This window comes from Lissotriton vulgaris, chromosome 1_1, assembly GCF_964263255.1.
Source record: "Lissotriton vulgaris chromosome 1_1, aLisVul1.2, whole genome shotgun sequence".
In the NCBI taxonomy this organism is placed as follows: domain Eukaryota; kingdom Metazoa; phylum Chordata; class Amphibia; order Caudata; family Salamandridae; genus Lissotriton; species Lissotriton vulgaris.
The window spans coordinates 1,329,477,453-1,329,721,245 of record NC_141685.1 but is presented as its reverse complement, the minus strand read 5'-3'; the positions used below and the strand labels follow the sequence as shown (position 1 = coordinate 1,329,721,245).

Here is a 243,793-nt window from a genome sequence, read left to right as displayed (position 1 = left end):
AGAAGGCCCCTAGTTAACAAGAAGTAATCCAGTCGGGCCCACATTACCGTTGAAGAGGTAAAGTACGTGCCCTCCTGCCCAATAGGGTAGAGATGTTGCCATCCGTTTGTCAGGTCCCCCTCCCCACTATTCCCATCAAGGCCTCCCTAGATCTGGTCTTGTATAGTGCAACCCTGTCTGCCCTGTTTTGTGCAGGAATCAATGCTAGATTAAAGTCTCCTCCCCATATGATGTGTTGGGAACCTATTTCTACAATTTTGCCCCACAGCATTGTGAAGAATGTAGGTGTGTCGATATTGGAGGCATAACAGTTCACTAGGGTAACAGTATCCCTTCCTAGGCGACCCCACACAATGACATACCGACCAGCAATATCCAGGATCTCTCCCTGCACTTCAAATGGCACAGTACGTTTAATCAGGATGACAGTACCTCTGGAGTAAGTGGAGTAGGAAGAGAAGAACCGAGCCGTGGCCCATTTACTAGCAAATGACATGCGTGAGTGTGGGGCCAAGTGCGTTTCCTGTAACATAGCTACATGAACCTGGTGACGTTCCAAATAGGCAAGAACGTTCCGGCCCTTCCGAGCGTCGTTAAGACCCCTGATGTTCCAGGACATAAATCTCAACTGAGAGTCCGTCCCTGCCTCTGCCATATCTCAAAGAATACTGAATAGTTGTGACGTGCCATGTATACATCCTCAGCGCAACCACTCAATCGACTAACCAGACCCCTATATGGAACACGCAGCTGCCCTGCCTCCTCAGTGAAAAAAAAACACCCAGCATAATTACACCCCCCCTCCCACTGCTGCATCCCAATCATGCCAGCAACAACCCTTCCCTCCCACTCCCTCCCTTCCCCAACATAGATCAGATTGACATAGGGGTATTCCCTTCGGGTGATCAACTAGATGGCACACGAGCACCCTGCCGGTACTAAGGAACAACTCGGGACGTAACGAGTCCCAAGGCAGCAGGGGTGTCCGGCATACCACACTAACAATAGCATCAAACCCACAGTCAATAAGTTCTTTGTATGTAGGCACATAACTGGCAACAATTATCGGACACCATAACGAACATACATTCCAGTTTCGGACCTTCAAGGAGTATTGCAGCCCGCCCCACAGCGATGGAATCCCTCAAATACAGGGAGAGCAGCGCTATGTGGTACCACAGCAAGCCTCTCCACACTGCACTTATTCTTTGTACGTAGTCTAGGGACTGGCAAGAGGCTACAATGCTGTATGTTATTTACAATGTATTATTTTACAGAAGAATAAGCATAATGAATACTATACATTTGATTTTTACTGCCTAACTAGCACATATGCTGCATGAACACTGACATTTTTATTGAGTACTTGCAGTGGGCAGACTCCTGGCAAATTTGGTTTTCTGTAAGGAACAAATTACATGATAAGACTCCCTTGTGCACTACGTAAAACAACGTATTGTATAGAATCCCTATATATATGTATTGCACCTTTATAATATATAGCAAAAATTTGCCATGCCTGAGAAAATAGGAAACACAAATCAGGGACACTAAATTGATCTAATTAATCTGCAATAGAGGGAAGGGATTACTAGGTCAGAGAAAGCTAAATTAGCAGTTTCGCCTCAAGGAATTGAAATTAGCTCTTTGTTACTGAGTTCCTATCAATAAATTGCACTCTGCTCGATTACAGTACTCGTGCCATTTTAGTAAGATGTACAGCAATGTTCTGTTTACTATACGACCTAATTGCTGTACGGGCCTCCGATGCTCATGATGTATGGCACCCTAACTTTACAAAACTATGTAAACAAAATGCTAAAATGAATATATTTTTTCTCCGTTTCCCTCGCATTTACATTAGAATTGTTTTAGTTCATCATCCTGTACTCTACCTCTTTCCTATTCGTGTTGTGTATCTTGAACAAGTAACCTTTTTCTGTTGTTTCTTGAGAGTGTAGTCTGTCTTCTATTTTAGTAGTCGTGTCGTGCTTTGTTCCCTGAGACTAAACAGCAGGTGTTTCCATTATATACACCTTTTTTTGCTCGTGATCAGTAGCTTGCGGACAAAGCCGTGTTTTGAAGGTTCCTATTTGAAATGTTATCGTTTCTGTTTCATTTGTTAAGGTGTTCCCCTGTAGTAGCTTCCTTACAGTAACTATTTCGCTTGCTCACATGGGTCTCGTTTTCCGGTGTCTTCTCTCTCCAACTGCCTGCAGTCTCCGGCTTTACATGGTAGTCCTTCTTCTTTGTCTAGGGGTGTCTTTCTTCTCTGGCTCACACGCTTTTGACAGTCTCTCTTTTGTTTCCATGATGGCGCGGCCTACTGTACGGCAGTCGTTAGGTACCTTTGTGTTTTCCTGCAGCCGCCGCTGCCTAGAGAACCGAAAGTGAGGAGGTGAGTGAGCGGGGACTGTGAGCTTCCTGAACGCTGTCCTACGGGGCGCAGGGACATAGAAAAAACGTATATTCGTCCTGTGCGATACTCTAGTCCCCCTACTGAGCTGTCATGGTATCCTCCATCCTTACCTGCGTGTCTCCTCTTACTCAGTCGCTTCTGGTCTCTGTCTGCCGTGGTGGTCGGCAGGACTGACCTTCAGACTCCGAACCCCCCGCATCCCCGTAGCTTGTAGCTCATTTACATAGATTTGTACCCACAGTGCACTGGTGCAGGGACACCTCTTGGCGGACCAAAGCACCAAGTTCCCGATTTCTACTCTCCTGCTGCCAATGCCTCAAATCTCACTCCATTGGTGCCAATTGTTGTGTGCGTCATACAGAACATTACATGTTACATTTTGTAATAGCTTGCATGAACCGATAAATATATGTTATACACTTTGTTATTATATGCCTCCTGGACACTAACTGCTGTCACTTCTTCATGCACACGATACTCACCTTTCACTGACTGTGCACTTGAGAATTGTGAATCCTGTAATTGACCTTGCTCATATTGCATTTTTTTGTTTGGGGATCAATTTTATTGATTTTGTGAAGACCAACAAAAGAGAACAATTCCAGCTATTTGTACAATCACCAGTACAAAGCAAAGACAAGAGAGTATTACACCAGCATACACGAACTGACAGAAGGAGAAGATAGTACCGCACCCATCCCAGCCCTTGATCTTTTAATTTGAATGCTTGTCGTAGTATCTAGTTTTAATTGAACCTTTATAAACGGACACATATAATATATATAAAAAGTATACGATACATTGATTTATATCAATAATTGTTTCCTAGAATGTAACCTTTCGATGCTTCTCTCTCTCTTCCCCCCCCCCCCCCCCCCATTACAGAATAATGTGAGTATCCTGGAATGTATGAGTGGTCTCATTGTTTACTATATATCAATTTGAACATCCAGGAATTAACTTTGCGTTTACATGCTCGTCTAGATTTACTTCCCAATATTTTTCCTCAGTTGAACTATTCTCAATTCAATAAATCTTTATTCGGATATAAAATATCAATAAAAGCACAATTAAAATATCAGCATATAAAACAATAAATAAACAGGGACTTGTAATATAGAGCACAGTCGGCAATAAAGATACACATGTTATGAAAGACATTAGATATGTAAAACCACCACTTCTTCAAATCTTAAGGCTAGATTATTCCTAACAAGTAGCAGCATAATATGATAAAGTACAATTTGGCAGACCACAATTAACAGGTAAAATCAATTTGGGGGCAATCAAATAGCAGCATGGTATATCCGGGTGCAATCATATGTGGACGAATAGCAGCATAGTGTATTAAAGTGCAGTCAAATATAAACTATAATATAAAAAATCATAATTATACATGGCAACATTTTCTATGAAGCACCGCCCAAAATATAGGCTGGAGATTCACAACAAATAGCAGCAAGATGTTATTAAGTGGGATCAAATGGGTTTATAAGGTACTCATAGAAGCGTGTAAGTAAATGGGAGATAGCTGAGCTATAGTGTATTTACCAACAATCTGGCTGAGATTTATACATTGTTCAACCGTTCCCAATTTACTTTTAAATCCTAACTGGCACTTGTTTAAAATGTGTTCCTCCTCAGCCCATAATCTAATTTTATTAAACAGGATCATCCCAAGTATCTTAAGTGTGTTATCAATCAGGGAGATCAGTGTGTAGCAGCTAGGGTTGGATCAGTCCACTTTTTTAAAAATCGGAACAATAATGCTGGTAGACCATGTGCTAGGTAAAAAAGTATTTGTAAGATTATTAAAAACATTGAGTAAAACGGGCACCCAAAAGTCCGGTTTATGCTTGATGAGGTCGATGGGAAGCCCTTTCGGGGCCGGGGGCCTTGTTGACTAAACTTTGGTTAATTGCATCCTCGACTTCTGATACCGATATCTGAATCTTTGAAACAACGTGGGAATCAAAGGGATTCTCACTCTCAGTGGGGTCTGTATAGATTGTAGTAAAGTAGGCTTCCCAAGCTTCACTGCTTATGTTATAGCTTAAAGGAGTAAGTGTAAGGCTCATTGATCTCATGTCTTTAACTGCCGCCCAAAAAACATTTCTATTGGTGGCACTGATGGCACAAGCAAGCTTATGCCAGCGTTCTTTTAAAATCTCATCTTTACGCTGCCTCACCACTTGTTTACAATGTTGTCTTGGGGATCTAACGAGGGTTGCATCCCTAGGTACCGCTACAAGTGCCGCACAGAGCTCTTTATTTGCTTGTGAACATGCGTTGTTAAACCATCTAGGGTTCTGGTTATTGTTAAGTGCAGGCCGTGAGATCAGTCGTTTAACACCAGCACATAGATGGCCAAAAGCATTAATTACCTCTGGAATGGGATCGTTGGGCGATAAACAGATCTCAATAGGTGATGAGTAAGCTGTTATCATTTTAGAAAACAGTTTACCGTTATCAATACCCTACCAAATTACTCTCAAACTATCCGTTGAGAGCATTACATTTTTAGCTCCAGGCTCTTTAGTGAAAACAGGTCTTGAAGCACACCTAATTATAGAGGAGATAGGATTATGGTCGCCGTGCACAGTGTGTATGACCTCGGCTTTTAGTAAAATATCTTCTAACAAGGCAGAAATAAAAACAAAATCTATTGTCGAGGAGCAGCCACGACCTCTATATGTTGGAATAGGACAGCTGACGTTCTATTGTGCATCGGCAATATCCATCACATTCAGTAGATTGTGATTTGACAGATGATCTAACAATTCTTTCCCTCTTTTACATGTGTGTGCATCTAGAGTAGAAACAATAGCTAACTTGCTTGCCCTCGACATCCTGGCATTAAAGTTGCCACACAGACAAATTCCAGCCAAATTATAAAACGCAGTTTGATTTTGTAGAACAGAGGCAAAGTTAAACAAATTAATAAAATTCATATTTGGTGCAGTCAAAAAAATAATTATTATAAAAGTTAATGAAACAAATTGACGCCCCTCGTGTGTAAATCATTGCTTGTGGTAAGAGTTTTAATGCTACTGCCTGAGGAAAAATTAACCCAAATAGAAAGTCCACCTGATGGACACCTTGTTTGGGGGTAGGTACAATAATATTAAAACATACAAACCCCTCTAGGTATAATTCCCTTGTTGCCCATTAAGTTTCTTGGAAAATGAGGATATCATATTTTTCAACTATATTTACCCACTCTTCAGAACTTATTTTGGAAGATAAGCCAGAAATATTCCAGCTTAGCACATGCAGATTTAAGTCAGATGGTTCTGAGGTGTCATTTCCCATAGAATTGGGCATGGGTCTTGAGGGAATAAGCTCAGATGATATTCTATTAGGCTGTAGTCAATCCAAGCTGTCTAAGCCAGACAAAACGGAAAATGTATTATACGTCGTAAGCGGAGGGATGGCAAATGTGTTTGGCCCCAGGGTCGGTTTTTAGAAAAAACCCAGGGGTAATGACCAAATCAGAGTAGGAATAGTGCTGCTGAATTCCTGCATCGTTGGTATTGATCTCACTGGTGATGGGCGGTGAAAGTTAATGACAATGCAATCTCCCTGGATGCTCTTAGGTGATTGTCTAACCCACCCTATCCTGCGCATCATTATGATGTCACTGATATTTGCCTCCCTGAGCTCTTTGTGTTTAATAATCCAGTCAGCACTTTTATTTCTCAGTTGGTTCTAAGTCCGATTTTTTTTTAAATTAGGGGTGGGGGAACACCTGTTAGGACTAAGACACAGGGGCAAGCTGCTGGAGGTAAGCTAATAACTTCTTTGGTGGCCTCAGCAGACTCACTGACATTATTCTCAATAAAGGGTTTCGCGCTCTGGTTGTTACAGGCTAGAGTGGCATTATTTACAAGATTTGGGGTGGCTACCGGGCTGGCTGGGTGAACTGATGGGTGTGGACTTCTAATGATACTTGTTGTCAGTGATTTAATCTGTGCAGGTATGGGTTTAGATATAAAACATTCCTTGACTTTACAACATGTATCAGACACTGGTAGTACTAGTTGAGGGAGGGTGTGTAGTAGTTAGATTTTGTTGTTGCTAATTAGAGCTCGCAGCGCATGAGGGCTGTGATTTGATGATCTCCCCTTGTTGTGGGGTCGGTTTGGGGATGTTAGTATATACATTTGATTTGTTTGTTAGTGACTGCAAACAATCTAAGCGTTTCCAAAGAGCGGTAAAATTCTTATCAACAAGGGCTCTGATGCGCTCTTACACAGTGTCCACTATAATGTCAATTGAGGGAATCGCCAAGCCATAAGTTGATGGACCTGTAATGGACTCAGTCTGAGTGTGGATGACTTGATATTTCAGATGATGTCAAATCAACAGTGCCATTGGCGTTAGTAATTATCATATCCGCTGGGGTCACTGTGCCTTGAATCCAGGAGCTCAGGGCAGTACGTTGTTGTTTTAAATGAGGTGGTTGTTTTCTCTTGGAGCTCGTAGGTTTGGTCACTTTTCGCTTTTTTTTGCCCCAGTGATTACTGGGTTAGGAAAAACATTCATATTTGGTACAATATCTTTGTTACAGGTTGCTCCTGAAAAATCCTCTACAGCCCCAATACCCTCATTGCCCTGATTACTTTCCTTATTGCAGCCAGTATCCAAGACTTGTAAGTCCCTGAGGGTGGTAGCTGATGAATTCGGTGTCATGGGGGGGATAATAAAATCACCTTCAGAAGGAACAAGCTGAGGAGTTGCCAGGCCAAGGGACAAACTCCTCTCGGTTAGTTCAATCTCATTGGCAACGATATTAACTGCTCTTTCCAGCATACGATCTATGGAGGTTGAAGTGTGGGAGCTTGGTATGATGATACGTTTCCCCATAGAGTAGTGTTTCTGCACTCGTAACAACAGTACATATAACTCGCCACAATAGAGCTTGAGGGATGATGCTGATGGAGCCCAAAAACTAAAATTCTTTATAAATGATGACACAATCCACTATCACACTTACCAATCAATACCAGGCCCATAAACATAGAGAGTGAGGTGAATGGATACTATATGTTTGTTTAAGACATTCATAATAAACAAGACCAGCTTGTCATTTTAAAAAGTTTATTAAAACATATTTAAGAAAACTTTGGTTTGGAACTTTATTAAGCAAGCATTAGAAAATGTCATAAGAAAGTTTTATTCAGCATTTTATAAAGAGAGCTTAATTCAAGAAAATATTATTCATTAGCAGAAATAAGTGAAAAAAGAGCATTTCCAAAACCTAACTGTCTCTCTGACTCTACCCTCATCGCCTGGAAACAAAGTCTTTAAAAGTCACCTTTCCTTACGTGTATTCATCGGACAGCAGAACACATCCCTCTGGCATCAAGAAGCGAAAGCCTAGCCAAAAATCTGCTCCTTGTGCTAATTCTTATACCCTAAAACTACAGCTAAACTAACTAATTTCACATTCCAACAGCTGAATTCTGGCTCTCCATTGGCTGAATCACCTCACGCCACAGTAAACTGTGACATCTTCCACCACGAGATCAGGCTTTACACAGAGCCATTGTTCATGCACAGAATCCTGGCGACAGTTCCTTAGTCCGCTACATTTTGTAGCAAAAATGTTCAAGCAATATGAAATCTGTCACGTCTCTTCCTTTCAACCTTGAGCCTGTCTGTTCTGAGCTTTCCATGGCACATCCAAACCCACTCCACAGAGTTGACTTTAGCAGTTCATTTTTTAAAGTTTTCACAATAAAAGGCTTTTCTTCCACTTCAAAATAAAGTTGTCTCATGTGGCTTTCAACAACAGCAGGCCTTTTCTGCGCTGCTTCTGATTGCGTCACTGCGCCACTTTTAGCTTGCGTCACTTCCAGAAAAAATATTATTTAAACAAACACAAAAGAATAATTAATTCAGGTAAAACAAACCCTTCTGTACCACCCAGCCCTTGCTAATTATTAATTAACCCACTAATAAAAAGACATTTAGCACAAGCAAACATTTAAAGCAGCACATAAAATATTTACCATTCTTCATGTAATCCAGCCTTATGTTTCTGAAAGAGTAAAAAGATGATTAAATAATACACAGACAGACAAACACAACATAGGACATACATGTAAGCACATATAAAAGCACATGCCATGAATGATCTGCTGCATATTAATAGTGACAAAGACAATAGGACAAACATAACAAACAGGACAATATTAATAATGTGTTACAAAAACAGACTTGCAAATGCAACAAGAGCACATGTAATTAGTTTCCCGCGTGTTCATGTGTGGTGCAAACTTAATCTAGGTTGGATTAATCAAACAAATCATGCAAACGCTTATTAATATATTAATTCAAATTATGAGAGTATGACATCACGAGCTAGAATAAAATATTTTCTAAAGCTCGCTCTATCAATGCCTATCGGAAGGGTGGCCCAGCCCGGCCTCCTACGGTCTCTGACGAGCGCAGACAGGCCCACCCTTGGCCCAGGCACGTCCACGCACGTCCCGCGCTGCGGGAGAACAGCAGTAAATTTATCACACCTCCAGACGCGATTGCAGTGTCTGAGGCACAAGGGCTGCTGGGGTTTGCAGTTAGGCCGTTCCCCTCACGGCCAACGGTGGTCAAGGTTGGCCATTCCCCTCACAGCGGCTGCAATGTCCCAGTGCTTTTTTGGCTTGCCCAGAACTATTCTACTCAGAATACATAACGTAAAGGCATATATTGAAAATATAATAAAGAAGATTGGAACACATTTTCTCTTATATCGTCAATAGCTAACCAGAAGACCATGCTTTTTTTCAGCGCTTTGCTTACACTTCAGTATGCATCCACATTATACCTCTTCTGTTACTGCCAATCCATAAGTGTACATATTTGGAATGCATATGTGCCCCATTGATTCATTTATTTCGACACATGCCGTCACTGCTTCTTTAACCTAATGTGTCTTTTACATTTCCCGTATGCTTCAGTTTTGTGTCATGCTTCTTTCACGTAAAGCATATTACGAAATGCATTAACCTTGATACTGAACCAGTGTTGTCACAATTTTGTAGTCTGGTACTTTTACAAATTCACCACAGCACATGCAGAATACTATATGCTCTTGTTCCTGTGGGCAAGGTCAGCATGTGCCTTCATGTGTGGCACTACCCCTTGACTGAGGTGTTTGGAAGACAGTGTGTGATAGTTCAATTCAAACACAAGCTGTTCTTGGAACAGCGAATGTGGCAAGTTATTAAAAGCAATCACACGACTAAGTGCAGTGAATCCTAGAAAAAAAATTGTATGGTCAGCGTGAGCATCATAAGATTCAAAACAAAGAGAGCGCAACTCCATAGAGCCAAAGTTAATAGATCATGACTTAAAAATCAAATTTGAGAAATCTTGGGATTCCAACTATGGAACTTCTACCCAAATGGAAGGCAAGAACATGGCAATTCAACAGAGCTGCAGTGACTTAATATTAGAAATAGATATCTGAAATTGAGTTGATGGAAAGTGTTAGAATGGTGGCAAGTTTGGGGGTAATTGATTGACTTACAAGTGAGGATGGAGGAGATTTCTGAGATGTAGCGGAGTTTGTATCTAGTTTGTTGACCTAATAGCTGGTCTGACACACAAAACAATATTTATCTAATATATATTAATTTCCATTGGACACACTTTATCAATCACACAATAAACATACCATACATAAATAGTATAAACTCGCATTTTCTGTTAAGTATTCCATCCATTTTTAATTGGAACAAGTTATTCTGAAGCATGCACTCAGAGAATTATGGAGTAAGTACAAGACATCTTTCACTGAGTGAATTTTAACATGACATCTAAGTAAGGCAGCATTATCAATCCTTCAAAGCTCCAATTACATCATAGTGGGTAACTTCCTACGCCATTATTGGGTAACTACCACTGGGCATTTCATATCGAAATACTATGTTGTCTTTGGGCATACTGACTTAAGCTTTAACTGGATCTAAAATAGAAAACTGGGCAAATAAAAAGACCACAAAGTTCCTACACATCACAGCAAGGAGGAAGCTAATCAAATAGTTCTCGACTTGGCTATGGGCAGATTTTGACATGTATTCATATGAGATCTCACTCTCAAGTATATCATTCTTTTGTTTGCAAAACCATTGCAAGACCTATAACTTAACCAGCTGCTTGTAAATACATTTGGAGCTTTTTACTTTATTTTGATCGTTAGAGTTTTAGCCCACTCTATGACTGTGTGCATGAGCACTGTATCTGTTTTGCAGTTCTTTTTCACCAATGAACTACCATGCTAGGCTCTGCACACCTCCTAAAAACGGTAAGTTTGATTGTACTGCCAACAGCTAAAATGGTTAGACTTACATTATTTTGATCTGGGGAGAGAAAAAGGGAAATTCTTGAAAAAGTGTTGTTCACTCTTCATGAAGAAAGCCAGAATGAGATGGCAAATTTGGAGACAGGAGAATTCTTATTTTTTCTGATGTGAACCTTGACATCATAGGATTGCATTCTCACCTAGATAATAACACTGTCACTATTTTTTACAATTTATTTTACCCATATGAATACTTACATCTGCAATTTATGAAAAAATAATAAAAATTGTAAGTGCACAAAAACACTTTTGTGGTGTCTCCGCAGCAATTCTATGTAAATATACGAAAAGAACAGCAAGGGTGAGGGGGTGGCAGTGGGGAAGCAGATGGAAGGGCAGCAATAAAGAGTGGGCGGGGGTGACAAATTAAAAATGAAGCTTTTGGAAATGCAGCACACAAAAGAGAGCGTAACCGGGGTAGAGGAAAGAAGCACGTAAAGAGCTAGCACCGATAAGTCATGGGAGCATTGAAAAAACTACAGAAGAGAGAGAGCGAGCATCATGAGGGAAAGAGGAAAAGCAGAGCACAGGTGTGGGTATTTGACTTTGTGGTTTACAGAAGTATAAGAGTTGGAAAACGCATGCGCTCTGATGGAGTGCTTAGCCCCAAAAAATACAGTAGTTCCCTGAAAGTGCGCAGTGGAAGGACACCAGTCAAGAGGTCGGTTAAGAAGTTAGGCTCCATGGCAGGGATAACACACAAGATTGAAAAGGAAAGCTATCAAATAAGAAGCAAAGAAATTATTGACAACCAAACTAACCGATCGTAAGCAGTTTTCGGGCTTTAATCACTTTTTAAGTTATTATGCAAGCAAGTGGAAGCTGCCTGGTCGGGGAAACCTAAACATGACGAAAGGAGGAAGTCCCTCTGCCCCTTTGCTTGGTGCCAATATTTCTGGCTAAAACATAATTGAAAATGTTATTTGCTACAAGTGTTGATGTTGTGCAAACATTTTGTGTACACAATTGTTTGTTTTGATTGTGGTCAATAAAAAATTTAAAGAGGGGCACCAGAGAAGATGATTAAGTGACCATAACTGTTAGCAGTGTTTTTGCTGGGAGGCAAGATGGCGGTTGTGAATACGGTTGTGTGGGCTTGAGCTCCCGGAGGTCTCAGCCCCCCCCCCCCCCCCCCGCTCCACCTACCATGACCTAGGGGCAGCTGTGACCGGATTTGGATGTTCTGTGTTGGCTCCGAGGTGAAGGGCTGGCGGTGCTGGCATGTTGTGGGTCGCCTGTGGCACCTCCGTCTGGTTGTACTCTGACTCCTGGCACTGACGAGGTGGGCTTCAGGGTATGTGCTTGCCGTCCGGACTACTGAGGGGATGATGCTGGTGAAAAGACGGCTCAACGCGTAATCGAGCGCTGAGCTCAACGGCACTGTAATTCCCCCAAAGGCTGGGCGCGGAAGAGCATGCAACTACGCGGATATGCTTGACAGTACGGAGGGCAAGAAAGTGATACCAACTGTGGGGAAGGACGCTGCACGCACAGAGGGTGGTAAGAAGGCTGTCCCCGCATTATTTCTGGCTATGAAAGCAAAAAAAAAAAACCATTTCTGCCACATCCGCTTCCCTCATACCTGAGCTTAATCTAGAGGTACTTTGGGGATTGCTTGCTAGACTCAGTGGTTAATGAGGATGGGGCTTCGAGTGGCACCCCCCAAGGCTCGAAAGAAAAATGGGGAGACTGGGGAGTGTGGCGATAAAGATGCTGGGAAAAACACAGAAAGGACCGCAGCGGGGGATACTCCTCGAGGCTCAGCTAAGAAGGCACAGAAGGGCGAAAGTAACTCAAAACCTGGCCCTGGCAGTTCAGATATGGCAATAAGAAAGAAAAGGGACCAGCAGGACTTAAGGAAAGAGAATGACTCTGGCGATTTCCCCCCCGCCCCCCCCCCCCCTATTCAATGTCCGATCTCTCGGATACATCTGGGGATGAATCCGATTCAGACAAACATAAGGGAATCAACAGCCCAAAAATTGTGCGCAAGCAGGGGAATATGGGTCTGTGCACCGGCTATCACTCTGCCGGGAGTGCAGACTTCTTTCAATGGGACTATTCATTTATTAACTGAGACCGAGACAGCCAGTGGGCTGCAACCCAACTTTGAAACTGTTGAGAAACCTGAAGATATCTCTCTGGCTGTTATCTACCAGAGTATTATGGCCCACAGGGAGGAGACGTGCGCAGAGAGCCAGCGTACGCAAGGGGCCTGTCGTAAATTTCAGAATGCAGTCCGGAGAATTGCTAAGTCTTGCTCCCAGATAGCTGACCGGTTCAATGAGGCTGAGACCCGCATATCAAACTTGGAGGATGAACTTGCTGCTCAGAAAACAACAACTGAGACCCTGCGTTCTGCTAAGGATGACACCCTCTAAAAAATTGCTGACTTAGAAAATCGTCTGCGGCAGAGCAAACTTCGAGTACTGGACATTCCCGAGGAGTCCGAGGGGCAAGACCTACGATAATTTATCATTGAACTTTCCTCTGAAGATTTTCCCGGGTTTACCCAATGGGATTGGAGTCGCGAGATTCAGAGGGCACATAGATTTCCTTTTGCGTAACGCAATAGGCCGGGCAAGAGCTCCCCTAGACCAAGGGTGATTTTAATATCAGTTAATAACTATCTGGCAAGAGAAGCAGTGTATGACCTGGCACACGCAGACAGAAAGAAATCCGGGAAGGGGATTGAATTCTTTGGGTGCCCTGATTACTGCCCTCTCACTGTTAAGAAAAGATGGCAATTACGCCAACTCGTTGTACCATTTGATGATAAGGGAGCACAAGCCTTTTTGCTGAATCCAGCTAAACTCAAAATTATACACAATGAACATGTGTGGTTCTTTACAGCGGAATCAGCTGCTAAAGAGTATTTACAATCCCTATAAATCCTTACAAAGGCAGGGGAAAAAGGAAGGGCTAATGGATATTCTCTGTTGTTAGCTGACATTATGTGGAGCCCCTTTTTTTGCTATCTTGGCACTGATTGTATTATTATCTATACACATTTCGGTATTTGAGTTGATGTTGCGATATATGGTGGTGGGTGGTGAATATTTTTGTCGTTAAAAACGTGGGAGGGGGCTGGGGGGCGGGGAATGTGATGCTCCATCCAGCTCGGAGACCTTGTGTCTCCAAGCCTCTAGTTTGAGGATGGGTGGGGGTGGGACACTGCTCCGACTGGAACTGTGTGTTGGTGAGAAGGGGAGGGTCGTCGATGGGGGTTGGTGGGGGGTGGGGTTTGGCGGATGGAGGGGGGTTGTAGCAAAAATAATCCATGATGGTTTGATTAAGAGAAACATGAAATTCAATGGTTCTAGGCACACAGTAGATGAGCATAAAGATAAACGAAAGATAGATGGGGGATAGTGGTATAATTGGTGGCGTTTGGTTCTGCTCCTTGAATGTAAGTGGTTTGAACGGTTATAATAAAAGGCAACGTGTCGCGAATGAGTTACGGGCGCTGCAGACTGACCTGATATGTATATAGGAAACCCATATTCCATGGGCCAAAAGGAAATTATTGGCGGAATTAGGCCTGTCGGTTTTAGTTTGTACTGACCAATCCACCACTATAAGTGGGATAGCAATTTTGGTGAAGAATCATATACAAGGGACAGGAAGGGCATTGGCAGATAAACGAAGGAGATGGGCTATAGTGGAATGTAGGATTGGAGGCCAGATTTATACAATATGTGCCATATATGGGTCTAATTTTGATGAGGCCCTCATAATTGAAGGGTTAAATGTGGAATTAGCATTATGGCCCACTCCATTAATTGGATGCGATGACCTAAATATACATCTCGAGCCTGATGCGCTACAAGATAATAGTAAACCCTACAAAGGGAGGAAACCAAGGGTATTCAAGTCCCTACAGTCTTTATTGGTAGATCATGGATTTGTAGATGCCGGGGCTACTCAGAGAGGCATGGATCCAAGGTATAAACATAAGAAAAAAGAACAAGACGACCTGACCAGGGTCTAGCACAACCAAGACACAAGTGTAATCGATATTGCTCTGGTGCTGCACACTTCCTGTGCCCGTCGTCCCAGGGCACAATTCCGGTCCAACACTTTTAACAAAAAGGCGGAAGGCGCACTCTTTGGAATATAACAAAAAACAATCTTCTTAGTCCAAATAGTAATTTTCTTTATTTCGGTAATTATACCAAACAAATCACACAGTTAATGCGTTTTTGTTCCTTGTCGGAACTTCGTCAGGGCATGAACACAACTGCGTCCGATGAGCCAATAAAGTGATGTGTATGTATTGAGTCACGTGTGGATGCCTCCTGCTACAGTTTCCGATGAAAAATGGAAAAGGACTTGCCACAATTAGATCCAATTACGCGTAGAATATGTATGAAGGAGTGTATTTAATCAACCCCTTGCGGCGTAATTCATCAAACAGCCTAAAAGTGTTTCTGTGTATTCTGTGCAACTTTACCTCTGCTCGCACTCCGGCTGTGCCCCGGTTTCGATTTCGGCCATTTGGTTGTGGTGTTTACTTGTGGCCCGTGTCTCCTCCCCGCTCCCGCCTCCCTGCCGACCCTCCCACTCACTGGTAGAGTAAACTCCCCGTCCTCTCTCTCTCTCTGTGACCGTCTGGACCTGCTCCATAGAGGTCGCTCCCTCGCTCTCTGCCTAACCTACCTACGCCTTGAGCCTTGCTGATCTCATCGCCTGCCTGCCCTGACACAGCGCTGCCTGCCCTGACACAGCGCTGCCTGCCCTGACACAGCGCTGCCTGCCCTGATACAGCGCCTGAACTGCACATAGCGCCTGGTATCGTTAGGATCTCATTTTAATTATTAATCATTGGCCTTGCATTGCGGCGATTTTTAAAACAGCCTAAAAGTGTTTCTGTGTATTCTGTGCAACTTTACCTCTGCTCGCACTCCGGCTGTGCCCCGGTTTCGATTTCGGCCATTTGGTTGTGGTGTTTACTTGTGGCCTGTGTCTCCTCCCCGCTCCCGCCTCCCTGCCGACCCTCCCACGCTCCGCCCCCCTCCACTCTCCATTTAAGACAGATGTACCAACGCGCAGCGTCCACGCGCAGCGTCCACGCGCTGCGACCGCGCCGAAGGTGCGCCAAAGGTAAGCCCGTCTACGCCCGTCCGCGCCTGGACCGCGCTCAGCACCAAACCCCCTGGTCCCCGCATCACCCACCCCTCCCGCTTTACATACGACGCCTCCACCCTCTTAGCACTTAACCCCGGCCGACTCCCTAACTGCACCCAAGCAGCACCTGGACACACCCATGGACCCTTCACCTGCCACCCCTGTAAATTCACCTGCATCAAGTCCCACACCAAACCCACGAACACCAAACAGAGACCCGACACCAACCACCTTAAATGCATTCTTCTCAACACACGGTCGGTTCACAAACACGCCATCGACCTTTGGAATCTACTAGACACCTCTTCTCCGGACATCGCCTTCCTAACAGAAGCTTGGATGAATGCCTCTTCTGCTCCAGACATCACCATAGCCATCCCGGACGGCTACAAGATCATCCGTAAGGACCGCCCCATCCAGACAGGAGGAGGCATCGCCATCGTCCACAAGAACACCATACGCGTCTCAATTAGCTCAGAAGACAACCTCGCGATCGCCGAACACCTTCACTTCCAGATCCACGCCGACCCCAGGACCACACTCAGAGGCACCCTCCTCTACAGGCCACCAGGACCCCGTACAAAATTCAGCGACATCATCACTGACTTCATCACCCCACACGCCCTCCCCTCGGAAGAATACATTCTTCTGGGAGACCTCAATTTCCATCTGGAAAAGAGCAACGACAGCAACACTGCCACCCTTCTGGACAATCTCGCCAATCTCGGACTCAAACAACTTGTCAACATCCCCACTCATCGCACAGGACACACACTCGACCCTATCTTCACTTCCAGCAAGCACATCTCCTTCACTCACACCACACCCCTCCACTGGACGGACCACAGTTGCGTCCACTTCACTTACAACAAGACCACGATCCACAACCACCCTCAACCAACTTTGCGAAGAAATTGGAACAAAATGACCATCGACCAGATCTCCTCATCGCTTCTTCAAAAACCACCTGCCTATTCAACGAACCCTAACCAAGCCGCTATCAACCTCACACAATGGCTAACCCAAACTGCCGATAAACTAGCACCCCTGAAAAAACATCAAATCAAGCAAGGATGCAAGAACGCCCCCTGGTTCAACGATGACCTCAAGAAATCTAAGAAGCTATGTCGCTCCCTTGAAAAAGCTTGGAAAAAAGACCCAAACAATATCACCCAATCCGCCTTCAAAAACGCCACCCGCAAGCACCACCAACTAATCCGAACAGCCAAGAAATCATCACTCAAAGACCGACTAGACAACAACTCTCGCAACAGCAAGGAACTTTTCAACATCATCAAAGAATTCTCCAACCCCACCGCCAGCTCAAACGACATCACCCCCTCTCAAGTCCTCTGCGACTCCCTCGCCTCATTCTTCCATGACAAAATAGCCGACATTCATAACAGCTTTGACAACCAACCTGTAAACCAGTTCACCCCACTCACCTCCGAACTTGTACCTCCTCCGAACTACCTTCTCGACTGGAACCTAATCACCACAGAAGACACCATTCACCTGATGAACTCCATCCACTCAGGATCCCCGACAGACCCATGCCCCCATCACATCTTCAACAAAGCAAACTCCGTTATCGCACCCCATCTCCGAGACGTCATCAACTGCTCCTTCAACTCCGCCACATTCCCAGAAAGCTGGAAACACGCCGAACTCAGCGCCCTTCTGAAGAAACCTACAGCTGACCCCTCCGAACTCAAAAACTACCGCCCCATCTCGCTCCTTCCATTTCCTGCAAAAGTCATTGAGAAAGCCGTCAACAATCAACTCGCCGCCTTCCTCGAAACCAACAAATCACTTGACTCCTCACAATCTAGCTTCCGAGCCAAACACAGCACTGAAACCGCCCTCATCGCAGCAACAGATGACATTCGAACACTTCTGGACAACGGAGACACAGTCGCCCTCATTCTCCTTGACCTTTCTGCAGCCTTCGACACAGTCTGCCATAGCACCCTGATACAACGCCTTAGAAACATCGGAATTCAAGGAAAAGCATTGGACTGGATCATCTTGTTCCTCGCTGGAAGAACTCAGAGAGTCCGCCTCCCCCCTTTCAAGTCAAAGGCCTCCGAAGTCATCTGCGGCGTCCCGCAAGGATCATCACTCAGCCCCACCCTCTTCAACGTCTACATGAGCCCCCTCGCAACCATCGCACGGAAACACTACCTCAACATCATCTCCTACGCTGATGACACTCAGCTGATCCTCTCACTCACCAAAGACCCAACCACCGCCAAAACCAACCTACATGAAGGGATGAAAGAAGTAGCCGAGTGGATGCAGCACAGCCGTCTGAAACTGAACTCGGACAAAACGGAAGTCCTCATCCTAGGTACTTCCCCTTCCGCATGGGACGACTCTTGGTGGCCAACGGCCCTAGGAACAGCCCCCACACCAACAGACCACGCACGGAACCTGGGCTTCATCCTGGACTCCTCACTCTCGATGACAAGACAAGTCAACGCCGTCTCATCATCATGCTTCAATATCCTACGCATGCTCAAAAAAACATTTCGCTGGATCCCCACCGAAACAAGAAAAACGGTCACCCACGCTCTGATTACTAGCCGTCTAGACTACGGAAACACCCTTTACGCCGGTACGACAGCAAAACTGCAGAAAAAACTCCAACGCATCCAAAATGCTTCAGCCAGACTCATACTAGACATCCCTCGCAAAGACCACATCTCCGGTCACCTGAAAGACCTGCACTGGCTCCCCGTCAACAAAAGGATAACTTTCCGCCTCCTCACCCACGCACACAAAGCCCTCTACGAACTCGGACCGGATTGCCTCAACACGCGCCTTTCCTTCTACACCCCCACCCGCCAGCTGCGTTCGTCCAACCAAGCCCCGCCGCCGTCCCGCGCATCCACAAAGCCACCATGGGGGGAAGATCCTTCTCCTACTTAGCAGCCAAAACCTGGAATTCCCTCCCCACCCACCTCCGCCTCACTCAAAACCACCTAGCCTTCAGATAACAGCTTAAAACCTGGATATTCGATAAGTAAACCTCCCCCCCCCCCTCCCTCCTCAAGCGCCTTGAGACCCTCTGGGTATGTAGTGCGCTATATAAATTATGACTTGACTTGAAAGGATATTTAAGAAACAACGAAAAGGATGCGCTTTATATGGCTCCTGCTTGGTAATGATGGCTGACGGAAGTATTATATCCAAGAATGCATACAAAACGGAGCAAGGGAAGCGCTTATCACAGCTCCTGTGTGGCAATGTAGGCTTAGTCCAAAACAAAAACTCCCAGCATAGTTCCAGGGAGATGGATCCAGGGTATACTTTTTACTCTTATCCACATAAGAAACTAGTAAGACTTGATTACTTTTTTCTATCGGGTCTTCTACTCTCGGGAGCCCAAATACACGTGTAACCATGGGTGTCCTCAGACCATGGACCCTTAGTGTTAAATCTTTGTATGTCTAGGACTGGAATTAAGCTGCACTCTTTTTCGTTCGATAGGAAGCTATTATTGGAGGCAAGATGGCAGCCAGCACTCGGGCCGTGTGAGCTGGTGTCGGCGTTCTCTCCCCACCTAGCCGCTGCCAATACCTATGCTGAGCACGCGAGGCTCCGACTAAGCACGTATAACCTGGCTTACGGAGGATGTTCTGATGCCTCTGCGCTTATGGTCTCGACTTTCCGCACAGAGTTTTGCCAGCGCGCTGTTTCTCTGGTGGGCGCCTTGCCGCACTGTATTGTGCTCAACGAAAACAGTCGGGCAAGATTGCCCAATCTCTTACCAGCGGCAAGATGCCCCCAAAAAACCAATTAATGACCCTACCGCGAGCCGTAGCTAAAACCGGAGCGGTACCAGCGGCTACTCCAGCTTCAGCGTTAGCCCCAGCTCGTTCTATGCCACCACCTACAGCACCAGCCAGTGACATTTCGAAAAAGGCTGTGACTGCGAAAACGACAGCCTCTGACATCCCCGGTTTCAGCAATAAGACTCTGGTTGGATCATCTGCTAAAGACGCCCAGAGCCCTGCTGCTGCTTCTATGGCCATCACCGAGCATGCTGTCCCTGGCTTAGCATCGACAACAGGTACAGCTGGTTAGGCAATGATTGTTGCTAACTCTTCTTCTCCTATGGCTGGGGTCAAAAACATTGTTGGGGATAAACTGCCAATTCTAACTGCCCAAACTGAGAAACTACAGTCTTCAGACACACTCCCTGAGGCCACTACAGATACTGGTCCTAAACTGGGGGGGGGGTTCCCTTATTCCAGCTTCTCCATCACCGGAACTACGGTTCCAGCCTTGTGTGGGGGGTGGATGCCCAAAGGGGGGGGTGGGGGGCACTCAGGAGGGAGGGGGGGTGGCACTCAGGAGGGAGGGGGGTGGTTGGGGGAAGGTGGGTCTGGGCTTGGGGCGCATTAAAAAATCAAGCTTGAGAAATACTTTCTTATATCAAGGCAATCATGGATTAAATCAGACCATATCTAAAATTGTGTATTTTATTATAGTTGGTGATGGCATTGGGTAAATTATCTATAGCCTCTTGGAATGTGTAGGAGCTAAACAATGGTAAGAAGGGAGCTCTATTGGCACGGATCATACAAACTTTGCATTTAAAGGTATGATTACAGGAAACTCATGTCCCTTGGAGCAATAGGGAATGTCTCAAAGTCCCTGGGTTTGAGTTGGTAGCCTGCTCACGTCAGTCCTCTATGATAAGAGGGGTAGCTATCCTACTGAAGTGTGGTGTATGTTCCTGTCTGAGAACCAGTCAAGACTCGGGGGGGGGGGGTGGGGGGGCAGGTGGGCTATTTCAGAGCTTCTGATTAACGGCTCAGCTTTGACGGTCTGTACCGTGTACAATTCAAAATTGGATGACCCAGCAGTTTTAGATTATTTAAATGTAGAACTGTCCCTCTGGCCCCAGCCTATTTGTTTTTGTGGGGACTTTAATATTAATTTACCAGCCAACTTTAATATTGTTGGAGGGCAGAATTATGTGGGTCATAAACCCAGAGTTTATAGAGCTTTGCAAGGTCTGGTGCAAGAACATCTTATGAGTGACCTATGGTTTAATTATTGTAGCAAGATAGATGGCTCCACGTATATTTCTGCCCCCCTTATAGGAAAATGGTCCGGTTGGACTACTTTTTTGTTTCAGACCAAATGGTTGGCACTGCATCAATCACTATCTCCCCTAGAATTATCTCGGATCACAATCTTCTGATTATCAACTGTATGATGACGGGCGCTGCTAGACCACCTAGACTATAGACGTTTGAAAGAAAGCTATTGGCAGAACCAACTTATGTAGGTCATATGAAACCCTGGTTAATAGAATTTTTGAATATTAATAGGGGTTCTGCTCCCAGTAACATAGTCTGGGACTCACTTAAGGCCGCAGTCCTCGGCGAGACTAAAACCTTTTCCTTTTTTCGCCAGAAGCAAATTCAAGATCAAATAAGGGGGCGAATGGAGGAATTGCGTTGCGCAGAGGTTCAGTTGACTAACCTGATTAGAGAGGGCGGTGATCTACTCCTTAGTCAGTCGCGTGTTGCCCGAATAAAGGCTTCACTGCTGGAGTTCTTTGGCCAGAATCTTGCGTCCAAGTGCTTGCAGTATCGCTCAATGATGTTTGAGTACGGCGAAAGATCTGGCCGGGTCCTTGCCAAACAACTCAAGCAGCGTGGCCTAGCTAACCGTATTAGCAGAATTCAGGGTTCTCAGGGGGTTGTCCCGGATACCCCGGTAGGAGTGGTCTCAGTTTTTTCAGATTTTTATCAGTCTTTGTATACTGAGGAAGTTAGTGATCAAGTAGCTGACCTTGGGTTTAGTGCCTATATAGAGGGGCTCACTACCTTGAAAATTTCATACTATAATAACGAGGTTTATTCTGAGCCTATTACATGTAAAGAGCTAGAGATGGCGCTAAACTCTTTGGCTAGCGGGAAGGCAGCTGGTCCCGATTCCATCACTCTGGAATGTTATACCACATTCCGGGCTGAGATCCAGGAGCACCTTTTAGTAATTCTTAGGGAAGCTCAGCTTGGTACGATCCCAGATTCCTGGAGTTTAACAACGATCATCCTGTTTAAAAAAAAAAAAAAAGGTAAGCCTGAGCTAGATCCCGCCTCATTTAGCCCGATTTCATTAATTAACACTCATTGCAAAATCTTCTCTCAAATCTTGGCTTGTAGATTAGCATCTGTAGTTTCCCCGTTGGTATCTATCCGCTAACATAGATTCATCCCTGGAAGGGACACTGCGGACCATGTCTGCCGTGTCATAGCTTTCCTTGACTGGGCCCAAGCCACTCGGTCTCCGCTTGGAGCAATCCTGCTAGACGCGGAAAAGGCGTTTGACAGGTTTGCTTGGGGTTTCTTGTGGAGGGTTTTGCATTGGAAGGGGTTTTCCCCAAATTTTATTCATGCCCACAGTCACTGTATATAGCCCCCCAAGCAACCCTGTCAATCTCAGGGGTTATCTCAAAACCTTTTGATATTGGCAAGGGCACATGGCAGCGCTGTCCCTGCTCGCCCCTACTATTTGCCTTGTATATCGACCTCTTTATTAGTAAGATAGAGCTTTCCCATAACATCCACCCGGTTAATACGGTCGATTTCAAAGCGCTGGCATACGCTGATGATATTGTGGTTCTCACTAGCAATGTGTCCCTCTCTTTTACAGCAATTAAGACCTTGGCGGTAGCCTTTGGACAACTTTCAGGCTATAAACTTAATGTCCAAAAAACTCAGGTTATTCAGTCATCGGCCATGGGAATGTCTGATGCTCCAGTCGTGCAAAGTGCTATGTATTTGGGTATTAAGATCACCACTGCAGTCGAGCAACTACCGGAAATGAATATTTTGCCCATTATAGATACTGTGAACTCTACTTTGCAAAGGCTTGATAACCTTAATTTGGCAGGAGGAATATACTAAAGATGTTAGTCTTGCCAAAATTTTTATATATCTTTAGGATTATACCCCTGGAATTTGTCCAATCTAGTCTTTCTAGTGCGCAAAGATGCTGCAATCGGTTCCTGTGGAGTTATCATTCTCCGCGTAGGGCTGCCAAATGGATGTGTCTTCCACTAGATAGCGGTGGGTGGTCAGTCCCTAATTTATTGCTTTATAACTGGGCCGCTCTCGTACAGCATCTGGCTGTCCCACTTTTTGCTGCACGAGCTTCACTTCCACCAGCATGTAGTCCTTCTATTTTTGAGATTGTCCTAGGGGCAGGTGCCAATGGGACTCTTCTCTCAGTTCTAGAACCCAGCTACTATTAAAAAAAACAAAGTTCAAGGTTATTCTAGCAATGTTCTCAGTCTGGAGGAAGGTGCGCCGAAATTGTTCCATCCCTAACATAAATTTTTATACACCCTTGACTGCGGCTAGGCTTTTGCCATCTATCTTTCAAGATTCAGTTACATTCAGGTGGAGCTCTTTGGGTATTAATGTATTGGGTGATCTATCTCATGATGGTAGTGTAGCTTCTTTTTCATTTATAAAAGACAAGTATGGATTGGATACTCATGAATTTTTCAAGTATCTTCAGGTACGCAGTTACCTAACTCAGCTTCTTCATAATGCTCCAACTGCGTAATCTAGAAGTTCACTTATGGACTTGATCTTAAGGAGGGCTCGCATTGGTGATCTTTATCAAAATTTAATATAGGCCCTTCCGGACGACCTCGATGTACAGAACGCAAAATTAGAAGCTAAGTTAGGGAAGGATGGTTTGGATGTTGTTCATGCATTAGAACTCTCTAACTCCGTGTTAATTTCAGGGAGCCTACTCTCTCAAAGCTATTTGGCCCTATTTGACTTGTATTTCACCTCCACTAAAATATCGAAATGGGGAGGTACCTCTGTCCATGGGTGTCCAAGATGTGGTCTTTTGGCAGCTGACGATATACACATGTTTTTTTCGTGTGTTAAGCTAGACTCATTTTTACAAGATGTTCAGTCATTTATTAATACGTCTCTTAAGCTTCCGGCGGTATTATCTGCTGGGTTGGTCATTATGGGGTGTGAGTCAGATTTCTGTGGATAGGTCCTCCCATGAGGCAGCGCTTCTGTGTATTTTTATGTCGTTAATTCGATTATGTATAACTTTGGAATGGATCAACCCGGTCCCGCCTACTTTTCTAAATTGGAAGGCAAGGATATTAGCCCTCTATAACTTAGAATCAGCAGTGTTTTTGAGAGGGGATAAGAGGCGGCGGGAAAAGGGTTTGAAAATCTGGGGGCCTTTTAGGCTTTGGTTGAATAATTAATTGTGTGTAGTGCTATTATTGTTACTTGGTTTCTGTTGTCTGTATACTCTTTCTTTTGATTATCGTACACCAATTTTCCCCAATGCATCTCTCTAATTTTCTGCTTTATGCATTTCGAATTTAATGTTTACAATGATGTGAAATAGGATTCTGTTATGTTTGCCTGGATTAAATCACCGGTTATTGTATTTTCTCTGAGTATTATCAAGCTGAATAAAAACAAAAAAAAGGAAGCTATTATTGGATGAAAGGTATGTCGCACACATGCAGATATGGGTTGAGTAATTTTTTTCTATTAACCCCAACACAGCAGGGACTGGGTGTGTATGGGATGCTTTTAATGCAGTTTTAGGGTGGGGGGGGGGAACCCTTAGCTTCGGCCTTTATAAGCAAAAGCGAGTGGTATTACAGGAATTATATGCTTGTCTTACGGTTACTGAAGAAAAGTTAATGCAGGGCATACATGCGGGCCAGGAGATTGCAGCCCTCTAAACGGAAGTAGCCCGGGGCAAAGCCAAAATAAATCTATATTGGAACAAAGAGATAGCTAAGAAATATTCTATTAACAGGAAACTAAATTGAGTATGGGGAGGCAACTGTAAGCTGTTTAGCACAAAGGGTAAGATCTAAAGAAGCGGCTCAGAGGATTAGCTCAGTGGTAGATTCTAGGGGCAACATAGTAGAAACCGATGTTGGGCTTTTAAAGGGGTTTCATGATTTTTATGGGGTACTTTATACCAGTGAGGGTTATGATTCACATGCTGGGGAATCCCTGTTACAGAACTGTTGTAATCACCTGGACACGCAAGACGCAGAACTGCTAGAAGCCCCTATTACTATGGAGGAGCTGAAAGAGCTATCAATAGCTTAGCTATGTGCAAAGCGGCAGGGCCCGACAAACTCCCATTGGAAGTCTATAAGACTTTCTTTGGAGTATTAAAGACCAATATGTTAGTCACCTTTCAACCGGCCCAAGCCGGAGCTGCCCCCCTAACAGGTGATGAGGCCAGCATTATTGTGTTCAAGAAAAAAGACAAACCGGCTGATCAACCTGGCTCATATCGGCCGATATCGCTTTTAAATTCAGATTGTAAAATCTATGCTAAGATGTTAGTGACCCGGTTGGCTTAAGTAATAACCCTGTTTGTGTCAATGCGACAACATGGGTTTATCCCCAAGAGGGGTACAACCAATCATATCAACAGCGTTGTAACCATGCTAGAAATAGCTAGCTCTACGGGCAGTGAACTCAGCTTGATACTACTAGGCGCCGAAAAGGCATTCAACCCGGTCGCTTGGGAATTCTTATGGGCACTGTTGCTTTGTATAGGCTTTAAACAGAACTTTATTACTGCTATACAAGTTTTGTATTGTCGTCTATCAGCTAAAGACTGCATCATGGCCTTAAATCAAACCAGTACACATCTCTCGGGGAACAAGGCAAGGATGTCCCTGCTCTCCCTTGTTGTTTTCTTAGTATATAGACCCGTTTAAAAAAATGTTAGAACAAAGTGCAAGGATTGAGTCGGTGATGTGTAGGTAGGAGCATTACCGTGTACTTGCGCATGCAGATGATGTTGCAGTGGTAACTCCGAATCCCACTACGGCAATGCCAGTAATTGAAGAGTTGGCGTTTGAGTTTGTATCTTGAGGCAGCCCCAAACTCTATGTGGCAAAGACATACATTTTATGCTCTAACATTGCTGCATTTGTTTACCAGCGGGTTGTGAGTGAGGTAACTATCTAGGGGTCCTGCTTAAAATCACTGGTTGAGGTTAATTGGTGTAACATCTTAAATGACGTGCGGAAGCAATTGGACTGGTGTGAGTGTTTACATCTTTCACTTGTGGGACACCGTAATTTCCTCAAAATGTAGATACTACCCAAAATGTTATACGTTTTTAGAACTGTTCCGCTGGAAACCCCGTGCTCAACTTGTAGTATTACAGTCAATCTGTGCCTGATTCCTTTGGGCCCAGGGTAAACCCCGCAGAGCTATGCGCTATATGACCCTCCCTGTGAGAAGGGAGGCTGGGCTGTTCCTGATTTCACCTTATATCATTATGTATGTATTCTGCAACACATGAATATTCTATTAACAGATGCAGAACCAGTTAGCACTGCTGAATCCCCATCGATACATCAAATGCTACTGGGCAGTGATGCCAAAAAATTGACTTTTTTAATGTGGAGCCAAGTTATTATAAGAAAACCAGGTTTAAGGTTTTAAACACTGCCTATAAGGTGTGGAAAGCGGTGCGAAAGTATTATGGATTAGAGAGGATATCTCGGTACACCCCTCTCACAGCTACAACACTCCTTTCACTGATAATCTGGGATAGGATCATAGATAGTTGGCGGACCAAAGGGATTAATTATTTGGGAGATCTTTATGCCAACGCGGGAGTAATGTCTTTTGAAATGTTAAAAGACAAATTTAATTTTAACAGGTTCGAGTTTTTTAAATATCTACAAGTGCTTGACTATTCAGGAAAACATCTGTTGAATATTGGAGTAGACCCTATTATCGAAGCTGTGAGAAAGAATGCACGCAGTCCTACTACCTGTCTGTATGTATCGCAAAATGCTTTTTTTTAAGTCTTCCTACTGTTTTTTTAACCATTAGTCTAATGTATTGTAAATTATTGTAACTATCATGGATTAATAAAAAAAAAATCGAAAACACGGTGCAGTTTTTAAAACAGAGTTCCCTAAAGAGCTTTGAAAAACTTGTGATGATGATCCTGAAACCCAAAATGTATCAGGACGTAAACACCACCCTAGATTTTGTATATTTCAGGGGTGTGGAATTTAATCAAATATCCACTTGTCCATGGGGCAGGGTGCTTCATAAATCTACTTGTCCTGTACCAAAATCCACTTGTCCCCTTGGTGCCATGTAGTGAGACGACAAATTATGCCAGCAATCTCATTATATAAGAGCTCTGCTATAGCATCTCCGATTATGCCAGAGCTCATACCATGGTAGTGTTTGAATACTTGCAATACCCTTATGTTGCCACGTTTCCGCAGATCTACATACTGGTGCTGAAGGTAGTGGTAAGCAATAGTTCCAGGGTTAGAATGCCCTTTTGAGTCTGTGCAAATCTACTAACTTGCAGTGCCCTTCCCTGAGTTCAACAACTCTTCCCTAATCTTTCACCATACTGAGAAATGTTGGACATGTACTGACAATGCCAGACACGAACCTTCTTCCAGAGTTGGGTAAAAAAGTGGGTGGAGGGAAAGTGAACTTGCAAACATTCTCATGAGCAAATCTATTCATGCATATTTGCTCATGCTAAAATGCAGGTCACAGATATTTTCTAGGGGTACTATTACTTGTCCTACTTCAGTGAGTTCTTGGGAATTCACGAAAGCCGCACTTAACGCAAGGACATATATCATGGGTGCAACTTTGAGACTTTCTTTAATAATTGGCCCCTAATTTTGTCTGGTAAGGACCATGACCTTTTGCATTTATCAAAATTCTGTCTCTTTCTGTATCGGCTGACTTCACTTTGAGTGACCACATTCTCCTATTTCACAAGGAGCGTATCGACACAAACTATTTTTGTTCAGTGCCAGTAACTACTGTGGTTGTGTGTGCTTGTTGAGACCAAAAACTATTTTTGCGTTTGCCAATGCTTGTTGTAATGGTGAGGGCCCGGCAGCTCCCACACCAATAAGGTTTTACAAAAACCATGCCAAAACAATTCACACATTGAGAAAACAAAAAAAACTGATCACCAATTTCAAAACCTACTGGCCTTGCTGATGCTTGTCTATTTGTGTTTCCAATAATCTTATTGAAACTGGTTACACTGATTTTACTTAATGAATATTTTTAGGAAATGCTAGCCTACATCAACACATGTTACTAAATGATGCTGCAAAGAAATGGTACCTGAAATTTTACCGTAGTTTAATCAATCTTGCTTTTTAGCTTCTGCAAATAATTGCATCAAATCAGAACACATTCTGGGAGCATTATACATAGCCGCATATTGCTTAACTTTGAAAACGTGTGTACACATTTGTGCACTGGAAACACTGTCAGTGCAGTCAGAGCTTACATTTATTTAGAGCGCTCACCCTAATAATAAATGCTTTCAATTAATGAACCATAAATACAAGTTTGAACACCATAAACATATGGACAAAAATATTAGCTTAACTGCAGGCAGTGCCCTTCTCTAAACCATAATGTGGTACTGCAAACTGGCAGCCAAAGGGTTTGTGCTGCAAAGGGTTGGGCCTACTTGTCCCAAGGACAAAATACACATGAAAACTTGTTGCTCTTGACCCCTAAAATATGTCCCGGGTGTCCGGCTATAGGAATTCCACATTCCTGCGTTTCTTCCTTTCGGAATTATAGTCTAAGAATCTGTGCTAAGTAACTAGCAGGCAAAACTGAAGAATCTCTTAAAACATCTGACTGCTTTCCTGCATCCAAGGAAGCACACTGATTACATGTTATCTGATAGACTTCTAGCTGCAGATTCCTTATCTTAGAATTTCCCTGGCGTCGGGCTGAATCCGGAAACCTTTGCGTGAGCAGTACCCCTTGCACGCGACGTCGGGTGGCTTCTTTCGCCTCCGTGTGATGTTGGCGTGTTAACATCAGTTATGACGTTGAGGTCACCTATGTAGGCGCCACTCAGGCGTGTGGACGTCCGTTCTTTTCTTTCTGTGCCGATCCTAGAAGACCTACATATGGGAAGAGCTACCCTTCTGCTGCTTATTGACAGGTAAGGAGCATCAACGCTCTAGGCATGGTTCTGCCGAGCCAGGGTCGTCTTCGCGCCGCCCTCCTTTTGCAGGAGCCAAAGCTAATCCTATTCAAATTAGAGTTTTACGAGGCTATGGCCGCATATTTGAGCAGGCTGACGCCTTTGGGCCCTGAGTGGTCGGGAGGGGGTCCTTCAGATTCAATGCCGTTGGGGCCTCAGGGATCCGATTCCAGTTCCGGGATGATTCTGGTCGTGCCAATGTGACCTTCCCCGGCATCAGACCCAAAGTAGGTGCCCACCGGTGGTTGCAGCCCCATCCTTATCCCCGACGACATAGAGTTGGATCCGCATCGCTCGAAGCCGATTCCGGCGCCAGTAGAACCCAGAGGTTTTATTTTGTCGCCTGAGCATTTTCATGATGTTTGAGGCATGGGAGAGGAGTGGGAGGGGTCTATGGACCCTATAGAACACCAGGTTCTGTCTGCAGAGCAGATGGACTGGTATGAGGTACTTGGGGAAGCCAGATGACTGGACAGATCCCCAGATGCTGGTATGGTCTCTCCGCCAACAGGGCTATGGAGGAGCGGGCTTCTTATGCCATGGTGGTAAGGAGGGCAGCTGAGGTTCCTTGGACTGGATTTGCCCTCTTTGCAGGTCAGGACTAATCTCATGACAGAAGTGCTTCAGTCTGGGGCATCCACCTCTGAACCCCTGTTGCTCTTCAATGAGGCTCTTAGTGATGTCTTACTAGGCACGTCGTCAAAGCTTAGCACATAGGCTCTGTGAATACGATAATTGCACACCGCCATCGCCCAGCTCCGGGCGACCCAAAGTACCACCATGAAAGCTTGGTGGTTCAGGCTTCTACCTCCCTGGGTGCCTTCCCTTCCCTCCTCCAGACAGGGAATCCAAGAGGTTGGAATTGCTTGGGAAGAAGATGTTTTCTTCCTCCATCCTGGCATTGCGCTCGGTGAATACCGCGTGCTTATTGGGCCGTTTCTCCCATTCTCTTTGGGAGACTGTTCTGCAAGTGGTGCCACAAGTCCCGAGCTGTGCCCTTCAAGGCAGTTACGGTCAGGAGAGATGCAGCAAAATTGCCCCTCCATACAGGGAATCCAAGAGGTTAGAATCACTTGGGAAGAAGATGTGTTCCTCCTCTATCCTGGCATTGCGGTCTGTGAATACAGCATGCTTATTGAGCTGTTTCTCTTTTTCCCTTTGGGAGACTGTTGCGCAAGTGCTGCCACAAGTCATGGAGTTAAGGTCAGGAGAGATGTATTAAAATTCACCATCAGGTGTAGACTTGCTACGCCTGGAATGTCTGGCTTCTCGGGCGATGTCCTGGCTAGTTTGATGGGTATGCTCTTTGATGGTTCTCGTCTGTTTGGTGAAAAGGCGCTCAGCCCTTAAACTGTTCAAGGATACTCGCGATTTGAGCAGATCCATGGGCCTTTCTGCAACACCTCGTGCACAGTCTATCTTTGGACAATTTTGTGGCCACAGAAGGCGGTTCCAGCTGTGGCAGCCTATCCCAGCCACTATGCTGCACAGACTTCCCAAGTTGTGCAGGGACATGGACGCAGCTGATTCTGTCCTAGGAATGGAAGCCATTAGTCATCGGCCCCTCTGCCCTTGGAAACCTCAGCCTCTAAGCACTCTTAGTCTGACTCTGCAAGACCTCCCACTTCAGTGGGAGGGAGGATCCATTATCCTCTCTGTTAGACGGACCGGGAGGGTCGGCCGAGACTACGGGGAGAGGACTCCGGGGAGAGCCGTCTCCAACGACTGTACAGATAAGTAACTTCCCCCCCACAGACGGACACCACACAAGGTTGAAGTTTAACGAGATTTTATATGCAATTCTTAGGTTACGATGATATGATACAAGGAGGTCTGGACTCAGGGGTCCCCTCGGTTCTGGTCTCTGGTGTAGGAAAAGGGGTAGCGGGACAGTCTTGTTACCAATGAGTGGAAAATAGCTCTCAATCCTCGAGCTCGGCGTTCTAGGTGATCGGGCCGCGGCGGAGCCAGCAGGTCCCGAGATGGACGAAGGAAAAACGACGGTCCGCGGCGGAGCCTGCAGGTCCCGGTGAAGATGACGGTTACAACGGTCCGCGGCCACGCCAGCAGGTCCCGACGACGATGAAGGAGATGAAGGTTGCGAAGGCTGTGGCAGCGCCAACAGGCAGAACGGTGATGCACAAGACAGAGCTACGGCAGCGCCAGTAGTCCGCCTAGGATGAGTTCCTCTTTACGTCTCTCGACTCCAAGATACAACTGCCTTCCTGCTCTGGAGCTGCCCCAGTTATAGGGCTGGTGTGCTTTGATGTCCGGACCCTCGCACTTGGAGGTCGGGAGGTCCGGGATGAGGGAGTCCAGACACCCAGCAGGGGGGTGGAGCCAACGCCCGGGGAGGCGATGGGCGAGCGGCACTTGGTGGTGGAGAGCCATCGACACCTCCTTCTCCCATTGACTTGCCAAGTAGCCCGCTCACCTCCTGGGTGGATGGTGGTGCCGGGAAGTCTGAGGCCTGGCCAGGCCCAGGGTTGAGGTCGGCCGGGGGCCAGGCGGCCACGTGGGGGAGTGTCCAAGATGGCGCCCCAGGATGGGCGCGTAGGCTGGCAGTGGATCGGACCCACGAGGTTGACATGCTCGAGGGCAGGGGTCCCTGAGGGGACGGAGGACGTGCAAGGGTGGTGTGTAGTACCTGCGTGACCGGGCTCAGGCCTGGTCGGGCCGGGGGAGAGCGGCCTTTCATGTGGCCTGTCCAACACTCTCCCTCACTGGAGTTTCATAACATCGGTCAAGGGGTCTTTTTCAGATCATTCGGAAGCGCTTTTCTCTGCCTTTCCTTTCTTTTCCTCCTCCTATTCTGCCAATTCAAGAACGTCTGGTGGAGAATCATTTAAAATTGCTCCAAGAGGAAGTTGCAGCTCTCCTGGCCAAGGCGGATACAGGGAGGGTCCCGGTTTCAGAAGTAGGCAGTGGCTGTTATTCCCGCTACTTTCTGATTCTGAAGAAGAACAAAGGGTTACGGCCAATTTGAGATCTTCGGAAAATCTATCTCTTCATCAAGAAGTAGAAGTTCAAGATGCTTACTTTAGTTTAGGTCTTATCTGCCCTAGACCAAGACTACTGGATGGTATTGTTGGACCTGCAGGATGCTTTTTTTCACATTCACATCCTTCTGGGCCACAAGTGTTACCGGTGGTTCAGGATAGGCCATGAGGCCTTTCAGTTCACTGTTCTCCCTTTCGGCCTTTCCGTTACCCCTCGGGTGTTCACCAAGGTGATGGCACCTCATCTGCGCGAATTAGGGGTTTCAGTCTTCCCCTACCTCGATGACTGGCTGTTGAAGGCGTCTTCGCCCCAGGCTGTCGTCTCCCTCCTTCATACTACGGCAAACCTCCTGCATTTGTTGGAGTTCTCTATAAACGTGCTGAAGTCATATCTGACTCCTTGTCAGAAGCTCCCTTTTATGTGAGCTGTTCTGAACACAGTGCAGTTTTGGGCCTATCCTCTCAAGCAGAGAGTCCAGAACTTTCAGGTTATTATTCCAATGTTTCTGTCTAATTTTGGTGAGACTGACTCTGAGGCTGTTGGGTCTCATGACCTCCTGCATCCTGTTGGTTAAACATGCCAGGTGGCAACCTATGCGGGCTCTGAGGTGGGACCTGAAGTTCAGTGGGCCTAGCATTGGGGAAATCTCACTGACCTGGTCCAGATCTCGGAGGGAACTGTGAGAGATCTGCATTGGTGGTTGACAAACCGTGATTGGGTCGACGGCAGACACATCTCCCTTCCCCAACCAGATTAAATGGTGGTGACATATGCGTCACTTCTGGGATGGGGCGGCCTTCTGGGAGAGGTGGAGATCGGGGGCACTGATCTCCGGCAGAGTCTGGGCTCCACATCAATTTGTTGGAGCTTCAAGCGATTTGGTTTGCATTGAAAGCATTTCTTCTCTCTGTCAAGGGGAAGTTCGTGCAGGTATTCATGGACAACACCACCGCCATGTAGTACTGTAACAAACAGGAATAGTGGGGTCGTGGACCCTTTGTCAAGAGGCCCTGCGTCTCTGCTCATGGCTGGAATAGCAGGGCATAACCCTAGTGGTTCAAAACCTGGCATGTTCTCTGAACGCCAGGGCAGACTAACTCAGCTGTTGATGCCTAGCTGATCACGAATAGCATCTCCAGTCAGCGGTGGCACAAGGTCTCTTTCAGTTGTGGGGAGAACCTTGGTTAGATCTGTTTGCCTCTGAAGAGAATGCGCAGTGTCAGCTGTATTGTGCGCTGGACTTTTCAAGGTGGTTATCGCCTGCTGACGCTTTTTGTCATGAGTAGAGCTCGATCCTGTTGTACGCCTTTCCGCCCATCGTACTTCTGTTCAGAGTTCTGAAGAAGATCAAGAATGACCGGGCCCAAACATTCTGGTGCCTCCGGACTGGGCAAGGAGAGTCTGGTATCCGGTGCTTCTCAAAATGAGCATTGATCATCTGATCAGGCTGCCCCTTCAAGAGGATCTTCTGTCGCAGTAGCAGGGGAAGGTCCTCCACCCAAACCTTCAACTCTCTGCCTCCATGGGTGGAGATTGAGCTGCGGCAGTTAATGACTTTTGACCTTCCTCTCAAACTATGCAATGTTATTTTAGCGGCCAGGCGGCCCTTCACTAAGTAGGTATATGGCTGATGTTGGAAAAAGTTTGTATCCTATTGTACAGAATGGTCTATTGACCCTCTATCTGCTTCTCTTTCTACTGTTCTTCTTTTCATTCCTACCCTTACCCAGCAGGGATCTGCTTTGGGTACTCTTAAGGGTTATCTTTCTGCTTTTTTGCAGCTGCCAGACCAACCCTCTTATTGTAATAGGGTCTTGAAAGAACTGGGTTACTTGTTTCCACCCATGCCCTTTGTCATGCCACAGTGGGACTTTAATTTGGTCCTCACTTTTCTTGTGTGCTCCATTCAAGCGTTTGCCCAACTGTACCCTCCGGCTTCTTACAATTAAGACAACCTTTCTGGTGGCGATAACATCTGCCGACCTGAGGGTGAGTGAGTTGCAGGCGCTATCATATAAGCCCCCCCGCATGATGACTTTTGCAGATAAGGTGGTTCTTCGCACCTTCCAAATGTGGTGATCCCTTTCCAATTAGGTCAGTCTATCACGCTTCCCACCCTTCTGCTCCTTTGCATCCCTCTAAAGAAGAGGAGCATCTCCACTGTCTGGACCCAAAAAGAGCATTGTTGTTCTACCTTGACGCACAAAAGGGTTCCAGTTCTATGACCAACTCTTTGTGAGGTATGTGGGAGCTAAGAAAGATCGTGCAGTGCCGAAAAGGACAATTTCTCGCTCAGTCGTTCTCTGCATAAAGATCTGCTACGCTTTGGCTAAGAAGCAGGTCCTTGAGGGATTAAGAGCCCATTCCACCAGGGTAAAAGTTGCAATTACGGCCTTGGCACGGCGTGTTCCAGTCCTGGACATCTGTCCGGCAGCACTGCGGGTGTCTTTGCACACATTTGCCAAACACAGCTGCCTGGACAGTGGCCCGCAGGGATGGGCATTTTGCCAGTTCCTGCAGACTTTCTAGTGTGAGGAATTTGTCCCCAGCCCACAGCCGGAGGGTATGGCCTTGGTATCTATTCTAAGTGGAGAAGTGTGGTTCAATGGTTAGAGCGGCAGACCCTGATGCAGAGGTCTGGCCCGGGACCAGGGTTCAATTCCCCGCCTCGGCGGTTCTTGGGCTCAAAATTCCACGGATCTGATAATTCTCGCCTCGGTGCCTATTCCAATCATGGAGTCCCACTCTGCAACTCTGGGCAATAGCTTGCTTAATCTCCACAACGGCCCCACAATGCTAAGGATGCCTGGCCTCCACCTTTTGGGCGCCCAGGAGTGGACACCTCACAGGGAAAGCCAGGATGGGTTCCACAGCGGTATTCGTACAAGCGCCTTGAGACCCTTGTAGGTGAGTAGTGCGCTATACAAGTATCAATTTACATTTTTTTACAATTTAAGTTAAGAACCCTGCAGCTAGAAGTCTATCAGATGAACAAGTTACTTACCTTCGGTAACACATTATCTGGTAGAGATTCTATCTATCTGCAGGTTCCTTACAGATCCACCCATGCCTCCCCGCTCTGCTGATTTATTCATAAGAGCTTGGGTTACTCCCTTTTTCATGTCCCTGTTTTTGGCACACACTTATGTCTGTCACATCGTGGCTCTGTGCTTCTGCCAGGGAAAAGTGAAAAGTACTGACGTCCGTGCGCCTGATAGTGCATATATAGGTAACCACGCTGCCATAACCCACCCTAAAGACCTCACGCAGAGCTGTATGGAGCCATCTGATGGCGAGCGCAAGGGGTACTGCTCACGCAAAAGTTTCCCGGTCCAGCCTGACGCCTGGGAAATTCTAAGATTTGGAATCTGCAGCTAGATATTGTCTCATCCAGGTAATTTGTTACTGAAGGTAAATAACTTGTTCATTAACACTACAAACTCGGACTGTTAAAGAAAAATAACTTTACTGTTCACAGCATGCATTGTTATAATTGCATGGTGTGCATAGAATCCTCCTTCAAAGCGGTGGTTTGTGAGAAGGGATGGAGGTAGCATGAAAGAGTATATTAAGCACTGTTTGGCCTATCTGTACTGTTTTGTTAATATGTGAGCAGATGTCCATTTGACAGCTTTGCAGATGTCAGCTAATGGAATGTTGATGAAAAAAAAAACTGGTGTCGCTCCCTGTAGTACTGAAGGATTTTAAAGTATGCATTTTGATCTAACATACCAGATTTCAAAGCATTGAACGATCCACCTAGCAATTCTGGCTTACTGAAATGGTATAACTTATATGTGTGCATGAAAAAGGTTGCTTTTTCTTGAAAAGTTTTCAAGTTCATTCAATCTTAGTATATATATATGTGTGTGTATATGTATGTGTATATATATATATATATATATATATATATATATATATATATATATACTTGTCTAACGCCTAGTGTTTGTCAACACCTCTCTGGAAGAATTTATGGTTGGTAAAAATGTAAGTATCTCAGTGGAGTGGTGTAGTAAACCAATCGTAGTCTAGGATGAGTCCAATAGAGATTTATTGTAGGTAAACAACACAGCAGACAGGAGAGCGTAGTGAAGACACATCCAGCCCCAACAGCTCTCAGCCCAGTTTGAATCCCCAGAACCCAGCAACAATGCAGCGAGGCAACCCATCAACATTCCACATGGTGAAGCCTAAGCTGTATCATGGAATATAACACTCAAGTAATGAAAACATGAGAATAAAGCTGTATCATGGAATATAACAAATAATGAAAACCTGAGAATACAACAAGTGGTAAATATGAAAAGGGAAGACAACTTTCTGTAGAAACTGTGAAAGAGTGCATAGTATCATCCTGCCATTGCGTATATGCATGGTTGACTCCTCCATTTATGGACAATGCATGAAGGCTACCAACTTGGCGTGGCAAGTTTATTACACATAGTAATGCCTTTTTTCTGTGTGAGGTAAAGGAGTAAGCATGAATGTAAGGGTTCAAATTCTGAACCCATTCTCCTGGTTAATTTAGATAATTAGTTTCCAAGAGAGTACTCGGATGACTCTTGGCAGAATAATACTTTTTAACCATTCTGTAAAAATATTTATGATGGGCAACTTTATGTATCGAATGTTTTTATTCTCAATTCACACTATAATGGACTTGATTGGCTAAATAAATCTGTTTTGTAGGTGGGTAACCATTGCAGTTGAATGTACTCTTTTTGATGTTTAAAACAAGCCTGACTTTACAGTATTAGGAAATGCAGTAAAATAAGTAATTCACTCAAGCGTGTGCAGTATCCTGCGTTCCTTAGAGGTCCATGTTGCATGCAACCATAAATGTGCTAAGCATTCCTCTAAAGAATATAAAGACCTGCGTTTGGAACCAAAACAATCTAGGATACCATGATTATCAACAATGTGGTTACCTTTCTCACGGTCTGAAAATCCAACATAAAATAATTAGAATCAACATTTGAAACACTAGCACCTTATCCATGGTTGGGAATTAAGCATGGATCCCAGGAAATAATGGCTGTGAGGCTTAATCACATTGAAGGGGTACACCAAACTTTAAAGCAGAAGTATACTTTGGTGAGTGTGTTTTAGGCCTTTCTGTTGAGTTGTTCCATTCACTAGTCGGTGTCTGCGAATAGATAGAGACAAATCAGGTGATGGGGAAAATGTTCTGCATCCAGTCAGTGATTGTTTGTGAACACCCTTGGTGTCAATTTGATGTAGATTGTCTATCCTTTGAATTATTAACATTTGACACTTACCAAAAAGCGCTGGTGTCTCCTGTGATTTGGATGCCTAAGCTCATGGAAATAAGTGACAGCAAGATAACTGCTTGATCTGTGGTCCTCTGATAATTACTCATGTTCACAGCACCCAAGTTTTTTGAGGTATGAGAAAATAATCTGAATATAAAACATGCTTGTTTTCTGTAGGTGGCACTCAAGCTTGATTTCTCTCTTCTGCAACAAAAGTTGGGGTGGAAAATGAACTTTGTTTATCCTCTTCCCTTTTGTCAGGTTATTAAGGGACATGGTTTTGTATACAATACTCATTATTTTTACAAAGCACCTATCGATCTGAGGTTTATGCACTTCATTGGTGCAGTGCGAACCTTCATTTGACCTTGACCGGTGTTGTGTGAATGTCTGCTGAATCCTTTAAATTCTTTGAAGTCCTCTTATTTGTACATTTATTTAATAAAAACGGAACCACCTGCGTACTATTGAGATTGCTTCAATGGCTGCTGTTGGTCAGTTTGCAGTTATTCAGTTTGGTATGATTGATGAGTTTAATAGGATTGCCTTAAACTGGAACCTGGTATACATTTTTCCCTCTGCAGTAGAGAGGCTGGTGGTGTTGCAATGTCCACATAGATTTGCCGGCCTTTGTTTAACTTTGTGTTATTATTTTATATGTTATGTTGACCATTGGCCAGTGAGGTACTGTTCCCCACCTCCCATCAGAAGACATGTCTATAAGATGCTGCTGGACCTCACAGCGAACCTCTGATATCCAAAGCCTTGCATGCCTGCGTAGTAATGTGTTGGTGTTAATGTGCCTGCTCCCCTGGGAACCAGCCTTGACAACGCAGCCGTGACAACACAATACCATTACCACACAATCGGTGGTCACGGAATCAATAGAACTCCACCCTGACGTGTTATAGCCCATGTAGACCTGTCCTTGAGCAGATTGGAATAACAAAGTTTTAAGCCTCTTTCTGAACAGCAGTTCTGATGGTTCCATCCTCTAATGGAGAGGTGGGGAATTTCAAGCTTTTGCTGCTAGACTGGTGCCTGAAGATCTAAGAATGCGACTTATATATATTACTGCAAGTGCGTTTTTAAGGTTTAGAGGTGGGTGATGGTATTGGGTGGCTAGGGTAGTTTTAGGTCTCGCCTAGCGAAAGTAAAGTAGCGCATGTGGTGCTCTCGCTATAGTGAGTACCTTTTGGAATAGATTTGCCGAGGGCTTGAATGCACGCGTCTGCATGGTCAAACATGGCTGCTCATGCCATTTGTCCATAGCAGACAGCATGCGCATGCCCGTGGGACAGTGGACAGTCCGCTGCCATCTTGCGAAGCTTTCGTTGTCATAGCAACGAAAATGCGGTTTCGCGTATGCAGCTTGTTTTATATCTCTCAAATTGTTTCTTTAGTCCGCTCTCTGTTTCTTTGAGCACCTGGTTGGAAGTCGAAGCTGTACTGCTACATCTGCGTCTCTACTCCTCTCATTTCCACATTTCAACGTGACATACATTATTTTAAAGCTGAGGTATCGTGCCTGGAGAAGAAAGACTTGTATCTAGAGGACAGGAACCCTCCAGTGCGGGATGGGAGATTTCTCACTGTTGCACTCGACACCTTCCGTTCAGGACAGGAGACCCTCGGCTGGGCCGGAGGCTTCTCTGCGGGAACAAACCGCCCCCCTCGTCGGCACAGGAGACCCCAGCCGTTGGATTCCCTGTGCGGGACCGGGCACTTTACACGGGACAGGGGAGAACCCCCCCTTTTTTTTGTATCAGAGACCACTCGTAGATCAAGAGACCACGAGGGACAGGAGATCTCCTTCCTCTTCTGCTCAGGGGAGGACGAAGGGGACACAGGTCAGGAGACCTCGGCCCCAGTTGCGAGGAGTACCATGCCAGCATGCCTGCCTGCAACCCCCTCCTCCTGGCCTTGACCCTGCAGGTCTGCTCCCTGGAGATGGAGACTCCCACAGGTCAGTGCGTGGGGCTTGTCTTTTGGGGCCGGGGGTGAGGGGTCGAGCTGCAGACTTTTTGATCTAGTGTCGTGCCTAGTGGAATTCACTGCACAGTTATGCATAGTAAACATCGTACAACCTCTTTGTCCTGACCCTCTCGCAAAGTGGTTGTGACCTGACCCTCTCACCATCCCCTTCGACCCCCCCCCTAACCCCCCCAGTCCACCACAAAGGGAGTTTTTGCTGTGATTTAGAAGCCAGTCTGGGGGGAGGGATGTCGGATGAGCGGAGAGACCTGCTGGGGAAGGCAACAGGGCAATTAAGTCAACTGTATTGTTATTACTCGTATTTACCACTTATATAGCACACAGTCTGACAGTAGATTGGTTTCGTAGCGCTTTCGGATGTCAGGGTAGGACTTCCTAAAGAGGTCAGACCGGTACCATTGGGCGAATCTGCCTGTCTGTAACTTGTTTCTTAGTCCCGGTGGACCAATGTGAACAGGACGAAGTTGCCCAGGAGAAGCGTTTGCCTAAAGTCAGTGTGGGGGCACAGACGGTCCATAATTTCACCCGCACTATGTCTAGCGGGACATGGGCAACTGAGCCCACTATAGGCGCTTTCTGGCTTTGCAAGTGCTGGGACACGGGCTGGGAGTGACGGGTTCCTGTTCCTTGATTACGGCAGATTGTTTGCTCAGCGGGGATGTCAGAGTGAGAGGTGTTTGCTGAACTCGGACCCCTGTGAGCATGTTGGGAGCTGTAGGTCCTTGGATGGAGAGGACCCCTCACGTGTGCTGTATGCCAACACACTGTAGGTGCGCGCAAGATGTTGCAAGGCTGGAATGCCTGGCATTCCTTGGTCAGGGGGCCTTTGAGTGTGTCCCATCGTACGGTCTCTGGAGGCGAGTTGTGTGGTCAGGAAACATGTAGGCTGGCCCAGGAGCAAATCCATGGTTGGGTCCCTCCAAGCACCATAGTCAGGCCCCTGGGTGCTCAGCCCTCAGCCCACCACATAAGAGCCCGTTCCATGCTCTGCCCCCAGGGGTCACGTTACATAGTCCAGTCCCTGAGAACACAGTCCACGGCCTGCCCCCTAGGACTACGCCGCAGTGTGTGCGACCGTCTACAGTCCGTCACCTAGGGCATCACTCACTGCCTGGTAGGCACCTAGGAGCAAGCTTCATGGTCTGACCCCTGGGATCGTGTCTCATAGTGTAGTCTCAGAGTGCACAGCTCACGGTCTGTCAACTAGGATTGGGTCGCATGGTTTTGCCCCTATGTCCGTGATACTTAGCCCAGCCCCTTAGAGTGGTGCCCATAGTCTGGTCTCAGGGAACACAGTCCATGATCGATAGACACAGCCTGCGCATTGCTCTGTGTTGTCCCTGGCTTCGCATTTCGAGGTCTGGTCCCCTGGAGCACCTCCCGTAGTGGGCACGGAGATCACAGCTTACAGTCTGTGGCTGAGTGCGTGATCCATGGTCTGGTGCCTAAGAGCACAGTCCACAACCGATAGCCCAGGGGTTATGTTACACAGTCTGCTCTCTCGGGGCACACCCCACAGTGTGGCCCCAGGGAACAAAGCTGGCTCTCTGGGTTCCTGTTCCACTGTCATCTCTTGTGGATGGGGTTGCACAGTCAAGTCCCTGGGAGCACATTCCACATTGTGGTGTCCCGGAGCACGGGCGCGCCTCAGCACGTTCCACCTTCACCTCCTCTGGGGTGTGTTGCATAGCGAGTGTCCCGCGATCACGTGCTATATGCCAGGTCCCTGCAGTGAGTTATGCGGTTTAGGTCCTTGTGACCCTGGTGCAAGGCCCAGGTTCCAGCGAGCACCACAGCAGGGACTAATGAGGGCAGTTTACAGCCTGGCACCGTGTAAGCGTGGTCTGTCGCTAGGGCCCTTCCTAGCCCTCTGCACTGGTGTTCTGTATCATCATGGTCTGTAGTAGGGCCGTATAAGCCATTTGTGTATCGGTGCCCGAATGAGCTTACTCTGACTTTGGGGTCTGTATAAGGGTGAATGGAGGCGCTGGGTATCCGCTGCTTAATAGAGGTTTGCTCTGTGGCTGGTCAATCAATCAAGACATTTATAAAGCGCGCTATTCACCCGTGAGTGTCTCAAGGCGCGGGGGGGGGGGTGGTGCTGGGTAATTCGTAGGTGTTTGGGGAGGGAGTTCCAAGTCTTCGCTGCCAGGTAGGAGAATGATCTTCCTCCGGTAGTGGCTCTGCGAATCCATGGGACGGTGGCGAGGGCGAGGCTGGTGGAGCGGAGCTGGCGGGTGGGGATGTAGAACAAGAGGCGACTGTTGAGGTATTCGGGGCCCGTGTTGTGGAGCGCCTTGTGTGCGTGGGTGAGCAGCCTGAACGTGATCCTTTTGTTGACGGGGAGCCAGTGGAGGTCTCTCAGGTGGGCGGATATGTGGCTGTGGCAAGGAATGTTGAGGATGAGTCGTGCGGAGGCGTTCTGTATGCGCTGCAGACGATTCTGAAGTTTGGCCTGGTTCCTGCGTAAAGGGCGTTCCCGTAGTCCTGTCGGCTGGTGACGAGGGCCTGGGTGACTGTTCTTCTGGTTTTGGTGGGGATCCATCGGAAGATCTTCCGGAGCATGCGCAGGGTGTTGAAGCATGAGGATGAAACGGCGTTGACTTGCTTGGTCATCGTGAGGGAGGAGTCCAGGATGAATCCCAGGTTGCGAGCGTCGTTCGTGGGTGTCGGTGCGGTGCCCAGCGCCGTGGGCCACCAGGAGTCGTCCCAGGCTGATGGGGATTGTCCGAGGATGAGGACCTCCATCTTGTCTGAGTTGAGCTTCAGACAGCTGTGCTTCATCCAGTCCGCTACCTCTTTCATACCTTCCTGAAGGTTGGTTTTGGCGATGGCTGGGTCTTTGGTGACGGAGAGTATCAGTTGGGTGTCGTCGGCGTAGGAGATGATGTTGATGTTGTGTTTGCGTGCGATGATGGCGAGGGGGCTCATGTAGATATTGAAGAGTGTTGGGCTGAGTGAGCATCCTTGGGGTATGCTGCAGATGATCTTGGTGGTCTTGGAGTGGAAGGGGGGAGGCGGACTCTCTGGGTTCTTTCTGCCGGAGAGGAACAAGGTGATCCATTCCAGGGCCTTTCCTTGGATTCCAGTGTTGTTGAGGCGGTCTATTAAGGTGCGGTGGCAGAAGGTGTTGAAGGCTGCTGAGAGGTCTAGGAGGATGAGAGCGGCTGTTTCTCCGTTGTCCATCAGGGTTCTGATGTCGTCTGTGGCTGCGATGAGGGCGGTCTCGGTGCTGTGGTTGGCTCGGAATGCAGACTGGGAAAGGTCGAGCGAGTTGTTTGCCTCGAGGAATGCGGTCAGCTGTTTGTTGACGGTCTTCTCTGACTTTAGCCGGGAAGGGGAGAAGAGAGATGGGGCGGAAGTTTTTGAAGTCTTTGGGGTCCGCTGTGGGTTTCTTCAGAAGGGCATTGATTTCTGCATGTTTCCAGATTTCAGGGAAGGCGGCTGACCCGAAGGAGCTGTTTATGACGTTCTGAAGGTGGGGTGCGATGATGGTGTAGGCTTTGTTGAAGATGTGATGGGGGCATGGGTCGGAGGGAGAGCCGGAGTGGATGGAGTTCAAGACGTGGATGGTGTCTTCACTGCTGATGGGGGTCCATACTCTGAGGGGGTGGTGGGGTTTGCTGGTTTGGTGTCCGGAGGTGGAAATTGGGGTCCGAAGCTGTTGTGTATATCTGCGATCTTGCGGTGGAAGAACGTGGCGAGGTGTGTTGCAAAGGTCTTGTGACGGGGTGATGTCGTTGTTGTTGGCGTTGGAGAGCTCTTTGACAATGTTGAAGAGCTCCTTGCTGTTGTGGGTGTTGTTGTCCAGTCGCTCTTTGAACGATGTCCTCTTGGTGGGCCGGATCTGCTGGTGGTATTCGCTGGTGGCGTTTTTGAGGGTTGTCATGTTTTCTGTTGTCCGTTCGTGGCGCCAGGTCTTTTCGAGTGTTCGGCAAGATTTCTTTACGGCTTTGAGGGTGTCTGTGAACCATGGGGGTTTTCTGTTGCTGTTCTTGCCTTGAGGGTTCTTCAGTGGAGCGAGGTCGTTGGCGCAGTTGGTGATCCACTGAGCGAGGTTGTGGGCTGCGTTGTTGGTGTCTGGTAGATTGGTGTCGGCTGGTGGGTTCTGTCTCAGCGATGTGGTTAGCTGGTTTGTGGTGATTTTGCTCCAGCATCTGCGGGGGATCCGATGCGCGAGGTGGTGAGATGTAGTCTTATTAAAGGTGAAGTGTACGCAGCTGTGGTCGGTCCAGTGTAGTCCGGTGGAGTGGTTGAAGGTGACGTGGTTACTGGCGGAGATGATGGCGTCGAGCGTGTGGCCGACGAGGTGGGTGGGGGTGTCCACCAGTTGCTTGAGTCCGGGGTTGTCTAGCAGGGTGGAGGTGGCGTTGTCGTTGTTTTTCTCCAGGTGAAAGTTCAGGTCTCCTAGGAGGATGTATTCTGGTGAGGCTAGGGCGTGCGGGCTGATGAAGTCTGCGATGGTTTCGCTGAATTGTGTGCGCGGGCCTGGGGGTCTGTAGATGAGCTTTCCTCTGAGGGTGATCTGGGGGTTGGTGTGGATTTGGAAGTGTAGGTGTTTGGCGGTGGGGACGATGTCTTCGGCGTTGGTCGTGACGTTGATGGCGTTCCTGTAGATGATGGCGGCGGCGACTCCCGTTTTGTTGGTGCGGTCCTTCCGGGTGATTTTGTAGTCGTCTGGGATGGCTATGGCGATGTTGGGGCTGAGGAGGCGTTCATCCAGGTTTCCGTGAGGAAGGCGACGTCTGGTGCTGATGTGTCGAGGAGGTCCCAGAGTTCGATGGCGTGCTTGTGAACGGAGTGGGTTTTGAGGAGGATGGTGACTGGCCTGTGTATGGAAGTGTTCTGGGGTCACTGTAGCTATTGCCCAAGTCTGGGTCCACATAATCCTGCTCTATGCTTGGGTGCTGTTTAACACTGCTCTCTAGTGCGTCTGTATGAGTGGGATCTCTGACTGCCCCCCTTAAAATGTGCGCTCTGTGATAGGGAACCAGGTCTCCATTCCATCTGGGTCATGGTAACCCCCCCCCCCCGGGCTAATGACTAAGGGTTGCTTTTAGTATGTGTGAGGGATCATCCTCTACGCAGCTTGGCACAGAGCCCAGTGGAACACGCACCAAATATATGTAGAGACGTAAATGCCCCCCGAAAATTCTCCTGGAGATGGTAGGGACCGTCGCTCAGGACAATATTGGACTACATCTTGCCCACCTCTAACGGGTACCTAAGAAACGGGTTCTGTATTCAAGTTAATTTTAACCATGCTTGGTCTTCGGGTTCTGTGCAAGCATCTTCTGGGATCTCCTTACTTACCAGTGTGCTCTTTAGACCTAGCTTTAATCACGAAGCATCATTGTGCACTCTTTTAAACCATAGCTGTATTCCACGGCTTCCCCTGGAAGTTGTGTTTTTAAACCTCCCAAATGTGCACTCTTCCGGTCGAAAACTTTCTTTGTGGGGGTAGTTGCTCAAGCATATAGAGGACACAGTAGACTGTACCCAGTCTCATGCCTGGCTCGAGCTTTCAATAGCTCGCTAACCTCTACCACAGATCAGTCTTATAAATGATGCATATTTTAAAGATGGGGTTTGCATCATGTTTTTTTTTTCTTGAATTTTGAGGGGAGTTGCATGCCCAACATTGTCAGAACGTGCCAGTTAAACGGCACTGCGCAGTCTGTGGCATGCCAGCATTTCAAGTATTAGTGTTGGCTGTTTGAATTTAATTGTACAATCGCAGACGCTGAAACAGTATTCTGAGTGAGGTATAACAATTTATAAAATACAGATATTTTCTTCAGAAAATTGATAATCGTGCGTGTTACCTGCATCACACAAGGCGGTGTTTCCAGTATAACATCTGAGCGCCATCAGTGGGACAGTCAGCTGCAGATATGAACAAGCATTAAAAATGCAATAGGTCTCGCCTTTCATTAAGTTAAAGCCATTTGCTTTGCTATACAAAACCATTAGCAAAGCACTCCCACAAAATATGAAAAAGTGCCCGGCTGATTACAGCGTCGAAGGCACAGAGGGTCAGGTCTTTTACCCATTTTAAAAAAGGTCCACGTGTCGAAGTAGATGTGATGGAGAATTTTCAGTTGGACCAGGCAGTCTCATTGGGATGGCCACCTCTCTGGTAGAGGCCAGTGCATCGCGCCAGTCTTCATCATCTTTGTCCCCCAGGTCTACCTCCCAACTCTTCCGCAGACTGAGCATGGGGTCAGGATGGTTGTTTAACAATTTCTTATAAGTGAGGATATGGCTTTTGTGGGCATAGGGTCAAGTACCAACCTATCGTCCAATAGTGTGGACTGTGGCAGTGAACGATCTTTGGGCAAAGCAGTAGAGACTACATGACTAATCTGTAAATATCTAAAGGCCTTGGACTGCACTAGTTGATACTTGGTCTGCATATCAGCAAACTTTGCCAATTTACCCCTCACCCACATATCCCCCACCGTAGAAACGCCTATCATGTTCCACCTGTCAAAACCAGGGCATTTGCTGAGCTGACCCAATATGTCGGGCACCCAGAGTGGCGTGGCCTTAGTAAGTGAGTGGCCGTGGCCTTAGTAAGTGTATTATGGCAACCCCATTTCTTTTTTACTCCATGCCAAATCTCCACTTGTGCGTGCTGTGTGCCCCGTGAGGTAAAGTTTGCGGGGATTTGTGTAAAGTGCCCTATTGTAACCACCTCTTCCCAAGAGCCAACGGTCTGTGCAAAAGTTAAGGTCGTCATGCTCCTTGTGCGCCCACTTATTGATTGCAATTAATTGAGAAACTTGACAATAAAGCCATATATCAGGCAATGCAGTACCTCCATCGTACCACCCCATCGTTCACTTTTTCATAGCTATGCATGGGGCCCGTCCCTCCCAAACAGCTCTCGCACCGTGGCATCTAACAGCGGCGAAATAGGTGTCAGGGATCACGTTGGGGGAGTTCTGCAGCACATAAAGGAAACGCGGTAGCGCTAGCAACTTAAAAAGTGCCGCCCGTCCCAGGAGAGTAAGGGGGAGAGATCGCCAATGCTTGGCGTCAGATCGAAGACAGATCAAGGACAGGAGCAGGAGCAGGTTGGACTTGTAGAATAAGGTTGTATCCGGGATGATGAAGATACTGAGATATTTGAAGCCCCGTGAAGCCACTGGTATACTGTATCCCCAAGGGTTACACAGCAGTTCAACCCACTGGACGTAAAGCTGGGACTTGGCCCAGTTAATGGTGTAGCCCGAGTGGGCACCAAATATGTTGAAAATATGGAGAACTTGAGTGAGGGACCCCGAAGGCGAGGCCAAATAAAGGAGGATGTCATCCGCATATAAGGAGATGCGGTCCTCGTGGTCCTCTGTCCATTTCAGTCCTCTGATCACCGGATCCCCCCCATCCAGACCGCTAAGGGCTCCAACACCAGTGCAAAGAGAAGGGGTGACAGGGGGCACCCCTGCTTGGTGCCTCGCCGCAGTGGGTCCAGATACATGGTCATTGACAGTCACCTGCGCGGTGGGTTCTGAATAAAGTAGCCGGATCCACTTAACAAACTTGGGGCCGAACCCCATCCTAATCAGTACTGCAAAGAGAAAGTCCCACTCAAGGGTATCAAATGACATGGATGTGTCCAGAGACAACAGGATGGCATCTTCCCTGATCGTGCCTATTCTGCCCAGGACCCCATTCAAGCACCATAAATTCACCATACATTCACCATAAATTGTTTCTTCATGGCATAAACCCGGATTGGTCCGGATGAACCAGCTCAGTGATGTAAGGGATCAACCTATTGGCCAGTAGTTTTGCCAGAATTTTCGCCTCAACTGTGAGGAGGGAAATAGGATGATATGACTTGCAGTCCTCTACTGGTTTGCCAGGTTTATGTATAACCACAATTGAGGTCATCCTAACTTCAGGTGGTAGAACCCCTGCATCAAAACGTTCCGTATACATTTGCAGTAGGTGGGGAGAGACTTGAATGCCATTGGTTTAAAGAATTCTATTGGGAGCCCGTTGGGTCCCATGGCTTTGCCAGAAGCACATCCTGAATAGCTTTCTGAATTTTGGTTTCCGTGATGTCGCTCTCAAGGGAGTCTCTGTCGTGTTCGGACAAGCAGGCAACTTTCATAGTCGACAGAAGTTCTATAGCCATGGCAGACTGTTACGACTCGGTGGGTGTATAAATCAGCGAGAAATTAGAGGCGAACATGTTGGTGATCTTCTGGGTGTGGGTGACCAGTTCCCCGTCATCTCCAAGGATCGAGTGCACCCACCTAGATGCTCTTTCCCTTCTCTCCAACCAGGCCAAAAGCCGGCCTGTCTGCTCGCCATGCTCATGTATTCAATGCCGGGTGTCTAGCCTTGGCCGCTTCAGTCAGAAGCTGGTGCTAATCAAGGCGCATCATGTCAAGTGAGTGTTGTGCTTCCAAATCAGGGGCAGCCGCCAGGACTTTTTCTTTAGCAATGATTTCCTCCTTTAGCTCAACCACTCGCTTTGTGAGTTCTCTGCTATGCCCCACCAACAGCGACAGGACCCAGCCCTTCATAACGGCGCCAAATACCTCCCACAGCACACATGCTGAAGTGACCGACCCCACATTTTCAGTAATAAAGTAATCTGCATCTTTGAGCTGTGCCTCCCTAATGTGGGGTACCTTAAGTGCCCATGGGTTTATGGTGAGAGTGGAACGGCGCTTAGGTTGCCCCAGGATTAGTGCCGTGAGAATCTGGAAATGATCTGAGAAACCAATCTTCCTTTTTTATTATCTGCAAGTCACCCCTAAAACAGGCCTAATGAGGCCTAAAGCAGGGTGCGGTATATTAGATAGTGGAACATGTACGTTTACATGTCCCAGCAGTAAAAACCCACACTTGTTGTATATACTGTGAAAAAAGATAGTAGCCCTATTGATGTGTGCCGAGTTGCAAGCTGGCACCTCGGCTTTGCTAACTTCTGACTGGGACTATTAAAATTGATTCTGTAAAATAAAAGAAAACATTTTGTTGCATTGTCTCCAAGTTGAATTAAAGTAACTTGTTGCAGTGGCCAACTTTTGTAGAGTTGCCACTTTGGAACTGTGGGAAGGACCGTAGAGCAGAATCCAGTTAAATGAAGAAAGACGGACTCTAGGAATTGAGAGAAAATGCTCTGTGTTTAATGTAGAGGACCGCCGGGTCCAAGTGCCAGATACAGAATAATTTTCCATTACCAAGCATCCCTTCTCTCCCCAGCCCCGACATTCTTCCCCACGAGGACAGAAACCTCTACCATGGCCACTGTGGAATGGGTACGAGTGTAACACCACTGTGTTGCGTCCGTCCATGTCCACCAAGGTGAGAGTGCACAAGCACAATAATGGTCGCATGCATTCAACACACCTTCCTCCACCCCTTATAAACAAAAATGATAATAACAAAATAAATTAAAACATTTCCTTAACACATGACATAATCTTGGAATCTCACAGAGGGACATCGAGACCGCACACACCTTGGAACTACCCTATCATTGCTTGCAGAGCATGTGTCTAAGACTTTGGCACAGTCTTGCTCTTTGATTGTCCAAAAACACATTGCTTCCAGGATTCCAGGATTCCATACACTAACCCAATCCACTCTAACAGCATTTTTGTAAACATCAACAATTCTTTTGGGTGATGACTGCATTTGGTATCCTTTGCCAAGCACATTTTTCCTTTTTTGATGCGAACCATGGCCTCCACCTCAACTACCTGTTTGCTTTTGGTTCCTTGCCTCTTCCTCATATTTTGTCTCATCTTTTCCTTAAACTCCTCAACCCTGTGCCGGACCTTTTCATAATCCACATCAGTAACCTCGCTCATTTTGCTTTGTTTCTTCTTCAGCCACCAAGAATCTAACCTGGTGCTGGGTTTGCGTCTCCTCAATAATTAACAAGTATTTGCAATGCAATATGTCTCGCATTAATTAAGTTTGAGCTATTGGCATTGCTAAATATTGCAACACCAATTGCAACAAAAGTCTATAAATTGTAGGCCAAAAAATGTGTATTGATTTTTGTAGCAATGGTGGCATGCTGTGCTTTAGATGAAAATGTTTAAAAGTAAAGTGTGCCATACTGCGATTGCTACAATAGTTAATTGTGGATGTGTTAAGAATTGATGTGTGCACTGACGGCTGGTGGTGTGTGTGCCTGCAGAAGTTGTGCAATGATGGCTGGTGGTGTATGTGCCTGGTGGATGTGTGCACTGCTGGCTGGTGGTGTGTGTGCCTGGTGGAAGCGTACACTTACGGCTGGTGGTGTATGTGTCTGGTGAAGGCATGCACTGACGGCTGGTGGTGTATGTGTCTGGTGAAGGCATGCACTGATGGCTGGTGGTGTGTGTGTGCGCCTGGTGAAAGTGTGCACTGACGGCTGGTGGTGTGTGTGTGTCTAATAAAAGCGTGCACTGAGGTCTGGTGGTGTGTGCCTGGTGGAAGCGTGCACTGCCGGCTGGTGGTCTGTGTGTGTCTGATGAAAGCGTGCACTGACGTCTGGTGGTGTGTGCCTGGTGGAAGCGTGCACTGTCGGCTGGTGGTGTCTGTGCCCGGTGAAAGCATGCACTGACGGTGTGGTTGTGTGTGTTTGGTTGTGTGTGTGTGGTTGTGTGTGTGATTGTATGTGTGGCTGTATGTGTGAAGCATGTCTATAGTGTATAAAAAAGTCCTCCAGGACAGTGCTGTTCAATTTATACTATGGGTGTGACTATTGAAAGACTAAAAATCAATACAAAAGACCGTTAAATAGAAAAAGACTCTTGAGTTGGATTCATTTTTTGTAATCTGTTTTCATTGACCAGGCTGTGGTAAATTATTTTGCTGCTCTCAAATCAGCTGCTGTTTAAGTTACTTTGTGGAAAAATGCCTATGAAATAATGTGTGCTTTAAGAAAAGTGCAAACACGATGTCATAAGAAAAAAAACAAGACCTATTGCATTGCAAATGCTTGTTTTCCTAGGAAGCACTCGCAAACAGTTTTTGATGAGATGAGGGCGCCACTTCTTTTTTTCGGACTTGAGCCATGGGTAGAGATTTTTTTAAGTCAATGGCTAATCCTCCTCCGACCTTATTGGACGATTTCTGATCAGTGGTTTACAGCTGTTGCACCTTTGAGTGGGTATGGTGCTGCATCATGGCTGAGCTATGTTTACAGAAGCTGTGCTTTTGTAATGAGAAGCAAGTCGGGTCTGTATTCTAATATGTCATGGATGTTCTTGTTCATTTACCTTGTTTTCAAGGAGATGCTGTTTAGTGGGGAGTGGGTTAAACACTGGAGGAGAGGAGAGAATGGAGTGACGGGTTCACTGGATGCAGCATGCGGAGTAGTGACTTTACAGCTTTAGAAAGAGTTTGGGAGACGGGTGGAAGGGGATGAAATGCTAAGTGAACTGGAATGACAGGAGTGGAAAGGAGAGCAGAAGGAAAAGATGGATGACCCATGAGATAAGAGTGGAAGCACTGTGGGAGGAGGATGATTTAAGCTTCGCATGAGGGTGCACTTATGTTGGTGCACAGGTGAGAGCAGGAAAGGGCGAGGACCATATTTCAAAAGGAAAAGGCGAGTAGGAGGCCAGGGGTGGGGAGTAGGCTCGGACGGAAGGCCGTTTATGCCTTTAAGTCAGACAAGGAGTTTAACACAGACCCCTGCAGGGCAAGGGGGCCCCAATCCTCAAGGTCCCCACAATCTTTCAAGGACCTTCCCTCCCCCCCCAGCCCAAGGCAAATAAATATCTGAAAGATATGGGTTGCCCCACATCACATTTTGCAAAGGGGGGGGGGGGGGGGCTCATTTTGCGTTACGCCACCGAGTCAGACTTGCATAAAAACATGGGATGACATTACAATCGGAATATTGCTCTATGGCTTTTTAACGGAAAGGGTCTGCTGTCTCTTCCTAGTTTGAATGTAACCTCCTTCTCCTACTATGTAGGACGGGTGTTGCACAAATAGGGCCCCATTTACAAAGCTATTTGTGTAAGTCTGGTTGTCATGTGTAAAAAATGTACAACCCCAAGAAATCAGCCCAAATCTTTTGCAGTAATATTCTCCCACACTCGCGCCTGTCCTCGGGCTGACCCGCGAGGAGTGCCGGTGAGGAGGGGGTAGAGGGGCGCTCTTTCTGAAAGAGTGATTCGAAGACAAGGCCTGGGGTCCCCGGGATTCGGCTGCGTGTACCGTCTGAACAGAGGGAGGAGGCGCGCCAAGCAGAGCAGGCCGGGATCAGAATCCATATTTCATCCTGACAGGAAGGCGTTCCGTTATCAGCGCGGAAGCCCTCGTGAGACGTCTGTGGCTAGAAATCTGATAAATCCCTTATTCAGGGAAAACACGAACTTGCACACCTTGTCCCCGCACTGGAACCAGCTGACCTGGACAGAGGGCTCAAAGAAAAAGTAATAAACAAGAAATGAAGAAAGATGTGAGCGAAACCGAAACCTGTTGTGGGGCGGGACTTACGTCTTCTGAAGCCCGCGCCCACAGAGTGGCTGGCCCAGAGAGGAGCAGTGGTGACGCGGGGCTCCCATGCCCGAGGGAGAGCCCCGCGGAGGCTGCAGAGTCCGGAGTGGCGCCGATGCTGTAAGTGGGGTTAGTTGTATGGAGGGGGTGTGTCTCTGTATGTGTGTGCGCTCGTGTGTGTGCGCGCTCGTGTGTGTGCGGGGGCGGGGGGTGTCTCTCTGTATGTGTGCGTGTATGCGCTCGTGTGTGTGTGTGTGTGTGTGTGGGGGGGGGCGGCGGCGGGGGGAGGTGTGGTGTGTGTCTCTGTATGTGTGCGCTCGTGTGTGTGCATGCGTGTAGGTGCGCTTGTGTGTGTGTGTCTGTGTGTGTGTGTCTGTGTGTGTGTGTGTGTGTGTGTCTGTGTGCGAAAGCAGGGGGAGGTGTGCCTGTGTGTGTTGCAGGCTTGCAAGGGAGACAGGAGATGGTGAACGCGCGCGCCCTGATCCGATTACGGCAGGCTGCGCGTGCCCATCTCTTGTCTCCCCTTGCCTCGTTGTAAGCAAGCGGACGGCTATAGGTCTCGCTGCGACAATCACTTAATTGGTTGATGTTCTGTAAGCTAATAATATCGATTGTAACGCGTTTCTCCAATTAAAACTTCCTTTCACAGATAATTGAATGGCCCCTTTTATAACACGGTTGAACCTTTCAACCTGACCATTTGACTCTGGATGAAACACTGCAGTTTTATTATGCGTGATTCCACATTACTGAAAGAAACAGTCCATCTCTTTACTAATAAATTGGGGCCCATCGTCGGTAATGATTTCTTGAGGAATACCTTCCCTACAAAAAAAACGACATCCAAGAAATCTATTCTTCTTTCTGAAGTGACATCTTTTACCTTCTTGACCTCAGGCCACTTAGAATAATAGTCTATTAACACCAACCCAAATGCTTCATGTCTATGCAAAACAGAAAATGGTCCAATAATATCTAGGCCTAATTTCTGCCAAGGAGCAGCAGGAAATTCCACGTGATAGAGCACAGGACGTAGAGCTACAGCTGACTTGTCACTGGAAGAACATTCTGCACAAGTCTGCACAAAATGTTGTACACACATCGATACCTGGCCACCAAAAGGATTCTCTGACATGTCTCCTCGTACTTGAACATTCCTTGATGTCCTTCGTGGGCTATTTACACAACATTTTTCCTCAAATTGTAAGGAGGAACAAATGTGTCCCCTATTATAACAATGCCATTTTCGACTGCTAATTCTGCCTTCACTTTGAAATGACTCATCAAGTCGCCTGATAATTTCCTTTCCTCAGGCCACCCTTGCAAAATGTGGTGCATCACCTTTTTCAAATCCTCATCTTTACCCATTTCACGCAACCACACATCCTCTTGTACAATGGGTTGTTGACCACACACCAAATTGACATCACAGAGGGTAAAGGCCACCTCACAATCCTTTATCGACTTCCCCCAGATCAGGTATGGGAGAGGGAAACGTAGACATGCGCTCCACACGAACGTTGGCTCTACCTTGCACATATTCCAATTGAAACTGAAAACTCTGCAACCTAGATGCTAATCTTGCAGACATAGTGCATCCACCACTCTGTGCCATCATGTATATAAGAGGTTTATAGTCGTTTTGATGATGAATTTGGTGCCCCATAAAAATGTTTGGCACCCCAAACACAAGCTAAAAGTTCTCTCTCTATAACAGAGTAATGTTATGTTATGTTATGAGCATTTATTACGCGCACAGCTGCTCCAGCAAAGGAGCGTCCTGGCGCCCGACAAGGTAACAACATAACACAGCTTAAAAAGAGGCAAACTAAGAGAAAACGAATTAAGGAAATAGAAAGGTCTTGACGGCCCTACGGAATAAGAACAGATCATCAAGGGCACGTATCTTTAAAGGAAGGGAATTCCACAAGGCCGCAGAACGTACTCGAAATGAGCGGCCGCCAGCATGGCTACGCTTGAACCGGGGGACTACTGCAAGTTCAAGGTCCGATGAACGTAGAGAGCGGACCGGAACATAGGGAGACAAAAGATTCAGAAGAATCTGGGCAGGAGAACCCTTGAGGATCTTGTGGGACAAACAGAGCACTTTAAATTGAATCCTCTGCTTAATCGGCAGCCAATGAAGAGAACGCAAGGTGTTGGCAGCGGAGCAGAACCTGGGTAAGCCCACGACTGCTCGAGCGGCCGCATTTTGCACGCGTTGTAGACGAGTGATTTCGGCCTGGTTTATCCCTACCAAGAGGGAGCTGGCATAATGTCTCTCTTCATCACGTAGGGCTCTAGATGCGTAAGCTACAATCCATTCCTTTGCACCATCTCTTTGAATTAGAACACCACCCAACCCGCAATTGCTAGCATCAACCATAACAATACATTTTTTCCACTTACAAATGGTTTTAGACATGGTGCATTCACTACAAATACCTTCAAGGCATTGAACGCTGCAGACATTTCTTCTGTCCACTCAAACTTTGCATTCATTTTAAGAAGGCATCATAATGGATCTACTTTGGATGCATAATTAGGAATTAATTTAGTATAGAATTTGGTGAGGCCAAGGTAAGCTACTAGTTGCTCTTTGGAAGAAGGAGTTGCATCATAGTGATATTCTCTACATGGTTACATGTGGGTTTCATACCGACACCACTGATAGTATGTCCTGAGTATTTTACTTCAGACGCTTTCAATCTGCACTTGTCAGAGCAAAGTGTAAGTACCTTGCTAGACAATGCTGTGAGTGCACTATTTAAATTCTGATCATGTTCCTCAGCGTTTTTACCATATTCAAGTATATTGTCTTGGAATGCTATTGCACCTGTTAGTCCCTCAAGAGTTTCCTTCATCAATCTTTGGAAAACTGAAGCAGCTCTGGTGAGGCCAAATGGCATGCGACAGTGCCTAAAAAGTACTTCGGGAGTTGGGAATGCAGTTAATTTTTTTGATTCTTCATCCACGACTACTTGATGGCAAGCACTGGCTAAGTCAGTGCAGGAGAATACTTGTGCACCAGCTAACATAGACACCATCTCATGTAGGTTAGGGAGAGGGTGGGCATCCATCCAAATAGCATTGTTTAGGCTGCGTAAGGCCACACTTAGTCTAAGTTCCCCTGTGGAATTAACCAAAATCTGAACTGGAGAAACCCCTGGTGATGATTCGTTGGGTTCAATTATATTCTTACTGCACGAATCTTGTAGAATGTCTTTGAGCATGGATCGGTAGGATAAGGGAACACTTCTCACTCTGTGACAAACTGGAATAGCATTGTCACAAAGTTTGATGCTATCTCCAAATTTATTGATAAAAACACTTGAAAATTGAATTTTAAAATCAGAGATAAACTTAGAATTGTTATTATCTAGAGCATTAGAAAGTCCCATTAAGTAAACAGGTGGATTAGCTCTAGGGTCAAGTTTGATCCCCGTCTGTTCTTGGTGTGGCTGACTCAAAAGTGATTTGCTTGATTTTGCCACATATATTTTCCCAAATGTGTGGCGTCCTGAAAATTCCCAGTTGGCCCAAAAATAACCGACCAATTCAATTTTGTGTCTATTGTACCCACCGGGTGCTACATCAGGTGCAATCAATTTCTTGTTGGGCCATTTATCATTTACAATATTCTGCACTATAATGTATACCATGCACAAGAATCTACAAGAAGTTGTAACTCATCACCATCAATAGAAATCATGGAAGATGGAAGCTTGCTGATGCCTTCGCTCCCACAAACATTGATGACAGTGTTGATTTCGTTTTCATAGCTTTCACATATACTTTCACATTCATTATAACCTTGGATCATATGTACTCTCTTGGGCATAGATGTACATACTTTGTTGAAATGTTCCTTCTTGCCACACTTTGAACTAGGCATAAATTGGAATTGCCTAAATGCCCACTACTCCTGCATCTATAACATACCAAGATATGCTTTCTGTTTTCCACTCTTGTCCCTTTATATCTCCCATATGGTTTTTGGAAACCCTCAGTTTTTTGCATAGTCATTTTCTTAAATTTATCAACTTCTTTAGTTATACTGTTTATCTCACTTTTCTCATTACCTCTTATTTCTTTGACAAACTTCTCAGAATTCTCAAAAGATTTGGCTATGTCAATAGCAACATTTAAGGACAAATCCGATGTCGTCCACAATCTTTCTTGTACTTTTTTAGGTCTTGCCATAGGAGGGGACCTCTTGCAAGCGATCACCACTTTTGCCTAAACGCGTGCACGTTTTGCATTGCTTTGTATTGCAACGCGTGCACGTTTGGCGTTTCCCTTGCAGGAGCGAGCAACGGTGCAATCGTTAGTAAATATTTTCAAACCAGCTGGTGCTGCTGCTCGCTCCCGCAACGGAAACACTTTTTGTGTCTGGTCCCCATGCACGTCCCCTCCCTCCCACCTCCACAAGAGTGCACGTCGCTTTTAACTTTCACGGCTGTGCTTGTTTTATTTATTTTGAGTTGGAGATGTATATTATTTGTACTTCATGAAGGGATGCTCTCTCCCGCTAGACAATGCTGGTTTATGTGTTTAGAAATGCAACATGGTTATTTAGTACATGGAAATTGATGTTATATACAGAACCGTTTGATGCACATTAGGTTCTCTGGTAGTTTCAGTGCCACCGTCTTGACCGACAAAGGCGGAGGCATTGTCATTCAAGACCAAAATAAGTATGACATGGAAATCCTACGCCAATTGGACAACAAGGAACACTAAGTTTCCCTTCCATCCGACCCACTGCCTGGAATAAGAGCCAAGATTCTATCAGTGACTGAATAAGCAAAATCCAACCACATCATAACAGACAAAGAAGCTACATACCTCAATAATAGCCAGCCCCGTACCCCTGTGATATACGCACTACCCAAGATTCACAAGAACCAACAAAACCCCCCGGTAGACCCTTTGTATCCGGCTGCGGTTCATTCCATGGAACCAATTGGAAAATATATTGATAGCATCATTAAAGAATTTGTACCTCTCACTGGCACTTATGCCCGTGACAGCATGGACTTAATTAACATCGAGGACACTCCCTTCACCCCAGGCCTGGATCTTATGGTCGGGATGGATATTGAGTCACTCTACATTAATATACCCCACCATGAAGGCCTGGCAGTAATGAGAGGAATCCTGGATACAAGACCACAAGAATTCCCACTGAGTTTGTAATGTCCCTCCTGGAGATTGCCCTAATAAATAATTATTTCCTGTACAAAGACACTTATTACCTCCAGATCAAAGGAGTGTCAATGGGTGCATGTTTTGCCCCGAACTTTGCCATCCTCTATGTCCATCACCTTGAGAGTTCTATTATACTGACTGACCTCAACCATTCAGGAACAGTATAACATTCTAGCGTCGCTACATAGACAACATTTTGGTTATCTGGTCTGGAAACAAGACGACCCTCAACCAATTCGTGGAATGGCTACATACCTGCCAAAAATATCTAAGATTCACCACGGATTGTAAGGAAAACAACTTACCTTTCCTTGATCTGACACTACGGGTGGAAGATAACAAAATAGGTACTGCACTATTTAGGAAACCGACGGAGAGAAACACCTTACTGCTCTATCCAGCTACAATCCCTGTGGCCACACAATGGTTTACCGTTTGGACAATTCTTACGGATTTGCCGCAATTGCAAATGGCGCAGAGATTTCTTCAGAGAAGCTGCCATCCTCTCTGAAAAACTCATCGCCTGTGGGTACCCTAAGAAATTGGTTACTCAAGCAAGAAAAAATGCATGGTATAATCACAATAAAACTCTACTCGCACCCAAGGAGAAGATGACCATCTTGTGTGTCCCTTTTTGTTTTGTCGTTTTCCCCTGCCAGTAATAAACTTTCAAAAATCATCAAATCCAACTGGAAAACACTGGCACCTCTTAACATATTCAACAAACCACCTCTATTCTCATACCGGAGGGGCAAAAACCTATCCGACCATCTGGTACATGCCATTACCTGGCCACAAACCAACAGGCTTGAAACTGTGAGAGGGTTATGGGACCTCCCACCACTCCTTGGACATTATAAATGCCAAAGATGTTCTGTATGTGCCACTACACTAAATACTAAATGCTTTGAACATAACGGACAAAAATATGACTTGAAATCCTTCACCAATTGCTAACCTCTAATTTGGCACACCAGCACTCCCAGGCTGCCTAGTACGATCAACTCACGCTGGTATACCATAACTGCACAACCTGCCTTGGCCCTCCTCAGAGCTCCAGCTCCCCTTCCTGCGTTACTCACCCCCTTATTCCAATTCCAAGGCTCCATCCCCGTAATTTGTCATAGTCTTCCCTCTCCACCTCCTCAGCCGAACCAGTGCCCACGGTATACATACCAGACCCGGGGGCTGTCGCCCAACCCTACACACACACACAACCTCCGCCTACTCTACATGCTGCACGCCTAGTTTTAATTTCTATGTTTCCACATGCTGCACACCTCATTGACTTTGTCTGATTCCCACATTTAGGCAGCACATTTGTGATTGATTTACCCTTCGCAGCTCGCCTTGCTCGCACAACTGTGTCTTCTGGACATCCACTGTCCTGCCAGCATGAGCTCGCCCTCTACTCTTGAGTAAGTGCACCACAACATATACGCAGGCACCTCTAGCACACATTTCTTTTCAATGAGCCTAGGCACGGTAACTGTTCGCGGCGCTCTTTATCTGTTTCCACCCCCTCGCTGTGGGCTCGAAATTTTAAGCCTTCTCCACTTTGCCTTTCCGTCTTGGTCCACCAACAAATCGTGTTTACCGAAACACCGTCTGCTTCCACAGCGGAACTCTTGGCGCCCCCATCTGAGGAATACCCAACCTAATCATTGTAAAATTGTAACAATAAATGTTTGGATACTTCAAATGTAAAGGAACCGTTTTTTACTCCACCGCTGCTGTATATACCACAGCACTTGTGCACAGTATTCTTATGGTTACATGTCATTCAATGTAATGCAGTGCTACCACCTCATGTGCATGTACATATGAAGTTTAATATGTCCAACATGTTCTTTGATTGAAATACAAATTACCTTCATAAGAAAATGTCTCCCTGGCTTTCTCATCTTTTGGATTTAATCCACTGCAATTAATTTTGCCACATGTACTTGAAATTTGAATATTACCCTTGATTGGGACACTGTTGTTTGTTACCCACCGTCTTCTAAGGGACAGACAGTAGTGTGTTGACTAAAGTGAGCACTCCTCAAATTCTTCGTATAGTGCAAGATCAGTAAACATGCTTATTGTGCACGTTTCTCTGTAGGGGTTTGTCTTTGGATCGGCAGAACAGTTCCACAGGCGTTAAACTTCGAAGCCGGTCCGTGAATTCCGCCTCCGACCTTTTTAGGTCGAGCAGACCTACCCTCAATGCGTGAGCATTGAAGGTGTCTGCTTCAGACCTATTGTGGCCCGTATTTAGGAATGTGGACAGCTATAAGACGCGCGCTTTGACAATGTCAGATTTCACCTCGGGAGCGTGCGTCTGAGCTGCGCTTGCGCGGAGCAACACACAGCCCTTGCTCACACACAGACACAGGCAGCCCCCACCCCTCTGCATGCACGCACACACACACAGGCGCGCGCATGCACACGCAGGCACACGGCACACATACAGGGACACGGCACACTATCCCCTGCCTCGCATTCTCTCTCAATCACACACAGTCACGCATGCGCACACACATTCCCTCGCGCACACACGCGCGCACACACTCCCCCCCCCCCTCCCCTCCCCTCCCCTCCCCTCCCCCACAGGCACGCACTGACTTCACATCAGCCCTGGGCCCCACTCACCGACTGCGCTCTTCCGGCGGGGCTCCTCTCGTGCTCCGCTCCTCACGGCGCGTCTCCTCTTCTGAATCGGGGCTCCCTCAGGTCAGAGGAGCCCCGCAACAGGCGCCACACTCCTCCTTCTCCCCGGCCCCCTCCTGGGGACCCGGGCTACCCCGGACCGGCAGGGCGCTCCATGCGCCGGCATGCCTTCTCACGGACCCCGGGAGGTGGGACTTCCGGTCGGCTGCGAGCGGATTGGCCGGCCGGCCAAGAGCTTCCGGGTCGCCGCGGGCAGCGCGGCGGCACCCTCCCGATCACTACGAGGACAGGAGATGTGCATGCGAGTGGGAGTTGCGTGTTGTTGGCTTACTTCCTTCAGTGGTTTCAGTTGCCCATGAGCTAACACTCAACTGAGCATTTGCGGCTGGTGTCTTGTGTGATGGACATGTCTCGCATCCAAATCAATTCAGGGCCGATTCTGAGCATCTTACTTACCAGGTAAATGATTTAAGAACAATGTAATTGGTACATTACGTAAAGCTGCATCGCTAGGAAGCAGCAAGTATTATACGATAAAAATGGCCATTTATTAACTTTCTGTAAAAAAAAAGTCATCGGCCTTTTCCACTTTACTAAATAGCCGACCACTTCATCTTTCTTGAGTTGTTTTTATTTTGGTTACGGGACAGCGATTACTTTCATATTGGAAAGCGCTATACATAAAGTTATTAAAATAAGCATGGTCGGTACTTTGAAACATTTTTTAGGATGTTTATTTGCACTGTCAGATCCCAGTCGGGGAGGGGCACAGGACAGGCCGTAGCTACTCGACCCCAAGTGTGGTGGTTAAGGTCATTTGCCACTGGGGCCATCTCACTATGCCTCTCTACAAACTGGGCCAAGTACAACCGTTTCTGCAGAAAACTCACACCCTCCTCATCCTCACACCCTCACTCACTCTTACACCCTCACTCACCCTCACACCTCCTCACCCTCACACCCCCTCACCCTCACACCCCCTCACTCACCCCCACTCACTCCCACTCACCCCCACCCCCACACCCTCACCCCCACACCCTCATCCCCACACCCTCATCCTCACACACCCTCACACACCATCACACCCTCACCTCCCCTCACATACCCTCTCCCACCCTCACCCACCCTCGCACACCCTCGCACACCCTCGCACACCCTCACTCACCCTCACACCTCCTCACCTTCACACCCTCACTCAGCCTCACACTCCCTCACCCACCCTCACACCCTCATCCTCACTCACCCCTCACCCCTCCTCACCCTCACAACCCTCTCACCCTCACACACCCTCACATCCCCCCACCCTCTCAAATCCTCGCACCCTCACACCATCACACACTCACCCTCACACCATCAAACCCTCACTCACCCTCACACCATCGCTCACTCACCCTCACACAATCAAAGCCTCACTCATCCTCACACCCTCACACCTCCCCACCCACACATCCTCACTCACCCTCACACCCCCTCACCCTCACACACCCCCTCACCCTCACACACCCCCTCACCCTCACACACACTCTCACCCTCACACACACTCTCACCCTCACACACCCCTCACCCCCACACACACCCTCACCCCCACACACACCCTCACCCCCACACACTCCTTCACCCTCACACACTCCTTCACCCTCACACACCCCCTCACCCTCACACACACACACCCTCACTCACACCCCCTCTCAACACCTCTCACCCACCCACACACCCCCTCACCCTCACAACCCCTCACCCTCACACACCCTCTCACCCTCACACACCCTCTCACCCAAACACATCCTCACCCCGCATCACTCATTCGCCACCACAACATCAATCTGTGCAACCATTCAACAACTAATTCAAATATGTTCTCTCAATGTTTCAAGCTTTATTACAAATGTAACAAAAACATGTTAATATTTCACTTCTGTTTTAGGACTTTTGTAACAATAAAAGACACAGAACATAATCTTCTCAAGTTATTTACAAAAGTTTAAGCTATTGCCATTATAAATTACAATACCTTTTATTTAAGTATTAATTATGTAAAAAAAAATTAAAAGCCATTGTTATTTGTAATATCAATACATGTAAGTCACGTAAATACAACAATTATTGCATTACAAGTGCTATATGTGTCACATTTGCGAAAATTATAATGTTATTTTCCGGCGTATAAGACGACCCGGCGTATAAGACGACCCCCTACTTTGCTTAATAAAATGTAGGTTTTGTGCTATACTCGCCGTATAAGACTACCCCCACTTCCAGTGCAGTCCAACGCAGTCCTGCATAGCCATTTTGAGAATGTATTTTATTTTATTTTGGCTCGTACTTTGTATGCTTTGTATGCTTTTGTAACCTGCACACTTATCACTTTTTCTCCAGGAATGTACCGATTGCTACCTCATGTATTTTGGTTGCTCGCTATTGTCACTTTTGATCCATGTAACTTAATGTTTGCTTTTGTAATTTGTCCATTGTTATTGTTGCTCACATCAGCCCATTTTTATATAATGCAGAAGCAGTCTGACACCTTCGGGTGTAGTCCGCGCTATGTAAAAGCGCATGAAAACATTCCTTCAAATTTAGTATCCGGCGTATAAGACGACCCCCGACTTTCCAGAACATTTTAAGGGGTTAAAAAGTCGTCTTATACGCCAGAAAATACGGTATTGGCATTGTAAATGACAAAACTATTAATTTTGCTATTTTCAAAAACAAAACCTAACTAAAAAATTTGTCATTTACAATTCCAATAGCTCAAACTTTCCTAATGCGAGACCTATTGCATTGCAAATGCTTGTTTTTCCCTGATTCGAAGAGACATGGATGGGACGGTGAAGAGTCCGAGGTGACTCTGGTTTAGTGAAGCAGCCGAAAGCCCTGGAACTGGGTCATGTCCTTGTAATTGCCGGCTCAGTGAACCATGGTTTAAGAAAGTCTTGTGGGTAATTGGTGTGCACCGTGTAATTGTGGTTTGACAAACCTGGAAAGCAAAATTTAATCTATAAATAAGAGTCATTATCTTGGAGGAAGTCGTAAAACATATATTGGCTATTAAGTTTGCCTTCTGATTTTAATCCTTTTCTTTTAGTAGATGAATAAAATCGGCCTTTTTAAGTGACGTTTAGGCTGTGAGCATCATTTGTTGACAGTTGGCCGTTTGTTTTTTCTGGCCTCCCACAGTTCTCGTCCTGAAGCCATAAAACCTCTTTCTTTGCTTGGTGGTTAGTAAAAAGCTCGAGACCATCTTAGTTTCTGCTTCCGGGTATTCTGAGCTCTCCTGGGTTTTTAGTGCCTTGAGCTTTGTGTCTTTAGGGGTTTAGTTCAGAGGGTAGATTGAAGCAGAGTGAAGGGTACAGTTTAGTGGAAAGGCACAGTGTTTAAGTTTGCATTTAGATGTATACTATATGGCCCTACTTCATGCCTTTGTTAACCAATAAATATTTTCTCGGAACACTCTAGTGCTGCTGGGTGATGTGCATCTGTCCTTTTGTTCTATTTATCCATAAAACGTGAATTGTTCTGTATTGACCACGTTCTCAGTGGATTTTCTCATTACCCATCCTTTTCTCTGTCGGTCCTTCCTTCTCCCAGCCATCCTTCTTCTCTTCATCCACCCATCACACCTTCACCCACCCACCATTCCTATTCATCCGTGCATCTCTTCATCATCCCTTTTCTCCACCCACCTCTTCATCTATTCTCTCATTCCATCCTTACCTCTATACAGCCATCATCAACCTTACTTCTCCCCTGAATCCATCATCCTTACTTCAGTTCACATTTCTTTCACGATTCTACCGCCCCCTCCCCCAATCAATCCATCCATCCTCTCTTGTTGCATTTGTTCCTCCCTCCACGACTCCATCATGCCTTTTTCACCAGTGTCTCTAAAAGAAATCAAACTGAGCACACACACAATTAAAAACAAGCATTGGTATAGCCAATAGGTCTCGACTTTAGGACCTTATAAGTGTTAAGTTATCCAGCAAAATCTCATTGGTGCAAAAACGTCAACTGTTGCATGGCTAAACACTTCTAAGGTACCAAAGGCGAGACCTATTGGCTATGCCAATGCTTGTTGTTATTTGTTCTCATAAGAATCGGGTCTCTAAGCACTTGTTCATATGAGATATGCTCAAAGTCATGTTACTGCAAGAGACCCAAGAGCTGAAACAAAATCTTCAATGGTCTCGTTAGGTTGTTGTTTTCTCGAGGAGAAAATGAACCTTTCCATGACAGTTTTTCTTTTTCCCATATCTTAAATTGAGTTGCATAGACACATACTGGTATACATTGATATTGCCAGGGTTCATTAATGCAGAGCTAATTTTCTTTCTGGTTCACATTCTTCTTCCTCTAATACCTCAACATAAGCTAGAAACACAGGTTCCCATATTTCCCAATCGATCAATGGTTCACCTGGTGTGGCTAGGAACAAATGAGGAGGTACAATACCAGCCATAATATTACACAAGATAATGCAATGAATAAAGAAAAAAAAATTATCAAAGCAAGCAACATGGACATTTAACTTGAAATGTACATTGTGTGCATATCACAGAAATTGTGTATGCAGAGAAGATAAAAACCTGTGGGCATACGGTGCCTTGATGTTCTTGTTGTAAGTTTGTTGAATTCTACTGAAAAAATATTATCCAGGCGATCAAGGAATGGTGTGTGGTATTGCTGTAGAATATGATCCAACACTTGGTTATAATTAGTTATACTCAAGATTGCCTGTCGTTCTATACTTTAAACAACAACAGGCTTGACTAATAAGCGTGCCTATCGCTGTGAAACGTACTAAAGATGGTGGTGTATTACGTGCAGCGTGGTTGCCGTGGATACCGTAGTCTAAGGTGAATACGGCGTTGTCTTGGATACCTTTGTTGGCCTTTAGAAATGTGCAATAACCATGCACATTCAGGCGTCAGCACGTTCTCATGCCGTTCAAACTTCATGAAGAAGGAGGCAAGCTACAACACACACAGCTCGGGGAATCGCGTGCGGTTCTCGAACCTCAACAGCACAGGTAACGCAGGTAGGGGAAAACAAACCTGTATGACTCACTGACTCTGGACTGCAATATCCAATCCCTTTCAATTCTCTGTGAAAGACCATGTAAAGATGGCTCTTATTCCATAATCATTATAAAGTTCTTTATTGGCAACTCGGCTAAACACCGCAAAGACAATCTCAACATATCGCCGTTCCCTCATCAACTGTCCCTCCCTGGAACCCCACGCAATGCACCCTTATTCTAAGAATACAAAGACATTCTAGCATCCATCCTATGACAACCCTCGTGAACGTTTCCCTAGCACTCATCGTCACAAATGGACAAAACCTACCCACTCCATTCCTGCTCTGGACTGTAACAACAAAATCAAAGGCAAACAAATTCCATACCATCTCAAAACATCTTTCAGGTGACAATAATGGTTTTAACTTTTCCCTCACTACTCTTCCCATCTCAATATCAACACCTGCCCACCAGAATGAACTTTTCACTCTCCTCTCTGTCCTAACAATTCCGAAATGTCCTTCAAGACATAAACCTACAACTCTTCCCCTCAAAGTTCTGGGAGGTATGACTTTCCCTTCTCCGTAAACAAATCCTGATTCTACACTCAACTCACCTCTCACATTCCAAAAGCTCCTACCTTCATCTGCACTCGGTTTCCCTTCACTCCAAACTTCAAAAACCTTCTCTTTTTTTTCCTCCATCAACCCATCTTTTCCATAATGCAGAAGCCACTCAATTGACTTCTTCGAATTCTTCCTCCACCACAGCAATTTGATACCCATTCCACTCACTCCTAGGTACTTCTTTAATCGGTAAGGGCAATCTACTCAAACAGTCCGCAACTTCACTTCGTACACCAGGAACATATTTAATCCCGTAATTGAAATCCTGCAATTTCTTTTAAAGTCTTGCTGTTCTGAAATATTCCTTTTCCCACACACAACCAAGGGCCTCCCTTGCTGTTGCAGAATAAAGTTCTTCTGCTGGTGTCAAACTCCTTGATGCAAATCCAAAAACAACTTATTTTCCTTCACCATCATTTTGTGTTAAAACCGCACCCATCCACACCGATGACTCAACCATTCCTGAAGTCTCCAACCTTATTAATTCCTTTTCCAATTCATTCCTTACTGTAAACTGTTCGTTTCTTACTCTATAATTTACATGAACAGCATTCTCCTCTAATTTTATCTCATGTTTTAATTCCATAAGCACGCCCATTTTTCCTGAGAACACATCACTATACTTCCCTTTAATTTCTTCCGTGAAATCATCATCTTTAACTTCTTTCGCTAAATCATCATTCTCACCCAACACCATAACCTGTTCTTTTGCATTCGGATTAAGTATTATATCCAAGCTTGCCTGATCTTTCCATCCTAAAACACTTGGTCCATTTTCCGCAACATACATTCTTCCCTCTGCCACCCTCCTTTTAAACACAAATGTCACATCTCTACACCCCACCATTGGAATGCTTTTCCCAGTGAATCCTCTTGGATTTATGTCACTTTTCATTAGATCTACACCAATCTCCTTCACAAATTTTCTCTTCCACATATCCAGATTAACAATAGTATATGACGATCCCGAATCTGCCACTAATATCACTATTACCCCCTCCACTTCAATTTCACATTGGGGTTTACTTCTTCCTTTTACTTTTTATATCCAAAATAAAATCTCTTATCATAAAAACGTCATCGTCTTCATCTGAATAGTCTTCTTTAACTGTTTCCTCAACTCATCTTCTCCCCTTGTCACATACTTTATCCTTGTAGTTTTATCTCTTCTATAACAAACTCTTGCGTAATGACCAATTAATCCACATACAGTACATTTTTGATCTCTTGCTCTACATGCTTGACTGTTCGCTAAATGTGTATAACTTCCACACCTAAAACATGCTAAATTATTTGTGCTTTCTCTTTTATATTCATTTTTTGTTGCTTGAAAATATTTCTTCTCCGTCTTCTCTTCATCAAATTTATCTTTCCTTTCTGGACCAACGCTGCTTGCTCTTATAGTTTTCCTCACAACACACACTTCTTCTCTATCTTTTCCTTTCTCTTCTTCCTGGGCTGCTTTTGCACATCTGACTGATACTTCAGCCTTTCTTACTACCGCTAGCACCTTGTTCAGTGTTCCATCTCCCATGGTCCATAATCTTTCTTGCACCCTTTTATTGTTAGTGAGCATAATCACTTGATCTCTTATTAATTCTTCTTCTATCTGTCCAAATCTACATTTCTCCGCCATTCTTTTCAACACGCTCAAATAATCATCAATCTTATCATCCTGTTCTTGCTTCCTCCTGAAAAACTTGTACCTGTCAATTGCCACACATACCGTTGGTGCATAATATCTCTCTAAGTCGTCCAACGCATTCTCATATACATCCGTTTCATCTTCACCTCTTTCCTTCTTTTGCATCCGCACATATTGCCTTATTCCTTCTGGTCCTAAGGAATGTAGCAATATCCCTTTTTTTATTTCCGGTGTCATTTCTTCATTTTTGATAGTGAACATATAATTATTGAAATATACTTTCCATTCCTGCCATCTTATTTTTGGTTCTCCAGGTTCTGTTAAGAATGGTATTGGTGGCGTTAATGTAAATGTTTGTGCCGCACACATTTCAAAAAGTATAAGTTACGCTTCCAATAAACTTCCCTCTGTTAGAGTTGTCCTTCCTTTTCCTGCTTTTATGCACTTTAATGTTGCAATTTTAAAATTACGCTTCTAATAAACTTTCCTTCTTTGTTTGATTTTTTTTTTCCTTCCTTTCCCTTCCTTTTACTCTGCTTTTATTTACTTTTTTTTTTTGTTCCAATTACAATCTTCAAAACGACTATCCAACTCTTAAACAGCTTTTCCTGATGCTTAACATTCGTTTCCTTCCTTAATTGGTATTGGTGGTGTCAAAGTGAACATTTGTCTTGTACACATTTCCTCTTTATTATAATATTCTTAGCGCTTTAAATAAACTTCTATTCTTTTTTTTTTATCCTTCTTCCTCCTTCTTCCCTTCTTTTATCTATCTCTATGTTCGTTTTTCATTCTTCACTCACTTAATTTCTTTCCTTCAAACTCCGTGGGTCCACTCAGAGGTGCCCAATCCTCCGTCGCCAAAATTGTAAAGATAGCTCTTATTCCATAATCATTATAAAGTTCTTTATTGGCAACTCTGCTAAACACCGCAAAGACGATCTCAACATATCGCCGTTCCCTCATCAACTGTCCCTCCCTGGAACCCCACGCAATGCACCCTTATTCTAAGAATACACAGACATTCTAGCAAAGAATACTACAACACGACAGACCAGTAGAAGACCTTGAAGCGAAAAAAAATGTAAACATCTCAAGTCCAGTGTTTTCCGGTAGTGTTCAGTAGTGAATTGAAACACGGATATCCATTTCTTGCGTAACAATAGGAGGAAAAAACCAAAAAGCAATAAAATAACAGCGTAGCTCCGTGCCCTCTCGTCGCCAGTGTAGGAACGACCGGAGAGCAGAATCCAGTTAAATGAAGAAAGACTGACTCTAGGAATTGAGAGAAAATGCTCTGCGTTTAACACCTTGGCTGCTAGGTGTTTTCCCCTCCTGTGCTGGAAATGGCTCTTCCCCTTTATTCATGACGAGCTCAGCTCGTCATCAGCACAGCTCAACTGTGCATCATGACGAGCTGAGCTCGTCATCAGCATCGAAAGGGTTAATGTAGAGGACCGTCTGGTCCAAGTGCCAGATACAGAATACTTTTCTGTTACCAGGCATCCCTTCTCTCCCCACCCCGACATTCAATAAATAACATTCTTCCCCACGAGGACAGAAACCTCTGATGGCCATGGTGGAATGGGCACGAGCATGACTCTACCGTGTTGAGCCCGTGTCCACCATGCAGCACAAGGTGAGAGCGCACAAGCACAGTAATGCTCGAGTGCACTCAACAGTTACCCTAAATGTCCTCTGCCCATCCTCTGTTTCATACTGAGTTTTTCCTCACAACCGCTTTCTGCCCTTGTGGGTTGACGTGCGAACGACTCCCAGGATAGTAGACAATGGAACCCTAAGCGGGATAGAGGTGTTACTTGTCCCTGGCAGGAAGACACATGGGCGTTGGCCCAGAAGGGGTGGTTCAAAGTTGAAGCCCCCATTGAAGGTCAAATGGTGACCACTTCGGAGAGTAGTCCTATTGTTTAGGTGGACAGGCTGGCACTCAGGAAGGAGAGGGGAAACTAGTTGGCAAACTATTTTTTGGCGGGACAAGTAGTCCTCTTAGTAGCCACACCTCTGCATTGGGCTAAGGAGCTCTACAATCCGAGAGAGGGGGTCTGCCATCTTGAGACTGGGCAGAATGGGGAAGTCTGGGATAGCCAGATGCAACACTTCGCATGAAGTGGACCTCAGGAGTGAGGGAACCTAGCTTCTTAACTAATGGCTGCGGCCACTCTGAGCACGCTTTCTGGGCATCAAAAGAGCACCCCTGGCACCCAGACCTCCTATATTGACAGGCTGTAGAAGAGGACTGATGAACTACTACCCAGCTGCACCAAGGGCCCAGTGAAGAGGTGCTGTACCATCATGGGACCTGGTGGCTAGAAAAGGAGATGGGACTGTGCCTGCTGTGTCCTGCTCGTGGAGAATTCATTTTCGGAGCCCAGCAGAAGTAAGACTCCAAAGGCAGTTGGCTACCTCTCCACCCCCCCTCCCCCCTTTGCATCACAGGGCCGCAACAGTTGAAGAAGCCTGCTGTGACCAGTTAGTAGCCCATATCTTCACATCATGGCCAATCGCCGCTGTGCTGCACCGAAGGCCAGGACCTGCCGCTCAAAGTTGCACCGGAGTCTGCTGTACCCGGGAGAGTGGTCAGAGTGCAGCCTGGTCTAGAAGGCAAGTTATTGACCAAGGAAGGATTCTCATTTAACCATGAAAATGGGCGGCCAAGATTTGTAACTGAGAGTAGCCGAAGGAAGACTCTCGTTGACTATCACATCCACAGCATCCTTGTCCATCTTGTATGCCTTGCATCAGGACCACTTCCAAAAGGATAAAAGTGCTTCAAACTGATTGAAGACTGCTTCTCCCTCCGAGGTTGCTGTGTCTGAGGACCTTGCTAGTCTTCTTGTTCTTGTTGGAGTTGGTCTCCTAAAGTAACTGAAAGTAGCCTCTCTGATACCTACCTAATCTTTTTCTTGAAAAAGTTTCTTCGGGTCAAATTAGTTGAATTTGCCAGTGCTTGTTAACTGTAAAGTAAAAAGTATATATTTACTGCACCGTGTAAATTCTGTATTCCTGGAAACCTCTGGTGCATCTTTTTCATTTTGGTTTCTAAAATGCAATCTATTTGTTTAAATTGGTGTTGGATTTCTTGAGTGTCTCGTGCGTTTTTTTTTTCTTCAGTTGTTTTGGTGATGTTTAAATTGCCTAACAGTTGTTCCTTTGTGTATGCCTGACTGCTCAGTCACAACTACCAAGGGCTGAGCTAAGGGTTTGACAAACGAGGTTGTCCAGTGTCTTGGACAATGTGTTTTCTATATTCCATGATATGTCTGTGGTTATTTGTGACCTTCAGTGGTATGATTGTCAGACTTTTGTTAACTCGTTTTCATGTCTGTTCTACTTCAAGGTCAAAACACTACTCGGTCCCAAAAACCATTTACTGACAATTTTGTTGGTGAGGGCGGAACTCGCATAGTTTAATTCTGCGGACTTACCTAAAAAACTTCTGAGACCTTACCAAGTTCTGCAAGCGGTGTAATTACAGTCTGTCGGATTTAGCCCCAGAGTTTGTCCCTCGCTTTAAAATCAGCGCGAATGGTACTGCGTCAGATGGCACTGCTTATTTCTGCCGCTCGAGTAGGTTTTCTACTCGAGCAGCAACTCTCTCATTGTGAGCGGTAGTGACCTGCCACACCCGCCCATGTTCAGAAATCTCACTGGGAGGTAGTGTAGTGCTTGTTTTTTCTCGCTCGCCAACTTAATGTCACTGAGTTACACGTGCAAAAAACTCCACCACGCGGCGGTTGGCAGAGTTTTTGCCGAACTCTGTTCTCCAAGCGGAGCACAGAGTGGGCAAAACTCCATGAACTCCGCCAGCAGAGTTTAGTTCCCACCTGTACAATGTTGTACTTTTACATGTATTTTTGAGGTTGTGTGCGACTCTTGAATTTAATTCCATTTTCATAATCTATTTTCAGCTTGATTTTAGTTATAGTCTGAATTGACCACGCAGCTTTCACTAGACTATTATGTGATAATAACTAGAGGGGTGCTTTGGCTCTGCCACATGTTGGGAGCCAGGAGTACATGTTTTGAATGGGCAGAAGTTGGGTGCTTTCACAAAAAAGTGCTTGCCCTCCATAGGTCTGATCATTTTGTTTATCCAGCTGCCTAAGCTTGAATTTTCAGGAGCACACTTATGACACTAGAATGCGGTGTCTTAGATATCTAGATACTTTGTTAGTTTTCCTCTGGCAGCAGCACAGATGGTAGGAGGACATTTGTTAACACATGTGGATTTTTAGGTCTGGTTTGACAGTGCAAATGACACCATTTTTTAACATGCACCAATGTTATTCATCAGTTCTTCGCTTCCACACAAATGCATATCTACTCTTTTCTACTGAATTTTAATTTTTCACATTATCATGCATCATTCCTTTAAAGCCAAACCATATTAGCATTGTCAATGCTTGTTTTTCTTTCGAAGTTGCCTGTCGAGGTGTTGGAAGATTCTTTAAAGGCCGAAGCTCTTGAGGTCAGTCCCTGTTGTCTTGTTGGTACGTGTGGATTGACCAATTACCTGATATGGGCATAATGTTTTTACTGGGTAGTGTAGGTTAGATTGTGTGCTCTGACATTTAATTGTATTTTTAAGTTGGTATCCTTTTCTTGAGGAGGTGACTGCTCTAAGTCATCAGCATTTATATTGCCGGGCGACTCCATATCTTCTCTTTCTTAGCCAAATTCTGCATTGCCAAATTCCTCCTAAGCTGTCAGAGGAGGCTTGGTAGTACATTGCTCTTCCATCAATTAGTTTGCCAGTCTCATTGTTGCTAAATGCATCTTTTACGATGAAAATCTGTACATGTCCTACAATTATTTTCATTACATTTCCTCAGTAAGCGTAAGTCACATTCCCTGTTGAGTCCTGACCAAGGGAATCTGGTATTACCACATGAACAGAATTTAAAAGCAATATTTCCCAGCCATCACCGCCCACTCTCCAAACGAGTCATTCCTCCAGTCATGCGGTTTCTATTTAAATTCAGGGTAAAATGTAGTTATGCACTTGCTGATCGGTGACTGTGTTACTGTCTTTTTCATTTTGTCTCTGCCTAGTTTTGCAAGGGATCACTGGACCGGCTTCAAAACCTGTGGTGGTTAAAAGAAAGTATGTGCCCTAGTGCTTCCTTAGTTGCGGAGGCTTATATTCATGAGTTCTTCCATGCACCCTCAAAACTAAAAGCAATTTTAAAGAAACACCAGCTTATTTATCACTCCACAATAGAGGGCGGTAGAGTGCAACAACACGTTGCAAACGTTATGGGCATATTTGCTCCAGAGCTAGACTGTAATATGTTATTACATCTGGTGTCAAACCAGCCCATTATAATAACATTGTTTTTTATATGGACATATCCATTTTCTGTATAAAACATCACCATAGTCCAACCAGGGATTGGGATGGAAATGTGGACATGGAGGGATTGGTTCATATTTTACCTCGGGGTATTTTGGATGAGAGAGTTGGAGATGAGCATAGAGCAAGCAAAGGGAGAGAGGTAAATATACTTTTGTTTAATTTTTGTATTGCAAAACATTAATTTGTGAAGTGCAGTAAGCATTTAAATTAAGTGGGAAGCTACTTTGGGAAGAGTTACTATGGACACCAGAAGGGAAGACAAGTCTCAGAAAATATGTTTAAGAGGAGAGGAAGTAGAAATGATGCATGCTAGCCAAACAAGGGTGGTGTGCTGTGGTAAGGATACACAGTCCTTGATTTGTTTACTCTGGTGTAGGACTGGACATGGCCGAAAGACACACCTTTAAAGATTGGCAAGACTAGCCAGTGTTTGTGTGATACATTATTAAGAAATTAGAGAAATTGATACAGAAGTAAGAAAAGGGAATGAGCTGAGAAGCTGATAATTAGGAAGGAGACAACTATGTGACCTCACTGCAGACATTCTAGTTACTTTTGATTTAGAGTAAAGAGTTGGAAATGTTATCAGTCAGTGTACTTATATAATTGCATTTACGATTCTAATTGTGTCTGGATACCGATAGTACATATTGCAAACTGTTAGTTGATAGCATGTATCATTCTAAAACCTAAAGGCATATTTGTCAAATATTTTAGTTACTTTCAATAAAGTTGATTGCATTATTGTTACAATAGTGGGCTTGGTTGCATGTAACAAAGGCATGTTTTGTTTTACAGCGCTTCGGTTCTGGGAAATTAGTCCATGAAGTCTCCAATATGGGTAAGCACTCATCTTCATTTTAATAGTCAGTAATAGCCTGGTTGAGATCCTTGGGGTGGTGTTGCTATATAAAGCAGAATGTTCAGGGGTAAAACTGCAAAGATTTTGTTTGCATTTCCATAACAGTTCGGCCTAATGATTAGTGTATCCAGCCATCATAATCGTTAAAGGTTTGGCAACGGCAAGCCTTGCAACAAGTGACGTATACAGAAACTTGTTCACAGAACCGAGGCGCATGTGAAAATCATTTTCATGATCATTTTTACTTTGTCCCTGAAACAAAATAACCTAATTATTGAGTTTTGCTACCTTTTCTAAAGAGAGAACTACAAAATTCAACACCATAGGGGGTATAAATTAAAATGCTATAATTTTTAGTGGTCGTATGATAATGATTTATATGACCAGAAAATAGAAATGGTTTTGTGCATACCTGGCGGAAACTCCCAGCCTTCAATTTCTCAATTATTAGCCCAAAACCTCAAACTTAGCAGCCAATGGGATTGTTGAGGTCCTGCCCAGTACACTAGAAGTATTGGGAAGCGCTCTTAATGGCATCAAAGGGAAAACAACAGTATATCTGCCAATTAAATAATATTTCCAAACCAGCAAACTGTAATAAAGTGCAATCAGAACATCTTGTCCGTGTTCTTCGTGATTATCGCACACACTGCTGAAAGGTGTAGTTGTCCCCACTCTGACAAAGTATTTAAGGACAGGATAAGTTAAGGGCCGTCCATTCCGAGCCAGTAAGCGGCATATATGTTTGCCCTTCAAATTAAAGTACTGTCATTTTTGGAGTAGCAACACACTATCAATACCATAGCTTTTGACTGGAGCTTAAGTTGGTAGGTGTATACGTATTGCTTTGATTTGCACTAGCGACTATCAACTTAGATCATACAAAAGAAATGTTAGACAAAATTCGGTGGTAAAAGATGAAGGTGTGGATCAGAACGATTGATTATTATCCATGGCACTCCTAACTGTTGAATACATGGAGCACATAATAGAGGAATTCTCCAAATGCGGTCGCTTTCAAAAGAAACCTGAAAACACATACATTGGTGTCACTGACCGTACTCAGATCCTACCCACCTCCCTATAGTAAACAATCGGATCCCAACAAGTTAAAATTTGACATAGTGAAGACCAATTGAGGATGGTGTTTTGATGTGTTACAGGGTGTTCTTCATTCCTGGGATGGGAGTTTTTTTGTAGTGTGTATTTGCAAGTCTTACATTAGACTACGTACTTATCTAGCAATATATTAGTTAAGTCTCTTGTAAATCACTTTACAGGGAAGGTGTAGGCCTTTCACGACTGCTGTTACACCTCTTTGACATTTAATGTCATTCACAAGCATCATGCTTTCAAAGGTCTATCTTGACAATTATGTATCGAGGCTGCTTTGTCTCCTGGAATGCCATTTCCCGTCATGGCAGAGTGAAATGCCTAATATAGCATTTGACGCAACTTTCTCTCCTCTTATGCCCTTATGATCCGACGCATTCACAATGAATGTTGTGGCAATCTGTGAACCCTTGTTAACTAATGGCATTTACTTGTGCATTACCTTCATATACTTATCATGATATCTGGATAACGTTGGAAAGACATATCAACTGTGTTGTCGGTGATCAAGATTTTGAAGTGAAATAAATTTCTTTCCTATTTTAAAAGTAACGAGTAACTACAATTGAAGATAAACAAATGAGTTGTCGCCGTTTGCCTCTGCCACTGCCTGCCACATTTGATCCCCTGATTTTCCATTTTCTTATGTCTCCAGTTCCCTGGATGACCTTTCCACGTGCTTCTTTCCTTTTTATAAATGCTCTATTGCTCAATGTCCAGGCCTCCAATTGACCCATTAAGCAACAGATTCTATTCCCTATTCATATCCCTTTCAATGTCCTCCACTCAATCTTCTTCTTTTTGAGTACCCTTATCGAACTTCCAATTAGCTTCACCTAGTGGTGACACAGGTACTCCAACTCTGTCCCTATATGCTACTGCTCGGCTCCTGCTGCACCATTTTCAATGACCCTGTCTGAACAATATACCAAATAGAGAAACATTTAAAATGTTTCAGAATGTGTTGAGCAGCTAAGGAATAGTTCACTGACGTTATTGTTTAGTCAAATACCTGTGCTCCATTCACCAAATCTCATTTACTACCTCTATGGATTTTTGTGTATTTATGCCTATGATTTATCCTCTCTTTAAGCAGCATTTGTCACTGTAGAAGCAACATGTAAAGGACTTGTTATCAAATAGCACCCTAACTATTCAACTGATCTGCTCTGCTCACAAGACAAATCATTCATAAAAATAGTTGCGCACACACACACATGTAAATTTCTTATATGCATTACGTTTATAGTGCTGTGCTTTGTAGATATTTATTGACCTCTGTATTGTTCATTACCCACTGTTAACTGTACCATAACTGATAGTTTTTGCTTCTTCATCAAACCTTAAAAATGTTTAATGTTCATTGTTTTCCTGTTTTATTTGGTGAAACGTCCTAGTCATCTTGGGTGATTTCAAATTTCTCTTTGCTGTAGATAGGGGTACATGACCATCTGCAACATTGCAAAGAGGCATAAGTCCATTACCACAGTGTGTGTAGAATGTGATAATGTGCACCTGTCAATTTTTATTTTGCCTTCTTGCTAACGTCTACTGCATGGATCCATACTTATCCATGGTGAACATAAATCAGTTTAAGAAGGGGGCATCTGCCTCCTTGCCCCCCATTAAGACTTCTAAGTGTGTGTCACAGTTATTAATGCTCATCTCACATCACACATATGAGGTTGCGTTTTGCTTTTAATCCAATAGGGAGTGAGGGTGTATTGACGCAGTGTAGTAAATCCACGTGACTCTCAGTGATCATCAGTTGTGTGATATTCAAGGTTGTGAAGAAATTTTTCAATTCTTTTTTACTTTGTTGCACCTTACCACTATCTGTCTTGCACCACTCCAGATGAAAGTGTTGATTTCCTGAAGCCAGCTGCGACAGAAGTGAAAGAAATGTTATGGGAGAACCATGGTAGTTCACTGAAGCACAGGAAAATGTTTAAAGCCCACCCGGGCCAACAACGATTGCCTGCTGTACACGAACTTCGACTTTCTAATAATCCAGTATGTATTGCTTAACTTACTTCAGGCATTAATAGTTATAATTTGGATTCCTACCGACGTCTGGTATGCCACATGGAATGCTTAAGCCATTCACACATTGAGGTGAACCTTGCTGTACATACGTATTGTCAGAAGATGCAGTGCAGAGACAGCTTTCAGATATCTGTAGTTTAAAAAAAACATTTACAACAATAAACATTGTTGCAACCATAAAATAAATATGATGCAGAGCTTTCTGTAGATTGATGAGAGCAATAATCTGACACTATGATTTGTTTTCATTTTGCCACAATTTCAGATGTGCTCTTGTGTATCCCTTCATTTTTCTATTTTCACCCCACATTCTTCTTTTAAGGTATGTGCTGAAAAAGTCAGACTGTCGCACACAGTTGTGCCCTTATGAAACAAACCTAGGTTCTTTCAGCCTAAATATAATTTAATGTTTGGCCCCACAAAGTAATGATATCCTCCCAGGACATGTTGATAGTGCACTTTAAAACTGAGCAAACCCTCCGCATCCTCAGCCCTTTCTAGATCTGACTCGAGCTTTCTCAGTTGAGTCCCCCCTGTCAAGAGGACTTGCAACTATTTGGCAATTTCTTTAGAAACCTGTATTAACTTGATCACCTATTTTTTGATCCCACAGAGAACTGGCCATATGGAGATAACTTCTGACCTGGCCTAATTAACATTAGTAATTATCTTCCATAGCTAAGTAGTTCTGTTGTAGAAGGGACACAACATTTGGGGCATACATATTGCAAAATAAATAATAAAAACATGTAAAATACTGCACAGCCATCAAAACAGCACAGTTAGTTAACACCATGTGATTACATAGTCAGTAACCATTTGTGATTGGTTTCACTGTGCCACTTGAATTTCCTTTAATATGTCTCCATTTGATGATTGCAAGCTATCTTGAAATAATGTTAAAGATGACAAATCTTTCTTTCTGTTTTTTAAGTTTTGAAATGGACCCCCCCCCCCCACCCCACAACTTCTGTTTTTTTTTGTTTTGGGCTTTTTAATATATTTTTATTTATAATCACAGGTTTTTGGGAAGAAGGACTATTTAAAAATACTGTGTATTCCTCTGCCTAGGCAGTGGCATTTTCGAATCACATTACCTCATGGATGTGACTCCTTTTTTCAGTATTGACTCGAGGCCCTAAAACACCCGGTACCTGCATGACTGCGCTGGTTGAAGAGTGGAGGAATGATCTGGGTGAGCAGTTATTGATAGGATCATCTGGTTTGAAGATTAGTAATACTACGGAGAATAAAAAATAAAATTCAGTCAGACTGTATGTGACTGTTCTCCACTTCGAGCATAGAAATGGATAGCCATGACTGGTTTTCCAAAACCTCGCATTGACCTGACCCCACTTTCCGTTTCCTAACTCACAATTAACAGTATTTTAATCCCCCATTTTCAATGTTCTGTAAGAATGACATTATCTGACCCCATGCAAGATCCCATTATGGTCTGCTGTTGTGCTCTCTGAGAATTGGCCTGCTTTGGGGTGGTTGGTATTAATTAATTTTCTTGTTCAGCAACTGCGTACGGATTACCAAATGTATGCTCTTGGAACAAAGGTAAGAGTCCAAAGCACATACCATTGTAGGAACCTTGCTCTTTATATAGTAGACCAAAAACCCTAATTGGTTTATAGAGATTTACATAACCCAGATGGTCTTTTTTGTGGTAGTGTGGATGAGCAGTTTAGGCCTATCGAAGGGTAGTGTTAAGCATTTGTGGACATACACAGAAGCAATAAATGAGACACCCGCTCAAGAATAAATCAGAGGCCATTTTAGAAAAATAGTCGTATTTTTATATACATTGATACCAAGAACTTTATCAAGTAAATACTTTTTCAACTATCGATTTTAGCAGGTAAGTAAAATGCGCACTTACATGCGTCTTTACGCACAATGCTTTCCTATGGGTGAAAAGGTATTTGGTTTCTGGGGGTCTCCTTCGGGACTTAGAATCGTAGGCAACCTAGGTCCAAAGTACCAACAGCAGTTACTCTTTACCTGCCCTGAGGCGTCTGGTTGCAGAGGTGCTGGTTGGGTTGGTAGATGTGCACCCTACTCCGGTAGAAAGAAGGGAGAGCACCTAAAAACAGACCGCAGGGGGGACCTGGGGACGAGTTGGGTGCTTGGGTCAAAAGGGTCCTGGAGACAGGAAGCACAGTCGATTCGTAGGTATCTGGGCTCGAGCGCAGAGTGGAAAGGTTGGTGGGCTGTGTGCACCTTGGAACCTTGCGATCGTCTGTTTCTGTGGTTGAGGGCGCAAAAATGGGACCGGTGTGCCACTCCGGAAGTGGGTCTCTGCAGTGCTGCTGTATCTCGGCAGCTCCTTTGTTGTGTAGTCCCAACTGGACTCTCAAGGTCTCTGCATCAAGAGATGCAGTACCCCGGTTATTGGTCCTTTCCGGCTTTAGTTGGTTCTGGTGTGCTCTCACTTGGCGGGGGTACAGATCTGACCTGCAGGAGCACACGGTCCTTTTCCTGGGGGGCTGCTGCGTTGGGCTAGCTGAGGAGCAGCAACATGGTAAACCGGACTTTGCGTTTCGGGGCCTGTGGTCTGCAGGGGAGTAGTTAGTCTACTCTAAGGGAGATTGCTCGGCAATTTGCGGAGGGCTGGCAGAATACCATGGTTCTTGGAAGCTGTTTAGCTGAAGAACAAGTGCTGGGTTGTGATTGTCGAGACTTAGTTCGGCAGACAGCGTTTAGTACCAAAAGTCCACGGTAGTCTTCAGTTGTCAGCCACTTTTTGCAGCTCTCGGTGTCCTACTCTTCTTTATCTGTCCAGTATGAGTTGTTGGTGTCAGGGCTGCCCCTTAAATATGAAATTTAGGGGGGTTACGTGAAGTGACCAGTAGTAGCCAATGGTCTACTAACTTTAGGGTCTCTAAACCTTCTATATGACAATTTTTGAAGAGAAGTGGGCACAGCCCTGACCCAGAGATTCTAATTCTGCCAAAACATAAGATAGTAGAATTTTAAAAGTTGTGTCCACACCAGGAAACCCACCTTAGGGGTTGTGCTAGCCTGAGAGGGGGACTCTCCTCCTAACTAGTTAATTTTCCCCTGTCTGGGGAAGCCTTGAGTTGCATATCAAAGGCCTTTGAAGCATCCTTCCGTGAGATGCTTGTCACTTAGGAATCCTGTTTTAAGGAGGTGACCCCTCCTCAGGCTCTGGCTCTGCCCTTTGAGAATGCGGACTCTCATCTGCAGTGGGTCAGACCCCTGTCTGGTGTAGACCAGCCTGCCACTACAGTCAGTCAGCACACTAGTAGTCGGTGGATTTCAAAGGGGAACCTCTAAGGTGCCTTATTGGTGCATGTATTAATAAATCTATCACTGGAATCGGTGTGGACTTATTTGTACGAGATGTTTGATACCAAACACCTCTAGTTTTATTGAAGCCATTGTGTAGTTGGGGAACTCGTAAACTCCGGTGTCCAGCACATATACTTAAAATAGCTTCCCTATTCACTTGAAATATCAAAGAATCGACTTAGATATCACAGGGTCACATCTGCTCATGCAGAAATTGTAGGAAGTTGGGTTTCTGTTGCAGTAACCCTCTCTCCCCCCGTCCCCACCTTTTTCTACACTACTGATGCACTTTGACTTGATGTGCCCTGGGTCCCTGCCAAACAGGTTCCCAGGGCCTGTGTTCTTTCCCAAAACTGTACCTTGTAACCCCAATTGAAACCGCTCTGGCCCCATGTCAGTCCCTTGTAAAAGGTACCATGGGAACCAAGGGCACTGTAGCCAGGGTAGGCCTCTAAGGGCTGCAGCACTTATTGTACCACCTTAAGAGGCCCTGAACCTTTACCCACACACACTGCCATTGCAGGCTGCATGTTTTGGTGCAGAATAAAGTAAAGAGACGACATGGCACACATCCCTGTGTACCATGCCTACAACCCACTGCCCTGGCGTAGGTCAGCCACCTCTCTAGCTGGGTGCACTATACCAGTGGTGATGGTGCAGGTGCATGAACCCTGTACCCCTACAGTGACTAGACCGATTCTTAGACATTGTAAGTGCAGTAATGCCATTAAGAGTATATGGTGTGGAGAGTTCGTCATTACAAACTCCACAGCACCATAATGGCTTTACTGAAAACTGGGAAGGTTGGTATCAAACTTCTGAGCACATTAAACCCACACTGATGCCAATGTGGGATTTAATTAAAATTCACTTGGAGGGCATCTTGGAGATGCCCCCTGAAAAACGACCAGCCTCTGGTGGGTTCCCTGACTAGTGCAAACCAACCTGCCACCACAAGACCGGTTTCTGGACCCCTGGGGTGGGAGCCTTTGCTCCCTCTGCCCATAAACAAAGCCTTTCCTGCACGGAGGTGGTCCCACCTCCCCAGGACAAGAAGAGCCATCTGTGGCAGCGGAGCTTCAAAGGCCTTGCTGCTTTAGCAACGCGACCCCCAGCCTCTCCTGCTATTAGGAGCAGACCCCCTTCCTGTCTGCCCTCCTTTTCAGCGGGTAAACAGTTGGGAAAAATGAGCACAGCCCAGAAGGTGTGCCCACCTCTACCAACCCCACCTGTTGGGTGGGGAAGGCGAGGTAAAGCCCACTCTTCAGTGCCCGCCATCTTGCAGATGGCAGCCACTCCCCAATCAGGATTTTGGTTTGTGCCCACTTCCCCACTTGGGGTGAGCACACCAAGGGTGTAGTCACCCTAAGGTCAGTAGCCCATTGGCTACTGACCTTGAGATCCCTAAAAAGCCCCCTAAATACAATATTTAGGGGAAGCCCGAGCCAAAAAGACAGATTCCTGCAACCTAAGAAGAAGGACGAAAAAGACACCCAGCAGAGAAGACTGCAGAGAAGAACTGACTTGGACCCAGCCCTACCGGCCCGTCTGCAGTTTCCAGAGATCCTGCACCAAAAGTCGCCTTGTCCTGCAGCCATCGACCTCCAGAACCCTGGGAGGACTGATTGCCTTCAACAAAGACCAGATCTCCTGTGAACAGCTGCTCTGTTCTAAAGAAACTCCCAAGACAGACTTTGGGCCCTCTGAGGACAAAGAAACCAGACGCCTGGAACCACCACTGTATCCGATGCCTACGGCCCAAATCCGGGTGGCCCACCGGTTCCAGCGAGGTCCCCAAGCGCTCCAGAGTATGAGTCCACTGTGGGTTGACGCCTCAAGGACTCCCCGACGTAGCCTGCAGCCTCTGCACAGGGACACCACCCCAACCGCGGGTGGCCTGGTAAGGTAAAAACCAACCTTAAAAGACAACCCTGCATCCAGCCGTCCTGCGCCCTGGAGAAGAGAACCTGATGTGAACCTACGTCCCCTAGCCTTCCAACTTACCTGCCCCGCTGTTGGTTCCTCCCAGGAGTCTTCCTGGATGGAGCTTGCAGCCAGAATCCAAAACCGTCAACTCCCATTGAAAACAGGGCTTCCAACGCCAAAACAGCAGCTGTGGGTGTATCTTGTGTGCTTTGCCCCGAGCTTAAGTCCAGGAGCTTTGCTCCCACAACCTTGTGGCCTGCTCGTGAACCGCCTATCCCCCATTGGATAACATTGGGCCTCAGCACCCCGCCGCCCTATTGCCGCTGAGGGTGATCTGAGAGTGCATTCTCGACCCTGGGGGAACTCTGGATCTAACCCCAGAATACCGACTCCCACAAACAAGTACTTACCTGTAAACCGATAACTTTATTTCCTCTCATAGGATCGCATTGACCGCGTTTCTTTGAAAAATCTTTAGTGTGGAGTTGGTTTGTATGAAGACTTGAAAAACTGCAAATGTACCAAAAGTGTATTACTTAACTTTTGTCTAGGAAATGTCTCACACTGATTTGCAAAAGTAACTTACAAAGTAATCCAAGAAGTAATGAATATTGTAATCTACAAAGTAACTGAAAAGTAATTATGATTATTGACTTACCTGTAAATCAACCAACGGCATTTGAACCTGTATTCAACTGTAATTAATTGCATAGGTATTGCAAAGTATCATTTCACTTACCTGCACCAGGCCTGGCTTGGGTCTAGAAATAAAAGAGCTAAGTAATATTTTTATACAAGCACATTGGTCTGAGTTCGGTCTTTGAGTGTGTGACATCATGTCTTTCCTGAGTTGGTACAATAAATGCTTAACACTACCCTCTGGGAAAGCCTTGCTGCTCGCCCACACTACCACAAATAGAGAGTAAGGTGCTATCTACTTTTTACCTCTGCCTACCTTCGGGATTCCACTTGACTCTGTGCACACTGTACCTCATTTTGGTGTGGTATATACAGAGCCAGCTTCCTACAGATATGTGCACACATGTAGTATAGTGCACACTGCCATAGGGCTGTGAGACCTGCTGTAGGGGTGACTTAACTATACTGCATGCAGTGTCTGCAGGCATGGCACTAAGGAGGTGTGCCATGTGCTGTGTTTGTCCTGCTTAATTTTATTTATGAGCTTGAAATGTACAAATGCACAGCATTTGGAGCAAAACAAATACCATTGAAGTTCTCTCAATAATTACACAGTGCAATTTTAAATGGACACTATATATTGTCAGTAATAAACCTTTCTAAAAGAAAAAATAAAAACAATTGTGACGCATGTGCAGACTTTTCCCAAAATGTTTGCAAAGCAAGCATACACATTTTCGGAGCGTAATTAAATTCTTTTGGTTTTGATTAGTAGTAAGTAGTAAAAAAGTTAGAGCTATTGGTATTATAAACGATAATGTGTTTTACTTACATTATTTTGTTTACAGTGGAGTGAAAGTGTTTATGAGCTTTTAAACATTGCGCTCTCCTTGAGCAAAGCGTAGACAGATTGCCGCTGTGATTTTGTGTGTTGTATGTAAAGCGACACAGTGAGGGTTTAGTTGAAACCTAATGAAAGTTAGAGCTATAACCGCCACCATGAATGGCAAGATTTTTCTAGTGTTGTATGTGCAAGGCTGCCTGTGTCACTATTGGGGGCACCACATGGGGGCTGACGAGGCGAGTGGTGTAAGGCAGCACACAGTACTGTTGGGATGCACACTGTGTGCACACAGAGGTGGGAGCTGCAGGGACTCTTGAAATCAGTGCATTTACCAGTAGCTGTGGAAGGTAACTGTCCCTAACTGTCCCTGGCTCCATACATTGGGTGGATTCAACCAGAGTATTATTATTGTTTTAATATGACCTTTCCACACCAACAATAGTCATTGTTCTGCAAAATGAGGTTTTGTTTTGAAAGTCCAGCCACTGAAAAAATTGTGACCTACTTTCTTCGCGGAATCTCCTCGCTCGTCTGCCAGGTTACTGTTAGGAAGAGTATGTGATATGATTTTTAATAATTCACTAATTATTTTGCTGCGTGCATTTTTGTCTAGGATGCAAGAGACAGTTAAAAGGTGGAATGTCATATAAAGGCATTTTTATGCATATGCGCGCCAGCTACTGTCAGTTACAAACATATATGACGCTGTCTAGTGTCGATCAACAAGCCCTATTTAAAACAGCAAACATTCTCCCACTCACTGCGTATGATTTAGTGTGATCGGCATGCTCTCGGCAGTAACGCACTTTCTTCATAGAGCCATTTGTTATGTATTGAAAGTAGCTTGTGGTTGCTAGTTTGCCCTCCGGTGTAGAGAAGAGAGAGACAAAGAGATTATTGCTACAAATTATTGTGTTAAAAATAAGATTGTCTGGGGGAGCTATGACTTGGGGAAGACTGCCACTTCTTAGAAAGGAGAAATAAAATTGTGATATTGGTTTGTGGAGGAAGGCGGTGCCGTTCACGAACAATTAAAAATGCACTTAAAGTGAAAGCGCTCTGTTCACAAACAATTAAAAGCACGCTTAAGCGGAAAGCGGCACTGTTCACAAATAAAGTGGCGAGGCCATGCTGTGTGATAAAGCACACCTCTGCCACTCCTTACATTTCAATTGAAAGCTGCACAGTGGAGAAGAAATAGAGAAAGGCGCACTGCTATGCTGTTCGTTAAGTTTAAAGTGAAAGTGGTATTTGACAAAAAACAACCTAGGCAACTGATATTTAGGACATAAAGCAATATAAAAGGACAATTGGCTACAACTTACTACAAAATTGGGTATTTTATTGATGATTTAAAAATTGAAAGATCAATGACATTGATCTTTCAATTTTTAAATGCTTTGTTTTCCCTGACCTAGGAACTATTGTATCTATGTTTTCAGGGGGTCCTTGCTAAATATACGTCATTAAAGTGAAAGTGGTGCCATGCAGAAACAGCCATACTGTGTAATAAGTGGAAGTGTGTTGTTGTCAAGAGGGACCGGGGTGGGATGGAAGTGTACAAGGAAAAGGGAAGAAAAGCACAGAGATGCAAAAATGAACACACGGCCAAAGCAGAATGAGAAGAACAAGCATGTGAGTGGTGCGCGCGCGGCCTCCTCTTTTTAGAAGCACATACTTGTGCTTGTGGCTCGCTCCCGCAAGCTGGATGCCGCAACAAGCACGAGTATGTGCTTCTAAAAAGAGCAGAGCTACGGCTAAAGTTCTCCTACGCAGCGCATGCGGGCAGCGCATGCGTGCTGCGTAGGCGAGACCTAAAAAGGAGGCACTGTCCTACACCAATGCATATTTGTGAAACTTTTTACGGTATCCAAGTAATACTGCCTGAAAAATATGGTATGCAAGCCTTAATCTCCCAACAATACCTGCAAAAGTATATAGAGATAAATGATATGCTTATCATTTTTTTTAATAAACACATTTTGTGTTTTGAGACATCGGTAAAACAACAAATTAAAGTACAATAACCTTGCTCCACACCACCCCTTCCCAGATGCTCAGGAAGATCCAAGTGGATCACCAACTTTGGGGGGGACGCGCTACCAGACAAAACTTCTAGGCTATAGTATTTCCCCCCTCCTCCCATTTCCCCTACATCTTATTACATTTTTGGAGACATCCCCTGACAGTATAAATCGGCTTCTCCTGCTCCGCTCACTAGTCTATTCCAGGCCTCCACTTAGCTAGTGTCTGGGGTGTAGACATTTCCACTGGCACGCAGTGTACCTTTTTAGCGCAACCACTTTAGATATGCCCATGAACGTCCAGTCCCCTCAAGGCCCCTCCCTACCTCATTTAGGAGGCCCAGTTGAGCAAGTTTAGGTGTCGTCTCAATCGATCGACCCAGACCTCGAGAGACCGAATAGGCCATCCGCTGCCCATTGCCAATAATGTGCCACTGAAGAGCACTGCCACCCCATATGTAAGAAATCTGCTTTCGGAGGTGAACAGCAGAGGCAGTGAGGTTCGGGGACAATACAAAGGAAACCAACTGCCTGCCTGCTCTGATAAACAACAACGGCGTAGGTCCTATATTTTCTAAGGCGCTATTAAGGCACAACTGAGACTGGTGATTCCCAAAAATAATCATACCACTATGATGATTATTATCTGGAAAAACCATTAATTTATTCAAAAATATATTTGCTTTCAACCATATGGTAGATGTATGCAACTGTCACATATTAATCAGGGCGCCAACGAGAAAAAAATCAAACCTAAGTGGGAGTTTAGGGGGCATCCCAGCGGGAGCACTCCCAGGATAAAAATAGAATCCTAAAAAAAATGAGGCTCCCATAAAAAACAACTCCTGTTTAATAGAGTAAGTGTACTTGGGCCCCCCAGCCATAAGGCTGGACAAACCAAAAAGCTGTGAAAGACAAAGTGAAAATGGAATCGCCACTGAGTCTATACTGGCAGACCCAGTGCAGTATGTCCGATGGAAAACTACACACAGACCAATAGAGGGCGTGGCAATGGAAAGCGGATGCAGAACCCAAAAAGAGAATGAAGGGACCATTGGGGCCGCGAGGCCCAGCTAGATACTTACAGGAACCAAAAATACAGCTAATATCACAATTCAGGGGTCAACAGGTGAGCAATGACGCACAATCCAAGGAGGTCCCGCCTCCCGCCCCACAGTACATATAATGAGACAAAGCTTAAAGCTGGGAGGATAACCATACTGGTGCACCTAAGAGTAGAAGAGTGCGGATTACCTGAATGCCTTCCCAACTGTTCCAGTCCAAAATGGGGCAACAGCATGTGCGGAGATGAGTCTTCCAATAACTGGGAAAGGAGATCCTCAATGCTCCCTCTGGGCTGCCCCCCTCCTTGCCCTCGAGAATGCATATTTTGATGAATATTGAGATCTATGTACTTCTAATCGCTGTTTTCTAATATATATATAAATGACTAGGGGTTTGTCAGTTGCTTACATCTACCATGTGGGTGAAAGCAAATATATTTTCTAATAAATGATCGTTCTTCCAGATACAATATGATCATTGTGTTTTTTTGAATGACCAGTTTCAGGTGCAACTTAATAGTGCCTTAAAAAATATAGGCGTGACACCTTTGTTGTTTATCAGAATAGGCAGGGAGCTTGTTTCCTTTCCCCTCTTCCTCCCTCCTTATTATAGTTCCAGGGGCCCTCTTTGTGGGAATGTTCTGGGTGAATGCATGCGCGCCAGCGCCGCCGTGGCGTGTAATAGGTCCTATGCAGATAGCGTAGTTGTATATGTTAATCATTTACTAGCAGCCCGTCCCGACGTTGTCCGGGAGCAATTAGGCTCCAGGGCCCCCGCCCGCCCCGACGTTGTCCGTGGGTCCCCCGGAGCCACGTGGAGAAGTGTGGCTCACTGGTTAGAGGAGGCAGACCTGGAAGCAGAGGTCAGCCTGGGACCAGGGTTCAATTCCCGGCTCGGCGGGGTCTTGAGTCCTAAAATGTCCGTGGACTCGACAATTCTCGCTCCGGTGCCTACTCAATTCACGGGTCCACACTTTGCGACTCTGGGCAATAGCTTGCTTAATCTCCACAACGGCCCCTCGCGGCGGGATGCCTGGCTTTCACCTTGCGGATACCCTGCTGGGGTTATCTCACAGGGGAATACCAGGACGAGTTCCCTAAGCAAGCGCTTAGAGACCAGTTGGTGATTTGCGCTATATAAATTCCTGTACATTTATATTTACATTTACATTCCTCCATATATTGCAGTTTTATACCTCTATGTTTACTTTGCACGCTTTTGTAACCTACACACGTCACTTTTTAGGTTTTGACTAGCCAATGCGTACGAAGTACGCATGGCTAGAAAAAACTTAATGATGTGTGTGTGTGAGGACTGGACCGTCCCCACTCTCTCATTGGCTAGCTCCATAAATGGAGGCTAGCCATTGGGAGACGGGCCTGTCCGTCAATGCCGGACCAGATTCGGGGGGCGTTCCCGAGAATTTTTGGCTTTTGGCTACGTAACGCTACGTCAGCCAAAAGCCGGGAACGCCCCTGAATCTGGTCCGGCATTGCCGGCACCTGCCTACTTATTTGGCCGATTTTCGAGTATTTTGTCCGCTGGCAGGTGCCCACCCTGCCAGGGACCTTGCCGCTGTTGTGGTACCCCGAGCGAGTGCCCACCTCGCTTAATATTTAGATGTAAGGCCGGTGCCCACCCGGCATTGCTCCGTGTATTCACCGCCGCGGCCCCGAGTGAGAGGAGGAAGCAGCGCCTGCCTTCAAGCCCGGGCCGCGCTGGGATTGGCCCAGCGGGCCGAGCCCCCTTCCGCGTCATCGCAGGAGGAGGAGGAGAGAGCCGGAAGGAGGAAGCAACCTGCACCGACCGTCCCGAGGCTCCCGAGCACAGGAGGAGCCCCGTGGAAAGAGAACGTCCCTCCGCGGCCCCTGAGAGTCCAGAGGAGCGGGAGCTCTCCTCCAGCAGCCGCCGGACCCGGTGAGTGCCTGCAAGGGGAGAGGGGCGTCGGGACACATTGTCAGTGTCCGCCCCTCCCCCCGTAGTGCGATCTCGCACCAGGTCATCTGGATTTGGGTGCTCTAGCATAAATATTTTCCTGTTCTGCCCCATTTTCACAGGTTACTCTTAATGACCGTAATGTATCAATCGCCAGGGTATTATTCGAGATCGGGTGTGATAAATAGCACATCAATTACTCAGGATGCTTAACTGAGGCGCAAGACAGTTTTTAGGCATGTGCAATACCACATCGGAGTGGCACCCCCATCATCTGGGAGACTTCAGCGATTAGATGCTGGGCACTCCCGTCTTCCATCTCTCATCTCCCTCTGAGCTAGTTAGAGGACCCCTCCCCCCTTGTGTATAGATTGCTTTTAAGAACATAAATAAAGACCTTAATGGATTCGGAAATGTCAAAAGATTTTTTAAATATTGGCCAACAAGTTTTCAGGATTGTGCTTAGTTATTAGTGTCCTAAAATGTGTAGCGCGGAGATAAAATCATGTATTTGTTGTACAAATTCAACCAGTATACCTATAAACTGCTGTATGAAAAAGCAGTGCTAACGTGAGACCAAGCCAAACAGTTACAAGAGGCAGACTTCCTGTGACAGTGCTGACAAAAGCAAATTATCAGCTATCACTTCACCTGTCAATAGCGTTCAGATTAGTGAGTTTGCTGACGGGTATCAGTGATATTGCGCCACATTTACAGCAATGTGTAACGTCAGTCTGGGCATGGTGTTGGCCATGAGGTGAGAAGGGGGGTTTCACATGCTGAGCCGGAAATCTGGGGACTCAGTGAGGTAACAGAATATACCAAGCCTTTCAAGAGCATTGATCTGTACACTCTAAGACATCCCACAGTGTAATGTCTTTCGCTAAAGCTGGCTGTGCTAACTTGCCAGAAAGGGTCTCAGCAATGTTTTTAATTCCTCACAAAAGTATTACAAGTGTACTGAGCAGATGTAACAGGACCTTTGCCAGTGGTTGGATGCGTTTGGACCATACCATATGTTTACCTTCCACATAATGTTAGCACAAGTTTAAAAGTGGATGTCACTGGACCTTTGGAAGTTCTTGGATGTGTCTGACAACAGAAGTGTCATTCTGACGTAGATGTGGGTAAGTGTGCAATGTAAGGACAGCATGACTTTTACCACTCACAAGTTTTACTTCACAGTCAATACTAATATCAGTGCTCAAAACCCTAAATAAACAAGCATTTACAATGCAATGGTTTTGCCTTTGTTAAAGTTAGAGCTATTGGCATTGCTCTTGACATTATTTTTATGTATGTTTTTTTTAACATAAATAAATGGCATTGTCATTTACAATGCCACTAGCTTTATCTCTCGCAAATGACACACACAAACACACACATAGCCCCCCCACACACACACCCACACAGAGCCCCCCACACACAGCCACACAGAGCCCCCCACACACACAGCCACACAAAGCTTCCTACACACACAGCCACACAAAGCTTCCTACACACACAGCCACACAGAGCCCGCCACACACACCCACACAGCACAAGCAGGCAACAGGGGCACACAGAGGCACAAGCAGGCAACAGGGGCACACGGAGGCACAAGCAGGCAACAGGGGCACACAGAGGCACAAGCAGGCAACAGGGGCACGAAAACGGAGGCACAAGCAGGCAACAGGGGCACACGGAGGCACAAGCAGGCAACAGAGGCACACGGAGGCACAAGCAGGCAACAGGGGCACACGGAGGCACAAGCAGGCAACAGGGGCACACGGAGGCACAAGCAGGCAACAGGGGCACACGGAGGCACAAGCAGGCAACAGGGGCACACGGAGGCACAAGCCGGCAACAGGGGCACACGGAGGCACAAGCAGGCATCAGGGGCACACAGAGGCACAAGCAGGCAACAGGGGCACGAAAACAGGCACAAGCAGGCAACAGGGGCACGAAAACAGGCACAAACAGGCAACAGGGGCACGAAAACAGGCACAAACAGGCAACAGGGGCACGAAAACTGAGGCACAAGCAGGCGACAGGGGCACAAGGAGGCACCAGCAGGCAACAGGGGCACAAGGAGGCACCAGCAGGCAACAGGGGCACACGGAGGCACAAGCAGGCAACAGGGGCACATGTAGGCACAAGCAGGCAACAGGGGCACACGGAGGCACAAGCAGGCAACAGGGGCACACGGAGGCACAAGCAGGCAACAGGGGCACACAGAGGCACAAGCAGGCACACGGAGGCACAAGCAGGCAACCGGGTCATGAAAACAAGCACAAGCAGGCAAAAGGGTCACAAGCATGAATTGTAATTTAGACGGGGCTGAAGTGGAGAACGGTCAGTAGGGAAGTAGTGCGGCTGGTGCAGTGGTATCAGACCGAAAAGTGTGGCTGTGTGTGTGGGGGGCTCTGTGTGTGTGGGGGGCTCTGTGTGGCTGTGTGTGGGGGCCTCTGTGTGGGTGTGTGTGTGGGGGGGGCTCTGTGTGTGTTTGTGTGTGTCATTTGCGAGAGATAAAGCTAGTGGCATTGTAAATGACAATGCCATTTATTTATGTTAAAAAAACATAAATAAAAATGTCGAGCAATGCCAATGGCTCTAACTTTAACAAAGGCAAAACCATTGCATTGTAAATGCTTGTTCCTCCTGTAGTGCAGTATTATACCTCTATGTTTACTTTGTACGCTTTTGTAACATGCACACGTAACTTTTTCCTCCTGTAATGCACCGTTTGGCTCACTTTTGTAATGCTCCGTTGGCTTCCTCTTGCTCACGATTGTTATTTTTGCTTCATTTTTCCGCCGCTCACCGCTCCTAAATAAATAAATAAATAAATACCCTACCTCATCCGCCGCTCACCGCTCCTCCCCGTACCTCTGTTTACTTTGTACGCTTTTGTAACATGCACACATAACTTTTTCCTCCTGTAATGCACCGTTTGGCTCACTTTTGTAATGTTCCGTTTGCTTCCTCTTGCTCACGATGTACGCTTTTGTAACCTGCACACGTAACTTTTTCCTCCTGTAATGCACTGTTTTGCTCACTTTTGTAATGCTCCGTTTGCTTCCTCTTGCTCACGATTGTAATTTTTGGTTCATTTTTCCGCAGATCACCGCGCCTAAATAAATAAATAAATAAATAACCTACCTCATCCGCCGCTCACCGCTCCTCCTTGCCTGTTTGGCGCCCCACCCCACCTGTCTGCCGCTCCTCACCGCCTGCCCGCCGCTCCTCACCGCCTGTCTGCCGCTCCGCGCCATGTCAGCCGGTCCTCCTCGCGCTCCTGGACGCCGTTCCTCCCCGCGCTCCTCACGTCAGCACGCACGTCGCGGCCGGCGCTTCTTCCAAGGGACTACTTTTTTTTTGGCAAATTTTTTAAATAAAGTATATTTATTGCGTTTATATAGCCTATGTCCATCTGCACACCCTCACGATTACAACGATGTATCGGGTGTGTGGATTGGCGCTGTGGTTCCCGAGTTTACCCGCCTCAAAGGTTCAAAGTTCTTCCTTTATAATAGTAGTATAGATAACCACTCTGAAGTATAATTTACATAAAGCAGGGAAAGTTTTAGAGCAGAAGCAAAATATTCCTATAACTACAGACTTTCCCATAAAGAATTCCTTTGTGTAAGGGTTCAATTATAGGAAAGGAATGTAGTTCAATGCTAAATCTGAAAACACCTGGCATTGACCAAGCATCTGCTGCGAGATTAGAGACAGTCGAACGAGCGGGATGACAAAGAGTATGTCTGGGATACATAACAGTTACAAGGGTCTACACATTTGCCAGGTAGCAAGTAGAGTCCCTGGTAGCCCCCCCCTTCGGTTTTTGCAGGGATGTGAACACCATGCAATAATCTCCTTAAATGGACGAGCTTCGTCACGTGAGTCAGAAACCCTCTGGTTCTTGTATGAGTGGCAGCACAAGCTCAGTGTAGAGAAACATTCCAAAGGTTTGTGTTGGAGTGAGCATCTCTGCTTATCGTGAAAAGTGCTGTCTCTAGCACTCCCTTTCTAGATAGCGAACCCATTGCATCATATATTTCATTTAATTTTTCATTTCATAAAACTTTATTCTGTTTTACAATGTGAAAACCATAAAAGTCACAATAAATATACACATCTCAGAAAATATACATTAAAAAGTTTGAACTCACAACCTTGATACAAGAAGAATCACAAGTAAAATATGGCAAGTGAAGTAAACAAGTTTCAATACATCAAAAGGAAAACACACTAAAAAGATACCTAAAAACTATGAGTACCTCCTCCCCCTAGAATAACTAATATTCCAAGCAGGCCCTGTTTCTCACCAGCGATTTCAGGTAACCTACAGTAAAAAAATATACAGTCTGGTTTCAGCAGCTGCAAATATAAAAGTGCTGGGCGAACCTGGTTAAAATTAAGCCTCTTTAGAAGGGGGAGTGAAAAATGTCTCCGAGGTACTTCATAGAATCTGCAGAAGAACATGAAGTGTAGCAGATCCTGTGCAATCTGGCTGTCTATATCAAGAAAAATGAACTTGGCAATAGTTATATTTTGTTTTTCTGTAAATGTGTCAATCTATGGAATGAATTCCAAGTTTCTAACTCCAATTTTCCAGCTAGATTTTTGGGGAGCTCTAATGCTTTTATTAAGGCATATTGGTGGTGTTAAAGTGTATTCTTGGTCTTACCCCTTTGTAATTTTTCTTTTCATATTCTTATGTTAATGTTAACTTTCCCTTTCCTTGCATCCACTGTTCTTGATTTCTTTCACAAATTTAGTACCTGTTCATTCCTTGAGTCTTTACAGCTGCTTTATAAATGCAATATTCAAAGAATGAAATGGCAAATTAGTTTTAACTATGCTTCTTCTTAACTTTTAGTTTCTTATTCAAAAGCATGCCGCATTGGATCAAGCTTGTGCGTCACCAGCTCTAACTAATCTGCGTTTTCCCCAAGTCCGAACAGGTAACAATTTACTTCTGGGGTTTTTCCAGTGGAAATTTGTATACTTCATGTGTAAAAAAATGTTTCCAGTCATTGGCCAAGAGACATCTTTGTACTAATGGTGTTGTGCAGTAACCAATCGTGTTCTGGTGCTAGATATGCATGGAATCCGTGTGCAGTCTATTGGGTCTCCTGAATAATGTTTGCAGATTAATCTCAGGTGTCTGGAATGGTGCGTGTAGGAGCACATCAAATCAAACTGCCTTAAGATGGCCACGCTTTCAAGTATGGGTGTTCACTTCTGTCTTGATTAGTGACTGCTTTGCCGTCAGAATAATATCTGAAATGTAGTCACCTGCTTTTTTTTCTAAATGAAGACGTCTGTTTTGTTGGACCAAGTCTATAAAACTCATACACGGGTCTGTGGATATGTGGCTATTTTAATATGAGCCATCTAATAGCAAGTTTGTTTCATTGTATGCTGTGAGCTGCACCTGTTTCCACATTGCATGAAGCATTGTGCATTTAGTTTGTGGCCTAGCGTGTTGAAATTGAGCTGTGTAAGTCTGCAATGTATGATCACCCTCATTTAGGCATTTACTTACTCTTGGGCTTGCGGATTGCTGTTCTTCTCTTATAAAGGAATGTCTTCATCTGAAAGCTCCAAAGCCTCTGGTGATAGTGTAACGTTAAGGCAAACTGCAAAGGTCATTGTTGACAAGCCTACTGCCAATGGACATTCAAGACACCCTGTTCACGCTGTTTATACTACATCACAGAAACCAAGGCCAGGTAGAAGCTTGAACCTCGAGAGTTGGAAAACACCAAGGTAAACAATTCACCTCTTTAGCTCTTTTTTTAAACCTAATGTGAAAACTTGAACGTATAAGATATTTTATGTGCCCAGTTAGTGCCAGGCTTCAAAAAATGACTGCCTGAAGACAGTTTCGAATTGCTTCCTAATGTCCATTCTGTATACTCCCAACCAAAACCAGATGGAAATCTGAATCAAATTTAGAGTAAAAAACAAGCCTTAATCTTGACTTGCAGCCATACATTCCATATTAACTCTTTCTGCAGGTTACCCTGCTTAAAACAAGCAATCGTTAAGGAATGCCTGATGTCAGCATGCCATGTTTATGAAAAAAGTAATACAAAATTTACAATATTCTCTATTGCCTGCCATTGCTGGTAGGTATCCTCAGATCCCCAGGTTCATAGTGTCCTAAAATAGCTCATGCAGCAGATAAGGAGGGTAAGGTTGGGTGATACCTGTGGTGGCACTCTTTTCCCTCTGCCCCCACCACTTACCATCCCCTCTTGTTGTTAGGCCTCCCTCCTCCTGAAAGGCTTTGGCACTACCGTCAGAAGCCAAATATGAATGTATTTAGTCTTCTGATAGTTGTTTGTAATGCCGTTTGCTAGACTTACTTAAAAAAAAAGTTTCAATGTTTAAGAAAAAAGGTCGTTATTTGAAAGCTGTGTAAGATTTTCTCTGGCATCCTTAAGACATAAGTGACAAAAACATAAGAAAAAAAGGAAAAAATTCTATCTTAAGAACTGATTTGGTATTTTGCTTCCGATTGTTACTGTGATCTTAATTGTGCATCCCTCGTGCTTTTGTACATCTTTGAAATATACATTTTCTTTCCACAGTGGTGCCCTCACTACTGTTGGAAAGTTGAACCACCATGTTTCTGCGTATGAAAAAGCCTTTCCCATCAAACTGACGACTAGTTCATCTTGGGGTGGTTCATACCGTCGTAGTCCCATAAAGGCTCAACGGCGATGTATAGGTGCAGCAGAAGAGGTAAATATATATGATGATTGTGCCTCCGGATATGTTTATCAAATGATTCTACTTTATAGTTGAAGCATTTATTTGAACCTGCTATGAATCTCATAACTGTGCTGTGACTGAATGGCAGTAGATGGCTGCTGTATGTTTTTCAGCAGGCTTTTTCCCCATTTAAGTTTCCTGAATACTTTTGGTCCTCCCTGCTTTTCCCCTGCACTAGTACATTGATATCCACTGTATAAACTTGCCTGTTGTACTCTCGATTCAGTTCTCTCTGATTGTCTTAAAAGAACATTGCTCTTTAGTGTCGGCAACCAACCATTCATTTAATGAGATTAATGATATCAGTACAGTAAAAAAGATGGTGGGCCTCCAAAAAGATAAGGCCCATGATCGAAACACTGTTTCTTCAATTTGCACTATCTTTGTATCTCCCTTTTTTCTTTTAGATCTGTTAATCTTTCACTTATTCTTCCTTCATCTCCTTCTCTTTATTTGTCTTCATCTTCCCTTCTCACATTCTTTGTCTTTCTCTTTCTCCATCTTTCTTAATTTTTTTAACAGTATCCCCTTCTTTTGCTTGTCGTCTCCCTGTCTTTGTTTATGTATACACCACACTACCTGTCTTCCTTGCTTTTTAGGTCTCGACTACAGCATCGCTTTAGCAATGCTTGTTTGTTGAGATTATAGTAAGGCTTTCAAAAGTCTATCCAAAACTGTGGATCGGGTACAGTTCATGTGAGCCAGGCGCGTGCACATAGCCAGCCACATCGCACACCACCATTTGTCTGAGTCTCGGCATCAGACTTCGAAGCAAGCCGCTCCCCCGCCCCCCAATGCCACTCCCCATTCCCCCACCACGCAATGCAGAGAGCTTGTTTTTTTAACTTCAGCGCGAGGCGCGTGCTGTTTTTTTTTTTTTTTTTTGGGATCCTTTATCTGCATTATAGAAAGAAATGGAGCACCAGCGCCCTCTTGTGGCAACATGCGTGCGCACGCTTGTTTGGACTAAAGGATGCACGTGTCATCTGTCCTGACCAATTTGTTTTCGAATCCAGCTAATCCCCGTTTTCGCTCGTGCGCAGTGCAGGGTCTGCACCGATCTGTTTGCAGCTGCTTGTTTGCTGCTATTTTCAATCCACTTCGTCTTCGTTGACTGTGTTCGCGGCTAATGTTAAAACCAAGGGTGAAGGCCTTAGGCTGTAGGGCGGACTGTGGAGCATGGAAGGCGGGCGAAAAACCAGCAAAGAAAAACTTTGTTTTTACAAATAGACAAAAAAGGACAGTTTTTCTTATAAAAGATGCAGTCTAGAATTAATTAAACGCCCGTCATGCAAAAAGTAAGATTTCAACCAAACAATATCTTGTGAAATGGAGTGTTTGAGACTTTCAGTGCTGATGTGTCAACTTACAATAAGACACAGAAACTAGTTAAGGTTTAAGAGAAGTGTATTAAATACAAAGGCCCGCGGAAACGGTGCCGGCAGAATGAACACCTGAGGCAATACTGACAGAAGTTAGATAAGGCAATTCTATGACAGGCAAAGTAAGTAACGTGAGTCCAAACAGCCAATAGGAAAGGAACCATAGAGGTCTACAATGTAGAAGGGTTTACAGCAACTGGAACGCTAACCTAGGTTATACAGTAATACATCATCTCCCCCTTTTGGAAACACAAAGTGAACAAAAGACTTAATTAATACATAATAAAATCTCTGAATTTGCTGGGCATTTGTGATAACCTACCATAACTGGTGCATGTGGCTTCAAAAACATTAGATGGAGAAGAACCATCATTCTCCAATTGAGTGTTACAAACCTCATTAACTTCAGTAGTTACAGTATTCTGGATCACAGGTGTATTCAGACTTTGGTTACCCTTTTCCACATCACACTCACCACCAGAACTTACTGGGATATATGCTGGAAGCGTGGAAAAATTGATCTCATTACTGGAAGCTATTGATTTTGACACTTCAGAGATGTTTCCTGCATTATTACAACCAGTAAGGTCATCACCCCAAAAACAATCAGACTGAAAATCAGGCTTGGGAGAACTTGATTTGGACAAAACATCTTTCTGAAACATTTTAAGTTTAATGACGTCACTCTTATTTCTCCAACCCAATTTATCCAATTGAACTGCGCCTCCTGAAGCCTCTACAACTTCGCAAGGTTCATAGTACTTTGACTCTCCCTTCTGCTTCACAAACTGCTTCATCACAATGACACAATCTCCTTTAGCAATGTCTTTGTTGACAGCTTTATGAGTCTTGTCATGGTATGCTTTTGTCCTCATTTGCTAATCACATATATTTTTCTTCACCTTTTAATAGTCTATCATTCAAAGCTGTAAAGTCTTTTTCCCGTTTTTGAAGAATTGAGAATTTGGGAGAAATGTCTAACAGATTGCCTACTTCTCATAAGATAGAATGGTGAAAAATGTGTAACTGTGTTGACCGTGTTGTTGAACGTGTCCACTCTTTCCTGCGTAAATTCAACAACAGGTAAATTGTTTGAAACAGCCATTTGAATGCCATCCTTTAAGAAACGGTTAACTCTTTCTACTTGCCCATTCGATTTAGGGGAATACAATGTTTTTTTTTCCCTGGAAAATGCAATTCTTCTTGAGGAATGCAATCATCATTTCAGAAGTTAGTCTTTTCCTGTTGTCTGACACAAGTACGTGTGGCAAACCACCTATAGCAAAAAGACAATCTAAAAACGTTATCACACTCTTGGAATCTATAGTAGGCAGAAACTTGAAATAAATCCATTTGCTATAGTAATCACAAACAACTATCAAAAATCTAGATGAAAATTCCAATGCATGAAAAGGTCCAGAAAAATCAATTGCAATTTTACTCCAAGAAAAGGTTGGTATATCCACCAATTGCAATTCTTGCACCCTGGGCTTCCAATGTTTATCGGATTTCAAACATGTGGTACAAGAATCAACTTAGGAGTTAACTTCATATTGTTTGAGAACCTTCTTGGTTAAGGTAGAACCAAGATGGGATTTGTGGGCCTTTTCTATGAGTAACTTTCTCACTTTAGGTGGGGGTGCAAGCAAATCACCTCTTAAAATGAAACCATTTTCTATGCTTAATTCATCAGATAAATGTGCGCATGTTTTTAAATCCGAACACAAATTTCTAATTGGTGGCCACGTACTGGTAATAAATAATTTAACTTTGCTTAACACAGGATCTTCATTCAATTGTGTAATCCATTCAGACTCTTCACAAATTTGAGAAAACTGATTACTGCAATTAATAAATGAAACAACACAATCAGTGGGGAAACAGCCTGAACAACGATTTTCTAACAACGAGTGGCCTGAACAACGACTCATAAACAACGACCTGAAACTGAACCACGACCACCTCAACAACTACTACATTAAACAACGAGTGGCCTTAACAACGAATTATCAACACGAGCAAAAATGTATATAGATTTTAATCTACCAAGTGCGGCCAATAGATGGCACTGTAGAATTGTTTTCAGATGTTTTTATGCTGACATGTTTATTTTAAAATCGCCAAAAATAGTGCATTTGGTTTTAATTTTACTTTTGATATGCCGCAAATTAAGTTAGCATCCTAGTTGTGACCACTTTCACACTCCCAGATTCACAGTGACATTCTGTGTGATTTCTGTGATGTTGCACTTTTTAATTCAGATTCTATTGATCAGTGCTAAAAAAAAAAGTTGGTTGGATAATATATAATCATTTGAATAACAGACCACCCGGCACTTCCGCTTTATTTATCAGTTTCTAGCATTTTTTTTTCATCACTGCGATCGCCCTTTTCGTCAGGTTTCATTAATTTCTTTTCCTCAATTCTTCTGTCTTTTCTGCAATGAATCCTGTAGCTCTAGGAATGGCTCAGCTACGAGTATTTTCATGTTTGATGACAACATCCTAAGATAGCCCAGTTCCCTAAGAAAAAATAGATTTTCTTTAATCGGACGTCAATACCAGAAATATTTTTATTTAATTCAAGGCTGGAGATTAACAATTAGTAGCAAAGTAAAAAATGACATTAAAAAAAGAGGTAAGCGTCTACGTGTAAAAAATAGTATTGTTAAAAAAGAAAAACACAGTAAGAATGGCATTTTCAAATATAGCAGGTTTTCATTTACACCAGGTTGAAAATATGGGTAGATTCGGTTTGTATGTCAAAAGAATGTTTTCGTGGTTCAGTTAAGTCGTGGTTCAATACTTAGTGATTAGCATTTGGTCGTTCTTTAGCCTTCGTGGTTTAGGCATTCGTGATTTCAGTGGTAGTTGTTTAATCATACAACCAATCCGTGTCATCATGCTCTTTGGTGTTGTCCTAATTCAATGGAAGACGCAACAGAAAATCAGCTCTAACATTACATTTGCCTGCAATATGTTTGATGGAAAAATTATACTCTTGCAACTTAGAAAGTAATCTAACTAATCTTGAAGAAACTTTACCATTTCCCCTACCACATCCGTCCATTAGAAACGTTAGGGGTTTATGAATGAATGAATGAATGAAAGGAAATTTATAAACGACAACTAAGCCCGAAGGCATCAAGGCGCCTAACCAAAGAAAATCATAAAAGGCAAATCCAGAACTAAGGGTAGGCTTTGGCAAATAGCCACGTCTTGAGAGCCCTCCTAAAGGCTTGTCTTGAGGGAAGAGATTTAATCTCAATCGGCAGAGTATTCCACAACTTTGGAGCCAAAGTTGAAAAAGCTCTGCCACCCGACTTGGCTCTACGAACACGGGGGACTGATAGCAAGGATTTATTGGCGGAGCGCAGAGTTCTTGAAGGGGAATAAGGAGCCAACAGGTCCCTTAGGCCTCCAGATCTGTTTGTAGCCAAAGCCCAATAGATCGAGCATAGGGACTTAAAAGAAATCCTGGCCTCGATTGGAAGCCAATGCAGTGTCTTTCTGGCAGCCGAGGCAGAAGCCCGCTTAGGTAGATCCAGAACAAACTTGGCGGCGGCATTCTGCACCATTTGAAGTCGCATTAACAGACCTTTGTTAATGCCTAAATATAAGGCATTACAATAATCAAGTCTTGAGCCTATTAATGCAATTACAACTTGCTTTCTGGCTTGAGGGGACAGGTAAAGTTTGATCTTCCGCAAGATGTTTATTATACCCCAACATGTGAAGATAGTCCTCTTTACTTGCTGACCCATCCCCAGGGTAGGGTCAATCATGACTCCTAAGTTCCTGGCCAGGGTAGTGGGTGTCGGACACACGCCCAACGATGTAGGCCACCATTCCGCCGACCAAATATCCTCCTTTTCTCCGAACACCAGAATTTCTGTCTTCTCGCCATTAAGCTTCAATGAATTGCAAATCATCCATTGAGCAACTGCCTCCATACAGTGTCTAAAATTGGAGGCAGCAGAGATGACAGGTTGGGCAAGATTTCAATATCTGCGTGTCGTCGGCATAGGAGACTACCTCCATCCAATAAGATCTAATGAGCCTGGCAAGTGGGGTCACATAGATGTTGAAAAGGGTCGGACTTAATGGCGACCCCTGAGGGACCCCACAATGCACAGGAAGGGATGGAGATGGAAACTCCCCCAGCTTAACTCTCTGTTCCCTCTGGCCGAGAAAAGAGGCCAGCAAACTAAGTGCGGGCCCCTCCACCCCTATCTCCCTCAGCCGAGATGTTAACACTGAGGGAGACCGGGTATCAAACGCAGCCGTGAGATCTAGCAGGATAAGGAGAGTGGTCTGGCCCTTATCTACTCTGGTGCTGATGTTGTCCAGCACAATGGTAAGGGCCGACTCCGTGCTATGCTCTCTCCGAAATCCATGCTGCGAGTGATCCAGAAGGCCAGAGGTTTCCAGAAAGGCTGCAAGATACTGGCGACCAATGATCGGTGACCAATTCAAATTTCCTACCCCAAAGGTACATTTTAAGTTTCTCCACCGCTCATTGTGCTATAGTTTATTTCATCTTCAAGTAACCGTCTAGAAATAAAAGCAATGGTATGTACCTCACATGCGACCTTTTGAGTGAAAACTGCTCCAATGCCAACAGAGCTAGCGTCCACTGTGATGATATTGACACCTTCGGGATCATAAGGTTTTAAAGTGGGAGCATTTAGTATAGCTTTTTTGATCACTTTAAATGCAATATCCTGATCTTTTGACCATGCAAATTTTACACCCTTGCGAAAAAGAATACATAATGGTTCCAATTTTTCTGAATAATTTTCAACAAAACGAGAGTAATACTCACTTAGGCCAAGAAATGACCTAAGGGCATCTTTATCACAAGGTTCAGGGGCATCCGTTATAGCTTTAACTAAGTCCAATTTGTGCCTAATGTCATTACCACTCAGAATATGGCCCAAATACTCAACCTCTGTCTGTAAGAATTTACATTTGTTCTTTGCTACTGTCATCCCTCTTTCGCTTAACTTGTTAAGAAAAACATCTAGAATTTCATTATGTTACTCAACTGACTTGGCATGCATTAGAATATCGTCTTGGAATTTCTGAACCCCAGTCACGCCTTCCAAAATGCATTCCATCAACTTCTGGAAAACACTGGCTGAGGAAGCCAAACCAAACGGTAGTCTCTTAAATCTATACGCACCTAGGGGAGTAATAAATGTAGTTAACTCCCTTGACTCTTCCGCAAGTTGTACCTGGTGGTACGCAGATTTGAGGTCTATAAGTGAAAAATACTTTGATCCATTTGTGGCTGCTAAAATCTCTTGTATTCTAGGTAATGGAAAACAATCCACTACAATGTTCTTATTTAAAGACCTCAAATCTGCACATAAGCGGACCTCGTCATCCTTTTTTTTAATCAAATCGATCGCGGAAGCCCCTTCCGATGAATTAGTATGTTCAATAACATCTTCTTCAACTAACTTGTTAAGAAGATTTTGTAAATCTGTTTTGACAGACAAAGGAATGGATCTTACCTTGTGCTTCACTAGTACAGCATCTTTTTTCAATTTGATGGCATGTTCGAATCCTCTAACACAACCAATCCTATCCTCAAAAAGAGTCTCATACTGTTAATAATTTCTTCCAAACTATCAAAAGACAGAGAATTAACAGAAGAAATGACTGGTTGCACGAAATTTTCATCTAAAACAATGAGATCCTCCGCGCCTGGTTTAAGAATTATTCCCAATTTCGCTAAATCTTTCGAACCTACTATATCTCTACCATTTTCAGCAACATACATTTTTGTAGGAATCACCCTTCCTTTGATGTTCAAGATATCATGAAAATACCCAAAAGCATTAATCTCGAATTCTCCATAAGCTTTAGGATTTGTCAGTTGCAAATAAGTCTGTGTTAGGCCAATATTTATTATATTTCTCATCAGAAATTCTAGTTATTGGAGATCCTGAATCTGCCATAATTCTAACTTCTACCTCACCAATGTGTACAAATCCTAAGGGACCTTTAATATTATCTGAAGGATCATTGACTGCTAAAACAATATTTGAACACATTCTCATCAAAGTCATTTACATAACTGACCTTTACTTTCTGAAATCTTTGCTGTCTGAAATTATTGCACACACTAGCAAAGTGTCCTACCTTCATGCACTTCGTTCATTTCCTCCTTTTTGCTGGACATCCTGGAAAATCAGCTTTATGGTTCTTTGAGCCACATCTAAAACAAACAAAAACAATTGAATCAGTGGCTTTGTTTCTCTACTTTTCCTTTCTTAGGTAGTATTACTTTTCTTAAGATCATGTACGACATACACTTCTGGTCGAGATTGCTTATCAGAGGACAAAACTTTAGAAGTCTCAAGCGACCTTTCAATCCCTTTAGCTATATCAATAGCTTCTTGTAACGATGGATTTTTACATGACAATAATCTTTCTTGAATTTTCTTTTCAAAACAATAAAATACTAACTGGTCCCTTAAATATACATCCACCATCTCATTGTATTCACATTTTGTAGCCAAAACACGTGAAGCTCCAATATATTCTTCAACAGTTTCATTTTCTAACTGTTTGCGCATAGCAAAAAGACGACGACCAATCATTGTTTGGCTCCTCTCCAAACTGTTTTTCTAATCGTTTTAGCCCTTCTTGATATTCATCCAATGGAATGAATTGTCCTGGAGGAACCTCATATTCTGGTAAACTGTCAAAAATGTCCTGTCCTGCAGCACCTAGCAAACCGTATAAAATGGCTCTCTTTCTCTCTGGCTCATTCTTCTTTCCGTCTATTGCAACTAAATTGTTTTCAAACGCCTTAGCCAGTTCCTCCATTTCATTACCGGTTTTCCTGGATCATTCAAAAATGCAGCAGGTGCGCTAATATTAGTGTTACTAGACATTTCAAAATTTTTCGTTTCTACTTCTTTTTTTACTAAAAACGCTATTTTGACTGAATTAGAAGACACAATGTTAGTAATAAATAAGCTTATTCTAGGAAGAAAATCGATCAGGAAAAATATAGTCTATAACATGAGATCAACAACTGAGCTGACTTGAATAAGTAACGTGAACATTTACGTTATTTTACCATAAAAGAATTTGGACAAAGAAACAAACAATTGAGAAAGAAAAAGGATACCAAAAATGATCCTTGTTTAACAAAAACATGTGTTGCTTTACCTCAGCTTTCAACATATTTGTTAAGCATACTGTATTTCCTGAGGAAACTGACTGCGCGCAAACCTGAAGTACACAAAATAGAGTCACGCTGAAATCTTGTGAACACGCACGATCACGCTGTAACTGACATAACCTTTTGACAGATGCAGCTGAAAGGAACTGTCAAAACACAGCTGACGGACGCGATGTCGAAAACACCAACTGTCGTAGTCGTGCGCACGCAAAAACTCTGCCTGTGACGTGAACAAAGACCTTTGAAGCTGTGAGGAATTTTCAACTGCCTCAGCGAAGTGACAACGATGTTGACGAACACCAACTGTCAACCTCCCACGTCGAACCATGAAAGAAATACGACAGACATTTAGCACTCGGAATTAACACAGGCAAAGAATGCAAATTCGTAACTTGCCTGAACAAATTCTGCAAGAAGCTTGACAATCTCCTGAGCTGAAGAAACGATGTCTCATGACTTGTCAGTCGGAGTGTCTCGATTCAAACAAACACATTATAATTAGTGTGGAAAATTATGCCCCATACAATAAAAAATAAATATCGACTTGCCTTATGGGAAACCACTGAAGACCGGAAAAAAATCTTCATGAAATAAAACCATCTTCGGCGGGCCTTTGCTAACTTCGAATCACCGTCCTCGTCGCCATTTGATGTGTCAACTTACAATAAGACACAGAAACTAGTTAAGGTTTTGGAGAAGTGTATTAAATACAAATGCCCGCGGAAGCGGAGCCGGCAGAATGAACAGCTGAGGCAATACTGACAGAAGGTCGATAAGGCAATTCTATGACCGAGATGAGAACACTGCTCCACCGTTCACAATAAGAGACCCTTTTAGCGCTCCTTTTGCTTAATAGAGTACTCTGCCCTTTCCTGGAACCCTTCCTAATGGTGATGGATGCATGACATTTGCACTGGTTCATATTTTCATTCCCACACACACACACCCCACACACACACACACAAACCCTCCTCACACACACAAACCCTCCTCACACACACAACCCCCGCACACACACAACCCCCGCACACACACAACCCCCGCACACACAAAACCCCCTACACACACAACCCCCTACTCACACAACCCCCTACACACACAACCCCCTACACACACAACCCCCCTATACACACAACCCCCCTACACACACAACCCCCACACACACACAACCCCCCCACACACAAACCCTCCTCCCACACACAACCCCCCCACACAACCCCCCACACACAACCCCCACACACACACAACCCCCCAACACACACAACCCCCAACACACACAACCCCCCCACACACAAACAACCCCTCCACACATACACACCCCACACACACCCCCACAGACACAACCCCCCCCACACACAACCCCCCACACAACCCCCAACACACACACACATCCCCCAACACACACACATCCCCCAACACACACAACCCCCCACACACAGCCCCCCACACACAGCCCCCCACACACATAACCCCCCACGCACACAGCCCCCCACGCACACAACCCCCCGCACACAACCCCCAAACACCCACAACCCCCCCAAACACACACAACCCCCCCCACACACAATCCCCCGCACACACAACCTCACACACACCCCCCCCACACAGATACAACCCCCCACATATATACAACCCCCCACATAGATACAACCCCCACATAGATACTACCCCCCACATAGATACTACCCCCGCATAGATACTACCCCCCACATAGATACAACCCCCCACACAGATACAACCCCCCACACAGATACAACCCCCCACACAGATACAACCCCCCACACAGATACAACCCCCCACACAGATACAACCCCCCACACAGATACAACCCCCCACACAGATACAACCCCCCACACAGATACAACCCCCCACACACAACCCCCCACACACCACCAGAAGCACACAACCAGAAGCACACAACCAGAAGCACACAAGCACACAAACACACAACCACAAACCACAAGCACACACAACCACTCAACCACACACATCCACACTCTACCACACAACCACAACCACACACACAACCCCCAAACACAACACACACAACCCCCCACACACAACTCCCCACACACAACCCCCCACACACACAACCCCACACACACAACCCCCAACACACAACCCCCCACACACACAACCCCACACACACAACCCCACACACACAACCCCCCACACACACAACCCCCCACACACACAACCCCCCACACACAACCCCCCCACACACAACCCCCCCACACAACCCCCCACACACAACACCCCCAAACACACCCCCACACACACAATCCCGCACACACAATCCCGCACACCCACCACAACCACACACACAACCATCTATCTATCCATCCATCCATCCCCCTCACTCTATCGCCCTCACTCTTATCTGTCTAACCCCCTCACTCTATCTGTCTATCGCCCTCACTCTATCTGTCTATCGCCCTCACTCTATCTGTCTATCGCCCTCACTCTATCTGTCTATCGCCCTCACTCTATCTGTCTATCGCCCTCACTCTATCTGTCTATCGCCCTCACTCTATCTGTCTATCGCCCTCACTCTATCTGTCTATCGCCCTCACTCTATCTGTCTATCGCCCTCACTCTGTCTATCGCCCTCACTCTGTCTATCGCCCTCACTCTGTCTATCGCCCTCACTCTGTCTATCGCCCTCACTCTGTCTATCGCCCTCACTCTGTCTGTCTATCGCCCTCACTCTGTCTGTCTATCGCCCTCACTCTGTCTGTCTATCGCCCTCACTCTGTCTGTCTATCGCCCTCACTCTGTCTGTCTATCGCCCTCACTCTGTCTGTCTATCGCCCTCACTCTGTCTGTCTATCGCCCCCACTCTATCTGTCTATCGCCCCCACTCTGTCTGTCTATCGCCCCCACTCTATCTGTCTATCGCCCCCACTCTATCGCCCTCATCTATCTGTCTATCTATCGCACTCACTATCTGCATGCTGAGGTAACCTAGCCTATGATGTCATCTAGGGGTAACCTATCCTATCATGTCATCTAGCACTGTTGTCTCATGCTGTGACCTGTATTTTATCACTGCTTGTACTTAATAAACAGATGTTAAACAAAAGTGAATGCTGAGTGCCAGAAAGGCTCTGGCCATGGTTTGAACTGCATGGAAACCGGAGAGGTATAACCCACAAGAGCTATGTGTTTTCTTGAGTTAGTAGGAAAGGGTTTTTCTCAATCAGTATCCAGTAGGGGCTCCCCTGTTGTGACTTCCTCCATCACTGCTTGAAACATAAGATGGAAAAACACTTGCCAGTCCCGTTCAGAGATTAGCTTGTTCACTTCATGTCCAGCAACTGCTGTATTCGACTTTCCAGAAAGTAAATCTCCCTGTGTATGGAATCCTCTTCTGGGAGGTTGTCAGCCTAAATAGTCCATGGGGCCAGATCCCTGTTAGGATGTGGTCCTAATTTTAGATTACTTCTAGCTTCAGAATTCGAGAGCCGAGCTACACAATCGTTTCCGCCTATAAAGTACTCTTCATGAAAAGAGTATGCCACTGTGCCTCATAGTTGTGCCTATCGTGCTATACTAAGTGGAATTACCATTAATTGGTCATACAATTTTATTGTAAAGCAAAACAAAAAACGACTTGCAGTGATCTGCTACATCCCCTTTGACCTTTCACTACCCCACCTTTTTGGGCTCATAAACTATTACTCCACTTTATATATTCCACAGGTGATCCTCAGTGCTTTGAAGTTGGCTCTCAGCAGTTAAGTGCTGTAGAAATAATCTACAGTATATATTCTTTCATTAGTGAGGAGTGTAAAGTACTATGTTCCACCCTAGAAGCAGTGCACTTATACTTTGCACAAAGTGGCATTTGATGGTTAATCTTCTGTTCAAAATGTTATTTATTTGCTTTTTGAAGTTATCTATATTGCACATTAAAACTCCAGGTGGGAGAACACTTCACAGAATATGGCATAGAAATAACATTGAAAAAGAGAAAAATTACCAGAATTCAAGTCTTCAAAAAGATATTGATTGGTATGTTTGTAGTGCAAGTTTGGGAAGACCAGATAAACAAAAGAGTACAGATTATGAGCAGTCTTTTAGTGCTGTTTAAGGTCTCTTTTGAAAGCGGACATTGATGTAGCCTGTTGTATATGTTCCTGTATCGCATTCCAGATTATGGTAATTTGGCAGAAAGAAAAGGACTGTGCTAGTGTAGGAGAATTTATGAATCTAATAGTGTCCAACTTGAGCAGAAAGTTCTCTTTCTACCACAAATCTGAAGATTTTGAGGAAAATATTCTTGTTTGTTAGGTGAATCAGTGATTTTTGTCTTTCCTGTTGACAGACTGTTCGTGAAGAAGAAAAAGAAATGTACCGGCAGCTGCTAGAGGTTGTCACAGGGAAGTCTTTTTTGACCACAACAACACCATCTGTGTTTCCCTCCCATTTGTAAGTTTACAGCATTTGGTTAGTGGTGTTCGTGTGATCTAGTATCCTTTGGTTTTCAAACTAAACCAGCCATGTTCCATTTGTTTTGTAATGTTAAATCTGTTTGCTTTAGTTCTGAGTTTTACTGTACCTTCCATATTTGCTCAAAAATCCTTAAAGACTTGGAGGGGGGGTATACCTTTCAGCCTACCTTTAAAAGCAATAAGGGTAATTTACTGTTAGTTGAACACAAGTTTGCAGCATGTTATAAAATATATATGGTGCACATTCTGTTGCTCTCTAGCGTTGGGTTTGAAATATTTTAGTTTATTCTGGCTTCACATCATACCAGTCTGCTTAAGCTCCTATAATCAACAAAAATACCTCCAGGAAGCAGTATTGAGGCTTGGGCTTTGACTTTGCTCCTGTGATGATAATCTAATAAATGCATTTGGTTTAGCAGTAGTTGTGTTAGCCCACTTAGGAAGTAGTCGCAGTGCATTGAGGTGCAATCTCTTTACATTGCAATGTAGGTCAATGCTTATCACTTTCAGTGTTGCACCAGATGCAGCAGCATGTTGCTACAAAAAAAAATGTGCACAGCAATTATTGTTTGGTGGTTGACGACGTCACATGTCTAACTCTAAAAAGGCATCTCATGTTTTATCTTTTCCAGTGCAAAGTGCCTTTGTTCCTTTTTTGGCAATCTGGTTCGCCACTTGATCCCTGTCCAGCGAAATGCCTGGGAAGAGTAGCGCCTGCAGTTAACATCCTGCTTAATCCGCTGCTCAATCTCTCCCTGATCACGGGAGAGGTACCTTTGGCTTGGAAACATGCTTTGATCTTGCCGCTGCTCAAAAAGCCAACCTTGGATCCCCTTAACGCTAACTATAGGCCGATCTCCCTCCTCCCTGCCCTGGCAAAGGTGATTGAGAAACATGTGCAGTTCTCTATTTCCAACTTTATTGAGAGCAATAACATCTTACATGATTATCAATCGGGTTTCCGTGCTAATTTTAGCATGGAGACAGCCCTTCTTGAGATCACCGATGCCATCAGAGAGACTCTTGACCTCGGGGGTAAGGCTATTCTGGTTATGCTGGACCTGTCGGCGGCTTTCGACACCGTCCCTCACGACGGTCTCCTTTTAAGACTCTGGGAGATCGATCTTCGTGGGACAGTGTGGAACTGGTTTAAATCTTTTTTGACTGGCCGCGACAAGTGGTCTGGGCACCTCCGTTCTCCGCTGAAATGCCGCCGCTAGAGCTGGGGGTTCCCCAGTGGTCTATCCTGAGCCCCACCCTTTTTAATATCTATATGGCCCCTCTGGCGGCGGTAGCGGAGTCCTTCGGTGCCCGGATCATATCTTACGCTGATGACACCCAGCTCCTTTTTACGTGTAAGAAGGGAGAGGCTTTTGATGGTAGTCGGATCAAAGATTGCCTGGGTGTGGTCTTTGACTGGTTTCGGCAGCACAGTCTGAAATGCAACTCCGATAAGTCGGAGCTGCTCTTTATCGGATGTCCGCCTGATCCCAGCTGAAAAACATGGTGGCCCCAGGACATGTTTCCACCTGATGTGGCCTCCGCAAAAGCAAAAAACCTTGGTGTGTTGTGTGATGACGGCCTTTCTTTCAGACCCCAGATCATCGGGTTGTCTGGGAAATGCTTTGGAAGTTTCTTCCGTTGCTGTCTCTGCAACTCAAAAAAATCATTGTTCAGTCTCTAATAGGATCGCGATTGGATTATGCGAATGCCCTTTATCTAGGGCTGCCTAAATATCTGCTGGCCCGTCTGCAAATTGTGCAGTACTCGGCGGCAAGAGCCATTTTTGGTCTTCCGCGTAGGGCAAAAGCCTCCGAATTGCTTAAGAGACTGCATTGGTTGCCTATTTCTAAAAGAATTACTTTTAAGGTTTTGACCCTTGCTTTTAAGACCCTTCATTCGATTGGCCCCAAATATATTGGGAAGCGTATGGCCTTTTATGCGCCGAGGACGACTCTACGGTCGGCCTTGTTGGCCAAAGCCGTTGTTCCTCCTATCAGACTCGCCCGGATCGGAGGTCCCTCCTTCCGATACTTGGCTTCACGTTGCTAGAATGAGCTTCATGTTTCCTTAAGGAAAGCCAACAGTCTCCTTTCCTTTAGAAAGGAGTTGAAGACCTGGCTTTTTTTCTGTATGATTTCTTTCGGCCTCTGCGAGTAGCTGTGTTGTGTTCTCTTCTCCAGTTCTCTTTGCCAAAGCGCCGGGACACCCCTTGGGGTAGCCGTGCGCTATAAAAGAGACATAACATAACATAACACGATGCATGTGTAATATGCTTTGCATAAGAGTCTCTTCACAGCCTGCTCCCTGTAACTATCTACGAGTGTCATGCCCATCAGCGCATTAGTCACCCTCTTTCATGGTCTTAGGCTGCTTCCTATACTCCCATCTTTCTAATCCCAAACCCGACTGCCCCCTCCCCCATGATGGGAATTATATTGGCAGTGTTCTTCATATGCTGGAGTGGAGCATGTAAGTCTCCCTACCCCGCTGTGCATGGCAGGGTTAGTGGTAGGTGAAGGCACAGTGTCAGCAGCCTTTCTAAGCAGCGGTAAGGTGTGGGAATCCACATCCGGTAGAAGAAGGTGGGCAAGAATCTGAAGAATGACACGGTTGGGTACAAATGTAAATGTGATTGCTGGGGACGTGAGCGTTGGTGGCTGCCACTCTGGTCCTTCTCTCCATTCCCTGGTAATTATGGTGTTTGAATGGAGAGAAAGACAGTAGTAGCAGTCTTGGTCTACAGCTTGGTCAGGGCTTTTAGTGGAGCTGTAATGGTCATCTGTGGGTGTAGAGATAGTGCACCTCTTTGGGGGCGAGGTTGGGGTATTGATTGGATGTCTCTTGGCAAATTAAGGCCTAGGCTTCATAGTTCTGGTGCATTAGGAAAAGTTCTGCAGATGGAGGGCCCCAAAACCAAATGAAAGGTGAGTTGTGAGTGCAGATCTGATGTGTCTCTATACAAGTGAAGAGGGAGAGGTGCACCTGTGTGAGTGCAGGATGACTGTATGAGTGCATGGTGAGAGTTGTGCCTGTGCAAGTGTATATTGCCCTTGCATCACTGATAGGTGAGCAATGTACCTGTGCTGCATGAACCAGATCCTTGCTTGAGTGAAGGGAAGGGGACTCTCAGTGTATTGTAAGAGTTGGGCCCTTCTGAGTGTATGATGAGCAGTACTCTTATATGTGTGCATAGTGTTGGTATGTGCCTGTGCAAGCTTGAGATGGGTGCCACTGTCTTGTGTTCCCCTCCCCCAAATTTTAACAGGAAGTGAATCGCCATTATAACTGCATATCATTAGAAGTCTAATTTCCTTCTATGCCTAGGAGAGAGGGACAGAGCAGTAGTTTTGCTGAATATTCGGTCTTTATCTCACAAATTATAGTCTGCTTCTGAGCCATTCCTTGGATTGTCTCTCTTATCTCTCCTGTTCAGTCCAATCCTTTTATACTAAAATATTTCTTTATAGTATTAGTCTTTTCCAGTTCATGATACATTCTTTGCTTTCAGACTATCGAAGTTTCTCCATTTTGTGCAATTAAATATATTGCTACCAAAGGTTCAAAATACAAGGTCATATCATTTTTTCCCTTATAGCTTTCTAACACCTGCCCACAATTTCAGCACAAGAGTCTGCATGTATAGTATATCTTTACTTCTCCACGATCCACTCAAACACGGAGTCCTAAAAAAAGCCAAGTTTTGTTACAATTCCAGACCATGTTTTCAATTTCGGGTCTCAGAGTGGCACCTTGTGCATGCCAATGTGATTGTCTGAGAGAATATATTTATACCTTTTTGGGTGAGCTATAAACAATAAGTGGAAAAATACTGAATGCGACAGAGGTGAAAACTGCGTGGCAAAAGGATTGCTGTTCATGCTCTCTGACCCTCTTCACTGAACTGAAAATCTAAATCAAATTCACAAGCAGCTTTTACCGCAACTTTATTTCATGAATCCCTATTTAATAATTTCCTGTAGACTCCTGTGATACGGCCTTTGCAGATGGTGGAAAGCCTTCCTTAAAATTGCCTGGTCCTTCGCCTCCCTGCATCTCAGAAAAAAGCTTATCAATTGCAGATACTTGTATAAAAACTGCCATGGAACTGAAGATCGAATTTCTGTTGAAGGTGTGTAACTGGTATAGGAAAGTGCCCCTTTTTGACATGGCATCTGATAAATTTTTGACGAAGTGGACTATGTTCCTGCTGTCCAGGTCCCCAGTGCCAGATCTCTTTACCAAAATTATACCATTGTTCCCCCAATTAGCAATACATTTGCACCCCTTGTAAGTCCCTAGTAAATGGTACCCCTGGTACCTAGGGAAAGGAGGCTCCAGAGGGTCTGGAACGGCTGCAGCATGTATTGTGCCACCTTAAGAGACTCCTCAGCACCCATATGCAAACTGTTGTTGCAGACTTTGTGCCATGGCTCAGAGAAAAGTGCCATGCCTGCTGACACTACATGCAGTATAGGTAAGTCACCCCTACAACAGGTCTTACAGCCCATAGGCAGGGTGCAATAAACTACATGTGTGGACACATCTGCATGAGCAGATATGCTCTTGTAATGTCTAAGACGATTCTTACATTGCAAGTAAACCGTAAAGCTATTTTGAGTACATGTGCTGGACACTAGTGTTCACAAGTGTGAGAAGTTGGCCTGGTATATGCTGTCCACTAATTAAAGTGAGCACCTTGCACCAGTCCAAACGACCTTTATTGATGATTAGGTTAAAGACAACCTTTATTAAAAGCTATCCTAGTGGTAGCTATTGAGAGCAGCCTTCAGGCGAAGTCTCGAATGAATGTAAAGCAGCTTGTTTTACCAGATTATAACCTCCTGATGACCAAATGAAAGGAGAACCACACGTGTTATAAAAATATAGTATTGCATTCTAAACACTCTCTACTAAACCATTTATGAGATTACACAATATTAAATCACTAAAACAACAGTAAAGAGCACAATACACTGTGGGCTCCAGGGGGAGACCAAACCATATACTAAGAGAGTGGTATAACTACCTCGACTTGAAGGAAGAAAATTACTTCAGGTTCAGAAAGCTTGTTAAGACCTGGCTGTTTGAACAATAACACTCAACAGCCATTTCCCCCTTTTTTCTGCCCTCAAACTAGCTGTGTCTAGGCGCCGGGAAACCCTTTTTGGGTAGCTGTTGCGCCCTACAAATTGAAAAAATAAATAAAATGTAGAATCGCTGGGACCCCAAGGAACCACCCAAGGTAGTGACACTGGACCCACGGGGGAACCGTGCAGTGTGAGAACACAGCTGCGAGCTCTGTACAACTCTATGGGAAAGTCGCTGTTGGAATTTTAAAGATTAAGGACACTTAGGAGAGGACTTTGAGCAAACCCTTTCAAACTTAAAAGGTTCTAAGGCCAGCACCAATGTGAGCATCGGAGTACTCGTGTTACCTAACCCAGGGAAGCCAGGTGCATAGCTGTCAAATGGTGCCGGGGAATCTTCGTTGTTTTCAATGGTGTGATGCTAAAAAATGCTGCTGCAGCGAAGAGAAGTGTCCCTGTGATCCAAGCCTGGATCGGAGCGGAGAAGAATCTGAAAGCAGAGGGGACAGAGTCTGGGTCACTTTAGGGTGACCAGGGGCTCGGTAGACGAATGCCCACCGATGTCGGTTGCTTCAGGTGAGAAGAGGTGAAGCTTGACTCTGCAGCCATGGGGACCAGGAGACTTTTAGGAGGATCAAAGTCCGCAGGCGAGATGTCCCACCAAGGATGTAGAGTGCTGGGGGGTGTGAGAAAGTGCCATCTTTCTTGCCTTGGTATGCCCCCACTTTTTTCTGAACTGCTGATGTGCTTTGACTGAGTGTGCCCTGGGTTCCTGCCAACCACGTACCCAGGGCCTGTGTTCCTTCCCTAAAACTATGTTGAAACTAAAACCCAATTGTCATCTCTGGCCACCTATCAGCCCCTAGTAAATGGTACCCTAGGTACCCAGGGCATGGTGACCAGAGAAGTCCCTTGAGGACTGCAGCACTTATTGTGCCACCCTCAGGGGCCCTGTACTCTGACACCCACACACTGCCTTTGCAGGCTGAGTGTCTAAATAACAGAACTAAAACAGTCCCACAGAACCCACTGCCCTGGCATACTTCAGTCACCCCTCTAGCTGGGTGCCCTCTGCCAGAGGTGGCACCCAGCTAGAGGTGGCAGTTTAGGCTGGACTGTTCCCATGAGACACAGGGTCAGACTGATTTGCATATTGCCATGTCTGAACTTGGGTGGCAGAATAAGGCTAAAGAACGGTGATGGATTAAACCCAGATCTGTTGACTGGGTGTGAGTGTTTGATTGGTTCAGATGCTCCGTCCACCACCACCCCCTTTTGTACCGCTTTGTTCGCCATAAGTTGGCAGGGTATGCTCAGACGTGAGTCCCTTGCTCATTTTGCGACTGGATTCAAGCAAGCCTGGCTGAAGACGGCTGTAATGCCAGAAACCGGTTTTAGGAAACTTGTGTTCGAGGCATGTGGGCTGCTGAATTCATATCTGTGCATAGATCGCCGCCTAGTGTTGGGTCCGGATGATTGCACTTTGTTGTCCTGGAAGAGTCTTTGAAGTATCACAAGATAGGAGACTCCTCCCGTGGACTACAGGGCGCATGGGCATCTTCTCCATCCTCAGATTTTTTTTTTCCGCCATTGGGCTCGGATGTTATTCCTACACTCCAACTTCGGAATCGAAAAAAAACTTTTCTAGAGGCTAAAAGGCCTTCGAATTCGACGGTATTGTTCTCGCTCGGTACCTCTTGACTCGATTAAGCTTTCCATCCTGATCCGGTCATCTACGCGGGCTGTTGGGCTTTTTCGACGCCATGTGGACCTACTGTCGATGGAAAGGAGCCCGTTTAAAAGGTGCCCACAATGCCACTCCAAGTTCCCGCATACTGACAAGCATTCAGTATGCAACAAGTGGCTTTCTCCAGACCATAAGGAAGAAACCTGCCCGGCCTGCGCCCAGTTTCGACCGAAGAAAACCATACGGAATCGACGGGCCGCTAGGCAAGAGATGCAGCGACAGGCACCGGAACCGGACAGCATCTTTGATGAGTAGGAACTTCCAGAAGCTCAAGACTCGGACCTAGAGATCGTCACCGTCGAGGACTACTCGGACTCCGATGACGAGATCCCACCGGGGCAAATCGTGAGTACACTGCCCCCGACACCAATTGCCCCATTACCGAAGGCTCCGGTCGAGGCATCGCCAAAAGGCCTTAGCCAAGGTCAAAAGAAACATTCGACAGCCCCGCCATCAGGCTCGGCTCCGAAACCGAAACCTAAGCCTTCAGAGACCCCAGGGCCAAGTACCGCAATCCCGAAGAAGGTTCCAGAACCAAAGAAGGTTGTTGACTCGAAATCCGTCGACCCAAACAAAAGCGTACAGCCCAAAAGTGTTGACCCGAATAAGAACGTCGACCCAAAAAAGGCCGTCGAGCCAAAGGGCGTCGACCCCAAACAGGTCGTTGAGCCCAGAAAGGACACTAAGCAGCCGAAAGGCGCCGAAATCAAAAGAGACGTCGAGCCAAAAAAGCAAGCCGCGCCAAAGGTCGCCTAACAAAAGAAGGTCGCCGACGGAAAGGGTGCCATCCCGAAGCCTACAATCCGCCCGGAAAAGGCTATTGACCCGAAGACAAGTGCTCCGAAAACACCAGTCGATCAGACAAAGACCATCGACTCAGTAAAGTACAGCCAACCAAAGAAACCTGTCCAGCACAAGAAAAGTGTCGAACCAAAAGACACGGTCGACCCAAAAACACACGCCGACTCTAAAAAAGGGCCCGAGCCGAAGAAAAGCACTAAGGCACCGAGAATCGTCGAGGCTGAAGGTGGTATCGACCCACAGGAGTCACCACCAAAAACAATGGAGGAAGAACTCTTCCATCCTGACCCAGCAGACGATTAGGCAAAAATATACATTAATCCTGAGACTGGTAAAGTCCCAATCCTACGCAGGAAGAAGAGGCCACTAGACACTGACTCTTTCCCCTATTCCATTAAAAAAGGAGGACTTTGGGACCTCTCCATCTAGACCCTTCATTCCCTTCTATCCTATTATGCCTACTATTCCTTTTGCTCCTTACTCTCCTTCTCACCATGGGATGATGAGGGTAACACTTTGGAGGATCCTCAGGCTGATTATGAATATCCACAGGATCCTGAGCCACAAAATGTACCATGGAAGGAGCCAACTGACCCTTACAACACCCATCCCATCCCTGATGTCTCCTCCTATCCAACTAAGCCTTCACCCACTGATGATACCATTGTCTTCAACCAATTAATAGACAGGGCAGCACTATACCACAATGTAGATATGCACAATGACCCTGTCGAAGAAGACTTCTTATTTTGTCAGAGCACTTCCACATGATCACACTACAGCAAGTGCTCCCATTACTACAGCAAGGAGACTTCCTAGCAACATTGGACCTCAAGGATGCGTATTTTCACATACCCATCCATCCAACTCACAGAAAATATCTCCGGTTCACAATAGAAGGTCAACACTACCAGTTCAAGGTTCTTCCCTTCGGGGTAACCACAGCACTGAGAGTGTTTACAAACTGCTTAGCGACAGTAGCAGCACACCTCAGGAGGCAACACATCCACGTGTTCCCGTATCTGGACGACTGGCTAATACAAGCGAAATTGTACCAACAGTGTGCAGAACACATGTCCCAAACCCTTCAGCTGCTGCACAGCCTAGGTTTCTCAATAAACTACCCAAAATCGCATCTGCAGCCATCCCACATACAACAATATCTGGGAGCCACTATAAATACATCAGTGGCAAAAGGCATACCCAAACACAGCGAGGACAGCATGCAGATACTCATTCCGAAATTTCAGCCACAACACTCTCTGCCAGCTCGAGTCTTCATGCAACTCATAGGCATGATGGCATCCTGCATATTCATAGTCCCCCATGCCAGACTTCAAATGCGCCCATTACAAGAATGCCTAGCACGGCAATGGAACCAGGCTCAAGGGCAATTAAAAGACCTAGTGTTGGTGGACAGTCCCGCTCACTACTCTCTGCAGTGGTGGAACCCACAAAACCTTTCCAAGGGGCGACTGTTCCAAGAGCCAGTTCCAAAACTAGTACTAACAGTGGACGCATCACTGACAGGCTGGGGAGCCCACCTCCTTCACTACACAGTACAAGGGCTCTGGACAAACAAACAAAAGAAACTGCATATCAACCAACTAGAGTTGCTGGCGATATTCCTAGCCCTAAAAGCTTTCCAAAAGTACTTGTGCAGCAAGAGCGTGTTGATCTGGACGGACATGACCGCAATGTACTATATCCAGAAACAGGGAGGAACACACTCTCCACAGCTGTCCCACCTGGCACAGAGCATATGGAAGTGGGCAATTCCAAAAGACATCTTTCTCCTAGCAGAACACCTTCCAGGGGAAGACCATCAAATAGCAAACCTGCTCAGCAGGCACAGCCAACAACTGCACGAATGGGAGATTCACCCCAAAGTTCTCCAACCATTCTTCCAAAAGTGGGGTCACCCAGAAATAGACCTGTTTGCCACAAAAGAGAACTCGAAATGCCAGTACTTTGCCGCCAGGTTCCCACATCAGTTGTCACAGGGCAATGCAATATGGATGAACTGGTTAGGCAGATTTGCGTACGCTTTTCCCCCGCGCACCGCTGGTGGCACGCAAACTGCTGCAACAGTCACTCGCGCTAATCCTAGTTGCTCCCACATGGGCGAGGCAGCCATGGTACACAACGTTCCTGGAGCTTTCAGTAGTTCCTCATCAAAGACTGTGCCTCGCACCCCATCTTCTGACTCAGAACCATGGAGAAATCAGGCACCCAGATCCCAATCAAATGAACCTAGCGATCTGGCTCCTGAAGTCTTAGAGTTCGGATACCTTAATTTACCTCCTGACTGCATGAACATTATCAAAGAGGCTAGACGACCAACTACGAGAGCATGCTATGCAGCAAAATGGAAAAGATTTGTTATTTACTGTAGCAATAACCAAATCAACCCATTAGATGCCTCCATACAAAACATTATATGTTACCTACTGCATCTTCAAAGACTACACCTAGCTGCTATAGCAGCATACCTTCAAAACAGGCAACACCTTTCACTGTTTAGAGTACCAGCAATCGAGGCTTTTATGGAAGGTCTTAAAAGGGTGATCCCTCCAAGACACCCTCCTTCCCCAGTCTGGAATCTAAATATAGTACTTACCAGACTTATGGGACCTCCCTTCAAACCTCTACACTCATGCGAACTGCAATTCTTAACGTGGAAGGTGGCTTTCTTGGTTGCCATAACCTCACTCAGACGAGTTAGCGAATTGCAAGCACTAACTATTCAAGAACCTTTCATGCAAGTACATGCTAACATGGTAGTTCTTAGAACAAACCCTAAGTTCATGCCAAAAGTAGTATCAAATTTCCATATTAATCAATCTATAGAACTGCCAGTGTTCTTCCAAAATCCACAGTCAGTAGCCGAGAGAGCCCTACACACACTAGATGTAGAGAGAGCTCTACTTTACTATGTGGACAGAACGAAACCATTTAGAAAAACAAAGCAACTATTTGTTGCTTTTGCACCACAACATAAAGGGAATCCAATATCAAAGTCAGGAATAGCCAGATGGATAGTTAAATGCATTCAAATATGCTATCAAAAGGCTAAACGAACTTTAACCGTCCCCCCAAGAGCACACACTACAAGAAAAATGGGGGCATCCATGGCTTTCCTAGGAAATATTCCTCTTGAAGACATATGTAAGGCAGCCACATGGTCTACCATACACACTTTCACAAAACACTACTGCGTAGACGTGCAAGCAAAGCAGCAAGCTGCTGTAGGCCAAGCTGTCCTCAAAACTCTTTTTCAAACTGCTGCAGCTGGCACAGGTGGTCACCGCTAGAGGAGATACTGCTATACAGTCTATGAACAGATATGAATTCAGCAGCCCACATGCCTCGAACGGAATATGCTACTTACCAGTATGCATCTGTTCTTGGCATGTAGGGCTGCTGACATTCATATCGCCCGCCCTCCTCTCCGGTGCCTGTCGCAGCTGCAGCATTATCTTTTGCATGGCCATCTCTTTCTTTACTATCTCCATCTCTGCCACAATGGCGAAAAACTATTTGAGGATGGAGAAGATGCCCATGCGCACTGTAGTCCAGGGGAGGAGTCACCGATCTCGTGATACTTCGAAGACTCGTCCAGGACAACAAAGTGCAATCATCCGGACTCAACACTGGGCGGCGATCTATGCACAGATATGAATGTCAGCAGCCCTACATGCCAAGAACAGATGCATCCTGGTAAGTAGCATATTCCTTCCGGTCCAGGGAAGGCATGGCTTGGCAGTCCGGGCTGGACTGTTCCCATGAGGCACAGGGTCAGACTGATTTTCATATGGCCATGTCTGAATTGGGGTGGCAGAGTGGGCTAAAGAACGGTGATGGAGTAAACCCAGATCTGTTGACGTGTTTGATTGGTTCAGATGCTCCGTCCATCACCACCCCCTTTTGTACCGCTATGCCAGAGGTGTGGGCACAGGTGCATGAGCCCTGTGCCCCTACAGTACCTGGGGCCATTCCTGGGCACTGTAAGTACAGTGATGCCAATAAGAGTATATGGTGCTGGGAGATTTTCATTACGAACTCCACAGCACCATAATGGCTACACTGAAGACTGACAAGTTTGGTACCAAACTTCTCAGCACATTAAACCTGCACTGATGCCAGTGTGGGATTTAATGTAAAGTGCACCAGAGGGCATCTTAAAGATGCCCTCTGAAAACCTAACCTACAATCCACGCCTGGGCTGAGTGGCTGCCACACAGCAGACCTGTTGCTGGACCCCTGGGTGGAGAGCCCCCCGCTCTCCTGGGCCTGCAACAATGCACATCCTGGGAGAGGTGCTAGGCCTCCTCCCCCAGGATGGGCAGGGGGAAGCTTCAAAGGCATGCCGCCTCTGTGAGCTTCCCCAGACCATTTGCTGTACCCAGCAACTGTCCCCCACCAATTCTGACCCCCACTCTGGCGGGAAGACTGGCGGGAAAAACTACGTCAGAAAGGGGGGTGTGCCAGCCTGTGCAAACCCCCCCCCTCAGATGGGGGAGACCAGGTGAAGCACGACCGCGGGCTCCGGCCATCTTGAAGATGGGGAGCCCTGCCCAATCCCAGCTAGGCTCCTGCCCCCCTCCCACAGGAAAGGGGCAGGCTAGTGGGTGTACCCACCCCAGGACAGGGACCTATTGGTCCCTGCCCTACCTGTAACCCCCCTAAATTCAGTTTTTAGGGGCTCCATGAACCTTCCTTCCTCAGATCCCGATACCACAAGAAGAAAGAAGATCAAGAAGAAGAAGACCTGCCGCGCAGCTGCTAACAGGACGGCAACAACTGACTTGGCCCCAGCCCTACCGGCCTGTCCATCCTGGAACCTGCTCCTGCTTAAATCCCGGCGACTCCCGCGGACAGCCACCTTGGGACACCCGGAGGACCTGCCTGCCTTGACCCTCTTAAAGACTGGGACTCCCATCAGCAGAGGCTCTGCTGCAACAACCCCCCTGGTGCCAGCCAGGAAGCTCCGGACTAGCCCACTCTGCACCCCCGAGCCCGGCCCGTGGCAGAGGGATCCAAGACCACGTGGACGTCCTCCCGGCGACAGAGACCCGAAGTCCAGTGCCCAAAGACCCTCCTCGACGAACCAGGTGACGCCTGCAGACTCAGAACCAGGGGCCCCACCAACCGCGACCAGCTACGGGTAAGCTTTTCCGACACCCAAAGACACCCCGGCGCCCTACAGCCCCCTGTGCCTCCCTTTGGGGTACCTAAGATCTCAACTTACCTCTCAATGTGCTGGTCGCCCCTGGAGAGTCTCCACCCCGAGCCTGCAGCCTTTGTTCCCTTTTGAACTTTTCCATTGGATAACATTGAACGCCCGACGGCTCAAAATCACCCTGCACCCAGCCGTCTGAGCACAGCTGGCTGTGCCACCTTTGTCCTATCCTGCTTCCCCCTTTGCCCTGAGCAAGTGACCTGGAGCCCAGCTCTCACAGCCACGTGGCCTGCTAGCAAGCAGCTACCAACCGAAGGCCCCCGTCCCCCATTGGATAACATTGGGCCTAACTACCTCTGCACCCGTCCGCTCCTGCGCCGCTGATGGTGAACCAACTGTAACTACCTGACCCTGGGGGACCCCTGAGTCTATGCCCAGAACCACCACTTCACCAGTCGAGGACTCACTAGGAAACCGATAACTCACTTACCTGCCATTGAATAACATTGACTGGTTTGACTCGAAAAAGTGTCTACTTTTGAAAAGTTGAAATATTCATATAAAATCATTCGAATTCTGAAATACTCACCTGGGATCAGGAGAGGAGCCAGTACTATACCTTGTAGCCCAGTGCTCAAACGTAAAAGTAATCCCTAGCAGGTTTACTAGTAACTTGTATTTTCTCCATTGGAATCCATTGTCTCCTTTTCTATGAAATTTCTTCTGCCTACTTTTGAAAACTAGAAATATTCTTTAAAAATCATACGAAATACTGAAACGTAATAACTTACCTGTTTTGGGTTGAGACCCCAGTGCTGGCCCCAGGAGACCAGTACTGGATTACAGAAGTAATGAGATCGTACTTTACCTGCAACCTGTATTTTCTCCCATTGGATAAGATTTCTGTTGAAAAGTTTCGAAGTGTGAACTTTTAAAATAGCTTTTTATTCATTAAAAATCACTACAATACCTAAAACGTTTTTGCTAAACTGGTTTCAGCTTAGACCCCAGGACTGAATTTAGGAGCCAGTCCTGGGATTACCAAAGTGATCTACAAAGAAATCAACTGTGTTTATATAAGGAAATCCATTGAGCTCAATGCTAAATTGTGTGTAGAATTGTGTTGCCTACGGCAACCCCTGTACCTATTGTCTTTCCAAAGTTTATTGCCTTTCTGCAAAGTACTCATCTGAGGCCTCTCATATTGAGAGCAGTATATTTTTTATGCCTGTTGATTCTAGAAATAAAACAACTGTATCTTTTGATATAAAAACAATTGGCCTGGAGTTCAGTCTCTGAGTGTGTGAAACCTTTTGCTGACTGAATGTGTACAACAAATGCTTTACACTGTCCTCTGGTACTGCCTCGACCAAGCTACCACTTTAGAGAGCAAGGTCACACCTGGCTCTAACCTCTGTTATACCTCTGGGGTTTGTGGACTCTATATACACTGTACCTTATTCTGGTCCAGTCTATATATATATATATATAGCCACTTTCTCACAGGGGGTCAGTGTCCGGATTGAACACCAACAAGCCTTGGCAACTGCAACCCACGCGGTAAGAGGAAAGATGCTTCAGTGAGGTACGGCCAGGTCCTAGGGACTCTCTAAGCGATGGAGAGTCGGGGCATGTCTGGAGCAACCAGGAAAGTCAAAGTTACCTTCACAGGGACCCACTGGAAAACGAACCAGGATTCGCGAAGGGACCTCAAGAGAAATCACAAAATACCAGCCCACTGAACACTCGTGGAGTGTAAGCTGGTAATCTTCGATGGAAACACTGCTCGGGGTCAGGACTACAAGTAGTTTAAAGCACAGTCTCCGGTATCGCCGAAAAGCATATGCTGCTGCAAATAGACACAGTGTCCAGGGGTTCGGGTTGCACGGTCTCCACGAGGGCTGCGGGTCTCCGGTTTGCTAGGCGCACTAGTCGACCTCGAGGACACTTGGAAACCCACCTCCTGTGTTGCAGAAATCTTCGGAGTCCTCAGGAGCTTCAGAGATGCAAACCGGTCAGATGCGTCTTTGGTGCCTGCTTAGCAGGGAAGTAACTCCTTTACTCCAAGGGAGATTCTTCAGTGACCCAGCGTAGTGTAGATAGTCGAAGTACTTGGTTTCTGTAGCAGAGTTTCGTCCAGGTAAATCTAAAGTCTTGTAGTCGGGGTTCCTACTTTATACCCCAGGAAGGGGCGGGACAAACTCTGGGCACCCACCTACGGGAGGGTCAGGACAGAGGGGTGGTTACACTCATGTCCTTTGTCCAGTTTAGCGCCAGAGCAACCGGTTTGAACTGGACTATGCACAGGGACACCAAATGTGCCCCCAGTGCAGACATCCAAGCACTCTCAGAGTGCACCCACTCAGCCCTAATACACTAATACCTGTCTGGGAGGTGTGACAGGAAGCCTATTGTAATGCCTTCCCCTGCTCGAGTTTGGCTCAGCAGCAGGAGGATAGACTCTGTCTATGGTCTCTGGCTGGCAGCATCCATCTTGTGATGCCAGGGTCGAGAAACTGGTACCGGGTGTACCAGTGTAGTCTTATTTCTCCCTCTAGTAGGGTGGAATCATACCTCCCACACCAGTGACTGGTGTGGAGGTATGATTCCAAGGTGTTTGACACCAAACGCAACTTGTTTCCATGCAGCCGTTTTAAAGTTAGCATTTACGACAAGGTTATAATGCACTTAAGAGTATATGGTTGGCTCATCACAGAACAACCTGTTCCAATTCTGAAGGCTGTAAAGGGACTCTGCTCATCCATCGGCACCCTCTCACATAAAACTCAGCACCCTGCCTTGAGATTGATAAGGCCTGCCATAGGGGTGACTGATAGGTTTATATGTGCAGTGATGTAAGGTAGATGTAGTGAATCTATATCTAAGTAAGGGGTGCATGCACCACCTTACATAGGTTGCAGTAGCCGACCTGTGGTATCGGTTTGAGTGGTCTCTCACGGGTGGCATAATACATGCTGCAGCCCCTGGTAGGCCTCTGGGGTACCTATGCCCTAGGTTCATAGTATACCATATACTAGGAACTTATAAGGGTCCCCCAGATTCCAATCTGGAGTGTACCTTAAGTACTTGCAATCAATTTAGGGAGAAAGTAGATACACTGGGGTCCTGATTAGCAGGATCCCAGTGGGGCTAGTCGAAAACCAGCAAAACACCAGGAAAAGAGTGGGGGTAACCATGCAGTCACGTTCCACCTTCCTACAACAAGTTCCCAAGCTACTTTGTCTTCACTAAAACTAAACTAATAAGTCCACACTGATTCCAGTGATACATTTATTAATACAAACACACAGAGGGCACTTTAGAGGTGCCCAATGAGAATTTACTGACTACTAGTGTTCTGGATGACTGGTGTAGACTAGCCTGCCACCACAGACCTGTTTCTGACCCCTGAATTTTAGAGCCTGCGCTCTCTAAGGGCAAACCTCCTCCAAGCAGGATGGCTAAATGATCAACATATCAAGGCAGGAGGGTTCAGAGGCCTCTGCTGCCTTTGATATGTGACCCAAGGCTTTCCCAGACAGGGAAAATGCCATGTGTCCATTTGGCACCTGGACAGGAGGGAAAATTAGCTAGTTAAGCGATGTGTCCCCCTCTCAGGCTAGTTCCACCCCTAAGGTGGGCTACCTGATAAGGAACAGTCTCTTAGAATCCCGCCATCTTGGTTTTGGTGGGATTAGTCTCAATGGCTCATGGTTCTACCCACTTACCACATGAAGAAGTCATATTGAGGGTGTAGATACCCTTAAGGCAAGTAGCCCATTGGCTACTACCTGTCAATCCCCGTAACACCCCTAAATTGAGTATTTAGGTGGCACCCCTGACACCAAGAACTCAGATTTGATGGATCAAGAAGAGAAGGACACTGAGCGCCGCAAAACATATAACCAATTCTCAAAAGAGAACTTTTTCAAGAAACCATTAGGCAATGAGAGAGGTGATGATTTTGGGGTCCCCCCTAACCTGGGGGAAGGACCAAGCAGATGCCTTGAACACAAAGAGCATAAACAAAAAGCACATCTTGTTGAACTTCGGTCGTGGTCCCATCCTCTTAGGACCACCCCAAGCACAGTTATTGGCAAAAAATGAATCCCAACCAAATGCCCTGTAAAGCATATGGGACGAGATTAGCAGTGGGCAGTGAATATTATAGTATCCAATATCAAAGTAATTCTACAAAGAGCTGCCGTTCAACTAGTCGTTACTAGATATCCCTCACAAGTCAAATGGAAAAGTATTGAAATTATTCTTACATCAAGCTGCAGTTCCACTAGTCGTTACTAGATGTCCCTCACTAGTCAAATGCAAAACCATTGAAACGCTTTCATTAAGCATTTGCATTTGACTTGTGAGTCAAAAATCTATATTTAAAAAAAATACTTACTTGTTAACCAAGTTCTTGGTATCAAAATATATATTAAAGTACAAAATATTTTTCTAAATTGATCTTATATTTCTTTGAGTGTGTGTGTCTCATTTATTGCATCTGTGTGTGTTAACACATGCTTAGCACTCCCCTTTGATATGCCTAACTGCTCTCCTACACTACTAGAAAAGAGCATTTGGGTTCTCATTTGTGCCTCTAAACGAATCTGGGTTTGCCAGGACTCTTTACACTGTGTACCTCTTTTTGGTCCTCTATATAAAGATCCAGCTTCCTACAGCAGGAATCTACTGAGGGATTATGGCAAATCTGGGTACTGAGAATGTAAAAGATTCTTGTGTAAAAAAACAAAAAACAGTGGATACACTATGCTGTAATTGTGCAGTGGGTCTTCACAGAGTTAATGCAAGGGGCATTTGAGGAAGATTTTAATGAAGCCCCAGAAATGCCATCCATTTTAATTGATTTGTACGAAGGGGGTCGGATTCATTACCATTACCAAGATGAGCACTCTGACCATCAAATTAATTTTATCAGAACCCCATACAAGTCTTCACTGCCTATGACCTGTGTAAAATAACATGTCTTGACATCATTAGATATATTTTTTTTAAAACACACATCTACACTACTCTCAGGAACTAGCAGAAAATAAGACTAGGACTGACTTTGATGGAATTGACTCCAAAAAATGTTCCAGACTTCAATTTCGACACCAGAGAATAGTTGAATACATGAGGACCTTTGCTCTCGAAAGACCATATGTGACCAAAAGAACTTTGGCTCTGGGAAGGAGTACGTTAAACCATAAGTTTAGTGTATGACACTGAACCCATTCAAAATAATGAATTTGATAGCAGAATTGGCACCAAAAGTGGAACTGCTCTGCAATGGGAAGGATAAACAAGTGGGTGTGCACAAATGTAGGATTGCAATCAACTCAATAAACATAAGTGTATTGTTAACTGAGCCCCAGAAAAGTGCCTTAGTGCACCTACAGTGATATCACAGCAGAAGAAAAAAATGACTACTGATTTTCGAGGAGTCAATTTCTGTACACTCAATAGATCCTGTAGCAAAAAAGACAAAGAATACAGTGTAGAAAGAAAAGCTAGTTCCATTGACAGAGTCAATGGTGGCTTAGCCACAGTGTGCAGTGATGCAGACTAATTCTGAGCATCAAGGCTTAGAACAGGCACTGGACGTTGAGAAATAGGGTGGGGCTTAGAGTAAGTATCAAATGAGTCCCCCACAATAGGATCAGTTGGATAGATATTATATTGAAGCCTCACCACAAGATGAGATGTCATATCATTCATTAATCCAATGGGAAGCCTTCCCTAGTGGGGTAACCATACAAGCGTGAGAGTATGATGATGATGATGATTTCATCACAGAATGTTTTGTCAAGGTTGAAACACAACCTTAGCAATACTTTTTCATGGGAAAATCAATCTTAATAACGACTTAGGATTCCAAAGTCTTGTTAAAACGAAGGCAGTTAAACGGAGAGTGGAATGAAAATGTAAAGCTTCCTTATGGGACCCACAGTTCATCAGTGACTATGCTTTGCCAAATTCAGTTGTGGTGAATCGGGCTGTTTATCGAGCATTTATGCAGACACAAGGAGACAGCCCTCCTCCTGACAAGGAAGAGTAAGAGTCTATATGGAGTAGGGAAAAGAGGATCAATTGGACCAGCTATGGACTAGCATATGGCAAGTTCACAGGCACTGTTGAGTGCTATAATAGACATTAATGAGAAGTGGAGGAGATTTTCTTACATGTTGTAAAAAGACACAGGATATCATGCAGGAGGAAAGAATAATGAGTAATGCAGGAATAAAATGTAGGTTAGATATAGCCTGATTAATACAAGTCTGCTGCTTCATGGGAAAGTGTGCCTCTGGATTTCAGTGTTTTACAGGCTATAGCAACTTTTGGGTATGCTTTTGGAGGTGAGCATTTATTCGGGCAAAAATTTGAGGATTTTCTGGAAAAACAAAATGGATACTGAAACTTCCAAATCCAGACAGGCATTCAAGCAGCAACACCTGTGATACTAGAAAAGTCAGACACGCTGGCCAAAATCTGGTCAAAGACAACATTGTGTTTCTACTTCACCAGTCACTAAAACCTCTTACAGTGAGGATGTTAATGACAGTGTTGGGAATTATGTCAACAAGCATTGCATTGGTTCTCAATGCACACTTAAATTGATTCTTATACAACAAGGTTTACCTAGTCTGGAGACGGTGGCCTTGTAAGACAGTGTTGTTTACACCCAGAGCACACCAGTGTGTAACAAGAGCAATTTTTTAAAAGGCTGACCATTTGCAGATTTTTATCCACAAGGGAACATAGCCACCAACACCTTTCTACTGGGGTAACCCTCCAGGGCACAAGGGCAATGGTTGAAGCCAGAATACGCATCAATGTGTAGGAGTTAACAGCAGTGAACTAGGATTCAAGGCATTTTAGGAATGTGTTTTACCACAAAGTAGTGTTGATGTGCACAGTCATCCCAGTCATGGTTTGCATTCAAGAAGCATGGAGGCACTCATTCTCTTCAGTAGTCCAAGATGACAATATGAATCAGTGTCATCAAGTATATCTTCTGTCAGAACAACTGTAAAAAAAACAACTGTTTTGCAGGTCTTCTGAGCAGAAACCAATAGAAGATTCCCAAATGGGAAATTCATACACAGGCTCTTGATACATTATTCCTAAACTGGGGGAATCCCATCCACATTGCTGTTCTGAACAAAAATAGAGGAAAATATGAGAGGTACCCCTTAACAAAAATCAAGGGAAGTAGGGTTAACCAACCGATGAGTGAAGGAGAGATTCCCTTGAACAGGACTAAATTAACAAAACTTGAAAGTCGAAAAAAATAACAAGATTCACATATGTAAAAAAAAAAAAATTCACAATTTATTGATAATACAAATGTTAAAAAAGTGGACGATTAGAGAACCACTTGAGACAGATTATTAAAAAAAGGAAGAACAGTAAAAATGATTGACATTCAATATTGACCAGCAAGATTGATACATGGAGACAGAAAACAGTAAGACATTAAACTCGTACAATACTAGATTTATATTTAAACTCTATTTCTGACACCTATGTTATGCACACCACAGTACAGTGTATCAACAGGGATATCCGAGTCGTGAATTATACTAAAAGGTGCGTTGACGCGTTTCGGTGGTTTTCCACAATTTTATCCACCTTTATCAAGACTACAATTGGTATCTGTCGTAGTACATTGGGTCAATATAATCTCCCTTAAAATCCGCTTTTAGATGCAGTCAGATTTCCATTATTTTCCACAATAAAGTGCGATGTAAGTAAAGATGCTGACTTTATATATCCATTTTAAAATCGCATGTCTAAATCGGGCTGCAGGTAAGAAACTCCTGGTGCTAGAGCATTTAAACGTTGGCTGAAGTAATTCCAAGATAGTTGAATCTTGTTATTGTTTTAGACTTTCAAGTTTTGTTAATTTAGTCCTGTTCAAGGGAATCTCTCCTTCACTCATCGGCTGAACAAAAATAAGCAAAAACCGCACCTTCAGAGAGCTGTACCCGCGTACTTTGGTTAATGGTCTGTAGATTATTTGGTAGTAGATGTTTGCTTACACTTTATCCCAACTACCAATGCTATCAAGAACCAATTACACAGTCGCTGATTGCCCGAACATGGGCTCCTTGGTCAAGTTCGTAAAGTTGCTACTTCAGGCCAACTTGTTGAACGAAGAGGGGCAGCTTTTACATCTCAAATCAAAGGTAACACATTTTGCTGAGAAGGGTATGACTATCTTTACCTAAACTAGACCACCAACTACAAGAGCATTTTATGCTGTTGAGTGGAAGTTTTTTGCACACTTCTGTGACAAGTTTTCAAAACCATCTTAAAGCATTTCTGCAAGATATCCTTAAATAACTTTCTATTTTTCAGAAGCTTAGATGGGCTTACACGTTAACTTGAACACTTTTGCTGGTAGTTGTTTCCTCCCTGTGAAATAGACAACCTACATTCATTGTTATAATACCAGTCTTTAAGGCTTTTAGGAAAGAACTAACCAAATTAATTCCACTGCAGACACTTTCAGCACTTTTCTGGAATTTAAACATTGTTTTTATTCGCTTTATTATGGCTTCTGTTTGAACTGTTACATTCATGGATACTGTAACAGACAAGGAAGGTAATAACTTCTTTGCTCAGAATTATATCCATTGAGGGGGCATGATTAATGTCCCACAAGGATAAGGTAGTGCTATGTACATATCAACACTTAATAAATCAATCATTTGCCTTTATTTGCATAAATACAGACTTTCTTTCTCTCTTTTTCCTCTCCCCCCCCCCCCCCCCCCCACCTCCATGTAAGGGTCTCAAAGACCGATATTTCTAAATGGTTTGTTAGTCATCTGTAACTGTTAAACACTAAGGGACACCACAGGCTAGCTCTATATATAACAATAGGCCACAATGCCCTGTCTGGAGAACATCCCAATAGCTGACTAATGTAGAGCGGCTACATGGACAACCACTCACACATTTACTTACAAAGCACTGTGTAGATACTAAGGCAAAGAGGCACCAGTCACTCAGGATGTTGTGAAGTCTTTATTTAATACTACCCCAACTATTTTTTGTAAACTAGTGCTTTAGGGGAGGAGGGTGCTACTTTGAAGTCTGTGCATTGCATATGATGTACAAGAACAACTGTTGCATACAAGAAACATTACTTGCCTGTTACAATCAGGTGTAGCTTGTAGTTGTGGAGATTGACTTGTGAGCCTCCTGCCTCCCAAGATAGAGAAATGTTGTACAGTCATGATAGACAAATACCAAACCTATTCCAATGGAATGGGAATATTAGAGTCTCTTTCTGGTGAACTGTGAGGTTCAGAAGACGTCCTCATGATTTTTTCATTACACAAACAACACCAAAACTAAGATGTTGGCCCTCATTTTGATTGGGCTGATCATTTTCAACGTGTGTAGTTCCTCCTCCTCCCATGCATATCAAAATTACGAGTTTTGTTGTTTTTATCACACCTGATGCAAATCTAGTCCAATAAAAATAATTTCTGCTAAATCCTGGCATGTTAAAAAAAACACTATTTAAATGGAGGAAAATGCCTTGAAATTGGTAGGGCTTGAGAATTTTGCATCTGACAACTGACTTGTTTGGGGGGGCTGTTGTTGGAAGTGGTTGAAAGTGGAAATCCTTTTGTGGCAAATATCTTATTATAGAAATAACACCAAACGATGTGATTAAAAATCAGAAAGGATACGTGTTTGTAATGAGACCCAAGGCTATTGGTAATGCTTACTTAGGGTATGCTATAGTGAAGTTTAATGTTAGAAAGCAATATTTTGAGTTAAGGAAATGGAAAACCTAAGCGGATATGCCCCAACTAAAAAGAAAGGAGGAAGATTTACCTCCTATCTTGAGCTTTTGAAAATATTAATGATGAGAATAGTAAACCAAGATAAAGCCCTTCTGTTTGAGTCTTAAAGATTAACCATCCAAGATATTTTTCTTTACAAAGTACAGGCACATAAAATAATTCAGCACAGTATACAAATACGCAAATAGAGTAAGTGTGAAGTTAGCCAGTATTAGAACCTACATCTCATTGTTTCACAATTACCAACCTAAGCGTTAGATCAAGTGTTACTCCTCATACTTTTTATTCTGGTTTTTAGGAAGTAAAATAAGATTGCACCCCACCCCCCCCCCCTCCCCTCCTCATCCACAGTCCTATGTCTGTTGTTTAGTGTCAACATACATTCTAACATGTTCAGTGGTGGCTAGTTTCCATGTAAAAATAAAAAATAAAATAACGTTTTAATATAAGGTGGCATGCCATTACACCTTAGGTGAATTAACCTGTCAGCATGTATGTAGGGGTTGACACAAAGATGTCATTGAAAGCAATAATTATTAAATGGACGCTTTCTGCCATTGTAAACGTTGATGTTCTGGCGACCACCTGCACAAAAATTAAAGTGGTCATATCTTCTTCTGGAGAAGCTTTCTCCTGTCATAATGTGTAATGACCATCCTTTATTTGGTGCACTATGTAGTCATTCCATACTTGTAAACTTGGGGCCTTCTGCTTCTGTTTTCATGTATAGACCGAGAGTCGTGGATTCCAGTACCCGCCTAGCCACACAAGCAGTATCAAAAACGAGAACAAAACCAAGTGAAGCTTGCACAGCGGCTGTTGACACTGCTGCTAGTTTTGCACAAACTTGTATACCTCAGCAAACTACGGTACCATTTCCTTTGAGCACTTACACGTCAAGTGGCCACTCCTCCTCAGGGTCACAGATCTCAGTTGCGACCCGGGGACATTCGGATAATGTAGTCGGCCTGGATTCACAATCTGAAGGTACGTGCTAAACAAGATTGTATAATTGTATTGCATAAACAGCTGTTTTCGTCAATTGGCAGAATATAAACCATTGTTATTTATTTTAAAGTCATTTATTTGTCAGAAAACCTCACGTCACTGTTCTGGATACATAAGTACACTGAATACCACTCTCCTTAGTCAAGCATGTATTTCTCTTGGGGTTTCGTATTTTCCAGCACCGAATACATTATGGAAGTGCAAGCTTATTGTTTCAATTGTTTTTGAGGGAAAGTGTCTGAGAATACTTAAGTGTCCTTTACTTAATTTAAACTTAAAGGCCTCAAAGACCCTATGCCACCTAACACTATAAAAGTTCCCCTATCCTGTTCCATTTTGTTAAAAAAAATTCTCCATCATTGCTGAATCTTTGAAGATGGGACTATAACTTCAAGATCTACACTGGCCTACAGTTTTCTGATTTTGGTTAATCTTAATCTTTATGTTTTCAAGTTTTTTTTAAAATTCTTTTTGTGGACATTATCACTTTTTTGTAATTGATTAAACTTCAATTTTCGCAAACCTTTTTCCTTTTCATTTTTTCAACACACAGCTCATTCAATTGCAGGGATATGAATGAATGTTCAAATCAGTGAGAATTTTTACTGGAAACCTTTCCCCTAAGATCTACTCACCATATGACGACGCTCTGAAGTATTATAGCTTGCATGCTCTAGTCTCTCTTTCTCCTACGCTCCTCCAGCTCCCTACCAAACCAATCTCTGCGATATAACTGCACATTTATACTTTCCCAGCACAACCACTACTGTTGGATCACCAGCTCAATGGCTAGCATGACTCATTTGTCACGGCCAGTGACAAACTACTTGGAGGTTATCAAATGCCAGGTTCTCTCGAGCTACCCTGGTGCACTGACACCTGCCCCATCTTTGAAGCCCTAGAAACCTTTGTTTGTAAGGAGACTTCATGTCTGTTTTTTTAACTAGGGCAATAATGAAGTGTCTGATCCATTTCCATTGCCGCTCTACTTGTGTAGGCTTAACTTGAGAGCACTCTGAAACTGGACAACTAAGATGTAATTACTTAATTCAGTAAATACTTTTAAGTGTTTTGAAATGTGGTTGGTGACAAAATACATGTCTGCACGATTGAAAAAGCCTTCTTTTGAGACCGGTTATCTCAAGCATCGCCATAGACTCAGGGGCTTGAGTTTTAGTGTCTAAAATAACACACACTTAAGTTAGATCCAGTTCTAGGCAATGCTCATTGCTTTCAGTTCATTTTCAGGAAACAATGACACATGCCAGCATATTGGAAATGACATGGTAACAATCTGTGGTATAAATGAGAGGGAACACGCAACAGTCCTGGACCATTTCCAGGTTCCCTCACAAGAGGAATTTAACGCAATTGCTGCTGGTATTTCCTCAGGTTCTCCTTTGGAACCTCCCCCCCCATAAATTCTGGAAATTCTTTGGCAGCAAACTTTTTCCGCATCTCTATCATATTTGCTGTCAATCTTTAAGCAATACTGTAGTTCCAGATTGCCTGAAAAAAGCAGTCGTTTCCCGACCGCTAAAAAAGGCGTCCCTGGATCCCCAATGCCCCGCTAACTATAGACCTATCTCCTTGCTGCCCTATCCAATTAAGATTCTGGAGAGGGTAGTGACAAAATCTCTCCCAAGATACATTGAGGATAACGAGTTGCTGGGCGAAGCCCAATTTGGGTTTCACCCTGCACACGGAACAGAGACTGCCTTGGTTGCAGTTTTGGATGACCTAAGAATGCGGTCTGAATGCGGGCTGACAGCGGTCAGGCAGCCTTTTTGATGCTGCTTGACATTGCAGCCGCATTCGATACGGTCAATCATCAGATCCTGATTGAGAGGCTGGAGAAATTGGGTGTTGTGGGGGAGGCAAGAGACTGGCTGCATTCCTATCTTTCCAATAGACAGCAGGCAGTGTTGCTTTCGCCGTTTACTTCTCAGTTCAGGGATGTTAAACAAGGAGTTCCTTAAGGCTCGGCTATCAGCCCAATCCTGTTTAATGTTTATCTACGCCTGCTCATCAGTTTAATAAAATCTTTTGGCATTGATGTCATCAACTATGCGGATGACACACAGTTTGTCTTCGCAGTTGATGGTAATAATGTAGTATCCCTGGAAACATTTAACAACTTCCTGCATAGAACAGAAGCCTGGCTGAAAGAGAACTCCCTACAATTCAACTGGGAAAAAACAGAAGTAATGTGCTGTATGTCAGGCAAAATTCAGCACCCCCTTCCAGCAGACATTTGGCCAGATTTGGCCAATAATTCTTCTGTGCCTGCCAATACAGTACGTAATTTGGGAGTGATGTTGGACAGCAAGCTGCGGTTAGAGTCACAGGTGAACAAAACTGTGAGCCTCTGTCTATATCTGCTTAGAGCCCTTCGGAAGATCCTCCTGTTTTTATCCACTCCTGTTACACCTTTAGTGTCCTGAGCAGAATAGACTATTGCAATGCACTCCTCCTGAGTGCTTCAGGTTCTCTGCTAAAAAAACTACAAAGAATACAGACTATGGCGGAAAAATTGGCATTGACCCGGCCACGTGGAGCTTCGGCCTCTTTGGCCTTAAAATATCTCCACTGGTTGCCTGTTGTACAAAGAGTACACTTTAAGGCGCTTTGTATTGTTTACAGGGCGGTACACAAAATTGGGCCTAAAGTCCTACAAAGGAAATTTGTAAGTATTCCCCTGCTAGATCTCTGCACTCTTCCTCTGTGAACTTGGTCTGCGTTCCCCATGTTAAAAAAGTTTGAATGGGTGGAAGATCCTTCAGCTATACGGCAGCCAAGCTATGTAATGCACTACCCCCGGATCTCAGGCAACTAAATGCTCTGTCACGGTTCAGGAAGGAATTGAATTCCCCAGATAGTGTCCTTGGACTATTGTGCTCTGTCCTCGCTGGTCGGTAATCGAAGCGCCAGGATACCCTTTGGGTGACAGCCGCGCTATGTAAGTGTACATTACATTACATTTCCCATGGAAATAATGTATGCTGATAGGTCTGAGATACCTGCATTGTGGAGTGCTTGGTGGGGGTCTTTTTTTTTACCTGTGATGTGAAAAAAGGTGCTCCATGTTCATTTCCAATAATAGTAATTGTTGGACTATTGTTTCAATTATGCCACTGTACATCAAGCGCCCTTTTGTTTGGCATATAATTTGCATAATGTATGGTTGAAAAGGAGTTGGTAAATACTAAATGATGGTTTTTTTTAAATGTAGGATCTGAATCCATTATAGATATTGACGATGACGAAAAAACGCCTGAACCACCAAAGTAAGTTCTTTAAAGAAGAGATAAAACCGTTCTTAATATTTCTTTCTTTCAATCTTAGTGTGGATGCTGATATAACTTCTAGCAGTTACAAATAAGCTTTTTACAAGTATACAAAGTATGACTGGCCTGCTATACCTCGAAAAGAAAGTAAAGGAAAACAACATGGAAGTTGCAGTACTTTGTTCAGTTGTGTGGTGACACAGAGTGACTGTCCCTCTGTTGCTCGCACAAAAACTGTAAACAGCCCACATGGAAACTGAGCCCTGGGAAATAGGAGAGGCATAACACTAGAAAAAGAATTGTTTTTAATAATTTTCCCGACATATACTTCTGTACCTACCTTTAGAGCCAGAGAGTCTTCAAATTCCTGAAAATGTTATTGTAAGATTTTTCCTCCTTTCTCTAACTGGAAAATAATTTTTCACATGACTTCCTCAACATCCCTTTAAATGTGGGTGTTGCAAGGTCTTTGCCACAGTTTTAGAGTCCCATACCCTTGTGTGATCCACGTTTCAAATTTCATGGAAGTGTAGGAAAGGTAGTGACCACCCCATTTGCCATACTTTTCTGGAGTCGCCATCACATCTGTTATTTCCCCCAAAACATGTGTGTGTGTTTTTTTATTTATTAATCAGGCTAACTCCCACTTCTTATAAATATAAGAACAGGTGTGCTTACTTTATGACTGCAAGACTTTTTTAATGTATTGATGTTGATCCAGCGCTCTGATTGAAAAACTGTCTCATAAACGCTACCTAACACCTCAATACTCACCATTAATCATGAAACACATATAAAGGCCCATAACATCGATGAGACAATTTTTGAGCAACTGAATCAGGTGGTATGTTTAATAAATCCACTCACTTATTATTCACATTATTATATACAACTGCAGTTTATCTTTCTTTACCATGGTTTTTAAAACATTTATTATTTATAAACAGACCACTAAGGCGATTGGATCAACTGATGGAAACTAGACCATGAATAAACAAGAGCAGCTTGTCACTTCAAATCTAATTAATTAACTTTAATTTTCATAAGGAAAAAGCATTTAGCGTTTTAGAATCTTTATTTCATTAGTAATTAAGAAAGCAACATTTATATAAGGAAATTAATTAAAACTGAAATTTTCAAAGTAAGCTCAGAATAACGAAGTATTAGCAGAATAACAGTTTCCATGCCCTAAAACTATTTCCCTGACTATTTCTCACTTCACCTATAAAGGAAAAATCATTTAAATTCTGATGTCCTTACATGCGCAAAAGGTCCATCAGCATGTCACGTCACTCAGGAATCGGAAAGTAAGAGTTTTTTCTTTGCTCATAGTGTCAGACTTTATACCTTTCTCTCTAGCTAAACTTTCTACATTTTACATTCTTTTAAGCAAATCAGAGCTTTTCATTGGCTGTCCAGTGTCAGTCCATGATAAAAATGTATTAGGTCATCTCCGACTCTTGACCAAGACCAGGCTTCAAATAAGCCCTAATGTCTTTCATTTCCACATCCTTCAGCTTCCTCAAGAAAGTTACTTTTTCCTCGAGTTTCGAACATTTACTTCCTAACCTTGGCAGACACTTTAAGTTCCTGTCCTTGAGCTTTTTTCCATGAGCACTTTCAAACACGATCAAAGAACTGCTTTTCAATCAGTAATGACAATGCAGTAAAAATCTTCACAGCTACGCATGTGCAAAGGCTTCACTCTGGACAAGGTTTCACGTCTGCAGCTCTGTCAGCCATATTTTCTTAACCACCTTTAGGCCTCACTTTGGAAACTATTATTAAACAAACACAAGACATCAATTAATTAAAGAATTAAGACCCATTCTGTTACCCGCCCCCTTTACTAATTAATCCTGTTAATTATGTTACCTAGCAAAAGCACAGTCAAGCAGCATTATAATTACTTTTCCTTTTTGATCAGCATGAACTCCATGAGCTTTTCATCACAGGAAAAACATAACATAAGCACATGCCATTAATTTAACAGCCGCATTTAATACTGACAAAGACAATAGACTAGGTTAGTTTATTTTTTCTCTTTGCGTATGCAACATAGAGCACATTAGTTTATCCCACGTGTATTGATGAATGTATTCTTAAACTAAGTTGATTAATAATTTCACCACAAGCTTATTAATTTGATTACTATTATGGGAGATTAACTTCACAAGTTTGAACAAAATCTTGTTCTTCACCTTGCTCCATCAATGTAAAGAATGCACCTGACTACGGCGTAGACCATACAGTGCTACAATACACTGACTGGCAAAACTTCTTTTGAAGTGTTAATCATATATTTGATTGCAATCTCCTCCCACGGTTTTACTAAAACAATTATTTATTTCCAATAGTGAACCCTTCTTCCGAGCAGAGCTTTGGATCAAAGAATTGTAAGTAGTTCATATCATTGTAATGTTTTAGATAAACGTTTGCGCTGAAAGAAAATATTGAAAAACATCAAGTAGCCAAAATCAGAAGTTTTAAGTGAGTGTATGGTTGTTATACCTTGCTTTTTAAATTGATGTTACGGCCCCGATCAGAAAGGAGATTTGACAGCAAGAGAGCCAGAATGTTGACAAGAGAAGGGGAGAGGGTGGGGAAGAAATATGGGCGAGATTACAAACTCCCCCCAGGAAAAAAGCAAATTAAAGGGGGCTGGGTAGTGGATTGAAAAGTCTTGGTTCTGGAAAGGAATTGGGAGCTTGCAGTGCATGTCCTCAATCAGTTAATGTGGAGGAGGGTTTGAGTGGGCAATTAGGGACAATAAAATGCAGAAGACGCAGGGAGGTGTAAGAACAAGAGCTCATGATGAGGTGAGAGAATAAGAGGTATTGGATCAGGAAGCACTCAAAAGAAAAAGCCGATGGGCGGGGGGAGAGGGACATGATTGAATATGTTGTTCATAAAAGTCCACTTTGTAAAGGTTTCAAGAGGAAATGCATTCAAAATGATGGGTTCTTTATGTTAGTGAAAGCCATTCATCTTGTAATTTTGAAGTAAATGTGGGTTTAAAAAAATGGATTAGTGAGAGTATTTTTAAGTGGATTTTCCACAAAAAAATCACTTGAAACTAATGCCCCTTTGTGGGCCCTTAGTGCATTTGCCTAATGATCGGATCCCGCTTCCAATTTTGCATTTTGCCAGTATAGGTATTTTTAGTAAGCTAACTCTATTCCCACCCAGACTGATCCGATATACTACCCCCACTTATATAAAGGCATGCATGAACCACAGAAAAGGTTCAGAAAAGAAGACAGCAACGAATAGGAAAATAGTATGAGTTGTTTTTGTTGTTTTGTAGTATATCCACAGAGATGTCTTAGGGGGTGTGCTAGTGTGTGATGTGTCTAGCAGATGTTTTCTGATTTTTTTTCAACATATTACGTGTAGCACAGCTCCAGGGGTTTTGGAGCTGTTGATTATCCCCCAAGATACAATCCTTAAGAGCTGATTATAAGAACATCTATAAAGTGAAAGATTTAAATTCTTTGTCATGTTTTTCTTCTAAGTGCTAAGATTAGTGTGGAATAAGTGTTGTTTATAACGTGGAATGTTTTGCTATAAACTGTCCGGTTATTTGATAGCCCTTTTTCCTTTCATATGCATTATGCTATCATTACATTTCACATCCTCTTTCAATGAACAACTGTGTGCCTCCTTTCTTCCAGAACTAGTTTGTATGATTCACGAGCCCGGGAGAGATGTCGAAAGATAGAGGAACAGAAAGCTTTGGCATTGCAGCTGCAGAACCAGGTGATTAAATAAACCGATTAAGAGCCTTGGTTTGTGTCTGTGCGTTTGCACATTTTTTACCATACCTCTCTACAAAATAGTAGCCCTACCATCCAGTGTCTGATTAAGATTTGGATGGGATACCGCTTTACAGATTGGTCCTGTGTTCACACACACACACAAACACATGTTCAGAGTGTGGGAACAACACACCCAGTTTTACCAACCAGAAAATCTGTCAGGTAAGGTCTAATGAGGATCCTCCTACAAGGGTAGTTAGGTTCTGGCCCCTGCCTCTCCACCTTCTTGCGACACAGAGGGCACATGTAAAGCTCACCCGAACCATACCACAGATCATATCCCTATTGTCCTCCCCACCTTCTCCTTCAGCACGCAATACCCCCTACACTCGCAGTTCTTATTTACTGTCTGCTTGAACAGTTGGTAAATGGGAGCGATAATCCACACAAAATGGGATGCGGGGGTAGCATGCGTATTTTAAGCCGGGAAGAAAAACAGGTTGGTATAGTTATTCCCCGGGGTCTGGGCTTAACTGGTAATTGCCAGATTTAGATGCAAGTATACGACCCGGAAATCAAAATGTGGCCCACTTGTAATATGACCATAGTGCCATGGTATGAGGTTGTGGAACTTAATGGCCCTAGTTATAAAACCAGCTAAGTATATTCTCTGATCCTTGGCAAATCCGTTTATCTCTTTCTACATTGGTGTTCTTATCTGCTGAAATTTGCAGCGTTTACATTGTAGCAACAGAAAATACTGTAAAAGTCATGCATGTATTAAGAAGTACTGCTGTTGCCAGCATCATAGTCTATTAGAATAATATAAACTGATGATTGGGTAGGATAATAAGGAAACAGGGAAAATACCGTATTTTATTGTATGATGTTAGCCTGAATGGGCTTTTTGGATTTTTTTCCTCGGGTACTTTTTCTTATGTTTTTCCTCGCTATAGTGATAATCCCAATTTTATATTATCCACCTAAGAAAACTGGAGTGATCACTATTTGATCACGTTGAAAGTTAAAAGCTTTTCTATGATGAATGCCTTGCACAATTTAATAGACAAGTTTTGAACCCCTAAAAAATAAGCGTCTTAGGTTGTTTAGGTGGAAACGTTCTATTATAGTTTCTTTTTTTGTTGTTTTTTTTGTTGTGATTATTGGTTCACAAAGGGAAGTTTGAGTTTCCTTAATAGTAATATGAAATCCAGGAAGTGAAGAAACCCAGAGTAAAATGACCTTAATAGTGTGGGAGTGGTTAAAACTAGAAAGACTTTTTCGGGACTGAACATGCAGCTATTTTTTTATCTGATCAGATCAGGTTTCTTCTAGGGCATTTCAACATAATTTAAGAAACTAGGGGCTTCTGCTGAGGAAAAACATTTCATTTGAGACCCATACTTAGTTGATATCAGGATTAACTGGGCCTTACTCAAGAAGGGCCTAGGACCCTTTGGTAGCTACCTTAGATATGTCATCTGGACTTCTCTACTTGTAAGTGCTCTGGTAACATGGTAAATTCATGTGCCATATCGGAGTTAAACCCATGGCTATATTTCGGGATGGTCTAAGAAAAGGTGAGCTTTGTCTGTCTACTGTAGTGTGTTGGCTGCTCTGTTCTATTGTCCACAGTTGGCTGTGCTAATCCAATGCAACCATGACTGTTTAACTACACTAGTGCAACCTCTGCGCTGACCGCATTTGATGTTGCTACTCTAGAACATCTTATTAAGTTTAGTGTGTATCTCGGATCAAGCCATTTTTAAGGACAAGTTTTGGTGAGCATGTTGAGGCTGAGCAGTAACTAAGTTCCACTTTCTGACATACTGCATCAAAACACAGGGCTAAGAAAGTAGAGCTGATGTGACTGTTCACATTTTCCAGTAGCTAAGATGTATGTTTGTCTTTCAGAGATTGCAGGAGCAACCAGTACAAGATTCTGTAGATTTGAATCTCCGTGTACCACTGGAGAAAGAGATTCCTGTTACTGTTGTAAAAGAACAACAGAAAGTTATTGCCAAAATACCAGAGCCTGTGGAATTTCCTGAAATCACGCAGGTGAGGCTTTTCTTTGTACTTCTAATATATTTATAGGTATTGTTGGGTGTTTGCCGCTACTTTTGGTAGCACTGACTCTTTAATATTCTTTTTGTTATTGAGTAAAAAAACAATATGTAGCAAATTCATGAAAATTTCAAAAACAAAACTGTATTAAAGACTTTATATGTAGAATTCAGATGGGCTTTGTATGAGTGGATAGATATTTGTACTTGATTGTACAGTGCAGAATATTGTTCACTATACGTTCTTCAAAAATTCTGCATTCGGAATAACAACTGTAACCCAACCCGGACAATCCACATCTTCTGGGTAATGTCAAAGGCTGCCTTAAACTCAAGATGCTGTCTCTGACCTATGCATGTTTTTTATTATTTTATTCTAGATATTTTTAAAATGTGGTCCCAATCACTGAGAGCGGGGCAGCACTTTACATAGCACAGAAGAACAAGTTACTTACCTTCGGCAACGATATATCTGTAAGGAACATAGGTTAGTTATAGATTCCTTACCTTAGAATTACCCCCAGGTGTCAGACTGGATCTGGAGATTTTTTTCGTCTGCAGTACCCCTGCGCGTCGAAAGGTGGCTTTGGTCGGCTCCGCGTTCGTCGTTGAAGTCGTGCTCGTCAGAATGACGTCGCGGCAGCTACTTAGATGCCGCCCTCACGCGCGGACATCAGTTCTGTACACGACTTTCCACGCCAGAAGCCCAGAGCCATGCAAGACACAGACCACTCGTACACAAAACTAGGGCCCTGAAAGGAAATCCTTAACCTTAGAAGTCAGTTCGCAGAACGGGGAGGATGGGTGGGGCGGTAAGGAATCTATAACGAATCTATGTTTCTTACAGATATATTGTTACCGAAGGTAAGTAACTTGTTTATCTGAAAGAAACAGTTAGTTATAGATTTCTTACCTTAGAATAGATATCCCAGCAATAACAACGCCGGAGGCGGGTCTGTGGATCAAGTTCACACCAGAAAGTCCTGGAGAACAGAACGGCCAAAAAAGCAGTTTCTCCGGACCTGGCTGTCCAGGCAGTAGTCTTAAGTGTCACACTTCTCATGTGTGCTCCTTTCGAGCCATGTTGATATTGCATTTATGTTATTGCTCCCATCATATTGTAAAGCGCTCTGATATCCTTCGGGATCTTGTTCGCGCTATATAAAACTTTATAAATAAATAAACGTGTGAAGAGATACCCACATAGCTGCCTGACAGATGTCATTGAGTGGGACTCCTCATCCCAAAGCAGTAGTAGCTGCTGTCGCCCTGGTGGAATGGACGCGCAGCCACACTGGAGGCTCCTTCTTTGCCAAGGATTAGCAAGCCTTAATGCACCAAACGACCCACCTAGAGATGGTCCTTTGTGCACGGCCCAGCCTTTCTTGGCGCCCACAAAGAGCTGGTCATCCACCTGGAATTGTTTGGTGCGATCCAAATAAAATGAAAGCGCCTGTTTTGGATCCAGATGGTGGAGCCTCTATTCTTCTTTTGAAGGATGCGAAGGGGGAAAGAAGGTGGCAAAGTGATGTTTGGCCAATGTGGAAATAAGTAACCACCTTGGGAAGAAAGGAAAGTCTGGTTCCAAGTACAACCTTGTCTGGATGAACAGCCTGGAAAGGAGGTTTTGAAGAAGGAGCCTGGAGCTCACTCACCCTGCGAGCAGAGGTGATGACAATCAGAAAAGCAGTTTAAGGTAAGAAGTCTGAGAGGACAGTTATGAAGTGGCTCAAAGGGAGCACACATAAGGTAAGTCCGAACCAAGTTCAAGTCTCACTGAGGCAATACGAAGGGAATAGGAGGAAAAAGATGAGTAATGCCCTTGAGTAAGCGATTTACAACAGGGGACTTTAAAAGAGAAGGCTGATCAGGAAGCCTAAGAAAGGCTGTAATGGCCGAGAGGTAGCCCTTTTTAGGTCGAGCGACCTATCTCAATGCGCATGCGCATTGAGCGGGAGCGAGATATGAAGGGGCTTAAACAGAGGTTTAACTAGCTGGCGATTTGGTGCTGTGCCCGTGAAATGCTCGTGCGCAGCATCAAATCGCCAGCCATCTGCCATCTGTTCCCCAGCAGCTCCACCCCACAAGCTTCCCCCAGCGTGCGCTCTGGCTCAGCCGAGCCGCACTCCTCCCACACCTCTCACACACAAGTGAAGCTTCACTTCAAAGCATGCCGTTTATCATATATAAATTCTCATTGTTTTCACGGCCGGCCTCCGGCCGTGACTCACATTTATCCTTCCTTCCAGCGCTGGCTTGTTTTTATCATGTCCCTTTACTTGTAAGGCAATCCTTGATGGCAGACTATCATTGCAGCGTTTCTCTGTCCACGTTATTTCATCCGTGAGTCTCGCATTAAACATTTAAACTTGTTTTCATTAGAGAAAACAGTATTTTATCGAGATACCGTCACTTTTCAACTATATCTTCAGTATGTAATGCTGCGTTATCATATATAAATTCTCAAGATACTGTATGAATGTTACATCCTCTGCCCGCAAGGCCATTCCATTATTTTTACTGCGACTTGCACCACTAGATGAAGGCTCCAATGAGAACTTCTGGTCTTCTTTACATAGATGTTTGATCCAAGCATTAAGTTATTTTTTCACTAATGGATCCACAGGGCGTCCTGATCTTTCCTGCAGGCAGTCTCTGCACTCTCCCAAAGTCTGCATCATCTCTTACAATCTGGGGAACTGGGTTCGAGTCTTGGCAACAACGCTGAACATCCTGTGATTCTGGGCAAATCACTTAATTTCCCCGTGCCTAACAATAAATAAATGTGTCCTCGTGTAATGCAACTGGTGCTATGTAAAGCGCTCTGGCACCCGATTCGGGTCAAGTTCACGCTAATTAAAACTCCGTAAAACAAATATACGTGTTAGCAGGGAGCTGGTGTATGCATTCTCTGCCAATGGCACACAGCAAACCACCAAATACATCAGTGCCTTCTAAGCTTAACCATAACTGCCACTCATTTTCACTTCCTCACATACTGACACGCTGAGGCGCAGGCACTTAGCACAGCACGAGAACAACTCTTCTCACGGAGCATTGAGCAATGTACTGAAACACACTCCCCATGGTATTTCCTATCAAACAACGCAATTCCACAAAGTGACATGCAACAGGTCGCTTTGGCGCCTTTTCTGGGTATAAAGCACTATATGAATGTAAACCCATAACAATACCCGAGATGGTTGCCATTAAGGGCCAATGAACATTGAATTAAAAGATATCAGAGTTTGCACGTGTGGGAGGGTAGCATGTTACTGTGTAGCACAATGCATTCTTTTTTTCTCTATAAATCACAACACAGCACAATTAGCTGTGTGGCGAGCTGTAATTGGATATTTCATTACATTTGCAAAATACTTTTGTATTTTTTGGCCTATACGATGCGATACTTCGCTTTATAACGAATATGCATCACACAGGATGCATTGGAACACCGGAAGCTAATACCGCCTGGAGACCTCCGGTAGCCCTACTGTGTGGTATTACCTCCTTTACGATCTCAGTGGGTCAGAATCGGAATAACTTGGTAATTGCTCATGTTCAACCCAGTATCACACTGCAAAACAGAGAATACGGTGTGTTTTTCCCTTATATTTTAAATCTGGAAAAACTGTGGTAAATGTGTGTGGAGAAAAACAAGGCTATTTTATGTGGTTGGGTAAGCTACCAGCCAGCCAACTGAAAGCTTCATGGCACCTTCTTCCAAACAAGCATTGAAAATGCAATAGGTCTCGCCTTTGATTAAGTTAAAGCCATTTGCTTTGCTAATGGTATTGTATAGCAAAGTAATTGGCTTTAACTTAATCAAAGGCGAGACCTATTGCATTTTTAATGCTTGTTTGTTGTTGTAAACCTTGTTATTGGATTTTCACATGGTACATGCCATAAAGTTATCGGCTTGATCATTTCGGTAGTACAAAGTAACAACATCAGCCATATGACAAGGGTAGCGGAATAAGCGGACACATAGTTGATTCGTTGGTGGAGGGGGGACCCCCCCCCACCATCTCCACTGAGGGTGCCAGGAGGCATTTAATAAAAGGATCGCTGCCATTCTCCAACCCGTTTCTGATCTAACTCCCCTGTGAAGAGTATCATTCATAGGTAATCCAAGTGTCAAACTAAACTTGGGGATGTACAACTCTGGAATAAGGGGGGAGGGGGTGGGGAGGAGACTGGGGTCACCAAAAACGTGGGTCAGTGTAAAGGGGTCCCATATCGTTACGCAGGCGTCGCACATTTTACCTACTCTCGGCCTGTGCTAGGATTCCCAGGGCAGGACCCAGATGGAGCTGTTGCTGCATGAATGAGGGGAGGGGGGGTGGAAAACAGGACGCTTGTGTGGACTGGGATGCAGGTGAATCTGGTGCCGCCTGGGGGTGTTCGGCGTGCTCTCTGTCATTTGTGTGGGCTTGCCTAAAGTCCTGTAGGAGCGTCGCCCATTCTAATGAGATAGGTCGCCGTCGTATGCCACGGGCCTCCTCTTGTCGAATAAGATCTTCCTCGGCTGCTGCCCACTTCTGCACCCCCCCACCCCCCCCCCCCCCCCACCAGGCAGCGATTGGCGGCCCCTCCGCAGCTCGCCAATAGTTAGCCACACCACGTTTGCCCAACAGCACAGCTAGCAGGGCAAATTTAGTTTCTACTTTTTTCCCTTTGTACCTAGGGCACATACCTCCCATGTATGGAAGTCTGTGAGGCCTGTGACTGCATGCAGGGTGGTGTGCACTGTCGACCAGAGGGGCTGTATCACTGGGCATGACCAAAACATATGGGCAAATGTGGCCCCCGGGGTGTGACAGCGGGGGTAGTCGAAGTGGGATGTCGCGTAGAAGCGTTTGAGCCGCGCCGGTTTGAGATATGCTCGGTGTAATATGTTAAACTGGATATTTTTGAATCTTTGATTGCGGAACACTTTTTTATGGTGTTCTAGGGCTATCCGCCATTCATGATCATGAAGGGTGCCTCCGAAATCTTCCTCCCAACAGAGCCTTATTCTGGTTAGCGGTACCTGTGTGAGTTCCATAATGGATTTATAGATCCATGTGATGTGGTGTCTGCCCGCCCCCATGTGTGTAGCACCGGGTGAGTCTTAGGTTTCCGCTCCCAAGGTCCCAGGTCCGCTCACAGTCCGCCATCAGCTGCCTATGCAGCAGGAATTGGCCGGCTGGAAGTCCAGTTTCTTCAACTAGGTCTGCAAACGGGATCAATTGGCCATCGGAGAACAGGGCCTCCATTTCTGTGAGGTGGAGGTCAGTCCAGATTCCTAGCTGTCCCGCGGTATAGAATCCGTGCCTCTTAGGGAGGCCCGCCAACTGTAGTAATGGGGAATACAATGGCGCCCCCTTGGACATGCGGTGTACTCGCTTGGTACAGGCTCTGGCTGCCTTGACCAGCAGCGGATGGGCTGGATTGGGGCGGGTGTCTGGTAGAAGCATTCGGGTCGGCTCCGAGACCGTCATTTGTCTGTCCCGGGTCACCGTTTCCCCAAGGTTGCGATGCGCCGTCCACCGCAATATCCACTGCAGCTTCACCGCCAGAATATACGCTTCAAACGATGGGGTGCCCATCCTTCCCTGATCGTGGGGCAATTGCAGGGCCGCCAGGGCCACTCTGCTGCGGCCTCATCCCCCAGACCAAGGAAATTAGTAATGAATTGAGCTCCTGGAAGAAGGTCCGCGGCGGGACCACTAGAATATTGGTGAAGAAATATAGAAGCCGGGTTACCATGATCATTTTAGATAAGGCTACCCTCCTAATGGGGGCCAGGGGGAGGGTCCCGAGAGGTAGCCCTTAAGAGGGCCCAGAGCAGAGCACTGCTGGACAAAGAAAGAAGGAACAAGAGAACCTCAGAAAGAGGGGATCCACAACCTTTGCTGCCCACCATGCCACCAATTTGTTCCATCTACAGGCGTATACCGTCTTAGTGGAGGGATGCTTGGCTGCCAAGACAACATCACAGACTTCGGGAGGCAGGTCAAACGACGTCAACTGCAGCCGCTCAATCTCCATGCAAAGAAGTGGAGGCTGGACAGGTTCGGGTGGAGGACCGTCCTGTGCTGCTGCGACAGAAGACTCTCCCGAAGAGGCAGTCTGATTGGAGGATCATTGGCCATGTGTAGCAGCTCGGGATATCTGACTCTTCGTGCCCAATCCGGACACACAAGAATGACTTGGGCCCGGTCGTGCTTGATCTTATTCAGCACTCTGGGAAGAAGTGGTAAAGGCGTATAGAAGAATGAACTCTACTCACGATGAAAAGCGTTGCCCAGCGAGTGCCGCCTTGGAAATTCCAACGCGCAGAATTGCTGATATTGCGTGTTCTCTTCAATGTCAAATAGATCTACTCAAGGCTCTCCACACTGTTGAAAGAGACCTTGCACCACCTCCGAGTGAAGATGCCATTCGTGATCCATCATGCACCTGCGGCTGAGTTAGTCTGCCCTGGCTTTCAGCGACCCTGCCAGGTGTTTAACCACCAGGGACATTCCCTGATGTTACAGCCATGTCCAGAGACGGGGGGGGCCTCTTGACATAGGGTCCACAACCCCATCCGCCTTGTTTGTTGTACTACCACATGGTGGTGGTGTTGTCCGTGAACACCTGCACTACTCTTCCCCGGACAGAGGGAAGGAATGCTTTGAGTGCAAGACGAATCGCCCGAAGCTCCAGTAGGTTGATGTGGAGCCCGGACTCCGACGAAGACCAGAGGCCTCTGATCTCTGCCTCCCCCATGCGGCTGCCCCATCCCAGAAGTGATGCATCGGTCTCCACTGTGAACTTTGTTTGGTGAAGGGAGATGACTCAAACCTGGTTCGTTAGCCGCCACTGCAATTGGGGTGCAGTGCCCTCCGAGATCTAGACGAACTGGAACAGGCACCCCTGATTTTGGTGCCCACTGGAACTTCAGGTCCCACTGTAGAGCCCCCATATACCATCTGGCATGGTCCCCCAGCAGGATGCAGGAGGCCATCCGGCCCTGTAGCCTGAGGGTCATCCTGACCAAAACACGGGATTGAGGCTGAAAGATCGTAATCATAGCCCAAATATCCCGGACTTGCTGTTCAGGAGGAGAGACCTGAAACTGCGTTGTGTCCAGAATCGCTCCGAGGAAGAGGAGCTTCTGAGAGGGAGTCGGGTGTGACTTTGGCCTGTTGATGGAGAACCCCAGTGAATGCAGGAGGTCGGCCGTAGTCTGGAGGTGGGAAACGACAGCCTGGGGCGAGCCCTCCTTCAACAGCCAGTCGTCGAGATAGGGGAGGACTGGAACCCCTGATATGCGCAGAAGAGCTGCAACCACCACCATTACTTTCGCAAACACCCGAGGGGCGCTGGTAAGGCTGAAGGGGAGCATGGAAAACTAAAAATGCTTGTGGCATACCGTGATCTGTAGGTAGTGCCTGTGGGCTGGCAGGACGGTGATGTAAGAAATAGGTGTCGTGCAAGTCCAACGCTACCATCAACATTTTGAACTTCTCCTTCCAAAGGAAGTGGATGACGTTCTTGAGATCCAAAATAGGACACAGGTCTTTGTCCTTCTTGGGTACCAGAAAGTAGTGGGACTAGCAACCACGACCTTAACAAGCGCAGACGAAGCCTGCAGTTTATTTGTTTGTTGCAAATCAGCATCAAATTGGTAAAGTAATAAAACTTGAAAATTCAGTCATTTAAAACTGGTGTGCGTATGTTTACCAAAAATAAAGCTTAGAAAAGACCCTTCACAAAAATATCAAAAAAGAGGTTGCTTCCCCACCTCCCAGTCCTTGCACTGAAGTGTGAACTTCTTTTCAGGCGCACATGCCCAAGCAAACGCCTTCAATAACAGTGAAAAGAGCCAGTAGTTGAAGTGGATTTACCCAGTTGCTCAAGCAATATGCTGTGGTAGATGGAAGCACCATGTGATGGATAGTTGTACAAACCAGTGGATGAAGATGGCTGACCAAAAGTCCCTGAATGTAACTGTCTGTGTGTGAAAGTAGAAAATATATTTTTATTATAAAGTGAAATAAAACAAGAGGCTTGTTTGATGGCTAAAGCTTTCTCTTAGCCAGATCTAAGCATGTAACTTGAGGTGGTGACTAGTTTGGCTCTGATTGTTCAAATAATGTTGTTATATTTTACTTTATTTAATATGTAGGAGATGCTGAAAGAAATCCGAAGAGTTTTTTGCAGTGGAAACCAAGATGAAGTTCTTAGTGAAGGGTTCCGTTTAACGATAACTCGAAAAGATATGTTTACACTAAACAACCTAAACTGGCTTAATGATGAGGTGAGTTCTTCTTTTTTATATCCAAATAAAGGTGATTGTATTTGTTTTTTATTTGCTGGTTTTACTGTGGTGTGTATTTTGCCCATTGCCTAGCACCACCATGTTTTGCAGTTGGTGATTGGGAGCACACAGAATTTTAGTATTGCTAGAGACTGCGCTACCTAATTTTCAGACTGAGAAAAGAGTTACATTTGGATATTTATTTAGGGTTTCATGGGTAGTGAGGATTGCATTGTGGAACACAAATAGCAATAGGAGGCTTTCTGTGCCACCAAAACCATCTGACCTTTTATATTCAGAATACTTTCTGGCAGTTGCAATAGAAGGTACCAAAAGAAAGACATTTTATTGCCATACGTTGATATGAGGAAAATGTCAGATAACTTTTAATTGCTTTTCAATCTGAACTGTGATTTATTTTAAAACTCTTTACAAATGATAAGCTTTTCTATTCTGTGAAATAATTACTGTTCCTTGGACTTGGATAAGATTTGTTTATGGAATATATTCACTTGCACCTTTGTGTCAGAACAGTCTTGAGGAGCATCAACGTTTTCCACTATAGAGATCTGTGAGTAATAAGTTGAATAAAGCTTTCAGTATGATGAATAGCCAGCTGTTTTTGTTTGACCTTTTATCCAGTGTTCTGGTTAACCAGAACTCCTTTTTTCAGTACCAGGTGATATTTCAGTTTGATGTGCATCTAAAAAGACATATAAAATTGGGTAGCTATTCAGCTCCAGTTTTGTGATATTTCTGAATGAGTGGCCATCAGACACCATACTATCGATCTGAAAATGTAAATGGCAGAAGAAACGTTGATTTTTTTTTTTTAAATTGTAATGTATTTTGTTTTAATAATGTTAGTACCGCAAATATTTGGAAAGGTTACACCTTATGGGTGTAACTGTCTTCTGCATAGACTAACAGATTTAAATAACATCCTCTTACTCAAAATGTACGACAAAATCTACCAATTAACTGATACAACTATGAACCCTACACACGAGATATCCAAAATCCAGTTTTACTCAACTTGTAACCAGTTACCTTAGTACCACTAAGAATTAGCCTGCATATTTGTCTACTTTACTTGGAAGTTATTGTGGAGCTCTCCTTTGCAGATTTGGATGTCTCTAAGGTTTCACCTCTGTTTGTGCTGAGCAGATAACTAACTACTTACTACAGGAGACACTTAATAAGATTCACTGTGCATAATTCGTCTTTACGTAATTCTCTGACCCTTAACTTCAAACCTGCGTTCTTGAATTTTGGTAGATGTTGAAGTGACTGACTAGGCAAGGTGGACACAAATGTAAACGCATTTAAAGATCCACATGCGTGCAAAAATAAAAATATTTTTGGCATAGATCGATGATGCCCAATGTGGAAGTCGCTCTGTCTCAAGATTCCTTATCCCCAATACCTTTCTTTAAAATATTTAATCAGTGATGTTCTTTCATAAAGAAATTATATCCTATCTCCTAATGTTTTTATCCAGATAATAAACTTCTACATGAATTTGTTGATGGAACGCAGCAAAAGAAAAGAATTTCCCAGAGTCCATGCATTTAATACATTTTTTTTTACAAAAGTGAAAAGTGCTGGATATCAGGCTGTGAAACGGTGGACTAAAAAAATTGACATCTTCTCAGTGGATCTCATTCTTGTCCCTATTCACCTCGGAGTCCATTGGTGCTTGGCGGTGAGTACCTTGCTGAATTGTGTGTGAATGTGTGTCAAAAGAAATTTTATTTCCATTTTCACTTTCCAGTTCGTATTGTTTTTTATTTTTTTTATTTATTTTGTTCAGATCTGCATTTGCTTGTTCTTATATAACGTATCTGCTTTAGCAACCTACATCTCATCAGTGTTGTTATATTCCAGCTGAGTGCTCCTTTCCTGGTCCCTTTTTCAGAAAAATGCCATAAAGACATGCCTGCGTTTATCTGACTTGAATCACTTAACCAGCTGCACCAACTTGTGATTCGCTTTAGATTACTATTCAGTTATTCATTCTTCTGTGGCTTTTGTGGCCTTTCTTAAGTTTCTCCCATTGGAAACATGTTAAAACTGTAGATTTCGTCCCCCTGGTCATTTTGTAAATGTTAAATACAGCTGGTCCTTATTTCTCTGGCAAATATTTAATTGCAAGACTGACCACAATTAATATTTCTCTACACTTTGTCTTAGCTCCTTCTAAAATAAATCCAGTTTCTTTACTCTGTCAGTCAAGAGTGAAATTGTATTTTTCTTTCTGACCTTGTATGTCTCGCTTTTCCACCAAAAGGTCGGGAACCTACGTGGCTCTAGTGCCTACCGCAAAAGCACTAGTTGTTTAATTAAAAACACGTCCTGGCAGTGTGCAGTGGTTAACAGAAGTGCTCAAAGCAAATAGCCACTGAAAAATTGAGTTCAATCCATTCTCACTCTTGTCCCATACTATTAGTCCGAGTAGAATCATACACCAAATTCATCAGCAGCCTCTACTTTGTTCTTTTGTCGAATTTGCAAATTTCAGTCTGGATATTTTGATGTCCAGAACAGATGTTGACATCTATATTCTTGAGTAGGATGAGTGGCCTCACCTTTTGGCAGATGTTGCGTACTATTTTACTCCATCATATTACAATCTGTGTTTTACTGACCGGCTCTTTCTTTACTCATTCTCAATCCGTGAACCATGTATTGTGAAATGGTGTAATCATCTGTGGCATTTGAACACTTGTCCTTCTTGTTTATTCATGGGCTCATTATTCTTGCTCTGTTGTCCCAAACAAAGTAACTGAACAATGAAATATACTGATGCATTCCTTTTATCTGCTGCCTTCACATTTGCTGTTTAACTAGCAACACCTTTTCTTGGGGCAGGTTGTGGACTTCAGAAAGAAAACAATCACATACTATGACTCCATGGGTGGGATGAACATGGAAGCTTGCAGGATATTAATGTAAGTAGTACATTGGTATGTCATACTTCTTGTCTAATGGAGAAAATGTAAGATCTCTCCTGTTAGGATCCCCAAATAATTAGTTAAAATATTTGAGATTGGTAGGCTGAAATAAGGTTTGCCCCAACGTTGCTAAACAAATTCAATTGTGAGGAAAGACAAGTCACAGGTGAAGTTTCCAATGATCTTGGTTCATTGTCTGGTGCTCCTCAGTCTATTGTATAGAGTTATTGCTGACCGTATTTAGGTTAGATGTGTCTTTTACAATCTTCATACAATGTCTGCTTCAGAGATGCAGGCTGACTGGGTTCGAAACAAATTAGGTTTAATCTACTGAGATAGAATCGCTTTTGGATGTGTGTGTGGGGGGGGGGGGGGGTTTAGGGTAGGAGTGTCTAAGTAAAGCTTCACCTAAGCCGAGCAGAAAATCAAATATATATAGCACTAACGTTTTGAGGATCTCTACGGGGTGCTAGGAAAGTTCTTGAAAGTCACCAGACAGTAGAGAGTTATTGAAATAGTACTGGGTATTTACAAAGTAGCTAAACACCTTAAGCAAGGTTGGAGGAGACGAATACTGTTGTGTATGGGAGAAGGTACAACCAGTCGGAAAATGGTGATTGTGTTAACACTGTATATATAGATAACTGGGTTTATAAATTTGAATTCTTGAGCTCCATCAATGGGATTAGTTTCAGTTCTGGAGGTTTGTGTCTTATTTCGTTTTGGAGGTCTCCTCAATAGCATTGTGTCCTCTTTTGGGATCATATCTAGAATATTGCACAGTTGTAAATTAGACTATTGTATATAGTTTTGCTGACAAACTTTACAATCTTGCCCATTTCGTGAGCCTGGCTCTATAATATTCATGTGTTGTGCCAATCTCTGGAGTATTTCAACAGTCCTGAATCTGTGCTTAATTTGCGCCGGTAATTTCCATTGCTCAGCCCCAGCACTTAATTGCGAATAGCGGAGCTTGTGACATTCTGCCACAAGATAGCGCTGTCTGGCTAATTTAGAGATGACAGCAACAACAGTTAATTATACATTAAAAATTATTATTACATGTCGCCCAAGGCCTTCATATAGCCTTGGAGGCCTGACATAGTCCTGATTTTTACACTTGTATGAGTGTGATTGTCAGTAGGTGTGTAACTTATTGGCAGCATAGCAAGGGCAACATGTAGTGCAAGCTGCATTGGTTGCCCTAGCACTTACTATTTTGTTTACAAATTTAGCACTGCTTGAAATCTTTCAGAGAAATAAAGTCCAGTTTTTACCCCAAATGTGAATTATTACTGCAATTACTGCAGTGTTTGCTGGAGAATTGTGTTCATTACTGGATGCCACTTTTTAAGATTGGCAAATAAAGATTGTAAGCAGACTAGTGATCAAAATAGTTAATCATAAAAACACCGGTGATTCAACTAGACACCCAGCAATGTGTACATATGCATATATCACTGAAAAGAGTGGTATGTTTTGTTATGATATTTTAAAATCTTGCAGATTATTAAATGAAACAAACCGAAGATCAGGCGGTGTTTTTCTTTCAGTAGAAGCAGGCTCTTCCAACCAGAGGCAGTACTATCTACTCAGGTCACCGCTCAGAAGTAGAACATGTATTTTATGAAAGGATAGTTCTTAGACAATAACAGAGTTCAGAAAGGTTTGGGTGCACATAGGAGAGGAATAACTTCCTGAAGTAGTTGTAGGACAGTGAGTTCAGAAAGGTGTGAATTCACACAGGAGAGCAATGACTTGTACTGAAAATCTGAATGCCTAGACAGAATAGTTAGGTGGTCCTAGCGCTTCTTATATGTTTGCACATTCTGTGCTTCTGTTATTCTCAGATGTTCGCCACAGAAGTACCATTGTGCTAGTAACTTTTTTCCCCAGGATTAGTTTTATAGTCCTTCGGAACTTAACATACACTAAGCTTCAAACTTTGTTTTTTTTCTTTCAAAACGTGCCCAGTGAACAGATTTTGGAATGTTAATGTCCGTAACTTGCAAGGTATAATAGATTATGAATTACTGACGTATACTGTATACCTTTGGTTATCGTTTAATATTTCCAAAGTCTGTCTAATGATTATTGTAAAATAGCCACAGGTGTTAACTTATTTTATGGGTTACCACGACTCCAAGCTACCAATCTTGTAGTTATTCAGTGAATATTTACAATAGTCTAGGACAATGCTCTTAAGAAACAGCAAAGTGAAGTGAGATAACATTATTGTGATAAAGGCATGTTAAGCATTATAAAATGAGTATTTACTTAAGAAGGAAGAAGCCTTTCTACCAGAACTGTGGTGGAAACTATGTTCTGCTACCCTGCCTTAGCTTCAACAGGGTGCACATATTTTGGCTAGATGGGGCTATAGCTTTGGTGACCGCCCTATTGCTACAATGCATTCTGGTCTTTGGCTGCCATGCCTTTGCTAAAACATGTGTTTGATTTTACTGAGCAAGCCTTCACTTAAGCAGGCCCTATCACTTAGAACTGAAGGAACACTTCATTCTATCCCCTCTGTCCCCAACTGTTTTAACAGTGCGAGCCACTCTACTTGTTAACTTTCATTTTTAACACTATGTTTTTACTTTTCACAGAGCTGTTACTGTTTTTCTTTTCGTTGGCTTTGGTGTATACCTGAATCGCCTGTCCACGCTGCATATTACTGCAAAAGTCATTTTCCAACCAACCATTGACTCAGTATAAAAATGTTGAAGAAGAAGAATTGTATCGATTGGGTTGCTTCTTGTTATAGATTACTCTTTGAGCTTAATTTCTTACCAACATTTACTTTTAGTATTACAGGATTGATGATTTGCACATGCTCTTAACTTTGCATGAAGTTTATTCCAGAGATTTAAGTGACACTGACAATTGGTGCCCACTGCACGGTCATGTATACCTTGAGTTGCGTTATCATGGGTTGTTTCATTCAGTGGAGGTTTGCTGATATAAATAGGCGTTCTCTGCATGGCAAGTCAATTGGGCTTAACACTTCATGGCATGTAGTAACACCTCTGTGAAAGGGTTTAGGCACTCTTCAGGCATAACCATTGTACAGTGTATTGAAAGAAGACCTTTTAAAGTGTATAGTATTTGATCTCACAAATTGAATCATGGAGCTGTTTTTTTCACTGACCTTTTCCGTTATTTCTTGTCATTCCTCCAGGCAATATTTAAAGCAAGAAAGTTTGGACAAAAAGGGAAAAGAATTTGATGCTAATGGTTGGCAGCTGCTCAACAAAAGCAGTCGGGTATGTTCTGTGAAAACTGTCAAGCAGTGCATTTGGACAGTGTGCTTGGCTAGAATGAAAAAAATTTATTCTGTGTAATAGAGAGTAAAATTCAAATAACCAGAATGAGCAAACTGTGGACTTCTACTAGTTTTAATTTTTTTAATAACCAAATGTTGTTAGTTTTAACAAATTGCATTATCCACCAATAATCGATTAATAGCACTACAGTTTGAGTTGGAAATTGGAACACAATACATGTATCTGTAAAAATCACCAGCATTACACCATTAGTCCATGATATGCCCGCCATCCACTCCATATCTTCTCATGTTTTCGGGGGCATCTCTGTGCCTCATAGATTGTTTTTTGTTTCCTAATGCACACACCAGTCCACCCCTTACACCCCAGAAGTCCAGTGAGGGGGGCTACAGCAGTTTCCAAGAGATGGCAATAACCCCTTTGGCCACTAGTGATGCTACTCCAATAAATAGAATACTCTTTGAGATTTTAAACCTCCCAACTTCCTCTACGAGACCCAGCTGGGACTTCCATGAACCAAGGTCAATTTGCCAGCCCAGTACCACAGAAGTATCACGTTGTATCTGCCCCCAAACAACAGATAACGCCGGCAAGACCAGACCATATGAAAAAACTCAGCTGCAGGTATGGTGTATCTCTCACATGTGACCTGAGCAGTACGGCCTGCCCGCTGCATTCGCTGTATGGGTCAGATATGTCCCATGAAGGTAGTTAAGTGGACCATTCAGAGGCGTGAGGAATTGCCAACTCTCTCAGGGCCTCTCGCCATTCATAGTCGTTCAGCTTTCCCACCCAAACCTCCCACTATTGTTGCAGGGTCACCGAGAGATCAGGCGTGTTAACCATCAGGAAGCGGTAGAGCATGTAAACGCCTCCCTTGCCCAGTTTCCTCATCTGTAATTTGGCCTCGAGGGGGTTGTATTCGGGCACCTGGGCTTCTACTGGGACATGGATGAGAAGGGCGTGGCATAATTGGAGGTGGCAATAGAATTGTGTATAGGAAAGCTGGTAAAAGTCACGTAGCAACTGAAATGACATTAGTGCCCCCCCTCGGCGAACATCATCCAAATAAGTGATCCCTATTCAGTCCCATTATGTAAAAACCTGAAGGTCCGACAGCTGCCTATACCATGTACTTTGCCAAAGCGACGTCACTCCAGTGAGTCGACGATCCCTGTGGATAAAGAGCAGGGACACTCTCCAACAGAGCATCGTCACCTGGGTGCAGGCAGGGAGAGTGCACGTGAAGTATGCCAATTAGACTGTCAAGGTCCAGTCGATGTAGTTAGACACAATAGGCGGGGATCATTTCAGCCCCCATTAAAACAATTGTTGACTGTTTGCGCAGTAAGGTAGTATCTGTAAAGCTTGGGCATTCCGAGGCCCCCCCATACAGGAAGTGAGCACTTCATCTTGAATAATGCAATCCACCCCACTGGTTTCAGAGGCAGGGTGCCCCATTTCCGCAGATCCCTATTTATGGCAATCATAAGGGGTTGGAAATTTCGGGTCCATGCCAGGTCCGGCAACTGTGAGCTATAGATCCCAAGGTATTTGAAAGAGTGATACCCTGTTGGCACCCCAGGGCACCAAGTGTTGCCATCTGCATCTCCCTCAAGCGGCACCAATAGTTATTTATTCATATTAATCTGCAGACCAGAGGCTTACCCATACAGACGGAGGATTTCATGGCATCGGTGGCCCGAAGATTCGGTATCTGTCATGAATAACAAGATGTAATTTGCATAGAGACCTATGCGCTCCTCAGCGCCCCCTCCTGCTGCCAGCCCCTAACCCGAGCACAGCATCTTATCTGGCGCACCAGGGGCTCTATCGCTAGGGCAAACAACAGCGAAGACAGGATACAGCCTGGCGAGTGCCCCTGTGGATCAGCAAGGGCTAGGAGAGGACACCGTTCACCCGGACCCGGGCTGCAGGGGTGTTATACAGCAGACTCACCAGTTGACGAAAGTGCGTTCCAAAGACAGCCGGCTGCAGCACTTTCTCCAGAAAGGTCCACGAGACCTTGTCAAAGGCCTTTTGAAAGTCAATGAGGAGGAGAGCCTGGAAACCCTCCAAGCGCCCCGATTGAGAAGGGCCAGCTTTACCCTCCATATGTAATGGCAGGTGCTCAGGCCGGGCATGAATCCACATTGGTCCGGGTGAATGGATTAGCTCCATGCCTGACGCAATCTAGTCACCAAGACCTTTGCTAATACTTTAATGTCCGTGTTAATGAGGGATGTAGAAGGAGGGAATTCCAGGCATGGACAGCGAGAAATGAGAAAGAAGAACCACTCAATTTGTTCCTCCTAGATCTCGGAACCAACAGAGCATCGGGGGAATGCAGAGATCAAACCAGGATATACTGTCTGATCCTGTTCCTCAGATAACATGGCCCTTTTTGGCGAAAGGCTCTGTGTGTCAGCATCAGCCCTTTAAAGGAACTCTCTCCTTGATAGGATGCCGGTGAAGCTCTTGCAGGTGCTGCTGGATGTGACTTTTTCGATACTTTCAACAAAAGCAGAGCCTGAGGCGTTTCACACTAACTGCAGTCTTCTCAGTTAGTAAGCCGGCAGGCCCCAAAGCAGAGCATTCGCATAGTGCAGCCGCGAAGTGATCAGCACATGAACTACCAATTTCTGATGCTACTTGGGTAACCGATATAAAAATGTCTGTGGAGACTTTGAAAGTCAAACTGAGCCCCACACACAGTCAAGTTATCAAATTTCACCCCAAATTTCTCACTACTGAGGATGGGGCTGGTTGGGGAAGGACCTGATTGGGCCAGCATTGACCATCCCACAGTGGGCGGAGAACCGAATAACAAAATCTCAATTTAGCTGGAATTGCACTGAAAATTACTCAGGCTCATCCAGCGGAACACAGCTGAAAGACAACAGGTCTTGAAATTCTTCAAGGAATTATGAGTTTTTATTCACTGTGAGGATAATTTGTGCATTGTCTGCCTAGGACACAACCTGCATATGCCGTAAGAGTAAATTAGCGCTTCAAGAAAAGTCATATAAACATTATACAATGTGGGGCTCAGTGCCAAGCCTGGGGGTTGGGGGGGCGGCGGACTCCCAGCGCAAGGGTACAAAGAAACAGAAAGACAGTGGAACATTCTTGGTATCAGCACCTAACCTGTAATAACTCTAATCATATAGTTCCCTTTCTATCAGCATAGGGAAATGTGTGCACACTGATTGGCACCCACCATCACAGTGCTAGTTCCAACAGGAACACGACAATATAAACAAAAGCACAGGTGCACCACAAAATATCAACAATAAGACAAAATCAAATCCAAATGATAACATGAGAAAGGCTCCTCAGTTTTGATTTCTTTATTCCATATGTAGTAGAAAAAACAGTACAGCCGACGCGTTTCGTCCAAGCTTGGGACTTCTTCAGGGCGATTTAAAAAAGGTGCGTCATGTCTATAATTGGTAAAGACAGCAAAAGAGGTGCACTATAACTCGATCCGGAGATATATATATATATATATATATATATATATATATATATATATATATATATATATATATATATTCCAGTGTTCTCAAGTGGGGGATGTGTACTGGTTATAACTCCCAGGCAGATGGGGCCTTTGGGAATGAATGCTGGCGTGTTGCTTCACAACGAGTCTGGGATATTATAGGTTCCAATATTAAAAAGCCACGGGCAAGTGCCAAGTAGACTTGTAGGTAGATCCAGTGCTAGTGTAACCAGAACACCGAGAAAGACCGCGTACGGAGACTCTAAGGCTAATAATATCCTTGAGTCAACTTATCCGTAGCGAGGGAATGCCCTATCGGGCATATCCACCAAGCTCGTGATAAATGGTCACGATCCGGGACGTGGTCCGTCACGGACGCTAAAAAGTGTTGGGGTTTGTTTTGTTTAGTGTATCTTATATAGCGCACGGCTACCCCAACGGCTACCCCAACGGCGCTTGCATTGGGAACCCGTCCTGGCTTTTCCCTGTGAGATAACCCGTACTGGGCATCCCCAAGGTGAAAGCCAGGCATCCCGCCGCGGGGGCCATAGTGGAGATTAAGCAAGCTATTGCCCAGAGTTGCAGAGTGTGAACCTGTGATTCGGGTAGGCACCGAAGTGAGAATTATCGAGTCCGTGGACACTTGGGCTCATACCCTGCCGCGTTGGGAATTGAACCCTGGTCCCGGGTCTGACCTCAGCTTCCGGGTATGCCTCCTCTAACCATTGAGCCACACTTCTCCACAACAGACTAGCTCAAGGGGCTTTGGTTCTGCGGAATGGGGTGCCATCCAGGCTGCTTGGCTGGGGTCTGATGAGAATGATTGGACCCAGGCCAGAGCGGAATTACCTACACCAATATTTCCCAGTTGTTGTAATAAGATTGGGTGGGACACAATGTCAGAAGCTGCAGATAAATCGAGAAGCAGCAAAGCAACCTGCTTCCCCTGATCCACTATCAGCTTAATGGTGTCAGAGACCTCTACGAGTGCTGATTGCATACAGAAACCCGATTGGGAAGGATGTCATAACTGGTGTTGTTCCAAATATTCAGACCGGAGCCTATTGACCCACTACTCCAAGATTGTTAAAAAAGCTGGCAATAACAAAATGGGTCTGAAGTTAGCCAAGACAGATCTGTCAGCAGACAGCTTTTTTAGCAAGGGAATTAGCTTTGCCTGTTTACAACATCTTGGCACAGTAGCTGAGTTTAGGGAGCTGTATCACAGAAAGTTGACAATAGGGTTAATAGCTAAACAGTTAGCCGCAAGAATCTAGGGAGTGCATGGATCGTCGGGTGCCCCTGATTTATTGGTTTTTAGGTCTCGTGACCTACAATGCGCGCAAGCGCATTGAGGGAACGAGAATTCAAGTGGCCAAAATCCTCTTCAAACCACGGGCTTTCAGCCGCGGTTTTCTTTAAGTTCACGTGAATCACGTGATTAAACATGCACGCGCATCGGCAGCATTTCTCAGGCTCAGTACCGACCTGTTGGAAAAAAGGAATCGTCAAACCCCTTATGACTTAAAACATTCCTCTTTCCTAAAGACTAGCCCGTCTTGTTCTGACTGACGGAGTAGCTGGCTCTTCTGACAGCGCGGGGACACACTGACAGTGTAACCAGGCGCTTTACAAATTCAGAAATAATAATAAATAATAATGAAAAAGGCAAATAAACCCCAGACGGAGCTCACCAACCTCCGCCCAATCTCGCTACTCCCAGCCTTGGGAAAAATCACGGAACATCTAGTCCATAACGAGCTGAAACGCTACCTGGATGATAACAACCTTCTTCATCCCCAACAATCCGGATTCCGCCCCAAGCACTCGACAGAAACCGCTCTCATTGAACTGTCTGACACTATAAAAACCCTACAAGATCAGAGAAAAAACTCCATCCTAATCCTTCTCGACCGAACGGCGGCGTTTGATACCATCTCCCACACCATCCTCATCAGTAGACTCAGGGACATTGGCATCTCTGACTCCGCCCTATCCTGGATTACGTCTTTTCTCTCCGACCGTTCCCAAACCGTCACTTTGGGCCCATTTCACTCCAAAGACAAACTTGTCTCCTCAGGTGTCCCGCAAGGATCTATCCTCAGCCCTCTCCTTTTTAACGTTTACCTCATTCCCCTCCTCAATCTGATAGAATCATTCGGCATACCTGTCACCTCGTATGCCGATGACACACAACTCATTGTGCCACTGGACGAACTATCTACCAAAGCTGAACTTAACCTGAAACACTGCCTGACTGAAGTACTTCGATAGATGGACAATAACCACTTGAAATGCAATTCGAGTAAAACGGAGATCCTCCCGATCGGCACAAATATCTCCTTCTGTCCAGCACTTTGGTGGCCGGACAATTCTGTTGCCCCCCCCCCAGACAGTTTCGTCGGCCAGGAATCTCGGCGTTATCTTTGACTCCGATCTCTCCTTTGATCAGCATGCCAGAACCGTCGCAGGCAAATGCTTCGGAACGATCAGATCCCTGAGAAAGTTCTTTGACTTTCTCCCCATCGATGCCAGAAAGACGGTGACCGTTGCACTCATAATCTCGCGACTGGACTACTGCAACGGCTTGCTCGCAGGAGTCAAAAAGAGCACCATCCAAAAACTGCAGAGCGTACTACACACAGCCGCCCGTCTTGTCCTGGGCCTACCCCGCAGATCCTCTATCTCTGCAGCGCTTCGTTCACTTCACTGGCTCCCCCTTCACAAAAGGATTCTCTTCAAAATCCTGATTACAGCCTTTCGTGCCTACAACAAAACAGGCCCTAAATACCTCACCAAGTGCTTTCCCCACTACGTGCCCAGCCGTCACCTTCGTTCAACCAATGACAACCTCATCCTTCTCCCTAAATACAATCTGAAAACGAAGGGTGAGAAGACCCTCAGTTTCCTTGCAACTAAAGCTTGGAACAAACTGCCCAAAACCCTCAGACAACAAACCCAGGAAAAACCCTTTCGAAAGCTCCTAAAGACATGGATCTTTAATCTCCCGGACGATTACTCCAAAGCTTCCATCTAATACTCTTGGACTGGTTCACTTAGGTTCCCAAGCGCCAAGATGCTCCCTCCGGAGCGAACGTCGCGCTCTAGAAATACCCCACAAATATCAAATTTCTCCTGCAGGCTCGCAGAAGGCTCTCCTCCCTCCCCACATCAAAGGCATCAATCACCCTCCCACAGGCTTCCCCAGCGCTGCCCCGCCCCCTGCTTCACAGCCAGGCCATCTGTTCCCTGCCAGACCTCTCACACCTCCGTCACAGCATGCCTGTGTACTTCAAAGGCTTATCACTTCACACGGCCAGCCGCAGGCCGTGCAACCAGAGCACTTCAGTTGGTGCGCAGCCCCCCTCCCAGCACTGCCTTGTTACTCTCGGCAGCCGTGAGTCCCTAAACACTTTTTATATTTAATTAGCAGCAGCAGCATTTCTCCTGCGCCAGGCCACATCAAAGGCTCTGTGCCACTTTCACCCACACAGCAACACTTACAGACACGCAACGCCACTCACACCCACGCAAGCCCACTATCATCCACGCAACACCACACTCACCCACGCAACGCCACTCACCCAAGCAACACCACTCACACACGCAACTCATCCACGCAACCCCACTCATCCACGCAACCCCACTCATCCACGCAACCCCACTCATCCACGCAACCCCACTCACCCACGCAACCCGACTCACCCACGCAACCCGACTCACCCACGCAACCCGACTCACCCACGCAACCCGACTCACCCACGCAACCCGACTCACCCACGCAACCCGACTCACCCACGCAACCCGACTCACCCACGCAACCCGACTCACCCACGCAACCCGACTCACCCACGCAACCCGACTCACCCACGCTACCCGACTCACCCACGCTACCCGACTCACCCACGCAACGCCACTCACCCACGCAACGCCACTCACCCACGCAACGCCACTCACCCACGCAACGCCACTCACCCACGCAACGCCACTCACCCACGCAACGCCACTCACCCACGCAACGCCACTCACTCACGCAAAGCCACTCAAACCCACGCAGTGCCACTTTCACCCACACAGCACCACTCACACCCACGCAACGCCACTCACACCCACGCAACGCCACTCTCACCCACGCAACGCCACTCTCACCCACGCAACGCCACTCTCACCCACGCAACGCCACTCTCCCACGCAACGCCACTCTCCCACGCAACGCCACTCACCCACGCAACGCCACTCACGCAAAGCCACTCACACCCACGCAGTGCCACTTTCACCCACACAGCGCCACTTTCACCCACACAGCACCACTTTCAGACACGCAACGCCACTCACACCCACGCAGTGCCACTTTCACCCACACAGCACCACTTTCAGACACGCAACGCCACTCACACCCACGCAAGCCCACTATCACCCACGCAATGCCACACTCACCCAAGCAACACCACTCACCCAAGCAACGCCACTCACACAACTTTCCTACTGCGAGACCTATTGGCAACGCCAGTGCTTGTTAGAGCTTATTCTGAATCTTGCAGCGTAATAGGCCTTGACTCATAAAGGTAGAAGACCGTGGACTGGACAGGAGTTGCCGGTAATTCATCAGGCATATCTGTCTCAGTGAAGCCATCCATTCTGTCAGCGTGTCCACAATAGCTCTGATTTTGTTTTCGATATAATCTGATAATGGGGCACAGAGTTTAGGAGAAGCATCTAAAAGAAGTTAGGTGCCTCCGACTGAGTGAGATTATTCACAATTCTATTAAACATCTTTGGATCTACATCTGGAGTCTGCTAACTACCTTGCAAAGAGGTCCACTTGAGCCCTCTTTATTGCTTGATGATAGGCCCTCCATGCATGTTTATAGGTTTCCTTATCCTCTGGTAGATAAGACTTTCTCCAGCCTCTTTCCAATTTTGTGCACTACTTGTGCTGGCTCCTAAGCTCTTTATTGAACCATTGGGCAGAAGCATGTCAGTTCTTGGCTGAGCTGGAATTTTCCTTCATTGGAGCCACATTGTTTGCCATCTGTAGGAGCCAGTCATTAACCGACTGAGAATCATCTTCAATATCCCCACACCACATTGGTATCGTGGAACTGAAAGTGTCTGCTATTAATTCTCTTGAGTCCTCCCCCCTTTCTATGGGGAAGGGAATGGCTAGTTCTTCAACCTATCTGTCCTTGGTCCACCCTCCATGAAAGGTAGTTCCTAGCATGGTCTGACCAGTTGTTCATAAGAATGTCTTACGCTGGGATCTAGTCCTTTTTAAAAATTGGGTCCAAGATATGGTCTGCAGATTGGGTAGGTCGATAAACTAATTGCTTCAAATGCCAGGAGGACATATTATCAAGGAGTAATCGACCATAAGGATCTGAGATGGTATCCAACTGAAGATTCAGATCTCCTAGCACAGTAAAGCTGGAGAATTTCACTAGGTACCTCAGTAAATACTCATCCAAAGAAGTCAGGACTTCAAATACATAGCCGGTAAGCCGATAAATTAAGTTTCCTGCTAAGGTCTTTTTAGCAGACAAAGTGAGACAGAAGCTGTGCGCCTCGGCCTCCTTAAGCTCTGTGAGATCAAACTAGGCACACCTAAGGGTTGCTCCCTCAGCTGTCCTGTTCACCCTATCACAGTGGAGCATCCTATAACCTTTCGGAATCGCAATTGAAATATCAGGTGCCGAGCTCTCAGATAACCAGATTTCGGTGAGCAACAAGATGTCAAGGTGTTCATCACTGAGGAGCTCTAAAACATGGAGTGTGTTCTTATGTAGGGATCTTACATTAATGAGTTCATCCTGTACCTCCAATTCTCCACCAGGCACTTTACAGCAAGTATTAGCCTTCTTAGTGCTATCCTCTGACAGGTACATCTGGGCAGGGAGTTTGAAAACCATGTGGAGGCAGGAGGTACTCTACCTACCAAACTGCCTATCCCAACACAGTGGCTGCCTCTGCGCAGTGAATGGTGCTCCTGAGAAGAGCAGACTAGACTCTGCCCAAGTGCTGAGCTTGGTTGGAGCGTGGACAGGCACAGACTGGCTCAGCTTTGGTGTGAGGCATCATGCACCGACATCCCCTGCCAAACACGAGAGTGCCTGTGATCTCCACACATGACAAAGCTAACATGTTTGTCTCCAGAAGTCTGAATTGACTAGATTGTAGAAAAGAAACTGCTCAATGCCTTGCACTAGGACCAAGACGACATAAAACTGAACACATACCTTGACCCAATGCTATTAACTCCAGGGAACATACTAAATACATGAATATGATTCTTTCACACAACTAACGCATTGTTTGTGTGACAGAAAGGGCCAGAGGGATTTTATCAGTCATAAACTGAATGCACATGGTTCTGAGTGTTCAACATACAGTTGTGCAACCATCACAGAGCACTCTACACTTGGGACAGGCATCCCCACAATGTAGAGTCACCTGCACACTAAATCGTCCAACACTGCCAAACGTTCAATGAACTGAAGAAGGATGCATAATAGAAAGGCACAACATAACATGTTTCAACAAATACAGATCTGCCCTGAGCTCAGGATATACGCTTATCCACAAGATTCGCAAAAGTGCCTTTTGCTCCACCCAGTAAGTAGTCTGTTGGGTTAATTCACAGAATATAATTATTTGTTTTAACATTTTGTAAATCTACCTGGCTTATTGTACGGATATATTTTAGTAAATATTGAATGTCTCATTTTCCTACAAAGCTTTATTCTCTCAACCAATTGACATGGGTAAAGGATCATTCCCTCTGTATTAATGCCAGCCCATACGGAACTTATTGCTATAATAACCTGATCCTTGAGTTCTTGGTGGAGTCGCACACAATCCTATCCTGTTTTTCCCCTTCTTCTGCCAACTTCTCCTGCAGAATGACAGTTTAAACAGGAACCACTCCTTCCAACTTCCGAAGCCTCTCAAAATGCCAATCGCTGACTGCAGCTAAAGTGGCTAGCAGATTGGGGAGTGGTTTTCCCTTTGACAGGACCTACTGTAGATGTTTAACATCTCCGCTGCTCATGGTACATTTCCCATACTCTCCCAACACTTCTGCTTCTTCGTGATAGATGTAGCAGAAGATGCAGTGCACTCTGTGCCAGCCATTTCTGTCAGTAAATGAGAGGAGCATCAGGAGCAGTTCTTAATGTCTTTTTCTGTAACTACCAGTCCTTAACCGCATCGCTGCAGCGGTTATTTTTCTGCTGTGCGGCTTTTTTCCAAAAGCCGCGTTACATGACGAGCTCAGCTCGTCATCCGCACACGACCACCGTGGCGGATGACGAGCTGAGCTCGTCATCAGCAGCGAAGGGGCTAACAGAAGAAACCAGAGGCAGGTGCAGGAACACTAGAATAACACTGAAATCTCCTCGATTTGTGTTTTATCACCTTTTGGTTGCCACAGTCTATGCATTCTGGTCAGTTAGGAAACCTCCAGTATGTTCTAATTAAAATACTTCTCAGAGGTAATCTCATAACCAGGGAAGTTTGACAGCACATAAAATAGGGATATGTGTTAAATTCACAAACAAGATTTTCTAGGACTGACTTCCGCCATGTTAATAATAGCTGCCTGCTCTTGTTATACATAGCTTGGCATGTGCGCCATCATGTTTTTAGGAAGCAGCTGCTTCGATATTTGAGGCAGGGGCTGCTGTGTTTGTTTGTGGGACATGCAGGTGCTCATTCAGGTGTGTTTGTCATTTGCTCCTGGTTTTTAGATCTAACAATGTTTCCTTGGAATGAAAAGACCTACTTTTATTATTATTTTTCACAATGGGCCATAGCCAAATTTCCTAGTAAGACACCCTCGCAATATTTAAATAACAGATATTTGTCCCTCGGTGAATGAACCCACCGATCCAAATAATATCCTGTAAGGTTCATTGAATTTAGTAATTTGCTAAGATGATATTTAAAAAAAAAATTCTAGTTTAACTGCATACAATTGACAGCTTTGTTTGTGTGTTTGTTAGGAAATTCCACAGCAGATGAACGGAAGCGACTGTGGAATGTTTGCCTGTAAATATGCTGATTATGTTACCAAAGACAAAGCCATAACTTTCACCCAGGTAAGCCACTTTGGGATCAGCAGTGAAAACGACCATGCTTGGTAATTGCAACATTCAAACTAGCAGGACACTTAAATTGGTTTCCTACATACGTTTCCCAAGGGGTGTGCGTTCCATAACAGTTTTGCTGTCATAAAAAACATATGTGGGCTGTCTGTAGTCTGCAAACCAGGTCAGTGACCGTCTAGTCCTGGGTGGAGGAGATGCAAGATACCCAACCCATTAAGGCCTGCAAACTAAGTACATTATCAATCAATCAATCAGGAGTTTGTTAAAGCGCGACTACTCACCCGTAAGGGTCTCAAGGCGCTAGGGGTGGGGGGGTGCAGGTTCCATTCCATCAAGGAGGGGGTCTGTCGAAGAGCCAGGTTTTGAGGTTTCTTGCGAAGATGGGGAGCGATGTTGTCTGTCTGAGGTGGAGCGGAAGGGCGTTCCATGCTTTGGCTGCGAGGAAGGAGAAGGAGCGGCCTCCCGATCTGGTCTTTCTGGTGCGGGGGACCACGGCGTAGGAAAGCGTGGTAGAAGAAGGTTAAAAAACGAAGGAAAAGTAGTAGGAACGTGATTATGATCTTTCTCCCAATGAACATGCTTATCTTTTGGCGGAGAATTACTTTTTTCATTCTCTACACATCTTCAGGTAAAACCCCAAACATGCCTGCTCACAAAATCACTGGTTTGAAATCTCTGACCTGAAAGATACATGTATATCTATTTTGAAACGTTCTCACTTTTCCCAAAGACCTAGAAGCTTGCCTCACTCTAGTGTTCTATACTTGGTAACGCCCGAACTCCATAAAGACTCCATTGAAATAAGACCTAATCCTTTCAATGTGCTTTGTACTCTCAAACATTGAACAGACCGCACAGGACAGACCATCACCACCACTGTCTGCATGCCCTCCCTCATATAAAAGTGCCATACATGGAAGAAGTGAAGTAGATTGAGTATTTAGGTAATGGGTGTTGCGACAGGCATTCAGTGGACATATGCATTAGGAAAGCAGTAACAGAACAGTAATTTTACTGTTGCTTTTAAACCTCTCTTACTGATCTGTTAAGTTTATTTGTAAGTTCATGTACTCCCTTCATAAACTTCTAAGCGCTATAGATTCGAACTTCATAATTTAAGCAATCAAGAGAGCAAGAATGGGATAAACTATCTGATTAAAAAAGCCAGGTTTTCGAAAGATTCCCAGAAGAGGATAGACAATAGTCAGCACACAAAGGTATTGTGTTCCAAATGTGGGTGCAGCAATTAGGAAAGATCCGCTCCAAAAAAAGCACTTCTTATTTTGAGGATGTGTAAAAGGAACTTACCAGCTGAGTGTAAATGTCTTTGGAAGGGAACTCAACATGGAAATTTAGAGACTAGCATTGCAGGTATTTTCTGACAAATGTCTTTATATAACATGGTCATTGCTGTGAAGATGACTTCTCTGCGGATGGGTAGCCTGAGGGCCAATGTAATATCTTCATGCCTGTGGTATCCATTAGTCAGCTGACCCTCTGCCTTTTGAACAAGCTGTAGACTCCATAGCAGTTTGGTTGTGGAAGCTCAAACATTTGGGCTTAAACCCCTCCTTGTGTGTCATGAGACGTATGCCCCGGAAATCCCTCTACGCAGTCACGATCTTCAGATTATTTTTCCTACCATTGAACCTGGATTCCTGAGGGAGAGCTTTGAAGTCGAGAAAGGTTACTGTTCGATGCATGTGCACTGTAGATACACATGCTTGGTGTAATCCTGCCATCTAGTCCGGAGTCCGGATGTTTGCACGTTTTTTTTTTCAAAGAAGTCTTTTCGAGTCACGAGGTAGGTGCCTCTTCCTTTCGGTGATGGTGCACATAGGCATCGACTCCATTGTTAGATTCTTTTCTTTCCACCATCGGGTTTGGACGTGTATTGCGGCGCTCTGGTTCGAGACCATTTTTCGAGATCCCTTCAATGCGCAATCCACTCTACCCTTGTCTGTCTTGTTTCTGATGTGTTTTCCCATCCCTTTCATGTTGAAAATCCAAAACTTTACATAGTCTGGTCGGAACACTCCAACTGCGACCTTCGAGCCTAGCCTGTTCAAATTACTTTCACTTGGCAACATAGAGTAATCCTCTGATGGAACCGACTCCGTTTCAATTCTGCCCTCGGTGCCCCTCTAAGTACCTGCGCACCGAACTTCAAAAAGTCTTTAATCTGTCTCTTTCCCCAGAGTCCAGAGAAGAAAATTGTGATGCCTGTTGGTCGTTTCGATCCAAGAAGACTTTACAATATCTTCTAGCTGAACGAAAAGAGATGCGGAGGCAGAGCATTGAAGACACTCCCGATATCTTTGGAGAACAAGATATTGAAGAGGAAGACATGGAAGCATCGGCAGCTGAAGAGGAAGAAATTTTCTCTGTTCAAGACTCAGATTCCGAACTAAAAATTGAACCGAAATCCTAAGATATTCTAGTTGGTCATGGTGCAGTGAGTTCCCAAACCCCTTTAACCATAAAAAAAACCTGCTTCCACCAAACAAAAATCTTCCAGGCCACCACAGCCATCCGGCCACGGTAGGCACCAAGATTCTGCTTCCAACGCTTCACCCTCTGGCTCGGCACCGAAAGCACAACTAAAGGCTTCCGGCTACGTCTAGATCCGAAACTCCACCTCCGCTCCGAAACCTTTGATTCCGGAGGACAAAAAAGAGAAGCCCGGTTTGGGTCTGAAAATTTCGGCACAAAACATAAATCTACTAATATACTGCTTCCGGAGCAATCTTTCATACAATGCAGGAAAAACTGGATCTTAAACAGGAAAAAAAATCATATATTATTCCAGACACTGGGTGCATCATAACAACCTGTGCTACCACCATCCTCCAAAAGAAAAACTAATTTTCTAGAGGACACTGGATATAAAATAGCTTTACAAAGAAAAAGGACATTGCTGTCAGCCAGGCCATTCCACCCTATTCCTCATTCCCCTCCCCCATGATTTTTACCTGTATCATTAATACCTTATTCACCAGAAAACCCTTTAGACATTACACCACAGGGATCCCCTCATACAGACCCTGATGCAGATGTAGGGGATGACACCAGATCCATGGCATGAATACAATGTAGACCCTCCAGGTGCCACAGATCCTGATCTCTACCCTGCAAAACTCTCACCTCCTGATGACAACACCTCATATCTAGAATTAATACCCAGGGCACCTGCATACCATGGGGGGACCTTACATAGAGAAGCCTTACAGGAAGACTTTCTATTTAAAACACTGGGGGCTACACATAAATAATCACAGTGTTTCCCAATATTAAACGGCATGATGCGTCGTGCAGAGAATATTTTTAAGGACCCTGTAAGAGCACGCATTATAACACCTAAAGTTAACATAAAATACACCCACACCGTCTGACCCAATTTTTTATTAGGGGTCAGCTTACACCAGATTCTTTAGTAGTGTAATGCCCGTTAAAGAACAAATTCACAAATTTCTTCTGATGCACCACCTCCAGACAAAGGAGCTAAACTAATAGATGCCTCAGGCAAAATAGTGACTGCACAATCAGCCAATCACTGGCGTATAGCTAACACACAAGGTTTGCTTGCTAGGTACGATAAAGCCCATTAGGACTCAATCCAGTACCTCCCAATGGAGATCAGGAAAAAAAGATTTAGTACAGGAATGGAAATTATTCTCCATCTCCTGCATCGGGTGTGCACTAGATGCTGCTGATACTGCAGCAAGAGGAGATAACACCAGCATTCTCCTCAAAAGACACACATGGCTGCGTATTTCTGGTTTTAAACCAGAAGACCAACAAACAATATTAAATGCTCCTTTGTTAAAGAACATCTTTTCAGACCTCAAGTGGACAAAACACTAGAGAAGATGAAAAGGGATACTGAAGTAGCTAAATTTGTGGTAGCACTTCAGACACCCTCTAATAGAGGTTCCTTTCATCGCTCCTTCTACAGGGAAGGTCAAAAACGAACTCCACAGGTGCCTCTGCGTCTTCATTCAAATCCCAAACCCAATCCTCCCCCGTAGAGGATTTAACGGAGGTGGTTTTAGAGGCAACAAGGCTAAAGGTAGAGAGGTAGAGGCCCACCAACCTGTACCTTCCCAACAAGCAGTGACTCCATAACAATTTCCCCGACCATCTTACACCTGCCGGGTGACGTCTGTATCAGTTTCTTCCCTCTTGGCAATCTTTAACATCAGACAAGTGGGTGTTGGACATTATCCAACATGGTTATTGCCTGGAGTTCACCACCAATCCTCCCAATTTCCCACCTCACACTCACAGACTCCCTAGGGCACCAATAACTGCTCGAACAGAAAGTACAAGCCCTTTCAACAAAAGGAGCTATAGAACCAGTCCCAATACAACATCAAGGGTCGGGGGAGGGTCTATTCTCTTTATTTCCAAATTCCCCCAAAGGGGACTGTTCTCTACGGCTAATTTTAGAACTCGGGCCTCTAAACCTACACATACTATCAGAACACTTACATATGGCCATACTTCAACAAGTGCTTCTACACCTACAGCCAGGAGACATTATGTCAGCACTAGACTTGAAGGACTCATATTTTCACATCCTCATTCACCCAGCACATTGCAAATATCTCAGATTTGTGATAGCAGGAATGCATTATCAATTCAAAGTGCTCCCATTCGGAGTCACTACTGCACCCAAAGTATTCACCAAAGGCTTAGCAGTAGTAGCAGCTCATCTAAGGAGATTCATGTCTTTCCATATCTGGATGATTGGCTTATGAAAGCCAACACATATCACAGGTGTCTACAACACACTCAAATTATCATAAATCATCTACATCAGCTGGGATTCCCAATCCGTATATTAAAATCCCATTTTCAACCGTCACAGCTGCTGCCCTATCTAGGCGTTATGCTGAACACTCAAATAGGTCTAGCCTATCCAAATGCAGGCAGGATCCAACATTTTCCAACAATGATGCACAGTTCCAAAGCAATCCATATCTATAAGTCAGAAATTTCATTCAACTACTAGGGATGATGGAATCATGCATTGTGATAGTACCTCATGCAATATTAAACATGCGTCCTCTACAACACTGCTTAGCACATCAGTGGAATCAATCACAGGGTTAACTACAAGATCTAGTGTTGGTAGACATTCGCACCCATCGCTCTCTGCAGTGGTGGAACACATAAAACGTATCAAAGGGGCAGCCTTTCGTTGAGCCTGTCCCACAGATTGTGCTAACAGCGGATGTATCCCTGACTGGGTGGAATGCCCACTTACAAAATCTAGCAGTTCAGGGTCTCTGGGTACAAGGCTCTTCACATCAACTACCCAAAGCTTCAAGCTGTTCACCTAGCGCTGAAAGCATTTCTACCTTACCTTATAGGCAAAGTTGTCCTAGTCCGGATGGACAATATGACAGCCATTCACTGTATACAAAAATAGGGGGGAACACACTCTGCAGCTATCACGCTTCTCTCAGACCATTTGGCGTTTGACAATACATCAAAAAATACAACTGCTAGCACAACACTTTCCTGGGATACACAACGACTTTGCCGACCTCAGCAGGACGCGGCAACAAGTCCACAAGTGGGAACTTCACCTCGAGTCCTTCTCCCATATGTCCACAGGTGGGGGTTTACAAAAATGGATCTCTTTGCGACAGCGGAGAACACAAAACGCCCAAACTTCGCCTCCAGGTTCCCACACTCCCTATCCAAAGGCAATTCCCTATGGATGAATTGGTCAGGAATATTTGCCCACGCTTTTCCTCCTCTCCCTGTTCATTCATTTCTGGTTCTGAAACTCAGGCGGACATCTCACCCTCATTCTAGTGGCTCACGCATGGGCTCGTGAACCATGGTTCACCACACTGCTATTACTTTTAGTAGTTCTTCACAAGAAGTGTCATCTCACCTCAACCTTGTCACTCAGAACCACGTCGAAGTCTGACATCCAAACCCCAAGGAGTTCAACCTAGTGATTTGGCTCCTGAAGTCATAGTTTGGATATCTAAATGTACCAACAGATTGCATGACAATTCTTAAAGAACACCTACCACTAGAGCATGCTATGCAGCTTTGTGGAAAAGGTTTGTTACATATTGTAATAACCAAACAATTGACCCAGTAATTGCATCTATACAACAAATTATTTGTTCTCTCTTGAATCTACAACATTGAGGCCTTGCCCACACCTCTATACGCTTACACTTTGCAGCTGTGGCTGCCTCTCTTCAAAACAGACAACACTTACCTTTATTCAAAGTCCCAGTAATTAAAGCTTTCATGGGAGGCCTTAAGAGTGATACCACCAAAGGTTCCACCTACACCTGCATGGAACCTTAATATTGTTTTAACGTCTACCTTTTGATCCTTTACATTACTGTCCCATCCAGTTTCTCTTGAAAGGTTGCTTTTCTGATTGCTGTCACCTCACTAAGACTTGGAAGTGAGCCTCAGGAGTGAACATTAGACGAACCATTCTTCCAACTTCATAGAGATAGGGTGGTTCTTTATTCTAACCCAGAGTTTCTCCCAAAAGTAGTCTCAGCTTTTTATATTAACACCTTGGCTGCTGTGGCTTTTCCCCTCCTGTGCTGTCATTTTATGACTACCATTGTTCATGACGAGCTCAGCTCGTCATAAGCACAGCTCCACTGTGCCTCATGACGAGCTGAGCTCGTCATGAGCATCGAAGGGGTTAACCAATCCGTTGAGCTACCGTTTTTTCCCTCAACCATAATCTACAGCAGAATGAGCTCTTCATACATTAGATGTTGAAAGAGCATTAATGTATTATATTGACAGAACAAAACATTTTTCCCAAATCTTTGTTGCTTTTGCTCCCCCTCATAAAGGGAAACCTATCTCAAAATCTGGCATTTCTAATTGGATCGTTAAATGTATCCAAACATGCCACATTAAAGCCAAAAGAGCGTTTTCTATACCTCCTAGAACCCCTTCTACTCGTAAAACCGGAGCATCTATTGCCTTTTTAGGTAACATTCCTATAGCTGACATCTGTAAAGCAGCTACATGGTCTACACCACACACGTTTATCAAAGATTATTGTGTGGATGTCGAACATGCCAACAAGCTAATGTAGGACAGGCAGTGCTAAAAACACTTTTTCACAACTGGGAGAGTATTGATATGCAGTCTATGCAAAGCATGTGTATCTACAGCACACATTTCCGAGTGGATTATGTTACTTACCCTGTAAGCAGCTGTTCTTGGCATGTAGAGCTTTCGATTCACATGCAGCCTTCCTCCTCCCCGGACACCTATGGTTGTTGCAGATCTTATTTTCATCACACCTGCATGGACATCTCTGTACTTACTTACTCCATTCTCACCCTCTTGCGGGAAAACAATCTAACAATGGAGTTGATGCCCATGTGCACTATCGATGCAAGGAGGAGTCACCATACCTTGTGACTCGAAAAGACTTCTTCGAAGAAAACATCCGGATCAAACACTAGATGTCACGAGTATGCAACGCATGTAAATCTGCAACTCTACACACCAAGAACAGATGCTTACAGGGTAAGTAACATAATCCTGACCAGATTGATACTCCAGCGAAAGAGAGGAATCTAGGAAGATAGCCAGGTTTTTTATTTTGTTTGCAGTGGTTGATTGAGGACCCATAGTGTAAGGCCAACTGATGTTGTTCCACTTTTTCAGTGTTGTGGGGTTAAGTAATACCTTAATTTTTTGCAGGATACAGCTTTAGGAAATGAGACATCTATCAGTAGATCATTCATAAGCTGTAACTGCCTGGAAGGTACAGCAATATATTGAATGGTTTTTAATAGCGGTATTATAGTATTTCTTTTATTCCAGAACATGAAAAACATGGCTTAATGCTATAGTTACTTAAATGTAATGGCAGTTGGATGGTTACATTTCAGTATGACACTGTTGTATTGATGTTTAGGTCGCAGCCTACCAGACAGCACAGCTATCTGGATTGCTAAATATATCTTGGGGAGATTCAGAAAAGTTGACCTAGGAATGCATTCCCCCTGTTGCTTACCATTGACCCAGATTTTTTGGCTTTCTATTTGGTGGCTTTATTTGCTTTCGGCTGTCCAGGTCGATTTCATCCCTCCCGTTGCCCAAACCTTGTTTACTCTTCCACAAAATCACTTTCTGTCAACAGGCCTTTAAATCATATTCTTATCTTGTCACATTTGCAGTGTATTCCAAGTCAAATGCCAGGCTATGTCTTCCAGGGAGCTTTGTATTCGGTTTTCTTTCTCTGACTTCAAAGTGAGAGGATTTATGTGACAATGGTCCTGGCTAGTCTGCTTGAGGAAGGCTGTACAGATGTTATTTCTTTTCTAGCACACAAGAAAATGTTAGTCAGTAAATGAACTGTGCTGACGATCAAATCAATAAATTGGTTGATGACATTTCCACACATCGTTTGTGCACTGTACACTTATCAGTAAAACTGTATGTGAGTGCAAATGTAGTGGTCATTTCAATTGAAGAGGAGTTGTATGTAGTGGCAGTATGCTACCATGCGCATTCCATGTTACCCCCACTCCACTCTACACACCACACCACTGCACTCTACTGTGCACCACTACACTTTCTGCTTCTCTACTCCGCTCCACTCCATACCAATGCACTCTACCCCACTCTACCCTACTATGCCCCAATTTACTCTTCGCATTGCACTCTACAACAATGCACTCTACACCACTTTACTCAATTACAATGATCTCTACACCAAACTGCTCTACGCCACTATACTCTGCGCCACTCTATTCTACTACTGCATCACTGCGCCACTCTATTCTGCGCCACTGCAGTCTACGCCAATGCACTCTACGCTTTTTGACTTTACTGTGCACCACTCTACTATGCACCACTGCATTCTTCGCCACCGCACTCTTCGTCACTACTCTCTACTGTGCCACATTGCTCCACTCTTCGCCATTTCACTCTACTCTGAAACAATCTACTCTTTGCCACTGCATTACTCAACCAACCACTCGCTCAGCGTGGCAACTCCTCTCTGCTACGGTAAACTTCTGTTCATGTTTGTTTTTCGTGCCGCTCCCACTGTTTTTTCTGCTCCTTTTCCTCCCTGCTTCCCGACAGCCCCTCTCACGTCCCAGGAATAAGTGTGGAGGACGCTATGCAGTTAGGCCACTGGAGCGCCAAAGGCAAGCTAGTCCGCGTGAGGACCGCGACCATTGCCAGAAACCCTGGCTCTGCCACTACCTGAAGATAACGCCTTCGATCTCCAAGGTCAGGATTATGCAACATCTGCTGTCGCACCTCCTCCCACTCTGCAGTTGGACATTTGTCCTGCCGGCACAGCCTGTTATCTTGCAACACCAAAGCTCCAGCATGCAGGGCAGCCACCACTACGCATACTGTGCCCACCCCAGGCCATCTCCACTACCTCCTGCTCAAAACTCGATCCCTCGGCAAGCACACCGCCGAGATCTGGGACACCATCACCTCCTTCACCACCACCATCATCTTCTTTACTGAGACCTGGATCAACCCCACATCCACACCTGACATCGCCTCAGCCACGCACAACAGCTACAAGATCATACAACAAGACTGCATCAACAAGCACAGAGGTGGAATCGCCATCATCTACATGGAGACCATCCTTGTTTTTACTACACAACCGCAGACGATGTAACTCCAATCATGGAACACCTCACAAAATGCCCAGGTCACCAGCTGACTGGACTACGGCAACACAATCCACGTAGGAATCACCTCAGACCTCCTCAAGAGACTGCAAACAATACAGGACTCAGCTGCCAGACTCATCCTCCCCAAACAGACCCACATCCCTCCCCCCCCCCGCCCCCTCCCCCATCTCAAGAAGCTCCACTGGCCCATTGAGAAGAGATGGCAGTTCAAGATGTTGATCCACACCTTCAAAGTCCTCTTTAACCAGGGACCAGCATACATAAACCACCAACTGTACTTCCACCTTCCCTCCAGATACCTGTACTGAGCCTCCCTCTACCTTGCCCACACCCCTGCATCCGCTGTAGCAACAGTGGAGGACGCTCCTTCTCCTACTTCACTGTGTAGTCCTAGAACGACCTTCCACTTCACCTACGGACCATATCCCCTCTGCCGAAATGCAGAAAAGGGCTCAAGACCTGGCTGTTCAACTGAACCTCCTGAAACTCCTCCTCAAGCGCCTGGATACCCTCACGGGTGATTAGTCAAACTATACAAATCCAGTTTGATTGATTGACTCTATGCCACTGCACTTTACACCACTCTTCTCTACTCTAGCCCACCGCAATCATTGCTGCAACATTCTACGCCACTGTACTCTACTTCACTACTGTATGCTACTGCACTCTACCCTGCATCACTCCACTCTAGTCAAAAACAGTCTACTCCACTGCACTCCACACCACTCTACACCACTGGACTCTACGCCACGCCACTGGACTCTACACCACGCCACTGGACTCTACGCCACGCCACTGGACTCTACGCCACGCCACTGGACTCTACGCAACTCGACCCCACAGTCACTCGACCCCACAGTCACTCGACCTCACAGTCACTCGACCCCACAGTCACTCGACCCCACAGTCACTGGACCCCACAATCACTGGACCCCACAATCACTGGACCCCACAATCACTGGACCCCACAATCACTGGACCCCACAATCACTGGACCCCCCCACAATCACTCGACCCCCCCCCACAATCACTCGACCCCCCCACAATCACTCGACCCCCCCACAATCACTCGAAACCAGTGCACCCTACATCACTGTACCTATGACGACTACTTTTCACAACTGCACGTTACTCCACTATACTCTACAACTTTCTAATCTACGCCTGTACACACTACCTCACTGGACACCATTGCACTCTACATCACTGCAGGCTACGCCACTCTATTCTACTTCTACTCTACACCACTTTACTCTTCCTCGCTGCTCTCTGCACCACTCTATGCCACTGCACTCTATGCCACTCTAGCATTTTACTCTCTGCATCACTCTTCTCTTATACCACTGCATTCCAATACACTATACTCAACTGCACTCTATACCAATCTACTCTGCACCACTGCACTGTATAGCCCTATACTCTTCGCCACTTTACACATTTGCACTGTCACTTTAGTTTGCACCATTCTACTGCACTGCACTCTGCATCTATGCACTGTTCAGCACTGAACTCTCTGCAGCACTCTTCTGTGAACCACTGAACTCTGACACTGCACTCTACACCACTCCAGCCTAGGTCACTACACTTCGCACCACCCTACTCTGCAACACTGCCCTCTACACCAGTGCACTTTACACCATTACTCTATACCACTCCCCTCTACCCTGCACCACTACCCTCTACCCTGCACCACTCACCTCTACAACAGTTCAGTGTACTCTGAAACAATCTTCTCTACACCACTGCACTCCGTGCCACTCCACGCCACTCAACGTCACTGCAAGCAGTGCTGTGCCACTCTACTCTGCACCACTCTACGCTACTGTTATGTTATGTTATGTTAGGGGGGTACTTTTAGAGCACACTGACACCGTGAGTTTCCTGGCGCTGATTGGGATATCAGTGAGATAGCAGAGAGAGATTAGCCGGATTGGGGGAAAAGCCAAGTTTTAAGAGATTTACGAAAAAGAATAAGAGAGTTAGCAGATTTAAGAGAAAGGGGAAAGGAATTCCAGAGTGTGGGGGCAAGATGTGAAAAACTCCGACCTCCCATCCTCGCAAGTTTGAAAGAAGGAGTGGCAAGAAGATGAAGGTGGGAAGATCTGAGATTGCGAGTGGGGCGATATGGAGTGATGAGGGATTTCAGGAACCTAGGAGAGGGGCCGGTCAGGGATTTAAATACTATGCAGCCGATCTTGAAGGCTGCCCTGAGATTGACCGGGAGCCAGTGCAGTTTGGCAAGAAGAGGCTTGGCCGACTGCCATTTAGGAATCCTGAAGACCAGCCGTGCCGCTTGGTTCTGAGTGATCTGCAGCCTGTAGAGCAGAGTTTTTGGCAGACCGTGATATAGAGAGTTGGCAAAGTCCAAGCGGGAAAGGACCAGGGCCATGGTGACTTGAAGCAAAACTTCGGGGGACAGGAGATAAGCAACCTTCCTAATCCTACGAAGCTGATGCATACAGGAGGAGACCACCGCCCCCACCTGGGCTTTGAGTGAGAGTTCGGAGTCAATAATAACTCCCAAACTCTTTACAGATGCCACAGGGGCGGGAGGGGGGCCAAACCCTGAGGGCCAGAAGTGGGGACCCCAATGGATGGAGCTCTTGCCTGGAAGAAGGAGCTCCGTCTTTCCAGGATTTAGTTTGAGCTGATTTTGACTCATCCAGAGGAGAATGTGGGACATGACAGCATGAAAGTTAGAAACAGCAGAGGGGGTAGAAAGAGGAAAGATGAGTTGTAGGTCGTCAGCGTAGTTAAAGACGGTGACGTCCCACTGCCTCAGAGAGAGAAGAAGGGGGCGAAGATAAAGATTGAAAAGAAGGGGGGACAGAGAGGAGCCTTGAGGGACACCGCAAGTGGAAGGTACTTTGGGTCCACGGAAGGGGCCCAAACTGACCGACTGAGACCTACCAGACAGGAAGGAGTGGACCCAGGCCAACGCCGGGCCCTGGAGGCCGGCTTGTTCGACATGGCGAAGAAGGATGTTATGGTCCACCGTGTCGAACGCGGCCGACAGATCTAGTAATACCAGGGCCTGGGGGGTGCCCCTGTCCGCGTTGCCTCTCAGAGTGTCGAGCACGGCCAAGATGACTGCCTCCGTGGAGTGGCCGGGCCTAAAGCCGGCCTGATTACCCTCCAGGAAGTTCGAGCTTTCGACAAACTGCGAGAGGCTAGCGGTGACATGGGCTTCTAGAATTTTAGAGAAGTAAGGGAGGAGAGAGCTGGGTCGGTAGTTAGCTGGGACCGAAGGATCAGCCCCAGGCTTCTTCAGAAGGGGCACGAGAACGGCCTCCTTGAAAGAGTCGGGTACCGTGCCCGAAGAAAGAGAAGAGTTTAGCAAAGGGAGGATACAGTCAGGGAGGGACAAGCAGATGTTACGTAACATCGAAGGGGGACAGCAATCATCCGGGGAGCCAGACTTGACTCGGGTGGCAAGTTTTGCTAGAGTGGCGGAGTCAAGAATAGGAAAGTTTGAAAGAGAGGAAATATTGTGAGGGACGGGAGTGGTGTCAGCGTCAGGAAGAGGGGCAGAGATGGAATCCTTGATCATGGCGATGTTATCCACAAAGAAAGAACTAAGGGTGTTGCAGGATTCCTGAGTGGGGGCTTGAGTGGGAAGGGTCCTGGTGTCAGTGGTAAGTTCCCCCATAACTCTAAAAATCTCTTTAGATTTAATAGGTGCGGAGAGGATTCTGTCGGTGATGTGTGCAGATTTGGCCGCAATAATTGCTTTCTTGTACTTCTTGCGCGCAATCAAGTAGGTATCTCTGCTCGTGGCGCAGTAATCTCTTCTCCACCTGCGCTCAAGTTGGCGGAGTTCGAGATGTTGCTGTTTCAGGCTAGAATTGTACCACTTGTGGGAGTGACTGTGCCGGGACCGAGGGAGTTTTGTTAAGGGGGCCAGGGCATCAGTGGCTGATAGCAGCCAGTGGGAGATGTCATTGGCCAGCTTGCCAGCGCTGAGGTCAGGCGTGAGGGGGGGACGCGATTTTGAGAGAAGATCGAGAAAGCCCTGGGTGTCGACGGGCTTCCATTTTCGCGCCATGCCACCCTCTGAAGGGGGGACCTTGATATGGCCAATGATGGTGAGAGTGGTCTCGACCAAGAAATGGTCGGACCAGATGCAGGGGGTAATCACTGGGTGCGAGAGCTTAATCCCGAGGGTCCATATGTGGTCAAGGATGTGACCTCCGGTGTGAGTGGGGGCATCTATGTGTTGTTGCAGATTGAGGGATGATAAGGTCTCGAAAAGCTCAGTGGCCTGGGGGCCAGCATCCTCATGCTGGAACCAGTAATTAAAGTCCCCGAAGATGGCCACACGGGTGGAGGAGGTAGTGAGGTTGGCCAGTTGTTCAGAGAAAGACGAGGGAAAGAGAGGCATGGAATAGGGAGGACGATATAGTACCACGAGCGAGATGGCACCCTCGTTCGTGCCCAGGTTGATCACAATATTGTCGACTGCTGGGAGGGTGAGCGAGGAGGAGGAAATGAGTTGTAGGTTTTTCCTAATTACTGCTGCCACGCCCCCTCCATGACGACCGTCCGATCTATTGACGTTCAGCATGTAGTAATCAGGGGGCAGTGCCGCTAGAATATCTGGAAGAGAATCCTCCGATAACCATGTCTCCGAGAGTAATAGTATATCGGGGTTCTCGGCAGTCAGTAGAAGGAAGACATCAATTTGATGTCTTATAAGGGAGCGGGTGTTGAGATAGAGTACACGAATGTGTGACTCGGGGGTGACTGATATATCTGGCCCCAGGAGAGGGGGGGAGCTTCCCTAGATTCCCAGCGAGGTGATGCGAGCCCATATGGTGGGGTGAAGGGGGCAAGTAGGGAACTGCAGTGCTTTAAGAGCCGCGGCGGTGTATGGTATGGGGGCAGCAGCGTCTCTGGCCCCTGCGCCCGTCTGGGCACAGACGGGCGGGACTTAGGCGCGACTTCGGCGCGATGACGGCGCGCCCGCTGCGCCCGTCCGCTGCGCTCCCTGAATGGGGGGACCACTTTATGGGGCCGAGGGCGGGAGGGGCCGAGCGCTGCACCGCTCGCCTACTCCCTCACCCAAGATGGCGACTCACCAGGTCACGACCCAGGCAGCACCTAACTCGGCTGCAGTGGGCGGGGCCGGGAGGCGGGGCAAGATGTCCGCTTGTGGGAGTGCAGCGCGACCGGACGGGTCCCAGCGCGCACTCGGAAGTCGGGAGCGGTTTTTGTGCAAGGCGGCGCAAAATGCAGTGAGGCGACTCCAAGAAGACCTGCACAACAAAAGGGGGTTAGTGATTCCAAGTTTAAAATCCGATTGTAGGTTAAAAGTCAGCGCATATGCACAGCGCGAGTAAGCGCGCGGTGGGGCTGCAGGCTGTGTGGTAAAGAGCGCTGGGAAGAGCATGCGGCGCTCCCGGGTTCCGGTGATCGTCTGGTTCACCCACAGACGCCCAATCAATCTGTGCTCTACCCTGCACCATGCCACCCTACCCTACTCTACACCACATCACTCTGAAGCAGTCCAATCTACATCACAACATTCTGCGATATGCCACTGTACTCTAAACCACTACACTCTACTCCAGTGTACTCTACACCAATTTACTCAATCAGTGAACCCTATGACACTGCACCTACACCACCTACTTTGCACCACTTCACGCCACTATACTCTACAGCATTCTGCTCTATGCCATTGCACTCTACATTACTGCACGCACTATCTGAAAGAAACAGGTTAGTGTTGGATTCCTTACCTAAGAATATCCCCAGGCGTCCGACTGGATCCGGCAAGTTTTGCGTAGCAGTACCCCTGCGTGTCGGTAGGCATTGTCTGCGGCTCCACGTCGACGTCGTTAGCGCCGGGATGACGTCGTCTGAGTACTTCGATGCCTCCCTCGGGCGCTGACATCAGTTGTTCTTTTTTCCGCGCCAGTAAGCGCAGATCCGGAGAAAGCAGTACTCCTTAGTCACTTTTTTACTAACTATTTCGATCTTTTTGATCCTGTTTTGAGTCGTAAGACTTTCGGTGTCGGTAGGGATGCCCGGGTTCAATCCCTGTGCCGATTGCAACCGACTGATGTCGGTTACCGACCCCGATCGCCGGTGCCTGTATTGCCTTGGGGCCGACCATGACGACAAGTCGTGCCTCAACTATCGGGCTTTGACGTCGAAGGCTAGGCGGGAGCGGTCCCGTAAGCGCCTCGAGCTCCGGCAGTCTGCTCGCGCCGTTCACGGTCCAGGTCGAGGAGGAGGTCGAAGGACCGGTCGCGGGACCACAGTCATCGCAGCTCGGCGAGTCGACACCATTCATCGGGCTCCAAGTCCTCAGGTAAGAGGCACAAGAAGTCGAAGAGACGACATCGCTCTTCCGACTACCCCCGACACTCGTACGATGCAGCCGGGGGTTCGGGCACAACACCCACGTGGATCCGCCGGAGCCGCAGTCGCCGCTGCCAGCTCCCCACCCCCCTCCGGTCCCTGGGCTGAACGCGACGCCGGAGGAGATCGATGTCTTCCTCATGGCCATGAGGTTGCTCTCTCCTCCGTCGGGTCCCGCGGCCCCGACTGGGAGCCCAAGCGGGCCCGGTGCTTTGACCCCGGAGCAGTCGGGTGCTTTGGCCCCGGTGCCAATGACAACTTCGGTCCAGACGCCGCTGGTTGACCTACGACCCCTCTGCCGGTGCTGACCCCCAGGGTGTCGCCCCCGCCGCCGTTCCTGGACGCCGTCGTCCCCGGGTCCTCCCTCAGTCCGGATCCGGCGTCGGACTGGCATCACGCGACGCCGCATTCGACGCCGAGAGAAGAGCAATTCGTGTATGATCCGGCCCCACCTGAGTATCAGGAGATGGGAGGCGAGGGGGATTGGGAGGGGTCTGAGGACCCTCTGGCATAAGAGTGCCAGTCGTATCAGGACTGGGCAGTGGATCTAGGGGAGGTATGTGGTTTGGACACTTCGCCCGACACTGGCTTTGTCTCCCCTCCTACCGTGGCTACGGAGGAGGGAGCTGCTTACAACGTGGTGCTGACGAGGGCGGCCATGGCCTTGGGGCTTGAGCTCCCTGTCGCAGCCGTGAGGACTAACCTCCTCACCGAGGTCCTTAAACCACAGGCAAGCTCTTCGGAGCCTCTACTGCCGTTTAATGAGGCCCTTACTGATGTTCTGTTGGGCTCTTGGTCTAGGCCCGCTACAGGTCCTCCTGTAGATCGGAATGTGGCCAGGCGCCACCACCCGGCCCCGGGCGACCCTAGCTTCCTGTCCACCCACCCCACCTCCGAGAGCCTGGTTATCCAGGCCTCTAACTCCCAGACCGCATTCCCGATTGCACCACCTGATCGGGAATCCAAAAGGTATGAGCAGTTCGGTAAGAAGCTGTTCTCCTTACTTAGTTTGGGGTTGCGGTCGATCAACACCGCTTGCTTTTTGGGCCGTTATACCCAATCTCTGTGGGACACTGTCGTGGACGTGCTGCTAGCTTGTCCAGAGGAGGCCCGGGTCAAACTTGCTCAAGCAGTTGCGGAAGGGCGGGATACAGCATGGTATTCTATCCGATATGGGCTGGATATCACGGACTCGCTGGGCAGGCCGATTTCCACGATGGTGGCGGTTTCGCCGCCACGCCTGGCTGAGGTCCGCCAAATTTTAGGCTGATGTCCAGAATTCCCTCATGGACATGCCGTTTGATGGCCGTTGCCTCTTTGGCGACAAGGCAGACAGTGCGCTTGAGCGTTTCAAGGACTCCAGGGCCAAGGCCAAGTCCTTGGGCCTGTCGGGCCGGTGCCAGCAAACCTCTGCCTTTCGCTCCTTTCGTGGCCAAGGAAGGGGCACCCCCTCCCGTCCTGCCAGCCACGGGCCGCAGACTAACGTCCAGCGTGGCAGCGGACTTGTTAACCGCCGTGGCGGTGCCAGGGGACACCGGCGAGGCCAGCCCACATCCACCCCCGCAACATCCGCCTCAAAGCCTTCCTAGTCCGAGCTTACAGGCCCATTCGACGCCAGTGGGCGGGCAGGGTTCACCATCACCTCCTCCACTGGCGCTCCATCACATCGGACATGTGGGTGCTGCAAATCGTCCGAAGGGGCTACTCCCTCCTCTTCGAGGCGGCCCCTCCAGCCATGCTACCGCAGTACTGCCGCATGTCGGGGGATCCCTTGCAACTTCTGCAAGAGGAAGTTACGGCCCTCTTGGCTAAGGGGGCCATCGAGCGCGTTCTTGTGCCAGACGTAGGGTGTGGTTGTTACTCCCACTTCTTTCTGGTTCCCAAGAAGGGCAAAGGGGGCCTACACCCTATCTTGGACCAGCGGAACGTCAACGGCTTCCTCCGGAAGAAGTTCAAGTTGCTGACTTTGGCTCAGGTCTTAGCTGCCCTAGACCCAGAAGACTGGATGGTAGCGTCGGACTTGCAGGACGCATATTTTCACATCCCCCGTCCTGCCGGCCCACCGGAGTTACCTGCGGTTCACGGTAGGCCACCAGCACTTCCAGTTTACCGTGCTCCCCTTTGGCCTTACCAGCGCCCCTCGGGTGTTCACGAAAGTGATGGCGGTGGTCGCAGCCCATCTGTGCAGATTAGGGGTGTCAGTCTTCCCCTATCTCGACTACTGGTTGTTGATGCCGGGCTCGCCCCAGACAGTCGTCAGCCACCTCCAGACTACAGCCGACCTCCTGCACCTGCTGGGGTTCTCCATCAATATGCTGAAGTCACACCTGTGTCCCTCTCAGAAGCTCCTCTTCATGGGAGTGGTTCTGGATTCGGCGCAGTTTCAGGTTTATCCTCCCGAACAGCGGATTTGGGATATTCAGGCTCTGATTCCAATCTTTCGGCCTTTATCCCGAGTCTCGGTCAGGTTGCCGCTTCGGCTTCTGGGGCTGATAGCCTCCTGCATCCTTCTAGTGCATCACGCCAGGTGGCGGATGCGGGCTCTGCAGTGGGACCTGAAGTTTCAGTGGCCCCAGCATCAGGGCAACCTGTCGGACCACGTCCTGATCTCGGAGGGCACTGCGAGACAGTTGCAGTGGTGGCTCACGGATCGCGATTAGGTCAACGGCAGATCCCTCTCCCTACACCAACCGGAGCACGTAGTAGTGGCGGATGCGTCCCTCCTGGGCGGGGGGGGGGGCCACATGGGAGAGGCTGAGATCATAAGCCTCTGTTCTCTGGCAGAGTCCCAGCTCCATATCAACCTTCTGGCACTGCAGGTCCAGTGAAGAAAGCACAGACTGCTATTCCATCATGCCCATTCTTTTGATATTATATCAGTTCATTTGCAAACAGAATCCCTAGGGTAGTGAGCTCAGCCTTTTCCCCCCAAACAAAACCTTTTCCAAACCTTTGGATTTTGACTTCTTGTGAGATTGAGTGCTTTTTTCCCCTCCATTTTGTAAGAGAAGGTTTTTGTTGACAAAATTAATTCTGTTTTTGTTGAGTGTTTATCCTCTGCCAGCAAGGAAGCATGAAAAGACCTTTTGAGATCTTTGTATTATTTGCCTCCCGACTCACAGCTGCCTGAGGAATGCGATTACTGAGTGAATATTCCTAAAATATGTTTCCATGTTAATAAACCGTATTACTTGGCAAGCACAAAGTCCATGGGCATCAGGAATTACTTTCTGGAACAGATCTTGGCTTCCACTACTGTCTCTGGTGATACCAGAGGAAGAGGCTAGAAAAGGTGCTGTTTCCTTCGAGATCAGAGAGGAGGATAAGTATGGCACCGGGTTGCTTTGAGAATTGAGCGAAGGTCCAGAGATCCTAAGACTGGATGATATTGCCTTTATATTGTTAGAGCTTCTTGAGAGGAGCTTTACTCGAGGCACTGGATATTTCCAGCCATGTGTTCGTAACAGTTTAGTAAGGGTTTGAGCGTATGCTCCTCTTTGCATTAATGTAGGTAATTTTAACCACACCAAAGCGATTATTTCATTTGGTATGTTGTATTCGAAGAAGACAGTTGTCCTGTATTGTCTTTAAGAGAGTCTTTATTGATTACATGTTACATTCTTCATATGTAATTTTGTTGTTGTGCTCTGGAGGTGCAACAGCCGACAGGTGTTTCGCCCACTCTGGTCAGTGTGACCTGGGCTTTCTCCAGGCTTTCATAATACTACTTATACTTTAGAATCATTTTAAAAATCTCATAGGATACAGCAAATAGCTCTTCAGAACAGATAGACAAAATGTTAATTTTCAAGCAACGAAGTCAGAAGTCCAGGGTCAATCCCTCACGATAATTTTCATTTACGAGTTGTCCACCAGGTTGCCACTGAGAGCCACTGAGAGCTGGTTTATCATCATGACATTCTACATCGAAGAAACAAGGAGAGCCCCCTTGATGCTGAATGATACAACGTTGAAGCATTAGATGTTGAGCAAATAATTACAACTGGGAATATCGTGGTTTAATGTTTTAAGAAAATTCGGTGTTTGTGTAGCGGTGGGCAGATATGGCAGCATGAGCTGTACAGCATTAACATTGCTCTGAGCTGAGCCTGTAATGCCCATGTGAGGTTTGCCAGTGGTGGTAACGTTGCTCCTTCTCCTCCTGATGAGCATGATCTGAAATGGAGGTTAATGTTGCAATCGGCCATGGAGAAATACCCACTTCAAGTGCAAGGACAGTGGGTGTTCTGAATCGGAGTACAGAGCTGGAATTAATTTTGGTGGCTTTTCTGCTAAACCGGACGCTGGGGGATTGTATGGTATCAGACTGGACTTGGTCTTGAGCACCGCAGAGGAAGGAGCTTTATTTGGGCTTCTGCAGCAAGAGTAAGCCAAACTGGATATTCTTCTCCCCCACTCCCCATCAAACTGCTCTTGGTTGGAGCCTTGGCCATGAACGAGAAGTCTCCAAAAGCTGTGAGTGAGGCAGTTTCAGCTGAGATTCGTACAGAGTTAGCCTTTTGGAGGACTCTTTTCGACAGTGCCCTGAATCTTGCAGCAGAGCGTGACTTGAAGGTGTAGACCGTGCAGATGGCTTCTTTAGACAAATTGCACAGTATTGGACAGCTGGATTCTATATCTCACAAAGTTTGCACCAGACTGCAGCCTGGCAGTAGTGGCTCTGTAAAGTTGGAATCTAGGCGAACAGATTCCATTCCTCGGTTGTCACCCCCACCACCTCATTGGAAGATAGACTGGAGGGACTTGAAAATCTAAAGCAAGACACTAACGTCAGGCTGATAGGATCGAATAATTAGGACAAAGTTGGTGACTTGTAGTCTGAATTGCTGTTTTCCTGGAAGAGGAATCCAACCTAGATGATGACCATCTGTAAGAAAGTGGCTCTGTAAATACTGGACCAAAGTAAGGTACAGTGTGCACAGAGTCCACAGTCCCCAGAGGTATGGCAGAGGCTAAAGTTTGATATAACCTTACTCTCTAAAGTGGTAGCGTGGTCGAGCAGTAAGGCAGTATCAGAGGACAGTTTAAAGCATTTGTTGTACACACTCAGCAAATGGGCTCACACACTCAAGAACTGAACTCTAGGCCAATTGTTTGTATAAAAAATATATAGTTGTTTTATTTTAGAACCAACAAAAATAATACTAAAAATCAACTAAAATAATATACTTTCTCAGAATGAGTTACTTTAGTTAAATACTTTTCATATAGGCAATAGACTTTTGAGTACAATAGTTAGTTGTTGCAATAGGCAACACAATTTTAAACACAATGTGACATTGATCTCAATGGGAATTTCTAGTTAAATGCAATTAATTACTTTATGGATTACTTTTCTAACCGCAGGACTGGATCCTAGATTCAGTCCTGGGACATCTCCTGTAAACAAGTGAGTAAACGCGTTTTGGTTACAGTTCTGATTTTCAAGGAATATTATTGTATTTTAAAAGTTGAAATTAGAAACTTTTCCAATAGAAACACCAGTATTATCCTATGGGAGGGAATTCACTTAGCAGGTAAGTAATGTTATTGTTACTTTTTCTTACTCAGGATCCAGCACTGGTGTATCTCCTGTAAACAATTGAAAGAATGGTTTTAAGTCATACAGGCGATTTTTAAGGAATATTTGTAAGTTTGGAAATTGGACACTTGGAAGATTTTCTGGTGAAAACCAGACAATGGTTTACTATGGAGGAAAATTGAGTTAACAGTAAATCACGGTTATAATTACTTTTCAGGTTCAGTGCTGGGCTGAAAGATACAGCACTGGGGTCTCTCCTGATAACAGGTGAGTAAATCGGAATTCGTCGTTCGGCTGATTTTTAGTGAATATTTTAAAGTTTCAAAACTCCACACTTAGAAGAAATTCTGAGTGAAACCAGTCAGTTACCCTATGGAAGAAAAGTGAGTTATCGGCTTTTGGCTAAGTACTCGACTGGCAGAGTTAAGGTTCTGGGCATAGACTCTGGTGTCTCCCAGGGTCAGGTAGGTACAGTTGTTATACCCTCAGCGGCACAGGGTCAGCCGGGTGCAGAGTGAGTAGGCCCAATGTTTTCCTATGGAGGATAGGGGGCCTTCGGTTGCTGGCTGCTAGCAGGAAGGCCACGCGGCTGTGGGAGCTGAGCTCCTGGTCACTTTACAGGGCAAGTGGTGAAGTAGAGTAGGGTAGTTGCTGCACTTCCAGCGGCACTCGGGCGGCTAAGTGCAGGGTGCTTTTGGACCTTTGGGTGCCCAATGTTATTCAATGGGAGACTTGGAAATTGAACCAAGGCTGCAGGCTCGGGGACGGAGATTCTTCAGGTGCGACCACCACTTCAAGAGGTAAGTTAGGATCTTGGAGGATAGGTAGACACCCAAGAGTTGGGCACAGGGGTCCGTGGGGCGCCGGGTGCAGGGGTGTCTTTGGACATCAGGAAATCTTACCCTCAGCTGGTCGCCGTTGGAGGGGTCCCTTGTTGTGAGGCTGCAGGATCATCTAGGAGGGTCTTTGGGCACTGAATTCCGGGGTCACAGTAGTTGGGTGAACGTCCTCAGGGTCTTTGTCCACTCGGGCTCGGGTTGGGCTCGGCGGGTGCAGAGTGTGCTGGATTCGCGGTAACTGGCCGGCACCAGGGGTTGTTGCTGTTTGAGCAGAACCACTGCTCATGGGAGTCCCAGTCTTTAGATGAGCAAGGCAGGCAGGTCCTCCGGGGATTTTGAGGTTGATGTCCGCAGGAGACGCCAGGGTTTAGCTGGAGCAGGTTCAAGGATCAACAGGCCTGTAGGTTCTGGGGCCAAGTTAGTTGGTGTCATCCGCTTGTTAGCAGCTGCACAGCAGGTCTTCTTATTTCTTGTTCTTCTTCTTGTTTCAAAATCGGGATCGGAGGAAGGAAGGTTCAGGGGGCCCCTTAAGTACTAAATTTAGGAGCGTTACAGGAAGGGCAAGGGCAGGGACCAATGTGTCCCTGTCCTGGGGTGAGCACACCCTCTATCCTACTCCGCCCTCCTTGCGGTAACGGAAGAAGCGAGAGCCGTGCTGGATCGGGGAGGAAAAGTCGCCATCATTCTACTAGACCTCAGCGCCGCGTTCGACACGGTTAACCATGCCACGTTATTACATCGTTTGGCGGGCTTGGGCGTGTCGGGCGCGGCCCTAGAGTGGCTGACATCCTTCCTGGATGAGCGTTTTTTTCAAGTCTTTGAGGGTGAAGCGGTGTCTCCCAAACACCCACTTAAGTGCGGGGTCCCCCAGGGCTCTTCCCTAAGTCCTACCCTTTTTAATGCCTACATGGAACCTCTAGACAGGATAGTCTATCCCTTTGGTGTGCGTATTGTCATCTACGCGGACGATACCCAATTGGTGGTCTCTTTAGACCACTCTGAGGGATCGTCCCCCACCTTAGGCCCCTGTCTAGAGGCTGTTGACAGATGGATGCACTCTTCCTGCTTAAAGCTTAATGGGGAGAAGGCAGACATCATCTTACTGGGCAACCCTTCTCCCTCTGCCCTTGCATCCATCTGGCCTCCGTGTTTAGGCTCCTTCCCCGTCCCCAAGTCCCAGATAAAGAGCCTTGGGATCTGGCTCGATAGAGCACTTGACTTTTCGGTCCAGGCTACTAAGACGGCCGCCACCTGTTTTGGGCTAATGAGGATGCTGCGGAAGGTGCTCCCTTTGCTCCCATTCCAGGCGAGGAGGGTCATGGTCCAGGCCCTGATACTCTCCCGCCTGGACTATGGGAATGCTCTTTATATGGGAGTCCCGACCTCCGTTACTCAGAAGCTCCAAATCACACAAAACAGTGCGGCGCGCCTACTCTACAACATCCCCCGCTGGCAGTCAGCTAAGAATGCCCTGAGGGAACTCCATTGGCTCCCTGTGGCGGCAAGAGTGCAATTTAAAGCCATGTGTATTTTACACAAATCGTTCCATCGAACGGGCCCTGTAATTCTACACCCTATGGTCACGCCATATGTCCCGTCCCGTTCCCTTCGCTCTTGCACCCTCCAGCTGGCAACGTCAGTCAAAATCAAGAAAGCTCACTGGGGAGGCCGCTCTTTCTCTCATACGGCGGCGAGACTTTGGAACTCCCTCCCGCTCTCTCTTCGGGAACACAACAACCACATGTCCTTCAGGAAGGCCCTGAAAACGCACCTGTTTGCTAACACCTGCTAATCTACCCCAAGCCCGCACTAAGTAATCATTCACAAGCGCTGGTAGGCCTCCGGGTAGCTATGCGCTATACAAGTGCAATTTTCATTTCATTTCATTTCATTTCATTCATTTCCTCTCCTGTGGGAGGGGGGCAGGGACCTAGCTCTGATAGGGTAGGGCTCCCCATCCTCAAGATGGCGGTAGCCCAGAGTTGGGCTTCACTTAGCCTCTCCAACCTGATGGGTGGAGTTGGCACAAGCTGGCACACCCCCTTTCCTCACTTAAGGTTTCCCACCTGTCTTCCTGCCAGAGTGGGGGTCAGAACCGGTGGGAGCCAGTTGCTTAGTACAGCAATTGGCCTGGGAAAGCTCACAAAAGGCGGTCTGCCCTTTGAAGCTGCCCCTGCCCATCCTGGGGGAGGAGGCTTTGCACCTCGTCCCAGGATGTGCATTGTTTCAGGCCCCTAGAGCAGCAAGCTCTCGACACAGGGGTCCAGAAACATGTCTGGTGGTGGCAGCCTCTGTAGCCACGCAGTCAGGACACTGGGAGTTGGTTAGGTTTCAGGGGCCATCTCTAAGATGCCCTCTGTAGTGCATTTGGCATTAAATCCCACACTGGCATCAGTGTGGGTTTAATGTGCTGAAATGTTTGATATCAAACTTGTCAGTCTTCAGTGTAGCCATTATGGTGCTGTGGAGTTCGTAATGACAACCTCCCAGCACCATATACTCTTAATGGCATCACTTCACTTACGGTGCCCAGGAATGGCCCTGGGTACTGTAGGGGCACAGGGCTCATGCACCTGAGCCCACACCACTGGCATAGTGCACCCAGCTAGAGGGGTGTCTGAGGTATGCCAGGGCAGTGTGTTTGTGGGCATGGCACACAGGGATGTGCACCATGTTGACTGTTTAGTTCTGCACTGAGACACTCAGCCTGCAAAGGCAGTGTGTGTGTGCGTCAGGGTACAGGGCCCCTAAGGGAGGCACAATAAGTGCTGCAGCCCTTAGGGGTCTTCTCTAGTCACAGTGTCCTGGGTACCTAGGGTACCATTTACCAGGGGCTGACCTGTGGCCAGAGATGCCAATTGGGTTTAGGATTCAATACAGTTTTAGGGAAGGAACACAGGCCCTGGGAACCTGATTGGCAGGGACCCAGGGCACACAGAGGAAAAGTGTATCAGATATCAGGCAAAAAGTTGGGGGTTACTGCAACAGAAACCCACTTCCCTACACCATCTGCCAGTCTGCATCATGCAAGCTGTGCGACTACCCACGATAGGGTGGCCCATTGCGGCTGATGGGGTGAACAGTGTGTTGTCTTTGCAGAATGAGGAATATCAGGAGTTGGATTTAGAGTGGGCTACGAAGAAGTGACATTTTGTATTTGGACCACGATGTGTGTTTTTTTATTTTTTAACTGTGTTTTTCAACTGATGTCAGTCTTTTTACTGTGGGCAAGCTGAAAACACTACAGGAACTAAAAAACAAGTTAGTGAGCTATGGGGTGCAGGGCTGTGTTCCTTTTCCAGCCAGAGTGAAAGCGTTTGTAGTCAATAAAATCAAACTTTTCGAGAGTGATGATGTTAGAGGTTTTATGAAAGACCAGAGCTTTAGAGGAGGAAGATGAGATACATCATGTATTAGACTTAGTAGATAAAAATTAACTGCTATTTAGCCCTTCCAGGACAAGGCATTCGATTTGTCCCTGATTTCCCCACAAGGTTTATATCCTATTCGGAAGCTGTTAGTCCAGTTGGATATGAACAGATTGTTGTATAGAATGGCCATGTCCTTACATCTACTCTCATTTTTGTGAGGGATGTATTGGCTTACTAATTTGGATATTTTACTTATTTTTAGATGATGTGTGAAGCTTCACGGCATATTGCTATTGTTTAATGTGTATGTTGTAGGGTAAGCATGCCCCCACCTAAAACCTATTCATTCAGGCTTATAAAAAAGGTCAAAAGCCTCAGACTCTTTTTAATAAAGAGCATAATTTCCAACCAGGGAGGTGCAACCAGGGGTCGATCTCTCCAACTCTGCTTCACCCTCTTGGAATACTTTTTAACAACATACTCTTCCAAGGTGCCATTCCAATACTTCCCAGTCTACCCTTGCAGCATCTGAAAGCCTTGATGTGGTATTCCCTAAAACGTTTTGGCTTCACACCTCCTGTTTGAATTCTTTTGTGTTGGCACTTCTCCATGCAAACCAGCTAGTTCCCTTTTCCCCAAGTTTGATAAACTTGGTTTACACCCAATTGGCACACTTAATTTACTTATGTCACCCTCATCAAAGACTTCAACCCATCAGCCACGAGAACACCATTAACCCCCCCTCCCCATTTGCTACACCCTCACAAATGTATTCAACCGCAAAATCTCCACAATCTACGAACACTTCAATCCACAACCACCAGTAACCGACTTCAACAGGCACTTCAACCTCACCGACTCCAACACAAACACTATAATAAATTGTGACCTTCTCTCCATGCAGACCACTGCCACTATCATGAGCTTCATTCACTCAGGGGCACCCACAGACCCTTGTCCCCACCACATGTTCAATCTGGGGAACAACACCCATCAGCTAAGAACTCACAACAATCCTCATCGCTTCCATCTCCACGGTCTCCTTCCCAGACGCATAGAAACACACGGAAGTCAAGCTGCTCCTCAAAAACACAACCACTGACCCTAAAGCACTCAAAAACTACGACCAGTCCCCCTGCTCCCTTTCCCCGCTAGAGTCTTGGATTAAGCAATAAACCTCCAATCACCTAGAAAATTACACCCTCCTGGAACCCTCTTGGTACCCTCCCAATCAGGATTCTGCTCATACCACAGCAGGGAGTCAGCCCTAATCACGCCCACCAATGATATCCAGCCACTACTAGCCTGGAGAAAACTGAGCCCTGATTCTCCTCGATCTCTCTGCAGCCGTCAACATTGTCTCCCTCTACACCCTATTACACAGATTCCACTAGATGGGATTCCAAGGGAATTCCCTCGAATGTATAGCATCCTTCCTCACCAGAAGAACGTAGAGCATCCGCCTCCCTCCCTACTCCTGGCCCCAAGAATATTATCTGCAGTTACTCACTGAGCCTTACCCTGATCAACAAATATATGGCCACCTGGCCACCCTGGTCGGGTCCCATGGCATGAACATCATATCTTATGCATACGGCATCCAGCTCATCCTCTCCCTGTCATTGGACCCCACAGACACCAAAAATAACTTCCACAGGTGCATGGCTAGCCTTGCCAGTTGGATGCAGAACAAATGCCTCAAACTCAGCACTGGCAAAACAGAGATACTCCTCTTCAGGAGCAACACCTCCCCCTGGGAGCCAACTAAACTTGGCCCCCCCCACCCACGGATCCCTCGAGGAACCTTGGCATCATACTAGACCGCAAGCTCACTATGAAGCAACAGATAAACTCTGTCTTGTCCTCCTGCTTCCTCACTCTCCTCTTGCTCCAGAAGTGGCTCCCTACCAACACCAGACGCACTGTGACCCAAGCCTTCATCACCAGCCCCCTGCACTATGGCAACTCCCTCTATGTGGGGATCAACACACCACTGCTAAATAGACTCCAGACCATACGGAACTCAGATGCCAGGCTTATCCTAAACTTACAGAGGAGGACCCACATCTCCCAGCACCTCAAATCTCTATATTGGTTCCTCATCAACAAACTGTGTCAGTTTTAAATGCTAACTCACGCCTACAATGCCCTGCACAACAAAGGACCAGCCTGCCTTGATCACAGTGAACTTCCACCAACCCTCCAGAAACCTGTGCTGCACCTCCCTCTCCCTAGCCCACACCCCCACATCCACAAAAACAGGAGCGGGGCTTTGCTTTCTATAAGGCCGAGAAAAACTGGAATGGCTGACCCCTTCATCTCAGAATGGCCCCACCCTGCAGGAGTTCAGGAAAGTCCTAAAAATCTGTCTGTTCAGCTAACTCGCCCACCGCATCAGCGCAATATACGGGCAATATTTGGCAACAACCAACATATCCCCACACCAAGGAAACTACCTAACAAGGATTGCGCATACCAGGGAAACTACCTAACCAGGATTGCGCACCCAGTGCTGAAATGAAAGTCTCTGGCTTGCTGTCAAAAGTATCTGAAATAATGAGGGAGGAGCAGCTAGGAGTGTAACTCCCCCTTTTCACTGTGCCCGGCTCAAAATGCTCACTTTGTTAGTTATGCTGGGACATGTAATACCCAGAGTGTCCAGTTGTTGCCAGTTTCAATAGATATGACCATTGACGTTTCCTGTAAGTGTGTCCACAGTAACTGTTATTACTGGTAATGCAGCAACGTTTCCAAGCCAAAGACCTGCATGATACCATGAACCCCACTACAGAATGAGGATAAAGAAGCAGGTGGACTGACCCCGACATAGGGCTTACTCTCCTCACAAGCAGCATTCTCCTCATTCAACCTCCCATTGGTCAAAGCACTCGCATAGAAGATCATGTTTGTACTTGTCAAGTAAATCTGACCCTCAACTGGTTTATATTCCACCACAACCAAGAGCTCACACCCCTAGAAGGACAATTGCCTTGATATCTTTTTACCCGACAAGTAGGCTGTAGCCTCCTACACTGACAGACTCACCCCCTGCAATTATTTCTGATTAAGCTACATATTTAATCAGATAATAATCAAAGGTGCCACGAAACTGAACATACTAATGTTAACACCATTTGCAAATGCTTGAGTCATTTTAGAAACCATTCAGTAAAAAGGTTCAACATATCTTGTACTTCCCTAGCTTTCTGCACTGCTCAAGCCTTCAATAGATCTGGCCTCCTGAACAAAACCTTCTATTTCTCAGATTAGACCCTTCCTGATATCCGATATGATAATGTAATAATGAAAATGAGGCAGACTATTTTTGGTTATGTAAGAGTTCCTTAATCCATTGGTGTTTTTCAGTCACACCATTAATGTGGTTTGAAACAAGATTGATTTATCTTACTCTTAAGATTTTTTTTTACCCAGGGTTGTTGATGATGTTGTTTCACTCTGCCGTATGGACACCCTATGCCAACTCTGTCGACCTATTAACAGATTTTGTTTGACTTTAAGGCCAAAGTTAGCCATGAATCATGATAAAGCTGCCAAGAGCGAAATATGTGTCTGCTACCACATCTTTTCAGAGCATCCCTATCCTTAGCGAAATGTATCTAATTTTAACAAATATGTGGTGTAACTGGTATACATCAGTGAATTAAATAACTAACATCTGTCAAGTCTTCATTCTTGCAAAACAATATGGAATCCTGGATTAATACAGTTTAAGATATGGCATTTATTAATCTTGGTGTCACCTGCAAACAACAAACCAAACTTCGAGTTCTTTTCTGGCCGTGTAGATCACCTCCAGTGAAAGGAGTGTTCTACGCCACCTACATGAACACAACTAGGATTGCGCCATTGAAAAAAAGAGCACAATAGCACTAAATTACTTTTCTCCTCCCCTATTTCCAATGAATGTTTGTGTCAGGAGATGCAAGGGTTTTTTTCGGGAAAAGTTTGCTGGATATACTTTTGAGCCGTAGATTGCCTTTACTGCTTCTTGTAAAGTCACTGTGCCCCTGAGGAAACCTTTGAATTCGGATGTATTTAGTCGTACAACCTTTTTGTAACAGTCATACACTGCTGAGTCAAAATGCTAATTAATACTTAAAAGCAACTCAAATGTTTTCATTACACAAATGTTAACTCCCTTTGTTTGTCAGTTATAGGACTTTATTATTTCAGTTTTTATCTCTGGCGACTAGCAGAGTATGGTAGACACCCAGAATATATAGTATGAAGAGTGACTTCTCTTAAAACCTACATTGACTTGACAACACCTTTATCTTATTTATTTATTTATACTTGAATTAAAATGATTTATGATAATAAATGCATTCTGTGTTTACTATTATGGTAATTTGTTTGTGTTTTATCCTTTCAGCAACATATGCCGTACTTTCGAAAGAGGATGGTGTGGGAGATTCTTCATCAAACACTGCTTTGATCCTCCCCCCCCCCCCAAAAAGACAAGCTTTCATTAATGACTTACAATGCTTTCATCAGCTGGAAATGCAAAACAGTTGTGTCTGACATCAGTAAAAAAATACTCTGTATCAGTGTAGATCGAAAAAGTTAAAGGCGCTTATTTGAATATTTATGATTTTCGAACTTCAACATGGAGGCTGGACCAATAAGTATTTTCGACTTTTGAGTGGAACTCTGTTTATATTTTTTTAACTACATCGAACATACTTTGAAGACAGAGCATTGTATTTTACCATTTGTGCTTAAAAGCGATCACCAGTTGCAGTTCATGAACACATCCCGGGAGGCTGAATTAAACAAAACCACAAGTGCATTCCGGCTTCAGAAAAAATCTGCTGAGAGTGAATATTGAAAACTGGAAAGTAATGAACCGTGACCCAGAATGTGTTGAGCTTTATATAGTACCTATAGGGTACAAACCAGCCTAGAATGTGCCTGGCTGTCAATCTCTGAGGAAATAACATATTTAAGATCCTTTTTTTATACAAGACAGTTTTGTCAGTGTGTAGTTGTGATCACTTTAATGTGCCTATTAAATTACGATTTTCATAAGTCTGTGACCTGATAGACGAATGAAGTTGCACTTCTATTAAGATATCGATGACAACTTGAAGCTAGGGCCAAACTCGAAATCCATTATGAACTTGTGTTTTAGGACGTAGGTTTTTAACACAATTTTATCTGCATACTAAGCAACCATAAAATAAGACCTTATTATTTTGTAACCGTGAAGAATTCTAAAGTAATTTATACGTTTCTGAGAGGCAAACTATAGTTTTATACAATATCTGGTTGTATGTGGCATTTTCACAGATTGCACAGTTTGATTTCTACCCTTTTTGTATGTTTTTGAGAATTTGTAATGCATCTTAGAAACCAACTGTGTATGTATGATAATATTGCATTGTTAATGTACATTTTTTTAATGGGGCCTACCACACTGTATATTTCATGAAGCATATTTTGTTACATAGGTGTACGAATCCAGTTTATGCCAATATTTTTCAATTAAAGGTTTGAAGTAAATGGTTAAGTAGGCTTAAAGCATCGTTTTTTGGTGATGCGGAGTGTAGCATTACTGTGTATCTGGTTCATACTCGCAACCTGAAAATGTATCCTTTAAAAAAAAAAATAGGTTAATGTGTAGGAAGCTGGCTCTGTGTATACTGTACCAAAGTAAGGCATAGTGTGCAGAGTCCAGGAATTCCCCAGAGGTGTAGCAGAGGCTAAATTAGGTAAGTACTAACACTCATTTTGTGGTAATGTGGTCAAGCAGTTAGGCTTATCCAGAGGATGTGTTAAGCAATTACTGTATTTACTCAATCAAGGAATGATACACACACTAACAAAAGATATACTTAAGTTTTATTTTAGAACGAAGCAGGACTTTGCCCATGTGAGTAAAATATACTTTTAAATGCAAGACTGTTCAAGGAAATTCAGCTGTGCTTGGAATTACAATTCTTACAGGCTTTTATCACTTTTGAATGCAGTTTGTATCATACAGTAAATACCACACCCTAAGAGTTCTACATACAAGTTAAGTACGACACTTTATACTTGACAATTGAATTCATTTTGCCCCCTACATTAGCAAGTCCACACTTACATCAATTGTTGGGCCAAAATCTTATAACAAGGGTTCTATGGGAGAAAAACGGTTATCGGTTTTGGGGGTAAGTACTTGATTCACAGGGGGAAGTTTTGGGGGTTAGGACCAAGGTTCCCCAAGGTCTAGGAGGGCATTCTAGTTGCATTACCAGCTGCACCGGGGCTAGCCGGGTGCCAAGTGCAGGAGCCCGATGTTAGCCAATGCTGCTAAGGGGGCCTTCGCTTAGGGTCTGCTGATGAGCAAGCCACTCAGTTGTGAGAGGCAAGCTCCTGCAGTTAAGGTCAGCACTGCATAGGCCAACGACCAGCACAGGAGCTTCACCACCAGCGGCACTGGGGCGGCCAGGTGCAGGGTGCAAGTCGGACGTCTGGAACCCTGTGGTTTCAAATAGAGACCTCCGGTTTCGGAAAGTTGCTGCAGGCTCAGGCAGGGAGACTTCCTGAAGGCCACCACCAGATGGAGAGGTAAATTGGGATCTTGAGGGATGTCAGGACACAGTCGGTTGTGCCGCCCAAGGCCGTGGGGTGTCGGGTGAAGGGGGTGCCTTCTGGTGTTAGGTTTTTCTTACCAGCTCCAGTCGCGGTCATGGGGACCCTTCAGGTTGAACCTGCAGGCGTTTTCAGGAGTCTTGAGGGAGGCTGGGGATCAACAGATCCCGCGTCAGGATCGCTGGGTAGACCTCCTTGGAGTGTTGGGCCACTCAAACTCGGGCTGTGAGCGTCAGGTGCAGAGTGGTGCAGAATCCCAGAGTCAACAGAAACCGGAATATGATGGTGAGTCTTGGGTTGGGCAAATCCAGTGCTCATGGCAGACAGTCTGGGAAGGTCGCATGGCAGGTCTGGGGGTTGCTGGCTGCTGGACTCACTGGAGTTATTGCTGTAGTCCAGCTGTAGACTGGACAGGCATGTAGGGAAGGGGTAAAGGCAGCTGGTGTTCTCTTCTTTGTCCTGGGTCAGTATGGCTCTCCAGTTCTTCTTCTTTCTTCCTCTAATCTAAGGAGGCAAGTTTCAGAATTGCCCCTAAATACTGTATCTAAGTGGTGTGCAGGTCAGGACCAATAGGTCCCTTCCTTGGGATGGGTACACCCCTTATCATGCCTCCCTCCAGTGGGTGGTGGCATGAGACTCTTCCTAATTGACTGAGTCGCCTCATCTTCAAGATGCAGGGGACTGAGATGTGTGCTTCACCACGCCTCCTCCACCTGAGGGGTGGGGGTGGCATAGGTGGGTACAGCTCTCTTCCTAGCTTAGATTTCCTGATAATTTTCCAGCCCAAAGTGCGGGTCAAAACCGGTGGGAGCCAATTGCTGGGATCAGTAAAAGGCAAGGACATTGTCCAAAGGAGGCAGGCCTTTGAAGCTTCCCCTTTCGTGGACCCAGCCCATCCTGGGTGAGAAGGCATGACATATTGCTCAACATAGGCTTTGTTTCTGGACCCAGGGGCCAGAAACCTGCCTGGTTGTGGCAAATGGAGGGCAGTCATTCAGGAACCACACCAGGGCTGGTCGATTTTCAAGGGGCATCTATAAGGTGCCCTCCGATTGCTTTTTACATTAAATCCCACACTGGCATCAGTGTGGGTTTAATGTGCTGAGAAGTTTACTACTAAAGCCATTATGGAGCTGTGGGGTTCGTAGTGACCAGCTCCCAGACCATATACTCTTTATGGCTTTACTACACTTACAATGCGTAAGAATGGATTTAGTCACTGTAGAGGTACAGAGCTCATGCCTGTGTACCCCCACCTTAGGGTTAGTGCACCCTGCTAGAGGGGCGACTTACCTATGCCTTAGGCAGTCGACTGCAGGCATGGCCCACAGGGATGTGTGCGATGTCGACTCCTCACTATTCTCTGCACCAAAACATACAGTCTGCAGTGGCAGTTTGTGTGTAAAGATGCAGGGCCCCTAAGGGTGGCACAATAGGTGCTGCAGCCAGTGGAGTCCTCCCTGGTCACAGTGCCCTTTGTACCCCTGGTACCTTTTACAAGGGGCTTACCTGTGGCCAGGGGATGCCAATTGTGAATACAAAGGTACAGTGTTGGGAAGGAACACAGGCCCTGGGAACCTGATTCGCAGGGATGGCTACATCAGCAGCTGCCAGTCATTTGCGTTGCACGATTGACGTATTGCAGCAAGTGCGACGAGTACTGCGTATGTGGATTAGTACACTGCACAGTTTAAAAGGGGTTGCAGGTATGCCGATGAAGGGCAACCATCCGGTACAACTAACAGAGAAAATTGGTGCAGTGAACAACTGACCAGTACCCTGATGAAATTGCCGTAAGATCACATTGGCAACCCTTGTCCCCACCAGGTAGGTGCCCCCCCCTCCGCACAGCGCCACCTGTGTCTCCCTGCCCCAGTTGCCGCTGCTGAGGAAGTTAGAGACCCTCCACCACCGCAGGCTACCACCTGCGCCTCATCCCTGGTGGCCAGTGGTAGGTAGGTTTATTCATCCTCCACTTTTATTGCTTTTATTGTATTGCCTGCATTTTCATTGTTGTCTGTGACTGCTGTTGTCTGCCTTCCCCCACTGCCTGTACGTGGTCCGTGCCCCTTTTTCTCTGTTCCCCGTGCTCCCTCTGCCCGGTCTTTCCTTCTATACTCCTCGCTGCCCCCAGTCTCTGCCCGGATTTCCCTTCTGTTCCGCTTGCTGCCCTGTGCCTCTCTGCCCGTTCTGCCTTCTGTTCTTAGCTGCCCCTGTATTTCTGTGTTCTGTAATTTGCCTCTGTGCCACTTGTTTTTCCGGTATTTCTTTGCCCTTTTGCCTTCTGTGCTACTAGTTTTTCCCTTGTTTTTGTGCCCCTTTTGCCTTTTTTTCCACTCTTTTTTTTGTGCCCATCTGCCTTCTGTGCCACTCTTTTTTCCCCTCGTTTTTGTGCCCCTTTTGCCTTCTGTTCCACTCGTTTTTTGTGCCCTTCTGCCCTTTGTTCCACTCGTTTTTTTGTTTCCTTCTGCGCCACTCGTTTTTCCCTTGTTATTGTGCCCCTTTTGCCTTCTGTTCCACTCGTTTTTTGTGCCCTTCTGCCCTCTGTTCCACTCGTTTTTTTGTGGCCTTCTGTGCCACTCGTTTTTCCCTAGTTTCTGTGCCCCTTTTGCCCTTCTGTTCCACTCTTTTTTAGTTCCCTTTTGCCTTCTGTGCCACTTGTTTTTCCCTCGATTTTGTGCCCTTTTTTCCTTCTGTCACCTTCGTTGTCCCTCACCAGCCTCGCCCCGCCCCCCCCCCTGACGGCCCACTGCCCATTCGCTGCCCCGCCTCCCAGCTCTCCTCCCTCCCACCTCCCCATATATGCCGGCCGCTGCGCGGCCGCGCCTCTAGCGTGCCGAAGGCCCGCCTAAGGCAAGCCTGTCTGCGCCCGTCCGTGCCTGGACCGAGCCCTGCGCCACAACCTCTGGCCCCCGCACCCGCCACGACGAACGCCGCCACTACGACTCCAGCACTCCCGACGGAGCCACACCTGCTTCAAGGCCGCCCCCGAAACGCACACATGGCCCTTTCACCTGCCGGAACTGCAGCTACACCAGCCTCAGAGCCGACGAACCACCCGCCAAGTAAGACCCCAACCACCTCCGATGCATACTACTGAACACCCGCTCGGCACGCAAGCATGCCATCGAGCTCTGGGACCTGTTCGACACAACATCCCCGGACGTCGCCTTCCTGACAGAGACCTGGTTTAACGACTCCTCCGCACCGGACATCGCCATAGCCATCCCAGACGGCTACAAGATCACCCGCAGAGACCGCACCAACGGAGTAGGAGGAGCAATCGCCATCGTCCACAAGAACAGCAGCAGGGTCGCAACTAGCACGACGGCGTGCTCAGCACCGCCTAACACATGCATTTCCAGAGCCACACAGACCCTAACTCAACTCTGAGGCACCCTCGTCTAACGAACCCCCCCCCCCCCCCAGATCCCACCCCCAGTTCAGCGACTCAATTGCCGACTTGCACGCACACCCTGACCTCCACTTACTACATCCTCCTCGGAGACCTGAACTTTCACCTTGAAAACAACGACAACAACTCCTTAACCCTGATCGATCTCCTCGCCAACCTTGGACTGAAGCAACTCATCACAACGCCCACCCACTCCGCCGACCACACGCTCGACCCAGTCTTCTCCTCAAGCCTGCACTTCTCCATCAGCCACACCACCGAACTCCTCTGGACCGACCACCGCTGCATCCACTTCACCTTCCAGAAGCCCACCGCACCCAACAGATCCCCTGCCGCTGCAGGAGCAAAATCACCGAAGACCAACTACACGCAAACCTCTCTCTCAGCCCACCCACCGAACCCTCCAACACCGACGACACTGCCCACAGCCTCAGACGCTAGATCGAGGACTTCGCCCCGCTGAAGAAACACCCCCCCTACAGAGAGCCGGAAACTAGAGAAGAAATGGCACAGTGAACAAACTCTGGACAGCCACGCAGCACACAAGGACACCATCCGAAACCACCACCACCTCATCAGGGTGGCCAAGAGGACCTCCTTCAAAGACTGCCTCGACAACAACGCACACAATAGCAAGGAGCTCTTCAACATCGTGAAGCAACTCTCCAACTCTAGCTCCAACACCAACGACATCCCCCCACGTCGCAAGCCCTGTGCGACTCCCTCGCCACCTTCTTCCACCGCAAGATAGCAGACATCCACGATAGCTTCAACACCCAGACAGCCCCAACAGACAGCAACACAACAGACCCCCCCGCACACCATCGACCACGACCCCCTGCTAGCCTGGGCCAGCGTGAGCATCGATGACACCATGACGTGGGTGAGGTGGAGGAGGAGGACAGGAAGTCGCTTTTATTGAGCATGAGACAAAGCCTCAACTCCATAGACACCAAAATGGACACAATGAACTCAAGAATGGAAGCAATGGTCAACAAACTAGACCAGCATGACTATTGCATAAAGGAGGTTGAAACCAGGGTGTCCGACCTGGAGGATGGTGCTACCACCAGTAAAAGTCAACTCACACACATGGACAAGCTGCTCCGCGTCATAGCCGAAAAGAATGAGGATTTGGAGGCATGCTCCAGAAGGAAAAACGTGCGAATTCTAGGCCTGGCAGAATCCACCAATGTGGGCTGGATGGAAGATTTTGTTGAGAAACTAGTCACCGACCTGTTGGGCAGGGAATCCTTCTCGGCTCACCTGGTGGTGGAGCGTACACATAGATCTCTGGCGGCCCGACCACCCCCAGGAGCTGCGCCACGACCGGCAATAGTTCGCTTCATGAACTATCGCGACAGGGACATGGTTCTCCGTCTTGCTCGGGAACGTAAGCAAGTCCACTTTGAGAACACGACTTTGGCGTTCTTTCCCGACTTCACTCAATCAGTGCAGGAAGCTCGATGCAAGTTTTCCTCAGTTAAAAAGAAACTTCAAGCGCAGCAGATCCCCTACGCAATGCTGTACCCAGCAAAACTAAAGATTACTCATCTTGGAAGGCAGCAATTCTTTCAGAACCCGCAGCAGGTTGAAGACTATCTTAAACGCCACCGTAAGGCTACATCAGCGGGATCTGGTCCACGAGAACATTCCAGGTCTTCCTCTCCTCTATTACAACAGGACTGAGGACTCTTCTAACTCTGTGCCATTTATAGGCCTCTGGGTCGCTTCACTGCCGGTATCCTGATTTGCAGGGGTGATGTATGAATCTGTTTACTACATATGTTCTTTAACCACATGCGCGCTGCTGTTCTTCTGCTGTCATGCTGACTTTTTAAAAAACCCATTGTTCATGACGAGCTGGGCTCGTCATCAGTGTTTGAGGAGGCTACACCATGACGAGCCCAGCTCGTCATCAGCCTCGAAGGGGTTATGAATCTGCCCGGCAATCTGCCCCGTCCCGCCAGGTCTTGCTGTTGGAAACAGGCTGAGAGGCAGGTGAGAGTATGGGAGGCAGAGGGCGGGTTGTGTGCCCCTGGTGTTTCCCTACATGGGCATTCCCCATATCGACATGTTAACATTTGGACGTAAGAATCCTGTTGGGGTAGTTCAAAGGGTGGGTGGGATGTGTTATACCTGGCAAGTTGGGGATGCCGGAGTGGGAAGGGGGGGACAATTCCGTAGATGTCACATGGCTACCTATTCTTATAATGATAGCAACATAGCACAACTGAATACAGGCCGTCTGCACAGAGGTGATGGAAGATAATACATGTGACAAGCACACTGTTACAATAATGTCATGGAATGTGCGCGGGCTGAACAATCTGAGGAAAAAGAGACGGGTACTGGGATACCTAGATCGCCACCATATCTGTTGTATGGGGCGGGGACTTTAACACGATGATGCGGCCACAACAAGACAGGTCTAACGTCTCCCCTGCCCATTACACCAACACAAGTAAGGTGCTGCAGGACCTCATAGTAGGCAACTACCTAATAGACTCCTGGAGGCATATGCACCCCGCCGGTAGAGAAGGTACCCATTACTCGGCGGTCCATTCCTCTTGGGCCAGACTCGATTACATATTCTTATCTGCGGGAATGGCACATTGGATAGGGCGTGTGACGCATTTGGCTCGCACGTACTCCGACCACTCACCTGTCATAGTAGACCTACAGACCCCGACGCAGCACTCCCCTTACAGGAGCTGGCACCTAAATCCCCTACACTTGCAGGATGCAGTCTTTAAGATGGAACTAGAGCAGGATATCCAAGACTTTTTTGAGCGTAATATTGATTCGGTCTCTAGTATTACCGCAGTGTGGGAGGCCTTTAAGGTCACGACCCGGGGGTGGTGCATTTCCAAAGGTGGGGGGTCCTAAAGACTCTACAAAATGACCTCAATAACCTGGAAAAGACACTGAAGCAACTCGAAACTGACATTGCCACGAACCCCGATGAACACACCCTTAGGGCCAAGATGCGCGACACGCTGTCAGAATACAAAGAACTTGCTGGTAGAGAGTGCAAGTTCCGGGGTAAACCATACATAGCGAGAGTGTACGGGGAGGGTGACAGGCCTGGGAAGGCCCTAGCGGCCGCAGTTAGGCCCCCTAAATTTTCCAACTATATTACAGCCATACAAGATGCACAGGGCAACCTCCATAGAAATCTCCCTGACCTGCTCAATACATTCAAAGACTTTTACAGTACCCTCTACTCCACCAAGAAGGGGGGCCCACTGGACCTCCAGCCTACCTCGACGATATGGCCGTGGCATGGTTGGGCGATACTCAGCGTAAATTTCTAGACCTTGACCTTGAATTAGACAAAATAACGGAAACCATAATGCCCATGAAGTCGGGGCGGGCCCCGGGATCGGACGGGTTGCTGATCGAATTTTATAAAACATATGCTCCCATACTGGCCCCAATCCTCAGGGAAGTCTTTTATACAGCACGGGAGGAAGGGTGCCTGCCGGAGTCTATGCAGGAAGCCGTGCTCACATCTCTACTCAAACCGAGGAAGCCCCCAATAAGCTGTGACCCAAACCGGCCCCTGTCTTTACTTAACTGCGATATGAAAATACTTGCAAAAGTAATAGCGACCAGACTTAACTTGCTAATGCAAAGACTCATGCTGCCCGACCAAACGGGATTCATACCAAATCGTGCCACAGCACATAACCTCAGAACTCTGGCCTCAGTACTGCAGGATATAGACCCCAAGAGCGATGCAGTGTTGTTTTTTCTTGACGCTACCAAAGCGTTTGACTCCCTTGAATGGGATTATCTGATGGGTATACTAGGCCGCATGGGTATCCCCGTCTCTTTCCTCCAGTAGATACGGCTATTATATCACCGTCCAGTGGCATCGGTACTTTTAAATGGCGCCAGATCCTCCTCCTTTCCCATCTTCAGGGGAACATGCCTGGGCTGCCCCCTATCCCAAATCCTATTTGCCCTGGCCATTGAACCTCTCGCTGCAAAGCTACGTCAGCACCACAATGACAAAGCACTGATCTACCCGGCCAGGCAGCTGCTTATCTCCCTCTATGCGGATGACGTGACTATATATATTCGCAAAACTCAGGAAAATCTAAACCCCGTTCTCAGAGAGATCACCAAATTCGGGACCATATCCGGTATCCAGATTAACTGGTCCAAATCGACAATCTTCCCCCTGACAGAGTCCACCCAACCACACCAGCTAGACTGCCCATTGGTCTGGGAATCGGAAGAACTGAAATACCTAGGCATCTACATCACTAGGGACAGGGATGCTCTGATGAGGGCTAATTACGTTACAACTATGGATAAAATCACCGACACCATTACTAAATGGTTGCGTATGCCCCTCTCTATGACAGGGAGAATTTCACTGATCAAAATGGTACTACTGCCTAAACTAATGTACCTTTTTATCAATATACCGTACCACCCAGGAAACTTATTTTTTAAAACACTCAGAACGCAACTAACAAGTCTAATATGGGAAGGGAAACAGCCGCGTCTCAGCCTGAGCACTATGATGCTGCCTTATTGTCAGGTAGGTTATGATGTGCCCAACTTCGAATATTATTACTATTGCGCACAGGCCCACTTTGCGTCGTACTGGTTCCACCCGCCACCCTATATGCCCCACCTTGCAGTGGAGGATGGCTACATGGCACCAACGCCCCTGTCGTCCTACCTCTTTACGTCGGTGAGTGACCTCGGGCGAGATCCCTCCACTGTAGACTGTAAGGTTGTGGCATGGCAGAGAATAGCCCATTAATTAGAATCCCTGATGCTATATTCTCCCAACATGACCCTGACCCGTAATCCCCTACTTGCCATCACGGGAGAGGGGATTTGCTGAAGGATGCTTGAGAACCTAAAATACTCCACTTGGGGTGATCTCTATCTTGGGAGGGCAATTTCGCATGAGGGAACAGTTCTTCGGCCCCCGCACACCTACGGTAATGGACACGTTCCTCTATACTCGGCTTCTCCAGAGTGTGAAAGCGGCAACCCCTGCATTTCCTGAGGAACCGACTACATTTGAACCCCTACATGCATTCTTGCAGAAAGAGCCTCCCAGGCATGCAGTATCTCTTCTCTATAAGCATACACAGGCAGCAAGATCATCTCGCGAGATTAGGGCCAGGCAAGACTGGGACAGGCATCTGGAGATCTCACTGTCTGACGAGCAATGGGAACGTAGCTGCACACACATAGAAGCTGTCACCGGGAATAGCAGATTGCATCTCATACATTTCAAGTTTCTACATAGACTATATCACAACCCTGCCAGGTTACACAGATTTCACCTCAGGGAAGATGATAGGTGCACTAGGTGTGGCGGGAAGGAGCAGACTTTCTCCATCTAGCATGGACTTGCCCCCAAGTCGCAATCTTTTGGGCACTAGCATTTGAAGGCCTATCAACTATGCTGGGAATTAGACTAAACCCTTGCCCACTGATGGGCGTTCTAGGCCTTTCCCAAGATGTCATTACTCCGCACAAAAAAAATCTTGCTATGAGTTTGCTTCTGGCGTAACGACAGGTTGATTGCCGCGGGGGTAGAGGGAGGGCACCTACATTTAAATGTTGGATCCAGACTATGACTACATGGCAAGAAAACCTAACGAGTTATGCAGAATTGTTACCTATGAAGTCCCGCCCGAAGGACATTTGAAGCCACTGACTACTTATTTGCTAGCACAGAATTACACTGCTGATGCGGGACAGGAAGAAATAGTTGCAGGAGTAGAGAATATTATCAGGTCTAACTGGGACCCCCTCTAGACACTCATGGTGAACTAGCTGGATTGTGCATGGAGATGAGATGTGGCTGGATGGGATGTGGCGACTGCTTGGAGCGCCATGACGGAATTACATATGTGAACAGCCTGAAAAGGCACTACAGAAGGGAGGCCAGTGGTAGAAAGATTATGCTATTGGGAGGTATGTCATTTAGTGCCAACTGGTATGGAGAACTATTACTGCCTATATTGTACGTTATCTTATCTTGAATATATCATTGTTCGTGCTTTAAGGGAACAGGTGGACATCAAGGGTAATAGGGGGGGCGGGGAGTTACTACCAAAATGTTGTAGCTACGGGAAGGCGGCCAATGCTGATGTGCAATGCAACTTTTGATTTGCCGGAATGTGTATTGCACTGATGTACCGTACAATAATTCAATAAAGGTTTTTGAAATTAAAAAAAAAAAAGAATTATCATCAATGTGTTGCTAGTGCAGAGGTAGTTACCTTGTTAATTCTGCATTTGTGTTCAGAAATTTGTATTTTAACTTTTTCTTTGTTTTGCCCACGTACAGTAACCCACATGGGCACTTTATTGCATAAATTACGCTGCTCGTATTGCAATCTTCCTTGTAGTATAACTTGATCTTTTCTCCAAGTCTGTGACCTGAGATAAAAAAAGTCACCTGTTGGCCTCCCTTTTCGGACCAGCTGGAAAAATCATAGATTTTTGTTTACAACCACTGATTCAGAAATGGCACACATCTATTCAGAACACATCGGATTTCATCTTGAAATTGGAGAACATCATTTTATCAACTAATGAAGCATATATACTGTGTACTATTGATGTAGTATCACTGTACACATCAATTGCCCATTCGGAAGGACTTGAAGCACAAGAATGGATGCTTTTGCAACACCCTGAACTTGAAATTAGCCTGGTCTTATTACTTGAACTTACTCATTTTTGCTTACATCAAAGTTATTTTGAATGGTCCAACAAGTTTTTCATGCAATTGAACGGAACATCCATGGGCTTTGCAGGGGCCCCTGCCTACGCCAATACTTTTATGGTGAAATATGAAGAGGAACATATCTTTCAGAATAGTGATTGGACTGAAGACCTTACATTTTTTTGCCAATATATAGATGATATTTTTATTGTCTGGTCAGGCACAGAATCCAAACTGGTTCAAAACATCATCAACTTGAATTCTAAAAATCCAAGGATACAGTTCACATATTCATTAAGTAATCAGAAGATTGCATTTTTGGATGTTTGGGTCCAGATCTCTAACCACCAACTAATCACAATATTGCATGAGAAATCTACAGACAAAAACAGTTTGTTACATTCTCGCAGCTTTCACCCTCAAAATGTATTGAACAACTTGCCATATTCACAGTTTCTGAGACTTAAACGTATTGACACCAAAGAAGAAGATTGTCTAGATAACATTTCTGCCTTCAAAGCAAAGTATGAAAGAAGAGGGTCTCCTGGTAAACTTCTTGATGATGCAGTAACCATAGCATTGGAACAGAATCGTCTCACTCTTTTAGTGAAAAGAAACACATTGGAAAACAAAAGGAATGTTTTTGTATCAAAATTTGCGATAAATTCACAAAAAATTAGGAGTATCGTTAATAAGCGGTGGGAACTGCTTCAGTCAGAAACAGATTTTCAAAACATCTATTCTGAACGACCACTATTTGCTACACTCGGTCAAAAAAATATCAAGGAACTATTAAGCAGAAGAAAAAAACACACCACCAAAACATGAAGCTGTTGGCATGCGGAGATATGCAAATTGTGTGCACTGCAACAATGTAATTCATGGCAACACCATTTCTCATCCACATACTGGAGAAAAGATCAAGTTATACTATACGGGAGATTGCAATACGAGCAGTGTAATTTATGCAATAAAGTGCCCATGTAGGTTACTCTACATGGGCAAAACTGAAAGAAAAGTTAAAATACGAATTTCTGAACACAAAAGCAGAATTCGTAACAAGGTAACCACCTCTGCACTAGCAACACATTGGTCAGAAAAACACCACACAATAGCTCAAATAAGATTTCAGATCATAGAGTTAGTGTCAGAAAGAGTTGGTGTAGACCTGAATAAAAGGCTGCTCCAAAGTGAGACATCCTGGATAAAACGATTGGGCACAATGACCCCGGGGGTCTCAATGACCGTATAGAAATTAGTTGTTTTTTGTGAATAAACCTGTATGTATTCAGTGATTGTCAGCATTTCATTCTCTTCATAACACATCTCTTTTATTACTAATACTGTCTATCTACTAATACATCTTTAATTTTCTAATGTTACCCCACATTATTTTTACAAGGAAGAGTCATGTTCATATCTCTTGACATTAAAAACCAAAGTCTTCACCTAGTAATATAATGTGTAGAGAAAATGGGCGTTGTTTTTACACTGTGTGATTTCTTTTCATTCAGTTCAGTCATCACGGTTTTTTTGGTTTGAATTCTTTAGCTGGATTTCTCATTTGAAGTGAATAATAATAGTGTTTTTAGCCTTCAGGTTAATACGTGAATATCATTGACGTGTCTTGTAAGGTTATCGATTAAGTTCAAGCTAAAATTAGGATATGTAAATTCTAATTAGCGATGTGTATTGGGTATATATAGTACAAATAAAGTTTCGCTTGAATAGAGTTTTTGTTTTTGAGAAATTGTTACTAAGGCAACAACGGAGTAACGCATTGAGGCAGGGGCGTAGCAAGAGCTTGTGACGCCCGGGGCTATTCCTCAGATTGCCGCCCCTTGAGGGGGGTGCGGTGCTGGGGAAAAAGGTCAGTGAGCACTTGAAAGATGTCCAAGAGACACGTAGTATTGCTGCTAATAGTTACCTTGATCATGCAAGTTACATGCACATACATGAGGGATTTTAATTTTTGCCCCTGAGAAAGTGTGACTTCTAGACATTGAAATGTCACTCATAATTACAATGAAATTCTGAAAGAGCCACACATAGCAATCTGAAACCTTGGAAGCTATCGTGGATGAGCCACGGACTCAGCCACCCACCCCTCTGAATCTGCTGCTGCTCTCCTCTTACCTCACTCGCTCCAGGCAGGGTCTATGGTAGGCAAGGGTGGTTCCATGGGTTTCAACTTTGTTCCCCTATTAGTACTGAGTCTGCAGTGCAGCAGACTCACAGTCCAGAGAGCCAGCCAGGCCAGCAAAACGCCCAAAGCTGCCTGCAACTATAAAGCAAATTGACTCCTCACAATGAGAGCGTAGCAGTGAAGCGCGTAACTTCTCAAACTTGTACAGCAGCTGTGTGCCGAGCATCACGTTGAAGTATTCCTTAATTCCAGCAACCACTTAGTTCACTGCATACTCCTTGTTATCTGTATTGCCTTGCGATTTCTTGTAATTTGCATAATCCTCCAAAATGGCATCAGCACTTTTTTTAGCAAGGAGATAGAAGAGCTGCTTTTGCCTAGTTATCAAGTCCCAGTCATCAACCAGCCACGGTGTGAGCTCCTCTGGAATCTTTACTTTCACTTCAACTCTGTTCATAAACGTTTCCTCATTTTCCACGCTGGGGTGTACACAAACTCTCTTCTTACGCGGTGGTTGTGGTGCTTCACTCGTACTACTGCCTTCTCTAGCTCCTTGAGTTTTCTGTTTATTTTTCTTAGTTTTTACTTCCACATGTTTCTGCTGCGGACCCCCGGCCTTCCTTGGTGCTGCACCTCCCATTTTCCCCTCTGCATACTAGTCCTGATTAGTCTTCTGAAGTTCCTTCTGCAGGTTGGTTTCCAAATATTTGAGTACTCTGCTCTCTGGCACCCACCACTCATCCCAGTTCTTATTCCAACCGCTGTAATGTATAAAGTATTTCACTTGTTTCTCTTTTATGGAAACCTTACACACTTGGCTTCATAAAGGAGAGGTCCGTGGAAACACAAAACACGCTCCCTTCTCAACTCAAGCAGTGATGAATCTGGAATCTCATTACTAAAAAACCTTGCACTGATGCAACTGTCCTTCAAAAGCAGGCAATGTGCTTTTTTTATTTACCTTCGGTAAATTTGTGCCTGGGCTCCTGCTTCGGCACCATTTATACTGCCTGCTCCTCCCCGGGCCTCCGCTCCCGGCCCCGTCACATCTAATCACCGCGCGCCCGTCCCAGCTGCCGCCACCACCCGCGGCACGTCATGGCGATGCAACCACTGTGGAAAGCTGCGCACCCTCAAACAACGCTGCCTTCATAATTATCCTCAGGTTGCTGACTTTCAAAACTGCTTTTTCAAAACACTTATTGCCATCACCTCTGCTCGCAGAGTTAGCGAGCTCCAGGCTATGTCTTCCGAGCCTCCTTATTGTTCTGTCCATACGGATAAAGTGGTGCTTGAAACAAAGGCTATGTTCCTTCCTAAAGTGCTCACGCCCCTTTATGTGGGGCAATCCATCACTTTGCCCACATTTTACCTGCCTCTGTCCAAGGAGGAGGAAAGACTCCCCGTCTGGACCCAAAACGTGCGTTGTCTTTTTATCTTGATCATACTAAAGACTTACGGGTGGATGATCAACTCTTCATTGGCTATGTGGGTGCCAAGAAATTTGAGACTGTTCAAAATTGGGCCATCTCTAGGTGGGTTGTCCTCTGCATTAAAATATGCTATGATTTGGTGAAGAAGGAACCTCCTGTGGGGTTGTGTGCTCACTCCACTAGAGCAACAGCTACAACTACTGCGGTGGCAAGCGGAGTTCCACTCCTTGAAATGTCCGGCAGCAAAGTTGGCATCGCTGCACACGTTCATCAGACACTACTGCCTGAACAGCCGAGTACGAAGGGATGAGTACTTTGCCTGTTTAGTCCTCCAGGACCTCCTAGTTTGATCTTGTTCACAGACCCTCCTCTGGGGATGGTATTGCTGGGGTATCTATTCTAAAGTAAGGAATCTACAAGTAACAGTCTCTATCAGATGACCAAATTACTTACCTTCGGTAATGATGTATCTGGTAGAGACATATCTTATTGGTAGATTCATGACTTCCCTACCTATCCTCCCCGCTCCACAAACTGGTTTCTAGGGATATGGACTTCTCTAAAGAGCCCTAGTTTTGACAAATCAGTGGTCAGTGTCTTTCATGGCTCTGCACTTCTGGTGTGGAAAGTCATGTTAAGAACTGACCGCATGCATGGGTGGCATCTATATAGGTCTCGCAACATCATCCCGGCACCCACAACGCCAACAACAGACACGGAGCCGATCAACACCACCTACCGACGTGCAGGGTTACTGCTGACAAAAATTCTCCGGATCCAGACTGACACCTGGTAGAAAATCTACGGTAAGGAATCTACAACTAACATGTCTCTACCAGATAAATCGTTACGAAGGTAAGTTACTTGTTCAACCACCTTAAAAGGTTCAACAATGGTGGGTCCACCCCAGCTGCATCCATCAGACCACTCCATTTTCCCCTTTCCAACAATACAAAAGGGCAGGAGAGGTCCATAAGCGCCATGTGTAATGAACCTCTCCTGGCCTTGACGTACTTTCCCCAAATAAGGGATAAGTTCAGTGTCTGCTGGATGATCCCCAGGCCTGGGCAGAAGCCATGTTGAACTTTTGAGAAAAATGAATTATTTTCTGCCCAAACTTCCAAGATGACCCGCCCTAAAGTTTTTACTGTGGCATCTAACGAAGAAATTTGGCGATAAAATGTAGGGCAATTCCTTTTCCCTTACTTAAATATAGGCACTAAAGGGAATTCCCGCCATGTGTTAATTTGGGCTCCCCAAAAAAGAACAATTGATGGACAGAATGTTTAAAAATTTCAAACATTCACCCCAGTACAGAGATCCGGGTCTAATCCATCGTGTTTTTGCTCCCCATGCCATTCCAGTTTAGACCCAGCCATATGCAAATTAGTCTTGATCCTGCTCACTATGGGAACAGTCCAGCCCGAACTGCCAGACCAGGTCCTCCCTGGACTGGAAACAAGCATCCTAGGACCGTTTTCGGGGTTTCACCCCTCATCAGCCAGGCTAGCTTGACTCCAGTGGCATGGAGAGCGCAGGACCTAAGTCTGGCCATACCGGTCCCACTCCGGGTGACAAATGCAAACAAGAGCAATTGATGAACAGAATGTTGAACAATGTCAAACATTCACCCCAGTACATTGGGGCCCCCTTCCCAACGGCTTTAAAGACATTTATTATTGAGCCTCAGAATTCCACTTTAGAGTTTAACATGTCAATGGGGACTCCTTCGGGGCCTGGGGCATTGCCGGGGCAGCGCTCTGGATACGTTTAATCATAGCAGTTAAATCATTAAATTCACTTTACCAGACTTCATCAGAAAAGAGAGGATCAATTTTTTGGTTCCACATGGGATTCATCGAGTTGGTCATTCTCCTGAAACAGGACATTCAATTCCATTAAAGTCGGTTGATAACCTCCCAAAAGAGCCTGCTGTATTTTCGATTGGCCACTTTATCTAGGTCTTCCCACACATTGTCCCTTATTTCTCTTTTTCTGGTGCTTTTTTATAGCGATTGCTAGCTGATTTTACTGCCTCTATATTACACAGGATTATGTTTGTGACTTTTTTAAGGCGGAAGTGCAATTCAAATTGAGCCAAGGTGTGCTGTAAATAGTCTTTGGGTGGCCTGGTGTTTGTTAGTAGTCTTGCAGTGTTGGAAAGTAGGATCTGCTTTCATAATTAACCTGACTTTTTGCTGGTGATATACGGTTTTCTGGACTAGTCTGACTGGGATCCTGCTAATCAGGACCCATTCACTATGCTCTCTCCCTAAATGTGACAATGGAAAGTAATTTGCTACTTTCCCAATTGGCTACTGGTATACCCTTGTAAGCCCCTAGTATATGGTACCCAGGGCATAGGTACACCAGGGGTCTCCCATGGGTGGTAGCTTGTATTGTGCCACCCATGAGAGACCACTCAAACTGTGACTACAGACTTGCCATTGCAGCCTGTGTAAGTTTGTGTTAGCCCCACTTTCAACAGATATACATTTTCTTATATCTGAAGATCACTGCACTTAAAACCTACAAGTCACCCTCAAGGTAGGCCTTTCAATCCTGAAGGCAGGGTGCTAGGTTTTAAGTCTGAGGGTGTCTTGCTTGAGCAGGACATCCCTTTAAACCCAAGAGTCCATTCTCCAGGCTTTTCCATTTAATATATCTAGTGGACATCAAGTCAATTACGAGATGTCTAACTATATATCGGCTGCATGAACTTGGTCATGTTTGGTATCAAACATTTTGGAATCCTACCCCAGCACCGATTCTAGTGTTGGATGTGGGTCCAACGACTGGGGGCTCCCCTAGGGTCCCCCCCTGTATTCCCGGTACCAGCCTTTCAGGATCTAGCATCAAGCTAGTGCTGCTGCCGACCACAGGCATGATTCTGCTATCCTGCTACTGAGCTCGAGAGGGGGAAGGTGTGACCTCCTCGCCAGACAGGACTTAGTGTATTGGCCTGGGCTGGGGGTGGGGGCGCTTGCCAGCCCCACCAGACTGCTTGAAGGGCACATTAGGTGCACTTTTTGCATACTCCAGCTGGCACCAGTTCAGGGAGCCCTTGACTCCTGCTCTGGTGCAAAACTGGACAAAGGACATTGGATAATCCTCCCCTCTGTTCAGTCCCTTTTCTGGGAGGGAACCTTGAATCGTCCCAAACCTTTCCCTGAGGTACTTTAGGGCTTACCTTTGGGTGGCTCTTCAGGTTCGTCGTGGGACAAGATTTAAACTCAAAACCACTTCAACTTCTACCATCTGGGCACTTCGGATTTCGCCTAGGAACTGATACTGCACCAAGGAAGACTCCTGCTGCTCCTGGTCTCATCATCCTGCCAGTCTTCTGTGTTGTCTGGGCTTCCTCCAGGTTCTTCTCCAGGCCTGTGGGCATCAAAGCACCACAACCAAGCTGACCGGTCTGCTGCTTCTGACGTCCTACGGACCACGAAAGGCTCCGCAACACAGGTGGTGATTCTGCAATTCCCTCAAGGCCAGCACTGTCCTCTCATCAAGTTTGAGGCCAGTATCCCTCGTGGGAACCGCTGGAACAGAACCCCTGTGCACTGCGTCGACTTGCCGTTGCCAAGGCTTGTTGACTCTGTCTTCCAGAGATCTTTGGGCTACAAGGAGATCCAGCCTCCAGCATCTCTTCCTACCAAGATCTTCATCCATTGGTGAGTCCCTTGAACCTTGCTGGTTCCAACGTTGAACCTTCTTTGTTTACCACATCTGTTGCTGCTGCCAAAGCTTATTGGTGCTTCCGCCGGACACCGACCTCATGGTTCCTGACTTCCAATGTGGGACAGCTCGTGAGCGGCTCCTGGTCTTCCACAGTGTCGCCTGGTCCTCACAGCTGCAGTGACAAGGTCACCATCATCCTTCCATCATCTGCGGTCATTGGTCTTCCGTCACTTCTGGTCACTTCTGAGTGGCATAGACTCTGTCCCCTCTGCTTGCAGGTACTCCTCTTCAAGAATCTATACTTGGATTCCACCGAACTATTTCACCTTCTTCGCCAGCGGCATCTTTCCTGAAGTCCTCTATTGTGGTCTACAGGAGTATCTGACGTCACTTCGCACCTATGCACCCAGCTTACCTGGTGTGGTATCCTGGTTCCCAGGGTATCCACGAGTGGGGTGATTCTCCAACCTTCTGTCTTCCTCAGTGTTTCTTCAGAGTCCACTGGGAAGGGTCCTTTTTAAAAACTGAAACTGTGACTTTCCCATTGACTTGCATGGAGTACGTGGCTCACAGCCTCCGTGTGGTTCCTCGGTATTTACCACGGGTGGTTCTTGTATCCCCATCTCTTTTGAGTTTTCTGGTCCGAGTCCCGACTTCTGTCGTAGTTTGCATTCCAGTACTTTAGTATATGGTTTGATATCCCACTGGAGACCACTGTGTATTTGTGCTTACCTGCATGTTTTACATTTAAAGTACTATGTGTAATGTGTTGATATCAACGATTAAGAGATATACCAATGTGTTAGTAAGTGTGTATAATAAATATACTTATTTTTATAACTACACTGTGTGGTTCATTTTAGTTTAACCTGCACTATATGATTAGTTCTATTAAAACGAGCTTCTTAACACCTTGGACCCTCATGATGAGCTGAGCTCGTCATGAGCCACGGCGCTCCGGTGCTCATGACGAGCTGAGCTCGTCATGGCCCGTGGAACGCTCAGGTGCGGGGAGAATTCCCCTGCTGTGCTGAGCGTTCCACGGGAGTCAATACACCTGTGACGAGCTGAGCTCTTCATGAGCACCGGAGCGCCGTAGCTCATGACGAGCTCAGCTCGCATGAGCATGGGGGCGCAGTGCGCGCCCCCCTCCCCCCCAGCACAGCGGGGGAATAACCCCCGCAGCGAAGGGGTTAATACTCCACAGCTACCACTTAGAGAGCTTTCTATGGTTGTCTAAGACCACTAAAATTAGCATAAGAGTTTTTGGGATTAGTGCAGGGTGCTTCCCTTAAATAAGTGTGCACCATATTCTAAGCCAGCCTCCTACAGGTAGCTGTCCCACAAATTGCTGTTTAGCTATCTCTGATCTTACTAGGGGCAGCATCAGAGGAAAGACATTGAAACTTATCCTGGCTAGCTTCTGTTACCAAGTCTTCAAATCATTTACATGGTTCGATATGATCCCATTGTATCTGTACTCCCTGGTCGATGGAAAAGTGAACCGGGAGATCTGGTGGATCGTTGGAGCCTGCACGCAACTGGGTATCAAAACATAAAATGATTCTGTTATGATCAATATATGGTAGGATGTGCACCTCGTAATTTAATAATTTCTGTATGAGATCTTTAGGAATTAACACAAAATCCGTTGTGCTGCCCTTACCTCTACCAACAAATGTGGGCACATGGGTAATATTTTGGTTATTAAAGTCAGATGAAAATGACATTATTTATGAGGATGATTTTGTTTAGTACATGCCGTAAATGTAAAATGGCTTGTCTCTTCCCTTTTTTCATCGGCGACTCCACATATACAATTCTTACTAAAAATACATTGCTCAATATTGAAATCGCCAACCCACATGATTGGTATGTAACACCCATAAGACTCGAATGGCTTTCCAATATTCCCTCCCCAGCTCCTCTATAATGCTCACTGGTTGAGCTCAAAAGTAGTTCAAATAAAAATGTACCAAAATAACATTAACTAAATCAGGCAAAAAAATATGTAAAATCAAGTAATATGGCTTAACCTCTTATACTTTGATAGTAAGATTCGCAAATTTGAACAATATAAAAACAGCCAGACCCTATCTATAGTAATCCCCATCATGTCACTATGAGAAACGCAAGGGTTACTGGATTCCTGCTTATTTTGCCTCTTACAGTACTTGCTGGGAGACATGCTGTAGGCGTAGCAATAGTAACGTCTCTTTGCATATTTGAGGAAGCTGGGGAAAAATCAACTGAAGGCGCTGGATCAACAAATTACCTTTGAACAGCCTCGATCTGGTTTTCCACCAGATTAATTTCGTTTCACAAAACCCCCTTAGCCAATGTAAGATATGCTTTTATGGAGGGAGTTGTAGCCAGAGCCTTCCCCCTGACCATTCTTGTACAGGAATGTCCTCGATTGCTGGTGGCCAATCAGTGAAAAAACGTCATCTAATTATCTTGTAGAAAGAAAAAATACACAGCACAGCAACCACAACTAGTCACTAACCTCCTCTCGCCGGTCTAGCTGTAGCCACCACCGCGACCCACACAAGATGGAGAACCGTTAAAGAATGGCAAAAGGAGGCCTGGATGTGCAGTACTCAATTGAAACTCAAGTTGAAACGCCCCTCAACCTCCCAAATTAACCAGCTCTGTGAGTAGCTTGGCGTTTCAAAGTCCTGTAGCTCACAGAAAACTGCTCAGCTGGGTGTGTGGAAGGAGAGTCCAGAGAGTATTTTAAGCCCAGATTTAGGGAGCCAAAAATGATACCACCTCCAAGCACGGTATCCAACTGGGCAGCAGCATGCAAAAAGCTACCGCCGCACGCCTGTCTGGCTGTCCTGCCATACACCTGAACCCGTCCGCCTCCGTGACCAGGCCAGGTGCAGTAATGCAGCCGGGGGCAGCAGCAACAGGCACAGCAGTATACCATGATATGATGGTCAAAGCAGCTCGTCGGCAACGAAAGGACCCAAGGCCTTCAACCAGCCCTGTTATGGGAGTTTTATTTCGGAAGCTCTGCCTCAGGTCCTAAGGGTCCTCGGCACTGAGCTCACAGTGTCATTGCATGTAGCCTTGTGAGAAAGTGGATTATTAGTTGAGGTGGATGGTACGCCACCTCTTGTAAAAATGTCAATGTCGCTATTCCTATTAGATCCAGTAAAGGTTTCAGCAAGTTAAACTGGAGCCCAGGTCGCTATGGCACAGAGCAGACTTCAAAACATCTATTAAGCATTTCCAAGTATCAAAGCAGTCAAAAAAGTTGAAAAATCAACACAATAAAAATCCAACTTCAGTTTATAAATAAAGAGAATAATTTAAGATAGGTACCCGGAGATAAGATTTTTTTCATTTTTAAATAAAAATAGCACCAAAAAGTGCAAACACCCAACCGAGGACTACTGGACTTTCTAGGCCGGGATCAGGGTAAGCAAGGCTAGGATTTTAGGGTGCTTTTTAAACATACGCCACAAGCATACTACTTCTAATCATAGATCTTACACCAGGAGAAGTGTGGCTCAATGGCTAGAGCGGCAGACCCTGATGCAGAGGTCTAGCTCGGGACCAGGGTTCAATTCCCGCCTCGGTGGGTCCTGGGCTCAACTTCCTCGGACCTGATACTTCTCGCCTTCTCGGACCTGATACTTCTCGCCTCGGTGCCTATTCTAATCATGTGTCCCACTCTGGGCAATAGCTTGCTTAATCTCCACAACGGCCCCAACAACACTAGGGTGCCTGGCTTCACCTTGGGGGTGCCCAGGAGTGGGCACTTCACAGGGAAAGGCCAGGAAGGGTTCCTCAGCGGTAGTCGTACAAGTGCCTAGATGCCCATGGGTGATTCGTGCGCTATACAAGTACCACACATTTACATTTACATCACCAATCAGAGCATAATATGATGAAGTCATATATCTTTATTTTATTTGCTATATATTAAAAACTCAGCTGATTTAAAAAGTTTTTCTCTTTACAAGTATTTTCTCAAAACATAATGTTATCACCTCCATCGTCCCGCCGATCCTTCATCCGCCGAATTATCCTGGTCCCCCTTCACCTAATTGTGCCCCGGAGGTGTAGAGCAAGTGCGGAGGCCAGCGGCAGACCCTGGGTGCAATCCTGGCTGACGGAGTGTACACAGGGCCGGAGAATGCTATCCGGTGCTGTTGGGCCTACGCCGTGAGGGGCAGCCGGGGACCTTGAGTTTCGTGGACCCCGGAGGTGGCTGTATGCCGGTGCGAAGGACGAGTGACGCTGGCCCGGACTGGGCACCTCTGATCTCCGGGCTGCTTAGACCGGCCCTGGGCCCCACTGGATACCCAGGAGTGGCGCAGATGGGAGGCTGAAGAGCCGGCCTTGGGAGCAGATGCGGTGGTGCAGCCTGGTCCGCCCAGTGAAGCCAGGACCTCGATTTTGGTGTTTCCCCCAGGGGGCTGACCCTGGCACTGGTGTATGTGGGATTTCTCCTGGCAGCAGGGCCGCAAGTCAGCTCTAACCCCCCCCCCCCCCTCCCCCTACGCTTGGGGGGCAGGCAGCAGCAGCTCCGGCGGTCGGCTCGGTCCGCAGTGGCAAGGGGGGGCAGGCAGGGGGCCCCCTCCTATTGGTGTGCAGTTGTTCCCGCGACCTGACATTTGGTGGCAGCTGTGGAGAGTCCTAGTCCTCCCTGGATAGTGCGGACTCTGGGGGGCCACTTGCACAGACTCCAGGGCTTCCAACGAGGCTGTTATTGAGGGGGCTGGCCTTTGACCTGTGCTGGACTTGGGCGCGACTAGTCGAAGAGGGGCTGCATGGAGCGGGCGTACATTGGCCGCATCGGGATCCTATAGGAGGCGTGGAGGCAGAACGGGGCAACCTGTGGAGGACGAACATAGCAACGGGCGGCACGCCCTGGAGCGGGGGGACCGGTCACTTCGGTGGAAAGCCAGCAAGGGGCTTGGAGGGGCCGAATCGCGCAACTGAGGCCTCAACGTGGTGGAGCATAGTGCTTGGTCTCATCGTTGGTATCCGACGGATTGCTGGGGGATGCCTGAATACTCTTTGAACCATTGGGGTGCCGGAGACGGGGCGCTGGTGAGGGATACAGAGGCACCCACAGCGGGGGACTTTGCCAATAGCCTACGATGACGAGAGGTGGGAGTGGTGGCGCAGTCACGAAACATGGACCCATAGACAAATACACGGGACAGGGTGTAGGTGCCGGGGCGGCCAGGGGATCCCCCAATCCGGGGCCTGATAATGCGGCTTTGATGGCAGCCATAACTCAATCGAGTGACATGTTAGATGCGAAGATCGGGGCTGTGGGTGCGGAGGTTACCCTCCTGCGTCAAGACTTGCGCAACGCAGTGGCCCGTATTACAGAGGTGGAAACAAGGATTTCTGGCGTGGAAGACAATGTAGTGACCTTGAAACGCAAAGTTGCAACCATGGAAAGTATCCAGAAAAACCTGGGATCAATCTACGCTTCGTTGGACTCCTGGAAGGCTGCTAGAAGGGCAACATGGAGAAATTCTTGGCCCAATGGCTGGAGAGCTGGCTCCCCCCCCGGATTCCCTCTCAAGATGCTTTGTGATAGAGCGGGCGCACAGGGCTCTGATCCAGAAGCCTCCTGTGGGGTCCCGTCCTCGGCCGGTGATAGCTAAGCTGCTGAACTATCATGATCGGGATGCTATCCTGCAGCAGGCGCGGGCAAAGGAGCCTCTAATGTATGACAATCAGCGGATTCTTATCTTTCCTGACTAAACCAGGCTTGTGCAACAGCAGCGTCAGTCCTTTATGACGGCGGAGGCACGACTCCGGGATCTCAAGCTCTCCTATGCATTGCTCTATCCGGCCCGCCTGAGGGTAGTATTTCAATCACGTACTCATTTCTTTGATACCCCAGAGGAAGTATTTCAAAGGACTGATGAGACAGTGAAGGTTAGGGCACATACCCCGCCGGGCCTTGACTCCGACTCTTCACAAAATGAGACCCGCTCCCACGCGGCTCGGGGGCCGAAAGGGGGTAGGCATTGGCGGTCCAGATCTAGGAAACGCTCCAACTCAAGGGGGGCCGCCGAGGATGCCGGGGGTGCCCCTGATCTCCAGATGGTGGAACCCTGAGCTTTGGACACACAGCCGGAGAAACGCTAGCCATTGCAGCGATCTGCTGTGCTTGGCCGGCCTGAGGCGCCGGTATAGCGCAGCTCCTGGTGGGTTCGGAGACATACGTGACTTCTGGCTCTAGTGCTTAACACTTTCAATGTATATGGGGCGGTGGGTGGGGGGGGTGTGTGGGGGGCGGGACCATTTTTCCCCATTTGCTTAGGGGTTGTTAGGGGGGAGTTGGGTACATGGGTAGGTTGACGGGGATCCATTGGTGTGGCTGTTCACTGGGCTCCCGTTTGGGGCCGAGGGGTGTCTATACCGCGACAGGTACTTTAGTGTTTTTGAGATATGGGGGGGAGTGGCTTGGGGGGGTGAGCAGTTTAATGGGTTGCAGGGGAGATTTGTGGGAGTTCGATCGCATGACAGTAAGAGAGTTTCCAGTGTTCCTGTGTGCCTACTTTCGTGGCCCGCCTTGGGGCGACTTCCCTTCCTGGGTTCTGAATGGCGACTGCTGGGTTGAAGGCCTTAGGTCGTAGAGCATCCCTCCGGGTCCTGAGCTGGGATGTGAGGGGTATGCTAGACAAGATCAAGAGGGGCGCAGTCTTGCGGCAGGCGAAAAGAGAGAACATGCTGATGTAGTGTTTCTGCAGGAAACTCACCTGTTGGGCATCAAAATCCTCTGCCTACAGCGCTTTGGCTATCAGCAGGTATATCATGCAGGCTTTGTTAGGGGATCCCGAGGTGTAGCTATTCTAGTCCACCGTAGGCTCTCATATGTTCACTCCACCCAATGGGTTGATACACAGGGCGGGTACATATTCCTTAGGGGCATGGTGGGAGAAGAGTCCCTGGTTCTGGGTAGTGTGTATGCCCCGCCACCGCTGCAGTGGTCTTTAGTGGAGCATTTGTTCACGATCTGGGCTGATATCCCCGAGACGCCGGCGATAGTTGGGGGGGACTGGAATGATGTCATGGATACGTTGTTGGATAGATGCAGGCCCGGGGGAGGCCAGCTGACTGGTGGGGCCACTAAATTGAGGGATTTAGAACGAGGTCTAGACTGGGTGGACACTTGGTGATACCTGCATGCGCGCAGGCGGGAATACACATACCTTTTGGCTGTCCACAAATCCTTCTCTAGGCTGGATTATATATTTGTCCCTCGCTCGGTTATTAGCAGGGTGGAGTCGGCGGCAGTGTTGTCCAGAGGGCTCTCAGATCATTCCCCTGTGGCTATAGAATTTGCCCTGGATAAGGGGCGGCAGCCGTTTAGATGGCGCCTCTCTACATTGCATCTCCAGAACGAGGACTATCAGAGGCATATGAGGGAAGCCATAGCTCACTATTGGGTGGAGAATGCAGGATCTGTGTTGGCGGACGGTAATATGTGGGAGGCTTTGAAGCCCACGCTCCGAGGAGTGGATATTGCGTGGTGTGCGGCGGCACACCGGCGGTGGAAGGCAGAGTTGATCCGGGCGGCGGCAGAGGTGGAGGTCCTGCAGAGCCGCTGTAGCATGGGCGGTGATGGCCGAGCGGTGGGGCAGCGCCTCTTGTCGCAGCAATCCTATGCGGCGATATTGTTGGATGAGGCGCGGCAGGTGTTGCTGGCGACGCGTAGTAGAGTTTATCAGTGGGGAGATAAGTCCGGGACGATGTTGCACCGCCTCTGCCAGAATACGTTTCAGGCGCAGGCATTACCGGGACTCCTAGATGCGGCGGGAGATCCGATCACGGAACCGCGGGAACTAGCAGAGAGCTTCACGGTGTACTCGGTCCAATATGCTCCGAATGAGTGTCTATCAGCGGACATGGTGGCCAAATTTATAGCGGACTTGGCGCCTCAGGGGCGGTTGATGTACGTGACCGTCTGGAGCTCCCTCTCACTGCGGAGGAGCTAGGTCAAGCGCTGGGGGAGCTTAACACCGGGAAAGCCCCTGGGCCGAATGGGTTCCCTAGCGAATTTTTTAAGAAATATCACTTACAGTTGGGCGCCCCCTACAGAGCTGCTCTGGAGGAAGCGTGGGAGAGAGGTACCCTTCCGGCAGATTGGCGACATGCAGAAGTGGTGGTCTTCCATAAACCGGGCAGGCCTCCGGAACTGAACGCGTCGCACCGCCCCATATCTCTCCTAAATATTGATGCTAAGATTCTGGCTAAAGCGCTTGCTAACCGGCTCATGCCTTATATTATGGGGCTTGTCCACCCGGATCAGGCCGGGTTTATGCCCGGTAGGGCAACTAGGCATAATATACGAAGGGCACACGTCGCAGTGGCGGCTATTCAAGGCACTGGGGTCCAAGCGGCACTCCTTCTGGCGGACATTAACAGAGCCTTTGACTCCCTGAGCTGGACTTATTTATTTGCGCTTCTGCCTCGGCTTAACCTGGGGCCTCACTTTTTGTCCTATTTGAGACTCTTGTATACTTTTTGTCCTATTTGAGACTCTTGTATACGGATCTGACGGCGTCGGTCAGGGTGGCAGGGGCCGTATCATCCAAATTTTCCATTGCGCGCGGTACGCGTCAGGGTTGCCCCCTTTCCCCGTACCCGTTTGCCCTGGCGATGGATCCGCTGGCGGCTTGGGTGCGGCTGGATGCGCAGCTTCATGGTTTCGTATGGGAGCGAGGCCTGGCTGACAAGATTGCCCTCTATGCCGATGACGACTTGTTCTTTCTCACGCAGCTTGACAGGTCGGGACCACGCTTGTTAGAAATTATGCAGATATTCGGCGAGACTTCGGGTCTCTACTTAAATCCTCGTAAATCGGTCATAAGGGTGCTGGGGGAAGGCCCAGGTGTTGGGGAGTGGGCTTCCACGCTGAAACCGGCGGTGGGATGTATTAAGTATTTAGGGGTGTTCATCTCCGCGAGTCCCGTGCTCTCCTGGGAGCGCAACCTGATGCCGGTTTGGGATAGAGTCCGCTTGGAGATGAAGAAGTGGTCCCGAATGCCCCTTACTATATTTGGCAGATCAGACATTTTTAAGATGGTGGCTCTTCCCCGATTACTCGATCAACTGCAAAATCACCCATACCCGATCTCGCCCCAGTGGTTCCGACAAGTAAATTCAGCATTGGGACAGTATTTGTGTGCCGGGTAGGTAGGGTAGCGCTGCACACCTGTTTCCTATCCTCCTATGATGGGGGGGCTGGCAACCTCCGATATATTGTCGTACTATCAGGCTTCTCAACTTTTAGTTCTAAATGAATGGTGGTATGGAGATAGGGGGGATCCGGCACATGCTCTGGAGAGACATCTCATGGGCTCCAATACGTTACATACAGTCCTCTATGCGCCGCGTTTGCGAAGGGTTCTGCCCCCGGCCACCCAGGTAGTTTTTCAAGTTTGGAGACAGGCTCTACGTCGCATGGGATGGTGGGATAGGCTGACGCAAGAGACCCCGCTGTGGCGCAACAGCCGTCTGCCTGCTCTGGCGTCCCTCCAAGGCTTTGGGGGCTGGGATGCCATCAGCATCTCGTCCTTGGGAGATGTGATGTTAGGGACAACGCTCTAATCCTTCCAAGATTTGCGAGGGGAGTATGATATGCCCCAGTCCCAATTTTTTAGGTACCTACAGTTCCACCATGCCATCAGGCCGAGTCTTGAGGGTCTGGATTCCCTACCGGAGTTTAGCCCACTGGAGGCCAAAGTTTTTATGGGGGATCTGGTGGACAAAAAGATCTTCCGTATTTATCGCACGCTGGTAATACATTGTTCAACAACACTTCAGAAACTTCGGGAGTCGTGGGAGCGCGATGTAGGGGCACTTGAAGTGGAGGATTGGAGGGAGGCGCTGGAGGCCCCAAGAGGCGCGGCATTAGTGATAAGGCTGCGACTGATCCAATTTAAATACTTGCACAGAGTGTACTTTACAAGGGAAAGGTTGTGGTGGGTGGCCTCCTTGCTTCATCAGACTGTCTCAGGTGTGGTAAGGTGATGGGGACACTAATCCATACGGTTTGGAGCTGTGGTGCACTGGTTGGATTCTGGACTGTGATGTGGAACTGTATGGCCAAGGTATTGGGGTGGGAACTTCCCCACACACCACATTTAGGACTACTGCACGTCTTGGAAGGGGTGAGGGGTAACATATATAAGAGGCATCTACTGCTGTTGGTCTTCCCTTGCCAAAAGGGATATAGCCAAGGCGTGGAAGGACCCCCGCCCTCCCTCAGTTTCAGTGTGGAAGAAGGGCCTTGATTTCTGTACGGGGCTGGAGCAGCCAATCTTTGTGGCCCGTGGGCGCCCGCGAAAGCATTATATGATATGGAAGCAGTGGGCAGAGTATCGGGGCCTTTGGCTGGAGCCCCCGATAGACCAGGAGATGGGATAGGTGGGTAATGAGGAAGGGGTACACATGCTATTGGATGGTTGTTTATATCGGAGAAACTGGGAAGTGCTGTCTCAGCAACCGGGATGGGTGGGATCCGGGTGGGAGGGGGTTGGGGGGAGGGGGAGGGGGGGATGTTTGGTCAGTTTGATGAAACATTGGATTCTAAAATACTGTATAGATTGCCGATTTCGTGAGGCTTCATATTTGATGTGTAGTTAACTTCGGTGTGCGAGGTGCTGCTTTTACTGTGCGATCTATCAATAAAATCTGTTTAAAAAAAAAAAATTACCACTCCCACTCCAGTGAGTGCAACAGTAGCGAAAGTGTTGGATAGCGGGGGGGGGTGTAAAAATTACTATTCCCACTCCAGTAGTAGGTGTTGGATAGTGGCAGGATAAAATTTACTATTCCCACTCGAATCCATAAACTAAAAAAAAATTCAAACAAATACATATTTTTAACTAGAAATTATTTAGACACATTACATATATTACCAATTTAATTTCATACCCTATAACACCACACAATTCACAACCCACATCTAATTTTTGTTTGAAATGTACTTAACATAATTAATGACCAATTAAATAATTATTAATTAAAAAACAAACAAAAAAATTAATTAACTTCCCACACTTTACCCCTATTATCCCCACAACCCACAGCTAAAATGAAACTGTAAAAAAATAATTTACACAATTAAAATATTTGTTTTCAATTAAAAAACTAATAGTATTTAATTAATTATAAAGTAAGTTAAATTAATTTGCTCCCCACACTGTACCCCTATAAAAGTAAAACCCACACACATAAATATATAAACAAATACCCTAATTAAATATAAATTAATTAATATTAATGATCAACTAATTATTTAGGTTTAAAGCATTTTATTAAGGCACAAAAACACGGGGAGGGGAGCAGGAGGTCGAGCATACATACAGTACAAGAAGCGGAACGTTGCAGCGAGTCAGAAGAAAAGCAGGGAGGCAGGAAGTCCCAGAGGGTAACTAGGCAAATACAGAAGGCAATAAGGCATTGTAAACGATCCCCCTGTTGACCCCCACTCCCTAAGCAAGGCCACACCCTAATAGCACCCCGCAACACAGTAAAGGAGAAGCATACCGTACCACCAACCCCCCGACCCCAGAAAGGAAGAAGAAAGGAGAGCAAAGGAGGAAAAGAAAGAAAACAATACCCCAACATCCCCGTCCGAAAGGCAGCAATAGAAGCATATAACCCCTCTTCCCGCCCCCCACCCCCGGCCCCCAATCCGCACATTCACTCCGCCGCAGCTGCCGGCGGCGTCAGCCTAAGGAGGCGCAAATACCGTGGACACGTGAGCTCGTGGAATTCCGTGGACAGCAATGCCAAAAAGGGGTGCCAGAGCTCCTCGAACTGGTCGACATTCCCAGCCACCGTTAGCGACATCTTCTCCATGCCCAGTACCTGCCAGAGTCTATGCAGCCAGCCAGTGATAGAGGGGGCAGTAGGGGTGCGCCAGAGTATCAGTATGTTCTGAACGGCTGAACCTAGTGCAATCGCAATCTGCCTGCCCCTGCGGGATTTCAGCGGGTACATCAAATCATTGGGGAGGCCTAGCAAGACATACGCGGGGAAGCGCGGAAGCTCTATCTCAAAATGCTTATCCACCTCATCTAAGACTTCCTTCCAGTAGGCCGACAGCACCGGGCACTCCCAGAGAACGTGCGTGAGGGTGCCCTCCTGTCCGCAGCCGCGCCAGCAACCTTTATCGCCTATTTTGCGCATCTCATAGAGCCGCTCCGGGGTATAGTACCAATAGGTGGACACTTTAGTGAAGGTTTCCGTCAGCCCAGTATGGTACGCAGAGTGCCTCGCCCGATACGCAATCTTGTCCCACTCCTTGTGACTCAGGGTCCGACCCAGTTCCCTGTGCCAGCGCTCCCTCCCTGGGTTATGGTAATGAAACGGCGGGGGTTGGAGAAATTTATACAAATCAGTGATGAGCTTGGCGTCCGAGGTCCGGGTTACCAACCATCGCTCGTAGGGCGTGATTGAACGGGCAGCGACGTCACGCACCGGGGGTTGAAGAGCCCAGTGGCGGACCTGCATGTAACGCAGCCTGTCCCCCTCCGTCAGGCCAAACTCCTGTCGGAGCTGCTGGAAGGGGAGCACGCCCTCCGGCCCGTAGATCTGGAAAAGTGCCCTGCAGCCCGCACTCACCCAGTGGGAAAAAGCTCCCGGCTCCAAACCCGGGGTAAAGTCCGGATTGTCAGCGATGGGAGTGAACGGCGATGGAAAGGTCGTGAGCTCACGCAGCTCACACACCACGTCCCACACTCTCAGCGGGACCCGGGTGATAAAAGAGGCGTAGAGATTAGGCGGGCGGTGAGCGCGCCGCAGGAACGGGACCTCCTGGAGGGTACGGCCTGCGACTGCCTGGTCCTGAAAGAGCCAGTGTTTATCCGATTCCCACCGGCTCCACTCCACCAGATACCGAAGCTACGCCGCCTGAAAGTATCTCCGGAGGTCCGGGACTCCGAGACCCCCCGCCTCCGGGGCCAGCATGGAGAGGACCCGCTTCATCCGAGGCTTACGGCCCTGCCACACAAAGCGAGATATGTCCGCCTGCGCCTGCCGTATCCAACCCACGGGGGGCTGGAGGGGCAGAGCGCGGAAGAGATATAGGATCTGAGGCAGTATCGTCATCTTCACCGCCGCGATACGGCCCAACCACGAGAGTAGGCCCTTGTTCCATCGGCCGAGTTCCTCTTTGATCTTTTTGCCCAGAGAGGAGTAGTTAGCTGCAACCATGGCAGGCAGGGAGGGAGCAAGCAAAATGCCTAGATAAGGCACCGTGGAGGAGGACCACTGCAGAGGAAAGAGACTCTGAAGGTCCTGCCTGGTGTCAGCAGAGAGCGACACATCCAATGCAGCCGACTTAGTCATGTTCATTTTAAAACCCGCCACACGGGCAAAAGCGTCCAGTTCCTGGACGCAGGCAGGGAGCGACCGCTTGGGGTCGTCCAGGGTCAGCAAGACATCGTCCGCGTATAAGCTGACAGTGTGCGTGCATTGCCCCATCTTCACCCCAACAGCGTCCGGATTATCTTGAATCCTCTGTGCAAACGGCTCCATATAGAGGGCAAAGAGGAGCGGCGAGAGGGGGCAACCCTGTCTCGTGCCGCGCTCAATGGCAAAGCAATTGGAGCTGTGTCCATTGACACGCACTGACGCAGATGGTCTCCTATAGCAGTTAAAGACCATAGTGCGGAACTTCTCGCCGATCCCCAGTTTCCCAAGGACCAGCTCGAGATATGGCCAATGAACCCTATCAAAGGCCTTCTCCGCGTCGACTGATAGCAGCATCCGCTCCCCCGGAATGCGTGAGGCCTTTTCTAGCACGTGCGTCACCCTCTTTGTGTTGTCGACCGTCTGCCTACCGGGTACAAAACCGGCTTGGTCTGCCTCCACCAGACCTGGTAAGTGTAAACCCAATCTGGCCGCCAAGATTCCGGTGTAAAGCTTGAGGTCCACATTTAGGAGCGAGATGGGCCGGTACGAGCCGCACAGGGTCCGGTCCTTCCCCGGCTTGGGGATAACCGACACCGTCGCTGAGAGAAGGTCCGGCGGGATAGCTCCCGGCTCGGAGAAGGAGTTGAACAAGCGAGCCAGTAGAGGCGCGACAGTGGGACAGAAGGTCTTGTAAAACAAGGCCGTATAACCATCCGGGCCCGGGGCTTTGCCGTGTTTTAGCCGTGCAATCGCGGAGATGACCTCCTCCACGTGAATGTCCCTCTCCAGGTGGTCCGCCTGGGAGGGGTCCAGGGCCGGAAGGGTCACGGACTCCAAATAGGCCTCAGCCTCTCCCGGTGGGGAAGGCTCCGCCGCGTACAGTTCCTCGTAAAAGGAACGAAAGGTATCTGCCACCTCCGCGTCACCGGAAACCGGGATCCCGGTCACTCCCACCAGCTCCTTCACCACATTGCGCTGCTGCGCAGCCCTGAGCCTATGGGCCAGGAGTTTACCGCACCTGTCTCCGCCGGTGTAAAAGGCATGCTTCAGGCGCAGCGCAGCATACTCCGCCCGATCTAGATCCAACGCAGAGAGGAGTTTCCGAGCCGCCTTCAGCTGCTTCCAGATACGAGGAGCCCCCGTCCGGCGGTGAACCTGCTCGAGCTCCCGAACCTGCGCTGTCAGTTCCTCCCTCTTGCGTTGGCGTTCCTTGTTTCCCGCCGAGGAAATGGAGATAAACTCCCCTCTGACGACCGCTTTCAAAGCCGCCCACTGCGTCGCCAGGGACGTGGCAGAGTTGTTATTGTGGGTCAGGTAGTCCTGGATGACCTCCTCCACTCGTTTTACGACCGATTTCTTATGGAGAAGCGTGTCCCGGAGATGCCACATCCCCCTAGAGGGGGGGGCCGCCGGCCAAGCAAAGATTCCGGAAACCGGTGCGTGGTCGGACAGGGACAAAACCCCGATGTCCGCCGCCGTGGCGGCCGAGCGAAGCGGTCCACTCACCAAGAGGTAGTCCAACCGTGAATACGTGCGGTGCGCGTGGGAGAAATAGGAGTAGTCCCTATCGGTGGGGTGCAGGACGCGCCAGAGGTCATGCAGGTCCATTTCCGCAAGCTGGTCCTGCACCGCCCTAGAAAGCTCCCCTGTCTGCGGAAAGCGTTGGGCAGACCTATCTAGGGTGGAGTCGAAGACCGTATTCAGGTCTCCCCCCAAGATGATATGGCGATCGGGCGAGGCAGTAACGTCCACCAACACTGATTCCAGGAAACGATCCTGGTGGTCATTCGGGCTGTACGCCGAACCAACCGTAAAGGTAACACCTCCCAACCGCATGCGATACACCAGAAGCCTCCCTTTCTGCTCAGCATGTTTATGTAACACCTCCCCCCTGAAGGAGCTGGCTAAAAGAATGGCCACCCCAGCAGTCTTAGTCGTAGCAGAGGAAAAGAATTGCGTGGGGAACTTGGCAGAGCGCAACCTATGGCAATCTTTGGAAAGCAAATGGGTCTCCTGCAGGAGGCAAATATCCGCCTGCGACCCCTCCAACAGGGAAAGGATCGCCCTTCGTTTCACGGGGTTATTCAGGCCCTTAACATTAAGGGTCACTACCTTCAGGGGCGGCATCGCCTCCAGGGAAACAACGCGCTATGCAGTGGGCAAGGGATCAGCGGAGGGGGCGCGCGGGGCAGGGGCGCAGGGAAGGCCAGAGGCAACATCGCACATGTTCGGACCACTTCGGACGGGACCCCCCCCACACCAAACCAACAGTTAAACCCCCCCAGAGCCAACCCATGGCAACCAACCAAAGTAAGAAAAAACAGAAAACAACACCCCATAGTCTCAGTCTAGCCCAAATGGGCGAGTCCGTAGAAAAAAGTCAAGTGGACGTCCAGCCACCCCCCCCCCCCCCCCACACCCCCAGCCCCAGCTCAGCACCGTTAAAGCTAAGAATCTCTCCCCCCGGAGAAAAGTTAGGCCGTCAGGGCCACACCAGTAGCTTCAGGCAAGTTCCTGGCCGCATTCCTCAGGGCCTCCGCCATTTCTGCCCTGATGGCGGGCGACTCCGGACGACTCGCCGGCGCTGACGATGGGCGCCTCCTCGACCTCCGCCGGCCCCGCCGCTCGGGGCGCCGCCATGCAGGTGTAGCCCCCTCCTCCTCCGTAGCCGTGAGGCCCAATACTCCACAGACATCTTGCAGAGAGCGCAGCTGATGCAGCACCCCATTCCATCGAAAGATAAGACGGAAGGGGTGGCCCCAGGAATAGGGTGTCTCATGCTCTCGCAGAAAGTCCGTCGCGATGCGGAAAGACCTGCGTTTCTGCAGTGTGATGGCGGACAGGTCTTGATAGAGCGCCACAGGTCTGTCACGAAAGGTCAGCGGCTGCTTCCTGCGGGCCTCCGTCATGATGCGCTCTTTCAGGGGGAAATCCGGCAGGAAAGCTAGGATATCAGGCGGGGGAGCCGATGACTGGCGCTGGCGGCCCACCCTATGTGCTCTATCAATGCGGATCGGGAAGTCCGCTCCTTCCTCCAAGATGTCGCGGAACAAGTCCTGCAGATAGGCCACCAGGTCCCCACCCTCATCCGCGGACGGAACACCTCGCACCCGAATGTTATTCCGCCTGGACCTGTTCTCGAGGTCTTCCGAATGGGCCTGGAGCTCAACACACTGCTCCCGGAGGCGGAGGACGTCCTGCTGGAGATGAGTTATCTCTTCATCGCGACGCTGGGCCGTCGTTTCCACAGCATCGACCCGCTCGCCCAGGCCCTCGACCTCCCTGCGCACCTCCCGGACCTCTCCAGCCACCTCGGTCTTAAGAGTTTGAAATTCCTCCTTGAGGGAGCTGAATAAGTCCTCCATGAAGGACCTCGTGACTGGTGGCTCGCCCACGGCTGCGTCCGTCGATGTCCGGGAGGCCCCCGGGGACGGCTGTGTCCTGTCGCGTAGTTGCTGGGACCTGCCGAGCATTTCCGGCAAAGTGCGATCTCCTCGTGCCGCGCCACGTCTCCCAGCCATCTTGGCCCCCGGTGAAGCCTAGGGTCAGTCGCTGTAGGCGAGCGCCACCGCACGCAGGCACCAAATGTGAGGCCCTCGGTAGGGACAAGGGTAGTGCGTCACAGGCGACAAAATGGCGGCCCGGTCCTGGGCAAGACGATCCCCGGGCCAGCAGGGCAGGCAGCAACGCCCAGAGTGGAGGCCTCCAGTCTCGTATTCCCAGGGAGGGCAGTAGATGAGTCGGTGCCAGGACAAATCGAGGCCCTCGTAGAAGAAGGGTGCGGGCGAGGGCCACTGGGCACAGCTACACAAAGACAAGATGGCGGGAGGGTGGGACCCAAGGAGATAGCCCGGGCCGGCAAGTCCATGGGCGACCCCCAAACAGCAACGGGTCCGGAAGGGGCGAAACCGGCGGCTCCCCTCGCCACTAGTTAATTCGCCCGGCACGGGCACAGCTCGAACTCCGCCATCCAGCGTCTCCGGGCGCGGAGTTCGCAAGGCGTCACCCCTCGAAGTCCAAGGCAGGGGGAGGGTCGCCGGCGCAGGGGTGAGGTCCGTCGCCCATCCGCGGTGTTCGCCACCAGGGCACTGGTCAGGAAGCTCCGGCACTCCGCGAAGTCCGCCTATTCCGCTCCCTCGGGATCTCCGGCTTTCAGCTGTTCAGCACTCGGCCTAGCCGAGGCGAGCGGACAGCGCCGCCGTATGCTCCGCCTCCAAGCTCTTCTCCTCGGGACGACCCAGGCTCCGCTCCTCGGAGCGATCTTCGGATAAACTTTTCGGGGACTTCCCCCGGGGCCACGAAAGTCAAAGTGGCATCAAAGTGTGCCCCAGGAATTCCGGCACAGTTCTCTCGCCCGCAGTGCAGCCGCGGGGGGAGAGAAGCGCGGCGATCAGGGCTCGGGCTGAGCCGGGCCGGAGGAGCTACGGGAGGAAGCGTCCGCTCACCCCGCCATCTTGACCACGCCCCCCAACTAATTATTTAAACATAAATTATTTCCCACTCTTTACCCCTATAAACCCTACAACCCACACCTAAAATTACACAATTTCCATATTTAATTTTCAATTAATTAATAATAATGATCAGCTATATAATTAATTAAACAAATTACTTTCCACCCTTTACCCCTATAAACCCCACAACCTGCACCTAAAATTAATCACATAATTTCCATAATTATTTTTAATTAATTAATATAAATTAATAACAAATTATTTATTAATCAGAAATTACTTCCCACCCTTTACCCCTATAAACCCCTCAACCAGCACCTAAAAAATTTGCACAATTGCCATAATTAATTACCAATTAATTAATATTAATTACAAATAAATAATTCCCACAATTAACACTATAAAAATTCAATTAAATAAATATTAAGAAATACAAAATAATCATTAATTTATTATAATTAAATAACTTCCCACCCTATTCCCCTATAAACCCACAACCCACTACGGACCTAAAAAACGCAAAAAGTACTTAAAATAAAATTAATAACTATTCAAAATTCAACACATATAATAAAAAACATAAACAAAAATTCAACATTTTAGCTTGTTTCTAGGCAAAGATAACTTTAGTAATGTATCAGAGTGCTTTCCTATGGCACAGCTAATCCTTCTACAGTGCAAATGGCTTTTTAAGGTCCCGTCACTGTAAGGATGTTTACCATTACACTTTTCAATGTCCACCCTTTCAACACCACACCATATGGGCATTTGAGGCCTACTTCGTGGTGACTCATTATTAATATTTAAAAGGAAGGTTGAAGCCTGGCAAAAAGGGGATAGGGTTTTGGCAGGTCGAAATTACAGTTTTAAAACTGCACAGGCAGGCTGCAGTAGTAGGCCTGCAATCTTGCTTTACACTGTTACTGCAGTGATGGCACATTGTGTGCTGCAATCCACTAGTGACATTTAACTTAAAGGCCCTGGGTGCCCTTTGTACCGTATACTAAGGTCTTACAGGTAAGTAAATATGCCAATTAGTAGTTTAGCCAATTTCAGCATGTTTTAGGGATCCGTGCAAATGCACGGGGGCCTGGGTAGCAGAGCCCCAGTTTCCAGTAAAAAACAAGCATTTGCAATGCAATAGGTTGTGCATTTGCGAGAGTTTGAGCTATTGGCATTGTAAATGACAATTGCGTTTTACTTATGTGTTTTAAAAACCAGTAAGTGGTTCATAAAGCACGTAATTTGTACTTATAGTCCTTGCTTACGAGAAGCAAGTTTGGCAGTAACTGCACCTCTTTTACTGCCAGCCTTGCTTCTTGTAGCAAGGACTATAAGTACAAAGTGCGTGTTTACACACTGCTTGCAGGTTTTTAAAACACATAAAGGAATTGCTTTATTTTTTTTGTAAAGCAGCCCATATTCTTCAAAGGAGCTGTTTGAACAGAGTTTTATGTTTGGGAATGGAGGGAGGGAACATACAGTGATCCTATGTTTCATGAACACCAAGGGGCCTATTAGGATGATGGGCGGACTTTGTCCGCCTGTCATCCTAGCGGGGAATGGGACCGCCTGCCTTAAGGGCGGGGGTCCCGTGGGGGGTATTAGTATGTGCCCGCCACAATGGCGGGCACATCCTGCATTTTTAGCATTGTGGCAGGCGGTGCTCTCAGCACCGCCCGCCACAATGCTAAAAATGCATTACAGCATTTGCATAAACAAAGCGGCAGGCACTGCGCGGTGCCTGCCGCTTTATTTATGCAAATGAAGGGGGTACCACAGGTACCCCCCGTGTGCACCCCCCACCTCTCCTTCACTCTGGGGGCCTGCAGGGGGGCCCCAGAGTGAAGACCGCATGTCTTTCCGTGGCGGCATCGCCACCACAGAAAGGCATCCGATTTGGGCCATCCTAATATGGCTGGCGGTGACTATTAGACACCACCACCATAATAATCCTTTTCCGCCCCGGCCGCAAGGTGACCGGGGCGGAATAGCGGCGGACGGACTTTCCGTCTGCCACGGTCCCTCCGCCATTCTAATATGGCGGGGGAATTCAGGACAGGATGTCGGGCAGATTGCCCCCGCCAGGCCGGCGGTGGCTACCGCCAGCCTGGCGGGGTCAATCCGCCCGACATCCTAATGGGCCCCCAAGAGTTAAGATGTAAGGGGGGAAAACTATTGAGGTTCATTAAAGAGGAATGTACTTCGTGTTAGCTTTGTTTGTACTTTAGTGCTACTTTTTTTCAAGTTGTCGATGATAAAAAAATGCTTGCCAATCCCTTTCTAAACATTTTTCGCCATATGTTGCGCTCCGCAGTGAAGCTTTACACAAATGGCGAGTCAGACTCGGTGGACCCCACTGATGTATGGTGCAAAGGTGTCCCAGCTTCTCCCACTGTGTTTGTTGTTGTTATCACAAGCAGCAGGATGACAGTTTGATTACATTGAAGGCTTTCAGGGAGCCAGGGCCCTCACAACACAGCAAGAGGGACCGCTGCTATGGTTTTTCTCTTATATGGTGGGATTTTGAGGCGAGGTGCCAATGTTGTTGAAAGATTGGCACACAAAATGGCTGTTGCAGTAACTAGTTTGGTAACAGTGGTAGTGTTCAATGATGGTAGTGGTATGGGCTCGCTCTATAGTAATAACAAACATTTTTAAAACTATTGCAGCAACCCCCTTCATGAAATCTATGTATGCAATAAAGAATTGAACATTTGAGGAGCATTTTTCAGATGTAAAATAGTTCCTCATGCATTACTATGCAAAACCTTAAGAGGAAACTGTATAACATTCCTAGCTGAAGCCAAACCGCTTTAGACATTTTAAAGAAGTATTAACTGTCATACAAACAGCTGCCTTGTTTCACCCTCAATGCCGTGCTCCAAACTAAGGGCACCATTACGTTGTCCGCCCGCCACCATAACGGAAAATGGAACCGACCGCCAGAGGTGCGGCGGTCCCATGAGGCAAATGAGGATGCGCCCGCCACACTGGCGGGCACATTCTTGTCTTTTACATTGTGGCATGCGGTGCTGTAAACAGCACCTGCCGCAATGTTAAAGTTGCATGTGGTGCATTGCAATGCACAAAGTGATAGGCACCGTGCAGTGTCTGCCACCTTGTGTATGGCAATCAATCCCAGCATTTATATAGCGCGCTACTCACCCGGAGGGTCTCAAGGCGCTTGGGGAGGGGGGGTCCGCTACTGCTCGAACAGCCAGGTCTTGAGCTGCTTCCTGAAGGCGAAGTGGTCTTGGGTCAGGCGGAGGTGGGTCGGGGAGGAGTTCCACGTCTTGGCGGCGAGGTAGGAGAAGGATCTTCCTCCTGTGGTGGCTCTTCGGATACGGGGGACGGCGGCGAGGGCGTGGTTGGTTGATCGGAGCTGGCGTGCGGGAGTGTAGAAGTTGAGGCGGCTGTTGAGGTATCTTGGGCCTTGGTTGTGTAGGGCTTTGTGTGCGTGGGTGAGGAGTCGGAACGTGATTCTCTTGTTGACCGGGAGCCAGTGCAGGTTTCTCAGGTGTCCGGAGATGTGGCTGTGTCGGGGGTGTCCAGGATGAGTCTTGCTGAGGCGTTCTGGATTCGCTGGAGTCTCTTCTGGAGTGTGGCAGTGGTTCCGGCGTAGAGGGAGTTGCCGTAGTCCAGTCGGCTGGTGACGAGGGCCTGGGTTACCGTCTTCCTGGTCTCGGTGGGGATCCACCGGAAGATCTTACGTAGCATGCGCAGGATGTTGAAGCATGACGAGGAGACGGCGTTGACTTGTCTGGTCTTGGAGAGGGAGGAGTCCAGGATGAAGCCCAGGTTGCGTGCGTGGTCTGTTGGTTTGGGTGCGCTGCCCAGGGCGGGGGGCCACCAGGAGTCGTCCCAGGCGGAGGGCGAAGATCCCAGGATGAGGACTTCCGTCTTGTCTGAGTTTAGTTTCAGGCGGCTGTTCTTCATCCACTCGGCTACGTCTTTCATCCCCTCGTGTAGGCTGGCTCTGGCGGTGGCGGGGTCGTTGGTGAGGGAGAGGATCAGCTGGGTGTCGTCAGTGTAGGAGATGATGTTGAGGTTGTGTTGGCGTGCGATGGCCGCAAGGGGGCTCATGTAGACATTGAAGAGGGTGGGGCTGAGCGAGGAGCCTTGAGGAACGCCGTAGATGACTTCGGTGGCTTCTGATCTGAAGGGGGGGGGGGGCGAACTCTCTGAGTCCTTCCGGCGAGGAAGGAGATGATCCAATCTAGTGCCTTCTCTTGTATTCCGGCGTTGCTGAGGCGCTGCTCTAGGGTGCTGTGGCAGACAGTGTCGAAAGCCACGGAAAGGTCCAGGAGGATGAGGGCCGCTGTTTCCCTGTTGTCGAGCAGGGCTCGGATGTCATCAGTGGCAGCGATGAGGGCGGTCTCGGTGCTGTGGTTGGCCCGGAAGCCGGACTGCGAGTGGTCGAGGGATCCATTTGACTCGAGGAAGGAGGCCAGCTGCTTGTTGACGGTCTTCTCGATGACTTTGGCCGGAAACGGGAGGAGCGAGATGAGGCTGTAGTTTTTGAGTTCGGTGGGGTCTGCTGATGGTTTCTTCAGTAGAGCGCTGAGTTCGGCATGCTTCCAGCTCTCCGGGAAGGTCGCTGTGTTGAAGGAGGTGTTGATGATGTCCCGCAGGAGGGGTGCAATGACAGAGTCGGCCTTGTTGAAGACGTGGTGAGGGCAGGGGTCGGTTGGAGATCCGGAGTGGATGGAGTTCATTGTGTGTAGGGTTTCCTCGGTGTTGATCCGGGTCCAGGCTCGGAGGGTGGTGGTGGGGGGTGCAGGTGCTGTCGTGGGGTGCGTCGGCTCTGTGCTGAAGCTGTTGTGTATGTCCGCGATCTTGTTGTGAAGTAGGAGGCGAGGGAGTTGCAGAGGTCTTGTGATGGGGTGATGTCGTTGTTTCCGGCGCTGGGGTTGGAGAGCTCTTTGACGATGTTGAAGAGTTCCTTGCTGTTGTGGGCGTTGTTGTCCCGTCGTTCCTTGAATGCGGTGGTCATGTTGTCTGGTGTTGGGTCTCTGCGCCAGGCTCTCTCGAGTGCTCTGCCGTTTCTCTTGGAGCTCTTGAGTTCGTCGGTGAACCATGGTGCCTTCTTACTGCCAGGTCTGCTGGGCGGGGTCCTCAGTGGGGCGAGGTCGTCTGCGCAGTTGCTGATCCACTTCGTGAGGTTGTTGGCGGCCTGGCTGGGGTTCGCTGAGCTTGCGGGGGGTCCTGGCTCAGGGAAGCGGCGAGCTGGTCGGCTGCGATCTTGTTCCAACTTCTGCGTGCAACCTGTTGCTGGTGGTGGTGTATCGTGTTCTTTTTGTAGCTGAAGTGGACGCAGCTGTGGTCCGTCCAGTGGAGTCCGGTGGTGTGGCTGAAGGAGATGTCCTGGCTGGAGGAGAAGACGGGGTCGAGTGTGTGTCCGGTGTAGTGGGTGGGGGTGGTCACCAGCTGCTTGAGACCGAGGGTGGCGAGGTTGTCCAGCAGGGTGGTGGTGTTGCGGTCGTTGTTGTTCTCCAGGTGGAAGTTGAGGTCCCCGATGAGGATGTAGTCAGCGGAGGGGAGGGCGAGCGGGCTGATGAAGTCGGCGATGTCTTCGCTGAATTGTGTGCGTGGTCCCGGTGGTCTGTAGATGAGGGTGGTCTTGGGGTCGGTGTGGATCTTGAAGTGCAGGTGTTCGGCGGTTGTGAGGGTGTCGTCGGAGTTGCTCGTGATGCGGATGGTGTTCCTGTGTATGATGGCGATGCCTCCTCCGGTCTGGTTGCCGCGGTCCCTCCGGATGATCTTGTAACCGTCTGGGATGGCGATGTCGGGCGCTGAGGAGGCGTTCATCCATGTTTCCGTGAGGAAGGCGACATCTGGTGATGTTGTGTCGAGGAGGTTCCAAAGCTCGACGGCGTGTCTGTGGACAGAGCGGGTGTTGAGCAGGATGCATTTCAGGTGGTTGCTGCTGGTTCTCGGCTTGGTGGGTGCGGGTGCGGTGCAGGTCCGGATGCAGGAGAACTTGCAGGAGTGGCAGCTGAAGGGTCCGTGGGTGCGCCTCGGAGTGGCTCTGTAGCATCCAGGGATCCCGCCTGAGTTGAGTGCCAAGAGTTCGGTGGCGTTGTAGGTCAGTCGGGTCGTCTTCCGTCGGTGGGGACCAGGGGTCCTGGCACTGGGCGTGGTCCAGGCGCGGACGGACGCAGATGGGCTTACCTTTGACACGCCTTCGGCGCACAAACGGCGCACCCGCTGTGCGTGAACGCTGCGCGTACGCGCGGTCGCCATATATGGTGAAGTGGGAGGGAGGGAGGAGCAGCTGGGAGGCGGGAGCGGGGAGGGCACAGAAGGGAAAGGGAGCGTGGCCGCAAGCATGGCGGCGGGAAGCGGGGCGGGCAAATGCAAAACAACACGGCACTGGGGGTACAGAAAGTAAATGGGAAACAAGATGGGGATGAGAGGTTAAACACTAGACAGGGGAAAAATAAACTGTTAAAAATACGGCACAAATGATGAGAAAAACAGCAGAGTGATGAAATACGGCACCAGTGGGGAAAGTATACAAAACAGCACAAGCAGTTGAGGCGATGGTCGGGAACAGCGAGGCAGAGGGGCGGGGTGAGCGAGGTCAGCGAGGTAGGCTCTGCGAGCAGCAGAGGGGCAAGGAGCACACACGCAGCAGCTGGTGGCCGTGCGGCGCGGGGTGTCCTGAGACAGGTCACACTCACCTGCGCCGCACGGTCACCATATATGGCCAAGTGGGAGGGAGGGAGGAGCAGCTGGGAGGCGGGAGCGGGGATGGCACAGAAGGGAAAGATGGCGTGGCCGCAAGTACGGCGGCGGGAAGCGGGGCGGGCAAATGCAAAACAACACGGCACTGGGGGTACAGAAAGTAAATGGGAAACAAGATGGGGATGAGAGGTTAAACACTAGACAGGGGAAAAATAAACTGTTAAAAATACGGCACAAATGATGAGAAAAACAGCAGAGTGATGAAATACGGCACCAGTGGGGAAAGTATACAAAACAGCACAAGCAGTTGAGGCGAGGGTCGGGAACAGCGAGGCAGAGGGGCGAGGTGAGCGAGGTCAGCGAGGTCGGCTCTGCGAGCAGCAGAGGGGCAAGGAGCACACACGCAGCAGCTGGTGGCCGTGCGGCGCGGGGGTGTCCTGAAGGTGGGTACCACAGATACCCCCCCAGTGCAGGCATCCCCCCCCACCCCACGGGCCCCCAAAGTCAATCTCCAAAGTCAATCGCCTAAGCCTTTCCATGGCGGAGCCTCCGCCATGGAAAGGCTTACCCATCGCACACATCATAATATGGATGGCGGTGCCTGCAAGGCACCGCCACCATAATGTGGGCCTTTTCCGCCCAGCAGGCAATCGTGACGATTGCCTGCCGGCGGAAAAGCAGCTGACGGTCATATGGTAATATGGCTGGGGTAATTGGCGGTTGGGCGGGGAGTTATGGCGTGCGGATTGCTGCCTGACTGGCGGTGGCGGTCCTCAAGCTATCATAATGACCCCCTGAGTATGTTTTTACTGACACCATTGAATTTACCATGGGGGGCTTTATGAGCACCAGTGTAAACTTCCAGGTGGTCAAAGGAACATTTCTCAGATAAAAACACTAAAGCATCCATTCCTGTAAAGTTTCATCAACAAACGTCATCTACTCCATGGAGTACTTATTTCTCAGGCAACAGTGCCTAAACCTTTCTTGGAGCTTTGTGAATAGAAGCTTATGCAAGGAAAAGATGATCTTTAAGCTGGAGTACATATTAAGATCTCGGCAACAAAAGTGCCCCCAAACCCCCGAAACAGCATTGGGTGGAAATTTCTAAAGAACAGATAACCTTGAGTACTAAAGCATGGTGGCAACTAGTAAAAATGGGTCACACAGTCTGCAAAAGATACATTTCAAAGGCTTGCAAGTCAAACTGGCCACTACGAACTGGATCAGTAAACTACCATGAAACTAGACGACGCAGAACTAGGATTGCCAGAAGAATATTTTATTTAAAAAAGACATCTGGTTTCTTAAAGCATTCCGAGTGCATCAAGTAACTACTGGACAACCCTTTAAAAAATAAGTTAAACTAAATCTCAAAACTAAACTGTCACAAAGGGAGCAAACCAACCTCTGCGCCTCAAATGGTAACAACACTAGTCGACCTCCTGTGATATTAGATGCAATAAAAGCTTTTGTTAGGTAGCATTGCCAGGTGGTAGATTCAGCACAGTAACAACCCAAACCAGTAAGATAGGAAGGAGTCCAACCAGCAAACCTTACTTTCAACCCAACTTCTCATATGAGGACCTCAACAAGGGGGTCAGAACAAAACAGAAGTAGCTACGAAAACAAGTTGTGTTACCAAAAGTAGCCACATCCATCAACCTCCGATGGGCATTTCAATTGATTCAGCGATTTGGTGCATGAAGTGCAGGAAATATAATTGGTTGCTCTATTCAGTATCACAATACTGTGGAGCAGGGATGTTATGTTATGTTGGGACTCTTTTATAGCGCACGGCTACCCCGAGGGGTGTCCCGGCGCTTTGACAAAGAGAAGAGTACTGAAAAGAAACACAACACAGCAGCTGAACAACAGGTCACCAATGGAATCAGGCAGAATAGAGCCAAGTTTTAAGCTCCTTCCTGAAAGCAAGAAGACAAATGTTCTCCCGAGAAGCTACAAGTCTACTCATTCAACCTCCCACTAATATGCAAGCATCCACACAATGCCATTTCTCTCCCAAATACCGAAATGTGAATTACTCTGTATATGAGCCTGGAGAGAACGGAGCAAGGTCTAAGCAAATACACTTAAAGCGCCTTGTGTCCTACTGCTCATATAGCTGCCATTTTAGCTGCTAAGATTAGAAGAAAATAATCAGGATAAATGGAATGGCATACGCAAAGAATGCCATAGGAGCTCAACTCCAGCCGAAGTATTTATTTATTTATTTAAAAGGTTTTATATAGTGCTGGCTAGACCCGGAGGTATCAGAGAGCTTTACATGAGTATCAGAACATAGTTGCAGGTTACATCGTTATAAAGGTTACACAGTTGTTAGACTATGGCAACATAGTTACATGTAAGGGCGAGATAGACAATAATGACATATACGTAAGGGAAAAAGCAGACAAGGGGAGAGATTCAGGGGAGGGGGTAGGAGCAGGGGAGGTAGACAGAGTGAAGGAGGGAAAGAGGAGGGGAGGGTGAGAGACACAGCATGGAAAGAGGAGGGGGAGGGTGATGGGGACACAAACCGGTAGACGAGTCAAAGCTGCGTCCAAAGTCCAGTAAGTTGTGATCCAAGGGGAAGTGGTATAATTTCCCCATCTCTGTTGCGAGAGGTTCCCTTTACGCAGTGGACACCCTCAGAGAGGTCTCTGAGACTCCAAGGCCTACATACTGGATCATTCCCCAAAAAGGGGAGAGGGAGTGCTTTTGGCAAGGG

The 243,793-nt window shown here is 46.4% G+C and overlaps 1 protein-coding gene and 1 pseudogene across 2 annotated transcripts; one reads left to right on the top strand and one right to left on the bottom strand.

Annotated features, from left to right (window-relative positions):
- The first annotated feature begins 2,289 nt into the window (after positions 1-2,289).
- SENP1 (SUMO specific peptidase 1) lies at positions 2,290-198,054 on the top strand. Of its 2 annotated transcripts, XM_086966231.1 has the most exons (18): positions 2,290-2,398; positions 73,042-73,084; positions 76,074-76,231; positions 92,883-92,967; positions 93,589-93,775; positions 94,603-94,756; positions 107,696-107,799; positions 131,200-131,456; positions 134,710-134,764; positions 137,122-137,160; positions 138,439-138,523; positions 140,437-140,583; positions 148,747-148,878; positions 150,380-150,583; positions 151,750-151,829; positions 155,014-155,098; positions 166,619-166,714; positions 196,918-198,054. In XM_086966231.1, exons 2-18 carry the CDS (start codon positions 73,081-73,083, stop codon positions 196,978-196,980), a joined length of 1,935 nt encoding a protein of 644 aa, XP_086822357.1. In that variant the 5' UTR covers positions 2,290-2,398; positions 73,042-73,080; the 3' UTR covers positions 196,981-198,054. The 2 variants fall into 2 exon arrangements, with proteins under 2 accessions (XP_086822357.1, XP_086822367.1); XM_086966241.1 differs by lacking the exon at positions 73,042-73,084 and having other exon boundaries at positions 2,315-2,398.
- A 13,398-nt stretch (positions 198,055-211,452) lies between these two features.
- Positions 211,453-212,135, bottom strand: LOC147749110 (mortality factor 4-like protein 1 pseudogene; annotated as a pseudogene).
- Positions 212,136-243,793: the final 31,658 nt, after the last annotated feature.

Bases quoted from the DNA above. Each gene is read 5' to 3' on its own strand.
- SENP1 (XM_086966231.1), top strand. The intron at 76,232-92,882 runs GTATGTATTGCT...CTTAACTTTTAG, and splicing joins TTCGACTTTCTAATAATCCA to TTTCTTATTCAAAAGCATGC. The intron at 138,524-140,436 runs GTGATTAAATAA...TTTGTCTTTCAG, and splicing joins CATTGCAGCTGCAGAACCAG to AGATTGCAGGAGCAACCAGT.